This window comes from Nelumbo nucifera, chromosome 1, assembly GCF_055504915.1.
Source record: "Nelumbo nucifera cultivar China Antique chromosome 1, China Antique-T2T, whole genome shotgun sequence".
Lineage (NCBI taxonomy): Eukaryota > Viridiplantae > Streptophyta > Magnoliopsida > Proteales > Nelumbonaceae > Nelumbo > Nelumbo nucifera.
In genome coordinates, this window is record NC_142649.1 from 169,267,034 (window position 1) to 169,528,466 (window position 261,433).

The window sequence follows — 261,433 nt, forward strand, 5'->3', positions numbered from 1 at the left end:
TCAACTGTATTTCATGAACTATAACATGAATAAGCTAAACATTAGCCTTCAGGAACTCAACAATATGTTGTAGAGGGCTGAAGAACTGATTAAAAATGATAAGCCAATAGCCATACTTGTTGAAGGTGAAAAATCAGGCTAGAGAAAGAAGAGGGCTAAAGGGAAAGCTCAGAAGAAAAGTAGCAAAACTAAGAAGCAGAAGAAGGATAAGGCATCGGATGCTTGTCACTTCTACAAACAGGTCGACCACCGGAAGAGGAACTATTCTCAATTTCTAGAGACTAAGAAGAAAGGTAATTTCGAATCTTTTATCATAGAGACCAATTTGCTGGTTACTTCCGCTTCCTGGTGTATTGACTACGAGGCTTCAACTCATGCGTATAACTCACTTTAGGGGTTCAAGATAAGTAGAAGACTGAGTGACTCTACTTGGGGACTTCTACAACAATTGCAGCTATAGCCATAGGAACTATAGAATTAGTTTTCGGATAAGGAACTATTATACTTAAAGATTGTCTTTTCATACCTAATTTAAGAAGAAATTTGATTTCTGTCTCAAAATTGTCAATGGATGGTTATTCTATCTTATTCAGTAATGTGATTACTATTAAACGAAATAACAAATTCCTCGCATACGGAGAACTTGAGAACGGTCTCTATGTTCTCCATCTTTGTCTGGAAACAAACCTTACCGAAACTATGTCGGAAATAATCCCTAAGAAGAGGACCCGTGATACAGTGAATCCCACGTGCATGTGGCATTACCGACTTGGCCACATTGTAGATCATATCACAAGGTCGGTACAGGATGATCCTTTGGATTTTCTAACCGTAGAAGATCTTCCAACTTATGAACCTTGCCTTCAGGTTAAGATGATGAAATGGTCATTTATCGGTAAGCCTGAAAGATCTACATACACACTTGACCTTATACATACTAATGTATGTGGTCCCCTGATTGTTAGGACACGTAACTAGTATGTTTATTTCATAACTTTTACCGATGATTATTCATGGCATGGTTACGTGTACCTAATAAGACATAAGTCTGAATCTTTTGAAAAGTTCAAAGAATTCAGACAAGAAGTCGAGAAACAGTTAGGGAGAGAAATTAAGTTCGATCAAATCGAGATGGCGAGTATCTCTCTGACGAATTCAGGGACTACTTAAAGGACAATTAGAGTTACCCACATCCTTTTTGGGTTACGCATTAGAGACTGCAATATACGTGCTAAACCGGGTTCCAACCAAATCCGTTCCAAAGACTCCCTGTGAGCTTTGGACCGACAAGAAACCAAGTGTAAGGCACTTGAAGATTTTGGGTTGTTCAACACATGTTAAAAGAACAAGTGCTGACAAATTGGAATCCAAGACCAGTTGTTGCCTATTTATAGGCTACCCATAAGGCTCTGTGGGTTATTTATTCTATGATCCAAAAGAGCAAAAGGTGTTTTGCAGTCGAAATGCCACTTTTTAGAAGAATATTACATCATGGATAATCATCATCAGGAAGTTGTTCTTGATGAAGAGAGTCCAGGGGTAGTGGGAAATGCCCCACCAACTCTAGAAAATAACCAACCTAGGAGATCTACCCGGGTTTCTAGGCCTCTAATTCGTTTTGGCTATGACCAAGAAAGTTACTTGGTGGAAGGCACGGGCACGACCAGTGAGGAGGATCCCGTAACTTATTCGGAAGATATGTTGGACATAGATTCCTTGAAGTGGGTAGATGCCATGAGAGCTGTGATAGACTTAATGAAGACCAATGGAGTCTGGACACTAGTAGATTCGCTCCCTTGGGATAAAGGCAATTGGTTGCAAATGGATTTATAAGAGGAAGAAGGGCCCCGATGGTAAGGTTGAGACTACAAGGCTCGTCTTATGGCAAAAGGGTACACTCAGAAAGAAGGAATCAATTATGAGGAAACCTTTTCACTCGTGGCCGTGCTTAAATCCATTAGAATCCTGGTAGCTGTAGCAGCATACCATGACTACGAGATTTGGCAAATGGATGTCAAAACCACGTTCCTAAATGGAGATCTTACTGAAAATATCTATATGCAGCAACTGCAAGGTTTCATAGCTGCAAGTCAGGAACACATGGTATGTAAACTAAACCGATCCATATATGGACTTAAGCAAGTTTCTAGGAGCTGGAACATCCGGTTTGACTGTATTATCAAATAGTTTGGCTTTGAGCAGAATCCGGATAAGCCTTGTGTCTACAAGAAAACCAGTGGTGATAAGGTTACGTTCTTGGTTCTGTATGTAGATGACATTCTACTCATTGGGATTGATATAGGAATGTTAACTATGGTGAAACTGTGGCTTTCACAGCAATTCTCCATGAAAGATCTTGGAGAAGCCTCCTATATACTGGGTCTTCGACTCTATAGAGATAGATTGAAGAGGATAATAAGATTATCCCAATCTGCTTACATTGACAAAATAGTTAAGAGATACAGCATGGAGAACACCAAGAAAGGAAATGTTATTTTCAGACATGAAGTCACTCTCTTCAAGGGTATCTCTTCCAAGACTCCCGAAGAGATTAAGGGCATGAAAGAGGTTCCCTATGCCTCAGTCGTAGAGAGCATAATATATGTCATGTTGTGCAGTCGTCATAACATCTCTCATGTAGTGAGTGTGGTAAGCAAATACCAATCTAACCCAGGGCAGGAGCATTGGACCACTGTGAAAAACATACTAAAATACCTTCGAAGGACAAAAGAGTTTTGTCTTGTATTCGATGGTAGTTCACTACAGATCCAAGGGTATACTAATGCTGATTTCCAGTTAGATCATGATGATAGAAAGTCTACATTTGGTTATATCTTCACGATAGGATCGTGTGCTGTTTGCTGGAAAATCAGAAAACAAGGGTCCATCACAGATTTCACAATTGAAGCCGAATACATTGTCGCAAGTGAAGCTGCTAAAGAAGCCGTTTGGGTGAAGAAGTTCATTCAGGAATTAGAAGTAGTTCCATACAACACATCACCCATTCTATTGTTGTGTGACAACACTAGAGCCATTGCTCAGTTTAAGGAGCCACGAGCCCACTCGAAGTCGAAGCACATCGAGAGGAAGTAACATGTATTGCAGGAGATAGTTGAAAGAGAGGACGTACTGATTCAGAAGTTAACATCGATGGAAAATATAGCAGACCCATTGATTAAGCCACTAACACAGAAAGTGTTTGAGAAACACGTGGAAACTATAGGACTCCAGCTTATACCCAATTGGACCTAAGTGTAAGTGGGAGCTGTTAGACAGTTATACCCTTTTGCTCTAATAAAATTGATGTACATTTTTGACATTTATTGTAAATGAATAAAGTACATAATTGATTCATGTGATTGTGGTGTGTTTCTGTGTAGTAACCTTAAACTGGACACTTATGATACTCGTGTTAGTTTAGAATCTTCACAGCCGTTGGATAGATCTGTGGAGATTTATCCTGCCAAGGTTAACATTGATGTGCCGTCAAGTTGGTTGGGGTGGCTTGTCTTAGTTGCTAGGGTGAGACTTGAGGTACATGCAGTGTGAGTTTTTTTGAAACCCTGAACCAGACCAAATGGAGATTTATCCTGCCAAGGTTAACACTGATGTGCCGCCAAGTTGGTTGGGGTGACTTGTCTTAGCTGCCAGGGTGAGACTTGAGGTACATGCAGTGTGGGTTTTTTTGAAACCCTGAACCAGACCAAAATTCCAGTATTGCCCTAGACCTTGGAGATAGATGGGCAAAACTAGAATGTTACACCTAACCCCTAGACTCGATTATGATACTGCACTAGGTGTCGGATTGGGCTGTATTTGATATGCCAATCAGTGAGATCCTTAGAGGGGGTCAAAACCTGGGTATGTTAGGACAGTCCGAGAATTCATCTGAGTGGGTGATCATAGTGACAGGATCAGCCCCTTTGTCGGACAAAGTGAACGATCGGGGATGCACTCTCTCTGATGGAAACCTAAACTGTTGGCAGTTGATTTCAACCGTTGAAATTTGTTTTGCAAAATATATTTATATAAAGATATACATATATATATATATATATATATATATATATTATGGTTTCAAAATATTTGCAAAAGGTTTTAATTCCCAGGATCCATGTGAGTAGAGAGTGCAACACTGTACCTTGCAGCTGAGGGAGAGGTCCTCTCTTGTCGGGCAGTGTTTGATTATTATGGGTTGAGAGGTTAAGTGTAAGGCCATTGAGGGTAATACCTGATGGGCTAATCTTGCCTCTGTCCATAGTCCTTGGGTTTTCATAAGGTGGCTGGACCCAAGGACCATTTAGTGTAAATGTTGGGCCCATTAAGAGCCTATGGTGATGGACTCATGGGTTCACTGTCTCCTATAGTGAATTCGGCCAAGCCTTGTAACAAAGGCAGGGCTGAACCCATGTGGTTGATGTGTAGATCAATGTTTGGGTCCTACGCCATACAATGATAACCAACTGGGCAGCAGGTTAAGAGGTTAAGGAAGCACATAGACTTAATGGGCCTAAAACCCAATTCGAACTACTTAATAAGATTAATTAAGTAGGGGCGGTTCTGGGATTTGGATCAGCTGATAGGATAAGGGATTATCCCTATCCACTCAAAGAGTCCAGATCCAAATAAAGGTTTGGATTAGGATACTCCTAATTTGATTAGGAAGGCTGATCTTTATCTGCAGATAAAATAAGGGATTATCCTTATTTCTTAAAGAGAGTTCAAATCCAAATATTAGATTTGGACCAGGAAACTCCTAATAAGATTAGGAAAACCTCTATTTAAGGCTATAAATAGGAGAGCAGGGCGGACCTCTAGAAACAACTTATAGTCTGCTGAATTAAGAGAGAAGACAACTCACAGTTTGACTGCTCCTGTGTTCTGCTCTTTTCTTCCTGTTCTTGCCGCCCCTACCCAGTTCGATCTCCACCAGTGGGAGTGATCAAGAACGGTTCTTGATATTGCTTATTGCTAGAAGAGGCAATCTGAAGTTGTGCTCACTAGCCCTTTACTACATTCTTGCTGAAGAGCCATCCTACTGATTCTGCTTCACCTCACACTGTGTCACCACCAGTGGGAGTAGATTTTGGTTTTCTCCTTGGGCATGAACACCTTTGTTGGGAGTTACTGTTACTCCGTATCAGGTATATCCCTCTCCTCCCTTTTGGTTTCAGATCTAGTCCTATTTGGTTTCAAGATTGATCATTGAAAATGCAGTTTTCTAAAATAGGGAATGAGATTCCCACATGAGAGAGAGAGAACTTTTTGAAATTTCGCCCAACCTTCCTATAGGGTTCGGCCTTCCATATGATGGATCTCTCATCCCTTCACCCCAAATTGACGAAATGTAGGCATGCCAATTAGTGAACAAAAGAAGGGGAAGAGAAGGAAATACATAGAACAAAAATGTATATATATATCTTACCTCGGCGAGGTGGTACAGGCCCTCGTCGTAGATGGCCTTGGGGTTACTCTGCAGTAAACGGGAGTGGTCCCTCGGCAAGATCGTCCCGCTCACCAAGGCTTGGCTGACCCCCTCATCCTAGATGGAGTCCCCTTCTCAGAGCTGCCACTGTTGACGGAATATTTTGTTGGCCTCCTCGACTCTCTCGGGGAGCCCTTGCACCAATGGCGAAGCTGAAGAAGGCCCGGATGGGCGCGGATCTCCTCGCCACCTCTTCGCCTGGCCACTTTGCTGTCTGTGCCCTAGCCTTCTTCCCATCCTGCTTCGCGTGGGCCTTCTCAAGAAGTCGTTGCTTGGCATCCATCGGTACTTCTACGAATAGCAAAAAAACAGTGTGTATAACAAGTCGAAGACGTGGAAGGCGTGCGAAGTAACTACAAAACCTCTCCTACCGAGTGGGGCAAGGCTGATTCCAGCGAACACTAGGGGGACCTCCTCCTCCACCAACAACTTCACCTAGAATTTCCCCATCACAAGAAGATGAGCCACGACAGCAGCCTCTTCATCTCGGAGCAGAGGGGGACATCTCTCAACGATTACACAGGCCTCTCCCCAGTCAAACCAGAATCTCTTGCCTTCGGGGTAGGAGACATAAAAGAACTTGTCCTTCCACCCATGGATGGACGAGGGGTTGTGCACCGACTTTCCTCTCCAGGAATGGAAGTAATAGATGCTGGCCTTGGAAGCGTGCTTCCTCGACGCGAACATGGCACAGAACATTTTCAATGTGAACTCCACACCCCAAAGCCGAGCCCACACTAACATTGCTATGATGATCCTAAGGACATTGTGGACGAGTTGATTGATAATGATACCATACCACTCCAGTGACTAAGAGACTAAGGATGGGAGGGGAAACCTAAAGCTAGACTCTAAAAAATGCTGGTAGACACAGATTTCCTCCTCTTCAGGGATTCATGGCCGATCACCTACATCAGGGACCCTAAGATTAGAGGACCGGGGTATGTGGAATCTCCTCGCCAGGGATTTGACTTGGCCCACATCCAGTAACTCAAAGACTAAGGAACAGAGGGGAAACCTAAAGCCAGACTCTCAAAAATGCTAGTAGACACAGATTTTCCCCTCATCAGGGGTCCATGGCCGATCACCTACATCGGGGACCCTAAGATCATAAGGTCGGGGTATGTAGAATCTCCTTGCCAGGGATTTGACCTAGCCCACATCCAAGGAGCTGTCAAACTCCGAGCATGGGACACCAGCGTTAGCCACCCTTCGGCCAACACTCCCTTCCACCGGTCCAGCTACGAGCTCTACACCATCTTCCTCCTTGGCCAGAGGAGACCCTTCGGGCTCCCTCGACGACGCCGACGTGGCGCTTTCATGGGGAGAGTTATTGCCCCAGCAGCCTTCGGTGCTCCTCGAGGCTACCCTTTCTCTCAGTACAGCTACCTCCCGCCGAAGAGGGGCTATGGCCAAAGAACCTAAGGAGGAGAGAGGAGAAGGGGTTTGAAGAGAGCTCCCTCTTGAGGTGTTTGGGAGTTCATGGCATTCAGGGTCGGAGTCTAAGAAAGACATTGTGAATTACCTAGACGGTGAAGAAGGTGAAGACGGGGTGTCCTGAAGGATTGAGAACCTGAGAATTTCCTGAAAGATTGAGAGCTTGGAGCTGAGTTCACTCGATAACAAGGGTGCCTAAGTTCAAATGATGGGGAAAGTCGCCACCAGGGCCCCTATTTAAAGGAAAATGGAAGGCCCAGATCTCGTTGGATCTGATGGCTGAGGCACCTCCGCTTCGACCATCCAACCATAATGTGCCACTCGGCACTCATCCTCGAAAGATGAAACAATACCAAACAACGACTTAGATCACTATGGATCCGACAGTCACAAGGACCCTCCGCTTTTGTGAACCGGCTATATTACACCTCTCAGCCTGTGCCCTTGGAAGACGAAACGACGTTGGGCAAACCGCGAGGCTCACCCGTTGCAACCCACTGGGCGAACCGCGGGGCCTTTTCATCATGACCCACTGGGTGAACCGCACAGCCTGGCAAACACGCACCTATCTGGGTGACCGTCCTCCTCACGATGGACCCCAGATGACCACATGCATCTCCAAATCGATGAGGAAGGAAGACACATATGAAGTGAAAATGACACCACCGCAGAATACCCATCGGCTGATGGATCTGAAGGCATAACGATCGCTACTCCCGACGACTGAAGCCGAGGCCTTACCTCAACCATCATCTTCATTACTAGCCGAAGTCAAGACCTCACCTTGGCCTCGGGAGTGGGGGGCAAGTGATGTGGGCTAGACAGGCTCAACCCTTTATGGGCGGGGTGGCCCAGCCCACTAATGCCTGACAGCGCCAGCCACAGCAGGGGGGAAGCCCTATTGCCTTCGTATGGAGCCAATCGCGGAGAAGTTAGGCGTACTCGCAAGGACTTGCTGCCTGACTTTGTACGACTCTCATTTGGTGCGTTCGTCTCCACCTGCTTCCAATTTGCTCAAGTATAAATATGAGATAACTCTCCTTTGACTGGGGATCCAGATCCCAGAATTCTGGTACAACTCTCTCGTTTACTTCCAGCACCTTGAGTTAAGTCATTGTACCTACCTCTTCTCGTTAGCATTTACTCCTAGGGACCCAGTGCATCCGAGGACTACCATTGAGACCTCATCTGCACCTTCCCCCACCTTACACCTCGTACTAACTTGAGCGTCGGAGCTTCCTTCTCGGGTCTCCACCCGGCCTTTGACATCTCTTATTTTGTAGTACCTCGGATCTCCAGGAACCTTGTTATCGAACCGACGACTTACAGTCCTCGGCTTCTACCGTACTCAGAAGGGAGCACCTCAACCTCGGCCTATAGTTTTCGACCTCGGCTTATTTTCTTTAGAGTCCTCAAAGCCTTCGGCCTGCCTTCGGAACTTGGAGGTGAATTTACCTCGTTGCCCTTAGCTAATCCGAGCAACAACAATGCATATTATAAATAAATATATAAATATACAATTATATATAATATATATATATATATATACATTGATCAATTTAATTAACCCTTGATTTTTTATATTGCTTAACCAAAACCGAATCAGTCCCTTTGATTATTCAAAAATATCGAACTGCCAGATTCGGTTAATGTCCGGTTTCATCCATTTGATTTTTCAGTTTTTGATGAACACCCATACACGTAAGGGCAAAGTAAAATCAGATATGTTATATTGTTATTTGCCTCAACAAGTTCAGCCATTCTATAAATGTAAATAGGTATTTATTTCTGTTAAATCTTCATAAATTCTATCTAAAACATTGTTGTACGTATTTTGAATTGGCATTTTGAGAAATTTATCTTTACTGTAATGCCTACTAATGGAGAATGGAGAGGGAATTGAGTTTTGGAATCAGAAAGTATAGATACCTCGGACAAGTGAAAATTGCTGGTGACAGTGCAAACTACCTACGGATTTTCCGGTGGCTGGTAAGGCCATCACATGGAATATATCATTATATCCGTTTTTAGTGGATATGGATCTTCAAAGTCCACACATAAAAATGATTCCAAATTAATTATCTTTTTAAAATAATTTACATCAAAATAAGCTTATAACAACAAATATCAAATGATATAAGGCATGTTAAAATGTCTAAATAGGTGAAGTGACACATGCATTTTTCTAGGTGAAGTGACAAAATGATTCTTAGGCTTCATCTGTTTTCCGAGAAGTAAGGGTGGGGAAATTAGTGGGTCTTACAGAAAATAATGAATCTCAAGTGGCTTATTTATTGGGGAAGTGATACTCTCTTTAAACTTGGGTAAATTAGTTATCATACATGCTGAAACTAATATGTTATTGTTCCTTCAATAATCTTACATTTTAGGATAAATTAGTCATTGTGCACCTTTACCTAAGGAATAAAAATTCATTGGTCAGTGCTCTTATCTGGATAAGTTGTTCCCCAATAAATATTTGCCTAGATAAGTGCATTTATACAAATAAATCATTACTGCAAAACGAACGAAACCTTATATTTAATGTGACAAAAAACATATTTTCACTAATTCAATAACAACGGATTTCAAGTATAAACAACAACTATACCAAGCATATTCAAGGTGACAAAACGAACGAAGCCTTATATTTAATGTTCAACCAAGGCCGACCCAAAATCCAGAACTGCATCCAAATTTGTTTCCCTTGTGTAGATATAAATATATGTGGATCTACCAAGTTTGACCCATTTCATGCCCTACTTGATGAGTTGGTAGGGGTGCAACTTGGGTGGGGACTCAAGTTGGGCTTTTGCTAAAATTGACTTGGGCAATTATAATTGCACCCAACAAGTTAGAGAATAGAAAAGCCAAAGAAGGAAGGTGGTGCCATTAGGTGTGACGAGGTTAGGACTAACTATAATTGGGTATGAGATTTGGTGATTAAACAAGTCGAAAATTTGTGAAGCATCCAAAACAAGTAACAAGCAACAAAAGAAACAAGTATTATTGGGCTCACAAAAACCACCCATAAAATGAAATCACAATGTATTTAAAATAAAATAGCAACCAAAAGAATCTAATGGCAACAAAAATAAAATAAAATAAACAAATATAAGAAAAACAAGCAAAACCAAAAATACAAAGGATGTATGTGGTTTGGTTTCACCCCTACATTGAATAAATGAAAACAATTCTTCACTATGAAGAGAATGAAAAATAATACAAATCAACCAACCCTTCTTGCATACCATTTCTCCCTTTCTTATTTCAACTCAGAAAGCCCATGTAAAGAAAAAAAAACACTTTTACACACAGAACACTCTTCTGTCAACTTCTCTTTTTCTTCCTTCCTAAAAGAAAAAGAGCATCTTTTTAATTTTACATGAAAAAGAAATCTTTTATATATAGTGGTGGCCACGAGCTAGGCTTCTCATGAGCTATTCGAGCTCGATTTGGCTCGGTTTAAACCGAGCTTTGATCCGAGCTCGAGCCTAGTGAAGCTCGCGAGCCTAGTATAATAAATAAATATTTTTTATTATATACACACACGTACGTACATACATGCATATATACATATAATAAATAATATATATATATAATAATAATATTTTTTATATAATGTTTTAATTTTTTATGTATAATAGGAAATAATTTTTATAATTCTTATTTTTTTACATGTTGAAAATCGGCTACCAAAACGTCAACATTGCCAAAGCTTGGCGTCTCATTGGCCTAGCAAAGCTATTGCATATTTTCATCCATTATATGGAGCGAACACTAGTTTTAAGTTGGGTCAATAAGATGAACATTTGGGTTAGATTTACATTAGTTCCCAGATCCGATCTGACCCAAAAAGACTCAAGTGATGTAGATCCGACCCAAAAAAACTTAAGTGGTGTATATTGTAGGACCCTTAGACTTAAAACAATTTAGTAATTCAATTAACCATAATTAATTTAATTAATAAGTAGTAATTACTTTTGGTTTTTTAATTAAAAGGAACTCAATAATTCACTTACAATACTACTGAAAATTAATGATAATTGATTATTAATAATTTTAGATAATTACTAATAATTGGTAATTAACGAGTTACTAATAATTTGTGATAATTAATTACTGATAAATATTTATAATAATTAATGGATAATTAAATAATGAAAACTAATTATAGTTAATTAATGAATTACTACTATTGATTTACTTAATTATAGTTAGTTATTGATAATTATTGACAATTAATTAATTAATTACTGATAATTAATGACAAATGTAAATATCTTAATTGACATTCAACGATTAATAGCAGTAAGTAATACAATAATTTAATAATAAATTATAGGGGGTTTTGTTGTTTCCTTCACCTCATAAATTGTTACGGAGATGGATTCTATCAAAATACAAGGGAAATAGTGCATCATAGGTGGGGTTTGGGAAAATAAAGCCAAAAAACCAATAAAATTTTATGAGGGGGTCAAACCATAAATTTCTCTAAATTATAATTATTTTGTTATTTTTGTTAATAATAAGTAATTCAATGGTTCAAAGTCACAGTAACTCCTACACCAATTAATAGTAAATAGTTATTGATAATTATTTAGGAAGTCACGGTAATTCCTACACTAATTAATAGTTGCATGAGCTTGGAAGTTTATAGGTCTTGCAGGATGGTCTAGTCATAAATGATCCCTAAGGAGAAGGAACCTTACAACTTTTCCAATTGAGGCATTATTATTTTTATTATTTATATGAAATGCAAATTGATTTTTTATTACTTTAATTATACATTTTAAAATTTTCTATTAATATTATCTATTTTAAATGAAATTATATGTATTTTAATTTTTAAGTTATGAACTACTAATCTTTATTAATTTTACTTATTAGACTTTAAATTATAATTTTATGACAATTAACCAATTAAATGAAATAGGAATATGAAATAAAAAATGGAATTTGAATGAGAGAAACTCCCTCTCTCTCTCTCTCCCCATTCAAATTATTGGAATGTCAAACAGTTGGTGTACTTACTCATGATTTGTTGTTTTATGTAATATGGCGTAGAATAAAATATAAAACATAATCGAAAAAGGGAAAAACACACCCTCCCACTTTTGTGTTAAGTGAAATTGAAGCAAAAAAAGCTTAATGTGTCCAATCCAAGCATTATGTCAAGTGATTTAACTGTTTATAATATTTTTTATTAACAAAAAAAATAAACTATTGCTTATTTGCAGGCTGGTGGGCCAGGCCCATACTGGGCTTTAAGTATTAGGCCTAGGCCCAACCTTGAAAGTCACCCCTAAGTAGACCTATTCATGGGCCGGGCCGGGCTTTGCCTCTTTATCAACAGAAAATGTGCGGGCCCAAGCCCGAGCCTGGCCCTTATATAAAGCTCGAAGCCCGATCTGTACATAAAATATTTTATTTTCAATGTACTTTTATAAACTAATATTATATTAATTTAGTAATAATTTAATAAATTAATAAACTAATTTGTATTTCTTAATAGTAAATTAATATTTATTATGATTTAAGAAACAAATATATATTATATATATTTATTATATGTAACATAAATGTTTTTTTATTATATTTAATAGTATTAGGTCGGGCTCAGGCCCGAGCCAGGCTTATTTGAGAAAGCCCGAGCCTGGCTCGAAAAAAGACTGGGCCTGATATTTAACAGGCCTGAAATTTTGTCCAAGCCCAAAAAATAATGGGCCGGACCGGGCTGGACCATCAGGCTACTTGGCCCATGAACATGTCTACCCCTAAGTAAAGTGTGTTTGGTTTATTATCTTTTTTTTTTTAAGAAGAAAATTCCAAATAATGAAAAAAAAAGTCAATGAATTTTAAGTAATTTAATGGAGTAATTGTGATGAAAGAGAATTAGTGGAGTGAATTATTGGAGGAGAGAGACTTAATGACATGATTAATGAAGAAAGATAATTAAAGGAATTGATAAGAAAGAGAAGAGAGAATTAATGGTTATTTAATAAGGAGGGATGAAAGTCTTAAAAATGCTTGGCTAATTAAGTTATTTTTAAAAAATAAAAAATTCAAAAAAACCACAAAATAGATAAAGGGTGGGGGAGAAAGGAGATGCCTCACACATAGGACTAGTTTTAATATATCTATATTACCATTAAAAGTGTGAATAAGGTTTAGATTCTGGATTTTTTGACTAAAATACCCTTATTTTTTAAACTTGATTTCCCTTTATTATGAGGGCAAAAAACATAATTTGAATTATTACTTTTATTAAATTCATTATGTTCTTCATCATTAAGTCCTATATTTAAAGTATTAACTCTCATTTCATTTCATTAAATCTTAAGGCACATTAAATATGTGGGTAAAAAATGTAATTTAAAGTATTATTAATTTTTACTTCATTAAGTTCCATCTCATTAAGGTATTAACTCGTATTTTCTTTCCTTAGATATTTTATTTGAAGCATTTTTGTTTCTCACCAATAAATTCTACAGGTTAAATCTCTATCCAATATTTTTAATAATGTAAAACCTATGTTCAAAACCAGCATAGAAAATAATTAAACAAACCACCATTCTGTTTGAGTGACAAGTAAATAGTTCAACCATCCGTGCCAAATGAGTTAACCAATGTTTTCATAGTTAAATAATAAAAATTTAAAAATAAATACAAGTATAAATATTACAAACATTATAAAAAAATTATGAAAAAATTTAGGCACATCTCTAATATTATCTATTTATCATATCAAACAACAATAAGCACACTGACTAAAAGTATTTTTATTCGATGAAAATGAAATACAAGATTTGGATGTTTGATTCAATTAGAATTTTAATAAAAAATTTGATGATATAATATAAATAATATACAAAACATATAGAAATATGGGAAAATCTATGATGCTAGAAAGACATTATACTATAAAGGCTTTGACCAATCACAACCCCCCGTGAATTTGGTAAAAACCCACCTGATTGGTTCATACTTTTATGATGCCAATTGATTGGTTGTAAAATTTTCTAGTATCATGTCTTTTCGGCATCATAGTCAAACCCATAGAAATATACATATATAATATATAAATAATATATAATATTTCATAACTAACAGATTGGATTGGGTCGTGGTGAATTAGATTGAGGTATATCCAAATTCAATCTGTTAACTAAACAGATCAATTTTTCTGATCTGATCAAATTTCTTAGGATCAAGGGAGATATCCGAATCCCACTCTTACCGTATTGAATTCGGATTCAAATCAGATATGATCTGACTTATTTGAACCCCTAGATGCACTAGGAACATCTCCTTTGCATGCGAAATTTGACAAAATTGTATTGTATATTATAACCAATAACTAGAGAAAAGTGGTTTGTTCTCTTCATTCGTATAAATAAAAATTTTTAGATCTTGGAGACCCTAAAATTATTAAAATACCCATAAATACACTGTTAATTATCTATCAAATGCATCAATAGCACTATTATTTTGATTAAAACGTGTTTATTAGGAAAATTAAATAATACATAAAATGACATTATTAAAACTCTACCATTTGGAGATATGTATCATTTACCTGAATTCAAGGAAAAGAAATTTATTAACCCATGGAAACTCAAAAACATTGATTAATGGAAACCGGAATTCCATTCGCCAACTCTCTCTCTCTCTCTCCCCCACGCCCTTCACCTAAAAAAAAAAAAAATGTTAGTTTTAAGGTTCAGATGGCCGACCATAACTAAAGACAAACAATAGAAACTACAATGGAACGAACAGGGTCTTAGTTTTAAGGTTCAAATGACATAATTAAGACAACCACTTAAAAAGTACAGTGACGATTTATATGAAATATGGTCTACTGACTTAAAAATCATGGAAGAATCAAGATATGACCAAAAATGCTTAAAACACCGATGTAAATTTCGTTAATTTTTCTTTCTTTATTTTTTTGTTCTTTTATTTTAATTTCTTATTGATACACACCAATTAATGGGTGCATACAAATATAGGTAAGTAAAGTTGGAACTGCACAGAATTCCACCTAGAGAAGCGTGAACATTTCCATACTTGGCTAGTTAGGTATAGTGCTTTTCTGGGCGGTTTGAATTTTTTTCCTCATTGCTATCCAAATTCCAAAAGGTATCCAACTTATCAAGAAATTGCCTTTCATTGGGCCATCTGCAAAGCATATTACAAGAGTCCTTGTATAGTAATAATGACCAAAACTTAGAAAATTAGACATTTTGAGGACAAAAAGAAGAATTCCGGTTTCTTCTAGGGACAAAAATTAGACATTTTGACCAAAACCTTGCCTAATAATTCCTTTTACCCTTGTTTCTTCTAGGGCCAACTACAGACCATCCATCTTCCGCTTCTACCGTTTCTATTATCTGCTTCTCATCGATTGGTTTTGCCTTGGGAATTGGATTTAATCTTGGTTTGGGATCATCAAGCACCATGTCTGATACCTCGTCATTCGAGCTGTCCTCGTCATCTTCATTTATCACCTGTCAGAGCAAACAAATGTGGTGATGCCTTGCGCTTTTTTAAATTCTCATAAAAATAGTAGGACAAGATGCAATCCATCCAACAAGATCTTGGACAAGAAATCCAGGAGATTTTTGTTTATCACCTGTCACAGAGCAAACAAATGTGGTGATGCCTTGCGCTTTTTTAAATTCTCATAAAAATAGTAGGACAAGATGCAATCCATCCAACAAGATCTTGGACAAGAAATCCAGGAGATTTTTGTTTTGATAATTAATCCAGGAGATTATTCTCATATTAATAAACACATGAACAAGCTACATTAGATGTACTGACACCAAATGGGAACTTTCTCTCTGGCTATTATTCTCATATTGGTGCAAACATGAACTAGCTAGATAAAAGTTACTGTCAAATGGGAGCTTTCTCTCTAGCTATTATTCTCATATTGATGTACACAGAACGAGCTAGTTAAAAGTTACTAAATGGAAACTTTCTCTCAGCCAGATTCTGCAAATTTTGGTAATCAGAGGAGCTATCTAAGGTGGAGCTTTAACTTGGGGCATCACTGAAATTAATTTTGGATATCCTCTAAAAAGAAAAAATAAAGAAAGGGGCAAAAATCTTTAACACCAAATTAATTGTCTTTGCAGGATGGAAGGGTAACCAGGATCTTTTGTGCCTTTTTTCTGTTTGTTTATTATTCATGGACACATTTAATTCATGGATCACCACTAAAGAGATAACTAGATAAGTCTCATAGAAGCAAATGATGTATGCCATAGAAGCTTAAATGCATGTTTCTCAAATAGCAAAAGCTTTCAAGAAATTCCAATCAGGCATGGAGAAATAAAGAGCATAAAAAATTTTGCAGTAACAAATTGAATCCTATCAACTCAGAGGTGTAAACTTAAAATTCCATTGACTAACATACTTACTAAGTGCAAATTCACTTACTGTCCAAGTGTTAAACAATTTCTTCAAAAGATGTTCTTTCAAGCTAAAGAACTAAAGGCTTCTCAGTTCGAACAGCATATTCTACCATTTAGTATACCAGTGGCAATAGGAGAAAGATGTTCAATTACAACCTACTTTGGAAGATTCTCGAGTGCTACATCAGCTATTTGTAGGCCCCTTTTCCCCATTTTCCTAATTTGCAACTTATATTTTTAATTAAGTTATAGAATGCAGTTAGGCATCACAAATAAAATACCCACCTTGCCATCTTTTTTATCTCCTAGCCTCTTTTTATCATTTTCTTCAAGTTCTGTAAAGATTAGAGTTTACATGAAGACACAGTGTTTAGAAAACCAGGCTGGACCGGCCAGTTGGACCAGTTGAACCATGACATGGGACCCTGATTGGTTTGGTCACACCCCAATAATCATATTTATTAAAAACCTGATGAAAACTGGCTGACTGGCCAGTTTAACTGGAAAACTGGTGAATCGATCCTGGTTTCATGAAATCACCCGGGTCCTTGAATAATTGAAATTTTAAAACGTGTAACAAGACTTGAACCCATGACCTCTTATTTGCATATATTGTTTAATTACCACTAGTTATTATGCACGTATTTTAAAGAAAATGTAAATTAAGAGACTTGAACCCTAGTCATTTGCTTTAAAAATTAAGGAACTTGCCATCCATCCACCATATTTAAGTATATTAAAAGTTGTAAAATATATTATATAGTATTTATATGACCTGTAGTATATATATGTATATGCCACGTCATCAAGGTTTGACCTCCGATTCAACCCTGGTTGAACCTTTGACTCATGAACCTCTCCTCTGTTTCTGTTCCCGGTCTGGTTCTCTTAATAGTGGAGGACATCCTAATCTTTAAAGCCATATGGGATGGGCACTGGGAGGTCATGCATTTGAGAATCAACACTTGTGAGAATTAATAGAAGAAAGACCCCAATATTATATATCATCTACATTTTTTTTTTTACCTTGTAGGCCAACGTAATGAAACTACTTAGAACTTGCCAATCTCCTACTACTTTGTATCATGTATTTGGGAGTACTTTTCTCTATTTGGTTGTAGGTGGAATGCTCTAGGTGACATTTAAGGCTTTTTCAACCTATATCCTCCCTACCGAAGAAGAAAGATCTTATGGAGATGTGTAAGGGCCATAGTTGTTTTGGAGTGTTTGAGAGGAAAGAAATGCTAGGATCTTCAAAGAAAGAGCTTGATGAAGAAAGGCTGTAATAGGAAATATTTCAATCAAGGTGGCACATTTCAAAGTATGTCACAACCCCTCTTCCCAGTGGACCACATGGAGGAACAATAGCCTACATGGTCAAGAATTTTCAAATCAAAGGCACAGTGCCACAAAAGAAAACTACCCCAATACAGAAATTCTCCAGCAAAAAGCACTAGATCTCCTGTACAATAATGGATAGAAGATGCATACCAACACATCTAAATAGGCTAGTGGCCCCTAGCCTAGTGGTCCTTTCTTTTCCAATTATTTCATAAGCTCAATACAGCTCGAATACTCAATAACAGGGTATAAATGAGTGTGCATGTCTACAACAACATGCATACCATCACATGATCAGCATTGAAATCATTCTCCATATGAAAACATGGTAATAGTATAACAACAACGAGCGCATTGACAACCATCACTTAGACAACTCTAGGACATGACAGTATATGCCATATGCAACTGCTCCATGTAAACTAACTCTAATATTTTTTTAAGAGTAAATCATAATTACTCTAATCACATTTACAACCGCATTTGGCAAACTCCAGGAATTTAAAGCAAGTGCAATATTAGCTAGTCCATCTAAATAAAACCTAAATCTTTCTAATAATCATGAGAACATTTTAATAATAGATAATTTAGCAAACACATACGTGATTCAAGCAAGAGGCATGAACAGTTTTTACTACAAACATTTTCTTATCATTGTTTTTATCATAAACATCCTGAAGTGAGCAAGTCTCTGAGTTTGTTTTTTCTTGGGTGGGGAGGATTAGCTAGAAGAGGTTTTTTGAAGATGAGGTCCATATGATATTCTAGAAAAGATGAAGATGGCAAGAAGGATTTGGGAGCAGAAGGGGAGAATGAATAGGTGGTGGAAGAGGAGTTTGAACTTTGAAGATTCGTGATAAAAGGAGGGTCTGTTAAGTTCAATTTTAGTTTTAGGGGTTTTGAGTGAATGAGGGAACAACGTTTCATTTAAGTAGTCTTTGTTTTGAATTGGGTTTAGGGGGTGAACTTTGTTTGTGATGTGGGATTGTAAACGGTTTCTCAGGGCAGATGTTTGGCTCAAATGCTTGAGTTTGTGGGTGCTGTGTGTAGTATTGTAGTGTTGTATCTTGGTGATGTATTATAACCATTGTAATTCTTTTTTTAATTTTTAATGAATTTTCTTTTGTTATAAAAAAACAGTACAAGAAGATTTTGTAAGGTTCCATCACTTCCATGTTTGGAAAGAACACTGAAAGGCTGATAAATAAAAAGAAATCAACTAAAACCAAAAAAACAATTGACACCAAACCCACAGAATATGATGAAAATAAAATAAAACAGAAGCCAAGTAAGCTTTCTCCTTTCCCCAGGTAATTATACCTTCAAAAGTGCTGCAGGGTCTCAGTAAAGAAGGAAAGGTTGTGTGAAGGATTACTCCTCTGGCAGTTTTTGGGACCATGAGGAATTAAAGGAACTCAAGTTTTTTTTTTTTTTTCATGAAAACAAATGTGAGATAGCAGATCAATTAATAGCTAAGTTGAAGAACAGAATTTATTTCTTGGATGAGTGTATTTAGGTCGTTTTATAGGAAACCATATGATATTCTTTTTGTCAAAAGAAATATTTTTTGTAAACCCTAAGATGTAAAGTGTATCCACTGTAGAGGTCCCTTGGTGTACATGGGGTGTTTGTAAGGATTTTGATTAATACAAAGTAATACTTAACCTTCAGAAAGAGAGGCTCAAACTCTTGACATCAGAATCATAAGAAGGCAAGAGACTCGATAGTAGATAACTACACCACCACCTTATTGATAGTAGTAAGCAAGTACTATCTCCTTAGTTTTTCAATGCATACAATATAGGCTCTAAATGGATGGTACTACCTGCTTAAAGAATTTAAAAAATACATAAAAAAATAAAAAGACTGTTCGAGAGACATTCTGTTAACAAACCTACACAACTTATTCTCATAAACACAACATTAAATCTATTTAAACCAAGCAATATATTGCAACAGTTACCCTTCTGCTTTGAGAAATGGCTTCTTTTCCAGAGTTGGATTTCCTTAGCTTTTCAATTGATCCATAATTGCCTTGCAGACAGTCCTCATGCATGACCATTAACTTTTCTGCCACCTACATTGTACATCCAAAGAATGAATAAGCATTAAAACATTAAAACATTAAAACATTATCCCATTTCCTATTAACCACCCATTAGTATAGAAGTCAGAATGTATAAAAAGTTGGGCCAAATACTAGAAGTCTAGAAAGGACAGAATAAAGGAAATGGGAACAAGTTTTCCTGTCCTTAAGTATTCAGATAGAGCATGGTTTAAATGATTCTACCATGGTTAACTTTACATTTTATCTACTTGGTAAAACTTACCAGTATAGATTAATGTATACACATGTTTCTTAGTTAAGTAGATTGTTAGAGTTAGCCGAATAAGGGTAGATTAGTCAACTCACCTTGGTTAAGTTATGAGCTTATGTGGCAGTCTTATTAGAGGTTCTCTGTCCCATACTTAAGTAGGGGCAGTTAGTCCTTGTACATTTAATTAGAGCCTAATCACTATTAAGAGGTCGACTGATAGGGTTTAGCTATCAGGTTCGACAGTTCTTTCATCTTCTTCTTCTTCTTCTCCTTCTCTTTCTTCTTCTCCTTACTGGTTCGGACTACTGTAGCAACAGTAGAAACATGGTATCAGAGCAAGGTTCGTGACAACTTCAGTTCGTGCTTCAGTTCTCTCCTTTTCTTCTCTAGGCTGTCAATGGAGAAAAGTGGTTCGTCCCAGGCCTGAAACATCTCACCTCTTCTTTTTTTCTGGTGCGCAGAACCTCCTTTCCTAAGAAAACAACTTCAGCAGTGAATGGTTGGCTGAAGCTCTCAAACGAAGGTTGGTTATCTCTTCTCTTTGTGCTGTTGGTATTTTTGGGTTGAAAATCTTCAAGAACTTGAGAGGACTGATCAGAACCTAGAGAACTAGGTTGGTTGTTGCCCTGGTTCTTGGAAAAATTCCAAGAACAGGCTGTGTTTACAGTGACCGAATGGTGTAGGGGCTACTGTAGGTGGCCGAATGGTGCAAGGTGTAATGCAATGGTACTAGTTGAGTTCTTGTTGGTCTTGTGGTGCCCTCTTAAAAGCGTTAAAGCAGGTCTGTATTGTGTGTGACAGCTATGGCTGTGTGGTGGTGCTTGTGATGCACAAACTCTGTTGAGTAGTTGTAAGAGAGCTTGCATGTGGTTAGTAAGTGCTGAATTAATGTCGGTGTAGTCTGTGTTTTTTTTTTGTGAAATCAGTAGTGGTGTGGATAAGAACAAAGGCGTGTGTATCTATCATTGTGTTTAGGGACTGCTGTAGGTTCTGGAACATCAAACTCTCGACGGCAGCACTTAGTTGGTGATTGGGAATTCAGATTAGAGGCAGCATTGAAAGAGTATCATGACAGCAATGGGAGATGGCTGTAGTGATCAGAAACCTAGTGTGGTGGTTTCCTCTGACTATCTAGGTGTACAGATGACCTCAATTAAACTGAATGGTGAGAACTATGTTCCATGGGCCAAGTCAATGGAAATTTTTCTCAAGGCAAAGAGAAAAGTGAAGCATGTGAAAGAAGATAAACCACCGGCTGACTCTCCAGGGTTTGATGATTGGGAACAGGAGGATGCTCAAATCATGACATGGCTAGATACAACTAAGGACATATGGGAAGAACATGCCAAGAAGCTGTATTCTGGGCAAGATAATACTACAAGGGTATATCAGCTCTATCAGGAGTACTTTGGTCTGCAACAAGGAAATAAAACCCTAGAAGAGTACTATGCCAGTATGAAGAACCTCAAAAATGAACTCAATGTCTATCATCCTCTCACTCCAGATGTTAAGGTTCAGCAACAACAGAGGGAACAACTAGATGTCACAAGGTTCTTAGTGGGGTTGAAATCAGAGTATGAACCTGTTAGGGCCCAAATATTGGGGGGCTCTACCCTTCCTACACTTGAGGAAGTGTTTGCTCGGCTTCGTAGGATTTCTTTGGGACAAACAGAGAATCCCACACAGTCTGTAAATTTCTGTTATGATCTCCATGGCCGCCCTCCCTCTAAATGGGCCAATCATGCTGTTGCTGATGGGGTTGATGTCAGTGATAATCAACAGGCAGACCTAACTCCTTCCACATCTACATCTGTTTCTGGAAGGGAGATGGTGAGTGTACCGCGTGATGAGTATGAGCGGTTCCTTCAGTCCACTTCACAGCACACTACTGCTACTCTTGCCCACTCAGGTATAGTTTGCCTGTCATCTAAAACCTCTCATTGGATTATTGACTTTAGAGCCTCTGATCACATGACCGGGACTCCAGGTGTGTTATCTTCTCTCTCTGAAACTTCCACATCTCAAACTGTTACCCTTGCCAATGGTTCCTCCTCTCCCATCTGTGGTGTTGGCAATGTTGACATGGCTTCTCTTTCTTTATCATCTGTTCTATATGTCCCTAGGTTTCCATTCAATCTTATGTCTATTAGTAAACTAACCAAGACTCTTAACTGTTCTGTTACTTTTTTCCCTTCCTCTTGTGTTTTTTAGGATCTCAGGATGGGGAAGAAGATTGGTGGGGGGCATGAAGCTGGTGGATTGTATTATCTTGACGGTGGTGGATCGTCAGTTACACTTCAGACTTCACTCACTCCTCTACAGTGGCATTGTCGACTGGGACATCATTCTCTCAAGGCACTCAAGATACTAGTTCCGTCTTTGAGTCATTTGTCAGTGTTACAGTGTGAGTCGTATCAGTTTGGGAAACATCGTTGTGTTTCCTTCAGTCCTAGAGTTGAAAGTCGTATGTTGAGTCCTTTTGCTTTGGTTCATTCAGATATTTGGGGCCCGATCAAAATAGAGTCTTATAATGGTTACAAGTATTTTGTCACTTTTATTGATGATTGTTCAAGAATGACATGGATTTATTTAATGAAAGAAAGGAGTGAATTATTTTCCATTTTTCTAAAATTCCATGCTAAAATACGTACACAATTTGGTGTTCCAATCAAAGTTCTTTGTTCAGATAATGGTCGTGAATATTTTCTTACTTCCTTTCAACAGTATTTAGAACAGCATGGCATCATTCATCAAACTTCATGTGCACCCACTCCTCAACAAAATGGGGTGGCTGAACGGAAGAACCGTCATCTCCTTGAAACGGTTTGGTCTATTCTTCATTAATTGGATGCCCTCCTTTATTCTTCATGGTCGGTCTCCCTTTTCTATCTTGTTCCCCACCTTGTCTCCCTTTCCATTAACACCTCGTATCTTTGGCTGTGTGTGCTTTGTTCACAATTTGAGTCCTGGAATAGACAAGTTGGATTCACGCTCCATTAAGTGTGTCTTTCTTGGCTACTCTCGGACTCAAAAAGGGTACAAGTGTTACAATCCCATTACTCGGAAGTGCTGTCTGTCCTGATGTCTTCCTCTTTCGGTCAGTGATCCCGTTCTGGGTGTTCCTGTTGGAGTTGACTCGTCACCTCATCCAGTGCAGATCCCTACTAAACGACCACCAATTTGGCAAGTGTATACACATCGAACGACACCGGCCCCTCCTCTAGCTTCTACCTTGTCCGCGGATCCTGTTGTTGCTCCTGTTGCTGTACCCTCAGGACTTGATCTACCCATTGCCTTACGGAAAGGTAAACGTAGTTCTACTCTCCATCCCATTTCCAATTTTGTTTCAGTATCTCGCCTTTCCGCCTCACATCGCCAGTTTGTTTCACTATTGTCATCTATTTCCATACCTAACAATGTCCAAGAGGCTCTTAGTTCACCTGGGTGGAGGCAGGCAATGGAGGAGGAACTCTCTGCTCTTCAGCATACTCACACGTGGGAGCTCACTATTCTTCCTCCTGGTAAGCATGTTGTGGGTTGTAAATGGGTGTATACTGTTAAATACTTGCCAGATGGTAGTGTGGAGCATCTAAAAGCCAGACTTGTTGCTAAAGGTTATTCACAGTTGTATGGAGTGGACTATATGGAGACCTTCTTTCCAGTGGCTAAGATTAGCTCTGTCCGTGTGTTAATTTCCCTGGCAGTTATGTATGATTGGCCCCTATTTCAACTTGACATAAAAAATGCCTTCCTTCATGGTGACCTTATAGAGGAGGTATATATGGAGCAACCACCTGGGTTTGTTGCTCAGGGGGAGGCTGGTAAGGTGTGCAGACTGAAAAAAGGCAATTTATGGGTTGAAACAATCGCCTCGTGCTTGGTTCGGGAAGTTTAGTGAAGTTGTGAAGAACTTTGGAATAAAACAATGCCAGGTTGATCACTCAGTGTTCAGCTATGACTCAGAAGCTGGAAAGATTTTATTAGTGGTCTATGTGGATGATATTGTCATAACTGGCACTGACAAATTGGAGATGGACAAACTAAAGGTCTTTCTGCAAAATCATTTTCAAACAAAAGACCTTGGGACATTGAAGTATTTCTTGGGTATAGAAGTTGCTTGATCAAGACAAGGTGTAAACCTGTGCCAAAGAAAATATGTTCTCGATCTATTGGACGAAACAAAACTGTTAGGTGCAAAAACGACTGAGACTCCTATGGAACCAAATGTTAAGTTGAGCAGTGATACAGGGGAAATATTTGATGATCTTGGAAGGTATAAACGACTTGTGGGGAAGCTGAACTATTTGACTATCACGAGACCAAACATCTCCTTTGCAGTCAGTGTGGTGAGCCAATTTATGCAGAACCCTCGTATATCTCACTGGGATGCAGTTCTTAGAATTGTAAGATATCTGAAGGGAGCTCCGGGCCATGGGCTATTGTATAAACCAGGAGGAAAACTTGAAGTAGTTGGGTACACGGATGCAGATTGGGCGGGCTCTGTGTCTGATAGAAGATCTACTACAGGTTACTGCACATTTCTTGGAAGAAATCTTGTGACGTGGAAGAGTAAAAAGCAGACGATTGTGGCTAGAAGCAGTGCTGAAGCCGAGTACAGAGCCATGGCACACACTACATGTGAATTAGTGTGGTTGAGGAATCTCCTACAAGAAATTGGGTTCCACATGGATAAACCTATGAAGTTGTACTGTGACAATCAAGCTGCGCTCCATATCTCATCCAACCCTGTTTTTCATGAGAGAACAAAACACATAGAGATTGATTGCCACTTTGTGAGGGAGAAGGTTCTTACTGGAGAGATAAGCACAGAACATGTAGGCTTAGGTGATCAGTGGGCAGATTTGTTTACAAAAGCCTTAAGCTCAGGGAGAGTGCACTATATATGTAACAAGCTGGGATTGTATGACATATATTCTCCAGCTTGAGGGGGAGTGTTAGAGTTAGCCGAATAAGGGTAGATTAGTCAACTCACCTTGGTTAAGTTATGAGCTTATGTGGCAGTCTTATTAGAGGTTCTCTATCCCATACTTAAGTAGGGGCAGTTTAGTCCTTGTACATTTAATTAGAGCCTAATCACTATTAAGAGGTCGACTGATAGGGTTTAGCTATCAGGTTCGACAGTTTTTTCATCTTCTTCTTCTTCTCCTTCTCTTTCTTCTTCTCCTTACTGGTTCGGACTACTGTAGCAATAGTAGAAACATAGATCATCAACTTTGATAACTATGCAGTGTACAACTTATGTTAAGCTTCACGGTGGTGCTATATGATGCATGAAAAGAAAGAGGTACTGGAACTTTTGAGGCTAAGTGACAAGGAGTCTTAGAAAAATCTTGACAAAACATACAAGAATGCATTGGGTGGTTAAGGCTCTTCACCATGAACTTGTAATCTTTGTTTTCTTTTTAATGAGAACCTTTTCTTATAATTATCAAAGAAAATTTGGAACTTGGAACAAATCATTGTTTATTCTTCTTTGATGCATAGAGGACCATGCATGTTTATGTTCTAGATGCTTTAATCTCATTAACCATGCAAAACCCATGTATACAGGTATTTGGCCTTCATTTGCAAGTACTTAATACAATAGACATCGCTTCAACTATCAATGAATATTTATTCATTGATAAAAAAAGAAAAACTATCAAGAGAAAAAAAAACGTCCATCAGTTATTTCCCTCCACATTACAAGCAGATTCACGTACCCTTAAATTTCAGAATGAAACAATATATTCATGTTTAAGTATCATATCTCACAAAACTATATGGCAGTAATCAGTCTAAATCGGACAGCAATTACTTAGACAATCACCATATATAGATCATGCTATGTGGTAGTGAAGTGCATTGGTCTTCTAAGGTATATCCCAGTATAACCTATAAAAGTGCTCCTGCACTTCTAATGGAGCAACTGGATTGAATTTCTTTTAGGTAAAAACCCTTTAGTGTGTGTGTGTCTTGAGAAATGGAAACATAAGTCAAACATTATATACAAATTCTAAAATCAAACCCCAACCAAGCACCGTAACAGAGGGTTTTGGAGCAAATTCCAAGAAGAATATAATGTTTTAAAAGTGAGAAATGCAAGAAAAGCATAATGGTCTGACACCTCAACATGAGACTGAATTAAGACACAAATTTTTGAAAAAAATAAAAAAATAAATAACATCAAACATAAAAAATATGGAAACCTGAATTTAAAAACAAATTATATATTTTAAAAAGCTTATTAGCTCAATTCAAAATACATAGGCATGACATATAAAATGAATTCAAAGTGAAAAGCGAAAGCAAAACAAACAAATGTGGATCATACCAAAGTGCTTCAATACTCAACAATTCAAGCATGTGAAACTCTGAAACTCTCAACATGTTTGTCTATTTCCTAGTTGCATTATTTGAAATAGCTAGTAAGTAGTAATCTAGTATGATGTTAGACATCTTACAAACTCAACCCCAGGAGGTTGGGGCTCTTACACTATACCTCATCAAGGCCTCTTGAGGCAAGCCCAAACAAGCCCATATGAGGGGTTCGAAGACCATGCCACCAATCTGAATTATTGGCCCATATAGGATAGGTTTTATGATTTTGGTCATAGTTCATTCTGTTTTAGGTTGAAATCAAACATCAGTTATATTATTATTGCTCCTTCAGTGAAAATTTTTCCAAGATCTGAACAGCAAGGGTGCTGTGATTATTAAAAGAAAAACCAGCAAAAAGAAGAGAAAAACAGAGCAAGAAGAGGAAGAGAGAGAGATGGGAGAAGAAGAGTTGAGTCAATCACAACTCTCTTCAGCCCCATTCATTTGTTTTATTAATGTTGAATACTGGTTGAAGATGCAATTACATGAATGCCCCCAATAGGGCGGCTGACTTGGTAAGCAATATAAAAAGAAATAGAAGATGGCCCATATACTGAAGGCCCAATATAAGAAAAGACAACTTAAAGATAAAACAATAAAAAGAAGCAAGTTAAGGCTCATCTGGCCCAATCTTTCTACAGTTTCTTGTTTCTTTTAAAAATTAAAGGACCATTAATAGTGCACAAGAACCAACATAGGGTAATTTAGAAGCTTATAGACCATTACAAATGTGTAAAACACATACGACTGTATACGCACCTTTTAAAACACTGAGAACACAAATGAATGAAAACATAAATTGTTTTACCTAGAAACCTCTTGATGCATAATTACCATGTTCGTTTACCATACAACAAAATGCATCCCAAAATTAAAGAAACACGAATCTTAGAAGAAGGATCAGATCATAAGAACAGTTTATGGTGAATCTAGCCTCCAAAATAACATAAAGAAAAGCATACCTCCTCAATGCTGCCATCCTCAATCTCAGTATTGAAAGAAAGCACCATGCTTTCATCGAGCATGTTTTCTAAATCATCAATGTAATGTGGCTCTGGAAAATACAAAATTGTAAGTATATCTGCAGATGAATAAACAATGAAGCAAAAATTAATTCTAAATAAAAAGTCACTTAAGAATAAAATATTAAAAATGGATTTCTTGATTATCATTATAATAGCCCATTTTATTTGTAATCATGATCAAACAGTTCTATTAATTTGGGAGACTGTAAACTCTCCACTCAAAGTAACTCGAGTAGAGGGGACCAAAGATACACAGCTTATAGCTGACACACTATAACTAGAAACATCATAGTATCATCGTAATGGCCTTCTCATATATCTGGATTTTGTTTCTCTTTTTTTACCAGCTGGATTTTGTTTCTCTTTATGATGCCTTCCTTAAGTTCCTCCCTTCTTGTCTTGATGAAAAGGGACAATAGAATGGATTGGCATTTGCGAAAACAATAAACTTGAAGTGAAGACTTTAAACTCCTAAAATTACTTGATATTAAGCCAGGAAACCTGAATTATACCTTTTGATTGGGAGAACCAAGAATAGATGTTGGCAGCAAGTTGTTCAGATTTCTGGTGGGAGTCCCGGCCACCCCACTCATTCTCAATGGCCACTTGAAGTGCAGTCCATCGGGAAAGAACCAAGGAGATCCCCTCAGCCAAGAAAGAGAGAGCCTCTGGCGAAAGTTGCATGGGTACATTGCCTTTATCACTGTTATCCATGGAACTTCTCAGACACACTAACCGTAGTTTATGCTCCTCTCTCTGTGACTACTGGCTATCAGAGACAAAAAAAAGAATGAAGACAAGTAGAGAGTGTCAAACATCTAAAACTATAACTTTAAGACTTTAAGGCTCCATTTGGCATCAATTCTAGAATTTCATCCTCAGAATCCATCCATAAAAGAACGGATTCTGGATTTTCTTGAGTCTGAGAATCTATGTAGGGGTTTGGTACAGAACCTTGATTCTCATTTCTAAGAATCAGAATGGCGTTTGGCATGACCCTGTTTCTGAGTAATTGATAATCTCGTAAAACCAACTCCTACAATTATAGTTAAGTATAAATCATACTTCATTGCTTTCCAATATGCTGAACTAAGTTGTCTATGTGTGTCATTTCATAAATAAATTGACCAGAAATTTGGATAAACCTAATTAACCCTTTCAGCCATGTCTTTGTCCAAGATTCCAAATGTTGTATTTGACTAATTTTAGCTGTACTTTTTCTGTCCAAATAATGCAATTCCATCAATAACTTATCCAATTCATTCAACTAGAAATAGGGTTCAGTTACCAGTAATGGTAGGTGATTGTTATAACCAAGTCCTTCCACAAGTGACAAAACCAATGATGGCCTCTAAATTCATATAAAATGAGGATTTTTTATGCATCCTTCCAAATCTCATTTTAGTTTCAATATGCTGATCTAAATGAATCATTACCAGAGTGAATTCCTTTTCATTAAATGATCATAAGACATGGTTTAGATAGTCAAGGGTATGATAGGGAAATAAGCTATATTTCTTTGTAAAGTTTGGGCTTTTGATAAGTTTTGGTAGCCAAGGGTGGGAATGAGATAGGCAAAGATGTACGTTTTGAGGTACAGAGAGAATTAGAAGACGAAATGTTGTCAGAGGTTATTGGGAATTGGCGTAGGAGACGAGAAACAAGAAGAAGGTAGTGATCAATTGTTTTGGCCCTCCTAAGCTGAGTCAACTAGTTGGTACACGCACACACACACACACAAAAAAAAAAAAGCAATGAATTTTCCTAATTCAACAAAGTAGTCCGCATAGACGTTGGTCGAATATTAGATTAAGAGGGCCCGATGATGTTAGATTAACACAAGATTGGAAACTTGAAAAAAGAGAAAATCAAGCACACCATAATAAGGACCAATAGAGCCTGCTAATCGAATGATAGAAAACGAGCATACCAGTAAAGTGTGGAAGGAAGAGAGGATATACTTACGAAGATGGAAACTGTAGTCGTCTTACAGATGGTTCCCCAACCAGCGATGAGTTCAATTTCACTGTTCCTACAGCTGGCAATGCCTGATAAGTTCAAGAAGGCTTGGTAATGGCGGAGTTTTCTATATTTTGAAGAAGAAGAAGATTGATAAGAAGAAGAGGGAGAAGGACAGGCAATAAAGATGCATACCGAGATCGAGACCGGTGGTCGCTGCAGCAATTAGCCCCTGCAACTCAAATAGGTGGAGTCGTGGAGAAGTTTGTCCGTTACGTGTGAGAGGTTGGAACCCTATGACGAGGTTTTTTTTGGTAGAGTCCTATGACGAGTTAGTGTCTGTTATCTGACCCGTTAGGTTACTCGACCCATATTTGACCCGCTTGTTATATGGGTGGGTTGGGTGGGCCAAATGGTTTGGGCCGAAATTTGCCACTCCTGGTGTAATCGACTAATCGAGGTAGCGAGCCGACCATTCAGTGTTTAATTTAACCCCATTCCGGCCCTTTCCGGGTTGTGTTCAACTTAAACCCGACCCTTGTACATCCCTACTTGCTGCAGTATCGCTAACTCGACATCTTGGCGGTGGCGGCTTTTTGGATCCCTCCTTCCAGGGTGCAGGCGGGATTCGATCCCAGGTCTCCGCTAGAACTAGCCAGAAACTTTACCAGCTAGCACCCTAACCAGGTTATTTGGGAACTCGGCTGTTTCGAATGGTCTTCGTAGTACTAGTAGTTCACATACAGGTAAAAGACTTCATGCAAGAACAAGGAATTTCTTGATTTATCAAAAAAAAAAAAGGAATTTCTTTCATCAGTGCGAGAAATTGAGAGGTGCTTCTTGTTCACTTGAATTTTGTCTTTTCGATCTGATGCATAAACGGGCAACTCGAATTTCGTGTAGATCTCTAACGACGTTTCGATAATCCTGGTTTAATATATATGATGGTTTAAAGCTTCTCTATCGATTGCCATGGCCGCCCCGTTCTTCTCAACGCCTTTCCAGCCTTATGTTTATCAGGCAAGCTTTAAATTTCCTTGTTAATTTTGATTGCTTCCATGTCACTGTGTTTTTTTGGGTATGCTTTATTCGTTGATTGGTTCCATTGCTGGATCTGCTATGTATCTATCTAAAGATCTAGTTAAAATTTCGTGTTTTGATGTGCATTAGCAGAGAACTCTATTTCTGTACGAATTAGGGTTTATATGACTCATGTATGCCTCGATTATCATTGTGTTTTGTTTTTCCTAGTTTGATCACATCGGCTCTCAACAGCTTATAAATGGAAATTTATCCGTTTATTGTTCTTCCACCTGAACTTTTTGTTTTATACAAATTTGACATTTTGTAGCTTCAATTGCATATGATTTTGGGCTTATGGTGAATTTTGAGGTGCTTGTTTTCAACTTGTTGATGCCATAATCATCAAGAACTGAAGTACTATAATGGTCTTTAAAAGTCATAACTCTGGAACCAGTTGACCTTACAAGGATTTTTTACAATAATTATATCAGGTAGGAGTTTTGTTCTGACATAAATTTACAATATATACTTATCATTTCACGCTATAACCAAACATTCATTTTTAAGAAGAACCTGTAAATGTCTAGAACCTTTACTATTCAGAGTTGATGGTCTTATGCTTCATAGACCAAGAGCCTTTATATCCCTTCTTATCATGTTTTCCTCATTGTCTGTGCTAGTGTTGTCCCGCATAAGTGGGATTGAAAGCATGTGTATCTTACCATTGCATGGTGAATAAGGGTCCCTTTGATAACAGCTGAAATGGCTGAACTGAATAATTTAGTTTTTTGTCATTTAGTGGATAAAATAATTAAATAATAAAATATTCTAAGGGTATAGGAATCGGCCCAATTTCAGCTTCAGTCATTAAGGAGCTCTCAACCTCCTAAATGACACAAAGCTAAAAGTCTTTTTTGATTGGTAAGTATGAAATAATGTATAGGAAAAGCGAGGGGGAAGAGCAAGATGTATAAGGAAAGCACTGCAGGGTTGCCTCAGGAAAGCTTTAAAGCCAACTCCATTCCATCATACAAAGAAATTGTATGAATTCCTGCTCAGCCTGCTAGTATGTTCTAGTAGATATGAGAACATGGTTTTATGGCTAGGACTCTAATCTTGTAGGTATGGAATAATATATACCTGACTTATATATTTAATCTTGTAGGTATGGAATAATACTCTAATCTTGTAGATATGAGAACAAGGTTTATTACTTTCTTTGCCTTCTTATTATTGCTTTTCTATCTTGAATTTTCACACCGCTAATCCATTTCCAAGCTTTTTCATTGCTATCTATTTGGGTCCCATCATTCCACTGCCAAATTTCTTATTATTCAATCCCTTGACTTGTTCTATCCCTTTCTTAGATTCAGTCTGGGTAATGGTAACCAAACCATAGTTTGGACTGATCTATGGTGGGGTAGAAAACCTCTCAAATAAGCTTTGTCATCTCTGTTCAGGTTAGCTCAAGATAATTAGGCCCTTGTCTCATCCACAATCCTTCTTGAAAACCAAAGTTTCTCTTACAATTATTACTTCAGAAGAGCTTTGAAAGAACCTGAAATTTCTGAAGTCTCTTCCTTGATCTCCTAGCTTTCAGAGGCCTATATATCTCACTCTATCTCAGATAGGGGTGGCCACGAGCCGAGCCTTTCATGAGCTATTCGAGCTCGGCTCGTGAAAAGCTGCCGAATTCGAGCCCGATATATAGGCTGGTTTGCTAATCGAGCCGGGCTTGAGCCCAGTGAAGCTCGGCTCATGAGGCTCGCGAGCCTAATATTAAATAAATAATTTTTATTATATATAATAATATTTTTATTTTTTATGTATAATAGTAAATAATTTTTATAATTCTTATTTTCTTGTATGTAAAATAAAAATAATTTTTATAATTATTTTTTGTATATATAATATTAAATATTTTTTATAATTCTTAATTTTTTGTTTGAAAAATAAAAAAAAATAATTTTTTTTGCAAGCTATGAACCAAGCTGAGCTCGAGCTCAAGCCTCTAGCTCGAATCAAGCTCGAGCCTGATACTATTCTTGTGAGCCGAGCTCGAATAGCCAAGTATTTAGCTTGGCTCGGTTTGAATCCACCCCTAATCTCAGATAAACTAGCTTGGTCCCTCACCTCTCCACCATTTTGGACCAAACAGGATTTGGCTCTTTTAAGTTCCCCCTAGAGTCTCCTTTGTCATTTGGGAGGTTGCTTGGGAGAAATTGAACATTTGTTACAACCTCTAGAAGAAAAAGAAAAGGAAAACTTATATTTCCCCTCGTGTTTGCATTATGTGCCTTAGAGATGGGGAGTCAATTGGCCACTTGCTCATTAGGTGTGATCATGGTCTGGGCTAGACCTAGGCATTGGGCCTATGCCATTAAATATACTATATTTCATTATGTATAGCTTTTTATATGTCCAGAAATTTGCAGGCTTGGGCCAGGCTGGGCCTGAACACAAAAACCTTGGCTTGAGCCTTGGAGATCCTCAAAGAAAATTAAAAAAGAAACACTTGAAGATCCTCAACCTAGTTGCTGGATTTTGAAGTAGTAACTAGGGTTTTATACATGCATAGAACAATGAATGTGGGCACTTGGTAGCTGAGGTTGATTAGGTACCTTGTGATGCCTCAGCATCTTATACCTTGTAAATACAACATTTTTATCACACTAATAAAAGTGAACAGTTTTTCTTTTTTTTTTATCAATAACAGAAATATTTCATTGATATGGAAGCAGATTAAGCATTAGTACAACAAGGAGAGATAACCTCTCTTGTCTCTCCCAAAAAAGAAAGAAAGAAGAAATTACAGAACAGTCCAAAACAGATTACTTCTTCCCACCCCTTGTTTGGCCGACATATCAGCAAAGGAATTAGCATCCCTTTTTACCCATTGAAAACAGACCTCCAAGTCTTGTAACAAATTGTCTATTTTCCTTCTCTCATAGATATAATCCCATCATCCAGCATCCTCCTCCTTTTGCAGCCAATCTATAACCAATTTAGAGTCCTCTTTGATCATCAACAACAAATATTTTGAAAAAAAAAAGATGCCAGAGTTAGGGTGTAAATTGGAAATTAAGAACTACACTACAGTTTGAGGCAATATTTTAAAAGTGCAAGGTGCAGGAAGAGCACAAGGGCCTTTTAGAGTCTGAGGTGCAAGGTGAGGCGTGTGCCTTTTCGAAAAAAGGTGCAGATTTTTGAAAAACTCAAAAAATAAAACAGTTATGCATAAAAAAAATGAAAACCTGAATTTTAAAGAAATTAAATGTTCTAAAAAGCCTGTTTACTCAAATTAAAAACATAAGCATAATATACAAAACATATTTAAAGTGAAAATGTGGAAGTGAAAGCAAACATATGTGGATTTTTGCAAAGTGCTTCAAGCACTCAATAATTCAAGCATGCAAAACTTTCAATTTGTTTATTTGTCTCATAGTTGTATTACTTCAAGTAGCTAGTGTGATGTTAAACATCTAGGAGATCGTCCCTTTGCCTCTATAGAGGCCCTTGAGGCAAACCCAAACAAGTCCATGTAGGGGATTGGGGTAACACCCTCGACCTAAATTTTTGTCCTGTTTATATAAAATGGCTGGTTTTGTAATTTTAGTCACAGTTTATTCTATTTAGGACTAGATCATATATTAGTTGTATTGTTGTTGCTTCTTTAGTGGAAATTTTGATACTTGAGATCCTATTTGTAAGAACTAAGGCTTCATGTATTTTAAAGGTCTTTCTTTTTTGTTTATTTTGAAAGTCAATAGACCATTACTTGATACAAACTGCAATAAAAGGTGATTTAAAAGATGATAACCCATTACAAAGGTGCAAATCACTTACGAAAAAAAAAGCACACACTGGGCTGAGGTACAAGGTGCATGATGTATGCTTTTGAAAGGGGCCATGCCTAGGTTCAGGCAAGGCACATGCATTAGAATGCATCTTTCCTGTGCACCTAGGGGCACCTGGCATACCTTTTAAAACACTGGTTCAGGGTTGTCAAATAACCAACAATAAGACTAGAAAAACTTTGTGTTTTTGGGTTTACAATTGGAACTAAATGGGCCAAGTTGTAGAAAAATTCAAGGGAAACTAAGAAAGATAATTGGGAATTTCACCCCCCTTCTTAAGTTGAACTGGTCTTACTACTCCCTGGAACAAAGCATTGGTGGAGTTTCACCAGCAAGAATTGAGCATGTGATTTTACCACAAAAAGAGCATGGAGAAAATTTTTTGTTCAATAAGGCTATCTATTTATATCCTTAGGGTGGAATTTTATTAATCACAGTTTGCCCCAAATCCCATGGAATTCAGATTATAACCCCTAAGGAAATGGATATGCTTTCATTTGTGGAGTAGTTGCCACCATTTCAGAATGTCACATGTGCCCTTTTTGGTGCAACAGGATTGACTATAAGAATAGGAGCTTGTAGAATTTGCTGATCAATTTGATTTCTCCCCCCAAATTGTTCTAGTTGAGGACACAACTTAATAGATGCCATTAGTTTAAGCCATCTATTTAAAGTGATACAGGGGTTTCAATGGTTTTCTCTGTATAGGACCGATTTTCCTAAAGAAAAATTAAGTACTTGGACTCTTTAACTTTGACTTAGATAGACACCTAAAAACTTTCTGATTTCTTTATTACAATATAAAAGATTTTAAATCAATTAAAGAACTATTAAACAAAATGGAACTGTTTCTTTTTATTTTTTTGATAGGAAGCAGTTACTTTCATTAAAGATAATTAAACACAAATACAACTATCAACCACTCAATTATAGGGTGTTGACCCCATTGGAACTGTTTCTTAAACTAAAAAACAAAGTATAATATTGTGTACTCCAAAGTCAAAACAACATAGAAACCACTGGAAATAATGATATTCATTAAGTGACATTTTGGAGATCTCTCTCTCATATCATGTCCAGATGACATTCTTGAAGCTTAACAATCAAAGCAAGTTACAGGCATTCTTGACATGACATGATTTATATGGAAAACCCATGATAATACAATGTCTAGAAATTAGAGTTTTTTTTTTTTTTTAGAAGAGGTAAAGTATTAATTCATTAGAAAAGAAAGGCAAAAAAGACCCATGTACAAGCAGAGGCTATACAATGGGAAACTACATAAAACATTAGACCACGGTGTTTTAAAAGTGCAAGGTGCAAGGTGCAAGGCAAGGTACGTGCCTTTTTGAAGCAAGGCGCAAAAATACAAAAAAACCAAAAAATAAAAAATGTCAGGAAATTCAAAAAAATGCCAAAAAAATAAAAAATATTAAACATAATATTAATAAAAAATATAAACTTAAATTCTTAATTCTCTCACACAAGTCCTTTGTACCAAGCCCCTCGAGGCAAGCCCAAACAAGTCCATGTTAGGGTCTTAAATTCTTAATTCTCACACAAAAATAATGATTTTATAATTTTAATTGCCTTTTAAGAAGACATTTTATTAGGATGAACGAATGAACAACATTAGCAAATAGGGGGTTCTCAGAGATTTGGTGAGCAAGTGAAGCGAGCAAATGTTGTTCATTCGTTTATCCTAATAAAATGTCTTCTTAAAAGGCAATTAAAATTATAAAATCATTATTTTTGTGTGAGAATTAAGAATTTAAGACCCTAACATGGACTTGTTTTGGCTTGCCTCGAGGGGCATGGTCTGGGGGTGGCACCCCTGGCCCAGCTGCTAGGTTCAAAAAAAAAAAAGCATAAAAATTTAAAGAGGCACACACCTGGGCTGAGGCACAAGGTGCATCATGTGCACCAGGCGTGCGCCTAGGACTTAGGCGAGGTGCATACCTTAAAATGCGTAGGTGCACCTTTTAAATCACTGAAACCACTATCCTATTTGTGATTACAAAAAGGTTTTCATAGTGAAGGAGAGAACTAAGGGGAACACTGTCTCTGGATAGGTGTGCTGATGTCTAGGATAACAGTTTCCCAACTATTTTCTGCCACACTTCCTCCTCTTGACAGCCTTTTCTGCGAAAGAGCCTTGAGTTTCTTTCCTGCCATATCGACAAGAAAACTGCTCCTGGGACCAATTGCCATAGAATTAGTGCATGAAGACTTCAGTGCTACTAGATGAAAAAAGAAAAAAGAAAGATGATTCAACTCCCAAGCTTGGTGTTGGCTGCATAGCTGGGCTCTATTCTGACAGAAGCTAGTCTCCAGGCACCTCATTGTTGATCACTTTTGTAATATCATTTGTGAGAATAACACCTTCGCCACAGCATTAATTCATTTGTGAGAATAACATCATCATCATCATCATCATCATCATAAATTTGAAATGGCACAAAAGTTTCCAATTTCCAGTTTAGTGGAAATGGACTTTTTTTATGTAAAACTTTGGAAAATGTAATGTTGACACTTGACATGATTAATACTTAGTACCAATTACCAAAATACAACAGAAGTAGTCTATCCATAAAAAAATATATATACAAAAGTAACATATATAATGTATGTGGCAAGCTAAGGAACAATATACTCATTCATGGTCATATAGGGATGCATTGACAATTAGAAAAATATTTATACAGATTTGGTTAACAGAATAAACTGTACTGTTTCTTCTTAATATCTATTTTTTCTGATTCTCATATTCCTTGTGTTGCTTAAATAATGAGGACAATGTTTTGCAGAGTCCACAAGCATCTGTGACACCTTTTCAGATTTTGGGAGGTGAAGCTCAGATAGTTCAGGTACTTGGTTCAAAATGATCACTGTACTATTGCAATTGTTACTTATGCCTTTTCTGTGTTAACTCATGGAACTGATAATATCCTTTTTATGTTCCTGGTTTTTGGTAAACAGATCATGCTAAAACCACATGAGAAGGTTATTGCAAAGCCTGGTAAGTATCCTGTATTGTTTATTCTGTTTAGAATATGAGTAATATGGGAAGTAAATATATGTTACAATGGATTGGCCAAACCTTGTCTTGTCTACTTGACTTCTGATAGGACTTAGTTTTGAGTAGTTAATAAATTTATTATTTTATCTGCTTTCTGGTTCAAGCTAACTATCTAATCTTCAAAATCTTTTAACTGATTTATGTTCTATTGGTCCTGAACCTGATTGTGTTCAAATTATACTACATTAAATCCTTTTCATATTGGACGTAATAGCAAATCCTTGGTCATAAAAGGAGAAAATGTTGACATTGATAAAAAAAAGGAGAAAATGTTGACCATGGAAAAAGATACTAAAATGGTAAATATATTTATGAGCCATGGTTTCCTATTTTAAGTGGACAAGCTCTACTTCTCAAACGATCTGTTCACCTAATTATTTTCTGTTCAGCTCTCTTTTGCCAGTAATTTCCTACTTGGTATTCTTTGTCTAAATTGCAGATTGTAACTAGACATTTACAAAAGGAGGTCCCATGGTGTATCATGTTTGCTGATGGTATAGTATTGCTGGACAAGGCAATACCATGCCATGGATAAGGCTAACGATGGGCTGAATGAAAAGGTAGAACAGTGGAAGATGCTGTAGAATTAAAACTTTCCAAGACAAGTTGGATTAAGACATAAAACATGTTATGTAATTTAGTCGAAATACTAGTAATAATGTTGGTTCAATTAAGACTTATAATCAGGAGATACATCAAAGTAACCACCTCTGATACCCTGGATCAGTCATCCGTCATGAAGGAGAAAATGAAGAGGATATTGCCATAGAATTAGAACAGGGTGTTAAAATGGAGAGGTGCATGTGGTATGCTGTGTAACTGGCATATATCAAGGAGACTAAAAGGAAATTTTTAATAGTACAACTATAAGACTAGCATTTTCATATAGATATGTGCCCCAAGCAAAAAAGTGAAAAAGAGAGGAGCAATGATTTGCCTAAAGAAGCAGCAATACACTGCTAACCCCATTCCAATATGATCAGTGCTGTACAAAGCCACTCTGGAATTAGCAACAAGGACAACTCCCAGCCTATGCCTGAGGCAGCTTGTTCAGTCAGCACAATAAGTTGATTCTGTCAGAGTAAGGCTCGTTATGAGTAGGTTGTGGAAAGATAAATTGGTTTCAGAGAACAAGCATCTCATTGAGATTTGGATCTCCAATGCACCCTGAATTTCTGTCTGTCTGTCCCCCCCGGCTCTCCCTCTCCCTTTCCATGTATTCAGTTGTGCGAGGGATGATAGAGGTGGATTGCAAGTTGTAGCATCAGTCCTCTGACCAAGTACTCAAGGGAAAAAATGACTGACAAAACATTTTTTTATGAGAGTTAAGTGTCATTTTAAAAGGAGGGCACTTTTGAGGGAGCAACTTAGTCATGAAATGAGTTCAGAAATTGGAAGGTTAGGACATCTGCTGAGTTGGAACTATTATACTTGATGCAAGGAAAGAGGGGAATCAGAGGAATAAATTAGTAAACTTCAGGCTCTAGAAGGCAGTAGGGTATGCCTCCCAAGGTTAGATTGATTCTTCTGATACCATTATGATAATCAGCATTTAATTGTTTATTGATTAAAATAAGTTGCTGATTCTTAACAAAAAAAGTTGCTGATTCTAATGAAAACACTAAAATAGCAACTAAAATGTTATGGTAAACTATTATAATCTAACCTAACACTAAAAATATAGTTCCAAGCAAATCTAATTAACTCATCTACCTGCAATGTGACATACCTGAAATAACATGTTGTACCTTATGTTCACCTTATCATGGTATAATGTTGATTCTATCTCTTGGGGAGGGATGATGGTGGAGGGGCTCCTCCTGCCTGCAATTACTTGTTGAGATCTTATAAACTGTATGGCAGATAAAGGACATTACATAGGTCTTCCCTTTGTTTCATAGGTGAACATATGTGAAGAATGTTAACTGGTCTAACAGCATATCAATCTTACAGGGGATTATATGCTACTCTTCTGGCATTTTGGTTCTGCAACACAGATAATGTCTTTTTTACTTTTCACTTCCAAATGGGGGCAGTTTCTTTTGCAGTTTTTTTTTCATTTTTTATTTTTAAATAATCATGCCTCTGACCATTCTTTTGTCATGAGGTTTCAAACTATTAGGGGATTATATGCTACACTCTTCTGGCATTTTGGTTCTGCAACACAGATTTTGTCTTTTTTACTTTTCACTTCCAAATGGGGGCAGTTTCTTTTGCAGTTTTTTTTTTCATTTTTTATTTTTAAATAATCATGCCTCTGACCATTCTTTTGTCATGAGGTTTCAAACTATTAATTGTTACTTCTTAAATGAAGGTGCCAGTGATTGGAATCTGCTGTCCTTAAGATTATCCTTCTGATGCTTTACAAAATCTTGTAGGTTCCATGTGCTATACATCAGGGTCCATCCAGATGGAAAATGTTTACCTCCCAGAAAATGAAGGAGGTATGTGGCAATGGTTTTTTGGAAGAAGTGTGACTAGTGTATTTCTTCTCAATCCTGGTCCAAATGATGGATTTGTTGGAATAGCTGCACCTTCTCTTGCGAGGATACTACCGGTCTGTATTTACAAAACATGTCAGTTTTAGTTGGTGATTTGCATTGTTAAATTATGCATTTTTCTGCCAAAATTCATTGTTAGGGTCTTTTAGATTAGGGACTTATGATACTTGTTTCTGGGATGTGACTAATTGCAGTAATTGTTGTTCAATCATTTGATTTGTGTTTTATCTATAGATTGATCTGGCAATGTTAGGTGGCGAAATTTTATGCCAGGTAGAGTTGATTCTCCGACACCAAGAAATTTGATAGAGCTTGTTTGTCATAATATCTTGTTTTGCTGTGAGCAACTTGATTTAGATATTCCTTCATTGTCTCTTGTTAGTTTAATTACCTTTATTGACCTTTTCTTTGTGTCGTATTCAGTGTTTATTTTACTTCATGGGTATGGTTGTTGTAGCCAGATGCGTTTCTTTGCTCGGTCAATGATGTGACTGTAACTAACTCTGTTGATCATAGACCCCGTAATGTTGTTGCTGGTCCAGAGGTGAGATCATGGCTGCATTTCCTTCTTTATATTTCCTAACGCTTTAAAAAAGCGGGGAGCAGCATGTAGTTGATCTTATGCTGCCTCCTAATTTATGTCCTTCGCTTTTTTTCTCATCCATTAATTTTGAATTCTGCAATTCAGTACGGTTCTGTCCATCTGTTTGATTGCGAAGTTGATGTTGTAGGGAATACTGAGACAGAAGCTGTCTGGCCAAGGGCTTGCTTTCATAGTTGCTGGTGGATCTGGTAAGAATTCCTTTCCTCAATCCTGTTTCTTTCTTATGCAACAATATTCTGTTTTCTAGAATTAGGTGAAATAGAAGACCATCTCATATTCATGACTGATATTATATTCTATAAGCTGAATACAAGTTCCCCAGACAAGCACAAACTTAAAAAATAAAGAAAAAAATAGTATTTCCCCACCAAAAAAAGGTGCCAGAGCTATTGGCAATGTTTTTTTTTGATCAGTAACCATCAACTTTCATTAGTTAAGAGTAGAAATTATTTAAATACAAAGGTGGGGAGAGGTAAACTCTCTTAACTCTCTCCCAAAAATAAATTTACTATGTAGCCCAAACCAAATGACTTCTTCCCACCCCTTGTTTGGCCAGTGCATCTGCAAATGAATTGGCACATCTTTTAACCCACTGCATACACACTTCCATTCCCTGAGTTAACCACTTGAGTTGTCTCTGTTCATTAATTTATGTCCACATCCCATCGTTTGCCTTCTTTGTCCAGCCAATTACCACTTGTGAGTCCCCTTCAATGATCAACCTATTTATATTTAGTTCCTTAGCCTTTTTCACCCGCTCTAGCAAAGCCAGAATTTCTGCTCTCAGTGAATCCCCAAACCCAATTGGTCCTGAATAAAGAGCTATTACTGAACCTGCCTCTTTGAAAACACCACCAATCCCTGATGGCCCTGGGTTTCCTTCGCTGCTCTCATCAAAGTTGAGCTTGATAAAGCCTTCCACCGGGGGATTTCATAAAGGATGAGTTATGATTCTGCTAGGAGCTGAGGCTGCTATTTCCTGCCAATTGTTCACAATGGTCTCTAGGGGAATGTCATGAAATATGTTTACTGTCTTTACCCACTGAGCCACCCTCAATGTAATCACCTCTATGATTGTCTCTTTGCTTCTTTCTTTTCAGAAAATAATCTTTGGTTCCTTTCCTCCCAAATTGTCCAACAAACTGCTGCCCTGGTGCACCTCCACATTATTCTTCCCTTCTTTTTGGTCAGGCTACCGACACAGTAGTTGAAGAGGCTTTGAATGCTTAAAGGGGGAGTCCACCTGCAACCAAATAAAGAAAGAAATCACTCCCAAATAGAAGAAACAAAAGGTCAGGAGAATAGTAAGTGAAAGCAAAATTCACCATTGGCTTTACAAAGGGTACACCAGTTTGGGGACAAGCACCAAAAAGGCTTTTTTCTTTGGATTTGATCACAAGTATTAATTCTTTTCAGAGCTATTTCCCAGCAAAGTGCTCCAACCCTAGGAGGGACCTGTCTCCCCCACACCTCTATAAAAGGAAAGGGAATGACAGGAGTAGGAGAAGGTTGAGTTAATGTATTGAAAAAAGAGGCACAAGTGAAAGATCCAGAAGAGGAAAGGGTAAAAAATTCAAGAATCCACCCTAGAAGGGTCCAAGAAGACCTTTTGAAGTACCTGAGCCAAGGATGACACCACATCCAACTCTGATTCTCTAAGACCTCATCTAAACCCCAGATCCCAATTTAGGTCAGGCCTTGATACAAAGGAGGAAACAAAGGTTGTGACATGTTTATTCTTGTACCTTGAAAGGTAGAATAAGGAAGGGAATTGGTCTTTAAGTGGTGCTTCCCCCACCCATACATGTTCCCAAAACCTTACCATATTCCCGGAACACAAATTATACTTGACAAAGGGTAGAAAACAAGGAAGGATGGTGCGAATAGCTTTCTAAGGTGCTGCAAAGGTTGCTCGAGCTGAATTCCTGCATCCCAACCATCAGCTGCCAACCCATGTATGCTCTTTAATCACCTTTGTCCACAATTTATCCTGATCTATCAGGAATCTCCACAACCATTTTCCCAACAAAGTCAGGTTCCTCTTCCGAATGTTCCCAATTCCTAGACCCCCAAACACCATACTTCTACTTGCCACTTCCCATCTTACCCTATGGTCCCTCTTTTCCTCTCCAAGCTCCCACAAAAAATCTCTCATTAACTTCTCTATCCTTCTACAAATCCTCGTGGGCATCCTAAAAACCGATAGGAAGTAGACAGGAAGATTGGACAAAGTTGATTTGATTAAGGTTATTATTCCACAAAGAGAGAGATAATTCATTTTCCAAGAAGCTAGCCTTTTTGAGAATCTGTCCACCACCGGGTTCCAAAAATTCACACTTCTAGGGTTGCCCCCTAGAGGTAGTCCCAAGTAATTCAGTGGCCACTAGCATACCTCACAACCCAAAATTATTTCACATTCTGATACCTCTCTATCCTCCATGTTAATGCCTATCACACAGCTCTTACTGAAGTTAATTTTCAAATTCGACATTTTCTCAAAAATTTGAACGAACTCCTTCAGATTCCTCATCCAATTTAGATAACCTCCCTCACAGAATAAGATGGTATCAGTGGGTAATAGGCACTCTTTCTCTTCTCACTCTCCAGCCTCTCACCAAACCCTTTGAATCTGCTCTCTGGATAAGGATACCTAGCACTTCAGCTACTAGGGTGAAAAGGAAAGGAGAGGGGGGGTCCCCTTGTCTAATACCTCTAATGGTTGGAAAGTGATCCGCTACTGTACCATTTACTAGAATCGAGTAGTGACATGTACTTATGCAGCCTTTAATCCACTTGCACCACCCATCTCCAAAGCCAAAGTTCCTCATCACTTCCAATAAGAAATCTCAGTCCACCAAATCATATGCTTTCTCTAAATTTAGCTTACAAATCAAACCTTTCTTTCCAGATCTTTTCAGCTCCTCCACACTCTCATTAGCAATGAGAATTTGATCAATGATCTTCCTATCCATGACAAAGGCACCTTGATTTAAGGAAATAATAGAAGGAAGCACCAACTTAATTCTTCTTGGAAGCACCTTAGCAATGATTTTGTAAAGGCTATGGACCTGATTGATGGGCCTAAAGTCTTTTGGTTGGATTACCTCTGCTTTCTTTGGAATCAAAGCAATGAAGGTAGAATTTAATCCTGGATTTATTACCCCCTTCTAAAAAATTCATCAAACACCTTTTGTAAATCCTTAAACTAGACAGGGCTAACTGTGGAAGGGGACTCCTAGATGGTTGTGGGGTGGCTGAGATGAAACAAAATGGTATCTTTGACTTCCAGTCTTGTTTTGAGGGAGATTAGACACTTGGATGAGGAGTTGAACACCATCTACAATTGGACCGCAAGGCTTGCCAACCATATGGCAGATGGGTTAGCAAACAGAGGGGTGAGCAGGAATCACATGTATTGGGGGTTGGTCCCCCAAGGGGAATTGTAAAGAACTTGGGTGTGGCTAGTGAGATTAGGCCAACTAAAGGGTGCAAAACAAATCTATGTATATAATACTCTTTCATATCATTCTAATATTTGGCGGTTACTATAAAAAAATGGTATGCACAATAATAGTGAGTGTACCTTTGTCTCAAATGCATAAATGAACTTAAAAGCTTTCAAGAACCAAGATATTGCTTTTACCATTTCCAATTTAAGTCTCCTAAATTTAAGATCTGATCAGTAAATCCTGACCTGGTTTTCTGTCATTGGATCGATAGAATAACAATAAGACCTTCACTTAAATGTACCAATAGAATATGTGCAGGACGTGGAACTAATGATTATGGTGTTTAGACTGTTGCCACCTTTCCCATGTTGCACAGGTAGCTCTGGGTGTTCTTATTTCAGTTTTCTGTAATATCTACGCTACCTACATTTAGTTGTATCACTGCCTTTAACTTCTTAGCATGCAATTACATTAGGTAGAACAAACGTATGAATATCTCTTTTTTTGATAGTAAAAAAAGTTCACATTTTTTGATAGTAAAGAAAAATTTTCATATTTTTGTTATATGGAAAAGAAACAAGAATGTCTCACGACTTCCTAATTAGTTTTATTTAGAAGTTTTCTATACTCTGAATTCCCTCCTGTTTGAACTAACCTTTGGATAACTCTGGGACTTCAATTTCTGTAGTTGTACAGAAAAATCTTGATGTTGGTGAAGTACTGGTTGTTGATGCCTCTTGTATTGTTGCCATGTCTGCTACCATCAATTTCCAAGTCAAATTCTCTGGCCCAGTGAGGCGCGCGGTATTCGGGGTGAGTTGCTTTCTTCTACTCTCTTTTCTTTATTTTTATCAGATTTATATTTTTAAATTGCATGTCATAATTCATTGAATTGTTTTTATGGAGTGATTTGGGAGCATCTCATTTCTGATAAGAGAGTGTACCAGGTTGAAATTGTAACCCTAATAGCTGCAGGAAATTGGTGATGTAGGACTAGCTCAGTTCTAGTCCTTAGAGAATGTTGAATGGTCTTCTTTGATCAGAATAAGAGAGAAAATAGGGAGAGAAAGAACAGAGAAAAATACCTGGAATCACTCACAGAGTGCCTAGAATCACTCACCATAGTTAACATAGGCTGAAGAAAACTCAATATATTTCATTCCTTTGTGTAAAACGTTCATACATAATTATAGACTCTAAACTCATAATAATCATAGGAGTCAAACTATTACACTCATAATCGTTTTAGGATTCAAACTGTTAGACTCAATAATCCTAGTAAGACTCGAACTAACCTGTCATATCCTATTTCAATTCAAAGAAGACTCAATAACTCTAGTCCTACTTATGCAATGACTCGAAAATTTTAAACATAAACAACTATAAATAGACAATCAAACCCTATTATTATTAAATTTTCTTTTCAGAAAAAATCAAACCCTATTATTGAACCCTACAGAAAAATTATAAAATGGCAAAAATACCCTTGGTGTTCAATTCAGTCCAAATCCCAAGTACCATCACTATGCCATATCAGGACTTGTTGTAAGGTCTTCTTTCTAGAATAAGTCTTCAAGGGTGCTAATCGATTCCTATCATCTCTCCCTAGCTTGAAAGAACTCAACCCCAGTGAGTTAAAAGCATGGTACCTTTCATAAAGATCTGGGTTGAGACGATAAAGTCTTCAGCAATGATCCAAGAACTCTCGGACATAGGCTTGCCTTTCCACTTGATAAGGAATTCCTGATACCCTCCTGTAGCAATAGATATTATTTCCTCATCTAAAACATCCTTTGGAATGTCATTTGGAGTTGCAATAGTTGGCAACTTAGGTATAGGAGTCTTAAAAGAATCCACATGTCCATGATAAGGAGTGGAGCTTCTTGTACACACCTTTTGGAAGATGCTCTAGTCGTATTCGTATCATAACCATGATTCCCTCTTGATAATTTGCCAACTGTTGATGAATATCAACTCTAGCCTTGTATAAATCATGCTAAATGCAATTTTTTTTTGCTAACATCATCATGTATCACTCTTATGTGCCTAGCAAAAGCTTCTACTTCAATGCTATTATGTGTATCTGGTGGTAAGGTAACTAAGTCAATTGGCCGCTTAGGATGAATACCAGTCACCACTTCAAATGGGTTTCTTCCTGTGGATCTATTTACTAAGCTACTTATAAGCAAATTCAGTTATTTATTGAGCTGTTATAAGCAAACTCCATGGATAAATCTTGCCATGATTCATGAGGAATAGGTAGGGGTATAGCCCGGTGTTTTGCTTTTGTCCCTTGGCAAGTTGGCATGTCCTGCATTGCTTTATTATATGAGCAACATCATTCTTCAAACTAGGCTAATAAAACCTATCTTCCACCATGGCAATGGTCTTATCTCTACCAAAATGACATGCTACACTTCCAACACGTAACTTCTAAATAACAAAGTCCCGTAAAGAGGTATTTGGTAGACATAGCAAGTATCATAAAACAGATAACCGTTATGTAGTGAAAAGGATGGATACTCATCTTGCTTCCCAGATTGTCAGTCAGTATAGATGATGCTGAAATTCTTACAACCAGCATAGTCTTGCTTTATTTGATCAAAACCAACGACTTGGACATTCATGGAATGAAGTATGTAAGCCATCTGACTTAGCGCATCTACTACTTTATTTTCATTTCCAGCTTGGTGCTTAAGAACAAAGTTGTATTCTTTGTGGAACGAAATCCACTTTCCATGCCTATAGTTTAGTTTCTTTTGGGAATTCAAGTACTTTAAAGCTTCGTGATCTGAATAGAGCACAAACTCCTTAAATATTAAGTAGTGTCGCCAATGTTGTAGAACTTGCACTACTGCATATAACTCTTTGTCGTAAGTTGACTGTTTCTGCTTGGCTTCATTTAGTTTCTCACTATGAAATGAAATGGGATGGCCTTCTTGCATGAGAGCCCCTCCAATTCCTACACCGGATGCATCCCATGCCTCTTCAAAGACTTTAGAGAAGTCTGGAAGTTGTAAAATAGGTGCCTGTCATTTTCTTCTTGATAGTCTCAAATGCTTTTGTTGTTGCCTTGGTCTAATTAATTTCACCTCTTTTCATTGCATCAGTAATTGGAGCCTTGATAGTGCTGAACCCCTTAATAAATCTTCTATAAAATGTTGCTAAGCCATGGAAGCTTCTAACCTCTTGAAGATTGGTGGGGAGGGGCCATTCTAAGATATACTTTACTTTCTCGGGATCAACACTTATGCTTTCAGCAAAAACAACAAACCCTAAAAATATAACTTTGGGCGACATGAAAGAGCATTTCTTTAAGTTGATGTAGAGTTTCTCTTGGCGTAAAACTCTCATCACTTGATGTAAATGATCAATATGCTCTTTTGGACTATGACTATATATAAGAATATTGTCAAAATAAACAACTAGGAAATGACCAATGAAGGATCGAAGTACTTGGGTCATCATCCTCATGAAAGTATTAGGGGCATTGGTAAGTCAAAATGGCATAACTAACCACTCGTATAAGCCATCTTTTGTCTTAAATGTTGTCTTCCACTCCTCACCAGGCCTAATCCATATTTGATGATAGCCACTCCTTAGGTTGATCTTCGAAAAAATGGTCGCTTCAGTCATCATATCAAGCATGTCATCAAGCCTAGGAATTGGGAACCTATACTTGATAGTAGTTTTGTTGATTGCTCTACTATCAATGCACATACGCCAAGAACCATATTTCTTTGGAGTGAGAAGATCTGAACAACACATGGACTAAGGTTTTCTCTAATAAAACCTTTCTTTAGGAGGTCATCAACTTATCGTTTAAGTTCAACTTGCTCTATAGGATTCACATGATAAGCTGGTAAGTTGGGCAATTATGACCCTGGCTGCAAGTCAATAGCATGTTGAATGTCTCTCATGGGAGATAAATCATTAGGTAGCTCTTCTGGTGCCAAATTTTAAAACTCATCCAACACATGGACCACTTCTTTAGGCATTTCAGTAGGTGGAACAATATCTGGTTGTTTGGTTGTTTTACTTCCTTGGATATTACAACATATACATCTATTGTCTCCTTGCTTTCTACTTCAAACTCTTTTTTGGAGAGCAAATGCAACGGTTTTTTCTTAGATTCAGCAACAGGCCCTTGGGCTATAGTCTCATTTTGAGGTGGCTTGGCATGCCTTTTAATAACTTCCGGTGACATTGGCTTCATGATAACTCGCTTCCCATTAAATAGGAAGCGATAGGTGTTCTCCCTTCCACAATGGTAGATATCCCTATCATATAACCAAGGCCTTCCAAGCAATATGTGTGTAACATTCATAGGAACAATGTCACACCAAATAGAATCGGAATAACTACCAATAGAAGTAGTAACAAGGGCTTGTTTAGTTACCAAAATTGTTGTCTTATCAACCCAAGCAATCTTGTATGGTTGTGGTGTCAACTTTAGCCGATCTATAGTGCCTTAGAAATCACATTCATACTACTGCCACCATCTATGATAAGCTTACAATACTTGTTTCCGCTCTTTACTATAATTTGAAATATTGCTGTACGAAGCCAATCTTCCTTGATTTCTTCCTTTGGGGATGCAAGAATATGCTGAACAACAACAACATAGTTGTTGTTTCCATCTAAAGCATCATCATCAGTGAAAGAACAATCCTCTTCTTCAGCTAAGTCATCACCTGGGCCATCTACCACTTCAATGCCTTCTTCATAAATGACATTAACGCTTTTGGTAGGACATTGGTAAGCCATATGGCCCTTTCCTCCACATCTAAAGCAACTAGTATCAGGCTGTTTTTTCTGACTAACACCACTAGCAACTGATTTACTCTTATAGTCAGCCCCTTGATAAGGTCTAGACCCACTGGGCTTATTAGAGCTGGCATTAGAATATGCCAGCCTAGAAGTCTTTCCCCCATCAACTTGCTTATGAGCTGCATACTCTCCGGATTGTAATACAAATTGCCTTGTATTTGTTTGCTTTAAACTCTTCTCAATTTTGACAGCAACTTGGTAGGCATCCTCCAAGTCAAAGACGCGAGTAATTACCATCTCTTTCTTGATTTTAGCCCTTAGTCCATTTTTGAATTGAGCCAACTTTTGCCTCTCACTTTCAGTAGTATCACATCTAATAGATAATTCATCAAATTTATGCATGTATTCAATTACAGATAATGTACCTTGCTTGAGGTTAGTCAATTCCTCATATAACTCATCTTGGAAGTCCATTGGGAGGCACTTGTGCCTCAAATGTTTCTTCATTTCTGACCATGTAGAAATAGGACCATCACCTTTATTCTCTAATCGTTGCTCCATGCTTCTCCACCATACTTTAGCATGACCACCAAGCTTCATACGTGCAAATCTCATCCTCCGATCATCAGTCATGTAATACCATTCAAAATATTCCTCCGGTGCAGCCAGCCAATCTGAAAAAGATTGAGGATCTAAATCTCCATTGAAATCAGAAATATCCACCTTTACCTTCTTGGTTATATCAGCTACATAACCACCATGTTCAGCTTTTTCCATCATCTCATCAAATAGATTTTTGAGTGATTCTTCTTGATCAATCCCTTGATGGGTATTTTGGGCTCAATTAGCTTGTGCAGGTTGTACCCTTGTGCAGTTTGCAGCTCTTTTCCGTCCTCTATGATTAACAGATCCTTCATCTTCACCATTATCATTTTCATGGACTGCTCCCTTGTTTCATCCTCCATCCCTTTCATTGATTAGGGGTGCTTCTTGCTGGATTTCTTCTTCTTTAGGTTCTTGAAGTTCTTTTACTTGTGCTTCAAGGGTTTCAACCCTCTTGCAAAGGGTAGAAATCAATGAATCTCTTTGTGTATTAGTCAGCCGACCCCTGTACTGCTTGCCACTATGTGTAGCCATGGTGATAACAACCTATAATCTTGGTTTTGATGCCAACTGATGTAGGACCAACTCAGTTCTAGACTTCTAGTCCTTAGAGAATGTTGAATGGTCTTCTTTCATTAGAATTTTATGGCTGTTGATGGCTGTAATGGCTTCTTAAAGGAATAAGAGAAAAAATAGGGAGAGAAAGAAGAGAGAGAAATACATGGAATCACTCACAGGGTGCCTAGAACCACCACTCTAGGGCATGGGAATTATTCACCATAGTTAGCATAGGCTAAAGAAAACTCAATATATTTCATTCCTTTGTGTAAAACGTCCGTACATATTTATAGACTCTAAACTCATAATAATCCTAGGAGTCAAACTATTACACTCATAATGATCTTAGGTAGGGGTGTAAATGGATCGAATTCGAATCGGACTAGGCAATATCCAAATTCGAATCCGATTAGAAAATTCAATATCCGAATTCGATTTGATATTCGACGGATATTGAAAATTAATATCTGAATTCGAATACGATTAAATATTCGAATATTCGATTCGATTTGAATTTGATTAATTAATTATTTTAGATAATTAATAAATATATAAAATAAATATTTTATTGATATAAAGTATATAAATTATTTATATAACTTAATTATTATATATATAAATTATACAAAATATTTTATATATTATATACAAGAATTAAATAATCGGTCGAATTCGAATATCTATCGAATCGAATCAGGTCATATCTGAATTTGAATCCGATTAACTAGTCGGTATGAATAGGATATTCGAATTCGAAATTGGATTTTCGAATACCGTTTACACCCCTAGTCTTAGGAGTCAAATTGTTAGATTCAATAATCCTAGTAGGACTATTAAAAGAGATATTGCTGAGCAGAGGTTAAAACTTGAAGATGGGAGAGTTTGTGGAGGTAGGCTGTTGGAAAAAAGCTTTGAAGATTGAAACTAAGGAGCTTCTATTTGAGGAACTGAGATTAAATGGTCAGCTGAGCTTGAAAATCAGGGAAGCAAAGAGAGGGATGGTGCTGTTAGAAGGTTTGGGGGTAATTGAAGGGTTCAAGGAGTTTGTGGAAGGTGCAAGTAACAAAGGCAAACAAAATAGTTGGAAAGAGTTTCTCTCAGAAACTGGAAGAAGGTTTGTTGCAGAGTGTAAGAGAAATTTTAAAGAAGCAGATGGTCTGTTTCCCAGAGGGAAGGAAGAGTCGGGGCTGGAAGGCAGTTCATGGGGTCTTATGTGAACTGCTGCAACGCTTGGGTGCTAAAAGAGAAGTAACAGTAAAAAGGAAGATAAGCAGTTCTACTAGTTTGGTGAGCAATAATAAGCAAGAGACTCTTATAGTGACAGCTGGGGCAGGTAAATACAGAATGGGAGTAAACATACAGAGAGGAGATTGGGAAAGTAAACTGATAGTTAAAGCTTCAGCTCACATTCTAGACTGGAGGAAAGTTGCAGATCTGTTAACAGCAAGCTTGAAGTTGAAGAGTACGTTTATTTTAACACCTTTTGAGAAAGACAAGGCTTTGCTGGACTTGCTTGAGAATAGAGTAGAAGTTGAGGCATTAAATATCCAAGCTGAACTTGGAAATTTCACATTATCAAGATGGTGTCCGAGATCAAACTCCAAAGATTTCTTTGTTGAAGATGGAGTGCTGGTGCGTCTCTTAGGCCTTCCCTTTCACTTGTGGAAGCAAGAAACTGCAGAAGCCATTGCTTTGATGTGTGGAGGATCACTAGGAGGTGCCTTTTGGGGAGACCTTTTTTCAGCTTCCATTTTATTGAATGGAGTAAAACCTGAGGAGATTCCTCGGAAGATAGAGGTGCTAGTTGAAGGACAATGTTACTCAGTGTGGCTGGCTTCATCCATTGAATCTGTGCTTTGGAAAGAGGCTTGTAGGGAGGGAGATGAGAAGGTTGAAGAAGAAGAACTGCGTGGCAAGAAAGGATTGGATGATTCAAACAAGAAAAGCACTTTCACTAAAATGGAAAAACAAATGCTAGAGAATCAAAAAGGTAGCATTCAGGGGGTGGGTTTTATGCGTGTGGAAGCAGTGAATAGTCTGGAGGGTGGCAGGTCTTTTGCACAGGTTGTAACTGGCGCCAATTTGGCTTTCTTAAACAAGGAAAAGGGGTTGGTCCAGGGAAGAACTGAACCTAGACCTGATAAAACCAAACCGAGCCTGGGGTTGGACGTGCGTGACCCTTTTAAAAGTCACGTGAAGTCGCGGTATATTAAGAATGGGCCAAAGCCAAAGCCCATGTGGAATGATATTGTTGTTAATAAAGGCCCAAATGGGTCAGCGGGCCCGACCCAGTCATTTAAAAAGGCGCGTGATCTTTTAAAGAGTCACGTGACTGGGGTTATTACCAAGGTAGACGACAGAAACCGTCTATTGTTGTCTTCCTCAAGCTCTTTGACTTCTGAGAAGTGTTCTTCCCAGGCCGCTGTTTCGAAGATGCCTTCTCAGTCGACTAGCTCTCTACAGTGGCGTCCAGTGAAAAGAGCTCAGCGATTTTCTCCTGATCGTCGTAATCCGTGCTCTGTCAAAAGCAACAATCCAGAGAAATGTAACTTGAATCTTTCGTCTGATGAGGAGGATTGCTATGTTTCGGATTCTGAAACTGAGGATACTTTGAGCCTTGGCAGCATCGACCTCTCTCAAACAAAGGACCCCTTTGAAGATGACAGTCTAAACACTGAAGTGATGTTCCTAGAGGAAGACGGTTGTGGCTCTTTGTTAGGATTTCAAGTGGCAGCTCCCGCCCCCCCGCCAGGATGTACTTCACATAAGATTTGTTTGAGTTCAACGGCTGTTACGGAAGTTGCACAGGGGACATCTACTCCAACAAACAAATCCACTTGTGGACTGCAACATGCTCAGGTTATCTATTTAGGGGATCAGAACTCATTACTGTCGTTCCACGCAGAATCACCGGTTAGGGGGCAACCCTCAAAGGTAGCTTCGGCTGCATCGGTAGACCTAGATTGGATGCCTCCGATAGCACATTCTGCTCCTGTTCCCACTCTGCCAGTTCCCTTTGAGTCAGGTATGCCTGTGGATTTGTTTTCTGGTACTAACAAGGGTCCTATGCCTGCAACAGGTACTTCGGCCTCTCAGCCAGAAGGAATGACCAATGGAGGGGAGAGTGGGAATGTGGCTAAGGGTTGTGGAAAAGAGGAGGGGGAGTCTTTATCAAAAAGGAAGCATGAAGAAGAATTAGAGAGAATATGGGAGCGGATTTGTGCTCTCTTGGAGGATTATAAAGAGAAAGAAGAGCAAATGGAGGCTACCCCTACAAAATTGGAATAGAAGGAGGAGAATAGAGAGAGCTTTAGAAGTGTTGGAGTAGATAAAAGTAGGAAAAAAAAGAAAAGATCAGAGGTGGAAAGGTTAATGTCAGATATTGAGGGTGATATCGAGTTTAATGGCCGAGGGGAGAGAAGAAAGGATCTCAAGTAAAGGGGGGTAAGGGTGTTTGGGAGGGAGTTCTACTATTTCCTAATGAAAATCGTAAGCTGGAATGTGAGGGGATTAGGAAGTGCAAGGAAGAGAAGACTAATAAAAGAGATGCTTAGAAGGGAAAGGCCTGGTGTGGTTATGCTACAAGAGACAAAATTAGAAGGGATGGATAGAAGGTGGGCTAGAAGTGTGTGGAAATCAAGAGGGATTAGTTGGGCTTCAACTCCTTCTTGGGGAGCTTCAGGGGGGATAATTACCTTATGGAAAGAAGATGTGGTAGAAGCAGTTGAGGAATTAGTAGGTAACTTCTCTGGTGTCTCTGAAATTCAAAATGGTGGAGGATGATTTTACTTGGCTGCTAACCAATGTATATGGGCCCAATAATTACAGAGAGAGGAATGAATTGTGGGAGGAGTTGTATGGCATTCAAGGGTTATGGGAAGGTCCTTGGTGCTTAGGTGGAGATTTCAGTGTTACTCGGTTCACAACAGAGTCAAATAACCCTCATCAATCCATCACTACTAGCATGAGGAAATTCAATGATTTTATTAACTTTTGTGAGCTGAAGGAGATTCCTCTTTTGCAAGCCAATTTTACCCGTTCCGACTTTCAGGAAAACCCAACATGTTCAAAGCTAGATAGATTCTTGTTCAATGAAGCCTAAGAGAATCAATGGAGGGGGTTGATGGCTAAAGGGTTACCTAGAGTTACTTCGGATCACTGCCCTATTCAGTTAGGAGAGGAACCATTAGACTCTGGACCTTGACCCTTTAGATTTGAGAATATGTGGTTGACTCACCCAGACTTTGTAAAAAATATTGAGAGATGGTGAAGTGAAGAGCTAAGGGGGGGGGGGGGGGGTGAAGTGGAAAGGAGTTAGTTTTCATAGAAAACTAAGAAACTTGAGGACAAAATTGAAAGCCAGGAACAGGGACCATTTTGGGAGGTTAGAGGATTTAAAATCTTCCTTGTTGACTCAAATTAAAGAATTGGACAAAAAGGAATCCCAAAGGACTATGAATGCACAGGAACGGGAGTTGAGATGGAATTTAAATAAGGAATTAGAAGAGGTCCTGCTACGAGAAGACGGGAACACAAAATTTTGTCATGTGATGGCCAATGGGAGGAGGAGGAAAAATTTTGTAGAACAACTTGAGATTGATGGAGAGGAAATCTCCTCTCAAGAAGAGATAGCCAGATGCTTTGTAGATCATTTTAAGTCAATTCTGAGAAGGCCTCTTGATTGTAGGGCGGAAGTGGATGGTCTAGACTGGCTACGTCTTTCTGAGAGGGAGAGGGGATGGCTGGAAAGAAATTTTGAGGAGGAAGACAAGAAGTTTTCCTAATGGATAGATCTAAGGCTCTTGGGCCAGATGGATTCACGATGGCCTTTTATCAAGATTGTTGGGACATAGTTAAAAATGATTTATTTGAGGTCCTCAGGGAGTTTGAGGATAATCATGTTGTTAGCCTTGGAGTCAATGCTACTTTTGTAGTTCTTGTTCCCAAGAAGGTTGTTGCTAAGCATCCTAAGGACTTCAAACCAATTAGCTTGGTGACTAGTGTTTACAAAATTTTGCCCTAGGTCTTATCCTTGAGGATTGAAGTGGTACTTCCCTCTCTAATTAGTCAAGCTCAAGGTGCGTTTGTACAAGGCAAACAAATAGTAGATCTGATTTTGATAGCTAATGAATGTGTGGAGGAGATGAAGAGATCAGGTAAGAAGGGCTTTGTTTGCAAATTGGATCTTGGAAAAGCCTACGATATGGTGGATTGGAGCTTCCTCTTAGAGGTGCTAAGTAAGTGTGGATTTGGGGAAAGATAGTGCAAGTGGATCAAGGGTTGTCTCACTTCTTGCCATTATTCTATCATTGTCAATGGAGTAGTTAAGGATTTCTTCCCAGCTTGTAGATGCTTAAGACAAGGTGATCCACTCTCCCCCTTTTTATTCACTCTTGTTGCTGATGTGTTAAGTAGATTGATATCAAAAGCAAACAGGGAGGAGGTTGTGAGTGGTTGGAGAATAGGAGGAATTAGTGTGTCTGTGACTCTCCTTCAGATTGCAGATGATACTATAATCTTTTGTGAAGGAAGCGATTTGAGGAAGGTTGGGAACCTTAAGAATTTAATTAATTTTTTTTGAAAAGGCCTCAAATCTAAAAATCAACTTTGAAAAAAGTTGTGTATGGGAGTCAATATGGATGCTCAAGAAATAAAGGCTATTGCAGGTTGCTTAGAGTTTTCCACCTCTTCCTGGCCCTTAACTTATCTAGGTCTTCCCCTAGGAGGTAACCCAAAGGAAAGCCGCTTTTGGATCCCTGTTGTGGAAAAGTTTGGAAAGAAGTTGGCAAGCTGGAAAAAGAATTATATCTCTGTGGGGGGTAGAGTGACTTTGATCAAATCCACACTTACTAATCTGTCGGTCTACTTTTTATCTGTCTTTAATATTCCTGCTAGGGAAGCTAAGAGGTTAGAGAAAATGACGAGTGACTTCTTGTGGGAGCCGGGGCAAGAGAAGAAGGATCATTTGGTTAGATGGGAGATAGTTAGTCGAAGGAGGAAGGAGGATTAGGAATAGGGAATATCCCTTTCAAGAATGTAGCCCTTCTAGGTAAGTGGTTGTGGAGGTGGCCTTTAGAGAGGGAGAGGTTATGGCTTGAAGTGGTGGCAAGTATCCATGGCTATTCTAGAAATGGTTGGGATGTAGGGGTATCCAGACGGGCAACTCTTGCAACACCTTGGAAGGCAATTCATGGCATCCTCCCATAGTTCCTATGCTTTGTAAGGTATGATGCTTGCTCTGGGACTCGTGTTATTTTCTAGGAAGACACTAGGGTGGGAAATTTGCCCCTTAAGGATCTGTTCCCTTCTCTCTTTTCTATTTCCCTTTATAAAAAAGAACCTGTGTATTTCTTTCTTTTGCCCCCGTATACCCCTTTGTCGACAAATTGGGACCTTGGATTCTGTAGAGGGTTGAGGGATGAGGAATCCTTATCAGTTTCTGAGCTCCTATTGTTACTTGATTCTGCTTGCTTGGACCCACTAAATCCTGATAGGAGGATTTGGACTTTGATTCCGAAAGGGTTGTTTACTTGTGCATCTTTCTTTAATTCCCTCTGCTCCAGTTCTTCTCCTCAGGCTTTCCCAGTTAAGGAAGTTTGGTCTAGGCCTATTCCCCCAAAAATTGATGTATTATGTTGGGAAGTTTACTTGGGTAAAATCAATACGTTGGATAACCTGCAAAAGAAAAGACCTTTTTTGTTTTTATCTCCTAACTGGTGTATTTTGTGCAAAGCGTAGAATGAGGATTGTTACCACTTATTGATTTCTTGTTCTTTTGCTGCAGCCATTTGGAATTGGGTATTTGATTTGTTTGAGTGTAGGTGGAACTTGCCAGTTGAGGTAAATTTGTTGTTTTCCCCTTCTACCTTTGTGTGGAAGGGAGAAATTCCAGAATTTTTCAGGAGAAGGAAAGAAGCATTCTTGAGGTCAAAGAGTGTATTGTTACAAGGACTATTTTGTGGATGAAATCCTTAAAGCTCTTTGAAGATTATTCCTTTGAGGATTTAATGAGGAATTGGTCTGCAGTTGCCCTCACTTCCTCTAGGAAGCCTAGAGTCCAAGTAACTTGGACTTCGCCGATGGAGGGTTTTATTAAGCTGAGCTTTGATGGAAGTAGTCAGGGTAACCCAGGACCGTCTGGGATTGGCGGTGTACTGAGAGATGAGAACAGCAACATCATTTCCTTTTTTTTCGGGACCGGTGGGAATAGGAGACTCTGTGAGGGCTGAACTCCTAGCTGCGGCACAGGGGGTACAGATTGCCTATCAACTCGGAGTGCAAAACTTGATAATTGAAGGAGACTCCAAGGTGGTAGTAGGATGGTTGGCTGACCTGGGTACTGTCACTTGGAACTTTAAGGATATTTTAGAAAAGGTTAAATGGCTATTGAGGGGCATGACAGTTAGAGTTCAGTGGCTGGGTAGATCGGCTAATGCCTTGGCTGATTATCTTGCTAAACTAGGGGCTACTCGGGTTTCATTGTGATTTTCTTTTTCCTTTGTTATGTTACTAAAGGGTTGATGGTTTCTTCCATCTCCCCTCTTTAAAGGGGAGGTAGCATATCGTGCCTCTCCCTAAGTTGTACTATCTTTGTCTTTGATTTAATAAATCTGAATATTACTGATAAAAAAAATAATCCTAGTAGGACTCAAACTGAGCTGTCACATCCTATTTCAATTCAAAGAAGACTTAATAACTCTAATCCTACTTATGCAATGATTCTGAAATTTTAAGCATAAACAAACTATAAATAGACAATCAAACGCTATTATTGGACCCTACAGAAAAATTATAAAATGGCAAAAATACCCTTGGTGTTCAATTCAGTCCAAATCCCAAGTACCATTACTATGTCATATCAGGACCTGTTGTACGGCCTTCTTTCTAGAATATGTTTTCAAGGGTACTGATTGATTCCTATCAATTGGCTTCAATGACTTGCTTGCCATTTTCCAAATGAGAGATGGAATAACTTTCAAGTAAATTCTGCTATTTACTACTGGGAATAACTTCTCTTAATTAAGTTTTTAACTTGGATTCTCATTTGCTGGTGGCAAAGACTACTATGCCCAGTTGACATGAATTTGCTGATTCTAACCTTTTTAAGCTGGGGGTCAGGACTAAGGCTTTAATTAGCTTTTCACGATCAGACATTTCTCTGGTGGATCATTTATGAAAACAACATAGACCCACCCTTACAATCCTCAGCCATCTAATATTTGGTTGTGCTGTAAAATAGAGTTCAAAATTTGATCAACAATGGCTTCTCATGTGTGTTATTTTCACTCTGTTATGAGATATCTCTGTTACAACTCAACTCAACTCAGCCTTAATCCCAACTATTTGGGGTTGGCTACACAAACCTTGTTCCACCATTGTGCTCTATCAAGAGCCATCAGCCATGTTTATACAACAACCCTTACAAGATATTTCTGATATGCAGTAATATTTGGAGTTAAGGCACACAGATATACGAGTGTAGCTTGCATATAACTGTATTCATATATATGGTTGACAGGCTTGGCATGCTTGTCTCAAAGCAAGTTCAAGGCTCATGGTTGCATCCAAGTTAACATGTATATGTTTATTATAGTTATGACATGCAAGTCCAATGTGCTCAACTGTAAGTATTCATCATGCAGGGTGACAACCTAGTAACAGCTGTTCTGACAGGACCTGGCATAGTCTTCCTTCAGAGTCTGCCCTTCTACCGTTTTTCTCAACGTGTTGCAAGGTTCTTTATGTGCCTTTTAACCAGTGATATAGAAAAAATTAACCAAGTCAATGGTTATGCTATATATTTTGTTTATTTTTTCTCTTCTTTTCCATTTTCTTTATGTTCCTCCCCCCTCTTTGACTAAACAACTAACAAATTGTGTTGCAGAGCGGTAACATCACCAAACATGAGGGAAAATCCAAAATTCTTCATCCAGATAGCAATTTTCTTCTTTCTAGCATATGTTATGATTGTCTCATCATTGATCTTGACAGACGTCTGAACTGTTTTTCCCGTTTTCTCTCTGTCCTTTTCCCCATTCAACGCATATTGTTTTGCATATCTCCTTAGTTGTCATGTGGCAATTTCTTTTATTTTCATACTAAAGTAGATAAACCAACTAACCATGATGATTAAAATCATCAATGGTCAGGTCTGAAGTGTTCAAATTTAGTGAAAAGTGGTTATGTTTGTACTGTAACAGCAATTTTTAGAGGAAGTAGATCTGCTATCAGCAAAACCAGTGTCATTTAACAGGCTCTGATGGATCTTGAATCGTGAAATAGAAGAACTATCTTCTGACCAGTAATTCAGACTCTCTTTTTCTTTGTATTTATTTCTTTCCTAAGAAAACATTTTATTAGGGAACTCTGAAATTGATATAGCTGATAGATTGATGCTCCTATAAAATGGTGGTAAGTGGGGAATTGGGGATATTGTTTGAAACAAAGTTTGGGGCTTTGGGCAGTAATGGAGGAGGAAAGGAATGGCATAATACTGTTTGGCTGGAGGACCACATGCCCACTGCTAAGACCCATATCACCTGGCAGCTGGCTTCCTATGACAAACAAAAAAACAGTTATATTAAGTTTGTTAACTGCAAGCTCTCCGTGGTAAGTCAGTAGACCTCAAGTGCAGGGACAGTGGTAAGAGATCATCCAGAAAAGGATTGTATGGTCGGAGTACAAATACAATTAGTGCATGAGACTCAAAAATATGGTCCGAGTAGGGTCTGGAAGGTCACTTCGAGGTCAGTTTTTTTGTCCACACCATTCCGTCCATCACTTGGAATGAAAAGCATCTATAAAGACCAAAAGCTTCCATGACAGTCATGACTTCATACCATCGATTGGCTGTCGTTCTGCAACCTTTGGCATTCAATCATGACTCACGAGTCGCGAGGCGAGAATAGCTCCTGTAGCAGCAATATTCATCAGCTGATTTCATCAAAATTACCATCCAAGTATCCAATAATAGTAATGCTCCCTGGTGAGTTTGAACTTTGAAGCGTTTTTTCCCTTTGTTTTTTTGGATTCGGGGGTTAACCGGTTAAGCTAACTCTGCACTCTCAAGTTAAAACCAGGACTTACGACTTAGAAAGTTGATGTGGACGTCGACTTTGGCTATACTTGCTACACAAGTTCAGCAACAGGGCACGCGTTGTCGTGTTGGTGGCCCAACTTGTGGCTGAAAAAGCCTCTTCTTATTGGCCACAACTTTATTTTCTTTTGACATTACAACATACAAATTACACTATACGGTACCGGGGGTGGGGGGTAAAGGGTGGGGACGGACGACAGAGCAGGGTGCGTACACTGACCACAGAGAGTCTACAGACTACAGTTAATGCGGTTTTGATCCCATGCCTCTATATTGGGAGTTTGGGACGGGTATTGAATGACCAATTCATCTACGGCGAATATTTTACCTGGTCGAAGGCCATAAATCTGATCATATGCATTTTACACTTTGATTATAAGATCTAGGGCTTTCGGGTTTAGATATAAAAAATTAAAAATCAAGACGGGGATTACTTTACATGGTCGAAGGGCATAAATCTGATCATATGCATTTAACACTTTGGTTATAAGGTTTAGGAATTTAGGGTTTAAATATAAAAATCAATGAGGTGGCCGGAACATAGTAGAACCAAAGTAAAACCCTCATCTACACAGGACACAACCTTCTGACAGTCTTTTGCCGTCAGTTTTACTATTTGGTTGGTGAAAATAGAGTTCGGCTTCTATCTGGGCAAGTTTGCACCCTTCGATCAGCCCCTTGCAACCTTGCATTGGGTCTCCCATTAAATAAATATGTACGGAGATACTTTCAACGCAAGGCTGTAAAGGCCGTTGAGGCTGTTGGAACGGGCTTTGCCCTGATTAAAGCTGGACTTGTGAAAATAACCCCTTTATGCTGCCGTGCCCTCATGTTGTGTCCCATTCCTAAAAACACTGACACTTTCTTGCTGCACAACTTGTTCATCATAGGGCTACAAATGGATCAAATCAAATTTGGATTGGAATATACATACACCTGAATTCAATTTGATGAGAACATGACATTTGAATTTGATTCGAATCATCATCATCTAAACCTTGTTCCAATTATATGGGGTCAATTACATGAATCCTGTTTCAAATTTGCATCTTCTAAACCTTGATTCCTATTTGATTGATATACAAATGTTCCTATTTGAACTCTATCAATTAAAATTAATTGATATGGAATTTGAATTTGATTCAATTTGACTGGAAAAAATAGATGATAAATGGATATGAAGTTGTGCATGTACCTGAGAGCTTTGAATGAAGATTTAAGAGAGAAGAGAGCTTTCATCATCATCATTTAAGCCTTATCCTAACTATATGGTGCCAATTACATGAATCTTGTTTTGCCGTTCCGTTTTGGTAGAGTAGAGAGCCTTGAAAATGTTTGAACTTTGAAATCATGAGGCAACAAGAACATAACAATTAAAGAAATGTTAGTTTGGAAATTTATAAATGCTTAACAAGCATAATAACAGTCAAATGAAAATCTTTTGTTGAAGATAAGATAATAGTAACATAAGGGGCAAAATGTTGGTATATGAAAGCTCAGGGAGCTAAATATTGTGTATAATTAACTACTTCCGGGTTGTATTATGTAATTTATCTTTTAGGGCCCATTTGGTCATGGGAATAGGCATGGTTTTTAAAAACGACCTGGTGATCGAACCGGTTAGGGGTCTAGTTACTGGGTCGAACGGTTTGACCGTTCGAATTGAATGTTTGGCCCGTTCTGACAAAAAAATAAAAAAAACGGTCAAAACTATTTGAATGGTTAACCACTTGGGTCAGCGGTTCACTAACCAAAATCAACGGTTTTGGGGGGGAAATCCAGTTTTTGGGGAAAACGAAACCAATCACCTGATTGGTTCTCGGTTTTTCTGGTCCGACCATCTGGTCCGATCCAGTTTTGAAAACCATGGGAATAGAGGTATAGATTTGGAATTAGAATGAGCATTCCTATTCCAACTGTTTGGTTGAATGAAATTGGAATCCCATTCTCATTCTTGATGGAATGTCATTCCCCATTTGAGGGAATGGCCATTCCCTCCCCCTTCTTTGAGAATGAATTTCCATTTTAACTCATTTCAATTCTCATTCCAAATTTTGTCTGAACCAAACAAACTATGAAAATAGGCCATTTTAATTCCAATTCTGAAAAAATTTAATTTTGATTTCGATTCTGATTTCGACTTCAAACCAAACGAATCCTACTTTTTATTGTTCGTTTTCATCTGCTGGGTTGGATCCTCTGAAATGGTCCTATTTGTGATGTGAACCATCCCGGTTGGGTATTATTTAGAATCCTAACTTTTTCTGCAAGGCCCAAGCTCTAGTGCTTTACGGTTGATGTATTCTAATTTTGGTAAGCTCGGCAGGTCAGAAATCCCAAGGCCAATTTGGTACATGGTGCAGGCCAGTTTGGCACCTGAGTTAGGACCACTTCAAGACGTCTACAGTTCCACTCGCAAAACTGCGACAGTCATGATTCACCACACAAACACAATTCCCTGTACCTGAGACCACGTATCGAGATTACGTGGTTTGAGAAAACCTCTTGGTCATTCAATGCACTTTTTTTTTTGGAAAGTCCACGCGTGCCGCGTGGTTTCTAGCTCTCACGTCAAACAGACGGTTGAACCCGGTCGGAACCGGGTCCAATACCAACTTTCTAGTGAGGATTCAATCGGGGTTTAACCACAGTTATCGGTTGTTTTATATACGAAAGGCTCCCTTTGGTTTGGCAGAAAGGCGAAACCGTAACCCTTGGTGCTCTGCGTTTCCGTCCCATTCTGTTCTGCAACAACACGCGATTCCCTCTCCGAGGAAAACCTAACCCTTGTTCTTCATCTTATCTTCTCTCGCGGTTCTTCTAGGGCTTGGAATCCTGAACCGTTTTTTATTATCTTAATGGAAAATTAAATTCTTTGCACGTTGGGTTTTGACCATTCGGATACCTGAGATATTATTTTGTTTATGTGGATTTGTAATGGGGTTCTGCGGTCGCCTAATCAGGTTGTGTTCGTTGTTCCGGGCCATGGATCTAATTTCGAGGCTGAATTCATTCGTCAAGATCGGTTCGTGAAGATTGCGGCCATGGCGATCTTTTGAATCTCCAGACTTTGGATGTCCAATTACAGCTTCGTCTGGCTCCCCTTTCTCTGAAACGAAGGGTTTTTTGTTTCATTCATTTGGATCTGCTTGAAAGTATTGGACTCGCGACGATCAGTTGAGTTTGGGTGCGGCGGAGAATCTACCAACTTTTCGTTAGAGGCTTCGTCCGATCTTCAAGATTTGAAGAATTCTTTTGGTAGAACAGCATCAGAGGGATTCGAGTAGAAAGTTTCTAATTTTCACAAATTCGAGTTCTTGGAGGACGAACCTTCCACTTTGAATAGATCTTGTGTGTTCGTGCGATCGTTGTTTGTCTTATAGAAGACAACCGGAAGGAGATAATTACTTGTACTCATTATCTGTTTTTATTTTTTGAGTTTAAGATCAGGCCTTTTTTATTTTACGGCCTTTGAATTTCTTCCCCTCCTCTTTGGCCAATTTCTTTTTCTCGATTTCTCTTACGTTTATAGAAGAGTGAAAAGAAAAGGAATATGGCTGTGTATTATAAGTTTAAAAGTGCAAAAGATTACGACTCTATTCCTATCGACGGTCATTTCATATCAGTTGCGAATTTGAAAGAAAAAATATTTGAATCCAAGCATTTGGGCAGGGGCACTGATTTTGACCTCATGGTCTCCAACGCTCAAACCAATGAAGGTTGGTTCTTTCAGATTTTTTGATTGATTCATATATTCATTTTGCGTGTAGTGAAAACAATTTGTTAAGTCATGGGGTTTATTAGTTGTATCTTTTTAGGCTTGGATCCAGGTAGATCAATTCTCATGCTCTTTTACTGGTTGGTGTTTCGGTAGCATTGGGGTAGTTTGTGTTTGGGAGTTCTTGGATGCAAGTGCCAAGACGTTAGAACTTAGAAGGGTTGGGATGATGAATTTAAAAGGAACTAAGTTTGAGGGCCGAATTGGCTGGATCTTTTTTGAGGACGGATGTCAAATGTGGGATCAATTTATTATTACGATCCATATCTTGAGTTATTGCTATTTCTAGGTCCCACTCTGGGTTCCAAGGATTGCGTTTCACTTGTTCTATGTATGGTTACATGGGCTGGGTTGATCTCTCTGCAGTGTTTTATAGATGTTTCATTCTTTGCTTTGCGATTTCAGACTACCTTGATGAAGACATGTTGATACCCAAAAATACCTCTGTTTTAGTACGTCGAGTACCTGGACGGCCGCGCATGCCCATTGTTCCTGAGCAGGATGAGTACAGCCTCACACCTTCAATCTTTGATCATTTCGTTCTTTGTTTGCTGTTTTTTTTTTTTAATTTTTAATTTTTGTAGTTTTTATAACGTATTGTCTTTCAATGTTTCTTAGTTTTGTATGGGTTAAATGATTAAATCAATCCCCTTTGTTTTAGTGGTGCCTTTTTGTGCTTTTAGTTGTAAACCATTCTGTGCTAGTGTCAATATCTTCTTCATTGCTAGTTGTTGTGAGGAAAGTTCTAGGTTCTGTTTGAGATAGGCTATCTGTCTGTTCTGCTGCAGGCAGAAAGTAGTAGAGAATAAGGTAGAGGATGCTCCACCAGCAAACAGTAGCTTCCCTATTGCAGATTCACCTGCTTTGAGATTTGTAAGCATTATCATCATTTTACTTTGATGTGGTTTGGTTCTTGCATGGTTTCATTGTCTAGTCTTGATTCATTCTTGTAATACTTATTTGGACTTTACAGCCTGAGGAGTCGGAATGGGATGAATTTGGTAATGATTTGTATGCCATTCCTGAAGTGCCACCAGTTCAATCGAGCAATCTGGTGCAGGATGCTCCTGCTCCCAATAAAGTTGATGAGGATAGCAAGATCAAAGCTTTAATTGACACGCCAGCCTTGGACTGGCAGCGGTGAGACCCTTTCCCTTGTCATATGTTGCTTTATATGATAATATGGTACCACTTGTCCATGCACTGTGTTTTCTTTTTTCACTAATGTAATCCTTTTGAAATTCTAAATTTGATTGCAGGCAAACCCAAGAGGGTTTTGGCCCTGGTAGAGGATTTGGGAGGGGTATGGGTGGACGAATGATGGGTGGCCGGGGTTTTGGTAATTCTTCTGTCTATTTTTGTTAGAGTTCATTGAATTTCATAAGAATTATGTCAATTATTGCTGGTGAGCTTGATAGCTTGCTTTTTGCAAGGTCGTGGTGGGTTGGAGCGAAAGACACCTCCTGCTGGTTATATCTGTCACAGATGCAAGGTGCCGGGTAAGTTGACATTCTTGTAGTGATGCATGGATTCTCCTAAATGGATGAAGCATCTGTATCAGATACACATTTGACTCTGACACTGCATGGATTCTTGAGGGACACTTCTATTTGACATTTTTTTCTATCATTGCTTGTTTGATACAAATTATACATTGATTGCCATTTTTCCTAGAAGATGTAAATAACAAAGATAATCTTTCAAAATTTTTTTCAATAGGTTTATAATGTTAAAATTCAACAAAGTATGGAGTATTTAATAATGTATTTGTTTACAGAGTGTTTGTTAGTTATTGCTTTATTTTGTCTTGCAATACTGCATTCTTGATGGTTCACCATGCTATGTTTTTTTTCTTTTTTTTTTTTTTGTATTGCGATCATATTTGCATATCATTACAGGTCTGTATACTCATCATTGTTGACCATGCTAATTATTTTTTGTGTGTTTGTTCTTTCTACTGCTACTGCTGCTATGACTACTACAATGGTCAAGTGAACTCATTGTTTGATCTGATACCATCCAGGTCATTTTATTCAGCACTGCCCTACAAATGGTGATCCTAATTATGATATTAAAAGAGTAAAACCTCCAACTGGTATTCCAAAATCAATGTTAATGGCAACCCCAGAGGGTTCTTATGCATTGCCAAGTGGTGCAGTTGCTGTTTTGAAGCCAAATGAGTAAGCTATCTATTCAACTTATTAATCTTGTACCTTTCTGTTATAGTAAAGCTCTGTTATAGGCTCGATGGTTACCTACAACCTTTTGAATTCAAAACAGGGCTGCATTTGAGAAGGAAATTGAAGGGTTACCCACCACTCGACCAATCAGTGATCTTCCACCAGATCTCCGCTGCCCATTATGCAAGGAAGTAATGAAAGATGCTGTACTAACAAGCAAGTGCTGTTTTAAGAGTTTTTGTGATAAATGTGAGGATTCTGGTCCATCTCACTTACCTCCCTTCCATTCTTCCCTTTTATATTTTTTATAGGGATTGCTGGCTATGTTGTATGTATTAATTTGTTCATAAGATATCAAGAAACTGGATGCATCTGCAACTGTTTATTAGTAATTAAGGATCTGGCCACTTCAAACTAGCATTATCTTGATCCTTTATTTTGTTTCATACCTCAAATGGTCATCATATAACTATTTGATGATTGTATTTGTAACTAATAACGTTTATCTTGCTCTTCAATGTGGGAAAGATAGTCTTGATTATCATTGTTACTGTTCTTTTAATTTGTCTAAAATTTATGTCTAGAGATTCTAAAATATGCCAACTCTTATTAAAAATAGGCATCAGGGACCACATTATTTCGAAGCCAATGTGTGTTTGTGGGGCCACCAACATACTTGCAGATGATCTTCTGCCTAATAAGACACTTAGGGACACTATCAACCGCATTTTGGAGTCGAATAACAGTAGCACAGAAAATGCAGGAAGCATGTTGCAAGTTCAAGGTTTGCTTTTAATAATGTTTCTCTTTTTGGTTCAACTGTCTTCAAATTTTGTGTATCATACCCACTGGGTTTCTTCAGATATGGAGTCTGCTCGCATCCCACAACCAAAAGCCCCATCACCCACTCTTTCTGCGACTTCCAAGGGAGTGAACATTCCACCACCACAAAAATATGACACTCCAGATACCAAGGAGATAGAAAATGAAGGAAAAGCAGTTGTTAATGTTCCACAACAGTCCATAGAGAAAGGAAAGACTGTAAAAACTGTTGATGTATCAGAAGCCACACATGAGTCAATAAGTATGAAGGAACCAACATCTCAGGGAAGTGCTCCACTTGTTGAGGAGGAAGTTCAACAGAAGATGCCTACTGGTGAGCCAGGTAAAAACTGTCTTCTTTTGTAAGTCATATTTACTTGTCCTGGGGCCCTTGGACAATGAACAGTTCTACTTTTTCTGTTCTTAAGTCTCACAATTTGTAGATGCTTAGGCCGTGAAGACTTTTTCACCCTTTCATTTCTTCTGATTGTAATCTGTTTGTCTTATATGGTGTCTTGTGAGTGGGCTTTTTTCCCTAATTCATTTAAGAGATGTCCTACTTGCCAATATTTGCAGGAACTAGTGCTAACAACAGGAAGTCCGTAAGGTTATAATTTTTGAATTTAGGTAAAGGATCATTTACATATTGACATTTTATTTTCTGGGTTTTCAGGAAAGAAAAAGAAGAAGAAGAAAGTCCGTTTACCTCTAAATGGTTAGTGCTTTGTACCCCATATCTCTTCCTGATCTTGTTTTGTATAAATCTTTTTCCAGTGTCCTTGCTTCTTGGGTATTGACCATGAAACATAGAAAAAATCTTGAGCAAATATTTTAATGTGTGGTCAATGAAGAAAATAAAAAAAAGAAATTCTTTTGATGGTAAAGGGAAATTTTTTATTAAAAGAAAAAAGGGGGTATTACAAGCAAGAAAAAGGCTATTACAAGAATATGGAAAACGTGCGCATGCAGTGAGCATAAATTTGAATTTCCAGGAATGTTTAGTTCTCGTTTTTTACTTGTTCTGTATGTGCGCGTTTGTGCTCTTGCACAGGAATTTTAATATCTTCACTAGTCATACTTTTCCTTGTTTGCTTTTCTTGGTTACTAAGTTTTATTAATTGTTAGTAATTTGTGTTGCAGCTGCAGACATGCAGTGGAGAGCCTCTCAGGATCTTGCAGCTGAAAGCTATATGATGCCTCTTGGACCTTCAACCTATAACCCATATTGGACTGGTCTACCTCTTGGGATGGATGGATATGTGGCTCCTTATGCTAGTACTATGCCATATATGGGCTACACCCCTGGTCCATTTGATGTTCCCTTTGGAGGAATGCTGCCACAAGATCCATTTCTAGGAGGACAGGGATATATGTTGCCTGTTGTACCACCTCAGAGGTATTTTAATGAAAGATATGTTGTGCTTCTTCCTGTGATTTTCTTTTTTGTTTTGTTGGGATGGGTGTTGGGGTTGTTGAGTTAATATTTGGCTTGCAAATGGGTTGCCAAAAGTCTAATTGGTTTGTGAAACTCGAAAATTTTCAGGGACCTCGCAGAATTTGCTATGGGCTCAACTCCTGCACCCCCAGTCATGAGCAGAGAGGAATTTGAGGCTCGGAAGGCTGACCTAAGGAGAAAGCGTGAAATTGAACGACGTGGTGAAAGGTAAGTTATCATTCTCGCTAATGCCTTTTCGTGCAACAGCTCTAATGCAATCCCGTGTGATCAAGATTCCTTGGAATTTCTTAGACCATTTCTCTTTTCATAATGCTCTGTGCCTTTTCCTGCAACTCCCCTAAGCTTTTTCAGTTAATCACATTGGAGATGTATGTTGTCTTGGTTATTTTGTGTGATTCTGAAATGACATGAGACTCTTTGGTCCCCATGATTTATTTGTATGTGGAAGACCGAGAGCAAGAGGTTCTTTTAATGTGTATTTCCAACTCTCTGGTGTTTTTTCTATCAATTTTCTTTGGTGGTTGGTGGATGTGGAAGTAAATTGCAATTGCATCTAGAAGGGTTTCTTGTGTTCCACATCAAATTTCATTCTTTGCAGCATGGAAAAATCCACTCCTAAGCACCGAAAGTGTGGGTGTTCATGTATAAAGGAAGTTGTGTTTGATTCTTTCTGGTAAAAATTGGAGAAGATGAAATTACTGATAAGGTCCCTTTTATCCGAACCATGCCTCATTTGGTGGGAGCTAATTGATTAAACAGTATGGAAATTGATAATGTTGTCAAATTCTGTTCTTCGCTACCTTTTTTATCCATTGTTGCTTGTGATTTTCTGGTTGTTGGCTGCTTGCTTAGGTGTTGTAATTGACCTGTTAATATGATGTTTAATGTTTTTCTTTATCTGAGTTTGAAGCTTCTTTTTTTCTTGTGAAGCAGGGAGTGTTCCAAGGAACGTGAAGTTGGTAGAGAAGTGAGCAACAGTGGTGATGTTTCTTCAATGAAACCCAAACCTGTATGTCTTTTTTGTCGTCTAAATTTGCCTTGCATTTATGGTTCTGTACTGGTTGATATCATTCATGTTTACAGAAAGGTTGGCAAGAAAACGCAATTGTTCTTTTTTCTTTTTCATCATTGGAAAAAAGAAAAAGGCGTTTTGTTGCTGGTGCTGTGATTTGCCAATCTTTTCAAATCAAAACATCCTAAAAGATGAAACCACCGGATTACAAAATTCCATTGGGTATAAATCTTTAGGTTGATTAGTGGTATAGCATTATGTAGGCAAATGGTTGGCTATAGTTAACAAGAACTACGCGGTGTAGATTCATCTAAATGTTTTCAATGAGCAGTTCTAGCAGCAGGGGTTTCTTTATGTATTAACCTTTTGACTTCTACGTACTAATGGAATGGTGGGACCTGTGTTCATGGGTCCAACCATGCCTGAGGTGTGAAGTCTGGTTTGATGCTCTGCTAACATTGCTCAATGCTCAGGAGAGTTGATGGTCCAAAATTCTTGATATTTTGTTGAGTTGGACCATAGAGAATCTGCCATAAGTAAAACCTAAATGGGGTGTATGGGGTCATCTGTTGTATTTTTCAGGATTTTATAAGATTATGGTCAGAAGTGGCTTTCAGATTTTGAGTCCATAGTCCTCACTTCAAAAGGTCTGTGGTGGGGCTATAAAAGATTGCATCCGTTCCCAAAATCAAAACCTGCCACTAACCAACTTCAACTCTAGTCATCCTCGAGGTTTTATGTTCACATTGCCCTTCCTATGTTTGTTCACTTTTCCAGTTCCACATCTTTGTTGTATTCTACCGTGTGGAAGTGGAACATTACATTTGTTGGTGTGGTGGGCATCTATATCTTGTTGAATGAATAATAAGGTGTATTTGTTTCAACACAAAATGGACAAAAAAACCGGGCTGAGAAATTTCAGCTGTATTTTGAGCTCTTACAATGAAAATTTTGTTTTCCTCGTCATTTAAAATAAAATAAATTAGAAGGGGCTGTAAACAACCTTTTCATTGCAAGGAGATGGAAATAAATCCATTTTATGTTAACATAGATTCATTGTGGAGAAATAAACGTATTGTAAAATAAGCACTTGTTTCGAATTGGGCATTTGGTAGTCTTTTTCTCCAATAAGCACTTAAATAAGCACGTGTGATTATTTGGTCATTCATTTTCTTTCAAATTTTCAAAATATGAAGGTATTTTTACTAAATTATTTTTATGAAAGCATTTTAACGAAAACACTTTTATAAAAGTAATTTTATGAAAAACACTTTTATGAAAATATTTTTATGAAATCACTTTTATAAGAGTATTTTTATTAAAGTGTTTTTATAAAAGTATTTTTATTATGAAAGTATTTTAATAAAAATATTTTTATAAAACTACTCTTATAAAAGTATTTTATGAAAGCACTTCAATAAAAGTATTTTTATTAAAGCATTTTTATGAAAGTACTTTTATAAAAGCATTTTAATAAACTAATTTTTATAAAATACTTTTATAAACAACTTTTATGGATAAAAGTATTTCTCTAAAAGTACTTTTATAAGAGTATTTTTACGAAAGCATTTTTATAAAAGTGTTTTTATGAAAATATTTTTATAGAAGTACTTTTATAAAATTCAACTAGGGATAATTTTATAAGTGGTATTTGAAAATTCAATTAGGGATACTTTTGAAAAAGAAAATGAACAAGTGTTTATTGTATAAGCACTTAAAAAATTGGAAATTTGGGCTTAAAAAATAATTACTTATTTTTAAAATCGGCACTTATTTTGGATTTATTTTCCAAACACCAATAAGTGTTTAATGGTGTGGTTTCCACCAAATAAGTATTTATTTTTAAGCATTTCCAAACATGGCCTTAGTACAACTTATTGGGTCATGTAAGAGTGATTAGTGGGGTCTGAATTCGCGCTTTGGTACTTACCTAATTCGTCCATTTTTACATGGTACTTATCCCCGGACTCACGAATCCTGAAACTGAAGGGAAGGGGCAAAGAGGTGAAAGGTTTTTACACCTTCAATCTTGATCGCACACGTTATGTGGTCAAAATGCAGCATTATGTCTTTCTATGCCTTTCACCAGTTATTTTTGGCTTAGAATTGTGAAAAGGAGGGGCTTTGGCAACTTTGGCTTTACATTAGGCGGGCATCCGTGCTGGGTGGTGGCCCTTAGTGTTGTGGCTTTGCTTAATTGCCAATTGCTACTGCCTACTGGTTATCCCATCTCTTCAATGCACCCATTTGGGTGGTTGTCCAAACCTGAGTGGCGTTTGCGTTATTAGTGTAGCATTAAAATTATTATTAGTAATAAAAGGTTATGCCCAGTATTGTTGGGATGAAAATGATGCAAAAAATTTGTTCCTCAGTTCAAAAAACTTTGACTGAAATTTCTCGGTGAAAAATTTGTTTCTGTTTTGATTTTGTTTTTGATTAATTTTAAAGTAAATGGTAAAAGTGGTTTTCATTTTCTAATGGGTCAAAAGTTTTTCTCAAATTTTACGTTAGGATGAAAATACTGGGAAATAAAGGGATGGGGTAGGTCAAAAATTAACTCGTGGTTCGCTATGGTCGTCTCGTTGTCATTAGTTGAGAGGTTTGTTCTAAATATATATTTTTTTCTTTGACTTGCTACAGAAGTTGACTTCTCAATCGCTGAGCCCGGACCGGGATCGCCATCACCACTACCAACACCGCCGATCGGAGAAGGCGTCAAGTCCGGAACGTTCCTCACGGGAGATCGAGTCAGCTCGATTGGGGAAGAGGAGTCGAGCTGATGATTATCACCACCACCGTCATCATCACGATGAAGCCACTCCAGCGGCAGTTACAACCGAATCGGTCAAGGCGGCAGCCGCGGGGGCGGACAGGAAACAGAAAGGCAGCGTCTTCTCCCGTATCAGCTTCCCTGATGAGGGAGGAAGTAAGAAGAGGAAATTGTCGTCTTCTACGACGGAGAAAAGCGAAAATCTCTCCAACGGGTACAAGGACTATGAGCCTCCTGCTTCCTCCACTCATCACAGGTCCTCGTCGAATGGCTACCGTGATGACTGGAAACCACCGGTCAAGGCAACTTCTGTATCAAGTGTGGGAGGGGCTCGAAGAAGCAGCAGCGTAATCGATCACGACTCCAGTGACGAAGACCGGCACTTCAAGAGAAAACCTTCACGATACGAGCCGCCACCGCCACCCCCTTCGGACGAGTGGGAAGAGGAAATCCGACCTTCGAGGAGCTCAAGAGATCGGGATCGTGGGAAAGACCATGACCGGGAGTACGAACGAGAACGCGGCTACAGCAAGCACAGTAGATAGATTGACGGTTGACGGCAAGGAATGCACTGCACTGTCCGCCATCAGTTCTGTCATCTCCTCTCGAAAATTCCATAAACGATACCCAAATGTGGCGGAGTGGAAATGTGGGGGAGAAGATAAGAAAGTCTCTCTCTCTCTCTCTCTGTGTGTGTAAATGATTTGTAATAATCTTGATAGACGGAAGATGCAGAACGCTTCCTTCCTGTCGCTGTTACTTATCTCAATGATAATAGTACAATCTTTCCCAAAATGTTGTGTCTCGATATAGGCAGTCATGAATCCTGATTGGGTTTGGGTGAGAATCAAAATGGATAAATAGCAAAGGGAAGCCTGTAATGTAAGTGGTTTTGGGGCTGAAATTAAAACTAAAGTGAATTCCGCGGTCTAAACTCTAAATTTAAGTAATCTTTTTCCAACTTCATAATTTATTTACCAAAAAAATTATTTAAGTAATCTGCTTCATATTGAAGAACATACAATAAAAATAGAGCTTAAAACTTCACTTTGGGAACACGATGAATAAACATCTTGACGCAGCAGCATTCATTCAAGGGAATATTTCCAATTAGTACCCTGTATTTTGGGTTAGTGTCATTTTGGTCATTAATTTTAAAATATGACAACTCAGTATTTAAATTTTCAAAATGTGATAATTTAGTTAAGTGGCATTTGAAAAAGATACAAATGCCCTTGTGTATTCTAATTTTCTTTATCAATTATCTAAACATTTAACAAAAAATTAAGTTTCAAATCCTTGCCTTTTCTATTTAAGAAAGTTGAGGTCACCAGAATGTCTATTTACACGTGATCCCAATTTTTTGGATGAAAGAAGCAAGGATTTGTCAACGTTTAGGTGGTTGATAAAGAAAATTAAATGACACTTAGAGGGCATTTATATTTTTTTAAATGTTATTTAACGATAAATTAACATCTGATTAACAGTAGATACTGGATTGCCACACTTCGAAAATTTGGGTGATGAATTAACATCTGATTAAAGTTTGAAAACCAAAATGACACTAGACCCAAATTAGAGGATACTAATGGAGAATTTTTCCTTCCTTTTCAAAGTGTAGCAGACGTCGCGCTCTGTTCAGAGTATTGAAGTAATTATAAACAAAAAGGATGCTCAGCTGATCGAAACCATGACCGTCCCTAGCACTGTCATCCAAATCATGGTAGTCGGTGGAATCAACCGTGTAACATCACCGCAAATTCGCGACCGGTATTTCCAATGCTACTATGCTAGGGGTGATTTCTCATTCTTGGTTTCTTGCTAGCTCTTGCATTGAGAGGAGTACTCAAAAAGGAAAAGGTAAAAAGCGAGGCCTGTAATGCTGAATAACAGAAATATGGGAACTCTAGAGAGATCCCATAGAGCGGGAATGGATAAATTTGCAGACACCAGAATGTAGAATTCGTTGTAAAAAGATTGGAACGATTCCCTTATCTTGGCGTTGACAGATGATAATTTGGCAACAATAGAACAAGATTACTGTAAGTGGAGTCCGGATCGTCTGTCTCCTAGGGACAGAAAATTCTGTCCCGTCTAATCCTATTTGAACACGTCCTCTTCTCCCAGTATATTTGAAACTAACGGAAAACTATTTCTAAGGGCGGTATGAACTTCATTTCTGAATACTGCTGTGAGTTCGTCTCTTCTTCTCCCTCCCCTCTCCACCCATCGCCCCTTCGCCGCTGTAATCCCCGATAGTTCCATCTCTCACCGATTCAAGTTTCTCTCTCGTGGTTCTCCTCTCTCCACCAATATGTTGCTGTACTCCGGCCACCTATTCAAATTTCTCGTCAGTGGTTCTTCTCTCTCCCCACCAACACGCTACTGTACTCCGTCCACACAAGAACCCTCCTTGCCACTATAACCCTCGCCGGTGCTGTATTCCAGCCATCTCCGTAACCCTGCAGCACCCCTGCAACTCTCGTTGTTCTTATTTCACCCATGCAGCAGTTTGAAGTATAATATTGTAAATATAGGATTTTAAATGGTGACTAGAAATCAGTAAACAACTACACCAATCTTTTTAATCAAACATTCCCAATGTTATTTAATTCTAATATAATGATGTGAAGCTGACCAACAATAATTTAACAGATTTCAGGCTTGCAATCAAATTTGTTCCCTTTGATGAAATTTTTGAATCCATAGAGCACAAATGGATCAAGAACAAGGATGACAAGCATAGATGATATAGATGAATTTTACATTGATTTTGTCAAAACGTACTTGTTCAATTCCCATATTTAACATTCATTGAAATGAAAAAGTATATAGTACATACATAGTAGAGCAAAGGAAAAGCCTTATATTATTTGTTCAATTCCCATACGTAACATTCACTGAAATGAAAAGGTATATAGTATATACAGAGTAGAGCAAAAGAAAAGCCTAATATTATTTAGGCCTAATCTCTTTTCCTTGGAGGCCACCTTGGATAATAAGACCAGACATCCAGTGACCACGCTTCACCTCCATGATAGTCATATTCACTTCCCCATCTTCTCCTATGTCGTTAAATAACTCATCCATCTCTATTTCCACCCATCCATCTTCTCCTCCGGTCTAGGGTAATGTGCCTCTTCTTGACCAACTAACATGGATGACAACAATATGAGTGGTTGCAAGGTGAACCTACGGCTATGTATATGGTTGAAAATCACTCCAATATACAGCTGGTGAAGCAATTAGGGATCCAGATACAAATTTTGGATATCTCCACCCTTAGTTTTGGCAAACCTTACAGACAACTTTGTTAGGAGAAAGTTGAGGCCTTTTCCGCTCTTTGCCAATTTGAATTCAAGGTATGTATTCGAGTCATGGCTGAGCTGCTCCTGAGAGACATGTGGTTGCCTAGTCATTGCCCAGTCACCCTGGCCACGTCAGCATAGCTCAGCCAGCTCCGCGGCATACATTGACTCCACAGCCTATATTGGGCTATGCAATTAGTATTGGCCCCTCATCTTATCCTTTCAGCCACGTCAGGTATGCGTCACGCGGATAAGTATATCTACGGATAAAGAGGAGTAAGGAAGCTAATTTCGCCGGAGAATAGGACTTTATCCCAAATACTTTGGTGGCTAACCTCATCCCGGTAACCCTGGAAGCCCAATCCGACCAGGACACGGATCTTCGGCTATAAAAAGGTACTCCTTGCTCAAGGTAAGGGATCGAACTTCTGACAACCATATTGTTACTCTGCTCAGACCAGCACCCTCATTGCTTGGCTCAATCATCCACCACCTTCTACTGACTTGAGCGTCGAAGTGCCTACTTGGGGATCCTTGGGCCTCTGACTTCCTTTTCTTGATCACAGGTCTTGAAGTGCGGTTTTTTCCTTCCACCTCGGCTCCGCCCTATTGGTAAGGACTATCTGGTTGCTCTCCTCATTTCGTGCACCACCTCGGATTGAGCAGCATCAAATTGGCACCGTCTGTGGGAAACACACGAAAAGCTTTTCTCGAAATCTCTCTCACCGTGCAATCAAGAAAGCGATCAAGATGCCGAGAGACCATTCTAAGCGATCAACAGGCCAATCCCCATCTTAGGAATCTCGCTGCCACAGTTCTCAACACCAAGAAACTTAGCAACACCCAGCCACATTCGATCCTGTGCAATTCTAGGCGATACAAGAGAAGGTCGACAAGATCTTCGAGATGATGCAGAACCTAGGATCCATGACATCGCCCAACAGGGTCGTCCCGCCTCACGCCCCGACACGTACGAAAGATGATCCTTGCCCCGAGGACCCCAAAGCGCACCGGGCTAACAAGGGGGCAGTGCAATCCAATCAAGAAAAGTAGGACACAACAAGAAAGTCTGCCCCCTCTGTCCGCTCTCGCGAACCTGGCAACAACAGCAGGATGCACCAAACCACATGGATATCCGCCAAAGAAAGGCTCGGTATATGGACGCCGCCTCACGTGGTCTCCGTCGCCGAATCCAGCTCCGTGAAAGACCGCCCTGTGCGCCCTAAGAAAGAAAGGGCAATGTACACCACGGCTCCGGTCCATAGGGATGCCGAAATTCGAGAACTCCAACAACGCTTAGAAGAGTTGGAGCGTAGCCAAATCTAGAGGAGCACAGCGTCGGTCGTAGATCAGCCCGTGCAACCAACTATTCAGCTTGTCAAAGAACCACCATTCATCCAAGAGATCGTTGATGAGGTGCCTCCCACAGGATGACAAGCACCTCAGTTGGAAAAATACGACGGGAACACTGACCCTATCGACCACGTCGAGGCCCTGAAAGCTCAAATGATGCTGCATGGATCTTCCGAGGGCCTGATGTGCAAGACTCTCGTACACTACCCCTACGCTCCATAGCATCGTGGAGTCAGCTAGAGACCCAGTTCCGAGCACAATTTACGGTGAGCTAGAAGTTGTCAGAAACCTGAACCAGTCTGTAGTTGTCACCGAAGCACTTCAGGTCAAAAACCTGAACCAGTCCATAGTTGTCACCGCCATCCAACATGGACTCTTCCCCTCGCCATTCAACTTCTCCATCTCCAAACACCTTTCGTAGACATTAGCCAACCTAATGACTCATGCCCAGAAGTATATCAACGCGGAAGAAGCACATGCATAGATATGGGATGAGGAAGAAAGGCCCGACAAAAAGAGGAGAGACACCAAGGAGCGAAAGTTAGAAAGATCATATCGGAACCACAAGAGGCAGGACCTACGACCTGATCACAGACCACGAACATCGCCGCCGACCTAGAAGAACTTCACACTGTGGTCTGAAGTCCTGATGCAAATCCGTGTCCGCAGTTATGTTCAATGGCCCGAGAAGATGAAAACACAAGGCAACAAGAGGAACTGCAACAAGTATTCGAGTTCTATAGAGACCACAGCTACGACACGGAGAACTGCTTCGACCTGTGCAACTACATCAAAGACCTTATCAGGCATGGGTACCTCGATGGGTTCATTGACAAAAGCGAGAAGCCAGCATAGGAAGAACAGCGCACGGAGAATGCTCGGCCACCGCCCTAAGCCTCTCCTGTTGGTGTGATCCACGTAATATCAAGAGGAATCACCGTAGGAGGAGAGAGCAGCTCGGGGCGTAAGAAGTATGCGTGGCTATGTGAAATTGACAACTGGGGGCACAAGAAGAAGCGCAGCCAGTCAATCACCTTCACCGGCGACGACCTCTGAGGAGTTCAAACCCCGCATGACGACGCCTTGGTAATCACATCCGAGGTTGCCAATTTTGAGATGCGGTGGATTCTGGTTAATGCAGTTAGCTCCGCTGATGTGCTCTTCGAGGATGCATTCGAGAAGCTTGGCATAGACAAAGAGCGTCTCACCCCCGTCAACACTCCCCTAATAGGCTTCTATAGGGATTCCCTCTTGACCATTGGGAGGATAACCCTTCCCCTCCTGATCAGAGATGGCGACATCACTGCGACGACCATGGTGGACTTCATTGTGGTCCATTGCTCCTCGTCTTACAACGCTATCCTCGACAGGCCGACCCTTAATGCTCTGTAGGCTACGGTCTCCACATTCCACCTTGCCATGAGGCTCCCCACCGAATACGGCATAGGCGTAGCGTGTGGAAACCAATGAACTGCACGGCTGTGCTACTTGCTTTCTTGCCAAGGACCATGCCCAACCGCAGAAACATTGATGGATGAAGCTTATGATCTACGGGACGAGGTGAAATTACAGCGCGGTCAACCTATCGAAGACCTCATGCAGGTGCCACTCAATGAGAAAGACCCTGAGAAGACGGTCCAGGTCAGCTCTCTCCTAGATGACCACCTTAGGGAAGAACTTGTGCAGCTTCTAAGAGATCACGCCGACGTGTTCGCCTGGTCGGCGGCGGATATGCCGGGGATTGACCTCGAAGTCATCACACACCGCATGAACACCGACCCTCGCTACTGACCTATCAAGCAGAAGAAGAGAAGCTTTGCTATAGAACGGTGGCAAGTGATCGCTGATGAAGTGCAGAAGTTGCTCGACGCCGGCTTCATTCGGGAAGTCAAACACCCTGACTGGCTGACCAACGTGGTGATGGTGAAGAAAGCCAATGGGAAGTGGAGGATATGCATCGACTTCACCGACCTAAACAAAGACTACCCTAAAGACAGCTTCCCTCTACCGAGGATCGATCAGCTCATCGATGCAACGGCGGGCCATGAACTTTTGATCTTCATGGATGCTTTCTCGGGGTACAACCAGATCCAAATGCACCTTGATGGCCAGGAGAAAACGACTTTCATCACCGATCGCGGCCTATATTGTTACAAGGTAATGCCCTTCGGCCTCAAGAACGCCGGTGTTGCTTATCAACGGCTGGTGAACAAGGTGTTCAAGGATCAGCTCGGTCGAAACGTGTAAGCGTACGTCGACGATATGCTCGTAAAAAGCAAGATGGCTGAGCTTCACCTTGCAGACCTAAATGAAGTCTTCGACACCCTCGGGAAGTATAAGATGAAGTTGAACCCAACCAAGTGCGCTTTCGGGGTCGGCTCTGGTAAATTCCTGGGGTTCATGGTGACACAGAGGGGGATTGAAGCAAATCCAGAGAAAATACAGGCCATCCTCGACATGCAATCACCCCGGATTCACAAAGAAGTGCAGCGACTCACCGGCAGAGTAGCCGCCCTCAGCAGGTTCATGTCCAAATTTTTAGACCGGTGCCTGCCCTTCTGTAATGCCTTTAAGCGACCAAAGAACGTCCAATGGACCGAGGAATGTGAATGGTCCTTTAAAGAACTGAAGCAATACTTGAGCTCGCCGCCTCTAATCTCCAAACCGAACTCAGGGGATGAGCTACTGATCTACCTCTCGACCGGGGATGATGTCATCAGCTAGGTGCTAGTTAAGGAGGAGGACCGGGTACAGAGGCCGATCTACTATACCAGCAAGGTCCTCAATGCGCGCAAAAACCCGGTACTCCAACTTGGAAAAAATGGCCCTAGCCTTGGTCGCCTCGGCCAGAAATCTTAGGCCATATTTCCAAGCCCACAGTATTCGAGTACTCACCAACCAACCCCTCAAGTAGGTCCTCCAAAGGCTGGAAGCATCTGGCCGCCTAATCAAATGAAGCATAGAGCTGAGTGAGTTCGACATCGAGTACGCACCTCGTGTCGCGATCAAGGCTCAGTCTCTGGTAGACTTTATTGCTGAATGTACGTTCACTACCAAGGATCCGGCCCCGTCGCCACAAGTATGGACTCTACACGTGGATGGCTCATCAAATCGTTAAAGGCAGCGAGGCCAGCCTCATCCTCCTCGTCCCAGATCACACAGTGTTAGACTACGCTCTCAGGTTTGAGTTCAAAACATCCAATAACGAGCCTGAGTATGAGGCCTTGATCGCCGGACTTCGCCTCGCCCTGGACCTAGGAGCTAAGAGAATAGAAGCCTTCAACGACTCTCAGCTGGTAGTCAACCAGATCCACGACCAGTTCGAGACACGAACGCCCACGATGGCGAGCTATCTACAGAAGGTGCAAGAGCTTGTCCCTAGCTGAAGTAGATTACGTCCTTAGGGAGATCCACGAAGGCATTTGCGGAGATCACCCCGGCACGTGCACCCTGGCCCACAAGGCACTTCGGCAAGGTAACTTTTGGCCGACGATGAAGCAAGATGCAGCCGAGCTTGTTCGGAAGTGCGACAGTTGTCAACGACATTCCAACCTCCATCATCAACCCGCAGTCCCCTTAAAGCTGATCACCAGCCCGTGGTCGTTCGCACAATGGGGCATGGACATCCTCGGTCCTTTTCCCACCGCGGTTGCACAAAAGAAGTTCCTCCTAGTGGCAGTAGAGTACTTCACCAAATGGGTGGAAGCTGAAGCATTGGCATGCATTACCGCACACAATGCCCAGAATTTTTTCTGGCAAGGTATTGTGTGTTGGTTCGGTATTCCGTAGGTTCTCATCACAGACAACGAGACGCAGTTCATTGACCAAAAGTTCAAGGCCCTCTGCACCGACTTGAGGATCAACCACGGAACCACCGCTATACATCGACCCCAGAGCAATGGGTAGACTAAGGTGACCAACCGAACCTTATTGTACGACCTGAAAACTCGGCTAGACCAGGCCAAGGGAAGGTGGGTCGAGGAATTGTCGAGCATACTCTGGGCATACAGAACTACTCTGCGGACGGTCACCGGAGAGACACCCTTCAGCCTGACCTACGGGACCGAAGCCATGGTACCCATGGAGGCTCCCCAACTCTTTGGACTGAGCTTTTTGATGAAGACCAGAATGACGAGGACCTCCGCGCAGTGTTAGACCCGGTAAAAGAAGCCCGAGACCGAGCACATGTCAAGATGGTATCGCAGTAGCAGAGGATGGCAAAATACTACGACTCCAAAGTTAGAAGACGCGAGTTCAAAACAAGTGACCTCGTCCTCCACAAAGTCATTGTACCCGCGCCCGGGGAAGGCAAGCTCAGACCAAATTGGAAAGGGCCATACAGAGTCACCAAAGTTCTTGGACCGAGCACCTACAGACTCGAAGACCTCGATGGTCGACCAATATTGAGGAGTTGGAACACAAGGAATCTTCGAATGTACTACTAGTAATTTGATGATTAATGAAGAATGTTTTATCCGAGCCACACGATTGATTGCCCAGCACACCACAAGCACACACCGCAACGACACGACAGTACACACACATCGCGTAATCCGCACTACATTGCCGCGCTACACAGTCATGCAACTTTCATCGCACTACACATGTATAGCTCGACACACCTCACCGACTCAACTGATCTTCGAACGGCCTGAGCCCATGACACGTAGTTCGGTAGCTTATCGCCGACCAAGTAATTCGACTCAGTTGCCGACAGCCTGAGCCTAAGGTGGAGAAGAACGCCCCCACCCATCAAGGCCTAAGGGCGGTCATTAAACTCCATTTGCCCACCGACCAACTGTCGGTCAGAGCTAGTCGAGGAACGGCCAGCCCTCAAAGAGCCCCAAAAGCTCTTGAGACAAAGAACTGAGCATCCCAAAGATGAGAGCTCCGAATACACTCCGACCCCACTAGCCGAAAACTGAAGATCTCGGCCAACCCTAGACCTTGGCGGGGGGATCAACGACCTCGTCACCATCCTCGCCATCTTCACCATCCTCGTCCCCGTCGACCTCCTCATCAACAAGATTGTCTAAAGCAGGTGGAGTGTCTAAGTCGTACGCTTCCCAAGTCTGTGCAATCTCGCTCAGCTCCGGTCAGTGACGCTGAACCCTCCTGCAAAAGACGTTGAATCCAGCCTCAAAGGAAGTCGAGGCGTAGTGATCCATCTCTTGTCGGAGCTCCACCGAGGCCTTGTACCGATCCACCACCTCCTCGATGGCCTCCTGCCTCAGCCGCTCCCTCTCCGCCTTCAGCTCAGCAATGTCCTGCCTTAGGCTACATACGATGTTCACCTGCTCATCCAAGTGGGCCTTCAACTCGGTCACCTCCTTCTCCAACGCGGTTGATCGCTCCCCGGCCACCCGAAGCTCGGCCAATTGAGCCTTCTGTCACAAATACTCGGAGTGCTCCGCCTCGTACATTCCCCGCAAATGTCGGAGCTGGTCAATCAGAGCAATCACCGAGCATGCGTTCTGTGAACATAAGAAACAGTCTTAGCATGAAAAAACTTGAAGCAACGAGAGCAAGTACGAACTTACCTGAGCCGCCACCCGAATGAGTGGGCATTCTAAGGCGTCGCTCCCAATATTCCTGGCCTCCTTAGTGATGTATGCCATTATCATTCCACGAAGTAACTGCTCGGGAACCCCAGGGGTCTCTAGCTCATCCCGGCTACGGACCGACCAACGCGACACGTGGATGTTCGAGCTTCTACCCGCTACTTTAGTCTGCAAAGGCAACCCGATGAACCTCCTCGGGATCCACAACGACGTCCTCATCATCATTTCCTTGCTGCCGAACTCTTTTCTGGTGACGGGACGCCCTCTCTAAAGACCTCGACGGAGGGACTACCTCTGGATTGACCAGTGGTTGCGCGCCAGCCCGATTCTGCCGATTCTCTCTCATCCAGCGGACAATCTCCTCCTCGCTCGCCATCTCCACACCTGCACCATAGGATCATAACAATAAGCACAAGATCAGAGAAGCAATAAAAAAAGTATACATAATTCGATAAGTAAACTGAAGCAACAAAAAGAATTGACCAGCCACCCTGTGCATCAAACTGGCGAGCATCAACATCTCTGAGCATGTGTACACTGCCACGTCTATCTCATGAAACATGCTCAGAACCGACCTCTCCTCCCAGGTGAGAATAGACTACAGAGGTTGCGGCACTCTCGTCCTCAGCTCCTGTAGCACGGCCGGGAAAGGGAGGCCCCCAGGACAACGCACGAAGAAGAAAGTCTCCTTCCAATGCTTCATAGAGGAAGGGGCCCCGACCAACAACTTGATGTTCTTCCTAGTCGAGAAGTAATAGTAGCTCTACTGGTGAGGTTTCAACTGAAGAAGGGAGCTCACCATACCTAGGGTCAACTCAATGTCACAAACCGCACAGTAGAACATAAGGCCGAACAAAAACCTAAAGGAGTTCGGCATCAGCTGCACCGGCAATACTCGGTACCATCCAAGCACTATCTCATCGGACCGAGCATCTATTTCCATCCCACCTGGTTGTGGGCACCTCATTCAAAATTCCTCGGAGATGTTGTACATAGCTCGGATCCGAGCCATATCCTCAGGGGTCAAGACATAGGGTGTGGTCCCAAACCGGCGACCAGCCCGCAAGGGAAGCTCTACTTCTACCCTAGAGGGACCAACCTCGACCTCCTCAACCTCGGCAGCCTTGAAATCGCCAACCTCTGACTCATAGTCAGAATCACTAGAACCTGAAGAACTAGAAGCAGAAGAAGAACGGGGGGATGAGGAAGACATCTTACCGAACTTGAAGCCGAGGAACAAGAGAAAAGGCCGAGTAACGCCAACAACACCTCGTTGAGCAATCTGTGCAACTCCTCTCGCAAGTGACAAAGGAGAAATGCCTGTCCACCCCTTCTTATAACCCCTAGGAACACGAATCACACAAATTGACGCCAAATCAATAGTAGGGATCAAGCGCCACTCTGGCGAAGCTCGGGAAGATCAATCGATGCGACTGTCACCGCACGCACATAGCCTCGAGAACCGATGCGACGATCTTGACAAGAAATGGTCAGGGCATTAATTTCCCTGGTTCACCCTTTAGCACCGGTCCAACCAACGCCGCGGACACTCGGGGTTCACCCGGGATCACTGGTCCAGTTAACCCCTCGGGTCTCCTTAGGACCCCCAGTAGCAGACGCCAACCAAAGGAGGTCGCGCCACGCCTCAATCGGGCTCTCCACTCTTTGACTTTGGAACTGGAGGTGTGGGTTGTTCGGATTCCGAAATTTCGATAACAACTTAGCTAAAGAACAAAGAGCCCTTCCTCGGCACAGCGCTACCGAGCATCGGAGAGGCCCAGATTTCGGAGCTCGGCACCCTCCTCAGCACAGCATCGCTAAGCATCAGAGAGGCCCCAGCTACAAAGCTTAACTCCACCTCGACACCTGGCCGAACTAAGCGACCATGCAACATTCCAACCGAGGAACAAAGAGCCCTTCCTCAGCACCATCAGGAAGATCCAGACCTCGAAGCTCGGCTCAACACCTTGGTGCCCTGCCGAGCTACACGACCACGCAACACCTCGGCCGAGCACTCCCCCTCCTCGGCTCCAGAACTGGGGGAGTGGTGTTCGGATTCCGAAGTTACAATTCTTGGAGTTTTGCAGCCGGCGATTGAAGGACTCCTCGGCCACAGCCCACATTGCGCGGACCTCAAATTCTGACAAGCACTGAGGAACATCAAGTGGACCAAATGCTCAACCAGACTTCAACTTGGAGTTTTTCAGCCGAGGAACAAAGCATCCTACCGCGCTACACCTCAGTTGAGCACTTCATGTCTCGACTTTAGAACTAGGGGAGTGGTGTTCGGGTCATGACTGAGCTGGTCCTGAAAGACAAATGGTTGCCCAGTCACCCCGATCACGTCAGCATAGCTCAACCAGGTTCGTGGCATACATTGACTCTATAGCCTAGACCGGGCTATGCTATTACTGTAGCCCCCATCTTATCCTTTCGGCCACGTCAACTACGCGTCACGTAAATAAGTATAACTACGGATAAAGAGGAGTAAGGAAGACAACTCCGTCGGGGAATAGGACTCTATCCCAAATACTTTGGCGGCTAACCTCATTCCGATAACCTCGGAAGCTCAATCCGATCAAGACACAGATTTTCAACTATAAAAATGTACTCTATACTCAAGGTAAGGGATCGAACTTCTGACACCCATACTGTTACTCTGCTCAAACAAGCACCCTCATTGCTTGACCCGATCATCCACCACCTTCTATTGACTTGAGCGTTAAAGTGCCTACCCGGGGATAATTCCTCAGGCCTCTGACTTCCTTTTCTTGATCATAGGTCTTGAAGCGTGGTTCTGTCCTTCCACCTTGGCTCCATCCTATTAAGAAAGACTATATGATTGTTCTCCTCAATTCATGCACCACTTCGGATTTAACATCATCAATAAGCAAGGATAATTCTGTTGTATACAACTTTTGATATTCCTCAAGAGTTATGGCGATGGAGAAAAAGGAATCAAATATGGAGAAAAGGCAGTTAGTAAGAAAGTAGAAGAAGAAATATGTGAATGAATTCAATTATCTACCCCAATTAGCTGACATTTCTAGCTAATGGGTCAAGTTGGCAAATGGCAATTAGCAAATTCTAATTTTTTCATGAATAGAAGGATTCAAAGGTTAGAGGCTACTTGTCTTATCGCCCCTCCAAGGGACGCGGCAAAGATAAATCATAAAATTAATAAAAAGGTTTCACTAGAATGACTCTTTGAGTCTTGACCACAACACAGTCGGAGAATGTTCATTTAATTACTATAGTTTAATCTCGTGGTCAGGAATTGGGAGCAGTACTCAAGTAAATTAAACTATTAAGGCTATGTTCGGTTGCAGTGCAATTAGTATGAATGCATGAGAATGTAAATGTAAAAAATGCATATTCTTATTTTATTTTATTTTATTCTTCATGTTTTAATTTATTTCATTTATACCGTAATTAAACAAAATAAGTTAAAATTTGAAACAAAAAATAGGTTAAAATTTACACTCAAATCATTTGTACTACCTTAATTTTGCATCAGTGCAAATTTATTTATATTGCAACCAAACAGGTGCACTTCAAAACCGCGCCCTGAACTAATGAGGGGTATGTCATTAATTCTATTGATGATCTGAACAATATTAGGAAAGTTTACTTTGACTGTTCTAGATTTTCATTTACAAATTTAGATAATAAATATAGACCGAAATCTTTGTAAAACTTTCTTTAATGGGAACTTTCTACTTTCTACTTTCTACCTACACAGCGAGATACAATTCTGAAATAACTTTTGTAGACGAGTTGGTAAGCCGCGTTGATTAGGGTGGGTGGTGGGAGATCTCAGATCGAGTGTGGAGTGTAGATTCTACAAAGCGAGAGCCTAATTGCTGCCACGATTACATTTAAGAGCAAACTGTCAAAAGATGCATCAGTAACGTGTCCCTCTAAAATCGATGTGTCCTAGTTTTCCTCTTACATATATGCCGTTCCAGAGAGCAATGGCGCATACAATCTAAATCTGTTACTTTGAGTTCTATCAATTAAGTTGTAACAGAGCCTTTTAGGTCCTACTACCCATCAACCGGAATTTCAATATGAGCCAGGAACAGCCTCAGAGACCCCACGGACAGTCACAGATGAATCAAGGCGGGCAAGATATGCAGTCTCAAGAACAGGGGCGTCACGGTAAGCAGGAGCCGATCAAATACGGTGATGTGTTTCTCGTCTCCGGCGAACTTGCGGACAAACCCATAGCACCGCAAGATGCTGCCATGATGCAGACTGCGGAGCATCTGGTGCTTGGGAAGACCCAAAAGGGCGGTCCTGCTGCCAAGATGCTTTCCGCGTCAGCACGAAACGAGAAGGCTGGTGTTGTGGGTCACACCGATTTCACTGATATCACCGGCAATGAGGGTGTCACCGTTTCAGAGATTGATGTTCCCGGAAGCCGCATAGTAACAGAGGCAGTCGCAGGACAGGTCTCTCTCTCTCTCTCTCTCTCTCTCTCCGGTGGCCTTTATTTCATCGGTGTTTTAATCGCTTGGTATAACTGAATAAAGAAGCTAGTTTTATAGGTAGTTGGGCAGTACACCGAACCGCTGCCGCTGCAGCCGGAATTGGCTGCACAACAGGGAAAGCTTACAATTGGAGAAGCACTCGAAGCGTCTGTGGTAGCAGCCGGTGACAAGCCAGTTGATAAGAGTGACGCTGCTGCAATCCAAGCAGCAGAGGTTAGAGCAACCGGCCAAAAAACTATCATGTCGGGAGGTCTAGCTGCTTCAGCTCAGTCAGCAGCGAATGCCAATGCCCAGACAACTCGGGACGAAGACAAGATCAAACTCGGCGATGTTCTGGTGGTAATGGCTTCTTTAACGAGTCTCAAATCTCAATGCTTAATGGGTGTGATCAGAGCAGAAAACGTCTGATAATTTTCTTAATTTGTACGCGCGTAATGGCAGGTTGCGACGGCAAAGCTACCGGCAGACAAACCGGTGACGTTTCAAGATGCTGAAGGGATTATTAACGCGGAGGTGCGGAACAATCCCAACTCCACCATTTATCCTGGCGGAGTGGCGGAATCGGTGATAGCCGCTGCCGATTTAAACGAGAATAAATATATGTAAAGACAAGAGAAAAGAGATTACTTGGCTCTGTGACTCTGTATATGTGTAGTAATCACGCTTATGCTTGTGTAGATGAGTTGATCTCTTTCTTATTTCACTCTCCTTTTGTTTACTTGGGTAGTATGGAACTGGAGTTTTCACAGGGATATATCTACATCTACTCTACAGACTACAGATGGAAAAAAAATGTTTATTTGTTTGTTGGTTTTGCACTTGTTCTCGTTATTCAGAGTTTAGGGTATGGACCACGGAGCGGGTTAATACTTAATACTGATACATGGAAAAGCAATGGTTTGTTTCAGATGCTGCGTTTGGTGGCAGTGCAAAAACAAATGCTTGGGAGTGCAAATGAAAAAAATTGCAAATTCTCATTTAATTCGGTTTTGGGTTTTACTTTATTCTGCTTCATGTCTTATTTACTTCATTTATATTGCAAATTTGCAATCAAACAAAACAAAATAAGCTAAAGTTGCTAATATTTGAAACAACAGGTACAAAATTAAATTTACATTTATCAGTGCAAATTAATATGACCCGATCCATTTCAATGTAATTAAGTATATAATAACTAAACTACCCAAGCTGAATGCAACTAAAGATACTGCGGTATTGCAATTTAACATTCTTTGATGGAGATAAGGCAAAACCCAAAGGATCTCATAATGCGGTTTGGATCGGACGAGGGCACCTATTTTCTTTCAAGTGAATTCGTATATCAACTTCTAATTTTTAAAGTGATCCGCAACCTGAGCACGCTGCACGCATTGATTTCATTCATATTTTTTCGAGATCCACCGTCGTCAGCAAGCCCAATTCTTTTGAATTTTCTAATTCGACTGGTCCACATCCAGCCCTTAACTCTAGAATTTTAAGTTGGGCCGAGCAGATCAGATGGTCGGGTTGTTTTTCAGCCCACATAAGTGGTCCAGACTCTTGGTTTTGACTTGCCACGTGGCCTAGACAACTCGGACCTATAGTTGGACCTTGATGGACCGCCAAAGGTTTATGATATTTGGACGGTGGATTAATCTCATTATTAGTTTTCAAGTATGCCACGTCAGACAATGTATGTTTTTGAGGTCGCTACATCATTATAAGATAGAAACAATAGGTTGATAGAAAAGCTATTAACAAAATTTGTGAAATTCCTAATAACTTTCAGATTCAGAGAAAATTCCCTTCTATTTTATGGTGATTTTTTTGGTAAGGAAAAAAAAGTTGAAATATATGATATTTTCCAGGAATGAACGATTATGACTTAAATATATGATATTTTTTTTTGTGAAATAAATAAACTAATAAAGGTTGCAGTTCAAAATGAAAGGTATGACTTTATTGGGGTTGATATGATGAAACCAACCCCTTCAAAGTAAACGCGTCTTAAGGGTTTTATATTGTTCAGTGAAAGGCTGAAAGCCCCAATGCATCTATGGTTCTGTTAACCCGGATCCCCGGCCGGATCCGTCTGTAGGTCCATGTATCTAATTTCCTCTTGGATGATATGATTGTGGAAAGGTGTACAAGTCGGGTGGGGTTAGCCCGGTTTGGTTGGGCCGAACCCTAGCCAAAGCTGAGGTATTGATATGACTACTGAACCCCCATCTCCCCAACCCAAAACATGATGATATAAATATAAACTTGAACTTCAACCAAATCTCGACCCAATCTAAAATCAAATCATCTAATCTAATTGTAGCCCCAAGATAAAATAATATATTTTCATTTTTTTTACTAAAAAGAAATTAAGGCTCAGTTTGGAAGAGAAAATAATATATTATTCATTTTTTGACTTTGCTTTTGGAAGAAATTAAGGTTCAGTTTGGGAAGAGTTAGTTCAAACACACATCCACATCTTCAGTGCAAAACCTAAAAGGTTTAAACATATTAAAAAAATGATATGGAAAAGATATGCTATCCAAAAAATAACTGACCAATCAACTGGAATCATAGACTTGATAACGAATCAGGTGTTATTTATCAAAATTATTGGTCAAAATTCTTTTCATACCATATCTTTTTCATATCATAGATTTTAAATAAATTTTATGATTTTTTATTTTTATTTTTTTTTTAAATTTCTGAACCTTTTCAAATTCATGTGGGTCTAGGTTTCTCAGGATCCTATATTATTGACCCCGAAGGTATATGGAACACCTGCCGGCTTAGGTTCTAAAACCACCACCATAGGTATATGGAACACCTGCCGCCTCATCCACTGTCACCTTAGATCAGACGGCCGGCTTATATAGACAAGACCGCCGCCTTTAGTGGCTGGTCTGAAATGGTTCAAAACATTGTTAAATCGGCGGTTTCTGAGAATCGCCAGCTCAAACCTATTTACGGCAGCAGTGTGGACCGCCATCTTAGATCTTACCTAATCGCCGCCTTAGGTTTGTCCCACATTCCTTGAATGTCTAAGGTGACCGCCAGCTTAGATCCCATTTGACCACCGCCTTAAGTATAATGATTTGCCAAAGGTGGTGGTTTGTATGACCGCCGGCATAGGTTATTATTATTATTTTTTAATTAAGAAAATCAGTTGACACCTGCTAAAACCTAAAGCATAAAATTAATAAAACAAATGCATAGTGCATATTAATTTTTTAGTAAAAAAAGCATTTATTTAATTATGAAACTGAAACCTGAAACAAGAATTCAATACAATCAATTCTGATAATCTAATTTGCACTTATACTCAAGTTTTAGTAAGCTGATATGCATTACTAGTTTTTCAAATGACCAATGCTTCATAGATTTCTAAAGACCATAAGAACAGCTAGGGGAGGTTTTCCTGCAACATCTTGGATCCATTATGATGACAAAGATCACCTTAGATCCTTTATTGGAACCATCACTTTGAAATATGCATCCACAGCTCTTCTCAATAATTCTTGGAAGTTAACATCGGGCATTTTATTCATGTTTACATCAATGACACACAAGTGTTCCTAGAATGAGGAGTATTGGGGTGGGCCTGTAACTTGACATTTCTGCTCCCATCTTTTTAACAACCTCAACAAATTTAATATCTCCTTGCATCAATAGGGAAAACCATGTTCATTAAGAGTACTATTAACTCAGCATAGATGAAAAGAAAAGTAAATAAAAAAAGGCTTTAATACCCGTAATAGTTTACAGGGGAAGGGGGTCCAAATGGGTATGAGAAAATTTGGGAATCTAGGGGATAATTTAAAAATAAATTTTCTTTTGGAGCCACTTCAGTAGAATAGGCAATTTTGTGATTGTTGGAGCTACTCCAATTCACATCCTGTCCAAATTCATCACAAATGTTTCAGAAAGAGTAGGCTTTTTCTTTTATAATTCAAGCAACAATAAGATATCCATCTAGTCTTTTTATTGATCTATGACCATTATGATATGGTTTGAAGAATAACCCCAATTGATCTAACTACAGCCTTTCTTTTTTAATGTTTATAGTGATATTTCGAGAATGCAACATTTTGTAAAAGAATGGATTTTTATATTTAAGTTTTCATACTTTATTCCATTAGGCATTAAGACAGCAAATTCAGAATGTCTATTGTCTTTTGAGTGGATATAAAAGATGGACTAGTCAACCTGATTTGAGTTTGATGGGCACAAAGACAGTGAGTCTGGAAATTATCCTTCTTTGTAACTCAGTTAAAATTGGTATTCAGGGTTTAGAAAATAGGAAAAGGTCAGACTAATAAGTTATACTTTGGGTTAAACTGAGGCGACTCAAGAATTAAAGTTTGTCAAGCACAACTTGGAAAGTTGAAAGCAACGACTTGGGGACAATTTCCACATTTGGATCTACACCATGGTTTTCCAACCTTAAAATAACAGAAAAATAGAAGATAGATCAGATGATAGACAAAAGCAGTCAGTCAGCAATATTGTACAAAAAAAATAATTGCCCTCACAAGAAGTTAATACCTTTGACTGTGCAAGTTAATAGGCTTTGGGACGGCAACTTTCCCTAAAACTGTCATACCCCCTCTTTGTGAAGAAGGCAACCTGCAAGATTTTAACACAGATATAGATAGCACAAAGTTACGGGTATTGGCAGATCATACCATGTCTACTTTCTCTTCATCCCAACCCTGATCCCAACCATCTACTGTTTCCACATCAACAGCTAGAACAGACTCTGGTAGCCCCATTTCAAGTTCCTAGTATGGGACTCCATCACTGTGCCGCCTTTTCCCCAATTTGCAGCAGGCCCATGTCCCCACAACTATCAAAGAAATTAGAAACGAGAAGTAAACACCATAGATGGGTGTCACGAGGTTGGCATAAGCAGGGATTTTCTGATAAAAGCCATCAGATACAGATGATCCCATGTGAAGCATGCATTGCCCATTTCCAGCATTAAATACTATCTTGAGGCTTTCTTCCGTACTAACTGAGATTTTGATCTGAAACAAAAGAAACAAAGGAAAACTACTAAGGTACACAAAGAAAAAATGCAGATATGTGCATGTATGTGTCAGGTGTATTTGTGCATGCAGTCGTATTTATATATACTTGGTGTGAAAAACATGGTAAAAAGAAATACAAAGGCTATAGAGCCAGACCTTTCTGGTTTGGTGTTTGGGTTATCCCTAGTTGCTCGACAGGAATGTCTATAGATGCTGGGACTATGATGTTTGTTTTCAAAGTGTCCTCTCCATCATTCTGTACCAGAAGGAATAACTCCAGGGATCCTGTTAGAGGGGCAAAAAGAAGTCAAAACATGGTTCCTTTCTGTGAAGAAACCAACTGAAAAAATGAAATGGAAAAATTTCAATCACATTTCCTTTTCCTTTATTTTATCTTTTGAATTCTGGTTAACATGTTGGATAAGGCTTGGACAATGATGATGAGGTTCTGGTTGACATGGCACATCCAAACTATCTGATCAAGAGCCCTCCAAGTTCAAACAGCTATTTACACTGTCGTTATGACCTAAAGCAGGAAAAAACAGATGTGGTTTCCTATACATGGAAAGGGAACAATTGATATTTCGCAAGGACCTCCCTTCAGCCATACATAGGTCTTGCTTGTAAGAGACCTGCTTATATATATATAGCCAAAATAAATTCAGGGAGATTGAGAGTTTAACAAGGGAGTTAAATGCTTCTTTCATATAGGTAGAAGAACAGCAAATGGAATGACAGACACTAGCAAAGCAAGGGGCTTTAAGACAACATTTGTTTTGGGCAAATTGTAAACTTCTGTAATCTTCAAGTTACATTAATATTTTTTTTTCTACTGATAAAAAAATAATCCCTCTCCGCTCTTAATTGTCTCTAATAAAATTCATCCATTACTCAAATAGAAACCCTCTTAGGTCTTAATTGTTTTTAATAAAAACCCTCCTAGGTCTTAATTGTTTCTAATAAAAGCCCTCTTCATTTCTCTACAATTTTCCTGAAATTGTTCCTTCAGAAGTTGGTCTTCATTTTGTCTCCTTAAATCTGACACGGTAATGAAGTGAACATGCTCCAAAACAAAGTGAATGTAAAGACAATGATTATGGGAATGACAGCCACACTGCATTCTCAAACTAATGAGCAGGGTGGATGATCCAATCTCAAGTTTTTTTATGATTTTGACCACTGCAAAGGTTATGAATTAAGACCTAGGAGAATTCATATTGATTATGACAATGGCATCTAGAAGACTATAACATAACTAAAGTGTTATGAATTCATATTGATTATAACAATAAATGTGTCAGATTTTGGGATGATGTTTAGTGTGGGATTAAACTTAAATCAGGTATTCTTGTCCATCATGCAATCAACCACCGATAAGGAGGTGATCGTTAAAAGTTGTGATTAAGAAGCCAGTTCTCTGTATGAATTATTGCCACCCAATTCAGTGCATTCCTCTGAACAAAGGATTGAAGGGAGAGGTTTGAGGTTAGAAAGTGGACATCATTATTTTCTTGATCAAAACCTTGCACAATGGTTATTTCAAGAGTGATTCTAGTTAAGTTTATTTGGAGCCCTCATATATACAAATGTGAGAGTATTTGGGTAAACTTTTAATGATTGATCATTTGATCTCACTGATGCATGTCTTCCCCAATATACAAAGTTATGGGTCAGAATCTCCCTACTTGCTGTAGTGACTGATGTCAGTGATCCCAACCAGATTTTAAGGAGAATTTGGATGAATTTAGCTACTCCCCAAGACAAACCCATATTAGCTTGACCAGTAAGGGAATTTTATGGCATCTTCCTAGTTCCTATTGTTTGGTCCCTTTGGAAGAAAGGAAGGAGAATATCTTCAAGAACAAATGCATATCTAGAAGATTTTGAGCAGTTGGTATAAATAAAATGCATCCGCCATTCTGTGTGATCAGCAGAAACCAATGAGTACAAAAGGAAAAAATCTTAAAGTCAGATTTAAGACCAGCGATATTAAAGGACAAACATGCCCAGAAAAATAAGTATATCTGAAAACTATGCCCTATTGTATGGTTTTAGTGCAGTCTTCTCAATTATCAATTAAAACAAATAAAAATAAAAATAAAAATCCAACAACAATTGAAGATGTTCCTTCCCTTATGGATTCTCTTATAAATTGATGATAGTCAAAGGAATAGTGGGAACACCACCAAATATACATGTCAAAGAACACAATTCACCCTGAGTCAAAATACAAACTGGAAGATGACATGTCAAATAGTTTTTTGTTGAGGATGGCCTTTTTTTGAGGTCCAACTTGTCAGCTTTTTGTACAGATTCTCATTGTACAAAGGACCTTTACTTTAATACAATCATACTTTACCTTTTCTCATATATATATATATATATATTGGAAGAAGTTCAAACTAAGATCAGAACTAACAAGTTGAACGAGAAAATCTTAAGCCCAAGCATGAAGGCCTAGGACAAACCCATGATTCTTCAATAATATAAGAACCAACTATAAGGTATTTCAGGGATGGATTTCACCTATAGGCATCGCTATGGTGTAATCATGCAATTGGATATTAGCTAAATTAAACAAAATCCGCATACTAGAGACTAACTAAAAATGCAAAATCCATGTAGCCGACTACGTAACTAGGCTCGATTTAGAAAGGTAAAACAAACAATTACATGTGGTGGAATATAAGTGGACAAGACACATGAAGGGAAAGGATTTTCATTACCATCTTCAGAATGTTTAAGGCAGGCAATCATCTTCTTCTTTTCTATGCATCTGTTAGGTGTGTCTACACAATTTCCTTCTGGTGAACCAACGAGACTGTTAGATTTATTCCCGCCATGGTTACTCGGCGTTTTAGTCTGCGGAATCTGTGCACCCTGACCATCTGAGCCTTTCGGCCGTGCTTTTGTTGAATTGTCTGGACTGAGATGGCTAGAATCCAAACTCGGCATTGACATGGGGCTAGGGGACGGAGGAATCTAAGAACAACATAATTTGGAGCATTCAAATATAGGAAACGAGCAAAATGAATATCATAGTTTGCTAAACGGAATGAAAGGGCGAATGTTACCTCTTTTCCGCCCTTTCCTTGTTCTTCTGCGTACTAGGAGTGTAGAGCAGCAGCTGTTCTCGCCAGATGAATAAAAAAAGCACGATTAGGGTTTTATAATTTATAGAGAAAGAAGAATGGGGTATAAAAAATACAAGGGTTTTACCTTTCTCGACTTCTCTGTTGAATTTCACATCTCTCAATGCGCCGATTGAATAAAAGTCTGAGCTCATCAATTCAGATTCTCGATCAATTGAGAGAGAAAGTATAGAAGAAGAGTTGCACTCTCCCAAGACGGACGGAGTAGAATTCGGCTCCATGATTTTAGAAATGGAGGGAAAACATTGAACCAGTCGGTTTAAGAATAATCTAATAAAGACCGGCTGGTTTAATGCGAATACCGCCGGTTTAATTCACTAAACCGCCACCCTATTTTAACCATTTCCCTGATTTAATTCACTGGTGACAGTTATGACAAAACCGCCACCATTAATGCATCTAGGCCGGTGTTTTTTATGACTGCCGGCTTAGCCGATTTTTCTTATAGTGGGGGCATTGGTTGCTTTGGAAGAATGAAGACATAGCGGTACATAGAACTAGTATTTCTAACCACTGTATCCATGCAACGATTCATCATCACCGATCTCAATTTCATTGGACCCTCTCCACCATATATGGACCATATGGTTATTCAGATGCAAGACAACGATCCCAAACTTGGTTAGAACTACAAAGTTCAGCAAATAACATCAATAATGTTTGTAGGTGGATGGGCAATTTCAACGCCATCTTGGATCCTAGCGAGAAACGGGATGGCAGACCCCCAATGTTCATAAATTGGACAAATGGTCAACTCCTTTGGATCGGTGTCTTTCTAATTCAGATTGGAGAGTGATATACCCTCATGCAACAGTTATTCAGTTGTTAAAAACTTCCTCTAATCACTGTCCTTTGCTCATTGATTTAACTGAAATATTTCCTAACCATAATCCTCCTTTTTATATTGAGCATGCATGGTTTACAAATGATTCTTTTAAGGAGGTGGTGAGGGAGGCATGGCAAGTACCTTCAGTGTCTTCAGCTATTTCTCTGGTTTGTAATGCCTCTAAAACTTTGCCTTTTTTCACCAAGTCCTGAAATATGAATGTTTTTGGTAGTGCTTTTAGAAGGAGAAGACACATTTTGAGAAGAATTGAGGGAATTCAAAAATGTTTTGAACCAAGGCCTTTTCGGTTCCTCAATGATCTTCAAATTTCACTCGATGAGGAATATTTCAACATCCTTGAACATGGAGCCAAAATGCCAGATTTAATTGGTTACAAAATGATGATTTAAACTATGACTCTTAAGAGGGGTTAGTGAAAAAGGATTTTGCCCCTTAAAGAAAAATAATATGTAGATCACTAATAATGGTGAGTTAAAAAAGATGTGCAAGAGTCACTTTATTAGTTTATACTCATCATCTTTAGTCAATAACCGAAATTTTAACCTTGACCCTTGTTTTGGTGATGCTCCTAAGTCCTAACAATATCGATCAATGGTTCCCCCCAGTCACAGTTCCATCCTATTGGTCTTTGTAATACTATTTAATTATAAAGTAATTGCAAATCTTATTGTAGCTAGACTCAAACCTCTCTTATCGAAATTCATTTCACCAAACCAGTCTACTTTTGTCCCTGACTATATTTAAAAGATAATGTGATCATTTTACATGAAGTTCTTCATTCTTTCAAAAGGAAAAGCAGCAAGGAAGGTTTTGTTGGAATTAAAATTGACCTTGAAAAAGCTTATGATAAGCTCAATTGGTTATTTATTAAAAAGTCTCTTGAATTTATTAAAATACCTAAGCGATGTGTTAATTTGATCATGAGTTGTATTACCACCCCTATTTTTAATGTTATCTTTTAACGGTTCAATTCTTGAACCATTTAAACCCGCAAGGGGACCCCTTGTCCCCCTACATTTTTCTAATTTGTTTAGAAACTTTTTTGGGTATGCTTAATAAAGTTGTGGCTAATGGTGAGATGAAGCTATTTAAATTCTCTAGAACAAGCCCCGAGTTGTCTCACATCTTCTATGCAGATGACTTGTTTATTTTTCTAAAGGCCTCCATTACTCAACTAAATAGTGCAAGAAATATCTTGGATAATTTTTGTAATGTTCCCCATAGACACACCCGATGTTGGCCAGAAATATTAGGGTTAGGGCTTCTAACAACCTTGATAAATATCTTGGGCTCCTTGTTTTCAGTGGTAGGGTTACTAAACATACTTTCCATTATGTGGTGGATTATGTTCAAACTAAATTATCAAGATGGAAGGCAAATACTCTTAGTCTTGCTGATAGATTAGTCTTTCTCCAATCTACTCTCTCTTCAATTCCCCTCCATGCCATGCAAATTTTTTGTTTACCCTCTAGCACCTGCCAAGATGTAGATAAAGCTAGAAGAAAGTTTTTTTGTGAGGAAGTTCTCTTGATCACAAGAAATTGCATCTCATTAAATGGGAGAAGATTTTGACTCCTAAGCATGCTAGAGGGCTTGGAATTAAGGACATTCACTCCCTAAATCTAGCTCTTCTCACTAAATTAGTGTGGCACCTCTATTGTAATCAAGATAGTTTGTGATCCAAAATCCTAATTAGTAAATACGATAAGGGAATTGATGTTCTGAACCCATGCATATAAGGTCATGACCCTTGGATTTGGAAGGGAATAACTAAAGATTGCAAATTTCTTAGGGAGGGACTCATAGGTGCCATTGGGAATGGAGAAGACACTAAAATTTGGGATGACCCATGGGCTACTAAGATTACTTGTAGGTAGAACCGGTTGCATGGGCCGCTCCAAAATGTTAATTTGAGAGATGTAAAAGACTATATACCTGCTTCTAATGATTGGGACATCAACCTGTTATCTTCTCTCTTGTCGAGAGATATGGTTGAAAAAATCATGGCAATCCCTTTAAATTTAGGGTTGCAAAAAAAGGACCATTGGATATGGCCTGACACTAAAGACGTAATGTTTCAACTAAATTAGTTTATACAATTATTAGAAAAGAAAATGATGCCCCTAAATTTCAAGCTTTTAATTTGATTTGAAAAGCTCCATGTCAACCAAGGGTGAAAATATTTTTATGGCTGCTCTATCATAAAAAAACTCCCCACTCGCGATGCTTAATAAAGTGAAATATTTGGGTTCCTAGTGAATGCCCCTTTTGCAATGAGAGTATGGAATCAATTGATCATGTATTTATGGAATGTAGGTTCTAAGGAAGTTTGCAATTTGCATGATAATCATCCCACACCCACTAGTTAAAAGTTGGGTTGAAAGTAATCTAGAGACTAGTAATACTTAGGGTAGCTTATTTTAGTTATTTAAATTGGCTGATTTGGAGGGCTGGAAATAAAAAAAAAAGTCTTCAACAATATCAACTACACTCCCACTTATATTACAAATCTTGCAAAAAAACTATGTTGACAGCTTTCTGTGTGCCCAATATACTAACGCTCTTGTTAAGAATCAAACTATTTGCAGACCTGGAGAGACATCAAATGAGAAGCTCTTGGTGATCAATGGATCAAAATCAATATAGATGGAGTTGTCAAGGGCCAAAATGGTGGTGCTGTGACTGAGGGCCTTCCCCGATATCAAATTGGACAATGGAAAGGAGGCTTCACTACTTACATTAGAAATTCCCAATTGACTTGGCAGAATTGTGGGCTGTCAAGTTTGGGCTTGTCTTGACATGGAACTTAGTCTACCACAAAATCATTTTGGAGTCAGATTTGCTTTCCACCATTCAAATTCTTAAAGGTGGTAGGGATGATAACTGGTGTCTCTCTACAATAAGCGAGGAGATCAAAGCTCTTCTGAACAGAGATTGGAAAGTTCGTATTAGTCACTGCTACGTGGAGGCCAACAGATGTGTCACTTTATGGCTAATTTAGCTTGGAGCACTAAGATTCAGTATAGGGAATTCTCTATACCTCCCAGTGAGTTTGAGTTTCTTCTATTTGCTGATGTTGTGGGGGTAGTCATCCCTCATTTAATTTTGTTTTGAGTTTTTTCTTTATTTTTTTTTCTGTTTTTGTGCTCTTTGTTTTTGTTTTTCTTAAACTCTCTCAGATGAATTAAAAAAAGCATCTCTTATGCGTGTGAATCCTTTCACAGTAAAAAAAACTGGTCAATTTATATTTAACAAGGGGGGGGGGGGGTTGTATATCCTTTTTTATCACAATTAACTACTATTGAAGCTTAGTTTCAAAAATTACTACGTCACCTTTTGGACTGTGTTGGTGAACATCATTGGTTCGTGCCTAATATTGGCCCATACTCCATACTCAATCATGAACAATTTCTTTAGGTTGAGTTCGAAAGGAGTACAAATAAGCGTAAAACCCTATATTTTATATTATTTTGTATGTATTTGCAATGTACATATTTGTATTTTGTACACTTTCCAAACTTAGCCTTAATGAAAATATTCCACTTTTATTACACGGACTGGTTCCTTAGTTAATTGTATCTTGCTCATTTTTATTCTAGAAGTTCTATGCCTAGGTCTACATAACTATTGTCATAGATGTTTATTAGCAAATTGCCATAGAAACTTACACCGATAGACATTAACCATCGGCCATTCGCTGGTAAATATCTATTTTGGCAGCTTTGGAGAATTAGGCCAACAATTTAACATAGAGTTGTTTTGAAGAATGAAAACGAACAATATGGAGCACTTGTCAGTCTGAAAAAAAATATCAGTTTTAGAAAAAAACATTTAGTTCATAGTAATATTTTCTCATTCTACCCATTTTACCCATTCTTGTTCATTTTAGAATTTCATTTTGAATAAGAATGAGAAAGAATGAGAGTTGAACTAAACATGGGCATGGTTATTTTTCATGCTATAGGCTACCTCAATTTTTGTGCTATAGGCTACCTCAATTTTTGTGCTATAGGCTAATCTAAAAAAAAGTGAAGCCCATGACAAGAATTTTGTAATCAAATACTCTAATGCTACTCATTCTCACCCATTCTTGCTTAAGATGAACAAGAATTAGAAAATGAGACGTAGAGAACCAAAAATAGCCTAAATCAGTTTGTTGTTGGCCATCTTTCTTCTTCTTCTCTCCTCCCACATTCTTCTTTTCTCCTTATACAGAGGTCTTTTTGAAAAATTTAGGGTATACTTAAGTCAATTTATGAAAATTCAGGGCATGTCTAAGTCTTTTACCATAAAGTCTTTTTAAACCTTGTATTTATATTATACATATTTGTATTCCGTTCTTCTTCTTCTTCTTCTTTTTTGACTTTGAGGGGGGGGGGGGGAGTTGGTCAATTTACTTACCCGGATAACTGATATATACCCATCTCTCATTGGATAAATAACTTCCCCATCTAAGGAAAAATTACCAAAACTTGGATGGAATAAAGTTTCCTCTTTTAATAATGATTTTTTATAACTAAAATGGCCATTTCCTTATTTACTTGAAAAATTAAAGAATATGAAAAAATATATTTACCCATATAAATAACTTCCCAAAAAATGAATACAGGGCCCTAATATTAGGTTTAACAATACACACACCGACAATATGTGCTTAGGGGTCAAATATAACAGACCTGATTATAGGCCGAGGATTTCAAATATATTATGAGAATGAAAATATAAAAAGACAATCAGATTTTATTTGTCATTGTACTTCTTTGAAAAACAATTAGTTTTAGGGGTTTTTATCATTCAGTCCACCCCTAGGTGGAGCTACTAGTAAACTAGGGGTGGACTGAATTCTGCCCGTGGATTGATGCTGGTGGGGGTTCCTAGTAGACTAAGAGGGGTGTAAAATAGATTTCTGAGGGGGATTGCAGTCCAAAAATTCCTTAGTTTTAAAGATTGAAATATTTAAGCAATTATTATAAAAAAATGCAAAGATATTTAAATTTTGAAAATATTTTAATTGCACTTTTCTTAAATGTCTTACCTCATAAATACATTTTTTTGGTAACTATAAATACATTTACAGTACATATGAATATGTTAAATCTAAGTTGGTTGTGAAAAACCTAGTCCAAGCTAATGCAACCATGGTTTTCAAAATTGGACCGGACTGGAAAAACCGGAAACGGTCACTTGATCGGTTCCGTTTTCCCCAAACCCATTTTTTTTCCCAACTATTGATTTTGATAAGCAAATCGCTGAACTGGCCAGTTAATTGTTCAAACCATCCGAACTGTTTGAACAATTTTGACCGTTTTTCAAATTTTTTAATTTTTTAAAATTTTTGTCAGAATAGACCGATGTTCGGGTCGAACGGTCAGACCGTTCGAACCGGTAACCGGACCCCTGACCGGTTCGGTTTTAAAAACCATGTATGCAACATTTATTTGAAAATTTTGCACTTTTTTTAATTGTTTTCTAATACAAATATGTACGTTGAATATGAGTTGGGTTGGAATCGTTGGGTTGTCCAAAACCTTATTCCTATTCCAACCCAAAGTTAATCTGGATTGCATATTTTTCAAATCTAACCCTAACATTGCCACATGTCATTACATGCACCTCTTTTTTGTGTCATGGTCACATGACATTACTTTCGGTTGTTACCACGTGGCAACGAATTACAAAATCTAACTTGATGTTGTCCAAAAACGATTGAGAGCATACACAGCCTGCCAACGAGCTGCCACGGTTTCTATGACAGGCGAACATCTCTATTCAATGGTGGCCACGTTTCACTCAAGAACCGAGACGGAGACGCAACTCAGGCCTGAGTATGTATTTATACACTTCTACGAAGATACCCAAATCGATAATTGTACTCATTTTTAGAATCAGCGTGATCAGTACGTTGCAGTGTCTCTTCAAGCTTCAACCGCTACCGTTTGCTTCTCACCGGAATCCACACACCAGTCACCCAGGATGAGCCAACAACAACCCCAAAGGCCTCAAGCTGAGGAGGAGCCGTTCACATACGGGGACGTGTTCCCGGTCTCTGGTGAGCTCGAGGACAAACCCATTTTACCCAAAGATGCCGCCACGATGCAGGCTGCAGAAAATCAGGTGCTTGGACAGACCCAGAAAGGCGGTCCGGCTGCTATGATGCAGTCGGCGGCGACCCAGAACGAGAGAGCTGGTCTGTTTAGTAAAGACGACGCCACTGACATCACCGGTAATCAGAGTGTGACTGTAGAAGAGACTGATATTCTTGGGAACCGCGTGATAACGGAATCTGTTGGAGGACAGGTTGTGACCTCAAATTTTGAAGTTGCTTTATGGGATGTATTAATTCATATTGGGTAATGGGTGGTGTTGTTGTTGTTGTAGACTAGTCAGTATTATTTGACTCAAAAGGGAAGCTTCTCTTTACATCATTACAGGTAGTTGGACAGTACATGCAACCTGCTCCTATGCAAATGAGATCTCCGGCGTCGGCCGTTGATACCGACGACCCAATTACAATTGGGGAAGCACTTGAAGCGTCTGCGATATCAGCCGGTGACAAGCCAGTTGATCAGAGTGATGCAGCTGCAATTCAAGCAGCGGAGGCCAGAGCTTCGAGGCAGAACATTACCGCACCAGGAGGTATTGCTGCAACAGCCCAATCTGCAGCGAGTATGAATGCACGGACCATGCGGGATGAGGATAAGATTAAGCTGGGTGATGTTCTGACGGTATGATTCATTCATTCAAACCTAGCTAGATCTAGATATTCTGTTTCTGGCTGATTGGTTGAGAAATTTGCTTCACAGTGGGAGTGATGGCATTCCTTATTTTCCTTTTGTTTAATTTGGAACAAATTAATATATGCAGGATGCGACGGCAAGGTTACCAAGTGACAAAGCGGCATCGCGTGAGGATGCTGAAAGAGTGGTTGGTGCGGAGCTGAGGAATAATATAAACATGGCCACCCATCCTGGGGGCGTCGCAGCATCCGTCGTGGCGGCCGCTAGTCTCAACCAAAATAAATAAAAGCGTGCTTAATTGCTCTTACGTTGTATTGTACATATCCATAGTAATTGCCCTCTTGCCCTCTCTCTCTCTCTCTCTCTCTCTCTCTCTCTCTCTCATGTCTATTATGTAAAAACTAAAAAAAAAACAAAAACCGCGTCATTAGGTGTCAAAAATGTCTGAAACGAGCTTATAAGTTTTACAATCAGTTTCTACTATATTGCAAATGCATGCATTTAATGAAGTACTTGTACTAGTGAATTAGGTTGATTTGCTTAAAACGGCATTGTAATTTAGCGAGTCAAAGGGGGTGTTTGACTGTGTGTGTGCTGTGATTGTTGCTGATGATATATAAAATATGCTTGTTTGTGCGTGCTGTGTTTGGTAGGGGAATTGTTAATTTAGCTGGTTTCAACGAGAAAGTTTTGTTTTTCTTGTTTATAAAATATAAAATATGCTTTAACAGTAAAAAAAAAAGGAATGCAAAAGATATTCTTGAATGTGCTAATTTCCCACCTTCAGTTGGCCCTGCACGAGCTCGTGCCGTGCTATGCCGTGGGCCTGGGCCTGGGTCGGGAAGGTTACAGGTCGTGCCGTGGGTTTGGGCTAGCCTTGGGCCGAACGAAAATGTCAAAGTATTTAACAAAATACAATAATACAAAATAGACAACTAATTGGGAAAAAATTAGAAAAAATTTAGGGTAAAATATAAGAACCTCCCCTGAAGTTTCTGATAACTAGAAAAACCTTTTTTTCTACTTTTCAAAAAATTTTCTATTTTTTAAAAATTCAATAAATACCTCGCGTTAAATGTATTCCGCGTCTTGAGCATGGTTTTTAAAATGTCAAGGGTTGGGTTTGGTTTGAGTGGTTTGACCATTTGACCCGAATGGTTGGTTTTGACAAAAAAATAAAAAATTAAAAAAATTAAAAAATGATTAAAACTGTTTGAACAGTTACTGGTTTAGCGGTTTATTGACCAAAATTAATGATTTTCGGGGAAAATAGAATTGGTCAGATGATCGATTTTGGTTTTTCTAGTCCAACCGTTCAGTCCGATCTGGTTTTGAAAACCACATCATCGCAAGGTGAAAAGGAGGTATCGGGAATGAGGGAAAAAAATTATGTTTTTCATTATGATGTGGCAGTATTTATAATTACAGATTGAACTACAAATGGGCCACGTGGCTAAACTACATGTGAGCCCAAGACTCTAATCCTAACACAAGGAGGAGCTTGGGTTTCAAGCCAGCTTCGAGGCCGAATCGGAAGGGCGATCCAAACTCAACAAACGTGAGCTTTGTGACATAATCTAGTGTTTTGAATCCCTTGGAATTGCTTGTACCAACCAAAATGGTCTTCCCCATTGATGTAACCGGTTTTGGTCATGTATCAAATTTTTTATTTTTTGGCTAAGTACCTCGTCATTTGACCTAATGGTGGAGCTTTCTGGTGGTGAACTGCTTAGGGGAGAACTATGCCGAGCTCTTTGATGGCTAACTGCCTGGGGGAGAGCTATGCCGAGCTGGGGAGAGTTATGCCGAGCTCCCTAATGGCTAAATGCCTGGGGGAGAGTTATGTCGAGCTCTCTGATGGTGAACTACTCGGGGGAGAGCTATGTTGAGTTCCTTGGTGGTAAGCTACCTTGGTGGACTCGTCATTTTTCCTGCTCCTAGGTGACCTATAACTCAGAGGATGGTGGAGCTCCTTGGTGTAGCGCAACCCGACGGCCTTCTGCATGAGGTGATCTCCTCTCCTTTGTAGGCAGCAGGAGCTGAGGGACCTGCGAGAACTCCATCTTTTCCTCCTCTTTGTAGGCGGCGGGAGCTGAGGAACCTGCAAGAACTCCATCTTTCCTCCTCTTTGTAGGCGGTGGGAGCTTGAGGAACCTGCGAGAACTCCATCTTTCCTCCTCTTTGTAGGTGGCAGGAGCTGAGGAACCTGTGAGAACTAAACCAGGGGGCCCAGAGCTATTTACTCGCCAGGGACTCTCCGATGCCTAAGTTAGCATTCTGATCGTAAAGAGCTTGAAGATGATATTAGAGGAATGAGAGAGCTAGAGAGCAGGGATTATCTCCATTTTTTCATTCTCTCCTCCTGTCTTTTGGGGTCGGAGTCCTTATATAATGGTGTCCTATCAAATCAGGCGTAACAGCCTCTATCTCTCTGCCACAGCCGTTACTGCCAGAGCTAAGGTGGCGGGTGCAGGCAGCTGTTGCAGAGTACGGCTCTGCCAATCAAGGGACAACTCTTAGGGCTGGCAGGCACGACGTCGCCTGATAAGAGACGTGGGCGCAGGTCTCCGGATCTGTCAGGTACGGTTGTCAGGCAGAAGATCTTCTTGTGATATGCCGAACTGCTCTTCTATACCAAGCTACCTTGCAAGTGGCGAGTTGCCTATGGCGAGCTGCCTAGGGGGGGGGGGAGCTATGCCAATCTCCTTGAGCTATTCCGAGCTGCTTGTGGTGAGCTCTGCTGAGCTGCCTGTGGTGAGCTATGTCGAGCTGCCTGTGGCGAGCTATGGCAGGCTCTGCCAAACTGCCTGTGGCGAGCTATGCCGAGTTGCCCGAGCTGCCCAGTTGTCAAGAGGCTGCACTTGGTTTGTATGAGGTGCCAGGTGTCACAATTTCACTGGAGAGCCAAATCCGCCCTCATCATTTGCCCCCCACTCTCGAGCTGAGAGTAACTCAGCGAAGGGAGTAGATTTCTTCTTTTGGCCCGTAAGTCGACGAGCTAGTAAGTGCTGATCCAATTCCTTAAGCTTTGGGAGCTGCCTGTATGTGGCGAGCTGCCTGCAAGTGGCGAGCTGCCTGCAAGTGGCGAGCTGCCTATAAGGTGAGGAGGTCTCCGCTAGTTCAGTAGTGTAGCCCTTAGGCTCTGGGGGCAACTTATAGTTCACTTTTGCTGATTTTGTCCATGCTGAGGAAGCGACTGGGTTTTTAGTAATAATGTGGCCCGTAGCGACTCGTAGTCCACTTTTCTTGACGTTGCCCATGCCGGAGAGGTGACTGGGTCTTAAGCAGTAATGTGGCCCGTAGGCTTTGGGAGCGACTCGTAATCCACTCTTCTTTGACTTTGCCCGTGCTGAAGAGGCGACTGGGTCTTTAAGCAGTAACGTGGCCCGTAGGCTTTGGGAGTGACTCGTAGTCCACTCTTTTTTGACTTTGCCCGTGTCGAGGAGGCAACTGGGTCTTTAAGCAGTAATGTGGCCCGTAGGCTTTTCCTGTGAGGTGCCGAGCTGACCAGGTGGGTGCCTTAGAGTTGTGATTGCGCTGCATCAGGTTCGTAATGCCGGTCACCCACTCCTACAAGAAGCTATTAGGAGTTCGACCTTCGGGGGCAGCACTACTAACTTTAGGTCGCCAGCTCACACGGGAGCCTTGGAAGGCTCGACCAGTAAGGGCACCTATGTAGTCTGTTGGCCGCCAATTCCCGCGGAAGCCACGAAGAGCTCATCTTTGTAGGGGGGACCTTGCGAAGAGGACTGATGAAGCTTTATCCGAATTGAAAGTAAAGTTACTTAGTCTGTTAGCTCCCTGCATAGTCTTTGAATTCATAAAAAATGTAAACTATAAAGCGAGAGTTTCAATTTCTAAAAAGTGAGGACTTAGCTTTTTGGGAGAAGAGGACTTAGCTTTTGTAAGATGAGAACTTAGATTTTGTAGGATGAGAACTTAACTTTTGTAGGATGAGAACTTAGCTTTTTGTAATGTGTTCCCACAGACAATGCTAATTGATGTGACTGGTTCTGGTCATGTACCATTTTTTTTTTATTTTTTCGCTAAGTATCTCATCATTTGACTTGCTCCCAAGAGAGGATGGTGGAGCTCCCTGGTGGTGAACTGCCTGGGGGAGAGCTATGCCGAGCTGCCCGAGTTATGCCGATCTCCCTAATGGCTAACCGCCTGGGGGAGAGCTATGCCGAACTGTCTGAGCTATGCCAAGTTGGGGAGAGCTATGCCGAGCTCCCTGATGGCTAACTGCCTAGGGGAGAGCTATGCCGAGCTCCCTAATGGTGAACTGCCCAGGGGAGAGCTATGCTGAGCTCCCTGGTGGTGAGCTACCTTGGTGGACTCATCATTTTTTCTGCTCCTAGGTGGTCTGTAACTCAAAGGATGGTGGAGCTCCCTGGTGTAGCGCAACCCGACGGCCCTTTGCATGAGGTGATCTCCTCTCCTTTGTAGGCGGCAGGAGCTGAGGGACTTGCGAGAACTCCATCTTTTCCTCCTCTTTGTAGGCGGCGGGAGCTGAGGAACCTGCGAGAACTCCATCTTTCCTCCTCTTTGTAGGCGGCGGGAACTTGAGGAACCTGCGAGAACTCCATCTTTCCTCCTCTTTGTAGGCGGCGAGAGGTGAGGAACCTGCGAGAACTAAACCAGGGGGCCCGGGGGTATTTACCCGGCGGGGACTCTCTGATGCCTAAGTTAGCACTCTGATTGTAGAGAGCTTGAAGATGATATTAGAGGAATGAGAGAGCTAAAGAGCAGGGATTACCTCCATTTTTTCATTCTCTCATCCTTTGTCTTTGGGGGTCGGAGTCCTTATATAGTGGTGTCCTGTCAAATTAGGCGTAACAGCCTTTGTCAAATCAGGCATAACCGCCTCTGTCTCTCTGCCGCAGCCGTTACTGCCAGAGCTGAGGTGGCGGGTGCAAGCGGCTGTTGCAGAGTACGGCTCTGCCAGTCAAGGGACAACTCTCAGGGCTGGCAGGCACGGCGCTGCCTGACAAGAGACGTGGGCGCAGGTCTTCGGATCTGTTAGGTATAGTTGTCAGGCAGGAGATCTTCCTGTGATATGCCGAACTGCTCTTCTATATCGAGCTACCCTACAAGTGGCGAGCTGCCTGGGGGGGGGGGGGAGCTATGCCGAGCTGCTTGTGGCGAGCTCTGCCGAGCTGCCTGTGGTGAGCTATGCCGAGCTAGCTGTGGCGAGCTATGTCGAGCTGCCCGAGCTACCCAGTTGTCAAGAGGCTGCACTTGGTTTACATGAGGTGCCAGATGTCACAATTTCACTGGAGAGCCAAATCTACCGTCACCACCGAGTTCCTCCACTCTCTCTCTCGGGATTTCTACTTACCGGGTTAAGAATATTATGTTCCTTGAAGGTTTCTTCGAGAAAGGCTGATTGTTCTTTGGAGAGTCTCAGCTTCTTCCTAGTCAAGCCGTTCTCCTTGTCACTGGCTCTTGAGGACTCTCTCTCCACCTCAACTTCATTTCCCGAAGAAACAGTACCATTGGGAGAAGAAACTGCGGCCCCATCATTAACATCCTCTGCCGCGGGCAACCAATTGATGTCGAACCCTCTCGCCATTGCCCCTAGGTGACCTGATGAACCTGCCTCAGAATTACCTGCGACAGCCTAAAACCCATCAAGACAAATAATACATGAAGATGCCTAACAGAACAAATATAACAAAACAAAAGTGGAGATATCAGTGGATTCTTGGCCGCATTGGGTATTACCGTTTTCAGTTGGGGAAAGAAGAAGGCAGGTTACGAGGGACGGGACCAGGAGGGAGAAGATCAAGCTAAATAGGCGGATGGGTAGAATCCTTTTTCTCCTCCTCCATTTCATCTGCATCCCTTAAAGCAGAATCCCGTTCATCAGCTTCTAGTTTCTCGTCCTCTCTACCGTTAACAATCCCAACTCCTAAGCCCATGCAGAACTCTAGACCTTTGGCGCTAACCTTATAACTCTTGTCCGCAAAAGCGAAGGCGTTGGAGGCATTTCCCAAGCTCAAACCCAACTCCATCTCTCTCTCGTACAGACCAAGAAGAAACCCTCCGCCACTATTCTTCATCGGATAATAGTTATTTCAGTACTCATTTTACAAAAGGGTAAAATGGGTATTTGGAAATCCGCCACTATTCTTCGGTTAGTTATTTCAGTACTCATTTTACAAAAGGTAAAATGGGTATTTGGAAAAGAATTATGCATAGGTAAATGTTTTATGTCTCAGTCAAGAATAGAAGGGAGGTTTTTGTTAAAGTAAAACTATAGGGGAGGTTTTTATAATTGTCAAAAACTTAAAGGGTGTTTTTTGTATTTTACCCTTTATTTTATTTGAATTTGAATAATAAATGAATGAAATATTGGAAATGGAATAACATAAAAACAACATATAAATTTAAAATAAAATTACATTATTGAAAAAATAACAAATAATTTAAATAAAATTTACAAACAAAATTTATAATAATTTTAAAAATGTTATACAATTTTCTTTTAAGTTCTATCTACATTTCATTGATTTTGTGATCATTTGTTTCTAGTGAAACATAAGGTGAAGTATTATGCATTTTTCTATTTTCAATCTATCTTCAACATTCAACCAATTTTTTAAGCATATGTATATATCCGAATTTTCATTATTCATATAATTTTCTTATAGTTTAGCATTTTAATACCCACATTACATTAAGACTCTGATGGAATTATAGACACGTAGATTACGTGTCATGATGGTAAGAACTGGATAATTTTTTTTTTCATATTATACTCCACCAAGCTAAATTAGAAAATTTTGCTTATAAATAAAAATTAAGTTCTATAAATAAGTTTGTCGATGAAGTGGTAGTAGATTTTTGCTTTTTATTAAAGACCAAAATTTTTCTTTTCTACTATTGGAACTAGATTTTCAGAAATGGAACTTGCATTTATACAAGTTGCAGTTTTCCTTTGCCTTAGATTCATATAGACTGTATATTTCAAATAATAAATCATTTTCTTCTTTTTTATTTCCAATTCCAATATTTATATTTTTACAATATAATTCAAGTAAAACATTTAAATCATCTTTTTTTAATTTTAAGATTTAATGTTGTAACTAAGCAATATAGAGAATAAATTTTCTTTCAGTGTTTTTGAATTTGTTTTTCATTATTTCAACAATTCTTTTAAATTATGAAAAAATATTTATAACAGTTGAGAAAAAAAGCAGAAAAATCAGATTGAATCACAATGTGGAAGAATTTCAACTAACCTTGTGAGAAACACGATCTAATGTAGGATAAACGTAATTCCAACGGCAATCCTCCCACACGGTCCTAAGAGATAACATAATTCATGACTTCCAAGAGTTTGAAAAAGCATCCGAATTGCAGAGTTCCTTACCTAAAAGATAACATAATTCATGAACACATCATGGACTTGGAGGAGAGAAAGAGCTGTAAGGCAAGATTTACCTGAAATCATAATTCAAATAAACATTCCAGGGAAGATAAACTTAAACCTCTAAAACAAGAGTAAATTAGTACAACTAATCCTTTAATCTAAAGTAACATATATGATGGATCATGGCCTACATACTAAGGCAAGAAAAGGCTAAGTAAAGTTAAGTTAATTATCTTTTCCAAATTTTCATATGCAACTCTAACAACAGACACTGAGTGTTGACAGAAGTATGTCTGAATTGCAAATGAACGACTAAAGCAAAAATAAATATAAACATAAAAGAGGAACTTTAGTAAACATGACATGCCTATATCTTTGTGACCTTGCTCTGCCAATGGGTACGTTGCCTCTAGACCTAAACCTATTTCCTTATCTTCTAGATTGGAACAATTTTAGAGAAATTAATGAAAGATTTCCTATGGGAATCAAGGGAGGAGAAGAGAGATCTCAGAATTATGATTGGGTATACAAAAGAAAAATTAGGCTTTATTGGAGAAATGGTTATGGAGATTGACAATGGAAATGGATAAGTTGTGGGCTAAAGTAATTTTAAGTATACACGGACAAGTGATTGAAGGTTGGGATGTGAGAGTATCAACTTTGGCTACAAGAGCTTTTCCTTGGAAATTATTCATGTTATTCTTTTGTGTATGATCTTTGCTTAGCAAATCTTGTGAAATTTTAGGAGCATGTTTGGGTGGGAGACATACCTTTGAAAGAGTAATTCTCTTCTATTCACTCTCTAGGTTCAAAATTAGGCCCGCTTCCACCTTTCTTACTCATTCTAACATGAACTGTGCTCTAAAATACAATTAGTTGGATAATAAACACTCGAAAATTCATTAGTTGTATCTTAAAATTTTTGTGAAAAATCTTTTATACAAATTGCCATTTTGTATAAACACTCGAAAATTCAAGTATACTATCATGTGACATTCTGTATTATAAAAATTAGTAAGAACTTGTTTATAAGAAATACAAAATTCTAACATAAAATATGTAGAGTTCCATCTATGTTGTACATTTAATACAAAATTTGTATATTTTAAATCATAATTTTAATAAAAATATTTAAATTCTTGTTTTCTTGTTCTATAACTTCTAATATACAAAATACAATTTCTAGTTTTCAAAATATGAGGAGAAATAATATGTAAAGCATCTTGAACACATAAATTTAAGATGTGACATGCACACATAATATAAAATAATTTACCATTTAATCATGATTTTAATTGAGATTTTAAAATATTTATTGCTGCATCATTTTTACTAGCATCATCAAAACTAATAGAAAAGAGTTATTTTCAATTCCACAATTATGTAAAGTATTTAAAATACTTATACCAATTGCTAAGCCAATATGTGGCCATTCAAAGCTGGTAAAACTTAAAATTCTTTTTTGTAAAAGCCCATTTTCATCAATAAAACGACTAGTAACACAATTTCAAGCTTAGTATCCTCATCTAATAAAAATGGTTATTATTATGTATAATATATTTTTCTTCTTCTCTAATGACTTAGAATATGTTTACCTAAGTGGCCAATACCACCCTTGCTATTATAACTAAAGTCACTCCTACATTTAATGTAAATGACTCTTTTCCCTTGCCCTTAACCTCTTCTGTGGTAAATACTTCCCAGACAAGGCTAGTCAATTTATCGCCCTTCTTTTTCTTTCCTTTAGTAATAGTATTAGGGGTGAGAACTCTGGCAATATTAATAACATCCATATCAATGCTAACACTATATTGCAATTGAACATCATTGACATTGAACATGTTTAAAAATTGGTTTTAGGAAGAACCAACCATTTTTTTAAATTGTAAAAAAAATAATTTAATTGCACTTACCCAGATTACCGATTCAGAATCTCAACTTAATTTCAACAGTTGAAGCCTCTAAGCCTCCTAAATTGATAACTTAAGATACTTGAGCAAGCCTTCTTGTTGAAACTTGAATAAAGTTGATAAATAAAGAGTAGAAAAAATATATGAGAGTATGGGATAGTTTAAGAATTGGTGTAATGAAAATGATGGGGATAGGAGTATTTATAGGAATTAGAAATAATTCAATTGGCCAAACACCCTGAAAACTAGCTATATTTTAGTTGTTTGGAGGGGCATTTTGGTTATTATAAAGTCAATTATTACTTTACCCAAATGCTCCCAAACTAGTTATATAACTATTAAGGGGGCATTATTATCATTTTTCTACCCATGAAGGCCAAAATACATAAATAGCCCCCTAAATAACTATTTATAGCCATTATAGGGTATTTATGTACCCCCCCCCCCCCAAAAAAAAAACAAAAACTAACAATTAAAGCATGAGGGGGGCGGGCTCCCAATGGCTAGTTTCCTTAGGCAAGCCACACTCGATCCATTATGGCCCACAAGCCATGCCATGTCAAGCCATTCCACGTTTTGGGCCATGTTGACATGCAAGTTGTGGGCAACACAGCCTGCAAGTTCCATGGGCCTGGAACTAAGGTTCAAAATATCAATATGCCGATAAGGACATATTGGGCGAATCGATACACATTTTGGAGCCACTTTTTTATTTATTTTCGCAACCAATTCAGGGGGGCCGGTTTAGGTCTCCTCTACCCCCTGAATGGTCAAACCTCCGATACACCCACTGTAGGGGTGTACCGGAGGGGTCTCGAAACGATACGTATCGACCAATACCAAGGTTCAAAGTATCGACACGTATTGGCTGATACGTATCGTTCAAGGACCCCTCCGATACGCCCCTACAGTGGGTGTATTGGGGGTTTGACCGATTCAGGGTGTGGAGGAGGCCTACACCATCTCCCCTAAGCCAGTTGCAAAAAAAAAAGCACCAAAAGCTGTATCGATTCGCCTGATACGCCCATACTGGTGGCGTATCGATATTTTGAACCTTGGCCGATACGGGCTGATATGTATCGACACTTTGAACCTTGCCTGGAACCCAAGCCATCACAGCCCATCTCATCATGTCATGCCCAACATAACTTATGTGCCGTCATACCAGCCTGTGGGTGGCACAACCCGATTTACACCTCTAAATAGATTCCTTTGTCATTGTTTCTAATTGTGAAAATTAATAAAAAAAATTATGAGATAGGAAGGATAGATAAAAAACTTTTAAAGAATTTAGTTCCAAATTATAAATTTAAACGTAAGAAAGGTAAACTAACATCACTTTGATCAGAATTTGAATAGTGTGTATGTTATATGAAACACATCTAACTCCAGCAATAAACATACTTATCAAACAGGAAATTTAAAAACACGTTCTAATTTTAGATTTTAAACTTCGTAGACAAGAAATACAATATGTAGCGAAGAACATGTAACTAATTTATGTTTTTTCCCCTAAACCTGGTAAGGAAGTTAGGAATGTTTGTTTTGAGAGAGAGAGAGAGAGAGAGAGAGGGAGAGGGAGCAGCTAATAGTAGCCTAATACAAACTCATCCTCATTATCCACATGGCCGCCGGCTTGGATACAATAGAAAAATGAAAAAGAAACACTAAGAGAATTTAGACACCTCATGCCAACTTTCTACATTTCTCTTCTAATTTACAAAATATCAGACAAATTACACTTCACATCAAACTGAGGATTAGAAAAATTCCTCTGCAAAGAGGCAACATAATCTACACACAGGCATTGGGTTTCATAAAATACCATTCTTCCACGAGTCAACTGTCTAAATTGACCTTTTGGAGTGCTAACTCCGTGGCAATGAGTCTGAGCAACACTTGGACGAGCTCTCTAACTCTTGCTTCCCTGCCCACGAAAAGTGACAACGTAAGGACAGAATTAAAACATTAGGATGATACTCTAATATCTTTCCCATATTATTTATATTTGATTAACGTGGTTGCTCAACAACTTCGAAGTGTGCTGCTCAAACCTTGAAACAACAAGTTCACAAAAGGATGGAAGCAGAACAAGCAGATGTGCACGATTCTCATTCCTGGTTAGACCCTCTTTCAAATACTGTTGTAGTGGAAGAACATCTACTGTATCAGAATGAATTACAAGCCGTGCCAGCTCTTGGAGGACGTAAATAACTTCTTCAATTCTCACTGTTGGCAATGGAGACTCACCTGTGAAAGAGTTGTATTTCAAAACTTCTGAAGAGCAACTTGGGAGGTGAAAATGCAAATAAACCTTAGGAACCAAACACCAGCAATGACAAGATAAAAAATTACACAAGGAAGGTACCTAAGTCATTCTCGTCTATCAGGAACCTGTCCAATATGTATTGGCATCTGCCTACGAGTACGATGATTGAGATTTTGCTAACTTCAGATCTCTGTGAGTTCCAATCATTGGCTTGGCTGTTATAACTGTGAAAACATAACAAGCAGAATAACCATCCAAATATATGCAATATGCAACTAGATTGAAAATATAATAAGAATACCCAGGCTTCTGATTGGAGAAGCATAAAAAGAAATGTTTCACCCACTACTTCATTGGTTTGGTAATGGAGAGATGCTGGTCAGATGAAGTCAATGGTCTTACCTAATGATGGAATAACTCCAAAAAATCTAATTTCAAGTACAAACCATCACTCATTAAAGTTCCTAAAAGTCTTTCATCAAAGAAAAGAGGTTATAGGAAGTGTAACAGATAGAAAGAGGAAGGGGAAAAATACAGAGGGGATTGATACCATAGGTCTTACAGCTACAGTATCAAATTCAAGAATAAGTAATAAAAACTTTGAGGCAAAAGCCATGGTAGCCTGCTAAAGCAATCTATGGAAATCGAAGTTTCACAAACTAAAAAACTGAAGTAACGGTTGGGATAAATCTTTGCTATAAGAGGACTTGCCTGCACAAAGAAAATAACTTTTGTAAGCAAGTCAGGGAGAACCTGCTGCAGTGAGGGGGCATAAGTCCTACAGTTTCTAATGGTAAACAGCATGTTCGGGATGCACAACGGTCCAGAACGGTAACCAGTCGTTGTAAAATCTGCACAAGTTAAAATAAGATGCTTTAAGTGAATAATAGAAAATAAGCACCGTCTTACTAATGGTAAACAAACAATTAGTAAATGGAATATTAGGAAACATGGTGTACATTCAGGGTTCCAGGATGTAAACTTAATTCGACCACCAAGGACTAAGAGGTTTCCTAGCTCAAATTGGATGATCCTTGAGACCTTAACCATATGACACATTGGATTCCTTATGGCACTTCACTTAACCTGGCAAGAGTTAAAGATAGAAGCCAGGTCAAATAAGTGTGGTCAATCCAATAATTTAGTTATGGTCCATGAGATCTCGTTGGTCAATGAGCTGGTGGCTACCAAACCCTGCATGTACATGTGTCGTAGTATATTATTTGTATTGCATTGGCACAATAACTGTCAGCAGTTCATCTAGAAAGAAAGTTACATCTGTAGGAGCATCAGTTTTTGTCTTGAGAATCTTGTCACCCAAAACATTTAAAATGATTATCTCAAGAGATTCATCAGCCTTGAGTGCCACCAGTGAGACACTGTTGGAAGGAAGAGCATGGCCGCAAGAACCCATGAGGAATACTTCATAAACATCAGCAATTTCTTTCCAGAGACGTATTCTAAGAGGTTGAATTATATCTGAATCTGGACCAAAATCCATGCTTTCCCTGATGACATCTTCAATAAGAATACGGTTGAAGCCTTCAACAGCTAATCTCCAAAGTGTGCAATCAGGGTTATCTCTTCTTGTTGTCATACACCTTAAAAAAATTTCGTTCTCGTTAACATTCCACATGTAGCAACATCATCCAAGCTTTTTTACCTAGGACTACAAGCAAGAACAGTAGTTGCCAATCCAGAACCTTCATGAAAGTCATTGGTTATATCAACCAGGAAAAGACAATTGTCGATATGAACCTTATCTAAAAGCATCACCTACAACCATGATTTAACTGTGCATTGTTTAACTAAGCTAAGAATCTCCATTCTCTTCTAATATAATGAATAGTATAAATAAATTAAACTAAAAATGATCAAAATATCATATATTATTATTAAAATGAACTAGCAATGACTTTGATATTGTATTTCATGAGCAAAATGAATTGAAAAATACTTGCATGAAACTTGGACCAAAGACCATTTAGTAAAAGCACAACATTCAAACTAACTTTGCTAATAGATACAATATGAATTTTAAGTACATATGAGCATTATATTTAAATCAAACCAAATTATATCGAATTGGATTAGAGTGGATCTGAAATCGATCCTGGGATCTAACTCAAATTCAAATTTGGACAATCAAATATGATTTTCAGCTCTACTTAGGAATTATCTGGTAGATTTGGTTGACTCCCTGACTTGAAGAATGTAGTCACCAACTCATTCCCTAAAAAAGACAACTAAAACCTCCTTTTATTATTTCCTTTAAGGTGTCCTAGGAGACCTTTTGAAATTCAAATCCTGTCCTTCCTGGGATTGCAGATCCTATCACCTCATGTGCATCATGTGGATGATTAGGGTCAATTTGATCAGAGCTTGATTGCCCCATTTGGTTCATGGATGTTGGGTCCCAATCCAAATTTGGCTCTGATGTAGATGAAATCTCCTGCTCCAACAACATCGGCTCTTTATCCTCCCATCCACAATGTTCTTTGGTTTTGTTTACGACTTCCTTGAACCTATTTCTTCAACCACACCATCTACCATGGTGCCAGCTTTTTTCTTGGTTTAATACCAGCAACAAACAACTAAGAGAATTACTTGAAGCTGATTTTATGCACAGCCCCACTACTGCCATTGGTTTCCTGTAAAATCTTAACATCCTCTTGTGTCTGATAGTCTCTTTTCTCCTCAAGTTCTCCAGCACTTGAAAAATTCCTAGTAAGAACTCCAGCCATATCATAATCATATATATTATGCCCCCCAGTACAATGTTTATCAATGCTGGCACTGAGCCTTTCCAGCTTACTTCCATTTGTACCCACTCACAACTGTCCTTTTCATTATTCACATCATCTACTTGAATGATCCCCCACATGTCACCCACCATCTCAATGATCTTCCTGTTGCAAGATGCATTAGTAGCCCAAAATCCCTAATCTAACATTATGAAACCTCCAGTTCATCTTCCATGTTGCTGGAGATACTAGGGTAGCAGCTTCCTATCCAAAGTTACTAGCCATAAATCATTAAGTCCAATGACCATCCTTTAGAATCCTCAATGCCTCCTGTTCCAATGGCAACAAAATTAGAAGCATTCATTGAGGTAATCTTAAACTTCTGGGCACAACAGAAAGCCCCATAGCTGATATTGGGAATCAGCAGAAGTGGGTCTCCCTCAAACTTCCTGTCCACACATCTTAAAAGATACTCCTCCTTCCAACCTTCATCAAGTTTTCATTGGACAGGATATGAACAACTGCCTCTCCCTTAACAACCTTGCAATCTCCCCCTTGTGGCCATCAGTCTAGGCTGGCTGTGTCCCTGTAACTTTCAGCTACCAAGCCCCATTTAGAACCTCTGATCATCATCTCAAATACTATTAAGTTGTTTTGGGGTTACTTTGACTCAAACTCATGGAGGCTGGGCAATGCCTCTACTATGCTTATGATTTGCACCTGCCATTAATTGTCTTCCCTGAATGCCAAATGTTTCTACCTATCCTCATCCATCAAGATGACTGCCATCCCACACACCCATAGTTGTCTAAGGTGACATCCAGACAACAAGGTGCCCATGGAGAGTCACCTCACTTACTCGTGTATCTATTTTGTTCATGCCCCTATGAAATACCTGTATAACTACGGTCTTTATTTTTTTAGATTATAATAATAAAATAGACATTATATACTAGTTTTGTTTTATTATTTTCTTATTGCTAGGGTTCAATCAACAGAGATATGGGTGTAACCCTCAAAAAGACTTCAAAACCTGAACCAATAATCATAGAAGAACATAAAATTTTGTCCAATCAACACATTCATCATCATCATCATCTCCTAGGACAATAACAAGTATTTTCTGAATTTTCTTTCCTTTCTTCTTTTTCTTCTCATGGATTTATCGATTTTCTATGTTTTAATATGAAGTTTATACTTTTATATGAATATTATAGATACTTATTAATGAAAAATGGTTGGTGGTTGCTATAGAACCTAGGGAATTACCCTAGGATTCATGGTTTTTGTTTAAACAAAATGCATTACCTAGGTGGTTGTAATGGGTGATTAGTTGTGGGCCTCTTCTTCTTCACGTCTTAGTTTTATTCCTGTAATGGGCCTGAAGTTATTAGGCTTGAATTAGTTCTTTTATTTTGTGTCTGAGTGTCCTTTAGTAATCAGGGGCACATCAGTCTTTTTATGTACTTGCTGCCAATTCATGGTTTTTCTTCATGTCTTAGTTTTATTCCGGATGAGAACACACTTGCCACCAATTCACTCTCTTCTCTCTTCTCTATTTTCTCTTTCTCTTGCCCTAAACTCTGTTACAGGTTTGCAAACATGGTACCAGAGCTGTAATAATCCAACTTCAACAAGTTGAACTTCTCCTCTTTCTTCTATCTTCTTGTTTTATTTCTGGTTACTGACTACGAAGCTCCAGTTCTGATCATTGTGTACAAAAAGGTTTGTATCTAGGGTTTCTCTATAGTAAATATGTGAAACCATAAGCAGTATCTAAGTAAATGACCCTAGTTTCTAAGATACAAGTACACAACTACAACCCCAAACATAGGGTATAAGAGATCACTCCTAATAGGGACTAGGGACTAGTGGAAACTTGAGAAATAGGGAGTACTCTAGAGATCCAAGAACTCCACAAAACCAAAATAATCCACTCTATTGCAGTGTTTTAAAAGGCATGGGAGGCGTATGCGTGGAGGTGTGCTTCCAGAAGAGGCGCTCCCAAAACGCCCTGAGGCGTATGCCAGAGGCACTAACACCTCTGAGGCGTATGCCTCAGACGCAAGAGGTGTATGCCTCAATACACTTTTTTCATGAGGCGTGCTGGAGGCATACGCCTCATGCACACCTTGTATAAAAAGACAGAAAAAAAAAAGAAAAAAGAAAAAAAAAAGGAAAGGAAAGGAAAAGAAAAGAAAGGGAAGGGAAAGAAAAAGAAAGAGAAGAAAAGAAAAGAGAAAAGGAAAGAAAAGGAAAGGAAAGGGAAGGGAAGAAAAGATAAGGGGAAAGAAAGTGGTCTGCCCCCAGCCCCTTCGGTTGGGGGCTTCGCCCCCCGCTCGCCTCTGCTTCGACAAGATCCCCCTCCCCCCTTTCAACTAGTGCTATGCACCTTTATTCTTCTTAATATAAAATATTTTTATTAAAAATAAAGAAAAAATAGTATCTCCCTTCCTCTTCTTCGTCCTCCCCTTCCTCGTCCTTTTTCCTCCTGACCCCCCTCCTCTTAAGGAGGCTTATGCCTCTTACGTTTTGAACTACACCTCACGCCTCTAGGTAGTGGAACGCCTCACGTCATGCCTCCGTGTTTTAAAACATTACTCTATTGTGATTCAAAGAGGATAAAATGACCATCACTGCTGGTTTAACCCAATAGTGCTAAACAAAAAATTCTCTCTTTTCTTGATTTTCATGTAAATATTTATACTCCTTCGGTCCTTCCTTGAGCACTAACCTTCAATCAGTTCTCTAAAAATCATCTAAAACCAGGGTAGCATAATGATTTGATCAGCTTCTTTAATAGTCCATGCAGATTGTTGATCCTAAATTTGCATGAAATTCAGCAAAAAGAGGCAAAATGATCAGTTTACCCATGTTCATCTCTCTCTCTCTCTCTCACCCTTTGTAAGAAACATATAAAGGTTAGACTCCTTCAACTCAAATACTACCTAAAGAACAAAAAAAAATTTCTTCAAAAATTTCTTTTTTTTTTCAATATTTTCTATTTGAGCAAAAAACATTTAAATGACAAATCAGGATGAGGAATTGATCTAACTTAACAAAGAATCACCCCAACCATTTGGGGCCAGCTATGTGAATCTTGATTTCAAGTCTACTCTATCAAGATCTTATATCATTTATTATGCCAAGTTTGGTGGCATGTATACTTCTCTTGTGATAATGTCTGTGGGGGTGGAGATACATAATTAGAGTTGTCAACAGGATAGTTTCAGAAACAAGTCAAACACAGATAAACACAGGCTGTTAAAAATTACACCACAATGTTCTAATTGTTTTATAGTATAGGTTAATACTAGCATATCAGCCAATCTGACATATAGAACCAAATGTCAGATGAATATTGAAAGATTAAGTCAAGGTTACAACAAACTTACCTTCCAAGACCTTGAATAATTTCAGGAAACATCTTGTATTTTTCTACAGCAGGAGTTAAAAGAAAAAGGTCTACCAGTACTGGGATAAGCTTTTCCCCAAATATATAACTTTGCATGCTTGCCACTATATCCTTAATTGCAGAATCAGAATCATTAGGAACACCAGAATTCATCGTATTCTGATTTTCTATGGGAACATTTTTTGAATCTTCAATACTGTCTTTGTTTGAAACAGAATTGACATCCAGTTGAGGTGTCATTCCTACAATTTCTGGGTGGTGATCTTTGCTGCCGGCTTGTTCTGTATCACCATCTTTTTGTGAAGGAGATTCAAATCCAGGAAGGTAATTCAAAAGCTCAGATAGAAAATGTGACCACATTGAAGGGAGGTGCTCAGGTGGACGAAGCTGTGGTAGAATTTCCAGCATGGTACGCTGAACTGGTGGAACATGTCCCTGGAGGAAATGGTCCCAGTTAGGCATAAAAGTTCCTTTGTAAAGGATAGCCTGAAGACACTAGGTACATTATGTAGTAGGCATACATAAATTTTCCAGACAAATAGAAACACTCTAAAGCACCACATTCAAGGTGCAAAACATAAACATTAATGTGATACAAGTAGCAGCAAATTCCACATGAAAGTTAAAAGGAAAAAATAAAAGCAGGAAGAATAGGAAAAATGACACAAGAGAATTGACTTACAATTTCTGCTTCCACATTATCAGTGATACTCTTGGGCTGTTTGACAGCTAAAAGTATGATTTCTAGCAACAGTCTATACATTCCATTGTCAAACATATTCTGAGCCTGTACATATAGTTCACCTGCCAAATATTTAGTTTAGTATATAAATACATGGGGAATAAAGTTGCCTACTGTGTCGGTCCACATCTTGCTGATAAAATCATGGGCCATTTAACAAAAGACGATGACATTATGACAAATAAAATTGGAAGGACTCAGTTACTGGTACATTACCAAGACCATGCAGAATTTCCTGCTTCACCTTGTCCGCTGCATTTCCACTATAATTTGGAGAGCTTTGAAGAACAAACTTATAAACATCAACCACAGACTTCAGGTAAGGCATCGGCAAGTTTCCCTGATTCAGGCAATGTACTATTTTAGTATGTAGAACAAGAACATATCAATTAAGCCAACCCATCGAGAACAAATCACCATGTTCCAAATGAAAATCAACAGAAATCTAAATGGGCATCATATGTGGTTTACTTTATGTAGCAATCAAGCCCCTGCTGAAGACCACCCAATGGTTACCTTAGGAGAATGTGAAATAACAGTTGTTTGTAAACAATTTATTGCTGCAAGGGCCACCTCTTTACTACCATTTAAAATGCTATTCCTTACAAAGAGCAGCAAAGACTCCCATCCTTCAAAAATGAAAGCCATCAATTATGAAATGTCAATTTATTACTCATATGTAAATCAATGTGGCCACAGTCAGCTGAAATATTATACATGATTGGACCCACCTGACCAGAAGTTGCTTAAACTTCTCAAGAAAGGGAAAAAGAAGCGTAGGATGCGTGCAATTCCACCTAAAACCAATACAAGTGTCTCATCCCACTGTTTTTGAGCTGTATTACGACTGCAAGTTTATCAAACAGGTGAAATATTGGTAAAAATACATAAAAATTATGTTGACAAGAAGAAGATTTCCTAGGACAGGATTGATAATTTACATGCCTGTGATGTATAAGCATGTGAACTGCTTTTCCTCGTCGGGTTCCAAGTTCTTTCCCTTGCCATTCATCAGTTGATGAAGTTGCTGCCTGGAAAAAATATTCGTAACTGTTGAGAAAAGAAGCAGAAAAGCAGATTGAATCATAATCTGGAAGAATTTCAACTTACCATGTGAGAAACACAATCTAATGTAGGAAAAACGTAATTCCAAAGGCAATCCTCCCACATGGTCCTTGAAAGTTTCTGTCCATGACTTCCAAGAGTCTGAAAAAGCATCCGAATTGCAGAGTTCCTTACCTGAAAGATAACATAATTCATGAACATATCCATGGACTTGGAGGAGAGAAAGAGCTGTTAACCAAGATTTACCTGAAATCATAATTCTAAATAATTATTCCAGGGAAGACGGACTTAAATCTCTAAAACAAGAGTAAATTAGTACAACTAATCCTTTAATCTAAAGTAACATATATGATGGATCATGGCCTACATACTAAGGCAAGAAAAGGCTAAGTAAAGTTAGCACGGGTCTGTCAATCATCTTTTCCAAATTTTCATATGCAACTCTAACAACAGTCACTGAGTGTTGACGAAGTATGTCTGAATTGCAAATGAACAACTAAAGCAGAAACAAATATAAACATAAGAAAAGAAACTTTAGTAAACATGACATGCCTATATCTTTGTGACCTCACTCTGCCAATGGATATGCTGCCTCTAGGCCTAACTTATTTCCTTATCTTCTGGATTGGAAAAGTTTTGGGGAAATTAATGAGGGATTTCCTATGGGAACTGGGGGAGGAGAAGAGAGATCATAGAGTTATGATTGGGTACCTTACAAAAGAAGAACAAGCTTTATCAGGGAAATGGTTATGGAGATTGACAATGGAAAGGGATAAGTTGTGGACTAAAGTAATTTTAAGTATACACGGGAAATCTATTCATGCTCAGGAAATCTTGTGAAAATTTGGGTGGGAACATACATTTGAAAGAGTAATTCCCTTCTTTGTATTCACTCTCTAGGTTCAAAACTGAGCCTGCTTCCACCTTTCTTACTCATTCTAATGTAAACTGTGCTCTAGATTGGAACTTGGATTTTAGAAGGGCATTTAGAGACTGAATTGAATAGTGTTTCTGATCTGCTTAAAATCCTAGATGAGGTGGTATTGGATTTCTCTAGGAGGGAAAGTAGGATTTGGACCCCTTCTCCCTCAAGTGTCTTTTCTTGTTCTTCCTTTTTCATAGAGTTAGTTCTACCCTTAACTGACAACGGGCAACCATAGTTGTCAAGGCGACGCCTAGGCGGGCGCCTAGGTGACAAGGCGCCCTTTGAGGCTTGCCTTGCCTAATCGCCAAGCAGTTTTGTACTATGTATTGTAAAATACTTTTTTATTCTTTATTTTTTGACATTATAATTATAAAATAGGCACTATTAAACTAAAATATTCATTTTGTGTGTTTATATACTAATTTCTTTTTATTATTTTCCTATTTGTTAGGGTTTAATCAATACAAACATTGCTAAATGCTGTATTGAACCCTCAAAGACTTTCTTTTCCTTGTTTTTCTTCTCAAGAATATGTTGATTTTCTATACTTCAACATGAACTCTATACTTTTCTTATGAAAATTATGAATAATTATCAAGGAAATATGGCTATGGTACCTTTCTTATGAAAATTATGAATAATTATTAAGGAAATATGGCTATAGTACGTAGGGAACTACCCTAGGATCTACGTTTTCTACATAAAAAAATCCATCGCCTAGGCAACAAGGCACCCCCCTAATGCCCAGCCTCACCTTGACACCTTGAAAACTATGCGGGAAACCTTTCCCAGTTTTGGAAGTTTGGGGTAAACCAATTTGTCCCAAAATAGGTTCTTTTTGTTGGGAAGCTTTCCTAGAAAAGTGTAATACTTGTGATTTACTCCAAAGAAAAAGGCCTAATTGGTGTTTGTCCCTGTACTGGTGTTATCCTATGTAAGGATAATGGTGAGAGCTGCTATCATTTATTAATCTCCTACTCTTTTGTCTCTGAGATCTGGAGTTGGGTTCTCTCTATTTGGTTGCAAGTGGACCCCCACCAAATGTGCAGAGGTTGTTTAATTCCTTTTTTTGTTAGTGGATTAAAGAGGAGAGGTAAAATGCTGTGGAGATGTGTGAGAGCAACTATCTGTTGGATCGTTTGGGAGGAAAAATATCAAAGAATCTTCTTTGGAAAAGAAAGAAGTAAGGATGTCATCATTGAAACAATAACTGTTAGGGTGGTTTAGTGCGTCAAGACTATAAGGCAAAGAGCACATCTGCTTGGATATTGCAATTCTCGACCCTTTAGGATGTCCTGAATCAGTAGGCACTGCCTGGTTAATGTAGAGAACACTGATGTGGGCCCCACTGTGTTCGTAGGACAGCATGTGTAGTTATTTGTTTCAGTTATAGTAGTGTCAGTTTGAGTCAGTTTGTTAATTCAGTTATTATTTATTTCAGCTTTATTTACTTTATTTATTATGTAAGTACTAAGGGCAGATGTGTCCTTTCCATTGTGTACTAAACATAACCTATAAATAATAAGAAAGTGGCGGCGGCAGATCTGTTAGAATCTGTTCCTCCTTTCAACCACTTGTGTTCTCCTGTTCCTCTTCTATTCTCTCTTCTTTCTCTCACTTTTCTTCTATTTTGTAAACCTAAAACCTATTAGGATTCAAGACTGATTACAGTCTTGATCTTCTACTTGGTATCAGAGCCTATCTAGGGCTTCTCATGTGTGTCTAGTCCAGCCGACCACATGAGAACTAGCTAGGGCTGGAAGCTTTGAAGAAGTATTCGGTGGCTGAATCTTGGAGATTACCAGAAGAGGTTCGCAGCAGTTGAAGACTTGCCGCGGCTTGCAGAGAGTTGGTAATCAGGAAGAAGCAGCGAAGGTTAGGGTTCAGGTAACCCTAGAAGACAGTAAACCGAAAGTACATAAGTAAGTTTTTTTTTATTATTGAGTTTTAGAGATTGCAATCAGTCGAGATAGGTTAAACCTGTCTAGAAGGAGGGGACGAACTGTGTTCCAGTTTGTTTCTAGGGTTTGACTTGCCGAACTGTGTTTAAGTTCGTTTCTAGGGTTTGACTGTTGGGCCGAACCCCCCCCCCCCCTCTCAGAGGTGATTAGTTTTTAGGGTTTCATATTGCCCTACGATAAGTCCCACTTGTGCGGACTGTTTGGAGAGTGCAGCTGCGCACTTAGTTCAGACCTACTATTGAAACCCTAATTTTGCTCTCGCAGAAGTGGGCCCCATAGTAGTGATTTCAGAAAATAGCATCTCAGATTGACAGGCTGCTTGGTACTGTGCATGCCGATTGATTTCAGATCAGATTTGAGTTGATTTCTTGCATATACTGTGATGGGCGATTGTTTTCAGATCAGATTTCGGATCAGATTAGATCAGATCAGATTTCAGATCAGTTTTGTGTTGGTTTCATATCAGATTTCAGACCTGCTTGTTTTACTCTGTTTCCTGGTATAGCAGTAGTGGCTCTAACAGTTTGTAGCCACTGATTCTTGATCAAAGATGGAGTTTAAGGGTCAGGGAGAAAGTAGTTTTGGAAACAACAGTTTTGGTGGTGTATCTGAAACCGGGTTTCAGATTACAACTATGAGATTTGATGGGTCAAATTACTTGGAGTGGGCTCAATCAGCCATGATGACTATTGGAGGAAGGGGAAAACTGGGTTACCTCTTGGGAGATGTGAAAGAACCTTCCAAGGAGGACCCAACATACACCAAGTGGGTTCAAGAGAACTATTTGGTTATGGCATGGCTGTGTAATTCTATGCAGCCACATATCAGTCGAAATTTCTTTTGGGCAAAGACAGCCAAAGAGATATGGGATGTTGTGAAAGAAACCTATTCCCAACCCCCTTAATGTTGCCAGAGCCTATGAACTGAAATGTGAGGTGAACAGCCTTAAACAAGGAGAGAAGCCAGTTTCTGTCTACTTCTCTACCTTGAAATCCTGGTGGCATGAGATTGACCATCTAGAGACCCTTGAGTGGGAGAGTCCCAAAGATGCACAGACTCACAGAAAGCAAGTCGAGACGAATAGGGTATTTGAGTTTCTGGCTGGTTTGAATTCAGATTATGACATTGTGCGACAACAGATATTGACAAGAGATAGTGTGACCCTTTCTCAAGCATACTCCCTGGTGCATAGTGAAGAGACCAGGAGGAAAGTCATGATGCAGCCTCAGCCCTCTTTCCCAGCCTTGACAGCTATTAAACCTAAGCCAGGGGGTGATTCAGAAAGGGACCGAAAGAAGGAAGATAAACGGGATCTGGTATGTGAACATTGCAAGAAACCCAAGCACACAAAAGATACTTGTTGGAAGCTACATCCTCACTTGGTCCCAACAAAACTAAGAAATAAGAAGGGTAATGCTCATGTGGCCGTGAACACTGATTCAGCATCCTCATCAGGCACATCCCTAGAGACTTTAGCTGCTGTTCGGGCTGCCCTCATACAGTTGGAAAAGGAAGTTGGGAGTTCAGCTCAGCCATCTCAGTCACCATCAGCTCCTGCCACATCTGCATTTGCACATTCAGGTACTCGAGCCTCAGCTTACCATGCTTCAGCTCCAGGTAATACCGACCACTGCTGGGTAATAGATTCAGGTGCATCTGACCATATGACTAGCTTGCCATCTTTGTTCACTTCTTATCACTTGTCCTCTGGCCGAGATAGAGTGTCCATTGCTGATGGTTCTCTTGTTCCCATTTCAGGCAAGGGGGACATCAAGCTGTCGGATACTGTCTCTTTATCTTTTGTCTTGCATGTTCCTAAACTTGATACTAACCTTCTTTCAATTAGTAGTATTACCAAACACATGAACTGTTCAGTAACCTTTTTCCCTGACCGATGTGTTTTTCAGGATTTGGAGACGAGGAAGGTGATTGGGACTGGCCGTGAGACGAACGGGATCTATCTGCTTGGAGAGAGTTCTCGTCGGGAGGAGTTAGTGGATAAGAAGTCTTTTGTTTCCCAGTCTATGAGTTCGGTTATGCTTTGGCATAACCGATTAGGTCATTTGTCTTTTAAGTCTTTGAAAAGTCTGTTTCCTGCTTTATTTGAGTCTGTTGAGTTATCAAAGTTGAGGTGTGAGAGTTGTGAGTTTGCTAAACATTGTAGAACCTCTTATTCTTTAAGTAACAAAAGGAGTAATTCCTCTTTTGATATTGTGCATACTAATGTTTGGGGGCCATATCATATCTCTTCGATGGGTGGGTACAGATATTTTCTACTGTTTGTTGATGACCATTCCTGGTTTTCTTGGGTCTATCTTATGCGCTCTTGGGATGAGGTTCCTGCTCTGACCCAAAACTTCCATCAGATGGTTCTCACTCAGTTTGGGACCAAAATCAAAGTCCTTACATCTGATAATGCAAAGGAATACTTTGCTCAGCCATTGACCTCCTACCTTCTTAGCCATGGAGTTATTCACCAGAGCACTTGCCCTTATACACTACAGCAGAATGGTGTTGCTGAAAGGAAGAATAGGCATATCTTGGAGGTGGCTAGAAGCATTATGTTTACCTCCAATGTACCTATTCGCTTATGGGGTGATGCTATCCTCACGGCAATTTATATCATTAATCGAGTTCCTTCCCGGGTTCTTGATATGAGAACCCCCTTTTCCCTTCTATACCCAGACGAGGAGTTGTTCATTGTTCCCCTTAAAACCTTTGGTTGTACCTGTTTCGTTCAGCTTCTCGGGCCTCATCATTCCAAGTTTGAACCTAAGGCCTCCAAATGCATTTTCCTTGGTTATGCACAAACTCAAAAGGGTTATTGCTGCTATGATCCAGTTTCAGGGAAACGGTTTGTCTCCATGGATGTCACCTTCTTTGAGGAGACACCCTATTATCCTAGGGTTTCTCCTCAGGGGGAGAGCAGTGAGAGTGGAAGTGGGGCCGTTTTGAGTTTCTTTCCTTAGGGGGAGAGCAGTGAGAGTGGAAGTGGGGCTGGTAGAGGTGGGGCTGTTTTGAGTGGGGCTGTTCCTTTACCTAACTGGATGATGAAGGTTGTAGTGGTGAGGGTGGTCAGAGGGAGCCAGAGTTGAGAGTCTATCACAGGCGATGCAGGCAGGTTGATCCCAGTCATCGGCAGTCCCGACCAGCTCCAGTTCCTTCTGCAGCTCCAGATCCAGAGCCTACTGAGATACCCCTCACTGTTGCCACTTCCTCTCTTGTGGATGACATTGCACCACTTCTACAGCTCACAGCATCTCACGGTTCTTATCCTATGATCGTCTGTCTCCATCTTACCGGTCCTATCTTACTTCCATTGCCGATGTCCCTATTCCAAGAACAGTGCAAGAAGCCTTATCAGTTCCAGAATGGAAAGATGCAATGCAAGTTGAAATGGATGCCCTGTTGAAGAATAATACTTGGGCACTGGTTGACCCACCAAAAGGAAAGAAACCGGTGGGATGCAGATGGGTGTTCACTGTGAAGCATAATGCTGATGGATCTATTGAAAGGTACAAAGCCCGACTGGTTGCAAAAGGGTTCACTCAGACTTATGGTATAGACTACTTGGAGACCTTTGCCCCAGTAGCCAAGATGACCACCATCCGAGTTCTGTTATCCCTTGTAGCAAATCATTCTTGGCCCTTGTTTCAAATGGATGTTAAAAATGCCTTTCTGAATGGAGATTTACAGGAAGAGGTTTACATGCAGTTGCCTCCTGGAATCTATGATACTGAGACAGGTAAGAAGGTTTGCCGACTAAACAAGGCATTGTATGGTTTGAAGCAGTCACCTAGAACCTGGTCTGATAGGTTCAGATTAGCCCTTGGAAAGTTTGGTTATGTACAAGCTCAGTCAGATCATACACTATTCATCAAGAGGGTGGAGTCCTCTCTGACACTACTTGCAGTATATGTTGATGATATTGTGGTGACAAAAAATGACAATCATGAGATTGAGTCCCTCAAACAGCTCCTTCATCAAGAGTTTGAGGTGAAAGATCTTGGTGCACTACGGTACTTTTTGGGTATTGAGGTTGCTAGATCCAAGCAGGGGATTTTTATTTCTCAGAGAAAATATGCTCTAGATCTGTTGGCGGAAACTGGAAAGTTGGGGGTTAAGCCAACTGATACACCCATCGAACAAAATCACAAGATTAGTGCAGAGGGCGGGGAGCCTCTTGAAGACAAAGTTATGTTCCAACGGTTGGTTGGAAAGCTCCTATATCTCTACCTCACTCGGCCGGATATCAGCTATGCGGTTAGTGTTGTTAGCCAGTACATGCACTCCCCTAGAACTTCTCATCTTCTTGCGGCAAAGAGAATATTAGCATACTTGAAGAGATGCCCGGGTAGAGGTATAATGCTCAAGAACAATAATCACATGAGGGTGGAAGTCTATACAGATGCCGATTGGGCAGGGAGTGTTGATGACAGAAGGTCTACCTCTGGATATTGTGCCCTTGTGGGAGGTAACCTTGTCTCTTGGAGGAGTAAGAAGCAGAGTGTTGTTTCCCGCTCCAGTGCTGAAGCGGAATACAGGTCAATGGCTAATGGAGTGACTGAAATCTTATGGCTGAGGTCACTACTTGAAGAGTTGGGTATTGACTATGAAAAGCCCTTAATGCTGTATTGTGATAATCAGGCAGCTATTAATATAGCCCACAACCCAGTGCAGCATGACAGAACTAAACACATCGAAGTTGATCGACATTTTGTGCGAGAAAGGGTCACATCACAAGAAGTGTGTCTTCCGTACATCACATCTAATATGCAGCTCGCGGATATCCTCACCAAGGCTGTACCAAGGAAGAAGTTAGAGACAGACCTATCCAAGTTGGGAATGATAGATATCTACTCCAAACTTGAGGGGGAGTGTAGAGAACACTGATGTGGGCCCCACTGCAGTGGTCCCCACTGTGTTCGTAGGACAGCATGTGTAGTTATTTGTTTCAGTTATAGTAGTGTCAGTTTGAGTCAGTTTGTTAATTCAGTTGTTATTTATTTCAGCTTTATTTACTTTATTTATTATGTAAGTACTAAGGGCAGATGTGTCCTTTCCATTGTGTACTAAACATAACCTATAAATAATAAGAAAGTGGCGGCGGCAGATCTGTTAGAATCTGTTCCTCCTTTCAACCACTTGTGTTCTCCTGTTCCTCTTCTATTCTCTCTTCTTTCTCTCACTTTTCTTCTATTTTGTAAACCTAAAACCTATTAGGATTCAAGACTGATTACAGTCTTGATCTTCTACTGCTAACAGCCAGGTAAAGGCTTCCACTCTTGGGGGCATTGGTTTCCCCCACTCCCTGAATTGGATCGGCTTCCACCATATTTCTGATCAGAATAGAGTACATTGACTTGACTGTAAATTTTTCATCCTTGCACTCCTTCCACCATCTGATGTCATCACCTGACGGGTTAACTTCCAGAGGCTGCAATTTTGGTGGCAGCTCCACACATTCCTCCAACTCCCAGTTGAGGAGAGGTCTTCTAAAGTTTGGAATCCACACCACAGAACCATTTGAAACTTCATAACATTCAGAAATAGGCACTCCCTTCCGACCCAACCTGTACAGCCTTGGACATAACACACAAAACTTCCCAATTCAAGACCAATCATCCTCCCAAAACATAATGCTAGACCCCCTTCCCACCCTCCAAGAATAATGAGGAACCATCAGAGAGTTGAAACACATTATCCCTGTTAACAGGTGTATTACATGTACTGTTCACAGACTTAGTACCCGCAGGGGTATTTTTGTAATTCTGTATACATATTGTTATGTATGGCCAGAATAGTATAAATGCAAAGCTTCACTCGTCTGAAGCTAAGTTTTTGAGGCCTTAACTCTGTAGCCTCTTCTTCTTCTTCTTCTTCTTCTTCTTCCTTCTTCCCTTCTTCTTCTCCTTCTTCTCCTGCTCAACATGGTATCAGAGCAGGACTGTCCAGGCCTGGAAAACAACCAGCTGAGGTCTCTCTCCACTGCTGCGTAGAAGCTATAGTCCTAATGCTCGAAGACAATGAGAGGAAGCATTCTCTAGTGCTGCGGATTGCCTCCACTGTCGAGTTGGGTTCTGCTACATGAAAGCTGACTGTTCAACTTCCTGGCGCAGAAAAAAGGGTTCTGCTACTGACTGTTCAACTTCCAGCCTTAGGTGCTGGTAGCTGGTGTTGCTTGGCTAAGAAGTCTATGGAAATCCATCCCAGATGTTCGAAGGAAGGTTCTGACCTGAAGAGAAGTTCAAATCCATGACTGTTCTACCTATTCACAGTTCGGGTGACATAGGGACTGAAACTTTTTTTCCTGTTTATGGCTCTCTTCTTGCACGACTGTTAATGTCCCAAAATCTGTGTAGGGACTGTTCCCCTTCCTTCGATTGTATGTTGCTCTATTCAACTCTCCAAGAGACTGTGGTTGAACCCTAGACCCTAAGTGACTGTTCGGCTGTCCTGGAAAGTGGATATCAGCCGATTAGGTGTGGTGCACCACCACTTGTATTGCTGTTTCTACTGAGTTTTTTTTTTTTTTTTTTCTCTTGGTTGAGAAGCTGTATTGAAGTTGCAAAACTGTAGATCATTCAGACCTGGTTACACTGCAAGAGCAGTTCGTATATTGTTCTGTGGACTCCTACACAGTGTAGGTCATACATCCTAGTACTGCAGCTGCAGTGTTTGTGTTTGGTTCTCTGTGAAACTGAAAATCAGCAAATGCCTAGTTGTGGACTGTAACAGCTCTGTAAGGCAGTGTGCCTGTGTTTTTGAGTACTTCTAAACCTAGAATCATGAATAAGGAAAGATTGTGGTGCACTAATTGTCAGAAGCCCCGACACACCAAAGATACTTGTTGGGATCTCCATGGGAAACCAAAGTGGGCTCAGGATTTACCTATGAAGCAAGGCTCAGATGTAATTAGAAGACCCGGGCAACAAGGTACCAAGAAACACCACATGGCAAATATGGTTACTCGGGAGAATCAGTCCTCCACTTCTACTGTGCCTCAAACACCACATAGCCAACACAGCTACTCTGGATCAGACCCAAGGGAGGATATTGTAAACTCCTTCCGTGACCATTTGGAGCTTTATGGTAGAGCAATTCGCCAGATGGATGCTCCTCCCACCACCTCTTTTGCATCCATATCAGGTAATCCTGCCACAGCTTTCCATGCTGCCTCACACAACCTTGACTCTCCATGGATCATCGATTATGGAGCATCAAAACACATGATTGGTATGTCCTCTTACTTTCAAACTTATCGCCCTCTTTCCGAAAGAGAAAGTGAGACTAGCTGATGGATCATACACTTCCATAGCTGGTCAAGGAACTCTCTCTCTTCCCCTCGGCCTTACTCTTTCTGATGTTCTTCATGTTCCAAAATTCCTTATGAATTTGTTCTCAGTCAGTAGTGTTACAAATTCCTTGAACTGTTCTGTGACTTTTTTCCCTACCTATTGTGTGATTCAGGATCTGGCCTCGGGGAGGACGATTGGTAGGGGACGTATGGTTGATGGACTCTACATGCTGGAGAATACGGCTGGTCTTCATGTTATAGAGTCTATGAGTCAGTTCAGAAAGAGTAAAATGTATTTGTGGCACTGTCGTCTGGGTCATTTGTCTTTTGAGACCTTGAAATTGGTTTTCCCAGAACTGTGTAAGTCAATGTCTGTTTCTAATTTTTCTTGTCAAACGTGTCAGTTAAGCAAGCATTGTAGGCAAGCAAGCATTGTAGAACTCAATGTCAATGTCTGTTTCAAACTCTTTTGCATTGTCTGACTGGAATATTTGAATCTCGGTTTGAAATTGGGTGAAGACCATCCGCTGAAAATCTTGGATAATTTTTGGTACTTCCTCATGGGTTTGCATTGGATATACCCAAGTGTATCTGGAATAATCGTCAATGAAGGTAATGAAGTACTTGTAGCCACTCTCAGAAGGTAAAGTAACAGGGCCCCACACATCAGAATGCACAATGTGAAAAGTATATGTGGATGACATAATTGTTACTAGTGACTGGGAGGATGAAATTCAAAGTTTGAAGGGCTTCCTTGCCACTCAGTTTGAAGTGAAAGATCTAGGACCTACCAAATACTTCCTTGGAATTGAGGTTGCCCGATCAAAAAAGGGTATCTTCATCTCCCAAAGGAAATATGTCCTAGACTTGCTTAAGGACACTGGAAAGATTGGGGTTAAACCAGCTGACTCTCCCATTGACCCCAACCATAAGTTAAGTGATAGCCAAGGTGAACCTCTTAAGGATGTGAAGCAATTTCAGAGGCTTGTAGGAAGATTGTTGTACCTCTCTATGACTCGTCTAGACATAGCATATGCTGTTGGTGTCCTCAGTCAATTCATGCATGCACCTAGGTCCACCCATCTTGAAGCAACAGAGAGAGTACTTCGGTATCTTAAGAAGTTCCCGGGTGCTGGTTTATTATTCCAAAAACATGGACACTTGAGGGTTGAAATTTACACAGATGCAGATTGGGTTGGATCTCAAAGTGACAGAAGGTCTACTAGTGGTTACTGCACCTTTGTAGGAGGGAACCTTGTTACTTGGAGGAGTAAGAAGCAAACCGTGGTAGCTAGATCCAGTGCTGAAGCTGAGTACCGTGCAATGGCACATGGAGTAGCCGAAGGTATGTGGATAAAGAATCTATTGGGAGAGTTGGGTTTTCCAGTTGGTATACCCATGACTCTACTTTGTGACAACAAGGCATCTATCAGTATCGCTGCCAACCCGATACTACATGACAGAACAAAGCACATTGAAGTTGACAAGCATTTTATCAGAGAGAAAATCATCACAGGCGAAGTATGCACTCCATACATCAGCTCTGAAGACCAACTAGCAGACTTATTTACAAAAGGGCTAAACCACTCCAGACATCAAGGTCTCTGTGACAAGTTGGGCATGATTGATATCTATGCCCCAACTTGAGGGAGAGTGTTAACAGGTGTATTACATGTACTGTTCACAGACTTAGTACCCACAGGGGTATTTTTGTAATTCTGTAGACATATTGTTATGTATGGCCAGAATAGTATAAATGCAAAGCTTCACTCGTTTGAAGCTAAGTTTTTGAGGCCTTAACTCTGTAGCCTCTTCTTCTTCTTCTTCTTCTTCTTCCTTCTTCTTCCCTTCTTCTCCTTCTTCTCCTGCTCAACAATCCCTTTCCATACACAAACTCCATACAAATGTCTCACTTCCTTTGAATCCCACACAAAATTCACCAACCTCCACACCCACTTCCTCAACAAAGCTTTGTTGAAAACCCCCACCCTTCTCACCCCAAGATCCCTTTCCTTTTTAGGCTTGCACACCACTTCCCACTTGGCAAAAATTCCTTTTGAATTCTTTCAATCTCCCCTACCACAGCTGCTGGAGCCTTCAACAAAGAGAGGTAGTAAATCGGAAAGTTAGAAAGAACACTTTGATCAATTCTATCTAGCACAGGTTGCCAAGTTGAAGCAGCAGCAGCCCTAGCCCCAATTGGAAGCCCCAAATAAGAAACCTGGTTTTACTGATTTTGGCAACAAGGTAACTCAATCTTTAACAACAAATTTGCTTCCCAAAGTAGTTCTGCCCTACTCATTGAGGAAGGAGCCGTTCCAGGTCTCACTCCTCCCTTTCCTTTATCCTCGTTCTTCCTCAACCTAGAATTCAATTAGGTTCACAAAAATAATCCAACTAGACTCTTCACTCATGGCCAAACCCACTAATCCTATAACTGTAAAGACACACAACATGGTTTTACGTTTAATAATCATCATGTACTCCGGCAATGAGTGAGGCAGGAGAAGCCTTCTCCTTCCTTTTACTATTTGAACATCAACACCTAATCATTTCCCATGCAATATGACATATCACAATAGCAAGATGTAGTGTAGATGCTTTGACAACACTGCTGTGTATATTCTTTTATCAATTGGTTAAATGCCTAAATGAAATTGGGTTCACTATATTGCAGTTGTTTGCATGTATAAATCCCAGATTTTACTATTTGCTAAAAAAATTGAGGATCTGTTCACTACATGAAAAGTTCCGACCTCTGGTCTCTCATCAGCTCCAAGCTTTTGAAGTAAAGAGAAAACCGAAAATAGCAACTTGTCACAATCAACTGCATTTATCAAGGGAACCTGTCCTTCCATATTTTCAGAGTCTATCTTCCTTGGAGTAAATTGTATATCAAGCATTCCTGTAACATAAGCAACTTAATACTAAAGGCACAACACCAAAGGAAAGTCAAGAAAAATGACAAAAGAGACAGTAGCAACAATAACCTAAGTCCTTCTCTCCAGCTTGCACCTGGAGTCCTTTGGCAATAAAATCAGTTGTGGTCCAGAGGAGGCCTACTGCTGTCAAGCTTATGTTCAATTCTGTCTTTTGTGCACTGTAAGCTCCTGTAACTTCTATACATCTGCAACAGCCAACAGGTGACTTCACATGAGCATAGTGTTATGTAGTTTAACCAATATCTAAAAACCATAAGGCCCACAGTAGTTTATCATTACAAACAAGACTACTGTAATCCTTTAGCACTATAATTCTTCTATTAACACTGGGTGCAAAAAATGCTCACTAGAAAAAAAAAATAACAACAAAGAGAACCTAATCTACAGATGGAGATGCGGAATCTTACACATCGAGGCAGTTTGCAGGTATGGTTGAGAGCTCGTCATTCATAATAACACGTAGGCTCTGCAAAAGAAAACATGCTAAAAGTAATTCAAAAGTGAAGTACAATTTAAGCATCTGAACCCCAAATGAATTCAAAGAAAAGATTATCAAGGAACTAATGTGCTGTTGATTCTGTAGAGTATTAGAAGACACAGAAAATTTTGTCCTTTATTTAGTCTAGTTTGAGAATAAGATCAGAAACAACAGATCTAAGATACCTGACAGGATGATTCAAGGAGTCTGAACAGCACTCAAATAAGAACAATAACCAGATTCCTGATCTATTAAAGAAAAATAAATCTGCAATTCTCTGGATTCTTGTTTATGCCATTATGTGGGAAGCAGAGGTCCTAGAGTTTCTCAGTTTTCTAAAATCTGAATGGCTAGTTTTTTTTGGCACCATTAATCTTCTTTTTTGAATTTTAACAGGACCTAGATTTCCCAGGCTTTATAAGCTATCTGCATCTAATCTGGGGTTTGATCTCATTTACTTTGTCTACCGCTGTGTTCAATCAACCTAAGATGCCATATAAGATATTTTACACAGACCTATACTTTCTGATTTCTTAATAAATATAGCAAGAATAAGGTCTGTTAATTTGGTTCTATGAAGCAAAAGAAAAGTGAAATTACTCTGATGATGTTCCATGAGTTAATATTATGTGATTTTGAAGTTCTGCTATGCAGTTTTCATCACTTGCTGATTTGGATTTCTCAAAATTTTTGAGTGGTTTCTCACATTTTGAGACTGTTATGTTTAGTATAGAATGTGGTACCAATAGGTGTTTGATGAAATGCCGAGGTTCTAATGATATTTTCTGCAATATCAATCATGTTGTAAGATACTGGGAGTTCCTTTTGGGATTGACCTGGCTCAATCCCTTCGTATGGATTTATGAGATCTAGTAATGACGCCCAATGAAATGATGAAGTGGGCTCTCATGTGAAATCATTATTACAATGATTACATAGTTTGCTTCCTTGTCGTTTCACTCAGATTATCAGCTTTGGTTACTATTGATTTCCAACTAGTGATGGTTTGATTTGTTACATTTCTAATATCTTCAAAAGTTCCAATCAGGTCCAATACGCTGTTCTGGTTTGCCATGTGAAGCTACTACCATCAGTTTTCATCTAGCTTTTCGGCTAGCCATCTATAATTTGATGATCTGGGATTTGTTTCATTTTGACCTAGATGTGCTTCTGGTATCTTCACTTTTGACATGATTTTCTATTGATGCAAGATTGGCGATTCTGATAGTCTTCCCGATTTGTGATCACCTTATCTTCAGTTGCTTTTGGTTAGATTACGGTGGTTCAAATTTCCTCCCTATTCCATCGACTAGCACTTGTTGACTGTTTTATGTTGGCTTTCTGACTACTGACTCCAGTTTCAGGGGCCTCCTACAGTTTGGTTTCCCACAGCATACTGTTTTCTTGGAAACTACTTTGGTATTCTTTTATTTAGCAAGCTCAAGCTGGTTTTCCTATCTTGATTTTGAGGGAGGATGTAGAGGGATATGTTTATATTTTCTTGTATTTTGGTTTTTCTTGAGGGAGGTTTTTGGAGGCCATAAAAATATATTCCCAATTTTGTTTCTCATTTAGTGAGTTTATGTTTATCAGTCAAAAAGGGGCCTGGTTGTAATTCTGATTTAATTAGATATAAAGCTTATTTAAGTCATCAGTTGGGTTAGATTAGGATTTAGAGAGTGAGTTTGAGAGGATGGAGAAGTTGGCTCTGCTCATAGATATGTATTCTTCAGTTTTATTGTGATGGATTACTTTTGTCTCCCTTGGATGTAAGCTACCAAGACAAACTATGTTAGACCTTGTTTCTTCGTAGGAACTGTTTGGTAATGGCTGAAGTGGCTGAATTGGATGACTTATTCTTTTGTCTTTTAAGACTTATTCACTAAAAATACATGCAACAAGTCATTCAGTTTTTATCAAATGGCCTCTTGTTCTCTGTTTGTCATTTTCTGGTTTATAGTCCTCACAAATGCATGTTAACATGGTCATATCATTTAGAAGGTGTTGCAACACAAACATTAAATAGTTTTTTCCCCTTTTTTTTAGTTTGTACATGATATAACACCACTTCACTAATAATTATTTGCACTCATTTTGTAATCCCTTACCCCTCTCTGCCCCCTCCTATTTTCTAGCATTGTAAAAAATCTTGGCCTCCTTTTATTTCTTTTACTGCCTAATGCCCAAACCTTTGAAAGTGATCAAATACATAATAATGAAATATGTGTTTAGTACAGAAGAAAGTCTTGCCGTTTCTTTTGCTCTTTTTTTTTTCCTCTGAAGTAGGATCAAGGCTATAATCCTGAGGAAAATTGGGCCTTCCAAACCACATTAAAAAGAAGCTAGGAGGACTACAACTATGGAGCACACAGATCAAGAAGGCAGGAGAGAATGATATATCAGGCTCAAAAATGTCCAAATCCTAGTGTTTGAACCCCAAGGAGAATGAAAATCTTACTAGGAGAGTACAGAAAAAATCTACAAGAAGGCCCTTGGGTCTATAGAAAGCCTAAATCCAAAGAGTAGTAGGCAGGTGCAATCATGACTAATAAAGGAAACAGCAGGCTAAGAATGGAGATTGGATATAGGCAAGGGCCTAGGAAATCTTTAGCTCAGGGGCATGTTCCCCACCACCACAACTCTTCTGGAAAATTTACTCTAGACATGGCATTTTTACCTAACAAGCTGAACAAAGAACAAAATTGGTGACTTTCCAGAGGGACACAAGGGTGATCCTTGATCATTGAATTTGTATCCCAGTTGTTGATATGCATCCCATATCTGCTCTTGATCACGGCATGGTTTGATCAGCATGACTCCACCACCAAGAACTCCAGAAAGCTCCTAGGGAACACTAAGATATCAACCCTATGCTATTATTCCTCTATTTTGAAAAATTTCAAGTTTTCCACTGATGTCAACCTTGAATGCTCTTATACATAACTTCTCCTATTCTTTTTTTTTTGTTAAAAATGTATTAGGGTGTTCCCATCTAAAAAAATATATTAAGGTGCGATAATTGGAAAATATCTTTTCGCATTGGTTCTCCCCCCAAAAACAAAAGTAAGAAAGAAAGAAACAGAGAGAAAATAGAAGATGAGTACTTTTATTATGATTTTGACATAATATAAGGGGCAACATTTCTGGAAACCAATAATATCTTGTTTTCCTTATCTTTTTTTTTTCAACTCATTTAAAACTAAAACAATTCATTCCTACCTGAAAACCCAATGAAATAAGATCCTTCTCTGCTGCATTGACAACAGACCTGACAGCAAAGGGAAAAAAGGAAAACAAGAATAAATATAACTAGGTCCAATCAAACCAGGGGGAGAAAAGATAAGGTCAAAACAGAACCTCAAAAGTTGAATCAGTATAAAACAGACCTCAACATTTCGAGAATACTTGGCCAACTATGGTATAACTTCTCCCCATGTCTCTAAGAGCAATTTTGTATAGGAAAGAAAAGACAGTACCAAAGTCAATTACATGAGAAAATATTAATAAAATTTAATCCTCTATTAGATATCTAAATTACCTCTAGAACATGCAACAAAATTTTCAATGATCCAGCACGGACATCAATATTTTGACTAGAAACGTAGAGAAACCTTAATGGGGATATGACAGCACATTCAAATAATCCTAGTTCGGTGTCTGGGTTCTCCATCTGAAGCAAAGAAAGAACAAAAATGAACAACATAATGCATACCCAAGTTAAAACCTAGCTCCTATATAACCCAAATACAACAGCATAAAAAAAAGCATTAACAGCAACAACAGTGCCTTACTCCAACTACACGAGGCCATGAAACTCAAAATGAAACCATTATTGTATTCACCTGGTAATTTTCAAGATGGTCATCAGGAAGCGTAAAGCGTTGAAAGTGATCAGATCCTAGAACAGCACAAATTGATTGATCTAATGCATCAAGTGCCATATTTCGCAGATTCTGATTAGAATTATCTGCAAGCTGCAAAGTTTATTCTTTTGATGTCAAAGAAAGATGTAAACACCACAACTGCATTTCAACCAATGAAAATCATACTCGTGATAACCTCAAGAAGATGGCCAACAATTTGATCCCACAGGGGCTCTGCTCCTGGTAAATTATGAAATAACTCAGAATATGGAAAAAAAAAACAATCATAAGCCTACACTGAAACATCATAAAACATCCTTGTTTTATGAAATTTAAGGATAAAATATGAATAGAAAACTATTTTATATTCAAAAGCCAGAGAAGTAAGTTCAGAGCAATAAATAGAAGAATGAAACCAAAGGGAATCTAGATATGGAAAGCATTCCATAAGATGGCAGATGAAGTTGAGACAGGCTTGTCTTGGATATGTCTAGTAAGACTCTCAATGTAATAGGAGAATGGAATCTTAGACTTCTTAGGAAAGGAAAACGTGCTGGAGATATGCTTTTCATGAAACTAGAGAATTTTTTCATTGATGTGAAAGTAGAAGAATTTTATAGGAAAAATTCTCCTTTATTAATCCATCTATAAGATAGACTTATTTTTCCTTTGTTAAAAAAAAAGGCTTAAATCATTCATTTGACTAACTGAAATCAGGCTGTGCACTCTCACTGTTCTAGTATTTCTAGCTGTTTCTATGAATATGACAAATTGTAGAGCTGCTTAATTCAGATACTGAAAAACATTTCTGTACAATCTCAGCGATATCAAGAAAGAAAGAAACACTTTTCACACTTAGGCCAAAATGATATATCTAATTAAATATTTGTTAGAAGATTCTTAGATAATTTAATGGCATATGCAGCAGAAGAAAGAAACTGTACCCCACCCTGCAACCAGGTTTTTAGTCCCTGACAGACAGCTTAGACCACTAAGGGTGCCAGAATAAAGGTAGAAGATGAAGCTCCAAATTCAATGCAAGGAGAAAGTTGGGCAACAATTATTAGAAATTCCATATGCTTTAGTTACCAGAACAGATGAGAACATCATGATATCTAAAAAGGAAACACATAATTAATAAACTCATAAAAAAAACTAGAACTTGAAGACGTACTGTGAAGGTTATTTACAAGTATCGATACCATCCTTTCCACACAAAAGCTAATGCTTCCAATTTGCTGATTTGATGTTTGTGAAAAACTACTTGAATTTCCAGGCATGCATTGACTTGATAACTGATGTAGTGCAGAAAGAAGTGACTTAACTGCAGATATGTGCATCAGTGCTGAGCTCTCAAACAGCTTCCCAAAAAAAATAATTTGTTAGAATATGCAGGCTAAAGCATGCCAAATAAAAGAAAAAGAAAAAGAAAACGAGGACTTAGGTTTCCTTGCTCACTTGGGAATTTAAAGAAGAAAGAATGTTGAAGTCACTATATTGGCCAGAAATTTCTCTTGTAAGCTTTGGAACAGCAGTAGAAACTTCCTGCATACAGTAAAGGCAAAATGCATAAGCTACTGAAACAAACTAAATAGATTAATACTTTCTAGTATGTCTGTATGTGTGACACTGATTGGGGAGTGGAAACTTTTATTTGGTCACATATCAACCAATGCCATATGGCTGATGTGCTGGCGAGTGAACACCAACTCTTTTGAGGGGCGATTACCCAAGAAGAAAGTTTGTGAATAGCTTGAAGGAAGATGGTAATAAAATAATGGGCAGTAAGGGCTAGCTGATGTTGCCAAAATCTTATCATTTACAATATGATTCACAATTTGAATCATGAATCCCAAGTGTTTTTATTTGAACTTTAGATTTTTGTTTGAATCCTATGGTTTGTTTCATGAATCTTATGATTTATGCAATTCATGTAATTTAAATCGATTCAATTAAGAGTCAGTTCTCCTATGAGTAATGCTGACTGGACGAAAGAAACTAATTTTCTCCCATCGGACTTCTTTCTATTTTCTTCTCTTCTATTCACCACATTAGAAGAGCCATATTCCCACTTTAGAACATATCTGAAACTTTGTATTCATGTCAGGCACTGAACATGAGTCTATGGTAAAGTTGCATAATTCATAATGGACAAACAATGCATTAAGAAGGATTACCTGTGTGGTTGCATGTGGTGAATGGATTGCTCGATCTAGAGCAGCTAGGGTTTCCAGAACCTACAAATAATTGCCTTCAAATATTTAACATGTGAACACAAACTTCATAATCTACACAACAAATATGTAAAGGAAAATTAAAATACCAAAATCCATGATGGGCCCAACACATTATGTAATCGATGAGCTATGTTGAAGAGAGTCCTCAATGCCTGTATTTCAAGGCAAAAAAAAAAAGAGCATCCTTACATGATAATATTGTTCAAGAAAAAAAAAATCATGAATTACAGTGAGAAGAGACAAGCAAAGCTAGATCCAGTACCTGCACATTTTTAGGGGTAAGAACAATGCTATCTCGCTGATCAACTAGAAGTTCAGAACGCTTTGAACTAGGAGTTAGTGGAACATTGCTGAAAGGTCAGGCAGTAAACTAGTAACAATACTTCAGCTGTCTAAACGCACAACAATACAGTAACAATAACAATGAAGCAACAAAAATTGGGAAGTAGGGAACTGGATGATCTAGTGTTGAAACTCCAAGGTTCTTCATTTGTACTACATCAAGGAGACACCCGAATCTGGGCCTGGATCCATCTGATTGTTTTACAACTAGATTTCTTTCTAGGAGGTTGTGGACTTTAAAATTTTAGTGTCTTATTCCCTGTCAAAGGTGGCCTTCATGGTGTGGAGTTTGGACAAACACACTAGAGGAATTTTGGATTTAAATTGTGCTTTATGTCAAGAGACAACTGAAAGAGCAGATTACTTATTCTTGCATTAGGAGTTCGGCACTTCTATTTGGGCTTATGGTATAGAAACCCTGATGTCAAATGGTGTTTTCTGCATACATTAAAGAAGCTTCTATAAAGCAGGGACATACAATGATTAAGCAAAAGATGACATCTTGTTATATATGAATCAAATAAATGCATCCTGTCACACTTTTGAGCATTACAATTTAATTTGCATTTTCAAAATATAGAAAAAAAAGACAGTGATGAAACACAGAATACTAAATCATAGTTGAATTAATAATTGAAGGAGACTCCAAGGTGGTAGATGGTTGGCTGACCCGGGTACTGTCACTTGGAACTTTAAGGATATTTTAAAAAAGGTCAAATGGCTATTGAGGGGCATGACAGTTAGAGTTCAGTGGCTGGGTAGATCGGCTAAAGCCTTGGCTGATTACCTTGCTAAACAAGGGGCTACTCGGGTTTCATTGTAATTTTCATCTTCCTTTGTTATGTTCTTTAACTAAAGGGGAGGTAGCATCTCGTGCCTCTCCCTAAGTTGTACTATCTTTGACTTTGATTTAATAAATCTGAATATTCACTGATAAAAAAAAAAAAATCATAGTTGAATATATATACATTCTATTACAATTTTGAGCTTTGATACACTTTACTTTACCTTCTTAAAATATGGAAAAAGACAAGAAGTAGCAAAGAATACAAAATTAGAGCAATAAAATTTAGTCAGGTATTCCTTTTGCCAAAAAAAGGTTTAATCACTACTCAGGTATTGAGGATCAAAAACACAAAATGTTCCAATAACAACTAGAAATCTGTTAAGAGTGATACTTCAAAAGTACAAAAGCACAAATTTACATAACTTTCTTTTTTAAGGTAAGTAGTTTCAGCCTGCTAAATTGTCTGAAGATCTTTGAATCAGCTGTTCTTTGTTCGTCATCTTTAAAGAATCCATCATGCTGATTTTTGGAGAAGACAGGCATTTGTAGACAGTGAGACTAATTGCAGGACTATTTTTCCTAGCTACAATACCCAAATACCTGTTCTTGGTGGCTATTTCCTGTCAGACATTTCAATTTTTAGTGCAAGTTTCATACCCAGAACCTTGTCCAGCCATTTCTTTTCCGTAAAAATGTTGGGCAGCCCACCTGTACCTGGTACATTTTTTTTTTTCTTTTTAACCCCAAACTTTACTCCAGGTGGAGGGGTGGCCACAAAATTTTATCAAAATCATCAATAACAAAATAAACAGTATAGGGGAGTACCTAGCCCACCTTGCCCCAAACCTGAGTACATCAATAACTGGCCAAAGATCCTCATCCCCAAAATACAGAAATTATCCAATCCTAATCCTAGAAAGAAAAAGTAAATCATCCATAAAACAAGAACTAGCAGAACGTGGTAACATAAGCCTACTATCAAAACAACTATTAACAAGAGAATCACAAGCAAAGTTCGCCAAAGAATCCGTGACCATGGTTCAAAATTTTGATATTGCCTCTGTGTATTGGCAGAGGCGTATCAGAAATTAGAAACACACAGAAACTCTTTTTTTTCAGTTTTTTTTTTTCAAAATTTAGGTTTTGGGGAAAACATGCTTTTTATTGAAAAAGAGTGGGGTCCCGAAACACCTGGAAACAGGTGTATCAGGACCCAAAAGATACAATATGATACACCTGATATGGGGCATATCATATTGATACCACTAACTAATAGCCCTTTTCTACATAAAGAGCTTTGGGATCCCCATCCCGTCTAGCATCTTTTATGGCGTGGAGTGTGGACAACAGCCCGGGGAATGCCTTACAAGGGAAAACTACCAAGAAGAGGCATGTAGATCCCCTATACTACTGTGTTCTATGCCATAGTTTTTGTTAAAAGACTGTTATTCATCTAAGTATAGTACCACAGGGGTAGTCTTGTAATTTCCTCTTATTTTTTTATGTTGTGTCGCCCTAGTATATATATCAAAAGCTGGCGCCGCCAGCAGCACTTTTGGCTCTCAGTTCTCTCTTCTCTCTCACTCTTCTCTCTTCTTCCATTCTTCTCTCCTGTAATAACATGGTATCAGAGCGGGACTATCAGATCTGAAAGGAGAAGTCGAGTGAACAGTTCTTCACACCAGATTTCCAGATCTGCCGCCCTCATCTACTGTTCGGCTGATCGAAGATCTCATGCACTGAAGTAATTTTTCTCCCTCTCCTCCTTTTTTCTGGTCATGTGCCAGGGCAGAACCTGTACTAGGTCTGCTGATTGGATGTGAGGTGATCAGCACCTCTTTCTTTCCTTTTTTGTGGGGTCAGCTGATCCCTGTAAAACTGTAGGTCGTGAAGACCTTTTGTGTGCTGCAACAACAGCTTTTATGGTGAACTGAAGGTCAGAAAGTGACCTATACTTGCTGTAATAGCTTTCCTGTTGATGCGTAGGTCAAGAGATTACCTGTACGCACTGTGGCAACACCTGTGTTGATTCTGTAGGTCAAGGGCTGACCTGTTAATGCTGTAACAGCACCTGTGTTTTACAGAAAAGAGGTGTGTTTCCGAAGAAAAAAGGAGTTTCCTTTCTCCCTCAGTGTTAGAATTTTTTTTAAGGCTGTGTACCCCCTTTAAGAGTGTTGTTTTGAATCTGAAATCATGAGTGGTGAAGATTCTGCTGCATCCAGTGTTTCCTCAATTACGAATGAAATGAGTGGGGGTGTGGATCTATCTTTTCCCATGGCTGTTATTCCTCTCGATGGATTAAATTATTTAGAGTGGTCAAGAGGGATCAAGCTGTACATCACTACAAGGGGAAAGATAGGTTATATAAATGGGAGAATCAAAGAACCCAATTCTGGGAGTGTTGAATACGACAGATAGAACCAGGAAAACAGCATGGTCATGTCCTGACTTTTAGTGTCTATGCAACCTCAAATAAGAAGGAATTTTATGTGGGCTGAAATGGCAAATGAGATCTGGGAACAAGCAAAATCAACCTATTCTGGACTGCGTCACTATGCAAAAATCTACCAGTTACAGGCAGAATCGTCCACTTGTAAACAGGGGGAGAGGTGTCTATCTGTGTACTACTCAGACTTGACTTTTGTCTGGAAGGAGTTAGACCATTATCAGAGTGTGGACTGGAAGTGTGATGAAGATGCAAAATTGTACAAAAAACTTGTTTCCCAACAGAGAGTGTTTGCTTTCCTACATGGTTTGAACCCTACATATGAATCTATCAGAGTCCAAATCCTAGGTAGCAAAGATCTTCCATCAGACCAGGAAGTTATGCTCTTGTACAATCAGAAGAAAGCAGAAGAAATTTGATGAACAATTCTGGAGGGGATGTAGATGTGTTGGTAGCGAAAGGGAGTGTTACTACCGGTGGGGGAAATACCTTCGAGAAGGGGGATTTTCAGAAAAAGGTGGATGACAAGAACAAATTGTGGTGTACTCATTGCCAGAAACCCCGAGACACATGCTGGGATCTTCATGGGAAGCCGAAATGGGCTCAAGATCCGAATAAGAAGAAAGGTTCAGATATGAATAAAAAGTCAGGACAGCAAGGTACAAGAAAACACACTATGGCAAATATGGCTACTCAGGAGAATCAGCCCCCCATCACTACTGTGACTCGGACAAATGCCTTTGGATCTGACCCAAGAGAGGATATTATAAATTCCTTTCGGAACCATTTAGAGCTTTATAGTAGAGTAGTTCGTCAGATGGATGCTCCTTCCTCAACTTCATTTGCGTCTACATCAGGAGACTCCTTGGATCATTGATTCTGGAGCGTCTAAACACATGACTAGTAAGTCCTCTAAATTTCAAACCTGTCACCTCCTTTCTGGAAGAGACAAGGTGAGACTAGCCAATGCACCATACTCTACCATAGTTGGTCAAGGAACCATTTCTCTTCCTTTTGGCCTTACCCTGTCTAATGTTTTACATGTCCCAAAATTTCCCATTAATTTGTTCTCTGTTAATAGTACTACTAATTCCTTAAATTACTCAGTGACCTTTTTCCCTTCTCACTGTGTGATCCAGGATCTGGCCTCGGGGAAGATGATTGGTAGAGGATGTATGGTGGATGGGCTTTACATGCTGGAGAATAAGGCTGGTCTTCAAGTCACAGAGTCTAAGAGTCAGTCTTGTAAGAGTCAGGTCTATTTATGGCACAGTCGTCTTGGTCATTTATCTTTAGAGTCTTTAAAAATTGTGTTTCCAGAATTGTTTAAGTCAGTCTTAGTGCCAAAATTTACTTGTCAAACTTGTCAATTGAGTAAGCAATGTAGAACTCATTTCTCTTCAAAGAATAATAAATTTGAATTTCTTTTCCACATTATTCATTATGATGTTTGGGGCCCTATTATTTTATCATCTAAGAGTGGCTACAAGTATTTTCTTACCCTTATTGATGATTACTCTAGATATACATGGGTATATCGTATATCCCATGCGAACCAGGGATGAAGTACCTAAAATTATCCAAGATTTCCAACGGATGATCTTCACCCAATTTCAAACTGAAATCCAAAATTTTCAATCGAACAATGCCAAAGAATATTTTCATAGTGATCTTATGGAATTTTTTGCTTCGTGTATCTCACTTCACCGTAGCTCTTGTTCCCGAACACTACAACAAAATTGTGTTGGTGAAAGAAAGAACCAACACCTCCTTGAAGTGGGCCAAGGGTTACTATCCCATATGAATGTTCCGAAACGTTTTTGGCTTGAGGCTGTCCTTTGTGCTACCTATCTCATCAACCGCATGCCCTCTCGTTGGTTAGAGTGCAAAGCCCCACATCAGCTTCTTTTCCCTAAGGCTCCCCTTCTTCCTATTCCTCCTCATGTGTTTGGGTGTCGTTGTTTTGTTCAAAATCTGTCACCCACTCGTGGCAAATTAGATCCCCATGCCATTCCTTGCATTTTCTTGGGATACTCCTTCACTCAGAAGGGATACCGGTGCTTTGATCCTGTTTCTCGGAAATTTTTGTCTCTATGGATGTCTCTTTCTTTGAGAGCGAGCCTTTCTTCCCTGTTTCTCCTCAGGGGGAGTGTAGGAATGAGGAGAAACTAGTTCAGCTCCCTCCTCTTCTTGATCCTTCTCCCTTTCGTATCTTCTTTCGTCGTCACAAAGGCCAAATGTCTTCAAGAGCTGTGGGGCATCTAGAAGCTGTACCACCAATGCTATCAGACTCTCCAGAAGTGGATCATACCCATTCAAGTACATTGGTTCCTGTTGATGTTCCTGACCCTATTGCCATTGACACTTCTGTTGCTAATGACCTTGACCTTCCTATTACTCACCGGAAAGGTGTTGGATCTTGCACCACTAAACACCCAATTTCCCACTTTGTTTCCTATGAAAACATTTCACCCTCCTTTCGAGCCTTTCTCTCTTCCATTGATAGTGTCCCTATCCCTAAGAATGTGGCAGAAGCTCTCTCGGTACCTGAATGGACAAATGCTATGAAGGAAGAAATTAATGCGTTACATAAAAATGGCACATGGGAACTTGTAGATCTTCTTGAGGGGAAAGATCCAATTGGATTGTAAATGGGTTTTCACGGTTAAACACAGGGCTGATGGCATCGTGGAACGGTATAAAGCTTGTTTAGTGGCAAAGGGGTTTACACAAGTGTATGGAGTAAATTATGTAGAAACTTTTGCACCTGTTGCTAAGATGAACTCCATTAGACTCCTTTTCTCCCTAGCTGCTAATCTTGACTGGGATCTACATCAGCTTGACATCAAGAATGCCTTCCTGAATGGTGGCCTTGAAGAGGAAGTATACATGGTACAACCCCCTAGTTTTCAGGCTCAAGGTAATGAACAGAAAGTGTGCAGGCTAAAGAAATCATTATATGGGCTGAAGCAATCACCAAGAGCCTGGTTCAGCAAGTTCCATGAAGCAGTACAGTAAAGAGGATACAAGTAGTGTCAGTCTGATCACACATTGTTTGTGAAGAGAGGGGAAGGGAAGATTGCGACACAGATAGTATATGTTGATGATATAGTTATCATTGGTAATTGGAAGGATGAAATTCAGAAGTTGAAGAATTTTCTTACTACCCAGTTTGAAGTGAAAGATCTAGGTCCTCTAAGGTAATTCCTTGGGATTGAAGTGGCCCGCTCACAAAGGAGTATCTTCATTTCCCAAAGAAAGTATGTCCTGGATCTACTCCAGGATACAAGAAAACTAGGAGTGAAGCCAGTTGATTCCCCCATTGATCCTAACCACAAACTAGGTGACTGTCAGGGTGAACCCATCAAGGATGTTAAACTGTTCCAAAGACTTGTAGGAATACTGTTTATATCTTTCTATGACTCGACCAGACATAGCTTATGCAGTGGGTGTTCTTAGCCAGTTCATGCATGCCCCTAAGACTACCCATCTTGAAGCAGCAGAAAGAGTTCTTAGATATCTTAAGAAGTTCCTAGGTGCATGCTTGTTATTCCAAAAGCATGGACATTTGAAAGTTGAAGTGTATACTTATGCAGATTGGGCAGGATCCCTGAATGACAGAAAGTCAACTAGTGGCTACTGTACCGTCATAGGAGGTAATTTAGTTACCTAGAAAAGCAAAAAGCAGAATGTGGTAGCTAAATCTAGTGCTGAAGCTGAATACTGGGCAATGTCTCATGGAGTGGCTGAAAAATTTGTTGAGTGAGTTGGGTTTTCCAGGTGACAGACCTATGACACTATTATGTGATAACAAAGCAACCATAAACATTGCTGCTAATCCAGTGTTGCATGATAGAACTAAACACATCGAAGTCGACAAACACTTTATCAGAGAAAAGGTCATCACAGGGGAAGTGTGTACTCCTTATGTTAGCTCTAAAGATCAACTTGCAGACATCTTTACAAAAGGGTTACACCACTCACGGCATCATGATTTGTGACAAGTTGGGCATGATTGACATCTATGTCCCAACTTGAGGGGGAGTGTTAAAAGACTGTTATTTATCTAAGTATAGTACCGTAGGGGTACTCTTGTAATTTCCTCCTTTTATTTTTTATGTTCTGTCGCCCTAGTATATATATCAAAAGCTGGCGCCGCCAGTAGCACTTTTGGCTCTCAGTTCTCTCTCAATCTTCTCTCTTCTTCCATTCTTCTCTCCTACATAACAGTTTTCAAGGCACCAAGGCGAGGCTAGGTGATAGGGGCCGTGCCTTATCGCATAGGAGGTGGATTTTTTTAAGTAAAAACCACATATCCTAGGGTAGTTCCCTAGGTTCCATAACCATCTTTCTTTACTAACTATTCATAATTGTCATAAGAAAATTATAAACTTCATGTTTAAGTCTAGAAAATCAACATATTTATGAGAAGAAAAGGAAGAAAGAAAAGAAAATTCAAAAAATATATCGGCTGAACCCCTATTTTTGTTGTAGGAAATGTGTTGATTAGACAAAATTTAAAGTTCTTCCCTTACTTATTGGTTCAGATTTTGAACTCTTTGAGGGTTCAATACAGCAGTTAGCAATGTTTGTGTTGATTAAACCCTAACAAATAAGAAAATAAGAAAAAGAAATTAGTTTATAAAAACAAAAAATGAATATTTTTGGTTAATAATGTCTATTTTATAATTGTAATCTCAAAAAATAACAATATAAAAGGATTTTTTTACACAGTATACAAAACTGCTTGACGACTGGGCAAGGTGAGCCTCCAAGGGCACCTTGTCACCATGGTCTGGAGGCTGTATGATTTTTGCATTCCATATTGATCTCTAACATTTGGGCACCTTCCTCACTATATCTCATCTTAGTTGGGACTTGGGACTTCCAAATTCCATCCCTGATTTTAACCTTTGTCTATCTTCAATCTTCAACTTCAAAGTATCCCATGGTAGTTTTCAGCATTATGCCCCAACACCCTTTGTCTTTATTATTATTATTATTTTCTTTTTTTTTTTTATGGATCCCTTCTTTGTCCATTATTGCATCAAGGTTTTCTGAATTCCATTTACATTTTGTTATAGTTTCAAATTATTTTGCCTTTTAAGTGGATGATGCTTGGCAATCGAAGAACACATGTTTCTTTCTAGTCATTTTTACCATCTTTCTCTCAATGAAATCTCTTACATAGATATACACTATTGGAATGGTAAAGAAAAGTGTTACGTAGGCAAGGTGGCATGAAATGTCCTTCCACTTGCAATTATATTGATAATTTCAGGCGAAAGAAACACATCTTGTTGAGAAGAGAATCGGCTAGAGAGGAGGCTGCTTAGAAAAGCAGTGATCACAGTGCATTCCTGGTTATCTATCCAAACATGCACCACTATGCTCTTACTTCTCTTTAGAGATGTTCAATACAAATTTACTTCAATAATAAAGGATGTCAGTTACCTCCTTTCCTTTTTTCCTTTCTTTGGTTGGTAATAAAATATTGTGTTTGTACTTTGTACTAATGGTAGGTCCAATTATATATTGTAAGAGAGAACAAAATACTATACTAGGGCACTTGAAAGAACCATGCTTGAAGGGGCTCAGCAAAACGACCCTGTAACTTCGGGAGAAGAGATGCTCTGCCACCTTTTTAATAGAAAAGCAGCACAAACCAGGCGGTAGCTACTTTTTATTAAAAACAGAATCAATATTATTTTGGGGTAATAATTTCATCTCAATTTAGTATTTCCTATTGGAGGTATTCCAAGGTTCTGAATATTCATTTCTGATCCTATCCTTTCTAGTTTTCCCACTCATCCATCTCAACATTTGTATTTCTGCCACACTCAACTTTTTGATGTCATTTCCTGAGTGCCCACAACCTAAGATATTACAACTAATTAATTAGTCTATAGCTTATTTAACTAATTAATAAAATGGACTTTAAAATTAACCAAAACCTAAGACATGATTTCCCTTCAAATGCCACACACATATCTAAATGTATATATTTGCTCCAGTCACATTACAAAGCTTTGGAGTTCGGTTTTGGTATTCTAATTGTTTGATCCCATTCCATGGCCCCAATACACCCTACAATCTAGTGATTTAATCACAGATACAGAAGGCAGACATTGCAAGGTGAAATTCTTTTGCAGACAATATATATCTCATGAAGAAAAATAAAAGTTTTGATCAACTACCTCCTTTTTTCAACTTCAGTTGGAATATTGATAGTAAATTTGCATAGGGATGCCAGAAAAGAGTTTAATGGTTCAACAGCACGTAGAACCCCGCAAGCCTGTAAGACACAATATGGATATGTTGATTTATAGACCCTGTACTGGACTTAATAACAAGAAATGATAGAGATAGACTTTCAGAAGGATACCTGAGTAAATGCCTGATATCCTTTCAATATTTCTAATATGATAGCTTCTCCTTGTGACCTTTCATTTTAATTATATGTCAAAAATGGGGACCATGAGAATAGTATATATAATAGTTTAATCCATATCTGATCTCTCAGCTGATTCTGTCACTATACCTGGTCAAAATCAGGGATAGAGCATCCAGGATGGTTAACCACATAGAATCAACCATTGATATGCAGAGAATTGCAGTTTGCCCAGTATATTTTCCCGGTGGATCACTAACACATCTAGGAGATTCAAGCTGTAAACACACAAATAATAAATAAAATAAAATATATTGAAAAGAATGAACCAAAATAATCAGATGATAAACTGAACTTAATATAGATGATGACCATGTTTAATAATCTTACCTCCCCAACATCTACAGCTTCATCTGTCAAAGTAGCCACTGTAAAAACAACACCCAATAGGCCTTCAACTGCCAATGTTATTGCATGAGCTTCACTGGCAACGACAACAGCAGCATTAGATGCATCATTGTCCAGACTCCACTCAATTCCTGCAGGTACTCATGAACCATGTTAGTCTTAAAACTTTGCTAGACAACTGAAAATCAACAATATAAGACTAAAAAGGAAAAGAAAAAGATTCTCAGATATTTCAGTTGTTCAAGAAGATATCACCACTTTCTCCAATACAACTGGTGAATTTTAATTGAACAAAAAAATAATATGACAAAGCCAATGTGCAAAAGGGTAGGTACATGGCTAACATAGACCAAGTGAAAGCACGGCCAATTGATGTAGTAGGGATAGGGGTCCTACTAATTTAATATTTCATAGTGGGATTTTGGGGTGAAGAAGGGGCTTTGGGTGATTAGAAATAAAGAATAAGGGAAGAAAAGAAAATAGATAGCTTTCTGTCTGCCAAAGAATGAGCAAGAAATCAGAAGTGAGAGAAGAACTCTTGCTGTTGGGATAAACAGAAAAGAGATAGATCACTTAGAACAAAGAAAATGGGGTAGGGAGAGAAAAAAGAGAAAATTTCCTGGCGACAACCAGAATTCACTAAATCAAACTTTATTTCTTCAAATCTTCTTTAAATGTAATTTTCACTAACTATTTATAGATTCAAGTCATGAAATTGATGTTCCTTTACAGATTCCTTTTTGGACTATAAAACTAACCCAAAACTGAAGTTTTCTTTAGCTATAATCTCCACAAAAAATTTAAAAGTTTACTTGCCAAGTCTTTGCATGTGAAAAGAGTGGACCACCCATCGATTTATTTGGACCTTCACACTGATTTGGGAGATCAAAGAAAGACCCATTTAGCCACTTCATTGATAGAAGTTCAAGCAAAACTAATTCTTGGAATGATATTTTCCTCAATCAAGCAGGTAAAGAAATTCTTCTGGAGTCAGTAGTGGCAGCTATTCCAGCTTGCACTATGTTGTGTTCTCTGATGCCTAAGCAGATTTGTTATGAATGGATTTTGTTTTTTGTTTTTCGTTTTTTTTAAGGTAAAGTATAATGTATTAATATCAAATGTCTGTACAATGAGATGCTGTACAAGTATATCCAAGTAAGGACTCCCAAAAAGTTCACCCCCAAAAATTTAAGAGTTCAACTGCCAAATTGATCATCCCTGATTCTGTACTTTATTTCTGCTCAAAAACTCTGTTATTCCTTTCATACCAGATAGCCCATATAACTGCTGCTGGAACAGCCGACTTGCAGACATTCCCTTTCCAGGTCATACCTGCAACTTTCCATTCTTCTAAAAAAGCTGATTCACTGAACTATGGAAGCACCACTGCAAGTTTAAAGCCCTGATAAAGTGGTGCCAAACTAAGGCACTAAAACAACAATGCAAAAACAAGTGATTTGATGTTTCTTCCTCTCTTATACATAGCACACAAAGCAGGTCTAGAGTGATGAAGCTATCCTTCAGCAGCATATATTTTCTATCACACCTCCCATGTTGCCACCCACATATTTACTTTTGATGGAGCAGCAGCACCCCAAATGGCCTTGCTTGGGAAAACTCCACCTGCCTCCCCAATAATACCTTTGTAGAAAGATATCACTGAGAACTCTCGAGTGTGTCCACTTCTGGTATCTAGAATCATCAGCTTGGAGGTTTAAGTGATGGTTTTAAGCACGGCAAGAAGCTCAGCCAAGGAAGGATGGGGGATGATTTTAATGTTATAAATGAGCCATTGAGCATTGGATGTTGGTAAATGATTTTAATGCAGTGAATGGTGTTTGGGCTAGTAATCTTCCTCTGAAGCTTGCTGCTCATCTAAATATGTTATACTCAGACCACAGCCCTTTGTTGTTTGTAAGAAGAAAATGTGATGACAGGACCACAACCTTTCAAGTTCCAACAGATGTGGTTGCATCATCTGCAGTTTCTCGATTTTGTTGCTAATAATTGAAGGACTCCAGTGGCTATCAATCCTTTAATGGTTCTCTTTCTGAAGTTGCACAGATTGAGGAATGGTTTGAAGGCATGGAATGTGGAATATTTTGAAAATATCCATCAAAGGGTAAGAGAGGCAGTACATAGAGTTCAGGTGGCTCCAAGTTCAAGAAATGGCTTTAACTGGGATTTAGGATTGAGAACGGGTGTAAGCAAGGTTCAAAGTATCAACAGTTCAACACGATACACCTGACACAGGACAAATCCTATCGTATCTATGAGCCCCGATACACCTGTTTACAGGTGTTTTACAAAATCCTTTTATATTAAAGAATATATAATTATATTTGAAACTAAAATTTCAAAAAGAAAAAACTAAAAAATAGAACACATATCGGTTAAAGTACAGAATCTACCGAGACACAGAGGTGTATTGATACTTTGAACCATGATTTGGACCCTTTCCTCCTTTGGTGCCTATTCATGTGCTTCTTTGTTCAAGGTTCTTGTTCAACCTTTTGATACAATGGAGCTACCCTTTTCGGTGAAGGAGGTTTGGGGCAATTCTATCCCTCCAAGAGTTGGCGGCTTTTGTTGGTAAGTCTTCCTGGAAAGAATTAATACTTACGATTTACTCCAAAGGAAAAGAATTAATTGGTGGTTATCCCCTCACTGGTGTGTTATGTGTAAAATGGAGAAACTTTCTTTCACTTATTAAGTTACAAAATGATGATTAATGAGAAGACAGCAGTGATAAAGCAACAAGCAGTTTTGTATTTTGAACAGGTCCTGACTGCAGAGACAATGACACAACATGACGAGCTCTTGCAGATGAATCCCACCTTGGTGAATGATGAAGATAGTGCACTTCTAGAGGCAATACCAAGTTGTGAAGAAGTGAAGAATGTGGCTTGGTCCATGGATGAGGATAGTGCCCTGGGTTCAGATGGTTTCACAGGGCATTTCTTTGTAGGTTGTTGGGATATAGTGAGTAGGGGTGTCAACGGTATTTGAAAATCCAATTTTGAATTCAAGATTTAACATCAATATCGAATTTGGATAATTCGAATATCATAATCGATCTAATTCAGATATGAACTGATTCAATTTGATAAATATCTGAATTCAACCGATTATTTAATTCTTATATATAATATATAAATATTTAAATATTTTATATAATTTATATATAATAATTAACTTAGTATTTATATACTTTTTATAAATAAAATATTTATTTTATATATTTATTAATTACCTAAAATAATTAATTGGTCGAATTCAAATCAAATATTCAAATATTTAATCAAATTCGAATTTAATCCGTTTACAATCCTAATAGTAAGTGATGTTGTCATAAAGACCACCTAGTTCTTTTTTGAAGGTGGAGACTTTCCGGTGAGTTGCGCTTCCTCCTTTATTATTTTAATTCTTAAGTGTTAAACTCCAAAGAACTTTTCTCAACCAAGGTTCAAAATTTCGATACGATACGCCTAGGGTGTATCGTATCGTATCTTTTGAGTCCTGTTAGAGTCGACAGTACAGGGGTATTTTGGTCTTTTGTCTATCTAATTAGAAGTGAATGGTCTGTTTTATTCAAGTTTAAGTTATGTGTCCTATCTCTTGTAAGGGATAATACTGTCTTTTGTAATTCAACTTATTCATTATAAATACCAAGTGGGTCGGCTGGGTAGAGTGACTTTTTCTCTTGTAAGGGATAATACTGTCTTTTATAATTCATACTTCGAATCTATAACTGAATAGGATTAATCTACCTATTTACATGGTATCAGAGCAATAAGAAACCAGTTCTTTTTTTTTCTCATCGCCCTTCGTCTTCCTGGGATCGCCACCAGCCATATCAGTTTTTTTTAATATTTCCTAGACAGATTGGAAGTTCAATAAAGGGCCAAAAAAGGAGTGGTCGTTTTTTGTTCTTGGAGGTAAATATGCCTCCGGTTGCTGTGGTGGTGATCGTTGTGGTGGTGTACTAGATACCCTCTATTCGATGGTATGAAAAGGGCTGGTTGTGGACAGGTGTGAACAGAAATATTTATTCGACTAGTAGTGGACTGCGGCTGCTTTCTTTTGGTCTGGATTTTATTAATGTGGCAGTGTGAAGTGATAGATATGGATATAAGCCTCTACTCCTGACTATACCTGGATATGTGAGTTGAAAGTAGGGTTTACGAATGCTGAATTCATGACAGCAGTAGTGTGGTCATAATTATAGTCTGTTGAGTAGTGTGTGGTGTGGTGCTGAATAGTAGAAGGTAACTACTTTGTTTATAATAGTGATTCCTTTGTGAAGTGAGGTGAACCAGTCAAGATGGCATCAACTGGAGATGGGAGTAACAATAAAACAGGTGTTATGATTTCTCCAGATTACTTAAATGTTCAAATGACATCTATTAAGTTGAATGGTAAGAACTATGTGCCATGGGCCAAATCTGTGGAAGTGTTTTTAAAAGCCAAGAAAAAGGTAAAACAAGTGAGAGAGGAGAAACCCCCTCCGATTCTCTAGGGTTTAGTGATTGGGAACAGGAGGATGCACAAATTATGACCTAGTTGTGGAATAGCATGGAACCTAAAATCAGTGTGAATTTTATGTTTCTAGATACAACTAAAGAAATCTAGGACCATGCTAAGAAACTTTATTCCAGCCAAGATAATACCACTAGGGTATATCAGCTTTACCAAGAATACTTTAATCTAAAGCAAGGTAACCAAAGCTTGGAGGAATACCATGCAAGCATGAGAAATATTCGTAATGAGCTTAATGTATATCATCTTCTGACTCCGGATGTTCAGGTTCAGCAACAACAATGAGAGCAACTTGATGTGACAAGGTTTCTAGTGGGTCAAAAGGCTGAAATATGAACCTATTCAAGCACAAATACTAGGGGGGTCTGCTCTCCCCTCGCTTGAAGAAGTGTTTGCCTGTCTTCGGAGGATATCTATTGATTCTACAAAGTTTTCTTCTCTCTTGGACAGATCTGGTTTTGTGGTGACTAGAGGGGGAGGTCATGGAAATAGAGGTGGTGGAGGTGGTGGCCATGGGTTTCCAGGGAACTAAGGTGGTCCTACGTCTAATCGTTCTAGTGGCCGCAGTGTAGGTCGAGAGTCGGGGGGTTGTGGTAGAGGAAGAAGTAATGCAACTAGAAAATGCACATATTGTGGATTAGAGGGACACATTGTTAATTTCTGCTATGATTTACATGGTCCACCCAATACGTGGGCTAACTATGCTGTGACTAGTGGCAATGGTACAATTAATGAAAATCAGCAAACTGATCAGACTCCCTCCACATCTACTGGTGCTTCCAGGAAGGAGGTGGTGAATGTACCACATGAGGTATATGAGAAGTTCCTTCAGACATCCTCTCAACAGAACACAACTACTCTTGCCCACTCAAGTATGGTTTGCTTGGCTTCCAAACCTTCACACTGCATCATTGACTTTGGAGCCTCAGATCATAAGTTTGGGACTCCAAATGTGTTTTCTTCAACTTCTTAGTCTTCTACATCCCAAACAGTTACCCTTGCTAATGGTTCTACCTCTCCCATTTGTGGTGTTGGTACTGTTGATCTTACCTCCTTATCTTTATCCTTTGTTTTATATGTTCCCAAGTTCCCTTTTAACCTTGTGTCTATTAGTAGATTAGTCAAGTCACTTAATTGTTCTATAACCTTTTGTCCCTCTTCTTGTGTGTTTCAAGATCTCAAGACAGGGATGAAGATTAGTGGAGGGCATGAGACAGGTGGATTGTATTAATCAAGTCACTTAATTGTTCTATAACCTTCAAGATCTCATCCTATTTCTCATTATGTTTTAGTTGCTCATCTTTCTGCTTCCCGTCGCCATTTTATATCCTTGCTATCCTCTGCTTCCACTCCCAAAAGTGTCCAGGAATTGTCTGCTTTACAACACAATCACACATGGGAACTTACTACTCTCTCTCCTGGTAAGCATGTTGTTGGGTGTAAGTGGGTCTACACAGTGAAGTATCTTCCAGGTGGCAGTGTAGAACGATTAAAGGCCAGGTTAGTGGCCAAGGGCTATTCTCAGTTATATGGTGTGGACTATATGGAGACATTTTCTGCTGTAGCTAAAATTGAATCAGTTCGGGTATTGATTTCATTAGCAGCAATGTATGGCTGGCCTCTCTTGCAACTTGACATCAAGAATGCCTTCCTGAACGGTGATCTAATTGAGGAGGTATATATGGAGCAACCACCAGGGTTTGTTGCTCAGGGGGAGGATGGTAAAGTTTGTAGACTTAAAAAGGCAATTTATGGGCTGAAACAATCTCCATGTGCGTGCTTTGGTAGATTCAGTGAAGTAGTGAAAAACTTTGGGATGAAGTAGTGTCAGGTAGATCATTCCGTGTTCAACCATCACTCAAAAGATGGGAAAATCTTGCTAGTGGTGTATGTGGACAATATTGTCATAACTGGGAGTGACAACAATGGAATTGATAGATTGAAGAACTTCCTATAGGATCACTTCAACACGAAAGATCTGGGTAAGCTGAAGTACTTCCTGGGAATAGAAGTTGCAAGGTGAAGGCATGGAATTAACTTATGTCAAAGGAAATATGTCCTTGACCTGCTTGAAGAAACAGGGCTGTTAGGTGCCAAACCAGCCCAAGGTTTAAAATGTCGATGTCGATGGAAATGTCGCTTACTAAAATATAAGACATATGTCGGAAATGTCAAAAATGTTGAGGGGAAATATTATAAACATTAGACATTGTGGAAATATTATGAAATATGTGGAAATATGCAATGATATTTTGTAAAATGATAAAAGAAGCATTAATACATATTTCTAGACTATTATCTTATTCCCAACCATTATATAAAGCTAAGAAACTAAGATCAATAACAAATTAGTAAATGACGATTTTTTGATTTATTATGCATTTTGATGTTTTTACAAGGTTATCCGATATTTTCTTTTCTTATTTTTAATTCTGATTTATTATAAATTCTAATATATTCATTTCACACTAGTAAATAGAAATACATTTATTCTGATTTTTTAAATATTAAAGTTATAATACATTATGTTTCATTATAAAATTAATAAACTGATTCTCCTTTTTGTAGTATTAAGATTATGATAAATTATGATTTCTTATAAAACTTGATGAATTTATTATGATTTTTAATACTAAATTTATAATAAACTATGAATTAGTATAAAATTTAATAAATTTATTCTGAATTTTTATATTAAATGTAGAATATGATTTATTATAAAATTTAATAAACATTTTCTGATTTTAATAAATATTTTAAAAATACTAACTAGTTATATTTTATTACTTGAAAAATATTTTATGTTTTATATTATAAAGTAATTAATTTATTCTTTTGTTTTTATTTTTTGTTAATTCTTTTTTATAAATATTTTATTTGAAATATTAAATAGAAATTATTAATGGAATAATTTATATTAATATAATATACTAATATATTATATTATTAATGTACATTAGACGACATCCTGTCGGCATAATAGGAAAAACTGTCTTTTTTTTTGGTTATTTGGACCGATTTGGTCGACATTTCCGAAATATAGGAAATGTCAACCGAAATAATGTAATTTTTATATTACCATCCATTTTCATGTCGGTGAGCCTCGACATCAACATATGCCAGGCAACATTAGCGAAATGTCGCGACATTTGAAACCATGAACCAACCGAGACACCTAATGGAACCAAATGCTAAGTTGAGTATTGATGCAGGTGAAGAGTTTGATGATCCTGGAAGGTACAAGAGGTTGGTGGTAAAATTGAACTATCTGACTATCACACCGCCAGATATATCATTTGTTGTAAGTATGGTAAGTCAGTTTATGCAACATCCTCGGATTCCTCATTGGGAAGCAGTTCTAAGAATAGTTAGGTATTTGAATGGTGCTCTAGGTCATGGTCTGCTATACAAAAGTGGACGACTCTTGAGATAGAAGGGTATACAAATGCTGATTGGGCTGGCTCTAGTAACTAGGAAGAGAAAGAAACAAACAGTGGTGGCAAGGAGCAGTGCAGAAGTTGAGTACAGGGCTATGGCTCATACTACATGTGAACTAGTTTGGTTGAAGAATTTATTATAAGAGATGGGGTTCTCAATTGATAGACCCATGAGGTTATACTATGATAATCAAGTTGTTGTACACATCTCTTCTAATCCAGTCTTCCATGAAAGAACAAAGCATATTGAAGTCGATTGCCACTTTGTAAGAGAAAAAGTGATTAGTGGAGTGATAACTACATCTCATGTGAGCTTAGGAAACCAGTGGACAAATCTTTTTACAAAGGGGTTGTCTCGGGGCAGAGTAGATTACATATGTGACAAGCTAGGACTATATGACATATACTCTCCAACTTAAGGGGGAGTGTTAGAGTCGACAAATACAGGGGTATTTTGGTCTTTTGTCTATCTAATTAGAAGTGAATGGTCTGTTTTATTCAAGTTTAAGTTATGTGTCCTATCTCTTGTAAGGGACAATACTGTCTTTTGTAATTCAACTTATTCATTATAAATACCAAGTGGGTCAGCTGGGTAGAGTGACTTTTTCTCTTCTGGCCGAACCCTTCTCCTCTTTCTGTTCTTCTTCAACCAATACGCCTGTTTCCAGGTGTTTTAGGACCCCATTCTTTTTCAATAAAAAAAAACATGTTTTTAACTCCCAAAAAACTAAATTTTGCTATGAGTAATTGCAAAAGTTATCACTAATAGGTTTAGTATTATCCTTCCAAAGTTGATCTTGGAGGAGCAAGGGGATTTTGTTAAAGGAAGGAATATAGTAAAACCATGTAGCTTTGGTTCAAGAGCTAGCGCAAGATATAGATAAATGGGTAAATGGTTGGAACGTAATTCGGAAATTGGACATGGCTAAAGTCTATGATAGGCTTAGCTGGAATTTTTTTGGAAAAGGTCCTGCTTAAATTTGGTTTCAGTAATACTTTGGTTAGTTTGGGGAACAAAACTCTAAACAATTGCTGGTTTTCATTACTCTAGAATGGAGTAGTAACAGGTTATTTCAAGTCTACTAGGGGTCTCAGGCAAGGAGACCCCTTATCACCATACCTGAAGGCAACTATATCACTCACAGTTTACTAGAGGTTAATTAAAGTCTACTAGAGGTCGGAAACGGCTGGGGATGGACTTTCGTGAAGGTAACTATATCACTCACAGAGGGTGCCCCTTGATTACACATTGCTTATATGCAGATGATACCATAATTTTCACAAGGGGCTCCAAAGAGTTTTGAGTAGGGTGATGAGCTTTTTAGAGGTGTTCTGGGCAGCTGATTATAGATCAACAAAAATTGTAGCTGACTAACTTGCAAAGAAAGGAGTCAATAGGGATGATTTGTATTGGTGAGTAATTTCATAACAATTTTTTTTGTGTATATTTTGTGTAAGGTAGTTGTGGCTAGCCTAAATCTTGTAGTTACTTTGCACATTTTAATCCTTAATGAATTAATGCTTTTACTGCTACCTATAAAAAAAAACCCTCTTCTCTTCAAAGGATGAATGCTTTATTTGTCTCCATCATCTTCAAAAAGACATGTGCCATGCACCAATACCACACCACTGACTAGAACAGACACTTCTTAAGGAAAAGTAAAAATATAAATATTAAAATTTAAAACTCCTTAATTTCTTTATTTCAACGTTTTAGAAGTAATGGTGAGACGTTCCCTACCAATATTGTATCTTACTGCAACCTAAAAAAAAAAAATTAAGTGAACATTGCAATCTCAATATAAAATCTTGAACTGTTAGTTAAGAAATTGAATACCTTTAGCTTTACTGCTAAACATTCCTGCAACGGCTGCAAGGCTTTCTTCACTTGTGTCTGGAACCTAGAAAATGAACTGAGCTTTGTCACAGAAATGCAAAAGTCTTAATATACTTAAATCATACTGCAATTATATATAGCACTCATCCAGGATAAGACGTCTAATTCAAACTAATAGTCATGTACATTATTTCTGAAATGAAATACAAGACTTTTCTGCTCATCATCACCCAAAAACTGATAAAGGAAAGAAAAGGAAAACCCATACAACTCAACAACAGAGAGGCTGCCAAGCCTTCATCTGGTTGTCATTATCATAGACTCCTCCAACCAAAAGGTCTATTTGAGAGATGAATTTTGGCAATCTTTTTGTTTAACTTCACTATCAAGTATATAAGATGCTAGATAGGCAGAAAGGAAGCTGGCAAAACATGTACCAAAGAAGCACCTCAGTAGTCAGTACAACTAATGCAGAAGCCTAGTGGTCAGATATGGAACCTTTTGAATTCTTATGTATGTTTAGACAAAAAAGGGATATTTAGGTAATTTTTGTTTTACCTGTGAGACCCTGTCTTTATTTATTTATTTATTTGAAGAAGAAGGTAAATTATATTGTATTAATATCAAAAGTATGAATGGCCCTGTACAATGAGATGTTGTTCAAGGATACTCAGTTGCAGAAAAAACATCATCATCAGATATAGACATCCAGCCCCTGCCTCAGACTTTTCTTTCTGCTCGAAAACTCTTTTATTTCTCTGAACCCAAATGGCCCACAGAACTGCATTTGAAATGGAAAACCATAAGACTCTTCCTTTTTTGGTCATGCACGGGACCTTCCATCCTTGAAACAGAGCTGTAGTAGACTCGAGAAAGCATCAATTAAGTTGAACCAACTCAAGGAAATGATGCCAAACCTTTGCAGAGAATATGCAGTGAATAGGTAGATGATTGGAGATATCAATTTCCAAACTACAAAGGGGACAACAACAGACCTGGTGTGGTAAACCCCTTCCTTAGAAGCATCTTTTGTAAGATATTTCTCCTTAGCCACCAGCCAAGAGAAAAATTTTACCTTCAGGGGAACAGCAACTTCACATATGGCCTCACAAGGAGATTGTTGCCAAGGTTCATCAAGAAGGTCTTTGTAAAAGTCTTGACTGAAAACTTGCCTGCTTGTGTCCATCTCCAGCTTCTTGAGTCCTCGGATTACAAATATAAGTGTTGTTTCTGAATTATAGTGAGGAGTTGTGTCACCTGCTCCAACTATCAGTCATTAAAGTTTCTCATGCAAACAGGGGGCATGTAATTCTACCACTTTCACCTCATAGTAATCAGCAACCAAAGCCTGTTTGTTGATAACATTGAACAGGGATGTGAAACTCTCTTTTAGGGTAATGTCACCACACCATGGATCCATCCAAAACCACAACCTGCTTCCACTGCCAACCTTATATTTTGTTCATTTGGTGAAATGGGGATAAGCTTTGTAAATACCTGTCCAAACATATCAAAGCCATATGAAAGATGGGAATCAGCAGCATCCCAACCAAAGGCACAAAAACCATCTTTTTCTGCAATCATTTTACTCCAAAACTCAATTTGATTCTGAAGAAAACCACCTTCCAACCCTCCTACCTCATCCCGATTTACAAGATGGAATTTTGAGGAATCATTCCAATCTAGCCACAAGAAGTCCCTCTTATAGGTTACAGACTATCACAGGGTTTGCTTCGAGGGAAACCTCCTCCAGAAAGGAAATGAGAGAAAAAAAAAAAAAACAGAGAGAAGAGAAAGGGAATTGAGGGAGCTTAATTCTCCTTGATTCGTTCAAGTAGTTCCAGCCTTATATAGGTATACATTTCAGATTCAAATGAATTTGTTACAACAGATTTACTAGTTCCCACCAAGAGATACCTGATGATGTGGCCTTCCCCTGTATACCTGCTTTGCTGCTTGATGGTGGGAATATCACACTTGAAGGGTTACTGAGGACCCTTGCTTGAACTGGACCTTAAATCCTTGGGCTTGCAGGCAGACCTATCAGGTCCTGCCCCCTTAAGAACAACCTTGCCCTCAAGGTCAATGTGAGGTAAATCATGTTGGAGCTGAAGATAAGACTCCCGGGCAGCATGCTCAACTGGAAGATTAAACCATAACACTAGATCCTCTGGTATTTTCCTAGTCCAACGGAAGTCAATAATTTGTAATGTTTTTGTTACCAAGGCACCATCTTTAGTAACTGTGGCAAGGTTTGGCTGCTAATGGCTTCCTCCTTGAGACATTTTTGAGGAGGGGAACATGAAATATAAGATGTAGCTTCGAAATGTTAGGGAGCTCCAACTTATAAGCCGCTGAACCAACTCATTCCAGAACCTTGAATGGGCCAAAATAGCACGGGGCTAGCTTATTCCAGGCCCTTCTAGCTACCATAGTCTGCTTGTAAGGCTGAATCGAGAAAAGCCATGTCACCAACCTGGTACTCTACTGAATGGTGATGGTTATCATAGTGTTTCTTCATTATCTGTTGAGCCTGCTGGAGAATGAACTTGATCTCCTGAAGAACAGTATCCCGCTGCAGTATTTGTTCCTCTAGAGTAGCCATAGATGTAGACCCCTTCTCATATGGAAGCACTAAAGGAGGCTCACGACAATATAAAGCTTCAAAGGGTGTCATTCCCACTGCAGCCAGATATGTGGTATTATACCACCACTCCACCCAAGGCAGCCACTTCACCCATTGACGTGGCCTGCCCCCAATAAAACAACATGGATGAGTTTCCACACAACATTAAACCACTTCTGCCTGCCCATCTGTTTGTGGGTGATAACTAGTGAGTGCTTCAGATTAGTGCCTAGTAGCCTGAAGAGTTCAGCCCAAAATTTGCTTAGGAGCAATGGGCCTTGATCAGAAATTATGGACCTTGGAATCCCATGCAGTCTCATTACTTCCTTGAAGCAAATATCTACCACCAATGCTACTGAGTATTGGTGAGGAAACCTAATGAAATGTCCATACTTTGGTGAAACGGTCAACAATCACAAAAATAATTGAATTTCCACTTGAAGTTGGAAAACGGGACACAAAGTCCATGCAAATGTCTTCCCACACCTGAGTAGGTATTGGTAAGGACTGCAACAGTCCGGCCGGCAAGCAAGTCTTGTACTTCAGTGCTGCTGTTGACAGGCAGGGCACGAAGCTACAAACTGCTGGATCTGAGCTCTCATCCCCTTCCAATGGAACTGAGAGGCTAGGCACTGATAGGTATGGAGTACACCTGAATGCCCACCTATAGGAGATGCATGAAATAGGTCTAAGAGATTAGGACTGTGGATTGAATCTTCAAGTACAACCATCCTGCCTTTGAAAAATAAAACATCTCCAACCATATGATAACCTAGAACAGCGCTGGGCTCTTTTAGACACCAGTCATGAATCACCTTAAGTGTTGGGCTCTTCTAGACTTCCTCTTTGAGTTCTTCCAATAATGAGAACATGGGCTGGACCTCATTTTGTCTGGATAAGGTGCTGCTGCTTTGTTCCCTGGGCCCGCTTGATACTCTATTTGATAATAGTATCCAAGTAGTCTAGATACTCAATACTGCTGTTCAGGCGAGAGTATAGTCTGCTGTAGCAAAAACTTCAAGCTTTTGTGATCACTTCTGAATATGAATCTTCAGCCCAGGAGGTATGACCTCCATTTTACAACACAAGAACAGCCATAAGTTCTTCCTCATACATTGATTTTGAAGAAGCCCATGTGGTCAGTGCTTTACTGAAATAAGCAAGAGGCTGGCCTTCTTACATAAGAACTGCATTGATGCCTAAGTTGGAGGCATCACACAACCACGAAGACCTTACTGAAATTAGGTAAGGCTAGAGCAGGTGGGGAGGAAACCGTTTGCTTGAACCTCTCAAAGGCTTGTTGGGCTTTGGGGGTCCATGAGAATGAATCCTTCTTAATAAGGTCTGTAAGAGGGGCAGCTATTAGTCCATAATGGCATATAAATCTCCTATAGTAACCTGTATGGCCCAGAAACCCTTTGAGTTCTTTCACCATTGTGGGACTTGGCCAATTCACCATGCAAGCAATTTTGTCCAGGTCAGCTGACATTGTTCAATTTTCCATAATATGTCCAAGATAGTGAACATGGGCTTGACCAAAATAGCCAGTTTTACAAGAGAAATCCCAAACTTGTAAGTGCATAAGGTGTTGCTTCCAAGAAAATCTGTATACCAATAAATCATCAAAGAATACCAAAATAAACTTGTGTAGATAGGGTTTAAAAGTATAATTCATAAGAGACCTGAAATGATGAAGGGGCATTAGTTAACCCAAAGGGCATTACCAAAAACTCAAAGTGTCAATCATGTGTCCAAAAGGCAGTTTTGTGCACATCATCTTTGAGGACTCTGATTTGGTGATAACCAGCCTGTAAGTCCAATGTAGAAAATACTTTGGCTTCTTTGAGATCATCCAAGAGCTCATGAATGACTGGGATCGGAAAGCAATCCTTGACTCTAATTTGGTTCAAGGCCCGGTAATCCACAAAAAAATTCCACATGCAATCCTTTTTCCTCACCAACAATATTGGAGAAGAGAATGGACTGTGGATGGGCTAAATGAAACTCTTATCCAACAGTTCTTGTACTACTTTTTCAATTTTTGCTTTTGAAAATTCGAGTAATGGTATGGCCTTACATTGATTAGAGTGACACTGAGAATCAGTGGGATTCTATGATCATGATCATGAGCTGGTGGCAGGCTCACGGGCTCCAGGAAGACCTTAACAAACTGTCTCAGGAGATTTTGGAGCTGCAACTGATAATCATAGGCTACTCACTTCAATGTTCCTTGGACAAAGTTGGTCTTGGGCTGCTAACCCCCAGATGCATGAGATGGGGCTGCTGAACCTCCAACATCTTTAGCAAATTTTGACAGGCTCTTGATCTAGAAGACTTGGTGTATGCCCCTGTAAATAGACTGCTTTTCCCTTGTACTCAAAGTCCATAGTAAGGTGGCCCAATCACAAAACACATGCCCCAACTACCTCAGCCACTGTATCCCCAATGCGATATCCACACCTTTAAAATCAAGAGGATAAAGATCTACTATAAATCGGTGCACTTGTACCTTGAGTATTAATCCACTGCAAATCCCATCACATGGAAGTTCACCCCTATTGGCAGAATGCACCTTGAATATTCATGTAGGCTGCACCAAGAGCCCTAGCTGTTTAACAAGAATGCATGTGAAAAAATCCATGGTGTTGCCACTGTCAATGAGGATAGACATGCGGTGACCACCTAGATACCCATCAACCCTCATGGTTTGAGGAGAAGATAGACCCGTTAGTACCTGGAGAGAAACCTCATGGGTCTTTGTCTCTTGGGCCCAATCTAAGTTTGTGGTAGCTTAGGCATCAACCTCAAAAACATCTTCCAATTTAGCCTCATCAATCTAGAGCAATGTTTTAAAAAACGACCCAGAATTGGAACCGTTCTGGCCACCGGTTTCCGGGTCAACGGTTCGATCGTCTGATCCGAATGGACAGCCCATTCTAACAAAAAAATTAAAAAAATATTTAAAAAAAAACGGCCAAAACCGTTGAACAAGTCGAACGGGTCAACAGTTTGACAGCTCGGGTCAATGGTTTTCGACCAAGGATAGGGTTTGGGGTAAAACGAACCAGTTGCCTGAACGGTTCACAAGCCAAACGGTCCGACCTTCCGGGTCAGCAGCAGTTCGAAAACGTTGGTCTGGAGAACAAAGATTTGTTAGGTTTTACAACGATGACCAAGCTCAAACTTCTCTTCACAGTTGTAACAAAGACCCTTTTCATGACAGGCCCGCATTTCAACCCAAATAAGTCGCTTGAGTGGAATTACTGTAGCGTGTAGGGAGTTAGTGGGCTGACCCAAAAGCTGATCTGACTTGATAGGAAGTGTTGGCCGAGACACAAGTCCATCTGATCAAGTCATCCACCTAACCAGGTTCAACTTATCCTCTTGAAGTCGAGCTAGACCAGTTGCAGTAAGGATTTAATTGGTTGCATGACCTTGACTTCTAACTTGATTTCCTCCTTCAATCACCAACAAAGCAACCAACTAAGGCATTTTTAGACCATCCTTGTACTAAAGTAGCAAGGCATTCAAAATTAACAGGTATTCCCTTACCATTCCATGCTGTAGGAGCTTGGAGAGACTCCCATACCACCAAGTCATCCGAGGATGGGATTGGCAGTACCATTGGTACAATAAAATTGCCTCCCCCTCCAGATGAATAGCAACACCGGCAATTGGATCTTGTCTTGGTTTTTCATTGAATTCAAAGTAGCTTTTGGCCCGGTAGATCCAAGGAATTGAATCATCTCCAGAAAAAAAAAGTAGGAAATTCCAATCACAAATCCTTACTTGCCCAAGGCATACTTTTCCATGTGCTGTTGTGGATAGATCCTTTCTGATCCACCTCTCAATCAATGTTTTAAAACGTGGAGGTGTGACGCGAGGCGTTCCACTACCTAGAGGCATGAGGCATAGTTCAAAATGCAAGAGGTGTAAGCCTCCCGAACACAAGGAGGCGTAAGCCTCCTTAAGAGGAGGGAGGTTAGGAGGAGGATGAAGAGGAAGGGGGGATCTCTTTTTTTTTCTTCCCTTTCCTTTTCTTTCCTTTTCTCTTTTTTCTTCTCTTTCTTCTTCTTTCCCTTCCCTTTCTTTTCCTTTCCTTTCCTTTCCTTTTTTTTCTTTTTTTTTTTTCTGTCTTTTTATATCATATGTGCACGAGGCATACGCCTCTAGCATGCCTTTTAAAGCACTGCTCTCGATCACTGCCATGCAAGATCTGGTCAAAGCATGTGACTATGGAGAACAAAGCTTCTTTAATCTCTTTGATATCACTGGACACCTTATGAAGCTCAATTTCCATCTAATCCACGTGAGACTCCACTGGTGTTGAACAAGTAGTCATCATTTCCTTTAGATCTCTATTCCAGTGTTGACACCAGATGATAGGTTACTGCCTATCACAATGTTTACTTCAAGGGAAACATTTCAAATTCAAATCAGTTTACTACCTATCACAGGTTACTGCCTATTCCAGTGTTCAACGAATAGTCATCATTTCCATTAGATCTCTATTCTAGTGTTCTGATACCAGATAATAGGTTACTGCCTATCACAGGGTTTGCTTCGAGGGAAACATTTCAAATTCAAATCAGTTTACAACAGATTTACTTGTTCCCACCAAGAGAGAGAGAGGACTCTTAACAGCTTGATGATGTGACCTTCTCCTTTACGCTTGTTTGATGGTGGGAATATCACACTTGAAAGGTTGTTGAGATGGGCCTTAACTCCCTAGGTTTGCAGGCTGACCTATCACCCTCATTCTTGTTCTTTTTTTCTATTTTCCTTCCCACCTCAGAGGGAATTAGAAGTAAAGACATGTAATAAGCTAGAAGGCTAGACAGTCTTAGAGTTTAATTACTTAGTTGTAGCTTAGTTGTGTTCAAAAAATATCAGTGTCATTAGTCCAGTAGTGTAGAAGTTTCTTGGCTTTTTCTGTCTGGAATACGAGTAGCAGAACCATAATTTTGAGTTTTCTTTGTTTATGCATATTATGCTTATGGTGAGTGACTCCAGGTCTTTTCTCTCTTTTCTATCTCAACCTCATCTTTAATTCTGTCAAGCAGATATTTTCATCAAAGAAGTTTATACAACATTTCTAAAGGACACATCCTTTTATACCAAACCATATCTGAATTCTCCCACAAAAGGTCACCCACTCACCCTCGAACATGGTTCACAATATTGACAAGATTTGGTGAAGTCTCTCCTTTTCCCCACGGAAATGTGAAATACTCCAACAATCTCTTTTTCCTCTCAAATTGTTGAAATATCTTAATTTATGGTTATTTTGTTCAGTTTATTTTTCTCAGGTTCTGTTTAGAATAACTTAGTTCTTTATTCTGTTTATGTACTGTAAGTGCCACAGGGGCATAAGAGTCTTTTCCCCATCTTTTAAGTGTCGCCTTATATAATATAATATATTCCAGTGCCGCCAGAACAGATTTGACTCCCAAACACTTTCTCTTCTCCCTTCTCTCTTCTCTCTTTCCTCTCTTCTTCCTTATTTCTTTTGTATTTTTCTGCTAATATGGTATCAGAGCGGTGTTACCGGGTTTAAGAGCAGATCGAACAAGTGTTTTTTGTTCTTCATCTTGCTGTTTTTCCAGACTGAGGTCAGAAAAAGATAACCTACGACTGATACAATTTTTTTTCTTCCTTCTTCCTTCTCTTGGTCGTGTACCAAGAAAAAATCATATGAATCAAGACTGTTGAATGCTGCCAGAGTGGTTCTGAGGTTCAAACCTCTTTTCTGTGGATCGTGTGATCCTGTACCTGAGAATGAAACACCTGCAGGTATCATATAACCTGATTTTACCCTTTTTGGTGCAATGACACTGTTGTATGATCTCTCCTAATAGCTGGTGTGTTTGGTTGATCTGGAAGAGTGGTGGACTGTGACTGTAAAACCTGTACAGCACTGAAATCAACCTAAAAAAAATTTAAGGGACTTGGAGCTGGTCTGTGTTCAGACTGTGTCCAGACTGGAGTGTGCATCTCTGAATAGTGAATTGAACCATGTCCTCTGAGAATTCTACAACTTCTGGAGTTTCTGGAGGTCAAAACGGAATGAGTGGGGGGCTGAATATGAGTTTCCCCATGGCTGTAATTCCCTTTCACGAACTAAATTACCTTGGTTGGTCTAAGGGAATTAAACTCTACATTACTGCTAGGGGGAAAATATAGTATATTAATGGTAAAGTGAAGGAACCAAAGATTGGAAGTGCCAAACATGACAGATGGAACCAAGAAAATAGTATGGTCATGTCATGGCTCTTGGTTTCCATGCTACCACAAGTAAGGAAGACATTCATATGGGCTGAAACAGCTTGTGAAATTTGGGAGCAAGAAAAATCTACCTATTCAGAGCAAAGGCACTATGGAAAGATATACCAACTACAAGCTGAATCCTCCACTTGCAAGCAGGGGGAGAAAAGTCTCTCAGTGTATTACTCAGATTTGACATCAATCTGGAAGGAACTGGATCATTATCAAAGTGTGAATTGGAAATGTGATGAAGATGGAAAGCCCTACAAATCACTTGTATCCCAGAAGCGAGTATATGCTTTTCTTTTGGGGCCGAACCCTATGTATGAGTCTATCAGGGTACAAATCTTGGGAAGTAAAGACTTACCATCAATCCAGGACGTTTATGCCTTAATTCAATCTGAAGAAAGTAGAAAAAGTGTGATGAATTGTATAGAGGGGGAGCCAGTTGCATTGGAAGTCCAAGGAGGTACTAGTGCAAATGACAGAGGTTCTTTTAAGAAGAGTTGATATGCATAAGAGAGTGGATGACAAAGACAAACTTTGGTGCACCCACTGTCAGAAGTCCAGGCACACTAGAGACACATGGGAAGACTAAGTGTACTTAGGAATTAAGTAAGAAATCAGCATCAGATCAGAGTAAAAAGCCAGCTCAACAGACCCAAAAGAAATACAACTTAGCAAATGTGGCATCTCAGGAGACTAGTCCCATGATACCTCAGGAGCGGCCCCCTGGTTCTGATCCCAAGGAAGAGATTATCAATTCTTTTCATGACCATTTGAAATTATATGGTAGGAAACTTCGCCAGATGGATTCTAGCCTTACCCAATCTACCTCCTTTGCGTCTACATCATGTAACTCTACCACTGCCTTCCATGTGTCATCTCATACATCTGATTCCCCTTCGATAATTGACTCTGGAACTTCAAATCACATAACTGGTGTCAAATTTATTTCAAACATATAACCTCCTCTTTGGGAGAGAGGTGAGACTGGCTGATGGGTCATTCTCTACCATAGCTGGTCAAGCAACCATCTCCCTTCCTCTCAAAGTTACCCTCTCTAATGTGTTACATGTTCCAAAATTGTCTATCAATTTACTTTCCATTAGCAGTATTACTCACTCTTTGAACTGTTTAGTAACTTTCTTCCCTTCTTCTTGTGTGTTTCATGATTTGACCTCAAGGAGGATGATTGGTAGAGGAAGCATGGTGGGTGGTCTCTATGTGTTGAAGAATAAAGCTGGTCTTGTTTCCAAAGTAAATTAAGTCTTTGTCAATTAAAGAGTTACAGTGTCATACATGTCAATTGAGTAAACACTATAGAAGTTCTTTTCCTTTAAGAAATAAAAGATCTGAGTTTCCTTTTCATATTGTCTATTCTGATGTTTGGGGCTTTGTTACTCTACCTTCTGAGACTAGATATAAGTATTTCATTACTTTGATTGATGACTACTCTAGATATACTTCGATTTACCCTATGCGATCTAGAGATGAAGTGCCAAAGATTGTGAAAGATTTTCAGTGCATGTCTTTTACTCAATTCCAGACTAAGATTCATATTTTCCAGTCAGACAACGCAAAGCAGTACTTTCATAATGATCTCACGGAGTTCTTTGCTTCATGTGGAGCTCTTCATTGAAGTTCTTGTGCTAAGACACCTCAACAAAATGGTTTTGCTGAGAGGAAAAACCATCTTCTTGAAGTTGCTCATGGATTACTACTCCATATGCATGTTTCGAAACGCTTCTGGATGGATGCCGTTTAGGTGTGCTGCATATATTATCAATCGTGTACCATCTCGATTGCTAGAGTATAAGGCCCCACATCAACTGTTGTTTCCTAAGGATCTGTTGTCCCCTATTTCAATGCGTCTTTGGAAGTCGTTGCTTTGTTCATGACTTGTCCCCTATTTCACGCAAGTGCTATGTCCCCATGGATGTATCCTTTGAGAGTCAACTTTTTTTTTTTGGCTTCTCCTCAAGGGGAGAGTAAGGTGAAGGAGAAACACATCCAGGTTCAATTACCTTCTCTTCCTAATCCTCCTTCATTTTGTGTCTTCTTTCACCACCACAAGAGCCAACAGAGTTCAAGAGTTGTGGAACTTGACACTATGCGGCCAACATCATCAAACTCTCCAGAGGCAGATCCCCATCATCCAGGTACACTTGTTCCCATTGATATGCCTGATCCACTTGATATTGATCCTCCTATTATTGATGATCTTAATATTCCTCTTGCTAAGAGAAAGGGTGTTAGATCTTGTACAACTAATCATCTTAATATTCCTCTTGCTAAGAAAAAGGGTGTTAGATCTTGTACCTTATGATCATATCTCACCTTCATACCGTGTGTTTCTTTCCTCCATTGACATTATTCCTATTCCTAAGAATGTGGCAGAAGCTTTATCCATACCTGAATGGACAGATGCAATGAAGGAAGAAATTAATGCCTTGCACAAAAATGGCACCTGGGAGTTGGTGGATCTTCCTGAAAGAAAAGAACCAGCGAGATATAAGTGGGTGTTCACAGTGAAGCATAAGCTTGATGGTACAATAGAAAGGTACAAAGCCAAGTTGGTGGAAAAAGAGTTTACAAAGGTGTATGGAATAGACTATGCAGAGACCTTTGCTCTAGTAACTAAGATGAACTCTATCAGAACCCTCCTTTCACTAGCAACTAATCTTGACTGGGAACTTCACCAATTGGATATTAAAAATGCATTCTTGAATGGTAACCTAGAGGAGGAGGTGTACATGACTCGGCCTCCAAGTTTTTGTGCCAAAGGTAGTGAGGAAAAGGTGTGCAGATTAAAAAAAAAAAATCATTATATGGGTTGAAACAATCACCATGGGCCTGGTTTAGTAAGTTTCACATAGTTGTACAACAAATGGGGTTCAAACAATTCCAATCAGACCATACTTTGTTTGCGAAGAAAGGCGAAGGGAAAATTGTAGCTCTAATCGTGTACGTTGATGACATAGTAGTCATAGGAGAATGGAAGACTGACATACAGAAGTTGAAGAAATTCTTAGCCACTCAGTTCAAAGTGAAAGATCTAGGCCCCTTACGTTATTTCCTTGGGATTGAAGTTGCTCGCTTTCAAAAGGCATCTTTATATCTCAAAGGAAATACGTACTGGATCTTTTAGAGAACACAGGAAAGTTAGGAGTGAAGCTAATTGGTTCTCCCATTGAACCTAATTATCGATTGGGTGACAGCCAAGGGGAGGCTATGAAAGATGTGAAGAAGTTCTAAAGACTTGTAGGGAGACTCTTATATTTGTCTATGACCAAATCTGACTTTGCCTATGCAATGGGTGTCCTTAGTCAGTTCATGCATAATCCTAAGACTTCACACTTTGAAGCTTTAGAAAGGATCCTTAGATACCTCAAGAAGTCCCTAGGGGCCAGTTTGTTGTTCCAGAAACATGGGCATTTGAAAGTTGAAGTGTATACAGATGCTCGTTGAGTAGGAGCAGTCAATGACAAAAAGTCTACCAATGGGTATTGTACCTTTGTGGAGGAAACTTAGTTACTTGGAGAAGTAAGAAACAAAGTGTGGTGGCTAGGTCCAATGCTAAAGTAGAATACAAAGCTGTCTCATTGAGTTGCTGAAATCATGTGGATAAAGAACCTATTAGGTGAACTGCGCTTTTCAGTTAACAGCCCCATGTCACTCTATTGTGACCATAAAGTTGCTATCAACATTGCCACAAACCCAATCCTCCATGATAGGACAAAACATATTGAAGTGGACAAGCATTTTATTAGGGAAAAACTTGTGAATGGAGAAATATGCACTCCCTATGTTAGTTTAGAAGAACAAATTGTAGATATTTTCACCAAGGGTCTTCATCCTGTGCGGCAAAATGATTTGTGTGACAAATCGGGCATGATTGACATCTATGTCCCAACTTGAGGGGGAGTGTTGAAATAGCTTAGTTTATTCTAGTTATTTTGTTCAGTTTATTTTTCTCTTGTTCTATTTATAATAACTTAGTTTTTTATTCTATTTATGTACTATAAGTGCCACAGGGGCATAAGAGTCTTTTCCCCGTCTTTTAAGTGTCACCCTATATAATATAATGTATTTTGGTGCCGCCAGAACAAATTTGACTCCCAAACACTTTCTCTTCTCTTCTCCCTTCTCTCTTCTCTTCTTCTTCCTTATTTCTTTTGTATTTTTATGCTAATACATGTGATAAATATATTAGGGATATTTCAAATGTCCTTGATAAATTAAACATCAAAGAACAAAACTTTTACAATATTTTATCTAATTTAAATCATTGGAAATTTTGGAAATTTTCCTGAAAGAACATCAAGTTCACACTAATATGAGGCTCCATACTGTTCCAAAGACATGTCATGATCTGTGCATTCTCTTGTATCCAGTCATTATACCCTGCAGCTCATGGGTTTGGCTTATTTTCTTTAATATATTTCAGTTAGCCTCTAGCAGTCAAATTTACTTCAACAGATTTTGCCCATGATACATAATTTGTACCATTGAGTTTGACTGAAGTCATCTGGACAACCATGAAATCTTGTTGTACCATTGCACTTGTTTTGGTTTCACTGCTAGAAGCTGCTATGAATCACAGACAAGCTATTTCAGTAACTCACTCCCTAGTCCAGCACATTCCAAGGTCAAAGGGGTGCTCAGTCGATTCAGTTATTAATCCGGGAACACCAACAGCCTAGCCACAACCTTTATAGAAGAGAAAAACACCAAGAAAGCCCTTCTAAAAACCGACCTCACCATATTAATTAAAAACACAAAAAAAACAGATCACAAGGTTGTCTCGTCCCACCATTCACAGAAAGGAGTCCACAACTCACAAAAAAAAATCAGCCGCTTGCACCATTCACACACAGTCCCTCCTCGAACTGCCAAATAGAGGGAGTCTAGAACACCAAAAACTCAACACATGATGCTTCTTGAGGCATGGAAGCCTTCTATCCCTCTAGGCAATCAGTCCTTTTCGTTTCTTTTTCTCCCTTCCAACTTCTATCAACTGTAATCTTCAGTCGAACCTATTCCAGGCGTCCTTTCACGGTTCCAGTCAAACAGGTCGATCAACCTGGCTCTAATTCCATGTGGTCAGGCCTGTATTTTGAGAAATAAACAAATAGAAATCCTGGTATCCTCTTAACTCTTATCTCTTAAGAGGAATCTTTTAACTTTAAGAGAAAAATGGTTGTTCATTTCCTCTTATCTCTTATCTCTTAAAGTGCAATTATACAACATTTTGTTTTCCAATGATGCCCCCAAAAAGACAAACAATAACTCATATATGGGGTCAAAATGGATATTTGATCATTTTCAGAATTCAGAATTCAGAACAACATTCTCTGCATTCGGAGTTTAGAGGAAAAAAAAGTTCACCAATACCAATATACCTCTTAATGTAATTATTGCACTTTCAGATGTCAGACTTCAGAGCAAATGAACAGGCCCTAAGAGAATAGGGCTTCAGACTCTCTCAATCGAGAGACACAAGACACAATTGCCACCCATATTAGATTATATTCATAAAAGAATAAAATTACACAAATACCACTGACTATATGACTTAAGAACAGAGATAATAAAAACCATAATTAAGAGAAGGGAAAATACTAAAATAACCCTGCACAAACACTTTAATTTAACATATTGTGATCCTGAAATTAATCACAACACTCAATTGTAGTATTTGGACGTGTTTTAATGAGGTTTAGGAGCATGTATCTGCAGTTGGTGTTCGTATGATCTCAAAGGACCTGAGTGTGGTGTTCAGTGCCCAAAGTTCTCTCTGCATAGGTGACTTTATCCCAAGGGATAGTAGAAAGTATCATATCTTTCCTTCCATATATCTTCACATTTATACTTGATGGACTTTTTGATTACTTATAAAGAATTAGCAAAGAAAACTCTGCAACATAAAGAAGAAAAGAAAGAGAATGAAAGTATGCAAAGAAGCAAGATATATTTGACCTGTATACTTGATACAACTCGAGCAAGAGCTTTCACCATACCCTCCACAACATTGGTGTTCTTAGGGTCCCTACAATTCAAATAAGTAAAATGGTAAGTACAAACATGATGAAACTGCATTGTTGATGAGAAAGAAAAAAAGTGAAACTAAACTAGATGATAAGGGCTAAAATATGACACTGATACATGTCATAACAATCATCTTCCTCACAGTTTAGATGAAAAACCCAAGATGCTGCATACAAAGCATTACTCTTACAGACGCACTGTTGTGAATCTTGTGATAGTATCAAAGTCTTTGGGCCTTAGCCCACCTTGGGCTGTCAACCTCACAAATCTTTTTTTAGGGTTAGTTTACATATATATACCCTGTATATTTAGGAAACTACTTAGATATACCCTGAACTTTCAAAACCTTCTTATATATACCTTGTTGACCGGCCCCACATAACATATATAGGACCACCATTAATGGACCATTTAGAACTGTTAGTAACTTGCTCTAAATGTTTTTATAATGCCAATCTTGCCCTTATAAATAAAAACCAAAACCCAGAAATCTTTGTGTAAATCAAACCCTAAACAGGGGAACAAGAAAAGCACCAAAAATAAATTCAGGAAAAAAACCTAAAAAAAAAGATCTAAACAAGTTTTATTCTCCAAGTGGTAAAGGCCTTTATTCATGAAAATGTGCAAGTAGTAGACCAAACTAGTTGGAGACTTGTGAAGGCCACCCATTTTCGCTGCAATATAAGCAGTGGTCGTTCTCAGATGACATAGTCATCTTAGATGGCTTTCCCAAACCACATAAGCCCTGCTTTCTAGATTTGGGGAAACAAAAGGATTTGGACATGGCCACTGTCTATGTTTCAGGTTGAGAGAGACTCATTCACTACCATTTGAGTAGTGAGATTTTTTATATGGAGGCAAAGGGGGATTAAGTTTGAGAAATATTTTAAGAGATGTTTCTGTGACTACAGGTAATAGGCAAAGACCAAATTTTAGCATTGTTTATTAAAACATAAAAGAAAGAAAAAGAAAAAAAGCAAAAATTAAGAAATGTCAATGTCATACACAAAGAGGAAGGCAGGAGTCCCTCAATCGTTCTCACAGTCACAGGTGCTTCAGTAGAAGCATCCTCTTTCTCTCATATCCCCCTTCTCTCTCTCTTCTTCTTTTCCTCCTCCTCCTTTGGTTCCTGTCACCGCCAAGCTAGCAGCAGTGGTTCCTTTCCCTCAGTCTCCTCCCTCTCATTCTCCCCTCTTTCTCTTTCTCATTCTCTCTCCACCCCCATCAGTTTCTAACTTTGAAAAAAGAAAAAGAAAGAAAGAAAATGGTTTATTTTGAAAATTTAATAAACATCAAAGGGCATTTTTGTCTTTTATATTTTATCAGATAGATTTAACCTTTGAAAAGTCAACAAGGTGTGTATAAGTAGGTTTTGAAAGTTCAGGGTACATTTAAGTAGTTTCCTAAATATACAGGGTATATAAGTAAATATTAGGAACAATCAAGGAAATTTTAGTCATAATATAGCTGTAGTATATCCCATTCGTGTACACAAATCTTGTTCCACCATTTTTACATTGTTGATTGATAATAAAAGAAATAATTGGACCAAGTAGCAATCCATAAACGTGATATCACACTCAAATATATATATAAACCAGTATATAAATTCTGTCAAACCTTTCTACAGTTCTGCTATACCTTTTAATTAAAAAACAGAAAAGAGTATATCTAGAATATAACGATGAGCTAGCACCCTTAATTGGAACTAACAACAAAAAAAAGTCATTAGCTATCATCTCCACAAGGCAATACAATTGTATCCAATAATCTAGAACCAAACTCTGCCCTATCAACTTCTTTAAGCACGGTAAGAACCATAACCCAATCAACAACTAGATTTCCAATGTCCACACAAATCTTTTCACAGATTTTTCATTTGTCCTCAAACAGGATTCTGCATCTTTCCTTCCTGTATCCCAACATATTGCACAGAATTTAAAAAAAAAAAAATTATGTCATTCCTCATCCCTTGAAGCTTTGACCATTGAGCAAAAAATTGTTCTCGACTTTGTAACTGTGGAACTTGAAATCCAAACAAAAAAGTGAAAAAGAACCATAATTTCATTGCTACCTTGCAATGGATAAGTGTGTCAATGTTTCTTCATTGCTGCAGCATAAATAGCATAGACCAGTCAAATGGTCAGCTGTTAGAATGCTATCTAATGGAATCAGCCAAGCAAAAACATCCACTTATTTGGAGGGACAGGAATAACCCAGACCCCATTAATCTCCACTTGATTCCTAATAATTGCATTTTAGAAGGATTTAACCGAAACACACCCATTCTGCACTCCTTCCACCATCTAATATCCCCTTCCATTACTGATATACTTTCTGCTTCAATCTTACTTAATAACATAATGCACTCCTCTACCTCTCTCTCCCTCTCTCTCCAATAAAAGTCCCGCCAGTTCATTATTTCTTCCAGATGGGGATTTCAATTTCACTTAAGGTTATCTTTATTGTTTTCATCACTTTGTTATCTTAAACTTTAAAGGACAGAAGAAAAGAAATGGAGACTGACAAGAGCTTAGCTTAGATTGTAGTGGGAGAAGGATGAGAAGAGTGACTTTTACTGAGGAAGGCGATTGAAAAAGGACAAAAAAGGTCAAGGGTTTAACTTTTTCCACTTGATGTAATAATTAAGATTGAAGTTCCTTGCCTGTCCTATTTTACCCATTGTTATAAAGGTGGTGAGGGAAGGCAGAGCCAAACCACCTTGCCTCAGCTGCCTTATAGTTGTTACCAGAAGCTTACATATCAAATTTTATGAGGTGTACACAGTACACCTCATCTAGACAGAACCAAATAGAAAAAGAAAAGTAAAAACTAATAACATAATAACTTATACTACTTTCCAAAATTCACGAAAATTTGGTTATTTAATTGGTTATAAATAAAAAAACATTTTACACCTAAAAATTCTATCTCTCACTCTTAAGCCAGAAGCATCTCTTTGCTTTTATCTTACTAAATATGATAATCCTAATATGCCACTCTGTCTCAATGAACCACATATGAGAATATAATTTCCATTCATATATTTTTTGATAAATAAGATAAGATAAATTTCATTAATAGAAAACTAATGCAGTAACAAGCTTCCCATGGAGAGGCATGAGCTGCATCCTGTCCTAACAGCAGGAAGAAAGACAAAAGATAGAAAACAGATTCAGTCTACAATTGAGCCCAATACAAACTTTCCCTGTTTACCCCTTGCTTTGCAAGACCATCAGCCATAGAGTTTGCTAATCTCCCCATCCATTGTATTCTCACTGTCAAGCTCCTTATCAGGCAGTTGAATTTTTTAATTTCATTCTTAAAACACCACACTATAGAGTCCGGGTTTTGTAGCCAGCCCACTACCACCTCGGATTCCCCTTCTATTATCAATTGTTCCACACCTATCTGCACTGCTAGCTGTACTCCCTGGATAGAGGCTGCAACCTGCAAGTCCCATCCTAGTAGAGTTTCCAACTCCTATGGGTCCCAAGTAAATAAGAACCACATTCCCAGCCTCATTCCTCAGTACCCCTCCCACCCCTGATGAACCTGGATTACCAAGACTACTGCCATCAAAATTCAGCTTCAAGAAGCTTTCAGGAGGGGGTTCCCAAGCCATGCTCACTTTAGTCTTTATGGATGAACAATTAGCCACAGCTAACCAATTCCTCCAAATATCATTAAATGAGAATTCATGGAATAGGTCCAGTGATTTTAGCCACAGGATCACCCTATTTAGAATGCAGTCCATCTCTTCTAGACTTCTCTCCTCTTGGAAAATTCCGATATTCCTTTCTTCCCACACAGACCAGATCAGTGCTGCTCTTGCACACCTCCACATAATTCTTCCTCTTCTATGACGCCAAGGGAAGAAAACAGGATCAAAAATCAAACTTGCATCTGCTGGCCTAAACAACCTGCACCCAAACAATGAGAAGAGCCACTCCCATAACTCTGCAGTAAATGAACAAGATATTAGTAGATGGTTACAGTCCTCACCATACCTGCACAAGGTTTAAAATGTCGATGTCGATGGAAATGTCGCTTACCAAAATATAAGACATATGTCAGAAATGTCGGAATTGTCGAGGGGAAATATTGTAAAAATTAGAGACATTGTGGAAATATTATGAAATATGTGGAAATATGCAAAGATATTTCGTAAAATGATAAAAGAAGCATTAATACATATTTCTAGACTATTATCTTATTCCCAACCATTATATAAAGCTAAGAAACTAAGATCAATAACAAATTACTAAATGACGATTTACTGATTTATTATGCATTTTGATGTTTTTACAAGGTTATCTGATATTTTCTTTTCTTATTTTTAGTTCTGATTTATTATAAATTCTAATAAGTTTATTTCACACTAGTAAATAGAAATACATTTATTCTGATTTTTTAAATATTAAAGTTATAATACATTATGTTTTATTATAAATTTAATAAACTGATTCTCCTTTTTGTAGTATTAAGATTATGATAAATTCTGATTTCTTATAAAACTTAATGAATTTCTAATGATTTTTAATACTAAATTTATAATAAATTATGATTTAGTATAAAATTTATTAAATTTATTCTGATTTTTTATATTAAATGTAGAATATGGTTTATTATAAAATTTAATAAACATTTTCTGATTTTAATAAATATTTTAAAAAATAATAACTAGTTAACATTTTATTAGTTGAAAAATATTTTATGTTTTATATTATAAAGTAATTAATTTATTCTTTTGTTTTTATATTTCGTTAATTCTTTTTATAAATATTTTATTTGAAATATTAATGGAATAATCTATATTAATATATTGTATTATATTAATATAATATGCTAATATATTATATTTTTAATGTACATTAGTCGACATCCTATCGACATTAGTTGACATCTTGTCGACATAATAGGAAAAACTGTATTTTTTTTTGTTATTTGGACCGATTTGGTCGACATTTCCGAAATAGAGGAAATGTCGACCGACATAATGTAATTTTTATATTACCATCCATTTTCATGTCGGTGAGCCTCGACATCAACATATGTCGGGCGACATTAGTGACATTTGGCGACATTTGAAACCATGGACTTGCAAAGAATACACCAAGAAGGTGAGAGACAGAGAAAAGGTCTTCTCTTTTGTAGAATGTCTAAGGTGTTTATTTTCCCATAATGCACTTCCCAGCAAAAAGCCATAACCATAGGGGGGACAAGCCTACACCAGATTTCCTTAAGAGGGAAAGGCTGGCTGGGGTAGACTGAGTAATGGATTTAAAGAAAGAAGCGCATGAGAAGGATCCATTCGGCTTGGGTGTCCAAATCAGTTTCTCAGGTTCAGAAGGGTCCAAACACACTGTATCAAGTAGGCTTAGCAGATTTATTAGGGACACAATTTCCTCTTCCCTTAAACCTCTACGAAACCCAAAGTCCCAATTTGGTGTTAATGGATTATTCATAATGGAAAAAAACTTTGACCCAAACATCCCAAGTATCCTCCCAAAATAAGACACAATTACCATTACAAACATCATACCTAACAAAACTGAGAAACTGAGGAAGAATGCCATGAATAGCTTTCCATGGTGTTGCCAAGGTTTCCCGCCATGATGCTCTAGCATCCCATTCATTTTCTAAGTGACCATGAATACTACCCACCACCTCATGCCAAGGTCTCTCTCTCCACTAGCCACCTCCACAGCCAATTCCCTAGCAGTGCTTTATTTTTTTAATCAAATTCTCTAACCCCAATCCCCCCTCCTCTTTATTCTGGCATACCACCTCCCATTTTATCAAGTGATCCTTCTTACTTTCCCCCGACTCCCAAAGGAAATCTCTCATCAAATTCTCTAGCTTCTTAGCTTCCCTAGGTGGTATCCTAAAGATAGACAGGAAATAGGTTGGTAGGTGAGCAAGTGTGGCTCTTATCAACGCGATTCTAGCCCCCAAGGATATATAGTTTTTTTTCCATGAGGTTTACTTCTTTTGGAACCTCTCTACCACTGGCCACCAAAAGCTACTCTCCCTAGGATTTTCCCCTAACGGAAGCCCCAAGTAGGTCATAGGTCAAGACAAAATAGAACACCCTAAGCTTCTTGCTATAGCCTCTACCTCACTGTCCTCCAAGTTAACACCAGCTACACAACTCTTTCCAAAGTTGATACTCAAATTTGACAATCTCTCAAAGCTTCTAACCTGATCCTTAAGATTTCTCACTTTCTCAATATCATCCCCATCATAGAAAAACAGAATATCATTTGCAAATTGGAGATGGGTGACCGGAATATCATCCCTACCTATTCTCCACCCTTTAATCACATCTTCTCTGCTAGCCTTTGAGATCATTCTACTAAGCACCTCTGCTATTAGAGTGAAGAGGAAAGGTGATAAAGGGTCCCCTTGTCTAATACCTCTACAAGCTGGGAAGAAGTCCTTCACCACTCCATTAACCAGGATAGAGTAATGGCAAGAACTAACACATCCAAAAATCCAATTGCACCACTTATTCCCAAAGCCATATTCACCTATGACATGTGACAGTGGGAACCAATCTACAAATGAAAAATAATAACTATGATTCTTCTTTAAACCAAAAAAAATAAAAATAAATAAAACAGAAATTATCAATGCAATAAAAATTGCACAAATGTGTCCAACCCTTCATCCACTATCACATACAAGCCATTTAGTTCCAATACAAAGGTTGTATATGATGAAAAATACTATTTTTGAGAAAAGGTAGAAGTATATTGTAATATTAAAGTGTATGATACACCCGATACAGGGTGTATCGTATCGGTATTGGCCAAGGGGGATACGAGAAATGCTACAACTAGGCCCAAATCCCCCGAGTCGTGCATATTGCCCCGATATGCACTCATACCAGCCTGTATCATATTGTTTTGACCGATACAAACCAATAAAAACATATACTGCCCGTGTTTCCACTTTTGCCTCTATGTTTAAAATATGCAGTTGTCATGATTCGAACACAAATCACCCAGCACACAAACCTTAAACCACTAGGCCAACCTTCATCTTATTATAATAAATGAAATAATATAATCACTTCTACATGTAATCCAAACAAATAACATATATCTATGTTCAACAATTTCAACTAAAGATGAAAAAATAATATTCAAAATTATTGTTTTGTAAACTAATGGAATAAATAATTTCTCAACTCCACACTCATACGAAAAGGTGGTTTTTAATGTCAAGAAATTTATACAAATAAAAATATTAATAATAGAATAATTCTTTTAGTACTTAAAATTTATAAATTTGAACATGACAAGTATTTTAAAATCTTTATAAATTCTTAATTAATAATTTTAATTTACACTAAATAACAGCATACTTATTATTTACAAAAATAAAAATAATGTTTACAAAATACTTGAGAATATAATATAAATTGAATTTGTCAAATCCAGTAATATACTTTCATATCAAAAAATTATTTTTTTATTTCATAAAATTTATATACATAAAAATATTAATAATGGAAAATTTATTTTAGTAATTAAAATTATGAATTTGCATATGATATGTATCTTAAAAATTTTAATACATTTGATATATTTTAAGTTAAGATTATATATTTTTATAAATTATTAATCAATATTCTAATTACATTTTATAATAACATATTAATTGTTTACAAAAATAAAAAAAATGTTTACCAAACATTTGAGAATTAATTTTACTTGAATTTTTTGTTAATGATAAAAATTAAAAATAGTAAAATAGGAAATAATTGCTATAATAATTCACATATAATAGTTGCTTATACTTTGTGCCTTGAAATTCAATAGAAAATAATATAATAATAGCTTTCTACATGTATTAATTTCTAAAAATAAATATAATATGTTCTAGGACTCTTGATGGATACATTAGCAATAAAATTGTATGATTTCTATGTATCCCGCTATATCAATTGATAATTCTTCACATATACCATTAGAATATACATTTCATATGTTATCTATACATTAATTATGGTTATTTTGACCTTACATATAATGTTATTAATATATTTGTGGAATTTATATGCATTTCCCAACGTATCCAAGCGTCTTCATATTTTTTTGTTTGCATCCACGTGTTTCCAATGTGTATCCATATCCATATTCGTATCTGAGTGGTCTGATACAATACCCGATACTGACACTTTAATCCTTGGTTTGTAGAAAGGTGTGGAAGGGTGTCTTCCCTATACAGTGAGGGAACATAGAAAAAGAGAGTTGGGATGTTGTGGAAGCCCTTGCAAACTGAGTGCCATGAATAGGGGTGTAAACAATATTCAAAAATCTGAATTTGAATATTATAAATGGTTGAAGTCAAATCTCATATTCTTATTTTTTAATTTATTGAATTCAATTCAGATACAAATGAATAGCTAAGCCATCTGCAAAGGAATTTGCACTTCTCTTTACCCATGTGTATCGAACTTCAATGTCCTTAGTAGCCATTTAAATTTCCTCTTTTCATTGTTGTAGTTCCAGAGCCTAGAGTTGTCTTCTTTTGGCCAGCTCACTACAGTCTCAGAGTCTCCTTCTATGATCAGTTTATTGGCATTTAGATCTTTAGCCCTTTGTACCCCTTCAAGAGCTACTAAAATCTCAGCACTCAAAGAATCTCCCACTCCGATTGGGCTAGAGAACATGGCTAACACATTCCCTTTTTCGTCCCTTATAACTCCCCCTATACCCAAGGGCCCTGGATTGCCCATGCTGCTGCCATCAAAATTCAGCTTCATAAAACCGAGAGATGGAAGTTTCAAATTTCCTTCCATTTTCTTAGCAAATCATCCATTGAGAATTCTACAAACAGATCCAATATTTTGAACTAATGTATTACCCTTATATGAGTCACCTCTAACACTGCTTCCAAGCTTATCTCCTTTTTTGATAAAATCCTTGAATTTCTTTCTTCCCAAATAGACCAACATACAGCAGCCCTAACACATCTGCACATAATCCTTGCCCTTTTTGTTGACTAGTTGGAGGGATGGGAAGTAAATAAGCTTTGCACATTCGTTGGTGAAGTCCACCTGCACCCAAACAAAGAAGTAAACCATTCCCAAATAGAGTTCGAAAGTTCACAGGAAATTAGCAAGTGAAAACTAGACTCACCAACAGTTTTACAAAGGACACACTAGTGAGGAAACAAACATCTATTGGGCCTTTTTCTTTGAAACAAATCACCTTTGTTAACTCTTTCCAAGAAGGCTTCCCAATAGAAACTCCCAACCTTCAGAGGAATAGGTTGAAACCACACCTCTTTGACAGGGAAAGACAAACCAAGAGGAACAGTTGGTTGTGTTACGGCTTTAAAGAATGAAGCACAATTAAAGGAACCAGAAGGAGAGAGGGCCCAAATTCTATTGTCTATCTTTCTTGGCTCTAGGAAAACCCCATCAAGGATGGACAACAGAGTTAAGGTACTGTCCAATTCTATGTCCCTAATATCTCTTCTCAGGCCCAAGTTCCACCCAAACCCAAAGGTTGAGTTAGAGGGTACAAGGAAGGTGGATACCGGTTTATTCTTAAAGGAAGAGATAGCAAAGAGAGCCGGAAATTGACCTTTTAAAGGATGATCCGCAAACCAAACATGTTCCCAAAACTTAATGAAATTCCTTGAGTGCAAATCATACCTGAACCAGGGAGAAAACAGAGGCAAGATACCTTGGATTGCTTTACAGGGTGATGCCCTTGTAGTCCTTGCCAGAATCCCAAAGTCCCAATATTCTCTACAAATCCATGAATACTACCCACTATCATAGCCCACAACTTTTCTTTTTCTAGTGAAAATCTCCAGACATTTCCCTAATAAAACCAAATTTCTCTTCCTTATATTCCCAATGCCACGGCCTCCATCCTTCTTACTCTTGCAAACCACCTCCCACCCAACCCTACGGTCATTTTTCTCTCTGGTCATTATTACAGATGAAAAAACATGTGTACAAAAAGTACTACATGCCCGAATTTATAAATAGAGAAAATTATGATACTATCCCAAATTCCTTATGCATATTCTATTAATGTATATTAACGTATATATGGTTCTCTCCATAGTTATTAGGACATTTGCTCTGTCCACCAAAGAGGAATTCCCAGATTCATCATTGGATTCCAATTATCAGCACAAGAAGTCAACATGGCCAACAAAAAAAGAATATCAGATTCAGAGCCAAAAGCTTACATGTCAAAATTCTGGAAAAGAAGACGCAATGTCCTAACCTCCACACAGAAGCCCTGCCAAACCAAAATGTTTCCTAATTATCATATCCAGATCCATAAGAAACCATCTTATAATTAAATAAATTATATTATGCTTTGAGGTAATAAACGATAAATGGGACAGATTTACCCTCAGAACTTCAAGGACAAGAATCCGATGCCATAGTGACAAATCAAGAGATGTAAACCTTATTAACATGCTGAGGAAAACCTGCATTTTGAAATGAAAGCAAAAGAAATTATATTAACATAAAAAAATTTAGATCCTAATACATAAAATTTGACCATTTTATTGGGTTATGCAGAGCTTGTAGTAGAATAGAGATGCATAAGTTGTATGGAGTGGCTGAAAGGTCGTCAGTCCCATGGTCCTACATGAAGGAACTAAGATCCTTGGTGTCACTGGATTCCTAAGTCTACAAATTCTTCCACTGATGCTCTTGCAAAAGAAGGGGCTAGTAGAACTGGCTTATACATTTTCCCCCTGTATGTATATGTAACCTGCTAGTTCAATCCAGCCAACCGTGCCAGTCTTTATTTATTTGCAATAAAATGCCTAAAACCATTATCAATTAAATATATTCCAGTAACACAGCTCACTCCTAAACCTATGTCTATGATGCAAGAATATGACTTTTTTATGGATATGCAAGAATAAGATATTTTATCAGTAATAATCAAAAGAGCTTTATTAATGATGAGATAAATATTACAAGGAACTAATATGGTAGCTTTTCCAAATCTAAGATATACAACTACTACTGCAAAAGTAGTTCTTAGTCTCTGATGCCTTGAGAATTACTCCCCATAGGCACAATATTATCTACATATACAACCAAAGTAATACTTCCAACCAACGTTGTCAAACTATTATGATTTACGATAGGATTCACAATTTGAATAGTGATTTCCAAGGGTTTCGATTTGAATCTTATGTCTGAATCCTTTTCTACAAAAATCGTTTTAATCCTATGATTTGATTCATAAATGTTATGACTTATATGATTATTTTGATTCACTATGATAAAAATAAATTCAATTAAGAATTAGTTCTCTCAAGGGAAGCTTGTTTTAAAGGCCTTATTAGAAAATGATTTGTTTATGTTATTTAAGACCAAGCATTGAGTTTATTTTCCATCATATGTAGGTTAAAGAGTCATTGTATGTGAATTATTTGATTTTCAAGTCAAACTTGATTATATCATCCTATGCTTCTATTGCACAAGTGGTAAATTTTGTTGTTTTAGGTAGAATTTTAGGTGATTCATCACAAAAAAATCTATTGTTTTAGGTACATATATGGTAGATATGCATTAAAAATAGGGTAAACCACTTTCCTATACATACATACATACATATATATATGTGTGTGTGTGTGTGTGTGTGTGTGTGTGTCCTTTTAGCATATCTGTATTTAATTTTTTTAACAAGTAAAAAATGGAAATAATCTTACAATTCACAACTTGATTCAATTCAACTTTCTCTACAATTTACAATACGATTACGATTTTCAAAACATTGCTTCCAACATCAAATGTCCTAATAAAAACAAAGTAATCAGACAAGCATTTTATAATCATCATCTAAGCCTTATCCCCAACTATATGGGGTCTGCTACATGAATCCCTGTTTTGCCAGTCTGTTCTATTTAATGCCATATCCATTGTTAAACTTCAAGAGCTTTGGGTGCTGTAGGTGGTCTTCTATGCATATGACCAAACCATCTTAACTCCATTTGTGTGACCCTGTCTTATACCGCTGGTCGCAAGCCCGGATAAAAGAGGACAGTTGCACCAGGTTGGCACCCTGCATTTAAAACTTTTGCCAAACTCTTATGGTCAGACTGGCATCTACACAATCCAAAATCAATTATTACAACATCAAACATCCCAAACTAAGTGTGTGGTGACTATTTAAGTCCATATAGTACTTTCTTCAGCTTTCACACCATCCCTACATACACCCCTTATGCAATAAACCTAGGTGGTTGCTCCATATACATTTCTTTAGCTAAATCACCATGCAAGAAAACATTATGCATATCCAATTGAAATAGAAGTCAATGAAATGTAGCAGCCAAATAAATAATAATACAAACTGAGGAAAAAAAAACCTAGCTACAAGGGAAAAGGCCCCAGAAAAATCAATGGCATGATCAATGTGAAACTACATGTCTTGCCTTGGGGCACTCTACAATTCTGACAGGAAGAAACTTCATTACATAAACCCAAAGCCAACCAACCACTTTCTTGCCAAATGGAAGAACAAGGTCCCATGTATCATTCCAATGTAAAGCAAACATCTTCTCTTCCATTGCTGTCCTCCAACATTGATCATTTCCAAAAGATGATGGCTTTTACGGTTTAGTTGCAATGTGTGAACACAAGATGTTTGGCACCAAATACCATGTTCATCAAAAAAATGTAGTAAATGAAGATGGCACATATTCCTTTGATTATCAAATTAAAAACAAACCTTGTAGAACCGAACTGGATTTTTATTTCCATGAAGAAATATTTAAATACAAAAGAACAATTCATATCTTTATTTCATCGAATATTAACCAAGCCATTTTGGAATGACCATTAACAAATGTAACAAAATATTAAAAACCCAAATAAGACAACTAGACAAGGACCCTAAAACCCCTTCCCTTCTGTTTTTATTCTACAATGAATGAAAACTTTTTATTAGTATGTATAAAAGAATATTGTACAATGATGACTGAAGCACCCCTACTAGGCAACTAGCCTTAGCTAGCCACCACAGTCATTTTGCCTTTACAATTACCCTTAAACCCTACTGCATTTAGATTTTCGATTTCATTCTTCCCTTTTTTGCTAATTCATCAGCCAATCTGTTACCTGATTTTTGGTCTCCCCTGTAGTGTCTATCACTCTTGAGTCCCCATCAACCATAATACCTCTATAATTTAGAAATTTTGTCAGCCTTAATCCTTGCAAAACTACCCTTACTCATAAGCTTATTGAGTCACCTATCCCAATGGGCCTAGAGTATAGAGCTAAGATGTTATCCCCTTTTCCTAAATATACCTCCTATTCTAGGACCTAGGTTCCCCATACTACAGCCATCAAAATTCATCTTGATGATGTTTTGAGGTTGGGGACACCAAGGAATGGTTGGGATATTTGTAGTGGAGGGGCACATGTTGCCAATTTCTCATGATGTCATCTGTAAGAAAAGTGTAAAAAACTCATCTCCTGTTGATCCACTTCTACAATCTTTCTAAGAAGCACTCACATCAATGCCTCTACCAGGAGGAACTAGGTTTCCCAAAATTTTATAGAAGAAAAACAGTCTTTTGAGAATAAAGGACTGTTTAGAACATATGCAGAAATCAAAAAAAAAATAACAGAAATCATTCTTCTAAGGAAGAGAAGATGAAGAAGAAGATGGCGGCAATAGGGGTTTAGAGTAAGAGAGTTTCGAACCTTAATCTCCACTCTTACACCCCTAACACTATTTTATTAAGTTAAACTTCGATAATTTACAAAGAGGCCCTTAGTTGGGCAAGAAATTAAAAGAACATAACATAGAAAGAATAGGCCCAAAATAAGGCCCATTACAGCAAAGAACATAAAAGATAAAAAAGGATAAACAGCCTATGGGTCATTCAGCCCATCTTCTCTACACTCCCCCTCAAGCTGAGCATATGAGTATCCCGGGGAGCCCTTCAAATAACACAGAATTCGCTCTGTTGCTGCCATATGAGTATCCCGGGGAGCATGCATGAATTGGCTGATGCAACTGACAGCATATGCAATGTCTGGCCGAGTCATGCATAGATAAAGAAGTTTTCCAAGGAGTCTCTGGAAGACTCCTTTGTCTTCTAGCAATATTCCATCTGAAGCAAAGAGTTTATGACTCATATCAATAGGAGTAGCAACTGGTCTAGCACCCATCTTCCCTGTTTCAGAGAGCAAATCAAGAACATACTTCCTCTGAGAGATAAGAATCCCATCCTTGGATCTAGCAACTTCTATGCCAAGAAAGTATCTCAATTCCCCCAGATCTTTGATCTCAAACTCTGTATGAAGAAAAGATTTGAGATCATTAATTCCTGAGACATCATTACCAGTCACAACAATATCATCAACATACACAATCAGATAAACTGCCAGGAATCCTCTCCTCTTCACAAAGAGAGTATGATCGGACTGTGTCTGTACATAGCCAAAGTTAACAAGGGCAGCCCTAAACCTCTCAAACCATGCTCTAGGGGACTACTTCAGTCCATAAAGAGATCTCTTCAGCTTGCATACCTTTCCTTTCATATCTGTTTCATACATCCCTGGAGGAAGAGACATATAAACCTCCTCATGTAATTCTCCATTCAGAAATGCATTCTTTACATCCAGTTGATAAAGTGGCCAGTCTGAGTGAGCAGCCAAAGAAGGAAAATCAGGAAGCCTCTAGACACTGAGTGCCTAGTCCAAACACCCTGCGGGGCCCGCAAACAAATTTCTCCAGAATATTAGGGTTTCGGGCAATACACTTGAATCAGCTAAGGAGACGACAAAGTCAGTCCTCTTCTCTCCAGAAACCACTAACAACTGGGCTGAACAAAGCCTCTTTAAAAGTCCGTACGATTCAGTTCTCCATACACACTGTGTATGGGAAAAGAGGGTGAAAAAAGGGAAAAGAGAGCCTGCTCTGATACCAAAAAGAAGAACAGTCTTTTGAGAATAAAGGACTGTTTAGAACAGATGCAGAAATCAAAATAAAATAACAGAAATCATTCTCCTAAGGAAGAGAAGATAAAGAAGAAGATGGCGGCAATAGGGGTTCAGAGTAAGAGAGTTTCGAACCTTAATCTCCACTCTTACACCCCTAACACTATTTTATTAAGTTAAAATTTGATAATTAACAAAGAGGCCCTTAGTTGGGCAAGAAATTAAAAGAACATAACATAGAAAGAATAGGCCCAGAATAAGGCCCATTACAGCAAAGAACATAAAAGATAAAAAAGGTTAAACAGCCTATGGGCCATTCGGCCCATCTTATCTACATTTATCAACAATGAATATATCTTCAACAATGTTGATCTTTTTTTTTTATTTTGTTAAAGGTAAAGCATTAATTTCATTAAAGAAACAAAAGGATCCATGTACAACAAGAGGTTGTATACAGGGAATGTACAACAGCTGCCCAAGCAGCTCTATAAACCCAAAGCCTGCTTCTTTACAAAAAATTTCTCATGAACAAAAAAGCATTACAGTTTCTATCTTTGAACAGCACATCCAAGGTAACATCTTCCCCAAAATTTTTGCAATACAGAATCTAAAAAGCCTCCTTCATTCTACAATATCCTGGCATTTCTCTCCTGCCGAATGCACCAAAATACAACTGCTGGAACAATGTTCCAAACCAACCTCCCTCTCTTACTCATACCTTGAACCCTCCAGCCTTTTACAAACTCCAGTTCTGATTCTGGGCAGCAGATACTTACTGAAAACAGTCCCAAAATTCCAGACCATAATTCATGAGTGAACCCACAATGCAAAAGAAAATGATTTACAGATTCTAAATGATCATCACACAGCACACAATTAAGGGAATCCACCACCATGCCCTTCCTCATTAGATTGTCTCTTGTGAAGATCCCATTCAGATATGCAGTCCTTAAAAAGTGTAGAGAACACTGATGTGGGCCCCATGGCTGTGGTCCCCACTGTGTTCGTATGACAGCACATGTAACCTTTGTTAGTTATGTCAGTGTTAGTTGGTAGTAATCTTAGACAGCTTGTTATTTCAGTTTATTATTTGTTTTATTTGCCATGTAAGCATTAAGGGCAATTCTGCCCTTTCCTACATTTAGTGAACATAACCTATAAATATTGAGAGAGTGGCGGCGGCAGAATTATTCGATCTGTCCCTCCTTTCAAAACCCTTGTGTACTTCTGCTTTCTTCTCCCTCTTTCTTCTACTTTTCTCAATCCGAAATCTTTTGAAATTCAAGACTGACTGTAGTCTTGATCGACTACTTGGTATCAGAGCCTATCTAGGGTTTCTCATGTGAGTCTAGTCCAGCCGACCACATGAGAACTGTCTAGGGCTGGAAGCTTACAAAGGACTGTTCGTTGGCTGATTCTTGGAAGTTACCAGAAAAGTTTAGCAGCTGTCCGAAGACTTGTAGAGGCTTGGAGAGTGTTTTGGTAATCAGGAAGAATCAGAGAAGGTTAGGGTTCAGGCCACAATTGAAGGTAGCGATCAGAGTTTTCTGGGTAAGTCTTTATTTTTCCCTTGAGATTGCTGTCAGTCAAGATAGGTTGGACCTATCTAGGAGGAGCGGCCGAACTCTCCTATTTTTTTTCTCAGAGGTGATCAGTTTTTTAGGGTTTGTCATTAACCCTACGGCTAGACTTGACTGTGAATTCTTTTGGAAGGTGCGGCTGAGCACTGTTTATGTTCTCACAAAGGTTTTCCTAACCCTACGATTAAAACCCTAATTCTGCTTCAGCATTACAGATTGCTTTCTAAGTGGTTTTCAGACCTGTTTTGGTTTCCGAGCCTGTTTTGGGGGTGAGAACTGTTATCGGACTGCTTATATTCTGATTGCCGATTGGTTTCAGATCAGATCTGAACTGATTTCATACAGATTTCTGATTGTGATCAATTGTTTAAGTGCAGTTTTCTATTGCAGTAACCCTAATAGTTCTTAACTACTGATTCTTAACTAAGAATGGAGTTCAAAAATCAGGGAGGAGGTGTTTTTGGGAACAGCAGTTCTGGTAGTATGTCTGAGACTGCGTTTCAGATTACAACTGTGAGATTTGACGGATCCAATTACTTGGAATGGGCCCAATCAGCCATGATGGCTATTGGGGGAAGGGGAAAACTTAGCTACCTATTGGGAGATGTGAAAGAACCTTCCAAGGAGGACCCAATGTATACCAAGTGGGTTCAGGAGAACTACTTGGTTATGACATGGCTGTGCAACTCTATGCAGCCACATATCAGCCGAAATTACTTGTGGGCAAAGACAGCCAAGGAGATATGGGATGTCATGAAAGAGACCTACTCCCAACCCCTTAATGTTGCTAGAGCCTATGAACTGAAGTGTGAGGTGAATAACCTTAAACAAGGAGAGAAACCAGTCTTTGTTTATTTCTCTACCTTGAAATCTCTGTGGCATGAAATTGACCATCTGGAGACTCTTGAGTGGGAAAGTCCAAAAGATGCACAGACCCATAGAAAGCAAGTCGAGACCAATAGAGTGTTTGAATTTCTGGCTGGCCTGAATTCAGATTATGACATTGTGAGACAGTAGATACTGACAAGAGACAGTGTGACCCTATCTCAAGCCTACTCCCTGGTGCATAGTGAAGAGACCAGGAGAAAGGTTATGATGCAACATCAGCCCTTCCCCCCAGCCCTGGCAGCAGTTAAACCTAAGTCTGGGGGTGATACAAAAAGGGACATGAAGAAGGAAGATAAATGGGATCTAATATGTGAACATTGCAAAAAACCCAAGCATACGAAAGATACATGTTGGAAGCTGCACCCTCATTTAGTCCCAGCAAAACTGAGGAATAAAAGGGGTAATGCTCATATGGCTGTGAATACTGATTCTGCATCCTCGTCGGGCACAAAAGGCACGCCCCTAGATGCCTTAGCTGCTGTTCGGGCTGCCCTAATATAGTTGGAAAAGGAGGTTGAGAATTCAGCTCAATCATCTCAGTCACCATCAGCCCCTACCACATCAGCATTTGCTCATTCAGGTACTCGGGCCTTGGCTTACCATGCTTCAGCTCCAGGTAACACTGAACATTGTTGGGTAATAGACTCAGGTGCATCTGACCATATGACAAGCTTGCCATCACTGTTCACTACTTATCACTTATCTTCTGGTAGAGATAAAGTATCCATTGTTGATGGCTCTCTTGTTCCCATTTCTGGCAAGGGTGACATCAAGTTATCTGATACTATCTCTTTATCCTCAGTCTTGCATGTTCCTAAACTTGATACTAATTTGCTTTCAGTCAGTAGTATTACAAAACATCAGAACTGTCCAGTAACCTTTTTCCCTGACCGATGTGTTTTTCAGGACTTGGAGACGAGGAAGGTGATTGGGACTGGTCGTGAGACGAATGGGATCTATCTGCTTGGAGAGAGTTCTCATTGGAAAGAGCCTGTGGATAAGAAGTCTTTTGTTTCTCAGTCTGTGAGTCCGGTTATGCTCTGGCATAATCGGTTAGGTCATTTATCTTTTCGGTCTTTGAAGAGTGTGTTTCCTACTTTATTTGAGTCTGTTGAGATGTCAAATTTGAGATGTGAGAGTTGTGAGCTTGCAAAACATTGTAGAACAACTTATTTCTTGAGTAATAAAAGTAATAATTCTTTTGATATTGTGCATACCGATGTTTGGGGGTCGTATCACATCCCTTCTATGGGTGGGTACAGATATTTTCTGTTGTTTGTTGATGACTATACCCGTTTTTCTTGGGTCTACCTTATGCGTTCTCGAGATGAGGTTCCCGCTCTGACCCAAAACTTTCATCAGATGATTTTAACCCAGTTTGGGATCAAAATCAAAGTCCTCCGATCTGATAATGCAAAAGATACTTTGCCAAGCCACTGGCCTCTTAGCTACTCGATCATGGGGTTATTCACCAGAGCACTTGTCCTCATACACCACAGCAGAATGGGGTTGCCGAGAGGAAGAAGAGGCACATTTTGGAGGTGGCTAGAAGCATTATGTTTACCTCCAATGTGCCTATCCGTTTCTGGGGTGATGCTATCCTCACGGCAGTGTATCTCATTAATCAGGTTCCTTCACGGGTTCTTGATATGAAGCCTCCGTTTACCCTTCTATACCCAGACGAGGAGTTGTTTACTGTTCCTCTTAAAACCTTTGGTTGTACCTGTTTTGTTCAGCTTCTTGGACCTCATCATTCCAAAATTGACCCTAAGGCCTCCAAATGGATTTTTCTCAGTTATGCACAAACTCAAAAGGGTTATTGCTGCTATGATCCTGTTTCAGGGAGGAGATTTGTCTCGATGGATGTCACCTTCTTTGAGGAGGCACCCTATTATCCTAGGGTTTCTCCTCAGGGGGAGAGTAGTGAGAATTTGGGTCTTTTTCCTCAGGGAGAGCGCAGTGAGAGTGGGGTTAACTCATCTGAGGTTGTTCCTTTACCCATTCCGTTAAGTGATTAAGGCTGTAATGGTGAGGGTTGTCAGAGGGATCAGGAGTTGAAAGTCTATCACAGGCGATGCAGGTAGGTTGATCTCGGTCATCAGCAGTCCAGGCCAGCCCCAGTTCCTTCTATGGATCCAGATCCAGGTACTACAGTCCCAAGGCCCACTGAGATACCTTCCACTGTTGCTACTTCCCCTCCTTCTGATGACCTTGACCTCCCTATTGCGATCCGTAAAGGGAAACGGCGTTGCACCACATCCACAACTCACTGTATTTCCCAGTTTCTATCCTATGACCGCCTGTCTCCCTCTTATAGGTCCTTTCTCACTTCCATTGTTGATATTCCTATCCCCAAAACAGTGCAAGAAGCCTTACCAGTTCCAGAGTGGAAAGATGCAATGAAAGTTGAAATGGATGCCCTTTTGAAAAATAATACTTGGGAGCTAGTTGACCTACCCAAAGGAAAGAAACCAGTTGGATGTAGATGGGTATTTACTGTGAAACATAATGCTGATGGCTTCATTGAAAGGTACAAAGCCCGGTTGGTTGCAAAAGGGTTTACTCAGACTTATGGTATAGATTACTTGGAGACTTTTGCCCCAGTAGCCAAGATGACCACTATTCGAGTTCTATTAGCCCTTGCAACAAGTTACTCTTGGCCCTTGTTCCAGATGGACGTTAAAAATGCCTTTCTGAATGGAGACTTACAGGAAGTGGTCTACATGCAGTTGCCCCCTGGATTCTATGATACAGAGACAGGTAAGAAGGTTTGCCGACTGAATATGGATTAAAGCAGTCCCCTAAAGCTTGGTTTGATAGATTCAGACTAGCCCTTGGAAAATTCGGCTATGTACAGGCCCAGTCAAATCATACACTGTTCGTTAAAAGAGTGAACTCTTCTTTGACCTTGCTTGCTGTATATGTGGATGATATTGTAGTGACAGGGAATAATAATAGTGAGATTGAGTCCCTCAAACAGCTCCTTCATCAAGAGTTTGAGGTGAAAGATCTTGGTGCACTGTGATATTTTTTGGGTATTGAGGTTGCTAGATCTAAACAGGGGATCTTTATCTCTCAAAGGAAATATGTTCTAGATCTGTTGGCGGAAACTGGAAAGTTAGGTGTCAAGCCTGCCAATACACCCATTGAACAGAATCACAAGATCAGTGCAGAGGGTGGAGAGCCTCTTGAAGACAAAGTTATGTTCCAACAATTGGTTGGAAAGCTCCTATATCTCTGCCTCACACGACCAGATATCAGTTATGCAGTTAGTGTTGTCAGCCAGTACATGCATTACCCTAGAACTACTCATCTTCTTGCAGCTGAGAGAATATTAGCATACTTGAAGAGATGCCCAGGTACAGGTATACTGTTCAAGAACAATAATCACATGAAGGTGGAGGCCTATACAGATGTTGATTGGGCTGGGAGTGCTGATAACAGGAGGTCTACCTCTGGATATTGTGCCCTTGTAGGAGGTAACCTTGTCTCTTGGAAGAGTAAGAAACAAAGTGTTGTTTCCCGCTCTAGTGCCAAAGCTGAATACAGGTCAATGGCTAACAGAGTGGCTGAAATCCTATGGTTGAAATCACTACTTGAAGAGTTGGGAATTGATTATGAGAAGCACTTGATGTTGTATTGTGATAATCAGGCGGCTATTAATATAGCTCACAATCCGGTGCAGCATGACAGAACTAAACATATCGAAGTTGATCGACATTTTGTCAGAGAAAAGGTCTCATCACAAGAAGTGTGTCTCCCGTATATCACCTCCAACATGCAGCTCGCAAATCTTCTCACCAAGGCTGTTCCAAGGAAGAAGTTAGAGGCAGACCTATTCAAGTTGGGAATGACAAATATCTATTCCCAACTTAAGGGGGAGTGTAGAGAACACTGATGTGGGCACCACAGCTGTGGTCCGCACTGTGTTCGTATGACAGCACATGTAACCTTTGTTAGTTATGTCAGTGTTAGTTAGTAGTTATCTTAGACAGCTTGTTATTTCAGTTTATTATTTGTTTTATTTGCCATGTAAGCATTAAGGGCAATTCTGCCCTTTTCTACATTTAGTGAACATAACCTATAAATATTGAGAGAGTGGTGGTGGCAAAATTATTCGATCTGTCCCTCCTTTCAAAACCCTTGTGTACTTTTGCTTTCTTCTCCATCTTTCTTCTACTTTTCTCAATCCGAAATCTTTTGGAATTCAAGACTGACTGTAGTCTTGATTGACTACCAAAAGAAGCCAACTTTTGAAGGAATGATCATGCACCAAATAATATTAACAGGTACAGACTGATCCTCAAGTCTGGCTAGAAAGTTGGAGAAAGATCTCATAGTCACAATGAAGTCTCTGGACTCCTCCCTGATATGAATCTAATGACAGAATCACCAGTCAGATCCCTCCTTCTTTCTTCCTCCTTCATCAACAACACATGATATTGAAACTCAGTGAGAAATTATCATAAATGCAACGGTCAACCTTGTACAGAACACCCACTCTGTCAGGAATCTTGAGAGAACTTGTCATTCTCAAACCTCTAAACAACCTTGTTCTTTAATCTTGGATTCCTAAAATCCAAGTGGGCCCACCTTTCTACTTCACAAATACTTTCCAAAAACTAGATCAGTCAACCAAAAACAGCCATACCAAACCAAGGTTTTAACTGTCAATTTTGAGGGAAATATAGACTATTTAAAAATAAGAAATATGTTGTAAAATTAGAAATTTGGTTACCATTTTCTTAAAGTTATAAATTTCAAGGTTTAAAATTATAAAAGGATATACTCTTTTAAATAATTATATCATTACAACATGATTACACCATTTTAATAATGGCATCTTCCTCCACTTAGAATAAATTTAAAGGTTAATACCCGCAATTTAATATTTTAGTTCTAAATACTATTTTATTTTTGTCCAATTTAATATAAAAGTTAGAATTTAACATGAATATATTTCTTAAGCTATTATATTATTTACTCTTCATAAGAGGTTACAATATTAAAAAAACCTCTTCATAAGAGGTTACAATATTAAGAGGTTACAATATTAATGAATTGTAAATTAAAAATATATAAGTAAACAATCTTCTATAATGATAAGCTTGAAGAACATAATCATATTAAAAAAAACTGTTGGATAGCATCCATGTACATATAAAATGAAAACCTTATATTGATATAACATAGTAAAACTTCTTAAAAACAAAATAAAAGATTCCAATGCACCTGGGAATATGTCAAAATATATTTCGATAATATTTTGTTTTGGTGCCCATGAAAATGAAAATGAAAATGAAAATATGTTGGAAAATTAGGAAACATAGACATTTAAAACCATGTCCTCAACTTAGAAAATGAAAACTAAAATTACACCAGAAAGTTAAAGAATGGTTTTGATAAAAGTGATCCACCTTAACAATAATCACATATTTTCCACAAGGTTCATCTTTTAATAAAATGTTGATACTTACTGATCAAAATAAGAATTTGTTATCAAACAACACAATCGCATGGCTACACATGAAACATGTACAGCTAGACTACCACAATGAAAACTCAAAAAGCATTTTTGGTACTGGAAACTATGAGCATAATTCATTATTCAATTTAATTGATTTTCATATCACAATTCAGATTAATTGATTGAGAAAAGAACTTTGATAAAGAATCATACCTCACATTCAGTGATAAGAGACGTACTATAAAGCCTTATAACATGGGCAACTGACCGCAAGACCAATCGACGGAATGATGGTTCTCCTGCTTCCCCTTCAACCTGATTTAACATTAATTACAAGGGGCAGAAAAATTAACAATACAGAAAGTAATCCCTCTAAAATCAGCATGCATGGCTCAACACCTCTAATTTATCAAAAAGTTCCAACCACCATGAAGTTAAATTTTAAATTACCTCAACGTTGGTACGAAGGTTAGTCATGAGAAGTGAACATATCTGATGACGCAAGACCTAAAGAATTTCCACAGAACCATTGTAAAGTAAGAAGATTTTGATAGTATTACAGGCCAACTCAACAGTATGTTATCAAGTCATTGAAATAATCACCTGTTCATATGCAACCAAGGTTCTAAAGATAGACACATAATTTGACAGAATGAATCTGCATAATTACCACTTATTAGTAACAAAAAGAGAAGAAAGGGTAAATATCAAATTAAGGCATTTAGTTTCCTGCAATACTTCCAATAATATAATAGAACAAATGATGATCTTGACAATCTTAATTGGATTAGCAAGCTGATTTTATGATTACAAAGAAAAATTGCTTCCCCATAACATCAGCAGCTTCACTTCGCAAAGCACAACTCCTGAAAGAAATTAGGGTTTAAAGGTTGTTAATGTGTTTATGGACTCTTTTACATTCTGTTTAATAACTACAGGGTATGGTTTGAAAAGGCTATTAGGCAAGGCAGTGAGGAGTACAACTCAACCTTGGCCTCAAATGTTGAGAGGTGTATACCTTCTCAAATTTCAACTTAAATACACAGAGGTATACAATTCTTATAAAAGGAAATCATACCTCACATTTTACCTGGTAATGAGGGAAGATCCAACATGAGTGTGAAAGACCTATTCCTAGAACAGAAATTGAGTCATTGAGAAGACAGGAGAAGAAGAAACCTATTTAAATCATGGTTTCAAATGTCGCCAAATTTCGCTAATGTCGCCCGACATATGTCGATGTCGAGGCTCACCGACATGAAAGTGAATGGTAATATAAAAAATACATTATGTCGGTCCAAATAACCAAAAAAATATAATTTTTCCTATTATGTCGTCAAGATGTCGACTAATGTACATTAAAAATATAATATATTACTATATTATATTAATATAATACAGTATATTAATATAGATTATTCCATTAATAATTTCTATTTAATATTTCAAATAAAATATTTATAAAAATAATTAACAAAATATAAAAACAAAAGAATAAATTAATTACTTTATAATATAAAACATAAAATATTTTTCAAGTAATAAAATATTAACTAGTTAGTATTTTTAAAATATTTATTAAAATCAGAAAATGTTTATTAAATTTTATAATAAACCATATTCTACATTTAATATAAAAAAATCAGAACAAATTTTATACTAAATCATAATTTATTATAAATTTAGTATTAAATATCACAATAAATTCATTAAGTTTTATAAGAAATCAGAATTTATCATAATCTTAATACTACAAAAAGGAGAATCAGTTTATTAAATTTATAACAAAACATAATGTATTATAACTTTAATATTTAAAAAATCAGAATATATGTATTTCTATTTACTAGTGTGAAATAAATATATTAGAATTTATAATAAATCAGAATTAAAAATAAGAAAAGAAAATATCAGATAACCTTGTAAAAACATCAAAATGCATAATAAATCAGTAAATCATCATTTACTAATTTGTTATTGATCTTAGTTTCTTAGCTTTATATAATGCTTGGGAATAAGATAATAGTCTAGAAATATGTATTAATGCTTCTTTTATCATTTTACAAAATATCTTTGCATATTCCACATATTTCATAATATTTCCACAATGTCTCTAATGTTTACAATATTTCCCCTCGACATTTCCGACATATGTCCTATATTTTGGTAAGCGACATTTCCATCGACATCGACATTTTAAACCTTGATTTAAATAAAACATTAACATGTATACACACACTGAGGTGGGGCATGGGAAGAGAGTTGAATTTAAGTTATTGAAACCAGATGGTTGGTAAAGTCTTCTACAGGTCGTAGCGGAGACTTGGGATCGAATCCCGCCTGCACCTGGGTTGGGGGTGTTATGGGTTGGGGATGGGCTACCCCCTTTGTGTAGCCCTTCAAAAAGAAATCAAAAAAAAATGATAAGAGGGGAAAACACAATGAATAAAGAGTGGCTAAAGATTCAAATTTGCAAGGAGAGTGAATAAGAGAATAAATTAACATAACTGTTTGTGCAGCCTTTTAGCAAGATAAAAGAGCATTAGGAGTCAATGATTTTATGAGATAGTGATCTAGGAGATTTGATTTGTAAGATATAGATTTGTAATGAGGGTTTGGACTGATGCAGAAACTCCGAAGTACCAAAATTAGCAGCAGCTGGATGCATAGGAGCGTTTGTGCTATGTGATTCAGTTTTGTTACAGAGATATTCTGGTTTATTCTTCTTGTCCCAAGCTAATATTGCTGCTGAGTTCAGAGTAGTTTACGAGAAAGAAAGCAACTTCAAAGACAAAATCAAGAGTCATAATCTCAGCTACAGGAGATTGCACCTCAAAAAATAGTAATAAAAATATGTAATACTTCCATTTTGTCCAAACATTTGGCTAACTTCTATAAATAATAAAATTTTCCTTTATTTTAAGTAAATATTTTTTCCAAAAAATACTTCTAAGTAAAGAATTTTGAGGATTTGGGTCCCCAAGGGGAACCCATATCTGTCACGGTGTTTTAAAAGCGCAAGGCGCAAAAAAGGCGCAAGGGCCAATTTGCACCTGAGGCGTGTGCTGTTTTGAAGAAAGGCACAAAAATACAAAAATTGCTAAAAATTAAAAAAAAAAATGTTGTCAGAAAATTCAAAAAATTATGTAAAATATCAAAAATATTAAACATAATATTAAAAAAAAATATAAACTTAAATTTTAAAATAAATGCTCTAAAATACCTATTATCTAAAATTAAAATACATAAACATAACATGTAAAGTGTACTCGAATGAAAATTTAAAAATAAAATCAAACATATAAAACATTTTCAAGCATGTGAAACCCACAATCTCTTTTTTCCTCGATTGCATTACTTGAAGTAGCTAATGTGATGTAAAACATATTACATTCCAGATTCTACAAGCCGCCTTTGTGCCACGCCCCTCGAGGCAAGCCCAAACAAGTCCATGTTAGGGTCTTAAATTCTTAATTTTCACACAAAAAAAATAATGATTTTATAATTTTATTTGCCTTTTAAGAAGATATTTTCTTAAGATGAATGAATGAGCAACATTAGCAAAAATTCCAGTGGGGATTTTTTTTTTTTCTTTTGAAGAATAAGAATAAAATTTTTATTAAAACAAAAACAAGATACAAGCCGATCAGGTGTCTAGGTGACACCCCAAACAAAGTAAACAAACATCCAACTTCAGTTTAGACTAACTGATTCATATTACAACTTGAATCTCTAACAATTCCCAAAAGTTATCAGCAAAATCTGAAAATCTGACTTGTTCAAATTCTGGTAGAGTAATGACCAAGCTTGTGACAAGTTTGCCAACTGAAGTCACAACCTCTTCAGTCCTCTTTTCCTTTCCTTTCCTTCAAACAACCTCCTGTTTTTTCCCCCACAAAGACCAACAAACTGCGAAGGGGATGGGGATTTGTTTCAAAGTCGGGGTTGGGAATGGTGTATATGGTCCCTGCCCCGAACACGCCCCATTGTCATTCCTACTGCATCCTCTTGTTTCCTTGAGCAGATGTCTCCCTCAGCTCATAATCATCTTGAGAACAACAGTTTGCATCCCTTCCTTTCTGTGTTGTATCTAGTGATTAGTGGATTAGTAGTTCATAGTTGATCGTTTAGTGGGTTAATGGAATGTTATGTGTACAAGTGGATCTAGGGGGTAAGTTACTTGTTTCAACTTCTTGGGTCATTCTATAAATTGATTATATTGTTTAGCTGAATTATTAATAAAGAAGAATTATGTTTTAGTGTTTAGGAGGTTCAACATGTTCTAGTGCTTTTCTCCCTTCTTTTTCTCAAAATTTCCTTTCTTTTCTATTAACTTAGAAAAGCACCAATAAGAATCAGAGTGGACAACTCCCAAGCAACTAGAGGAGACAAAGGAGATATGGAAAGAGGTAGAGAGAATATCAACTTTCTGATGGTGGGTGGACAGTGGAATCAATGTCAATAATAGGGGGTGAGGTTCAACAAAAAACAGAAAAATTGAAAGAAAGGATTAAAGAGTGAAACAAAGAACAATTTGGAAGATTAGAGGAGTCGAAGGAAAAATTGCAAACATAGCCTTAAGCTATGATAATCTTCATAGTGTTAATTATGACAAGCTAGCTGACATTCAAGCAACTACCATTCATGCTTTACATCGAGATAAGCTTCATCTACTTTTTTAAGAGTTTGTTGATTTCTTAAAGATCTCAGACTTTCTTGTATAGTTTACGAGCTGAGAATCATCTTGAATAGGTTTTTGGAGGGGTAAGGCTTTTGTCCACCACCACGCCCTCCCCATAGGCTTATCTTTTTTGCATATCAATAAAATTTCATGGTGGCCACCCTTCCATCGAGACAATATTTGGGAGATTTGAGACATTATGCACAAGAATTTCAACAAGCACTTATAAACAGAACTTGGAAGGTCAATAAAAGGAGTTCGGGAAATCCTATTCCACCGAAGGTTGAAGCATTTGCATGGCTGGTGGCTTTGGACAGTATCCTCATGTTGGATCATATTCAACATAGGGCATCTAATAGGATGGTAGATGCTACTTATGCAAAGTTCATCTGGGAGTTCATCTCTGTTCTGGATGTTGCTATTCGAAGTTCATCTGGGAGTTCTTTTTTGGTCTATTCAAAATGGATTTCTTTGATCCTAGATCCCCAGGAGTGATCTTTGCTCACTGACCTACATTACATGGGAATACTAAATGGATCTACGCCCCCTTTGTCATTTTATAGGAAATTTGGAAGGGAGAAATAAACGGTTTTTTGAAGACAAGGCTTGAGGAAGAGATCAAGATGCAATATTTTGTGGAAGAAGTATGGATTGGATTGTCATACTTCCAGAATTTGAAGGAGTGTCAAAAGAAGATCTCGGATATGGTTTTTGGTCTCTTTTTGAATTAGATTAAAGAAGTGTATTGTTTTTGTGTTTTTTCTAGATGTTTTTTTTGTTAAAATTGTATTGCTGGAAAAATTTGTGGTGATATCTCATCACCAAATCTAATGCACTTCCTTCTTTTATTAATAAATTTTTCTTTTTATTTATTACCAAAAAAGGAACATTACTAACAATCTGATTGATCAAAGCAGAGGAACAGGGGGGTTGAAAATGGAGGAAGGGAGGTTTCAGAAGACTGAGGTTCGAAGAAGATCTCTAAGGGTGGAAGCAAAGCAGTTCCCATTTGAAAGTTACAGGGTGAAAGGGAAGAAAGCTTTAAAAATCAGAGAAATTAATATGGCCATGGTGTTGCTGGTAGGGGAAGAAGCATCGGTGTGGTTTCAGACTTTCATGGAAGATACTGTTCAGGTGAGTAGGAAGTCTGAATTCAATTGAGATTAATGGCAGGAGGTAATATAGCAGAAAGAAGGGAGAATCCTAAAGGAAGGTACATGGTGCTTATGGAATTCTTTGGGGAAGGAAAAGCAGATGGTCTGCTTCCCTGAAGGTAAGAAGTGGAATGGCTGGGAAGAAGTTTCAGGAATTTTGAAGGACTTCATTACATGGGAGGAAGCTAGAAAAGAAAGCAGAAGGGAACTAGTAGAAGAAACACAGGGGCTTTAAGGAAACTCTACAGTGAGGGAGCAGAAGAACTGCCAGAAGAGGTAACAGAAATGCAGCTCATGGCTCAAGCAGCAAAGAACTGTAGAATGGTTTGCAACATGCACAAGAATGACTGGGAGAAGAAATTTATTGTTACCTTAACAGCCCCACCTAAGGACTGGAAGAGAATTGCTGAAGAGTTACTAAGGAAGCTGAAGTTAAACAGTACTATTATTTTAACCCCCTTTGAAAAGTGTAAGGCCCTTCTAGAGTTAGTAGAAGAAAAAATGGAACTCCAGGCTGTGTTGTCAATTGGAGTCGGCCTCTGTGACTGTTTCAAAATGGACTCCTCATTCTAACTCTAAGGATCTGCACGCGAGGGACAAAGTAATTGTTCGAATCTTGGGGCTACCATTTCACCCATGGATTTCAGATGTTTTTGTCTCAATAGCAACTCTGTACAAAGCAAGGCTAGAGGGCTTTTTTGTTAAAGACCTCTATTCAGCTGCAGTATGTTTGAGTAATGTAAACTTGGAAGATATCCCACGCTCAGTAAAAGTACTGGTTGATGGAATCATTTATTCAGCCTGGCTAGTTACAGCCATTGAAGCCGAGCTATGGAGGGAGGGAAGAAGATGAGAAGGTAGAAGAAGAATGGTTACGTGGAAGAAGTCAAGTGGATGCAGGAAAGGAGAAAGGAAATTACACTGAAATGGCAAAGCAAAATCTGGGGAGAGGAAAAGGTGAACTAAAAGAGGAAGAAGTTTATAAGGCAAGGAAAGAAAGGGATGAGACACACGGCTGGTCTTATGCTGAGGCTCTGACCAGTGGGCCTCGACGTGTGAAACAATCCCAAATTCAAATTTCAAAAGGGGTGGGTCAGCCAGCTGGTGTATCGGACTTGAACAGAACTGAGCTATTAGGGTCAAAGGTTAATAACCCACCATGTGGCACTTTAAGTAATCACATGATGGGTAATAAGAAAAATGGGCCTGGGCTTTTGAGCAGACGACACCCTCCCCTGACTTAGAGAGATTACCTCCAGTGTTCCAGCAAGAACAGGATGCACGGGAAGTGAGTCAAGAGGAGACTTTGAAGATGAGTATGGAGGCAATAGAGAAGGGTGTACTTGAAAAGGTGATTGGCACAACCAGAACTGTTAATAATCCCACTCTCACTCAACACAGCCAAATTTCAGGGGCTGATTCCAATATGCTGGGCTCCAAACAGGACTTCCCAACCACACTTGTCTTCGATCCTCATCCAACGTCTCCAAGTAAGCGTGTCCTTTCAGTTTTGGCTACTGATATGTGTGCTCTGCCTGAAACAGGTACACCAGCTACCCAGACTGATTGGTTAAAAAGGGAGGATGGAGATGGGACTGTGAGATTAGAAGATAGGAGAGGGAGGGAAGAGGAAGTGGAAGGGATTTGGGGCCTAATCAGTGAGTTTCTTGGTGATTGTAAAAAAAGAAAAAAAAGGAACAGATAACACAGCAGATGGATGTAACTATACAATGGGTGGGGAGGGAGGCAAATGCTTTTGTTGATTCTCTAGATAAACAATGAGTAACTAGGGATGAGTTGTACTAGGCCCACTTGTAACTTTATGATGTTTCTGTATTAATGAGTGAGGCTGCACCTCGCGCCTCATATTGGGATGCTTGTAACAGACTCTTTATCATTTGCTTCTAATGAAATCAATTGAATTTTTATCTATTAAAAAATAAACAATCTGATTGATCAATAACAACAACTTGACAGATGAGCTTGTCCTATTCCGCATACTGAATGCACTAATAAGTGAAGTGGAGAGAATTCTCACTCAAGTATATCAAGTGCAAATGTCCGTTGAAGAGAGTTGACACGTAGCCAGATTACCTAGGAAGATAGAAGCATGCTATTTAATAGTAAGAAAAGATGAAAATATAATTATCATTTATATCTACTGATCCAGGATCACAATTAATGAACAAAAAAACTATATAATAAAAGCTATAATGCCTTTTATAATTAAACAGAATTTTGAGTTTCATAAACAATGAATCAAGATAGACAGGAAATAAAATACAGAATTTGGCTAGAATGCAAGATACTAGTTCCCAATCAGCACATACAGATGCACCTGCAGCAAGAGCTGTCAGGTCTTCGAGTAAACGAAGCCCAAGTTTTCCTGCGTTACTTAGGCTCTCCCGCATCAATAATGGCCGTCCGGAGACAAATTCTCTCTCCAAGGACCTGTCAGTGCTTGAGTAAACAAATAAAAAACAAGGGAAAAATACTAAAGGGAGAAGAATATTCAAATTTTCAAATTAGTGAGAATGTCAGTTTTCAGGTGTGCATCACATGCATATAAAAACAGAGAAAACATGTAATGAAATTAAACTTAAAATTTTATTATCAAAACTAAAGATTACATACTCTGATTGGTTGATACTGCGACTAACATCACCAGTGACAGAACTGGTCCGAGAGATGTGACTCCCAGAACCAACCTTGCCAGCAGGAAGTGACTCAGCAGAGACAACATGATCAAAAATCAAGGCAACAGCTTGCCTGAAGGTAGCTGCAGCAGTGCTGGATGAAAGATTCAAAATAATCAAGAGAAGTTTGATTTATTTTTCTGGGGAAAAAAAGTAAAAGAGAAAAGCAACCTTACAATTATTGTTTTGAATAAGTTAATACTGGAGAAAAGAATTGCGAAAATTACACCAAAATTAATAAGTCTTGACATCTAAGATGTTAGACATTTTAAAAACTCACTTGCGCACACTGTCAGAAGATCTGTTGTTCTCAAGAAGCCTGAGACAGATATCAAGAGCCTGAGCCATATTTTCCTGACATTGAAGCAGGTTGTGGCATTGTTTTATGTTAGTTTCCGTAATACAAGCAGAACAATAGAATATGATTCCTCCCTTTTTACATTTTTCTAATTAAAGCAGTATATATTACACCCACACACACACATCTATAATTTGGGCTGTTAGATATCTACTTTCCTTATATTTATCTGCTACTGACCATACTTAAATGGGAAGGCAGATGATGAAAATGATCCCAATATGTAATTGCACTACTAAAGAACAGTGGAAATCATAAAGAAAAATCACAAGAAAAGTTATATATGGAAACTGCATAAAGGAGTTCCAAAGATGAGAACTTATTTTTTTGATAGGCCACAGAAAAAGTATGTTCTTTGATTGAAAATTAATATGTACAGAGTAATTACAAGATTTAAGCTAGCCACAACCACATAACCCAAAACCATATATACAAAAACAAGATTAACATTGTAGAAGGAGATTCAAAGGTAGCAGTGGTTTGACCAAGGGATAAAGCTCAAGCAACTTGGAAGTATGGATATACATTAAGGATAATCATTCCTTAGTGGAAGAATTGGATTTCAGATTTCAGTGGGTTCCTACAAGTGCCAATAGTATGGTTGGATAGATATACACCCTTTCTCTTGTATATCTTTTTTTATAGGAAATGGTAACTTTTCATCAAGGAAGATTTGGAAAGTATGCAGGTCCTGTCCCTAAAAATGAGGAAGCGGACCCCCAAAGGATCTCAGATTAACAATTCAGCCCAAAAATGTTCACCCCTTGTTATCCATTGTTTGTCTTTCTCTTGTAAATCTGTATATTATGTATCTTTATTAATAAAATTTCTTATTGTTACCAACCAAAACAAGTTTATCATAAAATTACTCCCCAATACTGTTATGGTTGTGCCTTGAATTCTTTGTTGCGACCCACTCATGAACCCGCTTCAAATTAGGTTGAGAAAAACCCGTAGGCAAAATTTCATAGTGGTTTGTGATGGAAGCGTAGAGTTATGTGTTTCGGGGGTTTTCTCTCTTGTATACTTAGACTTTGTCTTGTGAGAAAAGTTGAGAGACTTTAGGTGTATTTGGGGTTTAGGGTTTTCTGTGAGTGAGGTTGTGAGTGCACATCTCTGTATTGCTCTCCATTACAGATTACATAGTGGATTTCTGCTCCTCCTTCACCCATGGACATAGCTATAAGCCAAACCACATAAATCTGTGTATCCTCTTTGCTTGCTTCTCTTTATCTCTGTTTTCCTTTCACTTTTTGGGTGCCATTTGAATCAGTATTTTTGGGTTTTGCGCAACAAACTAGTATCAAAGCCCTATTTTTCATTTGGCACTTGCAATGTCATCAATGAAGTTCGATATTGAGAAGTTCGATGGTAGCATCAGTTTTAGTATTTGGCAAGTCAAGATGTGTGCCATTTTGGGACAAGACGGACTACACGAAGCTCTATACAGAAAGTAGAAGAAACCTGCAACTATAAGGGCTCAAATAGTAAACAGAACTCTTAATCAAAATCCAGACATAAAAACTTGGCCTGCAACTATTGTCACAAGAAAGGGCACATTAAGTCAGAATGCTATAAGCTGAAAAACAAAAACTAGAATGAATAGAAGAAAGATTAAAAGAAAATGAATAACTCTGTAGAGGCCAGTGTGGCAGAGGATGAGAATGTTGATGTTCTCTTAGTAACAGATGACAAAACCAGATCCAAGGATGAATGGATTCTAGATTCGGATTGTTCCTACCATATGTGTCCCAACAGGAACTGGTTCTCCACCTATGAATCTATTGATGGTGGAGTTGTATTGATGGGTAATAATGCCTCTTGCAAAACTGCGGAAAAATGAATAGTTTGAATCAGAATACATGATGATGTTGTGAGAACATTGATAAATGTACGACATGTAGTGGACTTAAAGAAAAATCTCATCTCTCTTGGCACTCTAGATGCAAATGGGTGTAAGTATTCAGCTGAAGGAGGAGTTCTGAAAGTCAATAAGGGTGCTCTTGTCATGATGAAAGGCACAAGGACAAGAAGTCTATATGTGCTACAAGGTATAACTATCACAGGTTCAGTTGCAATTTCAACATCATCACTATTTAAGTCTAACACCACCAAGTTATGGCACACGAGGCAAGGACATATAAGTGAAAGGGGACTATGGGAACAAAAAAAGGGGGCATATAAGTGAAAGGCTAGGACATATTAAGCAGGAGAGGTCTTCTTTGTGGCCAAAGTACAGGAAAGCCTAATTTCTGTGAACATTGTGTTTTCGGGAAACAAAAAAAGAACTAGTTTCAGTACAGCCATTCACAGAACAAAAAAAAACATTGTGTTTTCGGGATTATGTTCACTCAGACCTATGGGAACCTTCACAAGTTCCATCAAAGGGCGGTGCTCAATATCTCCTTACCATCATTGATGACTACTTCAGGAAGGTATGGGTTTATTTTCTGAACCATAAGAATGTTGTATTGGTGACTTTTAAACAATGAAAAACCTTGCTTGAGAAGCAAACAGGAAAGCAGGTCAAGCGGCTAAGGACAGATAATGGTTTAGAGTTTTGTGAAAATGAATTTAATGAGCTCTGCAAAAAATGAAAGCATTGTAAGGCATCATATTGTTGTAAAACACCATAGTAGAATAGAGTTGCAGAACATATGAACAGAACTCTACTAGAGAAAGCAAGTTGTCAAATGCTAGTCTTTCCAAGGATTTTTGGGAAAAAGTAGTTAATATGGCCTGTCACTTGATAAATCGATCTCCATCTACTGCCATTGAGTGTAAGACTCCAAAAGAGGTATGGTTTGGTAACCCTCCTGATTATTCAAATTTGAAAATATTTAGTTGTCCAACTTATGCACATGTTAATGAAGGCAAGCTTGAGCCTACAACAAAGAAGTGTATATTTCTTAGTTATGTTTTAAGTGTGAAGGGATACAGGTTGTGGTGTCCTGATCCTAAATCATCGAAATTCATAGTTAGCAAAGAAGTGTATATTTCTTAGTTATGCTTTACTCGAGGAAGGAGTCTTCTATTGCCTGTGATGCAGATAAAACACAAAGTTCAATAAAGAATGTGGGGTTAGAAGTTAGAAGTTCTTCCTCACCTCAGTTTACATTAGTCCAGGTGTCCATTTCTATTGAGATAAAAGAACCTGTACAAGAGGAAGAAGAGGAGCAATGTTCTATTGCTAGAGAGATTAGACCACCTCAAAGATATGGCTATGTTGATCTGGTTACCTATGCATTGTTAGCTGCAGAAAATGTTGATATTACTGAACCTAATACTTATGCAGAAGCTATCTCACCAATTGATTCCGCTAAGTGATTGACAGTTGTGCATGAAGAAATCGAATCCTTGCAAATAACAACCAAACTTGGGAGTTGGTGAGACCACCTAAAGGAAAGAAGATTGTTGGATGCAAATGGGTTTTCGCTTTTCAAAAGGAAAAAATGTACTCCAAGTATAGAGGATGCTAGATATAAGGCACGATTGGTTGTTAAAGGCTACAACCATGTACAATGTGTTGATTTTAATGATGTCAATTAGATGTTATTTCTTGCATGGAAAACTTGATGAACAGATTTATATGCATCAACTTGAGGGTTTTGTAAGAAATCTTTGTATAGCTTAAAACAGTCTCCTAGACAATGGTAGAGACTAGGAGATTTGACTCTTTTATGGTGGCTCTTAGGTATTCTAAATGCAAGTACAACAGTTGTGTTTATTTCAGGAAACTTGCAGATGATTCTTTCGTATACTTGCTGCTTTATGTTGATGATATACTTATTGCAACAAGAGAAATATCTGAGATTAACAGGTTGAAAACACAGTTGAGTGGTGAGTTTGAAATGAAAGATTTGGGTGTAGTAAAGAAAATTCTAGGTATGGAGATTCAGATGAACCAAAAAGCAGGGAAGTCGTATTTGACACAACAAAAGTATGTTGAGAAGGTCCTAGAGAATTTTGGCATGAAAGATGCTAAACCAGTAAGTACTCCTCTTGTAGCCCACTTCAGACTTTCAGCTAATTGATCATCACAGATAGATGAAGAAGAAAGATATATGTCTCATGTCCCTTATTCCAGTGCAATTGGGAGTATTATGTATGCTATGGTTTGCATACTGTGAAGATATATGTTGATGTACATTATTAGTATAGCCCTTATTGTACAGTATTCTTATTATTTTATTTGTTCTTTTTATCTTTCAGCCCTATAAGGGCATTCTTGTAACTGTACATATCTTTTAATATAAAAGGGGCTCTTTTGGGTGGGGGTCGACTATTCTTGACACCCCTGAATATACTTTCTCTCTCTTGTTCTCAGTTCGGTTCACATGGTATCACAGCAAGCTGCTCTCTAATCCATTTCTCTTCTTTCTTGATCAGTTTGAGAACTATCATCATTGCCAATTGGTTCTAGACTGTTTTGATCTTTCCAAGAACCATTTCTCTGAATTCTATGCATCTAGTAAGAGAGATTTCATTAGATCTCTCTTGTTTGACATCAGTTTGCAATAAGATTTGAAATGAAGTGCCGCCTAGCCCTCCTCATCATATTCTGAATTTTTCATTGAGATCCATGAAGTTTTGAGAGAGATCTATACATCTCTTCTGGATGGCTCCACCAAGACTTTCCTTTTCTGGACTGTGTATCAAATTTTCTCCTATTGCTGGATCCTGGACAATCTCTTGTGACAGTAAGAGGTTTCTTTTCTCAATTTTTGACTCTCTTGGATTTGATTACTATTCATCTTGCTTGCTTCGATCAGTTTTTACTTTGTATTCTTGGGCAAAGTAGATTGTTGTTCAAACTAGTTTTTTGGACTATTGCCGAACCCTCTTTTTGTTGTTTTATGTTGTAATGGCTTCAGACAGAGGGGATATTATACCTGTGAAGATGAATGGACAAAATTATGGGATGTGGAAATTCCACTGATTTTTATATTGAAGGAAAAGGTTTGGAAGGACACTTGAATGGGACTGTCACTAAACCAACTGGGACCGAGGTCAAAGCCTTACAACAATGGAAACTAGATAACGGCATGCTTGTTTCTTGGATTCTTAGTTCTATTGATTATCATATTTATGTACCTATGAGAAGAACGAAAACAGCCTATGAAATGTATTCATATCCAGAAAAAGTTTATCAATAGTCCAATATATCTAAACAGTATCAAATAGAATCAGGGATATTTGCCTACAGCCAAGGAGATAGAAGGATACAAGAATATTATTCAGGTTTTCTTGATTTGTGGGCTGAATACGAAATTGTCCATATTGATCCCTCGGACTCAGCAGAATGTGTGAAATATCTCCAAAAACATTTTGAGAAGAGGAAGGTAACTCAGTTTTTTATGAGGCTTAGACCTGAATATGAGATAATCAGGTCCAATATTCTGAATAGGGGAACACTTCCAGATCTAGATTCTGTTTTAGGGGAGCTACTGAGGGAAGAGACTAGGCTTCTCATTGCAGCCGGATATGATGGGAAAATGGCTGAAATTGGGGCTGAAACAGATTTTGTTGCTCATGGAGGTAAGAAGATGTCCAAGGACTTCTCCAAAACCCAGTGTTATGAGTGTAAGGGTCTTGGACATATTGTCTCTCACTGTAAGAAAAAGAATGTGTGCACCTATTACAAGCTGTAATCTGAAGTGCTATACTCAAAGTAGCAAGGAAGAAAAGAGAATGACAGAAAATAAGAGAATGTCGAACTGTACTAGCCAGTCGACCAGTTCTTTATTTATAGATGAATATAGTACAAGGTACAAGAAATTACTGGGATGCCCCTGATTAGTGATGGGACACCCAGATGACTTAAACATTAAACAGGATTAGGCCCATTAACACAAGCCCAGATACAAGATAAGTTAAACATAAGAATGGGCTAATAAGAACTCTTATCAGCCGAACATAACTCTAATATTCTAACACTCCCCCTCAAGCTAAGCATAGATATCAATCATGTTTAGCTTGCCAAGTATGTCCCTGAACTTCGTTGATGCCAGCCCTTTAGTTAATACATCTGCAATCTGCATCTCTGATGGAGTATAAGGCACACAGAGTTCTCCTGAAATAATTCTCTCTCTGACAAAGTGTCGATCAATTTCAATATGTTTTGTCCTGTCATGCTGCACAGGATTGTTGGCAATGTTGATAGCAGCTTTATTATCACAATACAGCTTGAGAGGACCCTCTGTCTTGATACCAAGCTCATTAAGGAGAGTCCTGAGCCATAAGAGTTCAGCAACCCCGTGTGCCATAGCTCGGTATTCTGCTTCTGCACTTGATCTAGCCACAACATTCTGCTTCTTACTACGCCATGTGACTAGGTTTCCTCCCAAGAATGTACAGTAACCTGAGGTTGATTTTCTGTCTCCAACAGACCCAGCCCAATCAGCATCAGTGTAGGCTTCAATTTCAAGTCTGCTGTTTTTTCTGAATAAAATTCCTTTCCCTGGGCAAGTCTTCAAGTATCTGAGGATTCTTTCCACTGCTCTCATATGAGGGGTCTTTGGTGAGTGCATGAATTGACTGACAACATGCACTGCATAGGCAATGTCTGGCCGAGTAAGGGATAAGTATATCAGTTTTCCTACCAATTTTTGGTACCTTTCCTTATCACAGTATTCCTCACCCATTGATTCTTGTAATCCATGGCTTGGTTCTATTGGAGTGTCTGTTGGCCTGCACCCCATCATGCCTGTTTCCTCTAGGAGATCTAGCACATACTTTCTTTGACATATGTAGATTCCTTCTCTTGATCTAGCAACTTCAATTCCAAGAAAGTATCTCAGATTTCCCAGGTCTTTGATCTCAAATTCTGAAGCTAAGAACTCCTTCAGCCTCTTCATCTCTCTCACATCATTTCCAGTAATCACCATATCATCCACATACACAATGAGTACTGTAAGTTTGTCATCCTGTCTCCTTGTAAACAATGTATGATCTGCACTACTCTGAGTGTACCCTACTTTCTTCATGGCCAAACAAAGTCTCTCAAACCATGCCCGGGGAGATTGCTTCAAACCATATAATGCTTTCCTTAGTTTACATACCTTCTTTCCAACATCATATCCAGGTGGGGGTTCCATGAATACCTCTTCATGAAGATCACCATTTAGGAAGGCATTCTTCACATCCAGCTGATGAAGTTCCCAAGAGAATTTTGCTGCTAGTGACAATAGAACCCTGATTGTGTTAAGCTTTGCTACCGGGGCAAAGGTTTCCTTGTAGTCAATTCCTTCCTTTTGTGTAAACCCCTTTGCCACGAGTCTGGCCTTGTACCTCTCAACTGACCCATCTTCCCTATGCTTTACTGTGAATACCCACTTGCACCCAACAGTGTCTTTCCCTTCTGGCAGGTCCACCAATTCCCATGTCCTTGCTTTCATTAGGGCTTTCATCTCCTCATTCATGGCTTCTTTCCACCTTGGATCAGATGCTGCCTCTGAATACCTGGAAGGGACACATACAGAGGAAAGAGCAGACACAAAGGAATGATAGGCAGGGGATAAGTGTGAGTAAAAAACATAATCGGCTATGGGATGCCGAGTGGTACAAGAACGAACAGGCTTACGGAGAGCAATAGGAAGATCCAAATCTGAATTGAGTGAATCAGAATTACCTTGGATTGCAGAGACAGATTGATCTGAGTTCAACTGGTTGCAATCATGAGGTTGAGGGGCCTTCTTCCTTCTACTGTATGTAAGTCTCACTAGGTTGACCCGGAATGTTATAGCTAGTAGTAGTGGAAGGTGCTGAAATGGGAACAAAAAAGAAGGGAGAATGAGAATCCTCTTCCAACCCACTACTCTCCCCCTGAAGAGGATTCTGAGAAGACCCGAAATAGGGTTGAAACTCAAAAAAGACTACATCCCTGGTGACATTTTTTCTTGGAGACAAGATCATAACACTTATACCCCTTCTGCGTAGGAGAGTACCCCAAAAATATTCCCTTTGTAGCCTTAGGATCCAGCTTGGTCTTCTTTGGATCTTTCACATGTATGAAGCATGTACAACCAAAAACCCGCGGGGGAAGAGGAAATTTTGGAAGAGTGGGACACAAAACAGAGAAAGGGGTCTTCATACCCAGTACCTTAGATGGCATCCGATTTATCAGGTATGATGCAGTGAGAACAGCTTGAGACCAATATTGCTTGGGCACATTGTGCTGGAAAAGAATGGCTCGAGCTGTCTCCAATAGATGTCTGTTCTTGCGCTCAGCGACCCCATTTTACTGAGGGGTGTAAGCACACGATGATTGATGTAACATGCCTGCATCTTCCATGAATGAGTTCAGGGATCTTTCAAAGTATTCAGCTGCATTGTCTGAACGGAATTGCTTGATCTTTTTATCAAATTGTGTTTCAACCATCTTGCAAAACATCATAGTTATCCGAGGAACTTCTTCACGTCCTTTCAACAGATAAATCCAAGTGCACCGAGAATAATGGTCAATAAAACTGATGAAGTAACGGAAGCCATCAATGGAAACAATGGGTGAAGGACTCCAAACATCAGAATGAACCAAGTCAAAAGGGGCTTGAATTTCATTACTAGAAATTGGATACATTGATCTACATTGTTTTGACATTTGACACACATCACAAATTAAACTCTGACTCGAAATGCCATTACATAATTCGGGAAACAACATTGCTAAGGAAGAAAAGGACAAATGACCTAGCCTAGCATGCCACAAGTGCAGCCTACCTATTGACTCCACACTCTCCGGACTAGTAGTAGAAGCTTGCATGGCTGAGCTGACATCTTCATCAAAGTAGTAGAGGCCCCCATACTCATGACCACTCCCAATCGTTCTCCTCGTCAATCTGTCCTGGAAGACACAATGAGAAGGAAAGAAAGTTATACTGCAGTTCAAGTTTTTTGTAAGCTTTGAAACAGACAACAGATTTGAGGTAAGACTAGGAACATGTAGGACTGATTTAAGAGAGAGATCCTTGCTTAGGTCAACCACCCCCTTTCCAGAGATGGTGGAGAGGGACCCATCAGCTACTCTCATCATATCCTGGCCAGACAACAAATGATATGTGGAGAATAAGAAGGACATATGTGTCATATGGTCAGTGGCTCCGGAATCAATCACCTAAGAGGTAGAATTAATGGAACTAGATGCACTAAATGCAGAGGTTGTACCTGATTTGGCAAGAGAGGTGGAAGCTAAAGAATTGTTCTTCAGACGGGCTAATGCCCGACTGAGAACCTCTACCTCACTAGCTGTGAAGCCCAAAGTACTTGGTCCAGAGGAGTCGGCAGCCTGCCTTGCGGTGGAAGATGACACTGTCTGAATACTCTGTGAGTTGTCACTACTGTTGTTGGTGGCAAGATTCCCACTTGCTGTGTGGCCCTTCTGTTGCCTTTTGTCCTTTCTCAGAGCAGCTGGCTTCAGATGAGGGTACAGGACCCAACATTTCTCCTTTGTGTGTTTCTCACCACCACAATGTGTACACTTGAGGGACTTCTTGTCTGAAAATCTATTCCCCTTAGTGGAGACTAAGGCTGAATGTTCTCCTGGTTGTTCTGTTGACTGTGTCTGGGAGTCAACTTGCATCTCCTTTCTCCTTCTTCATTCCTCACCAGGTAGTAGACATGGTGAAGTTCAGGTAATTCATCTCTCCCTAGAATCTGTGACCTTATACCTTCATATACAGGGTCAAGACCCGCCAGAAACTTGAAGGCTCTGCCCTCCTCAATCTGCTTATCATGCCTCCCCTTATCATTAGCATTTTCCCAATCCAAAATCAAATGGTGGTCAAGCTCTTCCCAGAGGCCTTCCAGTGTTGCAAAGTAGGTTGCCACGGACATGTCTCCTTGCCTTAGGGCTGCAATGTCTTGGTTCAGCCTGTAAATTCTAGCATTGTTCTTTTTCTGGCCATATGTCTTAGATACTTTCTCCCAAATTTTAGCAGCTATGGGGAAGTGATGAACAGTTCTGGCCACCCTAGGAGTCATAGAGGCCAGCAACCAAGACATGACTGTGGCATTTTCCTTACGCCACACGGTGTATTCAGGACTGCCAATTTCTGGTTGTTTCTTGTCTCCATCCAAATAGCCTGTGAGGTCACGAGAGGTAATGAACAGCATTGCTGAGACAGACCACTCTCTGAAGTTATACTCGTCTAGCAGCACACTTGTAATCTGCAAGTTGTGCAGATTAGGGTTTTCCAGGTTTGAGGACCTTGTAACAAGTCTGTTATCTCTAGAGGAAACTTCACCAGATAGTGAGGACATCTTGACTTCAGTCCAAGAGTTGTTCACAGTGCTGTAGGTGATTCTGTTTAGGACTGGCCGAAGTGGTCACAGTGTTCACCGTGCTGATAGAAGTGTTCACAGTTCGGGTACTGTGCAGTGCTGTTTAGGACTGGCCGAAGTAGCAAGTACAGGGCTGTAACTGAACCAGTTCACAGTGCTAGTAACTGAAGTTACTTCAGTTAGGGCTTGTTGTGCAACTTGAAGTAACTGTGCAGTGCAGTAACTGAAGTTCACAAAGTAGGACTGATAACCGACCTGAAGAGAATCTGTAACTGAAGTTACCACAGTTCTGCCCAAGTCTTGCTGGGGCACGAAGCTGCAACTGTAGAGGAAGCTCTCCCTCTTTCGGCTAGTGCTAGGACTGCTGAAAACAGTCCTCAACTAGGTCGGTCCTATACAGACCTCTCTTAGTAGCCCAATAGCTACTATTTGCTGGAGATAATCTAGTAGGACATCTACTTCTGGGTCTTACTTCTCTTGAGTCCTACAACCAAGAGAAACCCTAGGTTCGAACTTGCTTTACTCTCTTACACTCCAAGGTCTTCACTGCAGCAACCCAGAAAAGGAAAAGAGAAGATGAAAAGACAGCAAGAGAAGAGAGTGCGCCTGCTGAAACCAGGAAGGAGCTAATGCTCTGATACCATGTAATCTGAAGTGCTATACTCGAAGTAGCAAGGAAGAAAAGAGAATGACAGAAAAGAAGAGAATGTCGAACTGTACTTGCCAGTCAACCAGTTCTTTATTTATAGATGAATATAGTACAAGGTACAAGAAATTACTGGGATGCCCCTGATTAGTGATGGGACACCCAGATGACTTAAACATTAAACAGGATTAGGCCCATTAACACAAGCCCAGTTACAAGATAAGTTAAACATAAGAATGGGCTAATAAGAACTCTTATCAGCCGAACATAACTCTAATATTCTAACACAAGCAACATGGTCATATAATTCCAAATTGTCCAATCTGACCAGCTAAGGATTCTCAGAAAAAAGACTCAACCTCAGGCCTATCAAGTAACAGATGCACAAGCAACTAACATTGTGTCCACTAAGGGTGATTCTTTAGTGAAAAGTGATTCCACTGGATCTATGAATGAAGAAAATGTTCGGCAATTGGTATCCTCTGCTATTTCCTCTACTTTTTCTGCTATTGGCTTGTCTGGTAAGTTCTCTGCAAATTGTTCTTCCCCTCCATATGCTTGGATTATAGATTCAGGTGCCACCAATCATACGACAGGAGCCTACCTCAATCAACCAAATCCGTCTACTGAGACTCACCATAAACACATTATTACTGCCAATGGTGAAAAGTTAGACATTATTGGTAGTAATACTCATCCCTTAAACTGTTACCCACTATGTCCTTCCCTCTCTCAAAAACCCTCTTAGTACCCAACCTTACTACCAATCTGATTTCTGTTGGTCAACTTGTTGATGAAGGAAATGTTCTCACCTTTTCTCATGATGATTGCTTGATACAGAACCGGTACACTGGAAAGGTGAAAAGGAAAGGGCGTAGGCTAGGCCGTCTGCGCTGGAGTTCGAGAAGTCTCAATCAGAAGCATCCTCAACTTACCTTAGTTCTAGGTTTGATTCTCTGTTCAGTTATAGAAATAATGTTTGGGATTTATGGCATAAACGATTAGGTCATCCATATTCTCAAAACTTGAAGTTTTTGTTTGATTCTGGTTTAATTAAGAATAAAATTCCTCTTGTTCATACTTTTGATGTTTCTTGCACTGCTTGTTGTTTGAGTAAAAGTCATGTTTTACCTTTTCTTCACACTTCTGAGCATGCCACTAAACCTTTTGAGGTAATACATAGTGATGTTTGGTCTGCTTCCATTACTTCAGGATTAGAATACAAATACTTTGTATTGTTTATAAATGATTGTACTAGATACACTTGGATTTATTTTCTAGGAACAAATCAGAGGTCTTTGCGACATTTAAATTATTCCATACTATGGTGCAAACTCGCTTCAAGTGTAATGTGAGTATCCTCCATTCAGATTCAAGGGGACAATATAGAGACGGAGACTTTCAGGCCTACTTGAGGAGTTATGGAATTCAATCTCAATGCAACTGTCCAGACACTCAACAAAATGGTGTAGCTGAATGAAAGAATGGACATATCCTCAGTGTTATGTGGACATTACTACAGGAATCCCACGCTCCGACTTCATTTTGGGTAGAAGCAGCCAGTATAATTGTGTATTTGATCAACTATCTTCCTTCTTTTGTTCTTGGCAACACTTCTCCCTTCCAAAAACTTTTTGGTCATCCCCCAGATTTCTCCAGTCTTCATGTTTTTTGTTGTCTTTGTTTTGTACATCTTCCTGTTCGTGAACATTCTAAATTAACTGCTCAGTTTGCTATGTGTGCCTTTTTGGGATATAGTCCTGACCACAAAGGATTCTTGTGTTATGACCCTACTATTCGTCGTATTCGGAATATAAGGCTGGGTTAGTTGCCTAAGGATACAGTCAGGAATATGGGATTGATTATGAAGAAACTTTTGCCCTAGTTGCTAAAATCACCATAGTTCAGGCTCTTCTAGCCTTATCTGTTGTTCATTCCTGGACTATCTACCAATTAGACGTGAAGAATGCTTTTCTTCATGGTCAACTGAAGGAAACAGTCTACATGAAGCCTCCACCTGGATATTGTAGTGATTCTTCACGTGTCTGTCACCTAAAGAAATCCCTATATGGTCTGAAACAGGCACCCAGGGCTTGGTTTGAGCACTTTCGAGATGTTGCAGCTGGGTATAGCCAAAGTTCCTCTGATTACTCTCTCTTTGTTAAGAGAAGGCCCCAAGGTATTACTATTCTACTGTTGTATGTTGATGACATGCTTTTAACTAGGGATGATTATGACGGCATTTGTGAGTTAAAGTCCTTACTTCATAACTCCTTTCACATGAAGAACCTAGGCCCTCTTACTTATTTCTTGGGTTTGGAAGTCCATCGTAGCAGTCGAGGGTATTTCATTTGTTAGCAAAAATATGCCTCTGATCTCATCAAACTAGCTGGAATTATTGATGAAAAACACGTTGATACCCCTTTGGAGTTGAATGTCAAGTTGTCTAAATCTAAAGGCCTAGTTCTTCCTGATGCTACTTTGTAACATTAGCTTGTCGGCTCTCTGATCTATCTCACTATGATTCGGCCTAATATTTCACATGATGTTTAGGTAGTTAGTCAATTTGTTTCTGCCCCTCGTCAACCTCGTATGACTGTTGTTCACCGCATCATCCATTATGTTAGAGACAACTTCTCAAAGACTATTTTTCTCTTCCTCATCACCCATACAGTTGAGAATTTATGCTATTGTAGATTGGGTTGGTTGTCCTGACACTCGCCGATCCACTACTAGGTGGTGCGTCTTCATGGGTGACTCTTTCATCTCCTGGAAATGTAAGAAATAGCAAACTGTCTCTAAATCTTCTACTGAAGCTAAGTATAGAGTCATGTCTTCTGCCTATAGTGAGATTGTTTGGTTGAAGTCTCTCTTCATGGATCTTGGTACCCAACTTCCTACTCTTATCCCTCTATATGTCGACAACACAAGTGCTATCAAGATTGCATCTAATCATGTCTTCCATGAGAGGACTAAACATATCGAGGTGGACTGTCACTTTATTAAAGACCTTTTCATTGTTGGCTCTATATCTCTTCCTCATGTAGCCTCTCACATGCAGATTGCTGACATCTGTACCAAGACCATGACTAGGAGTCGACACCTCGTTCTTATGGGCAAACTGATGCTGATGTCTACACAACAATTTGAGGGGGAGAGTGAAGATATATCTTGATGTGCATTATTAGTATAGCACTTATTGTACAGTATTCTTATTATTTTATTTGTTCTTTTTCTTTCAACCTTATAAGGGCATTTTTGCAACTGTACATACCTTTTTAATATAAAAGGGGCTCTTTGGGATGGGGGTCAACTATTCTTGACACCCCTGAATCTGCTCACACACAACCTGACATTTCACATGCAGTTAGTGTGGTGAGCAGATATATGTCATGTCCCAACAAGACACATTGGCAGGCAGTGAAGTAGATTCTCAAATACTTGAAAGGAACATCATATGCTTGTTTGGAGTTTGGGAGGAGCAGTAATAGTTTGATGGGTTATGTTGATTCGGATTATGTAGGTGATCTTGACAGGAGGTCACTCACGGGTTATGTGTTTTCTATTGGTGATTGTGTTGTTAGTTGGAAAGCTACTTTACAATCTACAATTGCTTTATCTATTACTAAGGCGGAGTATATGGCAGTGACCGAGGCAGTTAAAGAAGCTATTTGGTTGAGAGGTTTGTTTGGTGAACTCAGTTTGGGTCTCTTGACAGTGTGGCCGGCCAGAAATAAGAGGAAGAGAAGAGAAGAGAAGAAGAAGAGAGAAGGGAGAAGAGAAGAGAAGAGATTGGCAATTGAACAGTGCTGGCGGCGCCAGCTTTTATTATATTATATAGGGCGGCAGAAATAAGAAGGGAAAAGACCCTTGTTCCCCTGCTGTAAGTGAGTACAATAACAAGCATAACATAAATAAAAAAATAGAAATAAAAAATGCTTTAACTAGCCAAACAGACCCCAACACAAATAACTAAATTATTTCAACACTCCCCCTCAAGTTGGAGCATAGATGTCAATCATGCCCAACTTGTCACACAAATCATTGTGCCGCACATGATGAAGACCTTTGGTGAAGATATCTGCAAGTTGTTCTTCTGAGCTGACATATGGAGTGCACACTTCTCCATTTACAAGTTTCTCTCTAATAAAATGCTTGTCCACTTCAATGTGTTTCATCCTATCATGCAGGACTGGATTAGCAGCAATATTGACGGAAGCTTTATTGTCACAGTAGAGTGACATAGGATTGCTCACTACAAAACCCAATTCACCTAACAGATTTCTTATCCACATGATTTCAACAACCCCACGAGACACCCACTTGCAACCCACTGGTTCCTTCCCCTCAGGAAGGTTCACCAACTCCCAAATGCCATTTTTGTGTAATGCATCAATTTCTTCCTGCATTACATCTGTCCATTCAGGTTTAGATAAAGCTTCTGCCACATTCTTAGGAACGGGGACACTGTCCACAGAGGAGAGGAATGCACGGAATGAAGATGAAACGTGATCATAGGACACAAAATTAGAGATATGATGATTAGTGGTACAAGATCTAACACCCTTTCTCTTAGCAATAGGAACATCAAGATCATTGATGACAGGTGAATCAACATTTAGAGGAACAGGCATATCAATAGGAGCAAGTGTACCTGGCTTATGAGATTGATCTGCCTCTGGTGAATCCGATGATGTTGGTTTTATAGTGTCAGGTTCCACGGCTCTTGAACTCTGCTGGCTTTTATGGCGACGATGAAAAACCCAGAATGGAGGAGGATCGGGTAAAGGAGGTAGTTGAGTTTTGAGGAACAGGTTTCTCCTCAACCCTACTCTCCCCCTAAGGAGAAACCGAGAAGAAAGAATGATACATCAATGGAGACATAGTACTTGCGAGAGGTAGGATCATAGCAGTGATACCCCTTTTGAGATAAAGGGTAACCAAGGAATAGCCCGAGGATCAAGTACCTCGAGTAGGGGACAGGTTATGGACAAAGCAACGACACCCAAAAACACGCATCGGAATGGTGGACAACAGAGCTGTAGGAAACAGAAGCTGATGTGGGGCCTTATACTCGAGTAAGGCATACGGTTGATGATGTATGTAGCACACAAAACTGCATCTATCTAAAAACGTTTTGGCACATTCAAATGAATTAATAAGCCACGAGCTACTTCGAGAAGGTGACGGTTCTTTCGTTCAGCAACACCATTTTGTTGGGGTGTCCTGGCGCAAGAGCTTCGCTGAAGTGACCCACTCGAAGAAAAAAAACTCCGTGAGATCACTATGGAAGTATTCCTTCGCATTGTCCGACTGGAAGATATGGATTTCAGTTTGGAACTAAGTGAACACCATGCGTTGAAAGTCTTTCACAAATTTTGGCACTTCATCTCGAGATCGCATAGGGTGAACCCAAGTGTATCTAGAGTAATCATCAATCAAGGTAATGAAGTACTTATATCCAGCCACAGTGGGTAGAGTAACAGGGCCCCAAACATCAGAATAAACAATATGAAATGGAAATTCAGATCTTTTTATTTCTCAAAGGTAAAGAACTTCTACAATGTTTACTCAATTGACATGTCTGACACTGTAACTGACTCACTGACAAGGACTCAAACAACTTTGGGAACATAACTTTTAATGACTCAAAAGAAAGATGACCTAGACGACTATGCCATAAATAGGCTTGACTCTCACTTGACAAATTCATGGACTCTGTAGCCACAAGACTAGCTTTATTCTCCAACACATAGAGACCATCCACCATGCTTCCTCTACCAATCGTCTTCCCCGAGGCCAAATCCTGAAACAGACATGAAGATAGAAAAAAAGTGACTGAACAGTTCAATGAGTGAGTTATGCTACTAATGGACAGCAAATTAATAGGTAATTTCAAAACATGCAGTACATTAGAAAGGGTAAGGCCGAGTGGGAGAGGTATGGTACCTTAGCCAGCTATGGTAGAGAAAGAACCACCAGCTAGTCTCACCTTATCTCTCCCAGAGAGAAGGTTATATGTTTGAAATAAATTTGACTTACCGGTCATGTGGTTTGAGGCTCCGGAGTCAATAACCCAAGGAGAATCAATGGTATGAGATGACACATGGAAGGCAGTGGCAGTGTTACCTGATGTAGACGCGAAAGAGGTAGAAGAAGTAGGACCATAATCCATCTGGCGGAGAGTCCTAACATACAATTCCAAATGGTCACGAAAGGAGTTGATAGTTTCTTCCTTAGGGTCAGAACTGGGATGCCTCTCCTGAGTTACCAATGGACTAGTCTCTGTCGACGCCATATTAGCTGAGTTATACTTTTTCTGATTCTGCTGGCTTGGTTTCTTGCCCTGATCAGGTGTTGACTTCTTACCCAAATCTTGTGTCCATTTAGGTTTTCCATGGAGATCCCAACATGTATCTCTCGTGTGTCGTGTCTTTTAGCAGTGAGTGCACCAAAGTTTACTCTTATCATTTGTTCTTTTCTGAGAGTCACCTTTCTTAGAAGCACCTCTGACATTTGTATCTGAATTTCCCCGGATAACTAGGGCAATTGACTCCCCCTCTACACAATTCATCACACTTCTTCTACTCTCTTCTGACTGCACTAAGGCATACACCTCCTAAACTGATGGCAAGTCTTTACTACCCAAGATCTGCACCCTGATGGACTCATATGAAGGATTCAACCCTAGGAGGAAGGCAAAGACCCGTTGCTGAGATACAAGTGACTTATACGCCTTTGCATCTTCATCACACTTCCAATTCACATTCTGGTAGTGATCAAGTTCTTTCCATATCGATGTCAAATCAGAATAGTACATCGAGAGACTCCTCTCCCCCTGCTTGCAAGTAGAGGATTCAGCTTGCAGTTGATATATCCTAGCATAGTGTCTCTGCTCTGAATAGGTGGACTTTGCTTGTTCCCATATCTCACAAGCAGTTTCAGCCCACATAAAAGTCTTCCTTACCTGTGGCAGCATGGAAACCAAGAACCATGACATCACCATACTATTCTCTTGGTTCCACCTATCATATTCAGCACTTTCGTACTTCAGTTCCTTCACTCTCCCATTGATGTATCCTATTTTCCCCCTAGCAGTGATGTAGAGTTTTATTCCCCTAGACCACTCAAAGTAGTTCAGATCATCAAAGGGAATAACAGCCATGGGGAAACTCATATCCATTCCCCCACTCACTCCATTGTGGCTCCTTGGAATCTCTAAAGTAGCAGAATTCTCAGACGACATGGTCAAAACAGACAATCAGTCCCAAACACTGGACTTAGGATCCCTCCTTACTCCAAAACAAAATTGTTCCACACACGTACTCAGTCCACACCCACACACTTGGGTTTGAAAACAGTTTGAGCACAAACAGTACCAATTTCAGGACAAAAAAGGCAAGATTCGGCAGATTTCAGACCTGTACGGTTTAACAGTCCTAACCTACCAGCCTTCCAGAATTTCTAAGAACATTAATCAGCAGGAGAGATCCTTAACACTTGTAATCAAGCCAAAAAATTGAGATAACAGGTCATCCGTGACCTACAATCACCTTAACATAGGAACAGGATCACACGATCCCAAAAAACAAGAGGTATAAACCTCACAAAGGTCTGACAGCATTCAGCAGCCCAGATTCATTTGGTTTTTTCACTTGGTGCACGACCAAGGAGGGTAAGGAAGAGACAAAAAAGGAAGGACTGTACCGGTTGTAGTCTGTTTTCTTCAGCCCAGATTCAGATCTCTGTTCCACCCAAATTCAGCAAGGTGGAAAAGGAAGGAAGCTTGTTCAATCTGTTCTCTCAGTCAGTATTCCTGCTCTGATACCATCTTGACAGTGTGGCCTGCCAAAAATAAGAGGAAGAGAAGAGAAGAGAAGAGAAGAAGAAGAGAGAAGGGAGAAGAGAATAGAAGAGATTGGTAATTGAACAGTGCTGGCGGCGCCAGCTTTTATTATATTATATAGGACGGCAAAAATAAAAGGGAAAAGACCCTTGTGCCCCTGCTGTAAGTGAGTACAATAACAGACATAACAGAAATAAAAAAATAGAAATAAAAAATGCTTTAACTAGCCAAACAAACCCTAACACAAATAACTAAATTATTTCAATAGGGTCCAAAGGTGATTGTTGTCTATTGTGATAATCAGAGTGCTATTCATCTAACCAAGGTGTTTAGTGGGTGATTTCAATGTCACCAGGTTCAGTTCAGAACATTCTAATGGTAGAACCCCAACCAGAAGCATGAGAAATTTCTCTAATTTTATTGACAGACACAATCTATGTGATCTCCCTCTTACCAATGGACTTTTTACCTGGTTAAACATGCAAGAAAATGCCATATGCTGCAGACTTGACAAATTTTTATTATCTCAGGATTGGTTGGAGAGATTTCCAAATCTGTGTCAAGAACTTCGTCGAAGATGTACTTAGACCACTGGCCCATATTGCTGAACACCGAAAGAATAATTAAAAGAAAGACCCCATTCAGATTGGTAAATTTCTGGCTACAACACAAAGATTTCAGTAAAAAGGTTGCAACATGGTGGGAAGACTGCAAAGTAGAGGGTTGGGCTGGATTCAGACTTCTTCAGAAACTAAAAGCTTTGAAGAAAAATCTTAAAGCTTGGGGAAGAGAAGAATTTAAAGCTGTTGAAGAAGAGAAAAAAAAAATAATACTTTCGGAATTAGAGGACTTGGACAATAGAGAGCAAAATGGGACCCTCAATGCCTTGAACAGAAATAAAAGAGCAGAATTAAGAAAGGAATGGGAGCAACTAGTTAGAAGGGAAGAGATCTATTGGAGACAAAGATCAAGAGTGAGATGGTTGAAAGAAGGGGACAATAATTCCAGATTTTTTCACACCTATGCCTCGGGAAGAAGTAGGAAGAATTTTATTTCTAAGCTCAATCTTAATCAGAGAGAAGTGGAGAATCCTAAGGAAATTTCTGAAGCTTTCCTTTCTTTCTTTAAAAACCTTTACTCCAAGGATAGTGAAAATCAATTCACAATATTTAATTGGGATGGCACTACCCTTTCAGCTGAAAAGAGGGATTGGTTGGAAAGAAGTTTTGAAGAGGAAGAAGTCAAGAAGACTATTTTCAGCATGGACGGTGATAGGGCTCCAGGGCCGGATGGCTTCCCTATCCTTTTCTTGCAAAAATGTTGGGAAATTGTAAAGTCAGATCTCATGGAGTTTTTCAGGGACTTCCATTCATCTGCCATTGTTAACAAGGGTCTTAACTCTACCTTTCTCTGCCTCATCCCTAAGAAAGGGGGAGTTTTGGAAGTTAAAGACTTTAGACCCATAAGTTTGGTTGGGAGTATATACAAAATTTTGGCGAAGGTTCTAGCCAACAAACTTAAAGAAGTCCTTGAAGATCTAATTTCCCCAAATCAGTTAGCTTTTGTTAAAGGAAGACAAACTGTGGACAGCATTCTTATTGCAAATGAGTGTGTAGAAGACAGAAAATCCTTTGATATTCCGGGGCTCCTTGTGAAACTTGATCTTGATAAGGCATACGACAAAGTGGATTGGGACTGCATTCTTGATTGCTTAAGGCTAAGAGGTTTTGGGAGAAACTGGATCAGGTGGATTAAAGGTTGTATTGGCTCTCTATGGTTTTCAATATTGATAAATGGTGAAGCGAAAGGTTATTTCAAGGCAAGCAGGGGTCTAAGACAAGGTTGCCCTCTTTCCCCTTTACTTTTCACTTTGGTGATGGATATATTTAATTATCTCTTTGACAAGTCAATTCTTTTCAACTTGGTTAAAGGTTTTGAAGTGGGTAGGGATAAACTTCACATCTCTCACTTATAGTTCACCAACGACATAATCCTATTCTTAGATGCCTCTATAATCAACATCACAAACACTAAAATGGTAATTGAATGTTTCAAGATTCTCACTGGTATGAGAGTTCATTTCTGCAAAAGCAGTATTGTGGCTATCAACTCAGTGGAAGTGGATCTTCTAGAAAATTTCAAAGCTTTATTGGGGTGCAAAGTGGAGAATCTCCCCATTATCTACCTTGGGATGCCTCTTGGAGGGAATCCAAAATACCTCAACTTTTGGAGTCCTGTGTTGGAGAAATGCGAGAAGAAATTATCGACTTGGAAAAGTGTTGTGTTATCTCTCCAAAGGGGGTAGGCTGTTAGACAGTGTATGCCCTTAGTTCCAATCAGCATGATGTACATTATAACATTTATTGTAAATGAATAAAGTACATATTTGATTCATGTTATTATGGTGTGTTTCTGTGTAATACCCTTAAACTGGACACATATGAGACTCGTGTTAGTTTAGAATCTTTACAGCCGTTGGATAGATCTGGGGAGATTTATCTTGCCAAGGCTGACACTGGTATACTGCCAAGTTGGTTAGGGTGCCTTGTCTCAGCTGCCAGGGTGAGACCTGAGGTACATGCAGTGTGGGTTTTCTTGAAACCCTGAACCGGACCAATATTCCAGTATTGCCCTGGACCTTGGAGATGGATGGGCAAAATTGGAATGTTACACCTGACCCCTAGACTCGATTATGATACTGCACTAGGTGTCGGATTGGGCTGTCTTTGATATGCCAATCAGTGAGATCCTTAGAGGGGGTCAAAACCTGGGTATGTTGGGACAATCCGAAAATTCATCTGAGTGGGTGATCATAGTGACAGGATCAGCCCCTTTGTCAGACAAAGTGAATGATCGGGGATGCACTCTCTCTAATGGAAACCTAAATTGTCGGCAGCTAATTTCAACCGTTGAATTTTGTTTTGCAAAATATATTTATATAGAGATATACATATATATATTATGATTTCAAAATGTTTGCAAAAGGTTTTAATTCTCGTGATCCATGTGAGTAGAGAGTGCAACACTGCACCTTGCAGCCGAGGGAGAGGTCCTCTCTTGTCGGACAGTGTTTGATCATTATGGGCTTAGAGGTTAATTGTAAGACCATTGAGGATTATACCTAATGGGTTAATCTTACATCTACCCACAGTCCTTGGGCCTTCATAAGATGGTTGGACCCAAGGACCATTTAGTGTAAATGTTGGGCCCATTAAGAGCCCATAGTGATGGACTCAGGGGTTCACTACATTCAGCAGTGAATTCGCCCATGCCTTGTAACAGAGGCTAGGTTGAACCCATATGGCTGATGTGTAGATCAATGATAGGGTCCCACGCCATACAAAGAGAGCCAAGCTAGCCAGCACTAAAGAGGAAGTGAGCCTAAAAGCTTAATGGGCCTAAAAGCCCATTTCGAACTGGGTTAATTAGATTAATTAAATAGGAGCGGATCTGGGATTTGGATCAGCAGATAAGATAAGGGATTATCCTTATCCACTTAAAGAGTCCAGATCCAAATAAAGATTTGGATCAAAGGAACTCCTAATTTGATTAGGAAGGCTGATCTTTATCTGCAAATAAGATAAATGACCAAAAGAGGAAGGCGGTTTGGGTATTGGACAGCTTAAAGAGAAAAAATCCTCTATTCTAGGCAAATGGCTCTAGAGATTTCCGAAAGAACCTAATGCTCTTTGGACTGTTGTCATCTCAAGTAAATATGGACGAAATACAAACGGGTGGGATAGCAATCTCCATTTGAACAGGATAAAGGCCATCAATCCTTGGAAAGGTATATGTTCCATTCATACTTCTTTCTTTCCTTTTATAAGGTATAAAGTGGGAAATGATTCTAAAATTAAATTCTGGAAAGATCTTTGGAGGGGGGAATCTACCCTGAATGCCTCTTTCCCTAGGCTGTTTAACTTTACCCTTGTCCAAGAAGCCTCTATTTCTGATTGCCTCCCAAACCAATCCGCCGAGAATTCTTTAAACCTCCACCTCAGAAGACCCCTAAGGGACTCGGAGATTTCTGATTTAATAGCTTTAATCCAAACCCTCAAAGATGCCTATATATCCCCCTCTCATTCTGACACCCGAATATGGACCCTTCACCCAAATGGCGAATTCTTTTCTAAGTCTATGTTCAGAGCTTTGACTGCTGAAGATCAGCATCCCTCTTTTCCTTACAAGAAAATTTGGTGCAGCCACATCCCCTCAAGAATTTGCTTCTTTGTATGGGAAGCCTGTCTCCAGAAAGTTAATACTTGTGATCTCCTTCAGAAAAAGCTTTTGGGAAGGCGCTCCATTTCTCCTCATGTTTGTATTTTATGTCTCAGCGAGGGTGAATCTGCAGATCACATCCTTCTTCATTGCAGCTTCACTCAAAGGATATGATCCCATTTTTTGAATATGGCAGGGTACAGCTGGGCTTTTCCAGAACACATTATGGACAACTTGAACCAATGGCAAGGAATAGGGCTTAGTAAAAGGGGTAAAGTCTTTTGGCAATCAGTGCCTCATGCAGTAATGTGGGGCGTTTGGAATGAAAGAAACACCCGTATCTTTGACAATAAAAGCAGAACCTTGGAGGAGTTAATCTCAAATATTACCTATCTTTGCATCCTTTGGTCGGTGAATTCAAACCTATTTAAAGGACTTTCAGTCAATGATATTATCAGAAATATTCACTCCTTTCTGTTTCTGCCTCATCCTCAGCAAACTCCCTTGAGGCATCCCGTTTCCATCAGTGAAGGTGTGATAACCCTTAATGTTGACGGTTGTGCCTTAGGCAATCCGGGCTTTGCAGGTATTGGTGGTATAGTAAGGGACGAAAGGGGCAATATCTGCTGGACTTTTAGTGGCCCAATCGGTTGGGCCGACTCCACAAAGGCTGAAGTGATGGTTGCTCTCACCGGAATCAGGATAATTAAGAATTTGAGTATTCAGAATTTGATCATTGCAGGTGATTCAGCAAATACAATAAAATGGTTAAGAGACAAAAAAGGGGGCCCTTGGAGACTATCACTATCTGACTGAAGCATGGGATTCTTTGGATGGATTGAATGTTAACTTAGTTTGGATTCCTAGGGAATACAATCATACTGCAGATGGCCTAGCTAAATTTGGTGTGTATTTGGAGCATCTGTATAGCGACAAGCTTCCTCCTTTGTAACTTGCAAGGGTTCCCCCCCAGTTTTGTATATCTCCTCTTGTCCCCCCCCCCCCCTTTTATTCTCAATAAATCTTGGTTAAATTTTCTCCTATGAGAGGATGAAGCACATTGATGTAAGGTACCACTTTGCCTGTGATGTAGTAAAACAAGGAGATATCATTGTGAAGAAGATTGGTACTACAAATAACCCAACTGATATGTCAACAAAGTTCCTTATTGTGGCTAAGTTCAAGCATTGCTTGGACTTGATTGATGTTTGCAACATTTGAGTTTGCCCATTGGGGCTTTTGTTGGAGAAGCTGGAGGGAGATTGCTATTTTTTCTGATGCTTGAGAGAATTCAAGCCAAGGTGGAAATTTTTTATAGTTGTGCCTTGAATTCATTGTTGCGACCCGCTTCATGAACCTGCTCCAAATTAAGTTGAGAAAAACTTGAAGGTAAAATTTCATGGCGGCCCAAGCCCTACACTTCCACCACAAATCACCATTGGGGGTGTGGGGGTGGAGCCCTTGTGGCGGTACAAACCCAATCCATATTCAGCTTATGGATCTAAACCGAGTACAAAGAGTTATTGTATTTTGGGGGTTTTCTCTCTTGTATACTTGGTCTTTGTCTTGTGAGAAAGTTGAGAGACTTTGGGTGTATTTGGGGTTTAGGGTTTTCTATGAGTGAGGTTGTGAGTGCACAGCTCTGTATTCCTTTCCCACAGACGTAGGCTAAGGCTGCAACTTGGGTCGGGTTAGCCCGAACCCAACCCGAAAAAAAGTCAAGTCGGGTTGATGCTCAGGTTAGGGTTGAAATTTATGAACCCGGCTTTACTTCGGGTTGGGTTATGGTTGACCCCTTGGGTAACCCGACCCAATCTGAGCCCAACTCTATAGTACATATCATATATAAATATATGTTATATATATGATCATACATTGATTTGTTTAGATGCATGATAGTTGTATGGCCACTACCACATACTATCATTTATTCCATTTAAGGTAATCACTTCACTTAATCATAATTGGAAATACTAAAACCTTGATAACATATTTTATGTTTTCTGAATATTTTATTCTTTATCTCCTCTCTGTTGTTTGCCACCCATAGATTGCTGCCCATAAAAGATCTATTATAAGTCATCATATAAACTATAGTCATTTCAAACACTTTTTTCTGAATTTTGTACTTAAAGAACCAATAAAAAATCAACAAACAAATACTAATAAAACATAGGATTAATATATGTAATGAAAGTTGAGTTAAGATCTAAGATTAAGAAGTTCTACCAGATTTTAAGGGATGGGAAGAAAGTTGGGTTGGGCCCAACCCGAAGTTGACTTTGGGTTGGGTTGGGTTGGGTTGGGTTAGAGTTGAAGGAATTTAGTTAGGGTTAGGGTTAGGGTTGGGGGTTTAGAACTTAGGGTTGGGCTAGGGTTGGCCTCAACCCGACCTAACCCAGCCCGACTTGCAGCCCTAACATAGGCTATAAGTCGAATCACATAAATCTATGTGTCCTCTTTGCTTGCTTCTGGGGGTGGACACGAACCGAGCTTTTCACGAGCTATTCGAGCTCAACTCGTGAAAAGCTCGGCTCAGCTAAGCCCAATGTGAGCTTCAAACCAAATTCGAGCTTTATATATAGCTCGTATGTTAATCGAGCCGAATTCAAATAGTTTAAAGTTCAGCTCGTTAAGCTCGCAAGCCTATTCGAGCCTCTATGTATATTGGCCATTATATATATTTATATGTATATAATATTTATACCTTTTGTAAGAATTTTATTGGTGGGGATACAATTGTATGGTGGTCCCATTCATGTAATAGATTTATTCTATAACTAAAGAGAGAATAGAGAAGGAAAATCAAAAAACAAAAAACCTTCAATCAACTCTTTCAGAGCTCAACTCTCAAGTCTCAAGGACTCAAGACTCTCAACTCTCACAGGTCACAGTTGATGGTCTTAGACTCTCACCTCTCACCTCTCACAGCTGACGTCTGACACCCGAAAGATTTTCTTTCTACCAACGGTTTGAATCAATTTGTCTGTAACTACTCTTAACGACTTCTTTGTCCTTTCTACAGTTGGGACTTAGAAGTTGAAAGGATTGATTCGTATTTGGCTCCCATCAAGACAAGGACCACCGTCCCCATTAAGGGTTGAAAATCAAAGGCTTCAAAGCCTCACAAGCTCACATTCAAAGGTAGCGCCCAAATTAAACAACCCTTTAAAGAAATGCCATGAGCTGCTTTTCTTGTATATGTGTGTTTGTTTCGATGGTGTTATCCAATTGAAAACAAGACAAATTGGGAAGAAGTTCACATTGAGCTGACTCTATTCTATTTGAAGAAATCTTCTTAATATGTAGTAGCCAGTACTTGTTTGATTGATTTGTATTGGCCGGAATCCTTGTTGTTGTATATGCAAATGGATGCCTAAGCAAGTTGTTCACTTGTACTACTCTCTGGATTGACAAGAATAGTTTGTTCCTTCAGACTTTTGCTTTGGGTATTTGAATATTTATTTGATTGATTCATGTATGATATTGACCAACCCTCCTTTTAATGAAATGTTTTTTCATATCAAAATAATAACAAAATGCAGAAGGAAAATCTGTGGACAAGTATGTGGAAAGTAACAGAAGAATTACATTACAAATTTGCAGAAAATGGGATTAGGAAAATCTGTGATACCAGAAAGGCTTGACCAATCAAACCCCATGAATTTTGATGAAAAACCCCACCTAAATGATTACTACTTTTGTGATGCCAGTTGATTGGTTGTATGTTTTTCTAGTATCATTTCTTTTAGGCATCATAGTCAAACATGGGATTAATGTATATTATTTGATGGTTTGGATAAACTTGAATGAGTTAGGCTTTCATGAAGTTGCACATCTTGGGATGGACTGATGCAAAATTTGCACCACTTCCCTCCTACATCAGTTCTCTATCATATGAAGTGTAGCTGTGTAGGCCACACCATCTTGCTTATTAGTTATTACCTCACTTCCAAACAAATAAACCATCTTCCTACTTCCAATCTCTTTCATATAAGGGGGAACACCCATCATTTTACTTCTCACAAACAAATAATACGAAGTTAAATCTAAAACAAAAGTAATTAAACCAGAATCTACACTCAATCTGTTTGCACTTCCATCCATTTACACCAATGAATTTTGGTTTTACAGGTCTCTTTGACTTTCTGGGGTGCTGCTTAATCTCTCTTGGTTTTGCTTACTCCATATTATTGTCTTTCTGGATAGTGCTTAAATCATCTCTGCTTTTGCTTATCCTGCATCTTGGTTTTACAGGTATTGTTCTCTCTGCCACTCCCATGTTTTGATTTTTGGATATTCTTAATGCACTCCCAAGGATTTATAATGATTCAGCATTATTTATTCGTTTGGGTAATAATCACAATGGTTCAGCATACCTGTTTCACATGGTGGGATTTAAAATTTAGATCCTTCAACAATTCTCTCATCACCCAAAATATAGGAATTATTGAGAAAGATTAGCCTTATTTTATTTCAATCTGTATATGTTGATTTGAATGCTGAACCAATCCATCTTTATTCACTAATTATATTATAACAGGTTTTGAAATAATGGTATTATTATAAATATTGTTTGATTTATCATAATCATATAATGGTATTATTATAATGGGTCCATGACCATGAAAACCCTCTTTGAAATATGAAAACAGGTTTATTAGGAAGCTCGAATAGGTTCGGTTTATTATTGAGTTCGAACATATAAAATCTTCAATCGAGCCAAACTCAAACTTATATTTCTAGTTCGAATCAAGCTCAAGCCCTGTATTTTTCTGCCGAGCTGAGCTCGAATACTCAAATACTTGGCTCGGCTCAGCTTGAATCCACCCCTACTTGCTTCTCTTTATCTGTGTTTTTCTTTCGTTTTTTTGGGTGCCATTCAAATCTGTATTTCTAGGTTTTGTGCAACAAATACAAATCTTCCCTATTGACTCCTAGCCTTGCAAGTGAGTCAAGCCACATTGTTCGCTCTTTGCTGATCTATATGTGCATCTCCAAACTAACCCAAAACCATGCATTCCAAAGATATGCACATTGCAATAGAATTACATAATGAAAACCCACTACACCCTTAGATAAATCTCAGACTTTGGAGGCCTTCAAAAAAAAACATTTTTGATATTAGACCCCAATTAAAAAAGCAGCTCTAATCCATACAAATTTCAAATATACATACAAATGCAATGTGTCTGTGTTGCATATATGTATGTGTCTAGCCAAACAAACCCAAAATAGGCAAATATACAATTATTAATGATTCACCAAGTCCAAATGCACATATATAGTTCAGATCCAGCAAGATAAAAGCTACTAAGGCAAATCACTGGATGAATCATCACCTCACTTTCAGGATGTAGACGTGACTGCAATATAATAAGTATAGTTTGTAGGGTCTTAAACTGCACATTCTCATCAGCCATTTCAGCATGCTAAACAAAAAAGACAAAGTTGGTTAACTAGTAAAAGTACTCATGCCAAAGAAAACAGGGAAATAAAGGATGCAACAGTGCAAAATCAGCATGCAACTGAGAGTAAATATATATTCAAGATACTTTTGATAATGGGGAGACCCCCTAATTATTGGTTAAAACAAGTACATATTTTAGAAAACAAAAGCATACCCATATTTTTTTTATCAATACAAACAGTGGTTTCTTTGTATTTTCACTAGAGATGTTAGGACATACTCAAATCATTCCCCAAAATAAATAACACCAAACCAAAACTTTATCAGGTATATTCTGATTGGTACTGTTATTTTACAAGAGCTAACTGCATCAGACATGACTACTGGAACAATGGATCTTTTCTCTCTTTTTTTAACAATTAAAATTAAAAATATAGAAATAAAAAGGCTCCCCATCTCTTTCTTCTCCCTTCTGTCTTCTTTTTTCTGATATGTAAAGAAAAGATTCATAAATTAGTCAAACCAGAAAATTATACAAAGAGTCTTCCCAAAGAGAGGCGCAAGATGCAGCCTCAGATACAAATCAGATTACAATTGAGCCTAAAACATATGCTCCCTATGCACCCCTTGCTTAGCCAAGTAAACAGCCATTCCATTGATTGACAGGCCTCCTTTGCCAAAGAATCCTTACAGTCATGTTAGTGATTAACCATTTAAATCTTTCACAGCTTCCCTGTAGGTCCATATAACAGTTTCTAGACTCGCTAACCATCCAACTACCAGTTTGGAGTTGCACCAATTATCAACCTGTCAACATTCAACTCTCCAGCATACTGTCTTATCTGTTCTGGCTTTCTGCATATATTTCTCTAACCAATGGTTACTTAGTTCATTGTTAACTTGGTAGAAATTTTGGCTCACACTTTTACGAACACGGTTCTTCAAGGGAAGGTGTCTAAAGTCTTTCTCTTTGTTTCTTGCTTCCATACATCTTTAGATACAATCATACAAAAGGAGTTCTTTTTTTTTTTCCTATCACAGCAAGATGTAAAATCTGTATGTATCTGTTCATGCAGAAATACAAAATAAGATGACAACAATGATGATAATGATGATTACAAGGACTATGGTGGAGATAAACCAAGAGAGCACTAAATTAAAAGGTTGCATATGCAATAACCTCTTCATTTCTTTCCAGTTTCATTTTCTGAACACGGCTTACTTCTTTTCTGTCTTTTTAATAGGTATTTCTTTTCTCTTTTTTTCTTTGTATCATTTTATTTCTCAAATTAAGAAAGCTTGGTTCTTAGCAGAACAATCCAAAGAGTACATAACACCTTAGTTCGGATTTTTTGGAATACAACCAGGGCTATTACCTTTTTTCAGTACTGAAGTGAAAGCACAAGGCCCCAAGGATCAAAACAGAAGAAAAGCTGAAGCTATTCATCAAACCACAGGATCCTCTATACAAAGTGAGCAAAAAGGACCCCAGTACAGCTCATTTCTTAACATATTCACTCTCTGGCAATGTAGTTCATCCAGAGTTCAAGGGTGTGTCAAGAGCTTCATTTGGAAGCCAACTTTGTACTGTCTTGGACTTGATGAACCTATTTATCATGTAGAGCTGTAGAGTCTCTTTAAGAGATACTTTTGTTTTAGTTCCCAAGTGTTCCCTTAACACTTCTTTATATATTTCCTTCTCAATTAATAAATTTTTTTACAATACCATAAAATAACTTACTTTGATTGATAACTTGATCAATATTTTAATAATTATTGAAAACATATGTAAGTTAGCCATAGCAGTAAGCACATTTAACTCCTCAGCCAGTTCAAAGATCACTCCTCCTTGCACCCAAATAAACTTATTCGACTTTCCTGCTGATCTATGGCCGTCATTTTGTATGTCTTTTGGGCAGTACTCTCCCCTACTCTCGATACTTTAATATAATACCATTTCCATCTTTCAAAAAGAAACATAAGTCAGACTAAGTTGCAATTTTAGTAAAATATCGGTAACAACAATGGTGCATTTAGGATTGATGTATCAGGAGATACTCCAAACCAATTGCTTCCAATACCTTGGATCAATCATCCATAATGAGAGAGAGAAACTAAATAGGATGTTGCACATGGAATTAAAGTAGAGTCATCCAATGTGTTGTTTGACTAGCATGTACCTATTAGACTAAAAGAAAATTTTTATAATACAGTTGTAAAGCCAACAAGGCTAGATGGGACAGAATGTTGGATGATCAAGCAACAACATATCCAAAAAAATGAGTGTAGCTGAGTAAGGACATTGAGATGGGTAAGTGGCAAGACTAGAAAAAACAGAATCAGAAACAAGCACATCAAACAAAACTTAGGAGTAGCTCCAATTAGCGACAAGATGAAAGAAAGTTGACTGGGATTGTTTGGCCAATGACTGCACCAACAATGAGACTTAGTGAAAGTAGAAAGCTCTAAACAAGCAATGGGAAGACCAAAGAAAATGTGATCTTAAGTGGTAAGAAACTAAGGACTTACAATTTGACAGGAAACATGGCTCTTAGTAGAACAAATGGCTAGACAAGATTCATTTAGCTGACCCCAAATAGTTGGGATTAAGGCACCACTTAGTAATGGCTGAAGTGGCTGAACTGAAAGTAGGTTCTGAGTTCCTTAATGGCTTAATGGTGTGTTGGGTTTACTTGAATATTTTCTTCTATAACCATATTATCCACTAAAAGATAAAGCAGCAAGTCATTCAATTCAGCCACTTCAGCTGTTATCAAATGGCCCCTAAGCAGCAAGTATATTGCAGTACTAGTATAAAAAAAGAAAAGGATAGAGATGAGGGGCCCCAAGGAAAAAGACATGGTATAGGATGATGCATATACAAGATATATGATGATGTTTACAACATCCTGGTACTGTACTGTATCAGTAAAAATGTTGACAAAATCTTGGCAAATGAACATCTTATCATAGAGATGGTCCATACCCTAGATAAAGCCTTGTCCCAACTATATCATTATAGAGCAAGTAATCTTTAATTAAGAGGAAAGCAGTTAGGCTGCAAAGGTGCCTCTTCGTTCTCTTTGGCATGATGCTGGTAACAGGATTTCTCCAACATAATTCAACTAAGTCCACACTCTATACCACTTGGAAGGGAGCTATTCGGTGATGGAGGAGAACCCTCTCAAAGTGCCTCTCAAATGCCATTTGTCAGGGCCTTGAAAGAAGTCCAATTGAAGAACTTTTTGAATCCATTAGGTACATTCCAAGGATTGTAAGCATACAGGATAGTTTACATTTTGGTAGACTGTAGACCATCTTCTTGAAGGAGTTGAGACGATTCAACATTCAAGTGGGAAGACTCTAAGAAGAATTGCATCAGGGAATATTTGCTCACCCAGTAATTGGAATGAAATCAAATCTCCTTTTTTCTCTTACAGATACCTTAACCCTGATAGTGTGGATCCCAAAGAATTATTGCATAGGGTTGTACTAGAAAAGGAGCAAAAAAGGCAGTCTTGTATAGTAATAGCTCCTTGCCTTCTTAATTTTAGTATAGAGGAGGGCTATCTTTTTCTTCTTCAATTAATGTGGATCCCCTGATGCGCAGTTTTTTCTCCAATGTACTTTCTTCCCCATAAACCATACCTCCTCTGTTACAACCCATCAACCTATATGCACATAGATGCATAAAAAAATAAAAATTAAGGAACAATGATAGATAAATAAAAAAAATTTAAGAAACTATTATATCAAGGCATTTGCATATGCAAAGTTGATTTCCAAGTTAATACCAGGAACCAGCGTACTTCTGCAAGCTCCAAAAGTCCAAATTTGCAAATCTTGACATTTGATTATCAGAAGAAATCCATTTTGCTCTTAACATTCAGAATGACATGAAATTGGAGATAATAATCTCAACAATATTAGAATGATGAAATATAAGTATATGAGAATTGAGATTCTTACATCTTTGAGAGTAAGCAGAATCTCCTTCAGAGCTGATGGCATAACAGCATCATGAGATATCAGCTTTTGCAGACAGGAAAGTCCAATGACACTTAGCTTTACAGATTTAACCTCACAAGCCATCAGGAAGATACGCAGTATATCCTCATTTTGAGCAATTTCACTAGGACTAGACAATGAACGGAGCTGCAGGTCAACAACCAAGTACATTAAGAACCCCCATGAGGTAAAGTTATCAATCCTAAAGAAGAAGGTTATCTATTTTCCTTCTCACTGACCGCAAGGAATCACATTCTTTTTTTTTATCAGAGGAAAAACCAAATATTCTCATATTTTGATTGGTAAACATCTTGTATATATATATATATATATATATATATATATATATATCAAAAGAATCAGTATTTTTCAGCTACAAGTAACCAAACTCCAGTTGTAAATACATAGTGCTTTTATTTACTGAGAAATTATACAGTCGCTAGCTGGAGTTCTCATCAGTGCTACGTTCATGAAGTAAGTACTATCTTAGTTGACGCGCATCCAACAATTCACATATAAGTAAAAATTGTTTATCTTAATTATTTACACATAAGAAAATGTGGAAAAGATAACGCTGAAATTCGCTCTTTGAATCTGTGAATGACTCGAAAAGTATATGAATTAATTCTTTTCTTTATCTTGGATTAACAAGGAAAGAGAAATTTCCATTTCGACTAAGTCTAAAATTAATAAAAAATAAAATAAAATCTCCCTGCAACCTTCTCCAACCAATGATCGCTAATTACTCTCGATTTCCATCCCGAGGAAAAGTTAAAGAAGAAGAACCGAAGCAATTGAAGTTCAAAGATCTATGTGAGTCCATTGCTAACCTTCAGAATTGCGTGCTCCGCACCGTCCTTGACGGCCGGATACCTGCGACGAGCTTCAGCAGACAAAGCGCGTAGATCTGATTCCAGAACCGCCATGAAAGCCATTCTTGAAGTCCCGCTCCCGCTTGGGTTTATTGGTGAGCACACTTTAATCTTCCATCATCGAAATTTATCAGGGGATTTTGGAGGGAACGAACAGTGGCATTTGAGATCGAGAAGCACGGAGATGATGACTGCAACGGGGAACCCTTTTCTCTGTTAATTGTGAGGGAGTGGCGATCTACGAGAAATGCAATCTTTGGACTTGGAGCATGCTACACGTGCGAATCGCACGAGAAGAAAAGCAGTCCTCTGCTGCTGTGCGGCTGCATGTACCAGACTACCAGTACCTTCATCCAGGGGCCAGAGCTGAAGGACATGCTTCGTTCCGCCTTCGGCCATCCAATATTGGGAGTTGGGACCGCAAGGCGAGACGGATAGAGATGCAAACAGATGGATCCGAATCATATCCGGATCATTGACCGATCCGATAATACAAATAGGACCGAGTATAAGATCGAACAGGATCTGATGCATTTGCACAGACGAACCAAGGGACGAGTGGACAAGGTTTGGCCCTAAAGAGTATGTGGCGCAAATGGGTCGGGACATGATCCTATCCGAAATCCGATCTAGATTCGGATATCCTCGTTTTCAGATTTTTGGATCACATTGGAACGGATTTGGATCACCCCTGTCCCGTCCGACCCAATATATATAATTTATAAATACATTATTTATATTACATTTTTATAATTTTTTGGAAAAAATCTTAAACAGTAGTCTAAATTTTTAGGAGTTGTGTCAAGTCAGTCCATGAACTTCAAAACGTGTCTAAGCACTACCCTAAACTTCCAAATTGTATCTAATAAGTCTCCACCATTAATTGACCATTAGTTAACACATATAACATCAAAGGGGAATAAGGGTTACGAAACCGAACACCAATCAACTACTGAAGCTCCCGCTCCTTATTTTTGCATAATAAAACAAACTGTAACAATAATAATGAGCCATGTATGAAAATGAGTTAAAGCAATTACTTATAAATTTATAAAATAATACATCTTGGCTCACAAATATAGATCACTTCACCAATTTTCATTGCACGGGCACAACTGTGCAGTGGCAAATACTAGCCTTTGCTTCATTTCTTTGGTTAGGTTGCGTTTGGCATTCCTTTAAGGACTTATCTCCTTTTTGCAGTTAAAAACTTAGTATTCATATGAGCATTTTAACCGCAAAGATAAGTCCTTAGAATAAGGAATGCCAAATGCAGTCTTAATCATGGTGTGTAATAGGCAAAAAATCTAACTTCAAGTGAGACTTTTGGAATGCATTGTTACTCCCCACATCCCTATCTCCTCTAGCTTCGGCATTCCAACGAAGGGGCAGCCATGGGTTGGGTTTGATGGGGATAATAGGACCATTGGCCAGTCCAGGACAGGCTAAGCCTACTCCCAATATTATATATTTGGGCCTAGCCTAGGGATGGTAGTTCACAGGAATTCTCGGGTACCCAACCCGTCCCAGCCCTAATAGGCCTGTTTATCAAAACCCTATAGGGTTTGGGATTTTAGATTAAAACCCTATAGGGTTTGGGTTTTATCTTTAGGGTATCTGATACTCGATACTCGGTTTGGGTTTATGTACTAAGATAATTATTCTATTGTTGATATTTTATTTGTATAAATTTATTGGGATTAAAATTATCTTTTAATGTAAAGTTGGATTTGATAGATTATTTATTCTATTTGTTTATAAAATGCTAATTTTAAATATTAATTTTTTATTTTAGTTAGAATTGTTAATCATAAATATGTGTTATTTGTTTGGATGAACACAAAAATTAGTAAAAATTATTTTTATTTCATTTAATAACATAAAAAGCAAGATGGCTTAGTGGCTTAAAGTAGTGTTAAGAGTTTCAACACTATCATTAACTAACCTAGATTCAAATCACACTTTAAGCCTCAATGAACTTTTTTGTAGAAAATGTTAATTAACGGGTTTAGGAAATTGATGGGAAAAGTTAGACGAAATTGAGATGCGTTTGGGATCAATGGTACATAGACGGGTTTAAGAATGGGTAGAGCAATTTGCACAGATACCCATTGCCATTAACTTTTACATTAATGACATGTATTCTTCTCAAAATCTAAACCTAACCCTATTCCTAATTTCCAATATATTTCTTAGCCCCTGAAGATCAATGGTACATAAACGGGTTTGAAAATGGGTAGGGCAATTTGCACAGATACTCGTTGCCATTCCTAGCCTAGTGCCAAGGATCTTCAGGTGCTAAGAAAGATATTGGAAATTAGGAATAGGGTTAGGTTTAGATTTTGAGAAGAATACATGTCATTAATGTAAAAATTATGTTCGTGTGTGGTTGTGCATAAAACTATTATAAATGTTACCAACTCTCCTAACATACTTTATTATTACTTTTTGCCATATTTTAATTTTTTTTTCTTGGACTATACTTCTCTCTTCTCTCTTGTTACATACAAAGTCACATACTTAAAAGTTAAAACTAAGGCCTCATTTGCATAAATCTACGGTCCATGTCAGCATGGCTTTCCTTTGAGAGAAGCTATTTATCTATTTTCTCATATTTTCATTTGTTTTAAAAATATAAAAAAATAATCATTGTCATCAATAAAGCTACACACTATTATCATGTCATCAATAAAGCTTTATTACACGATTATCAATATATTATATATATTATTAAAGAGAGAGAGAGAGAGAGAGAGAGAGAGAAAATTAAGAATGTATTAATGAGAGAGGGAGAGAGAGAAATGTTATATTATTAAAGAGAGAGAGAAAGAGAGAATTAAGATTATGTTAATGAGAGAGATATTATATTATTAAAGAGAGAGAAATATTATTTTTTTGAAAATTGTCTAAAACTCACCATGAATTTTCAACATTTCTTGGACTAAAATTAATATTTATTGTATTTTCAGTAGTTATTTGTTGTATTTTTTGATAAATATCTTTTCAATAATTATTTATAATTCTATTTTTGTTTTTTATTTAGCACAAAATTATCAATAATTATTGGAGATTAAAAAACTATTATTTAACTTTTGAAATTTAGTTTAATGTATTATAATTTATTGATTAATATTTATTAGAAATTAAACTATTATTTGAGATTACACTATTTATTGACTAATTTACTATATTTTCAATATTTGTTTTTATTTTTGTAATTATTGTATTTTTATTAAATATCTATTATATTTCTCTTATAAATTTATTTTCAACAATTGTTTATTTTTTGCTACAAAATTTCAATAATTATTGGAGATTAAACTATTATTATATATTAGAGATTAGACTATTAATTTAGTTAAAATTATTTGAGATTGTAGGTTGTTTCACCAATCAAATTGACCTGATCAGGTCAGGAGTTTGTAACCCGAAATCGATTGGCCATTAGTGAAACCCGCCAACTCGGGTTGTATTGGTTTGGGTCTATTCTTGGTTTGGTTTTCTTTTTCAAAAGACTTAAACTTAAAAATTAAATTTAAACTTAATAAATTATAGTGGTATTATTAAAAAATAAATTAGAAATCAAACTTATGATATATACTATTATGGACTAAGAAATATGGGAATATTCCCACTTTCCCATATTAAAAATTATATTTAAAATATAAAATATTAATATATATCTATGGTCAGGTCGGGTTGGTTTTTTGTCGATTTACAAATGGCCAAACCGAAACTGACATAACTTTGTCAAGTTGAAAAATTGCTGAACCAAAATTGATCAAAAATACTAGAAAACTGACTAACTTGGGCCAAGTTTGATTGGATTGGTTATTAAAAAGTTAAAATATAAAACAATTATATACTCTTATGTATTTCTATTGTTTAGCTTTCACTTAACAAAGTCTGTGCATCGCATGGGTCCCTGCTAGCTAACATATCTAAAACTACACTTCATCATGAGTGACTTCTAACTTTCCAAGTTTCCATTGCCTCTTGTGCTTCCTTGACAAGACTTTATATTAGCACATAATTCCTCTCCTAGTTCCACTTTTGCCTTAGAGAAAGCATAGCTATGGGGGATTGTGAACAGTGTGCATATCTATTATATCAAAAAGAAAAAAAAAACCACTATAGCTGGTTCAAATATATTAAATCTATAAAAAAAAGAATTAGAGAGAGCTTATCTCAGCAAATCTTTAGTGTAACATGGACAAATCTCAAATTTAAATGGTAATATGTGTATGATGATTATGTCGATATACAGGGCTGAACCAAGGTTTTAAAAACCGAACTGGAAATGGAACTGTTTTGGGGACTAGTTCCTAGGTCAAATGGTCTGATCATCTAGTTCAAATGGATAGCCCATTCTGATTTAAAAATAAAACAATTAAAATAAAAAAATGACAAAAAATCGTTGTTCGAGTTGATGGATCGACGATTTGACCACTTGGATCAGCGTGTCACTGACCAACTCAATAGTTTTTGACTAAAGAGTGGTTTTAAGGTGAAATGGAACTAGTTGCCTGACTGGTTCTCAGGTCAACCGATCCAACCATTCGGTCCAGTTCGGTTTTCAAAACCATGGCTAGAACTACAACTACTGACTTTACCAACCAAATCAGTTGCTACATTCAAATACTCTTATTAAAAGTAGTATATAAAATATAAATAATTATTAATTATTTAACAAGTTAAAATATAAAACAATCCTACACTATTATGTATTTCTACTGTTTAGCTTTTGCTTAACAAAGCCCATGCACCGCACATGCCCCTACTAGCTTCTCATAAAGTGATGAGGACCATATCATCTTACATCCTACCTCACTCCCAAATGAGTCCAAATCTCCTAAACACAGGGTTTTGTGCTAAGTTGTACATTAAACATTGGTAATTCATCAAAGTTCTCAATGTTGGTTTTTATTGGTAAGGCCCTCAAAAGTGAGAGCGGGTGGTTATGGTACCAGAAGATTTACTTTTTTTAGCCCGATTACTGATCTAAACCACCCGTGAATTTTGATGAAGTCTCATTGGTTATGCACAACTTAGCACAAAGTCTTTAGGTTTAGTATATCCATATTCCAAACAAATAAACTTATTCCTATGTCTATTCTTTTTCATATTTAGTTGGTACCAAATTATTCTATTTGCCACAAACACAAACAAATTAATAAGAAAGTCGATTTGAGGCATATGTAAACCTGAATTTATACTCAACTTATTTGCATTTCCATACAATTATAAATTTGCACTAAAAGAGCCATATGTATGACATTTATCCAAAGGGGCTTGAATAACGAGCTTACCTAGCTTAAACACACTCTTCCCATCCAAGAGATTTATGGTACCTTTGGTTTCTGCGTTTGGGATGGGAAAATGGGAATATTTCGAGTAGGTTCTCATTTTTGTGTGTTTATTTGCCGAGATGGGATGGGAAACTATGTGATGTCAGTTCCCAAAATCAAGGACATTGGGTCGTAATGAAATGGTGCGACCAGAAAAGATGAGAGATCCATCATATGGATAGCCGAACCCTGCAGGTAGGTTGGGCAAAATTTCAAAAAGGTAGGAGAGGGATCTGAAACCAAAATCGAACCAGATCTGAAACCCTGCAGGTAGGTAGCCGAACCCTATAGGTTGGATAGCCGAACCCTGCAGGTAGGTAGCCAAACCCTGCATTTTCAAAGATCAATCTTAAACCTAAATCGAACCAGATCTGAAACCAAAAGGTAGGAGAGGGATATACCTGATACGGAGTAGCAGTAACTCCCAACGAAGGTGTTCACACCCAAGGAAAACTCCAAACACTGCTCCCACTGAAGATGACACAACGTAGGGTGGAGCAGAATCAATAGGTTCTTCACAAGAACCGAATCCTTTAGCAAAAATTCGATGGAGGGTATGTGAGCACAACTTCATATCAGTTTTTCTCCAAAAACTGATATCAATAACTCTTCTTGATCGCTCCTACAGTGGAGATCGAACTGGCAATGGCGACAGCAGGAGGAGGGCGCAAGAGCAAAAGATGGCGCAGTCTTACTGTAGCTATCTTCTCTCTTTCTGTGATCTAAGATCTGTTGAATTGAGATGATGTCTATGGAGGTTCGCCCTCCTCCTCCTTTTATAGCCTTAAAGAGATCAGCTCATAACCCCATTAGGAGTTTCCTAATCCAAATCTGTATTTGGATCATGACTTCTCTTTAAGAGATAAGGATAAGCCTTTATCTTATCTGTAGATTAGATCAACCCCTCCTAATCTTATTAGGAGTTTCCAAATCCAAATATGTATTTGGATCTGGACTCTCTGAGTGGATAGGGATGACTCCCTATCCTATTTGCTGATCCAAATCCCAGATCCGCCCCCTTCTTTAACTAATCAAATTAGACCAGTTCGAATTTGGCTTTAGGCCCATTAAGTCTATGTGTTCACTAACCTTCCAAACTGCTGCCTAGTTTGATTTTCTTGTATGGTGTGGGACCCAAACATTGATCTACACATCAGCCACATGGGTTCAGCCTAGCCTCTGTTACAAGGCCTAGCCGAATTCACTGTTATGGGCAGTGAACCCCTGAGCCCATCACCATGGGCTCTTGATGGGCCCAACACTTATACTAAGTGGTCCCTGGGCCAAGCCATCTTATAAAAACCCAAGGACTGTGGGCAGATGCAAGATTAGCCCATCAGGTATTACCCTCAATGATCTTACACAATCTCTTAGCCCATAATGATCAAATCATTACCTTTGTCCGACAAAAGGGCTGATCCTGTCATTATGATCACCCACTCAGATGAATTCTCGGATTGTTCCAACATACCTAGGTTTTGACCCCCTCTAAGGATCTCACTGATTGGCATATCAAAGACAACTCAATCCGGCACCTAGTGCAATATCATAATCGAGTTTAGGGGTCAGGTGTAACATTCCAGTTTTGCCCACTAATCACCAAGGTCTAGGGCAATACTGGAATTCTGGTCCGGTTCAGGGTTTTAAGTAAACCTACACTGCATGTACCTCAGGTCTCACCCTAGCGGCTGAGACAGGCTACCCCAACCAACTTGACAGTACATCAGTGTCAGCCTTATTAGGATAGATCTCCCCAGATTGATCCATCGGATGTGAACATTCTAAACTAGCACGAGTCTCATATGTGTCATTTTTAAGGGTATTACACCAAAACACACCACAATAACATGAATCAAATATGTATTTTATTCATTTACAATAAATGTCATAATGTACTTCATTCTGATTGGAGCTAAGGGCATACATTGTCTAACACGACCCTGATGTGAAAGAGAAAGTCATGGGAAAAAAATACCAAGCTTTTCGACTGAAGCTCCATAGCCGATTCTCATTGCCTCCCTACGTCTACAACAGTCAAGTTTTCGGCGACGTTCCCAGCGATATCCAATCATGGTAAGACTAGATCCTTGACCACCGATGTTTGGCAACTATTTTTATTCCATTTTTTGGTGTCATCGGTCTCCTCATGCTACCAAGAATAAATGGGAAAACGGTGAAAACAATGGCCTTGGTGTGTTTTTTGGCTTTGACGACCTCTCCCTTTTAATGGAGTTTCATCTGTATCGTTAAAGGTGGTCTTGGTGTTCTCTCACAATCCCTCTTTTTTTCTTAGCTTTTTGTTGCCATTTTAGGGCGCTAATGATACCAGGTTGCCCCTGTTTTGGACGCCATTGATCCCAAGTTCCCAACAGTGTCTAATGCATGTAGATGGGGTTCCTTCTAGATCTACTAATGTACTTGGTTTCTTGTAGCTTTCTCCACCATGTTTTGTAGATCGAAGGCAGATTCTGAGGTATTTATTGCTAATGTTGAGTTCCCATGCTCTTGAAGCCTTGAAAGAGTTTTTTGAACGAACATCATCAGAACTTTCTAGGCGTATCTAACAAACCAAACACAGGACACCCCAGTGAGAAGATAAAACTTTCTGTTTCTCATCCCATCCTTTCCTTTCCTAGACCAATTTTCTTAGAAGCCAAACAGACCATTAGGCTTATGGCTGAATTCCGCCCCATATCCCTTTACAACATGGCTTGCAAAATTTTCTCTAAGGTGCTAACAAATCAGATGAAGCCCATCATGCGTGACATTATTGATCTAGAGCAAAATGCCTTCATTCACAACGGATGATGATTTCGGAGAATATTTTTATGACGTATGGGTTATTCTCTCACCTCCAGAAAAAAATTAAAGGTCAAGTGATGGAAATGGGGATCAAGAAGGCATATGATTATGTGAATTGGGACTTTCTAGAAGCAGTTATGTCCTAGATGGGGTTTGGTGGGAGATGGATACAATAGATTTCAAAATGTATTAGGTCAGTATCTTATAGAATCTTGATTAATGGCTCTCCCATTAGCCAAATCCACCCCCATAGAGGTTTGCGACAGGGAGACCCCTGCCCCCCTACCTTTTCCTCTTAATCGTGCAAAGCTTCTCATCTATGTGTAAGCAAGCAACCCAGAATAAAGCTTTTGAAAGGTATCAAAATCTCCAGATCAGTTTCGTTTATTTCCCATCTCCGGTTCGCTAATGATTGCATGATGTTTACAAAAGCATATGCGGAGAACTGTAGAGAGGTTTACTAGTTGCTGCAGGATTCCATCACATGTTAGGCCAAGAAATTAACTATCACAAATCCAACATTTTCTTCAGTGCCAACACTCCTCCTAGAATAAAAAGGCTGATAGCTAGATGGCTTCACACTCCATACATGGGGTCACATAAGTACCTTGGCTTGCCTACAGAAATGGAGAGAAACAAAAGGCAGTTCTTTCAGGAGCTTTATGAGAAGGTAGACAAGTAAGACTACAACTTGGAAGAGAAGCCTCCTATCCTAAGCAGGAAGGGAAGTTATTCTTAAAGCGGTTGCCTTGGCCTCTCCGATTTATGCAATGTCACACTTCAGACTCCCAACACGCACTTGCAAAAGAATCAATCAGAGAATAGAAAACTTCTTTTGGGAGCAAAGAATCAAGAAAGAATGATTCATTGGTTAAGCTAGAGGAAGCTTTGTAATTCCAAAAATACAGGAGGGCTGGGTTATAGACATATCTTGGCTTTTAACAGAGCACTCCTTGCAATAATGGCATGGAGAATGATAAGAAACCCTTAATCTTTATGGGTCACGGTAATGAAAGGGAAGTATTTTCCCTATTCTTCATTATAGGAGGCTCAACTGGGCAACAAAGCGTTGCGGGGCTGGCATAATTTGCTTTGGGGCTGAGATGTCCTAAGGAGACACATAGGAAATGGGGAGCAAATTAAAATTTGGGGAAATAAGTGGGTGACGAACCTTCAAAATCAACAAGTAACCACCACCCCTTAACTTGTTAAAGACTCCCATCTCTAGAGTCTGTGACTTAATAACATAGGACCCAAGAGCTTGGAACGTAGAGGTCGTCAGAACCCGATTCAACAACCACGATGCTAGAACCATACAATGTATTCTCATCAGCTAGACGGACCATCCGGATTCCATTGTATGGCACTTGCACGATTCTGGAGAATGCACGGTGAAGTCGGCTTATCATTTGGCAAAAAGCATGATGGATGAAGAGGACCAAGTGACAACAAGTGCTCAGGTCACCGCCTCAAGTTTTTGGAAAGGTTTATGGAGATTTAATGTCCCTCCCAAAATATAAAATTTCATTTGGAGAATCAGTCATGGAGCGATTCATGCTCCAAATGTGGAAAAGAAAGTGAAACCCCTAATCATCTCTTCCTTCATTGTGACTATAGCAAAGCAATTTGGTTCGGCTCAGCTTTAAATGAATGACCTTCCCATCCTGCCTCCTTCACATCTTGGGTGGTGAAATGGTTCTCTCAAAAAGAGATAACTCTAAATCAGGCTTAAAGCCTAGTGACAACAATTTTCCGGCACATTTGGGCAGCCCATAACAAATTAGTTTTCTCCGGAGAGTATGATCCTCTAGAACAAGTGTTGAGAAGAATTATGAAGGATGCAACCTGGTGGGAGAAATGTTGTCCTCTTACAATCCACAGGGAAGAGTCTCAGAGGTCTTCCCCTAGTCGTTGGGTTCCCCGTCCGCTTCAGTGGTTCAAGTTAAATATGGATGCAACCTTCATCCCCAATTCTTTAAAGCGGGGTTAGGAGTGGTCACCCAATCACCCTTAGGCTCTATAGTAAGGGCTCTTTGGAACAGAACTTGGAGTTCGTCAGTCCATTCAGTGGAGATGTTGGTAGTTAGATTGGGTCTGAGGCAGCAGTTGGGAATTCAAAAGTTGATTGCTGAAGTGGATGCGACAAATGTAGTCCAAGAGATATCACAGGCGGAAGCAATCCCCCTCTCTCCTCAAACTCACATCATTCTGGATATTTCTAACATGGCATCTTCACTGTCAAAAGTATCCTTCTCTCACTACTCAAGGAACTCCAACAAGTTAGCCCATGAATTGGCAAAATGATCATTGCTCAGGCTTCCTAGCTTTCTATACCATGTAGAATCTGAGGATTGGTTCTTTTCTCTTGTAGAGCATGACTTACCATTTTCTCCTAGTTTATAGTTAATGAAATTTTCTCTTTTGACCAAAACAATATTTATTCTCGTAAGAAGTTGTAGATTTAACTCCTTGAGGGATAATTCCTCACAAGATAAAAGGAAAATGTACGTTTTCAAAAATGTGAGCGTCCACTTTATCCAAATGGATGGATAGAGCTAATGTAGGAACCATTCCAGCTAGGACCATAATATTTTCTCTTTTATCTATACATATATGAGATTAGTCACATCGATTTAAATTAGCATACAATTGTATATTTGAGGCTATTTATGTTTAAAACTTAGAGTGTAAATCGGTGTCGGGCTGCCCGTGGCTTGGCATGGCCCGTCACAATAGCATGCAGGTTGTGCCAGGCTTGGGTTTCCAGGCCCATGGGCCAGCATGACACGGTACGATTGAGCGGCCGTGTCTCCTGCGACCCACGTGCTGGCCCAGACCACGGCACGACCCATATATATTATATTATATATTATAATTATATAATAATATAAAGTATATAATGTATTAATATATAAAAATTTATTATACTATTTCATTTTAATATTGCATATATAAACATTTGTATATATCAACATTCATATAAAAATTTAAAGATTTTTTGTCTATTTTGTTAATTTACTTTAAATTTTTCATTTTTTTTCCAATTTTTTTAAAAAACATGGCATGGCTTAGTTTATGGCCCGACTTGGCCCAAGGTTCAACCCGTGGCACGGCATGGGTCTGTGCGGGCTTGAGCCATAGGTCATGCTGTGCCAACCTCCTGAAGTATCCCAGGGGAGGGAAGCATGGCCCGACCCGGCCCATGGGCTGCACACGAGCCATGCCATGCAAACCCAACACGACCCAGTTTACACCTTCATTTGAAACGTGTATACCCTAAAATGCATGCTTATAAGGTTGTTTGTAGGAATGCTGTTACCACCCAATTTTTGCTTGGTCCCTTCACCCTAGCTCTTCGTACCCTCCTTTTAGACCCCAAAACTTGGAATCACAACTAGATCAAATTGAGAGTTTACAAAACCAAATTTTTTTTTTGGTACAATCTACATGACAAATGAAAATCTCAAGATCAACATCAACATCCAATCAAATATGGTCTATAAACTTAGGAAATTATAGTTTAGTCAATAATCACACATCCACCATTCATCATGTCAACTTCCTTTCTAACAACCTTGATCCAATGCATCCATCGCCTCAAGATCATTAGGATACAATCAACTAGCAAATCCCACTACAAGTCTACAACGATCAACCTTGAGAGAGCCAAAATTCTATTCCGATGGCCCTGATTTAGAAAACCTAGATTAATCATTTCTCTTTTAGATCAAAATCAACCACTTGATTCATCACCTTAATTCGTGCTTATCTGCCAAATTTCATTCTAAAACTCCCACATTTGATCCACTATCAAGCTTAAATCCTATCTCAACAAATTTCACTGATTAAATCTTATCATCCCTCATCCCAACTTCATTTGATTGATCAAACATTACCACTATGTTCAAAAACCCTAGCATGTCAAATTTCATAACCAAATTCATTCATTTGACTACTAAAAAATTGATATTCCATTAACCATTGACCCAAATCAAACCTCTAATCAAAGATCCATCACTTCCATTAGATTTAGGATATTCAAAAATACCTATCCACCAAATTTCATCCCAAAATTCCCTCGTTTGATCATTCATCAAGCAAAGATTTTATTCTAATAAATCTTATTAATCCGAATTTAGTAGCAATAGATCCCCATCATCCTAACCCTATTTAGCCAATCAAACCTTACCATTATGTTTAGAGACCCAAAAAACCCCAACACATCAAATTTCACGTCCTAATTCACCAGTTTAACCGTTAAACTAGGAAGATGTCATTTCGACGTGCCAGATTGGATCGTCACCTCATCTGTCCCAATTTGAAACCTCAAAAGTGTGATAGCTGATGTCATACCCATTATTGACTTATTTAAACACTTAGACCAGTGAAATTGAGATTAATAGATCTAAAAAGCTCAAAAACCCAAAGGTACCCCCACTTAAAGCTGAGAAAAGACAAAACCACATATAAAAGTTCATCAAATTCACATTTTTTGCCACTGACATCCCCAAATACGAGATTGCCAAGACATGCACGCCCCAAGCTCCCATTGGACACACGAAACTAGTGAAAACCACCCTCAAATCGAAGAAAACATTTCACCAAAGAAGAAATCTTGATTGAACACCTTTTTCATTGAAGAATCCTTACATATTTTTGTGAAAAAGCTTTCTTGAAGCTTTCTCCCAACTCAAGCTCAAAAGAGGGATCTCAGAGATAGAGGGAGAGAGAAAGAGAGATGGATAAGGATAGAGAGAGAGAGAGCTAGAAAGGAGGACAGGGAAGAAAGAAGAGAGCTTTCTCCCAACCCATATACTGCCTTCAGTTCACTCGAAATTTGGAGGTACTCTGAACCTCAGATTCCAAACTCGCCTTCTCCATTTTCAAGTAGAAGTTATTGCAACTAGAAGCACTCCCTAGCTCAAGAATCCATTTAAATTTCATTCTATCTCATCCTTAGCTACTAAAAAACTTTTGACCATGTGCATTCGAAAGGTAAGTCTTTCATTTTAACTTTTAAACCTGATTCCATAATCTCTTTTTTTTTTTAGTTTTTCTGGGTTGCTTGAAGTTCTAAAATGTTGGAGAACTATCATTTGCAATTTCTTCTTGACTGAGAATAGAGGTAGAGAGCCGGAGGTCTTAGGGAAATCAGTACCTAAGACTCGATAACATCACTTCAAAATCGGTTTTAAGAGAAGTTGAAAGCATGTTCCTCCAAATTTAAGAAATTCCTACAACCATTTCTGTTTTTCTTCGTTAGAAATTGAGTCTGAACAATTTATGTATTGGGCTGCTATAACAGATTAGAGAGAGGGGTGCATAATACCTTCCTTCTCCGAATCCTTGAGACCCAAAATCTCTCAATTGTGTGCATTTTCCCATGGAGAATGGTGTCACTATCAAAGACAAATCAATTTTTCAAATATGAAAATGAGGACCCATTTCCTTTAAAAAAATGGGTGGCGACTCCTACTATTTGAGCCAACCACAAACTTCCCGGAGCTCACAAATGCCAAATTGTTGTTTTAGAAAGAAATAACATTTTAGCTTAAGTGACTCTCATATATGATGTATTTGTCACTAATTTGTATTAATCAATGCAAAACTTTTGAGGTAGAAACAACAATGGTATACCAAATACAACCTAGATGAACTTGATCATTATATTTCTCTTACAAATTTAATCTTCTTTTAATTTTTGTGAGCCATGGCTGAATGAACAATTAGTCTTAATCTCAGACAAAAAGAAATAAAGAAAGGAAGAAAAGAAAGAATTGTCGGTTGTTTGGAAGCAATGTGAAATAAAACAATTCATTTTTAGTTCCCCTAGTTACATAAGTGATGCTCAAATTGGACTATTTGAATGAACATTAATGAAAATTAAGATGATATCCTTATAAGATTTGTAACAATTTTATGTTTAATATTTTGGCAATACTTTCTTTGAGGCCATCAATGGGATCCAAAAAGCAGTCCTCTAGTGAGTGTCTCATAATCTTCTTCTTCCTCCATTTTTTGTTTTGTTTTCTTTTGAATATTTATATCTGAAGAGAAGAGAGATGGAAAGGGTTTTATAAATAATACATCTAAAATTATATTCCACCTAATAGAATTCGAACAAGTTGTACATCCTTTTTCGCTAATAGAGTCCAAACTTTAACGGTGCTTTGGACTCTAAAAAGTGATCAAACTCGAATCCTTTCATTCCATGTTCCATCTCGAAGTCGTCTCTCTTTCTCCCTCTTCTTTTCCTTCCTTTCTCACATGCTGTTCCATCGTTGCCACTGACTGAACATGAATATCATGGAGTGAAGGGTGGTAGGGGTAAGCATTATTTGGTTAAAATCAAAAAATCAAACCGAAAATTTCAATTTTGATTTTTTTGGTGTTTGGTTAATTCGGTTTTCAAAATTAGAGGAATTAACTGAAATTCATTGTATAACATGTGATATATAATATGCTATATATTTATATGTTAATATATTATATATAGTATATTATAATGAAATTTAGTTTCATAATATACATACGTATGCATGTATGTTAATGAAATTCAGTTTTAACCGAAATAATTGAAAATCGAACCGAAAATTTCAATTTTGATTGTTTTGTTTTCTTTATAATTCGGTTTTGGTTCAGTTTTCATTTTTACATCGGTTTTTAAAATTTCAGTTTATTCATTTTGGTTTTTAACTGGAAGAGTGGTCAACTAGAAGTCTGATCTTATTACCCAATGGGAAGTTGGTAGCAGTGGTAGAACTAGATGTTAGAGGGGAGGAAGAAGAGAGAGAGAGAGAATTTTCTATCCCCTAGAAACAGACGATTGATCTTGACTTTGTTTAGTTTGACATTCGAATTTGAATCAGATCTTAACCACCAAATGAAATTCAGATTGCAATCGCATATTAAATATTAGTAGCGTGGACCCGGTGCGATGCATGGGATTTGTTAAGCGAAAGCTAAACAATAGAAACACATAAGAGTATACAATTTTTTTATATTTTTAAAATTTTAAATAATTAATAATTATTTATATTTTATATATTAGTTCTAATAATTTTTTACAATATAAAAATAACAATAATTAGTTTCAGTTGGGGTTGTTCATCAAAGTGATGAAACCGACCAACCCGACCAATTCGACCCAAGTTGGTTGGTTTTCTAGTATTTCTGGTTGGCTTTGGTTCAACAATTTCCCAACCCAACTAAGTTGGATAAGTTTTGCTTTAACCATTTGTAAACTAACCAAAATCGAACGATACAACACTATACATATAAATTAATATTTTATATTTTAAATATATTTTTTAATACGAGAAAGTGAGAAAATTCCCATATTTCTTAGTCTAAAATATTTTATATCGTAAATTTAATTTTAAAATTTAGTTTTTTAAGTTTAAATCTTTTGAATCGACCGACCAAACCAAAAATCGACCCATATCGATACAACCCGATTTGGTTGGTTTTCACAAATGGTTAGTTGGTTTTGAGAGACCAACTCCCCAACTTAACCAAGTTAATTTGGTTGGCCAAAAAACCTACAACCGAACCGAACCAGCTCGTGAACACTCCTAATTTCAACTAAATTAATAGTCTAATGCCTAATAAATAACAATATTTTAATCTCCAATAATTATTGAAAATTTATAGCAAAAATACAGAGTTATTGAAAATAAATTGATAATAAAAATAAAATAAATAACTAATAAAAATATAGTAAATAAAATAATTACAAAAATACAATAAATACTAAGATATATTAAATTAGTAAATAAATAGTGTAATTAAATAGTGTAATGTCAAATAATATTTTAATCTTTAATAAATATTAATCATTAAATTATAACAAAAGTACAATAAATTAAATTTAGAAAAATTAAATAATAGTAATTTAATATCCAATTATTATTGAAAACTTTCTGTTAAATAACAACATAGAAATAGATTTATACATAACTATTAAAAATATATTTATCACAAAAAACAATAAATATTAATTTTAGTATACATAAATACATAATAAATATAGATTAATATTTTAAAATTATTATTAATAAATATTATTTTTTTGAAATTTATTTTCTAGAATTATTCATTGATATAAGTGAATTATTAATTTATTTTTTAATAATACCACTATAATTTATTAAATCTAAATTTAATTTTTAAGTTTAAACCTTTTAAACAAACAAACCAAACCGAAAATAGACCCAAATTGATAGAACACGAGTTGGTGGTGTTTCACTATTGGTTAATCGATTTTAGGTGACAAACTCCCTACCTAACCAAGTTGATTTGGTTGGCGAAACAGCATGTAGCCAAACTGAGCCAATCCTTGAAAACTCCTAATTTCAACTAAATTAATAGTTTAATCTCTAATAAATAACAATAGTTTAATCTCTAATAATTATTGAAAATTTATAGCAAAAATACACAATTATTGAAAATAAATTTATAATGAAAATACAATAGATATCTAATAAAAATACAATAATTATAAAAATAAAATAAATACTGAAAATATATTAAATTAGTCAATAAATAGTATAATATCAAATAATAGTTTAATCTCTAATAAATATTAATCAATAAATTATAAAGATACATAATTACTAAAATAAATTTATAAAAAGTACAATAAATATAATAAATTCATTTTCAAAGTTTAAATAATAATTTTTTAATATCCTATAATTATTGATAATTTTCTGTTAAATAACAAAACAAAATAGATTTATAAATAATTATTGAAAGCATATTTATCAAAAAATACAATAAATATTAATTTTAGTTACTAATAAATATTAATATTTTTAAAGTTATTTTATGTAATTGTTAATTAATATAAGTGAAATTAGTTATTTACAATATTATTTATTTATTTAAATAATATTGTTATTTATATTTTTAAAATATTAATTATTTGTTGAATTTAATAATCTGTAAAATTATATTTAGTTCTATTATTACATAATTTGTTATTAATTTTATAAAATATTAAATTATTATTAATATGAATATTATGAATTCTTTTATAATTATTTTTCTACTTTTAAGAATATTTCTAAATTTATTTCATAATTTTGTTATTCTAACTATTTAAAATTTAGTCATGTTAAATATTTCATTATTTAAATATTTAAAAAATATGTAAAATATTTAAAAATTTTCATTATTTGAATTTTATTTATTTTAATGTTATTATGTAATATTAAATATTTTGTTATATAATTATTTAGCTATTTTTAATGTTCTTTTATTTAAGATATTTAGTTATTGAAATATTTAAATTATGTTTTATTTTTGAATGTTAAATTTTTATTATTTGAATAGCATTTAAATTGAATAATTCATAAAATATAGTTTATATTGTTACTACATAATTTCATGATGAATTTTGTAAAAATATAGAACTATTAATAATTTGAATATTATTAAATCTATTATAATTATTTTTTTGTATTTTGAATAAATATTTTAAAATTAGTATATAATTTCATTATAATATTTAAATAATTCTGAAAATTTTTAATTGAAACTTTCTTTAGATGGATGTAGATAAAAAGTGGGGGAGAGGATAAATAGGAATTAGAGATAGTTTAGGAGAGAATCTCTCTACTAAATTAGAGATAATTTAAGAGATAAATAGGAGTTAGAGATAATTTAGGAGATAAATAGGAATTAGAGACAATTTAGGAGAAAGTGGGGGAAAATGGTGCCACTTAGCTAAATATTAGAAAAACAAATCCCTCTTTCTTTATGGTTGTTAAAAATAGTTAAGCCCATGTTATTTCTTTATTGGTTTAATGGGTAATTATGTGAAATTAAAAAATAAAAAATTTTAAAAAACAGGAAAATAAGAAGGGGGTTTGGAGAAAGGAGAAGCATGATAACGTGGACCATCTTGCTATATATATATATATATATATATATATTATAGATTCATAAAATAAACTTAAAAATAATTAAAAACATTCTATAATATCAATAAAATGAACTAAGTACATTGTATTTTTATTTTATGACCAAATGACCAAACAACCTGTATCAAACCCGAACTAGTAAAAACACATAATCGGGTTATCGGATCAGATAGTGATAGATCGGTATTTGATCCAATTATAGATGGATCAAATTCAGGACACACTCAACTGGATTGAATTCGGTTTCGGACAAATGAATAACATTTTAAAGCCCCAGTCTAAAGTCTAAATTTCTAAACCTCTTCGTGGGCCTAATTTTGGGAGATTCAGTGCCAAATCTGGGCTGCTTGCATTGAGGTTTTAGAGGGCCCGGGCAAGCCCAGCCCAACTAGTTGCAAGAATATGGGTAAATGCACTTATCCGGGTAAGTTTTTCTGGGAAACACTTACCCAGGTAAGTGTATTTACCCATGTTCTTTTATTTCCCAAGTAAAAAAGAAAATGACCATTTTAATCATAAAAAATCATTATTAAAAGAGGCATTCTTGTCCCATTCAAGTGTTGAAAACATTCCCCCCGAGTGGGAAAGTTATTTACCCATTAAGGAGATGGGTATCACTTACCCGGGCAAGTGATACCCAGAAAAATAAACTTTCCTTAGTCCCCACATTAATCTGAAAAAAGAACATGGGATTCTTTCCATTGACTAGATTTCCCTGCTCTCAAAATCCAAAAAAAGAACACCGCCTAAGGAGGAATTTCTTGGTTGACTCAATTAGGCTCTTTCCCTAGAGTTTCTGTTTCAACGAAGATTTTATTTCCTCAATCTGAATCACGTCTTTGTAAAGGAAACACGTGACATTAATAAGAAAGGTGGAGGGTAGAAGTCATCTCACCACTCCGGATCTCTTACCCACAACCTATTAGGAGATATTCCTAGTGCACCCGTATAGTGTTCTATGGACTATGGGTATGGATGTAGGAACAATTTGTGGGTAGAAGATCCGAGCTCTACATGCATCTCTCTCCATTGTTACAAGCCAAAACCCATCGTTAGACATGGACCTTGAAATCAGACAAAGCCCAATTTTGCAAATTCAAACAGCACCTAAACAAGACCCAACACAATCAAGGATGGCTTGAGTTGGTTGGGCTTGGGTAGGTCACTAGGTTATACAAATTTAAAAGTCTTCTCACAATAGATAATTAATTTTTTTATAGCTGGACCTGCCCTTTGATAGGAATTGATGTAATCAGTGGCCGAGGAAGGGAAATGGGGCGGGAATGTTTGAATCTATTTTAAATTTTTTAAAGGAAAAAACAAATAATTTGTTATATTTTTTTTTTTAATTTTGGGAGTTGGAGAGTTAGAGAGTGATCCTTGACATTTCAGTTCAAGTTCGACAGGATGGGAGGGGAGTCTGAATTCTGAAATATTAGGCCCACTGATGGTTCAACCATCTGATCAACAATGGGTGAAAAACATTGGTTTATATATCATATATTGGATTGAGCCTAGATTTGTACTCAGGCTACCCAAGGCCTCAACCCATGCTCAACCTG

General features: G+C 38.5%; 7 protein-coding genes and 1 long non-coding RNA gene across 28 annotated transcripts; 4 read left to right on the plus strand and 4 right to left on the minus strand.

Moving 5' to 3' along the window:
* Positions 1-14,404: 14,404 nt before the first annotated feature.
* On the minus strand, positions 14,405-29,720 carry LOC104596548 (pre-rRNA-processing protein TSR2). 9 transcript variants are annotated; one of them, XM_010257764.2, is made up of 7 exons: positions 29,564-29,720; positions 29,375-29,457; positions 27,922-28,174; positions 27,347-27,438; positions 19,649-19,762; positions 15,255-15,432; positions 14,405-14,614 (listed from the first exon to the last, which is right to left on the minus strand). In XM_010257764.2, exons 3-7 carry the CDS (start codon positions 28,121-28,123, stop codon positions 14,541-14,543), a joined length of 660 nt encoding a protein of 219 aa, XP_010256066.2. In that variant the 5' UTR covers positions 28,124-28,174; positions 29,375-29,457; positions 29,564-29,720; the 3' UTR covers positions 14,405-14,540. The 9 variants fall into 9 exon arrangements, with proteins under 9 accessions (XP_010256066.2, XP_010256067.2, XP_088751303.1 ...); XM_010257765.2 differs by having other exon boundaries at positions 29,375-29,447; positions 29,564-29,669; XM_088895177.1 differs by having other exon boundaries at positions 29,375-29,441; positions 29,564-29,580.
* A 181-nt stretch (positions 29,721-29,901) lies between these two features.
* LOC104596547 (uncharacterized) lies at positions 29,902-59,117 on the plus strand. Of its 4 annotated transcripts, none has more exons than XM_088895174.1 (11): positions 29,902-30,055; positions 30,272-30,388; positions 37,056-37,115; positions 37,228-37,267; positions 39,706-39,884; positions 40,063-40,101; positions 40,286-40,372; positions 40,560-40,620; positions 44,570-44,694; positions 58,455-58,546; positions 58,697-59,117. In XM_088895174.1, the coding sequence occupies exons 2-11, from the start codon at positions 30,341-30,343 to the stop codon at positions 58,809-58,811; spliced, it is 846 nt and encodes a 281-aa protein (XP_088751300.1). In that variant the 5' UTR covers positions 29,902-30,055; positions 30,272-30,340; the 3' UTR covers positions 58,812-59,117. The 4 variants fall into 4 exon arrangements, with proteins under 4 accessions (XP_088751300.1, XP_088751301.1, XP_010256061.1 ...); XM_010257757.3 differs by having other exon boundaries at positions 29,923-30,114; XM_088895175.1 differs by lacking the exon at positions 40,063-40,101 and having other exon boundaries at positions 29,921-30,114; positions 39,706-39,903; positions 40,290-40,372.
* A 3,466-nt stretch (positions 59,118-62,583) lies between these two features.
* On the plus strand, positions 62,584-72,721 carry LOC104596546 (E3 ubiquitin ligase PARAQUAT TOLERANCE 3-like). Of its 4 annotated transcripts, none has more exons than XM_010257753.3 (15): positions 62,584-63,627; positions 64,092-64,191; positions 64,475-64,559; positions 64,660-64,826; positions 64,946-65,025; positions 65,105-65,185; positions 65,710-65,866; positions 65,967-66,115; positions 66,486-66,650; positions 66,729-67,031; positions 67,362-67,403; positions 67,829-68,084; positions 68,232-68,351; positions 69,075-69,153; positions 71,797-72,721. In XM_010257753.3, the coding sequence occupies exons 1-15, from the start codon at positions 63,462-63,464 to the stop codon at positions 72,469-72,471; spliced, it is 2,625 nt and encodes an 874-aa protein (XP_010256055.1). In that variant the 5' UTR covers positions 62,584-63,461; the 3' UTR covers positions 72,472-72,721. The 4 variants fall into 4 exon arrangements, with proteins under 4 accessions (XP_010256055.1, XP_010256056.1, XP_010256057.1 ...); XM_010257754.3 differs by having other exon boundaries at positions 69,078-69,153; XM_010257755.3 differs by having other exon boundaries at positions 65,120-65,185.
* A 13,405-nt stretch (positions 72,722-86,126) lies between these two features.
* Positions 86,127-87,459, plus strand: LOC104596545 (late embryogenesis abundant protein D-34-like). Its single transcript, XM_010257752.3, has 3 exons — positions 86,127-86,602; positions 86,699-86,980; positions 87,083-87,459. Exons 1-3 carry the CDS (start codon positions 86,219-86,221, stop codon positions 87,245-87,247), a joined length of 831 nt encoding a protein of 276 aa, XP_010256054.1. The 5' UTR covers positions 86,127-86,218; the 3' UTR covers positions 87,248-87,459.
* A 2,442-nt stretch (positions 87,460-89,901) lies between these two features.
* Positions 89,902-95,175, minus strand: LOC104596544 (uncharacterized). 2 transcript variants are annotated; one of them, XM_088895158.1, is made up of 7 exons: positions 94,870-95,164; positions 94,725-94,777; positions 94,377-94,632; positions 91,807-91,935; positions 91,166-91,647; positions 91,018-91,062; positions 89,902-90,515 (listed from the first exon to the last, which is right to left on the minus strand). In XM_088895158.1, the coding sequence occupies exons 3-5, from the start codon at positions 94,609-94,611 to the stop codon at positions 91,631-91,633; spliced, it is 381 nt and encodes a 126-aa protein (XP_088751284.1). In that variant the 5' UTR covers positions 94,612-94,632; positions 94,725-94,777; positions 94,870-95,164; the 3' UTR covers positions 89,902-90,515; positions 91,018-91,062; positions 91,166-91,630. The 2 variants fall into 2 exon arrangements, with proteins under 2 accessions (XP_088751284.1, XP_088751285.1); XM_088895159.1 differs by having other exon boundaries at positions 89,902-91,062; positions 94,870-95,175.
* A 6,334-nt stretch (positions 95,176-101,509) lies between these two features.
* LOC104596543 (late embryogenesis abundant protein D-34) lies at positions 101,510-103,029 on the plus strand. Its single transcript, XM_010257750.3, has 3 exons — positions 101,510-101,946; positions 102,081-102,374; positions 102,514-103,029. Exons 1-3 carry the CDS (start codon positions 101,623-101,625, stop codon positions 102,670-102,672), a joined length of 777 nt encoding a protein of 258 aa, XP_010256052.1. The 5' UTR covers positions 101,510-101,622; the 3' UTR covers positions 102,673-103,029.
* LOC104596542 (uncharacterized) lies at positions 102,622-108,427 on the minus strand. The gene is made up of 2 exons (XR_016080598.1): positions 108,114-108,427; positions 102,622-107,999 (listed from the first exon to the last, which is right to left on the minus strand). It is a non-coding gene; the product is annotated as an uncharacterized LOC104596542 (long non-coding RNA).
* A 4,666-nt stretch (positions 108,428-113,093) lies between these two features.
* On the minus strand, positions 113,094-242,064 carry LOC104596541 (ARM repeat superfamily protein). Of its 6 annotated transcripts, none has more exons than XM_010257745.3 (43): positions 241,754-242,064; positions 240,885-241,070; positions 236,848-236,937; positions 208,440-208,513; positions 208,098-208,253; positions 207,794-207,914; positions 207,502-207,557; positions 200,232-200,286; positions 200,079-200,135; positions 199,842-199,943; positions 187,130-187,210; positions 186,962-187,014; positions 176,672-176,741; positions 161,800-161,863; positions 151,969-152,117; positions 151,729-151,856; positions 151,573-151,630; positions 151,385-151,482; positions 141,875-141,962; positions 141,699-141,764; positions 141,553-141,612; positions 140,834-140,920; positions 140,550-140,736; positions 139,572-139,615; positions 139,355-139,486; positions 139,051-139,182; positions 138,899-138,951; positions 138,732-138,780; positions 135,442-135,500; positions 135,083-135,219; positions 134,849-134,997; positions 121,955-122,083; positions 121,790-121,875; positions 121,576-121,691; positions 121,361-121,473; positions 121,061-121,184; positions 120,785-120,906; positions 120,083-120,537; positions 115,220-115,544; positions 114,655-114,794; positions 114,043-114,167; positions 113,729-113,924; positions 113,094-113,601 (listed from the first exon to the last, which is right to left on the minus strand). In XM_010257745.3, the coding sequence occupies exons 1-43, from the start codon at positions 241,856-241,858 to the stop codon at positions 113,514-113,516; spliced, it is 4,965 nt and encodes a 1,654-aa protein (XP_010256047.1). In that variant the 5' UTR covers positions 241,859-242,064; the 3' UTR covers positions 113,094-113,513. The 6 variants fall into 6 exon arrangements, with proteins under 6 accessions (XP_010256047.1, XP_088751306.1, XP_088751307.1 ...); XM_088895180.1 differs by having other exon boundaries at positions 134,834-134,997; XM_088895181.1 differs by having other exon boundaries at positions 134,834-134,997; positions 141,875-141,941; positions 207,794-207,923.
* Between the last annotated feature and the right edge of the window lie 19,369 nt (positions 242,065-261,433).

Bases quoted from the DNA above. Each gene is read 5' to 3' on its own strand.
- LOC104596541 (XM_088895179.1), bottom strand. From the start codon at position 241,858: ATGGCTTTCATGGCGGTTCTGGAATCAGATCTACGCGCTTTGTCTGCT. The intron at 141,613-141,698 runs GTATTTTAATTT...AATTATTTGTAG, and splicing joins TGGGCCCATCATGGATTTTG to GTTCTGGAAACCCTAGCTGC. The intron at 135,501-138,731 runs GTAGGAATGAAT...TTTCTTTTGCAG, and splicing joins TTATTTCATTGGGTTTTCAG to AGCCTACGTGTTATTATGAA.
- LOC104596548 (XM_010257764.2), bottom strand. From the start codon at position 28,123: ATGGATAACAGTGATAAAGGCAATGTACCCATGCAACTTTCGCCAGAG. The intron at 19,763-27,346 runs GTATGCTTTTCT...TGTACAATGTAG, and splicing joins AGGATGGCAGCATTGAGGAG to GTGGCAGAAAAGTTAATGGT. The intron at 15,433-19,648 runs GTAACTGTTGCA...TTGCTCTGACAG, and splicing joins CCATTTCTCAAAGCAGAAGG to GTGATAAATGAAGATGACGA.
- LOC104596546 (XM_010257753.3), top strand. From the start codon at position 63,462: ATGGCTGTGTATTATAAGTTTAAAAGTGCAAAAGATTACGACTCTATT. The intron at 65,026-65,104 runs GTAATTCTTCTG...TGAGCTTGATAG, and splicing joins GATGGGTGGCCGGGGTTTTG to CTTGCTTTTTGCAAGGTCGT. The intron at 67,404-67,828 runs GTTAGTGCTTTG...TTTGTGTTGCAG, and splicing joins AGTCCGTTTACCTCTAAATG to CTGCAGACATGCAGTGGAGA.
- LOC104596544 (XM_088895159.1), bottom strand. From the start codon at position 94,611: ATGTCAATGCCGAGTTTGGATTCTAGCCATCTCAGTCCAGACAATTCA. The intron at 91,936-94,376 runs GTAATGAAAATC...CCCCTCTAACAG, and splicing joins CCTTAAACATTCTGAAGATG to GATCCCTGGAGTTATTCCTT.
- LOC104596543 (XM_010257750.3), top strand. From the start codon at position 101,623: ATGAGCCAACAACAACCCCAAAGGCCTCAAGCTGAGGAGGAGCCGTTC. The intron at 101,947-102,080 runs GTTGTGACCTCA...ACATCATTACAG, and splicing joins CGGAATCTGTTGGAGGACAG to GTAGTTGGACAGTACATGCA. The intron at 102,375-102,513 runs GTATGATTCATT...TAATATATGCAG, and splicing joins AGCTGGGTGATGTTCTGACG to GATGCGACGGCAAGGTTACC.
- LOC104596545 (XM_010257752.3), top strand. From the start codon at position 86,219: ATGAGCCAGGAACAGCCTCAGAGACCCCACGGACAGTCACAGATGAAT. The intron at 86,603-86,698 runs GTCTCTCTCTCT...CTAGTTTTATAG, and splicing joins CAGAGGCAGTCGCAGGACAG to GTAGTTGGGCAGTACACCGA. The intron at 86,981-87,082 runs GTAATGGCTTCT...GCGTAATGGCAG, and splicing joins AACTCGGCGATGTTCTGGTG to GTTGCGACGGCAAAGCTACC.
- LOC104596547 (XM_088895174.1), top strand. From the start codon at position 30,341: ATGGCCGCCCCGTTCTTCTCAACGCCTTTCCAGCCTTATGTTTATCAG. The intron at 39,885-40,062 runs GTCTGTATTTAC...TTTTATCTATAG, and splicing joins CTCTTGCGAGGATACTACCG to ATTGATCTGGCAATGTTAGG. The intron at 58,547-58,696 runs GTTCTTTATGTG...ATTGTGTTGCAG, and splicing joins TTTTCTCAACGTGTTGCAAG to AGCGGTAACATCACCAAACA.